Genomic DNA, 237,457 nt, shown 5'->3' on the forward strand with positions numbered 1-237,457 from the left:
GATAAAATGGATCATCTATTATTTAAATCTCCTATATTAAAGTTACATCTGGAGAAGATGGAAGCATGGGTTGCTAGTTCCTCTGCAAAATACCTAGACCTGCCTTGGGCCTTGTCCTGTTGGAGAGGGTCTGTGACTTGGGCAGTAGGATAGGAGGGAGGGGTCACTCTAAAAGGCTAAAGCAGTCTTGATTTCGTGTTAAAATATCTTTTCCTCCAATATTCCTAAAATGAAGAACTATAAAACAAATCCTTACACTTCAATGGGCAATAACTCATGGGTTCCATGGCACTATTTAACAAAATTAAGAACAAACATCTTCAAAAATCTAATAATAATTGTGTTTATTCTTGTAAAAGAGGAACGATAGACAAACTAAAAAAGATCACTCTTTGCATCCACAAAACAAAATAATTTCTTTTCTCCCATGAACATCTGTTTTATTTTACGATACAGCAAAAGGACATGTACTTCAAGTCTAAGCAAGGCAATTAATCTGGATTCTGCCATCATCACAGTCATGGGATTATTTTTATTTTTTTTTTTACAATGAGAGGACTCTGGAAGCACAGATCCTGCTGTGCAGAGCCATCACATTCCTTCATGAGAACAACCTGGTAGGAATCAAAAATCTAAGGAACAGCAAATAATTATTCCAATAAAGAAATTACAAAATGCTATAATGGTTACTGAACAACACTCATTTCATTTGTTCATTCTTGCGATCTGTTATTTAAAAAATAAATAGAAGACTTTTTATTTTTTAGAAGCCCCCACCCTTCCAGCTTCCTGATGCTTAGTCTTGCAAAACACTTGCCAGCAGCAAAAACTGTAAGTGTCTTTGAGTATCAGCGCGGGCATGAAAACGTACCACAATTCCTCAGCATCCCCTAATAACCTCCACGTCTGAGGTTAGGCCGATTTCACAGCCCCCCGCCTTCAGCCGTGCTGGCTGGTGTCTGTCCCTCAGCCCCTGCCTGGGGGTTCATTTCACCACGGCCTGGGCGTGGGCGTAGGAAGAGGAGTTGGTCTCGAAGTAGCACTCCAGCTGCTCGCAGAGGGCCTCGAAGGTGGGCCGCCCGCCCGCCTCCGCGCTCCAGCACTGCAGCATCAGCTGGTAGAGCGGCGCCGGGCAGGTCTCCGGCTGAGGAAGTCTGTACCCCTTGTCCAGCATCTGGATCACCTGGTGTCCGGGCATACCTGCAAGACGAAAGGAGTTCATCAGACTACGTGGGTCTACTAAGTGACGCCGCACGTCCCTCTCTCTTACTGAGACGAGGCAACGGGATGCCCCCCGTCAGATACACGTGCACGCTGAGGGCAGCGCTGGCCTCAGCAGGCCCCCTTCAACAGCAACAGGCCACAGGACTCACTGGAGGATCGCAAACCAGCAGTTAAAAACCACCTCCAGCGTTTCCCAGCCCCCTGACCCCGACTGTGCCACCCGAGAGGCATAGCAAATGGGTTCGTCCGGGTGTGAGGCTTTCCCTCCGCCACCCAGGTTTGCCGAAATTTTTCCGACATCTGTTTCGCTTAAATTGTTCCTAAATCCCTCTAGTCTCAGTGACTCCAAAATCTCCCAAGAAAATCTGTCCGGCTGCTGAATTTTCCTCACATTTAGAAAGTCTTCCCTAACGTCAGCCCTAAGTTTCCTCTGGTGCAGCTATGCGATGGCATCCTGCCTGCTCTGTCACCGTGAGTCATGGAGAAGAAACCGTTCCCCTACCTTTGTTATACCTTTATATATTGAGACTATGGTCCCATTCCCTTTCAATTTTCTACTCTTTAAATTAAATCTTAAATTGCGTAATCTTTACTTCTTTCCCCTAGATCTCTGAATGGTGTTTCCTCTGTACATTACCCACTGCCACCATGGATCAACATAACCTCTTCTCCTAACTGATTGCTGAAGACAAACTCCTGAAAGTAATACCAAGTAAGCAAATAGTCATGGCAAAAGGACATTTTCTACTGTAAAGTTACAGCTAAACTGTGCCTTTGCAAAGGGATAATGCTGAACATATTTTCAGACAATACCGAGAATCACAGTGTTACATATCATTTATACTTAAATAGTTTATGTGTGTGTGTGCATATGCACACACCTATAGTTTATGTAAGAAAGAGTTGAGGATTTTTGGCTTTGGTTTTCTTTTTTTTTTTCCAGAATGGTTTCAAAGGAGGTGAGGGTGGAAATCAAAAAGCAAAATCAATTTTTCCTTTTACAGGAAATACCAGTTTGGGACCCTGTGAAATGTAGTTTATGGAGAACGCACCACCCCTCAGGCCTGTACGGATGCAGCATAACTGGTTTTTGCTTTAGTCCTTCCCTTGTGTTCTCCTCACCAGCACAAAATGAGTCACAGTCAATCATCTCACTGATATCTTGTGTTATTGGAGCCACAGTTCCTTGAGCATTTCTCACAGTGCTAGGAATAATAGCTGCTCTCATACCATTAAATCTACTTTTGAGGTTGGTGGCATTTTATTCCTAAATCTTGTGATCCTTCTCTTTAAGAAGACTTTCCACTGCAATAGTCAAATATGAGGGAAGGGAGTAAAAACACCCTGATTCATTTTTCAGACATCTTCTTTCTGAAGTGCCTGTGCAGCGCTTCACACATAATAATCTGTTCTTCCATGAGATATCCTCAAAAAAAATAAATCAAAAAAAAAACAAAACAAAGGCAGGATGGGGGACAGAAAAACCTTCCCTTTTTCCACATTCCAAGAATTGGCATCTTTGATCTGATGCTGGAGGGAAATAGCCAGTTGGCTTAGGTGTCTGTGCAATGCAGGTTGACTCCAGTAAGAGGAAGCCTGAATGGCTGCTAATCACAGCCTTTGGAAAGCTTCCAGGGAGCCTGGGGCAGCCAGAAGGTCTGACCCACTAAATGGACCTCATCTGAACACTCTTCTTTCTGTATCTACAGTTTTAACCCTCTAATATGCCCATAGTACAGGCATTCAACTTTTTCTTTGTGTCGTTCTTAAAGCAAGAAAACATTAGACATCATTCTTTACATAAAAGCACTTACCAGCATAAGGCATCTTCCCGTAGGTGATTATTTCAAACAGAAGTATTCCAAATGACCAGACATCTGACTTAACGCTGAATTTGTTGTAGCGGATTGCCTCCGGGGCTGTCCACTTCACTGGGAGTTTTGTTTCAGGCTTAGCTTCATATACGTTTTCATTTTCTACCTGTCATGGGTAAAACAAAGCAAGCCTGATTTCAGATCTGCTTCAGCAAAGCACTTAAGCACTTGACTAAGCTAAGCATGTGCTTAATCTTACCCTGTTTTAGCCAAGCACTTGCCTTTCATGGTATTAAAGCACGCACTTTCTGAAGTCTATTGTTGAATGGGGCTTCACAGTTGAGAAATGCTGCCGTTCATCGGAGGCTTTTCTAAAGCATTTATCATTTCAAGCAAGCACACAGCGTTGGAGTGGCTCATGATTGATTATGACCTGCTACTGTGAATTCTGGACCTGGCATGCAAGATTTCAAAAGTCTGTCAGGAATGGCAGTGTAAGCATCCTGCTGACACTAGAGACCAAATGGTTCCACGTCTGGTCTTCAGTAAACAGAGAAGGCAAGAGCAAGAGCTAATGAATTTCGGAACCTTTCTTCTGTGATTTATTGCGGTGTTGAAGGGCCATTGACTTTGATAACAATCACTTAAGCAGGTTTTGGGGACCAAAGAACAAACTCCAAGTGACTCAAATTAACATATTAGCTTACAGTGGGTCCAATTAATTCATGTAAAGTGAAGATGAAAGACACATAGAAAAAGAAAAGTTATTTACTTGCAAATTTGTAGAATCATATCCTTAAAGTTTTATAGCACAGACATCTAAACTTTGTGAACATTTATTCTCTCTTTAATTCCTAAATAAATTTAGTGTACATCAGTCACATCCAAGCCTTGGTCAGGTTTTTCAATGCAAATCCAGACAAATGTGTACAAGATCTTGTTTGTTTGATTGTTTTCAATACAGAATGTACGTTTCCCAGCTGTAATGCCCTATAGTTTTGAAAAGACTGGTTGTTAGTGTTTTGTATCTACACACTGATACAGTTGGCATCTTGACCATAATACTCATCTTTAGAAACAAGAAATTATTTCATTATGCTAATTAACACATACAGAAATGCAGAATTCATTTCTCACACCTACTCCTTTGGGATCTTTGCATGCAACCATGTTAGTGTTTTGGCTTAGGAGACAGAATATTCCTAAGAAAGCCTGCCAAGATGACTCTATGACAGAGTATTTTAGTAAAGTTCAGTTTTAACAAGAAATGTCAACAGCTGTAAATTATTACGCTTTCTAGTGAGGACAGAGGAGAAATATCCATTGTAAGCATTGTTCATTTAAAAATATATATTTTTCATGTTAAAAAATATGCAATCTGAACTTATGCATAACTAGAAGAATCAAAATTAAGCAAAAAGCACTTCCAAAGTCCCTTGATGCCATTGTCAAGCCATTATTCTATATTTCAGTATGTAATAAATCCAACTCTGTTATGAACTTCAATTTCTGCTGCTTGAATGGAAAAAAACAAACGAGAAGCAGAGGGCTTTTTTCTCTGTTTTTCCTTCTCAGTGCAAGAACATAAATCAATAAAAACAATAATAAGACCTCAGAAATTATGGATTACATATTGAAATCCATAAAATATGGCAAATCAAATCTTTCTAACTCTGATCAAATCATTTTCAGAGGTAGGAAACCTCATTTCTAAACCACAGCTCTTTCCTAGGGTGATCTTGGCCAACATTACTTGGCATTCCACGTCCTCAAGGGCTAGAGAAAAAAAAGTGTAATGGCAAAGAACTTGAAACTGCATCAGATTTAAAGCTCTGAGAGCTCACTTTATGAAGTCTGCTGTTAGTCGTGGGGAGGAATAAGGTCCTTTTATGATTACTACCTGCACTCGCAAGCATCATGGAGGCAGTGGGGAAGTGAACAAGGAGAGAATAGCTGTCAATACATTTTTATATGCCTTCCCTTACAGGCTCAGGAATATAATTCTGCCATCATTCCTGTGATCTCTCTCCATGTGGCAGACACTAGTAGTGTGGATAAAGGTTGTGCAGCAAAGGGTATTGATTGCCAGGCTCCTTCCTTGGTGGCTGAGTGGGAAGCAGACACTGGGATGCCATCTTTAGGCTGACACAAAGGCACAGGCCAGCTTCTAACCTTGCACAGGATAATGCACGTAGAGGATACAAGTGAACATGTTAGGGGTCCTTTTCTCCCTGGGCATGCCTTTTGCCTGAACCCAGCAATTCAGAGACTACAGTTCATCCTTTAGTTGACCTCTTCCACCTTGTTCCCCAGAGTTAAAGTAGAGTCAATTCACCCTCTCACAACCCACCTTAAAAACTCTTGCAAGTCCAAAGTCTGCCACTTTATAAACACTGTGTTCACCAACAAGAACATTCCTGGCTGCCAGATCCCGATGGATATAGTTCTGAGATTCAAGGTAAGCCATCCCGGAAGCCACCTGAGCAGCCATGTCTACTTGATGTGGCAGAAAGATTTGGGAGCCTGCATCTTCTGTTTAAAAATAAAATGACAAGGATAACATAATATTTACAGTATTCAGATATAAATAACATAACAGCTGACTGGTTCAAATAGCCAACACAAATCAACAAAAGGATACAATACAATAAAGTAACAGCCTGACCAAATGACAGAGGTTAGTGAATGACACTGCTAAAAGTCATGCAGCTAGTGTCACGATAACTAACTGCCTGTCCCATCTTCTCTAAAAGAGTAGATACTAAATGCAGCAGTTGATCTAGGCCTGGAAGGAGCTTCTGACACAGTCCAAAGAAAAAAGCATTTATCTACCAATAGTAATGCAGATGTTTGCCTTTCTGACAAGTGCATAACCCATTCCAAACTGTGAGTAAGAGTTAATGTCAGTACTCACCAGGTGTAGCCAAAGCTGACTAAAGATGGAAAAGCACAAAATTATGCTGGTTCCCTGTTCTCCAATGATTCTTACTAGCAAATATACCATCTGCTGTCAAGTGTAACTCTCATTTTCACTTTCCAGTCCACTTGACTGCTTCACGCTGTTATCTCTGTTGCTGCTACTCAACAGTAGGACTCCTTGCCTGCTTTCAAGCTGTCTGCTTCTCTTGTAGAACTTTCTGAAGCAATGTGCATGCCATTCCCACCACTGTAAGATCACCAAGTCCCAGAAATAGATTTGGCCATCAAAGATTGGCTGTTTAAACAAAGTAGTAGAAGAACTTTGAGCAGAGCAAATTCCCTCCACAAATGAGGGAAAGAGCTTTAGGCCAGGAAAAACTGCAGCCAAAAATAGTAAGACAAGTACTCAAAAAAAAATTTGTTGGAGTATAACACATTAGAATTAAAATTCAAGGCCTTTGTGGCATTTTGGGGACCACTGACCTCATAGCAAAGAATTTATACCCCAAGGTAATCTAGATAAGCCAAATCAGTTTTATAGTCAAGCACCACTGTCACCCAAACCCAAACACTGCAGCACTGAAGCATGAGTGCCTACTCTGTAGCCTCTAATACTCAAAACAGTTTCAACTTTCTGTTTCAGAATCTTAACAAGATCAAAAAGCTGAGTGTTTGCTGCTATGTTTATTGGTAGTTCTCCTTTCTCATTGAGGATGGTCACTTTTCCTTACTTCCTCTGTGTTAAAGAAACAAAACATTTGTAGCTGGCAGTCTTCTGTTGCCTATTTTGAATTGATTCATACTAAAAGTGTGTCTTAGCATTGTTTTGCACAGCCTGCTCCAGTTCTGGCATTTTATCTGACCTAACCTTGCAATCACTCCTTATGAAGACTGTGAAATTCCACTGTTTACTAATCTATTCTGCAATCTCCAGGCCTTGAATTTCCTGCTCATCTGGATGTTCTGAGATGAATAGGTAAAAGAAATGAATTTTAAATGATTAAATTCGCCCTGTGTGTGTATTGTCCTACTTCATTTTTGAGGCTAAACTCATTGTCATGATAATCCAGCACTAAGATTATTTACTTTTATTGTTGACTCAGAAAGTCTTTTCCTCTCCCACACATATGTTTAATAGCTGCCTTGACCTTTAAGAGAGGGAGAAAAATTAGGCTATGTGAAGATCTATGGCTTAACCATCAAGAAAATCCATAATCAGGCCACAGAATAATATAACACTCTGAAGTTTTGCAGTTCTGATAACTGGCATACATCAACATTTATTATTCAGCTTGCTGAACAAAGATATAAATCCTCAAATGACGCTTAAGTTGTATTTAATCAGAAAATAACTAAATATGTACAAGTACCTTGCATGAGTACCTGGGTTTTGGAAACTAGCTTATGTGACTCAGTTTAAAATCCCTCTCTCCATGTTCCCTTTCACACTGCTCCTTCATCTGCACAGGCTGTGAACTACCTCCTGGTGAAAGCAGACAAGATGCAGACAGACTTGAGCACAGGTTTGTCATTGTTGATGCTCCAGGCTGGCCTGACACAAGCTTGCTCCAAGAGGCAGAACAGCGATGTCACAGCAAAAAAGGATGACTCACAAGCCTCATGTTTAATGAGCTGCTTCAGTGCAGAATCGGAGTTAGAGCTGCTAAACTCTCCCTGTCTCGTCCCATGCAGGACACACAGGTGCACTATGTTAAAGGACAAGGACAAGATCCACCTCTAATGGTGGAGTTGCAGCTCAAAGACTATTTGTTCCATTGGGGCCTGTTTGGGATCCCAGACCAGGCTGACCTACTGCCTTTAGCATGTGGGCTGAGGAGCGGGAAGAGGCTGCCATTGCCCCAGCTGCTGCAGTATTTCTTGGAAGGTTTCCCTCTGTGAGCTGGTTCTGCACTGCCGCTGTTCTGGAGCTAAAGAAAGGAAAGCTGTAGGGAGGAGCCTCAGCTGATCAGGAGCTGCAAACTGTGCACAAAGATGAAGCACGAGTCTCTTTGGGATCTGAAATGCAAATCACGTATGGTTGTCTCGTGAAGATTTGTGGCTAAACCTCCAAAATCCCAGGTTGGGCCAGTCAAAGAACACAAGTTCAAGCACAGCATTGCATTAGTACAACTACGGAGGCTTCCAGACCAGAGCCAGTTCCCATCTGGCTGGTTGAGAGCAGGTTGGAAGAGTTTCCGGCTGTATTCATATGGGTATACATGTGCTTTAGTTTGTTTTAAAGTGCTTTAAAGAAAGAAAAACTACTACAAGAAATCAAAGTTAATATAACTTCCACACTCAAAACCAGCACTACTGGTGAATTTATAAAACCTTCCCATGGCTTATTCTTTATCCTATAAAGAAAATGTAGTGCCTCTGTGTCCTTTTTTACTAATATTTTTTGACAAAACTATCACCCTTATATGAAAAATTTATTAGAGAAAATATTAAAGAAGGCTTAGGGTCTGCACCCTGTTCTAAGCAATCAGTCACAATATCTCATATAGGAAAGACAGCAAAATATTCTCATTGACAGATATCTGACAATAAATAAATAAATAAATAAGCAGCACTTTTCCCAGTTGAGAGCATTGCCTCCGTAATAATTCACTGAACTTCAAGACTGCGTCCCTGTCAGTACAAGCCCCAGGTCTATCAGAATTGATAAAAACACTCATACATTTATGACAATTTCATTCACATCCAATAACAAAGAAAAGTTTTCAGCTGCATTTTTCTCATACTGGTGGCAGCTCAATAACTGCATAGCAGTGTTCATCGAGAAGTATCCCAAAGTACATTCACAGGGTGCACAGGGAATTCACATGCCCATCATTATTAAGTAGCTGTCATTACGGTGGAATGCGATAGTCACTATGCATGAAATATTAGGGATTTTTAAAGCTGGAAAAACATACCATGCATCTGCAGGAGGGGAAATTTAACCAAAGAATGATCTCCGGACTTTCCCTCTGTTCCAGTTGGCCTTATTTACCCATAGTGCACACAGAGACAGCAGCCTTTTGCAAATGTTTTCCTGGTTCCTGCAGTGGCTGAGTCTCAAGAATGCTTATCAGGAGCTGTGCGCTGACCGCCAGCCGATACAGATCACTTCCAGTCACACAGCTCTATGCAAGCTTCAAATCTCTTTCCCTATTACACTGGCGGCAATGACTTTTCTCTGACCAATACCTATCAAAGCACCTGGGTCTCTGCTTCCACCTCTCAGTTCTGTTTATCCCCCTGTGCACAGGCCATCAGACAAGGAGAGATACCACTAGGCTGGGTTTCAACTGGCCATTTTTACAGTTATCTTGACAGCTGCCTGGAAACCAACTGACTTTCCACAGTCTCTCTGATGCAGGGCTACAGGAATGAGCACTTAGGCAAAGATCAGGCTGCATATATGCGCTGCCTACAGCAAGGGCAGCTGCTGTGCATATGCTGGCAACTGATCCACACACAGGCTGCAGCACTGATGTGTCCTGGACATGTTGTCCTCCATGCACAAACAGGCCAATTTTCACCTCTGCAATAGCTGTGACTCATCCTAGCTTTCCCAGAGCTATTTCTCCAGTGCAATAAATGTTTTCATGCACAGCAATCATTTCCTGATGTGCCAGGCTCTTTCAATCAGATAAGCAGCAATCTGCACGCAAAGGCACCAAAGATGATAATTTAAAGGAAATTTGTGCCTCACTACCTCTGGCCACTAAATGCCTACAAAACTTTAGATGATCTGGCCCAAGCTTCTTGCAGCCCCTCTCTGCACAGTTCCTGGGGGGGCTGTCCCTCTTCTACCAGAGATTTCTTTAGCTGTAATCGTCCCTGGACTGAGCCTCACTTAAAAAATGGTTCCACAGAGAAAATGGGGGAAGGCATGTGTCATGGTAAATACTGTCTGTGGTATTTCACAGGGCTTTGTCTTAAGTTCTGGAGACAGAGAAGAAATTTAGCAGGACAATCACAGCGAACATTTTGTCTTCAAGAGATCATTGCAGCTTTAGAGACATTTAGCATCTCAGAGACATCTGCTAACCTCAAAATGGGTAACAACACTAGAATCAAGCATTTCTCAATAGCAGAAGTGAACTTAAAGTGCAATCATTATGCTAGTCTGTTCCAGGCTGTACAACTTTATTTTTAATTATTATTTGCCTTCAAAAGAGCACTTTGAAGTGCTGCTGAGATAAAAGCCCTGATGCGATAGGCAAGGGACAAATTCACAGTGAAAGGCTATCCCTGCCTAGTAATAGATTTCAAAGCTGTTAAGTACCTTTTGTGGAATTGCCTCTATTTCATGTCAAATATGATGACCTATCCTTCTGTATGCTGATATTTTTATTCTGTTGGTGTATGTTCCCATCTACTCATAGAACTGGGTGGAAAAATATGGGTCATTATAAGGCAAGAATCAAACTGTGAATGTGATTCTCTCCTACTTCTCAAATACTTTGGCACGTCAAAAATTCATAAACCTCTTTCTTTCCTCTTTTCTCATCACCACACGTGACAAATAATGTAGCTTTTATATTAAACCAGAGTGTTGTACTTCTATCTTTTATGTTATTGTATTTACTAAACTGTCAGCTGTGGCACCCCTTGAAATGAGTTTATAGTCATTTGCTTACTTTGAAGGTATTCTAGAAGACTTCCATATCTCATCAGCTCAGTAATAATATAAATTGGGTCCTCCAGAGTACAGACAGCATAAAGCTGTATAAGCTTTGGGTGTCTCAAGTTCTTCATTATTTGTGCTTCCCTCAGAAAGTCCTTTGGATCCATTGAACCTGAAACAACAGCACATAACAAAACATAAGCTGAGGTTATTAAAGGCCTTCCTACCAGCCTGGCAGTCTTAAGGGAATAACTGAGATTGTTTTCTGTCTTTCAAAGTACATTAGCATCTCAAATCTTCACAGTTCCCACAGAAAACAGACAGTGCAGCTGAAATAAGCAGTTAATGAGTGAAACATACCAGTTGCGCAGGGACAGAGAACATATGTGTTCCAGCCACCCGAAATATACAGGCTAAAATTAACCTCCCCCAGGCCTCCCCCAGGCAGAAAAAAGTGAGGCTAGAATGTTAACTGATATAATTTAAGCAAACAATTATGTTGCAACTGGTTAACGAAATGGCCAGAAACTGAGGTAAGAGTGCCTAGGTAATGAACATAAAATTTCTGACAGAAAAATAGTGCTGCAATAAGAATTTGTTGCACTATTTTTTCTGCCTCAGCAATCAAAGCCTGAAAGCCCTGAAATCACTTTAGCATAAAAGGAATGGATGTGTGCATTTTATATACATAAATGCAAATAACTATTTATAATGTTCATATAAAATACAAATATAGATATACAAATATTCTCATAGTGATCTGGAACAACCTTATTAAAAATACAAATGTATGCACAGATGTAACAATAATTTTACACTCCTTTAAATGCAGAAGTATCTTAACAGCTAATGATTCCAACTTTCTAAGTGTTACATAAGGTCATAACATGTCTAGTTCTATTCATATACCCAGTGAGTCAATGCATAAACTATGTCAAAGAAACAATACAGAAATGGCACAGGGCACTAAAGTCAGTGGCACATTTAGGATTAGAGCTCATACATCCTGAACAGGGGACTGATTAGAAAAAGACATGCACAAATAAGGAAGAAAAGCTTTCTTTGTGGATGATCCAGTAGTGATCAGATATTCTCAGATGTTTGATGCAGATGGTAAATAACATCTACTTCGCAATACTTGTACAAACAAATGTGAAATTATCCAGCTATTCAGATGTTTCCTTCCTCCCAAATCAGAATAGTTTCATTAAGAAAAGCTTACAGTGAAGGGGTGGGGGGTGGGAGGCGGAAATCTACCGAAGTCCAGTCTGCTTAATGCCATGTTTAAAAGCAGGCTCTTTTCTTAGTGTAAGAGACTGAGTAATTTCAAAAGCCAAGGCTGCAAGAGTAAGAGTCTTTGTTTTATGTTTTTTAACATTAGGTAACCAACAACGTTCATTTGGGAGTTTGGCTTTGTTCCAAACATGGATGTTTAAATGAAGTGAAATGCTGGGAGGATGCTAAATGGATCAGCAATAAAACTCCACCAGAAAATCTGTTCTACAGAATGAGCTGGCAAATCAACCTGGGCCACCTTCACCCAACACCTGCCTTGAATGCTGCCTCCTGAAAAGTGCTCCAACCTATTTCCCAAAACACAGCAATGATGTACATCAATGGAAGAGGAATGACTCAGAAATGCTCCTGACATAGATTTATGAAAAAACAGCCACTTGACATTGCAACTTGTGAGAGCAAAGATTATTGCAAGGGACAGGTGCTCTTCTTCCCAGTGTCCTCATACTTCCCTTGGCAATCCCACAGGGTCCAATTTGACAGTATTTTATAGGATGCCATTAGGACCTGGTGAAAGGCAATGGATTTCCTTGCCATCAATAAATGGATAGCAGCCAATAATACATGTCCTCAACAGGTACAGGCTATACCCATTTCCTTTTGCCACTGTCAGAGGAAAATGGGGGCCTGCATGAAAAGTAAATGACTCATACGTGGTCTGGATAAAGCAGAGATTATGACAGTCAGGTGGAAAAAAACAAATATCTGTAATGCTAACGCTATGTCCTTTTCCTGTTTAGAACAGCACAATCTTTACAGCTTTATTTGAACTTTCCACCATTCCTAGATTTAAAAAAAAAAAGCCTAGGGTTATCTTTAAAAGGTTTGGACTCACTTTGATACTGATTTAATATTGTGGTCCATTTGCTTACTCTTTTCAAGATATATGCATTTGTTGTGGAAATCATTCTAAAGTCTATGGAGAAGCTGCATGGTGTGAGGTATTCTGCCCCCAAAGGTAAATGCATAAGCATGACTAGTGATTTACCATCGGTGCCAAAATTTGACATGTTGATCCTAAAAAGGATAAAGTATTTGCTAACTTGGGGTCTACCGAATCACCTGCCCTCTATGGATCATTATACAGGATTTCTTCACACTGTAGAAAATGACAGTCTGATTTGTTCCCATCATCAAAGTTCGCCTACAAGGAATCTCTCAGTTTAATCATGCTGTAAACTTCTTCCAACAAACTGAAACCAAGCGACATCTTTTTCACATATGACAACTTCCAATAAATTGATCAGGAGGGGAGTATTCTATTAGCTGAATAGCAGCAAATCCTTCTTTACACTGTAAGAGTAGTTAATAATAATAACTATAACAAACCAGTGACAAAGATCAATAAGTATTCCCTGGATATTTTAAAGAGCATATGTAATCTTCAGTTTTACTTATTTTATATCTTTAAATAGCACAAGAAGCAGATAGTGACCAACCCCCCCTCCAGAGCCCTGTAGCTCTTGTACGGTAGTTAATAAGTGGGTTGGATGCTAACTAAAAAAATTAAAGTGTCTTTATGTTTTGTCTAAGATTAGGTTTTAGCAACTAGATAAGCAAAGTAAAAACTGCCCCTAAAAACAAGCGAACATGCTTGTTGCAAATTAGCTAGATAAAGCCTGTCACAACAGTGGCAAAGAAGTTACAATACATTTCTTTGAGGAAGTTTATATAAATGAAATACATAAAATATATGCCACACGGAGTTTCAAATAACTGCGGTTTTTTACTTTGTTGTCGAATTACATGTGTTTTTAATGAAGTATACGTTTTCAACTGTAAGTGGTAAACACAGTATGAAGAGCAGATTACTGTAAGTAGAAACCACTTGATCAACAACCACCTAGTTAACAGAAGCCTTTACTGAAACAAGTATCCCTTGTGTAAGACACCAGTTTGGGAGTAGATTGATCAGTACCTGAAGAAAATATGGGTTTGATAATTTGTTTTTTGAATGAAAAATGTTTTTGTAAATGTCAAAGTCCTTCTTAAGAACAAAATGTTGGAATATGTTTCTTTGTGTTCTATGATTTGCTGCTTTGCCAGAAATCACCTCTAATTTAAGCCTACTTAAAGCAGGTGTATCAGTTCTGATTACTTTCTTTCTGAAAATATTTTCTTCTACAATTGAGGAAGCTTCACATTATAAGATAAACACTGATAACTGGGAAATGAGTTAAAGAGAAAGGTCAGTTATTCTTATGTAGTTTCCACTACATAAGTGGAAACTTATTCCACTGGCCTAAATGTAAGTGGTCCTTAAATATTTGATAAGCCCCTCCAGAGACCCTTTGTTTGCAACTTTCAATAAACCCTCCCAAATGACTTCAAAGTAACCTTGTACTTCAGAGAAACCTCGTCTTCTGAATAAGTTTATACAAAATGAACTTACGTACAAAGTACACTGACCATATACTTTGATCTTCTGAAAAAGTTTATGCATAATAAAGAAATAACATTAAAAAGTACAAATTATTGGTAACTCAAGAGACTGAATGTAAACTATTCACATTAACAGGAGAATGAGATAGGTATCTGACAATCCTCAAGCAGCTTTCTCGCCACACAGAAGTGAACTTACAACCTAGTGTAAGGTTATGTACTGAACTAAATGGAATAAAAGAATTTCTTTGTTCAGGGAAATTGGGAGACTTGCCTGAGTGCAAAGCTTTTTACACTGCATATGCACTAAAGAGATGACATATTGAAGAACTGAAAATATTATTAAAACCTCCTCTGACAGTACCAACCCAGACGCTATTTTGAGAAAGCCTCCTAAAAAAAAGTCTTGCTTGGGCAGCTTCCATGCAAAGAGAGAAGCTTGGGAGATGCTTTACAATATGATAATGACAAATGCATCTGTCAATTTGAACAGGCATAAGGAACTTTCTCAGATACAATTAATTGGTGATGATAGATGTCTGCTCTGTGTGCTGACAGTTGGAGAAGCAAGCTAGCCCAGACAATAGGTTCTAGAGAATCCATCACACTCAGCATAGGACAAAGTGCAAATCCCTGCTGCAATATTTCCACTTAAGTAGAAAAAACAATGCCTCAGTGAGGAAATAAAAACAGAAATGTGAAATTACATGTTCAGGGACCTACAGCAAGACAGTGCCGTGCAGAGCCAAGAACAGATATAGGAATTGCTGGCTTCTAGACCATTTTCCTACCTGCTGATCCCTACACCTCTTTAATGATTACGGGTCAACAACTCAAAATCCGAGATGTTCCTTAAGGCAAAGATGTTCTTGTGTTTTGTTTTTTCATTCACACATCCATCACTATGTTTTTGGCTGGTAAAATGTCACAGATGTCTCCAAAGCAGAGACAAATACCAGTGCACAAATAAGACAATTATCTGAATGAAGGCATCACATTACTACTGCTTTTTGTTTATAGTCACAGTGATCAACCGATTGTTTTAACAAAATCTATAGTTCTGCGCCTTCTAGCCTAGGAGCCATACATTTTAATCACTGTGGCCTAGAAATATTAACGTGCACCCAACTTTTAAACCCAGCTGGAGTGTCTTCAATGAACTGCTGAAACATTTAAGCAACTCACTGCCAGAAGCTTGAAGAACCCTGCCATTGGTTCATGCAATGCAGTTCTTCAACACAGGATGGATGGTTCATGTTTATGCACCTGTATATTCCCTGTGGAAAATTTGGTCTTCATAGTGCAGTGGACACAGTAACAAACGCACACTGCTCAAATTTTTCACCTGATGCCTAAAATAATTGTGTACTCAGTCATGCCCCTATAAAGTTAGGAACTTATGTTTCCTTTGATATTAGGTTACTGCGTAAGATAAAGGGTTATATAGACATCTGAAAATGCATTCATGGCATTCTGTTCTGAAGGAGTATTATTTTTAATGTAAACACTAATTTGGGACAGCATGTAGGAGAGTATTAAAACAAGACTGAATAATCAGAGGGCAAGTAGAGAAGGAAATCCATCATGGACATCCTGGGGAGCACCAAACAGACAAAGCAGGGAAGTAGGAACTCTCCAGCTTCTCTGCAGCACAAACAAAAAAAGAACCTCCTGCTCCACTGACAGTTTTCATCTGGACCAGGTCCTACTTTGGATGTGGCAGGGAGCACAGTATGAACAATTGGACAGAAGATCAAGGAAGAGAGAAACTCAGTTCTTTGGACATTTATGATTATTGCAGAGGGGATGTAGTCTGATAGGCTGTTTTACCAGTGCTGGGGTCTCCTCTTCCCGTGCCATTCTCCCCTGGATGTTTGTGGGAGGAACAATAAGAGGGTGAACTAAAATTGCTAGAAATAATGAGGAGAGAAGGGGAAGAGGGGAAGGGGAGAAAAGGGAAAAGGGAAACAAAGAAGAGTAGGAGATGGAAGAACATGACTACCACCTGTATCCTCCTCAATGGAGGGTACTGTCCCAGGGGGACAAAATGCTACAGTGCGACCTTTGAATATAACACCAGGATGTGGTGAGATGATACAGAAAGCTGGTACTAATTAAAGGATCAAGATTTATGATTTTAGCATAATGACAGCCTGTCTCACACTCACAAATGAGGTTTTAAATAACAAAAAGTTCTAAATACTGTTGTATTAATGAAAGATATTAAAGATAATACTTGGTATTACTTTAACCAAAAGACTCTAGTTTAATTATGAGCCTTGTGACTCTTCCTGCAAGGTTTATAGAAATCTTATAAAAATATAAAGATCACAGACTAATCATTCTGACATTTTGAAGGTCTCCATAATCCACCACTGGCTCTGAAATAAGTCTAAAGAGTTAGGGGGAAAAAATGGTTCTGGATCAATAGATTTCATCTTCTGATGTTTTTGATACTGAAGTGTTGAACATTCTGTTTAGAGATGGACAACAAACTGCTAGCAGAGACAGGAATTAACTGAAAAAGGATGGTTCATTAAATCTGAAAACAACTCTGGTTGAGTTTTTCCTGCAAAATCTCCCTTAGGGTCCATAAGGGCTGTGTGTGGAGCCTTGTTTTCCATAGCCAGTGGACTGCAAACCCCGAACTCTGAACTAGGTACTCCATAATCATAAAGGCAGGGGGTGAAATGACACCGCACCAGGTTCATCGGAAGACGGACATATCCATAGCGTCCTTAGGAACACCAATCCCTCTGCAGTTCTTGGTCAGAGGGCCCCCAGGCTGACCAGTTTAAAATCTGAGAGGCTCCACCAGCTTGACATTTTCCTCAGTTTTGTTACTGTCGTAAATTCTGTGGAATTACAGAACACTGCTGGTAGCTGGATTCACCTCCTCCAACTGTAGGCAATTATTCAGGCACCTTGTCCTGAGTTGGTTGTCCAGACTTTACAATCAAGGGAAAGAAACATGCTTTAATAGCATGTTATTCTCTCATTGTAATGTACATTTCTAATCTATAGTATGATTTATCTGACTTATTCTGCTTATTTCTTCCCACTAATTATTTAAAAAGCCTGATACATCTAAGATGTTAGATGCCTAAAAATAGGAGAAAAGTAGCTAGTATGCTACACATCAATGTTTCTGAAAGAAACACTTGTGAAATTTCCAGTTTGTGTGCAGTATCTGAAAAATTGGCTCTTGCTCCAAATTGGAATGGAAACAGATTTCTGAATACCCTAATTACTCACGAGTCAGGAATCACACATTTGCATCAAGTGAGAACTGGGTCTGGGAAAAGTCCATCATTGCCATCTCACTAGAATTCTGGGAGTTTAATTTTTTCTACAGGTTGGAAGGTCATCTACCTAAACACAATCATTTTAAGCCTTTTAGCAGCAATAGCTAGAAATTAGTGTAAGTCCAGAAAAACTATTTGACAAATGAGGAGAGTATCATGTAAAAAGAAACTATATTTAACTTTTCTAAAGACAATTGAAAATTGGTTTAACTCGCTCTGTATGTGCCTCCAGAATGGAAAGAAAAAATAATGCTACAAGGAGGCTTTTATTTTATTACAAGAAGACATAACAAGAGCTAAAGAGAAGACATAGGTAAATTCAGATGAGAAATTAGGCCTCCATTCTTACAGACATAGTGATAATACCATTGATACAAACTGTCAAAGATAGCAGAGGCAACTTCTCCCTGTGCTGCCAGCTCAGGACTAGAAGACTTCTCGTTATTATCTAGTCAGGAACAAGCTGTGTTTTGATTAAATATAAATACTCTATCTCAGCAGAGGGGTGAAATGTAATGGCATATAACAGCAAAGTATTCACACTATACATGATCTAGGACAGATGTACACTGCAAAATAATGCTCAACAGAAAACTCAAACTAGCAGAAAACCCTTCTGGCCTTCAGGCCTATAAATCTACAATATACTGATTGCATTATGCTGTTCTATATTGTTTGCTATGTGATTACCTTAACTTGATTAACCTGTTCCTGCTTGGAAATGAGAGCATGGTTCCATGCCACAATTTCTCTGGTGGTAAAGCCATTTTAACAGAACCCTCTCTATCTCAATTCCCTGTATTTGCCAGATCACTTACAGTTTATCACACCCCTCTGTTGTTCTGATGACTTTCTTTTCCAGTGGGTCTACACTGTAAAGTAGCTTAGCAAAAAGACTTTGCTTTAGAATATGCCCCGCCTCCCCCAGTGTAAAGACAACTGGTTTAGGTCTTTGAGCCAAGCAACAGGAGAGGATCATTTTGCAGTGTGTCACACTTGAAGCCTGAAATATTGCCTATGTGAATACTGGAAGCTTCAATCATCAATGTATATAACATGATGCATTTCTTGATTACTCATGAACTACCATGTTTTCCATTCACTCATCATCTTTATATTATGATGAATGAAATTACCAGACCTAGCTTCTGCTATAATTTTATTAGTACCAAGCTAAGCATTTATTACTCAGATCAGGGTTAGGGTATTGGGGTTTTTCTTTAATTATTGAAATGTTATTCCTCATGAGTAATGATGAGAACAAGCTATGGAAAACCAATGTGCTAACTGATTACAGTAAGTCACTCCAAGTGGTGAAAAACATTCTGTAGAAGAGGATAAATTCCCTAGAGAAGTATATTACAAGGTTAAATGCTTCCATTTGAGACTGTTTGAATTGTTTTTGTAGAACGACATAGTTCACAAAATACAGTGACAAGAGATTCGGTATTATCTATATAATTTATCAAGATGGCTTTGAGAATCAAAGTCTTCATTCTGAGCATCACTGAGTGCAATGCACAACTTCTTTATCACAGTATTAGATCACAAACTCTCCACTATCCAAGCATCGTATCCAGGTGGGGCTTGTGTCTGCCCTGACTCAATATAACCCACTGTGAAATCAATGAGACTACTACTGTTGACCTTAACAGGAGGCAGTCTAGAGTGAAAAAAGCAGAGATGGAAAAAGTATTGATTAATCAAGCCCTTTTTCCCAGCTGAACTATGATACTACAAAAAGTATCACAGTTGAAGGGGCTTCTTCCTCTGTACTGTGCTAGTCTGTATGTAATAACAAGTTTGCAGTGAATATTATGTTCATTCCAGTGTAAAATTTATTTTTTAGCTAACAAACCTATTGAAGACGTTTATGTGATCATTTTTTATTGTTTTATAGTCTTTTGTAAGTGCATTCTTAGGACACCCTATTATAGAAACCAAAAACAACGGAACTTCTTTTCCTGCTCATGTCACTCTAGAAGTATTGTGTTCTCTGTGTGCTTTATCAACAAGATATTAAAAGGATAATGAATTGAATGACAGTCAAAGAATGGATCTCCACAGATCAGTTTGGCCTTAAACACATTCAAATCTGTTTCAGATATAAAATTAACTAACTCTTCCTTTTCTTCACGTAGAGTATTAGTGGCAGTCATTGAGCTGATCAGCATCAAAAAGAAAAAAAAAGAAATTTTTTTAAAAAAAAAAGGTAAATTGCAGCTGGAACTTGCCACTAGTGCTTCACATATTTCTGCGTAGTCTTGTCAGTTCTAACTGAATCCATTACTAAAACAGAAGTTTGTTTCACGGAGAAATGATAATATGTACTGTCCCCCATGTACTGTCCCCATTATAAAGAAAGAAAAGCTGAATTAGAGTTTTGAAATGAGTTATTAAGAGAAGGAGATGAAATATGATTAAGATAGCTTCCCATTTTTGCATATGCAATACGAGATAAATGTCAGCTCCACTTTCCTGCTAAAGAAAATAAGTAGAAATGCATGCACTGCAATTTGTTGAAAATCTAATTATTTTGTTTGATGAGAAACAAATCTTTTCCTAGAGTGCTAATTGCCGCATACTTTCTTAAAGAGGAAATAAAAGACAATTTCTAAAAGAAAATTTAATGTCACAAAAATTTAAGATAGCTTAGTCTTGTTCCTCATTTCTGCTTCATTAGTTTCATTTTTAAAATATTGTTTAAGAAATTTCACACTTTAGGAAAAACCCTTCTGTATTCTGTAATAAAACAGACTTGTCCAGATGTTGCATTAAATCACTAAAGGAAAGTAAACACAGATGGAAATATTAGGTTCTTGTCATATGGAGAAGAAAAGCGGGCATCACACTGGACTGTTTAAACAGAGATCTAGCATGTCAGAAACGTGAAGCAAATCACTCTATTTACACTTCTAGGCTTGTTCTTCCTTTTAGCATCATACTTGGAAAAAAATATGGTTACCACCTCGAAACAGCCCAATAAAGATCTTCTGAAAACAACAGGACATTTAAAACATCTGGGCTACATGAAGAATCTGGTGGAACTGTTTAACCTAAAGAAGAGAAGACCAAAGAGGAACTTGATAATAGTTTTCTAGTATGTACAACACTGCTGTAAAGAGGAAGAAAATAATAGTCATGGCGTATAAGAGAAGAGGTAATGGGCTTGTACTGCAGAATGAAAGATTCAGGTCAGACACAAGGAGAAAAAGACTGTTTTCAGACTTGTGGTTTCAGAAGTCAATAAAAATAGGCATATGGATCCCTGTCACAAGAGGTATAGGCTTAGTGGATACTGTCTTAGGAAAGAGAAATGGACAAAGAGATTTCAAGATGTTTTCTGTGTTTACTGGGTCACTAGGGAGACGCATCAGTTCACTGAAAAAGTATGCTGTCTTTCACATGAATTATAGAAGGCCTTTAGTCTGAGCAGTTTTTCTAATTTCAGTTAAGCAGAGAAAAAATGGTGCTTATTTGCTTTCAATTTGCAAGTCCCAAAACACAAACAATATCCTGATACAAGACAGCCCTAAAACACCTGCTTAAATTCCTCCCTGTTCAGGAGACCATTCAAGCAGGGCTCAAGCATATTTAGTTGTTCTTCTGAATCAAAGATCTGAATCTGTTCTGCTTCCTGAAACATAATCATTAATGCCCAACACAAGCTTTTTCAATTAACGGCAACTCGTTATATTGTTATCTCTTTTTAAAAAATATGTATATCATCCAGACTACCTTTCTTATCTATGTGGTTCTTGCCATCTGCTTACAGATATTTTATGTTGTCAATTTAAAATGCACAAATTACTTGAAGTTAATGAAAAATAATTAAGAAAAATGTTAAAAGCTGTATTAGTAACAAGCCTATATTATATGCAAATGTTGGATATTAATGTTGTGTATCAAAAACTTTGAGAAATTTTATTCAATCAATACTAAGATTAAAGCACTTTTTAAATACAAACTTAACATAGTATGTATTCTATATTACCAAAGGAATCATTATAATATAGCATCTAATCACTAGAAGAAATTCTACAGATGACAAACCAGTAGTAAATCGATTATTTCACCTACAGATGAAATGTAGTCATTCAATTCCATACAAGCAATATTGTACAAAAGAGATGGCCTTGCTGGGGTTGCCTTTTTATGTAATACAGATGTTGAATAAGAATGAGTTCAGCTCATACAGAAACAGAAATCTGTATAAAATTGTAATTCAAAATACCAAAGAATATCTGGACCTTGAGCTTTACTAACCTTCATGTTTAAGTGCATGGATTTTAAGAATGGTTGCATAGATCAATAGGCTCTCTTTCAGTAGCATTTAAAAAATAAAGGGACACCCTTGCTAACATTTCACATTATTAGCATTTAAGAGTAAATTACATACCTGGTTTTAATGTTTTGACTGCCACAGGGGTGGTATTATTCCACAGTCCTTCCCATACCTCACCAAACTGACCAGATCCTAATTTTTTCAAAAATTTCAGAGATTGTCGGTCTATCTCCCACTGATCGACAGTTTTATATGACAAATCAAAAATAGTAGGAATTTGTACCTGGCAAAAGAAAATAAATAATACAGTACTTGAGACTTCTAATATTTTTTCAACAGCATATACAAGTCATTGTTAACTATGTCATGTAAAGTTGCAACTGATATAACTAATGCTTCCTTAGAGTACACACACGTGATAAAGTAAGCCGAGAACATAAAATGCAGCCCACATCCTGGGTACTTTTGTTAGAAATAAGAAATACTCTAAAGAAAATATCCTGCCATTAAAAGTAAAAATTAGAAATCATGCCTCTAGCAAGCTTTTTGAACAGTGATATATTGCTTGCCTGAACCTTGTGGTTTTGTCTTAGTAATTACTTATGGACAGCTAGAGTTATGAAGTTGGAGATTTCATCTCCATATACATTTATAAAAAGGTATTCATAAATCATGATTCGGCATATTTTCTCCTCCAGACACACAATGATTTGTTCAAAATGGCATGGTATTTTATTATTAACATGTCAGCTTCAAGAATGAAACTGTAGCACTACCCAGCACTTCCTGGAAGTAAGTAATCATCAACATTTTGAAATGGTAGAAGCAGATATGGGGTTAACACCTTCTGACTGATATCTGATGAGTTAGCTTACGAAAAATATGTTGGTCAGTGTAAGATCCACTCTTACCTTTAGGCATGGCTTTCTGAGAACCACGCAGAGGCCATCACTGTTCTTACTGTAATAGTCAACAAACTCATTCAGAGTTTTGAAAGTTTTCCTTTTGCTTAGGAAAAAGCCTCCTTCATCCAGCTTTCTGATCCTGTAGTGCTTCACAGATACACCATCAAAAACTAAGAAGATTTAAATATATTAAGTTTCCAGGAATTATAGCAATGGTACAATATAGCTTACAGCCAAACCATCATAATTTTCCTAAATGTATTTATGAGAACCTTAAAATAAATTATTTTAGTTTCAAAGATGACAACTATACAAAAATCTCTTTCAAACTAAAGCCCACTGTTTAGATAGCTTAACATATCTATCTAGTCTATTTGTCTTTAACCATTCAGGTTCGGAGATTCTTGCTTGCACCATAAGAACTGACGCAAAAATACATAAAGACTTCTTCTGTAAGGCAGCTCATATTTTCAATCTTTCAAGACACCAAAACCAGCCAGGAGCACCTAACTCACAGTAATCATTTAAACAGTTTTTAATATTTCATTTATCAGTGTTAACATTGCAAATAGCAGCTGCTGGGCTGGCAGGCTTTTTAAGAGCAAACAGACATACCCTCCACATGGCCATGATTCTCTGGAAAGCACTCACATCTTCCATGGGTTTTATTGAGTTTTGTGTGTGTTTGGAATACGTAAAAGGCCAATAATGCTCTGGTTTGAGTAGCTGATGACTCCCTTTCCATTGAAATGTGTTTTATTCTCATCTATTCTTTCCTAATCAACAAGACCTTCTCTCTTCACCTGCTGTAGGTTATTTACCTGCATGTCATGACACCCAAAGTGTCCTTCCTTGTGACCGTCAGAGCACTCTTTGGAAGTGTCAGAAAGAAGGCTGGGCCACTGCATGCTGGGGCTAGACCTGGACCAGCAGCAGGCCAGAGATGGACAAAAAAATGCACTGTCCTAGTATGTTATCTAAGGAATATTAGACTTGTAATTGGCATTTCTGATGGCTTTGTCATATCTGGCTTAGAGGGGTGGTCTCCAAAGCAGAGTGTGTACAACACAGGGAGTGCACAAGACAATCCATTGGGGTGTGGGAAAAAAGTATTTTTTGTGCAATTAATAAATAAAATAAAATAAATATTTTTAAAATACTGTTTATTTAATCTTTATCTCATCCTTTTTTAATTTCTCTTTTTGTGTATGTTCTATAATGTATGTAATCTATCAGTACAGTAGTATATGTATATAATTTACAAATAAATAAATAAATAAACTAACAAATAGATATCAGGGTTAATGCTCAAAAATCTTTTTACTGGTAGGGGTGCACAATCAAAAAAGTTTGGAGAAGACAGGCTTAGAGTTCTTTATAAAGGAATATCAGCAGCAGCAACGGCAGGCTGAGCGTCAGCAGACAGAGCACTTCTGAAGAGCTGGAAAGGAATTTAGTCTCTCATGTGGGGTGTCATTTAACATGACGCTTCATGACTGAGACATCACTGTCCATTTCCAGTGGGCAATGGAGAGCCTATGTTACACACTGAAGGTAACTGATTTAACTCCTGTCAGAGGGTTATCCCACCCTGTATTTAATGAAACAACACAGTGCTTTTCCATGATGAGTGAGAGAGCTCTCAAGGGGAGGGGGATGCTCCAGTTGCCATCCTGGTCCTCATCACCCAACATTACACCAGGTGGCTCCTTCCACACCCATTGATTTCAGAGATTACCATTACTGTCCCCTTCTCAGGGCCCTCATGCAAGATGAAAGTCTGAAAAGCAAAAGGGAGGCATAGGGGATAGGCCTTCTGCTGTTTACCTCCAATATACCTTTTAGTAGCCAAAATTCCAGCAAACATATTCAATTTAGTCATGTTGACTAGCGGCTACTCTTACTTAAATAATTTAATGGAAATATTTTTCAATCCTAGAAGCAGCCTCAGTCTGTTACATTGGAAAATCTAATTATCTAAAAAATTGTTATTTCTCTCCCCTGGAGATATTATAGCTGATAGATCCTTGATATTGTAACACTGCATGAATTTTGGCAATCACTTTGGTTATGCTAACAGAAGAATACACAGCTACCTACTGCGTGTAGAAAAACTTATAGAAAATTGTGGGTTGCATGCAATTAACAAAGCTGATATAAAGTATAATTTCTCTCACTGTTTAAGTGATTAAGTTAAAAAGAAAAATCTCTCCTTCCTTAAGTACTGTCACATATGATCAAATATTTTCCTACTGTACTGTGCGATTGTCATCCCAGGCCACCAGAGGGCATACAGGAGCTGTCGAAAATATTAGAAGATTTTCTATCTGCCACAGGTAATATTTTGAGAGCTGATTTACCAACTTACAGTTTTGCATGAGGACCAGAAATAAGAATATTTGTAAATATAACTCCACAGTATAAAGATAATTACACTGTAATTTTCAAATGCCATTTCTTTTTAATTTAACACCTCATAATTAGTATTTTTTAATTATAAAATGCATGTATATTTTTGTGATGTATCATTTGGAAATGGGGCTGAAGTAAAATGAAGGAAAGAGTAATTCAGTAACAACAGACTAGAAATGTAATGACTTTTCCAAAGCTCACAGTAAAGTGCAACTGGCCAAAGGAATTGCTATTTATGACGAATAAAAGGCCAACAGGATGATTGTGTTAATCCAGTCCCAGTTGTATATCACAAGTGATAGTAGTTTGACTACCTGCTTTATTTATTAGCAGCATTATAATTATTACTTGTGAAGCAGCTAATGTTAATGCAAGAGTTGTTTTGAAGAATGTGCTATAATTTCTTAAATGAGCCTTGTATGAAGCCTTATGATTGGCAGCATACAGGTCAGGCGGTGATGTGTGTGGAGAATCTGGAGAAAATTTCTGCTCTAATACCGTCTTTGCTTGTGGTAAGCAGTGGAGATTAGTGCAGTGTTTGACAGGGGGCTGTTTATTTGTATCCCAGGGCTGAGTCTGGCTGCATGAGTCCTGCACGGCACACTCGCAGAGCTGCAGCAGGGTGCAGCTCCTCTGCCCAACACAATACAGAGCACGCGTCACTCAGGGAAGAGCTAGCCATAACCCCCTCGGTGCTTCCAGTCATCCTTACATCCATGCCAGACTGTTTAACAGGACAGGATTGCAACTTCAGCTTCACACATTTTGACAGCAACTAGGTTTGAAGGCTGCAGCGGTTGTCTCCTCGACTTGCCCTTCCTAAAAGAATCACCACTCCCCATGAGATTTCTTCATGGGTTTGGCTTAACAGAAGCATTCTCCTCTCCCTGCTTCCCATCTTCATAAGACTGGGCCATGCAGAAGTAGATTTTACCACCCCAAGGATAAGAATGAAATAATTTATTACTCCTTTCCCAGAGCAGCAAAATTCATGGTGGCATCAGCAGAGTCAACATCTTCACCAAATGAACCATGGAGACACTAAGGCACCGTTACCGCCAGTGTCCCAACATCTCTCCTATCAGCAGTCCTCCCCCAGCACTGACAGCGCAGGGCTGCTGGCAAGAGCTGTGCTCGGTCTCCATGCCCAGGGTGGATGTGGGAGGAGGGTGGCTTATGAGATCACCCTCACCAGCACAGAACGGGTGCAGGGGCTACTCCGAAATTGTTCTCCTGCTACAGCCATCATTTTGCCACTCCTATCAGTCTGCTGCCTTAAACTATTACCTTTTTTTTCCTATGCTGAAAGCCAATCTGGCCTAGAGGAAACCACACAATCTTTTTTAGGAGCAGGGAAAAGGATGGAAGAAAACACAAACCATTTACATTGTCATTTAATGCAATCAGTCTTTCAGATACCGTTATTCAGTGAGGAGGGAAGTAGAGAGCCTCCTGCTATCATTGGCAATGACACTCAATTAAGCTGAGCACATCTAAATTATGGCTTTTAATTAAAAAGAGGCAATGTCTAAGATGGCACCAACATGTTTAAAATTTAATACATTTCACACCAGATGCTGGAGTCATCAACATAAAAATCTGTCGACAACATGTGCATTTTTAAAATGGGAAAACCTATTTTTAAAATGTCAAACACTTTAAAATGATAGCAACACATCTCAGTGGCCTATGTGGTTTCATGTGCTTTCCATTTAACTGTTCACAGTTGAGAAAAACCTTTCTGAATATGACTTTTTGTTTTTAATTTAAATAGTAATTTATCATCTAAATCTTCCAAATTGTGAGTTTTCTCATCAAGGCAAATTAGAAGGGAAAAGTGCCATTTTAATGAAAGGTAGGGTTTATTTCTTTTTCTTTTTTTCCCTAAGGAGATCCATTTGTCTCCCTCATTAACACGAAGTCTCTTATACATCGCCCATATGAGTATGAAATCAAGCATGAAAGTCATAAAATCAGTTTATGGATGCTTCGGTAAAAATCTTCCTTTTCTACTTCTTTTCCTTTTTAGGTTTATTGTACTTAAATGTTAGGCTGGACAGAGACTTACAATATTTTCTTAAAGACCTTAATTCTGAAAGCCAGGTTGTCACTCTTCTAGTCATTATCACCTATCCTGGAGTGAAACCAAAACAGCAACAGCAGGTAGAGCAAACCCAACCAGTTCTACAGAGGATGGGAGTTTGGGGGTCTATTCTTTCTGCACTGAAAAAATTTGAAACAGAAATTAGGGATATATTCCAAAATACAAGGTTGTGACTTCTCCCCTGTCAGTGTATCAGCTGCCATGGAGATAGAAGCCATCCAAGACCTCTTAAAAGAAATACTTCTGAATCACTATTCCTCAAGGAAACACTGCTTTTCTGCCTCAGCTTTGAGTGTCTCATAACTCCTTCTGATGCAACAAAGAGAAGAGAGTCAGAAAAACTGTTTTCTCCATAGTGTCTGGTGGACTAAACAACCTTCCTTCCAGTTAATTCTCCCCACAGTACAATCCACTTCATCATTTGCTTTAGAATGCACTAGCTCTCCCAAAAGTAGACATAAGTAATGAGATTATGGACATACAATGTCTGGACCATTATGTATACTAATAGGTTGGAAGCAAAAAAGCTTGCGCAACACAAACAGACACCATTCAGTCAAGCCTATTCAGTAAGCAGCAAATAATATTTAGCTCTTCAGGATGAAGTAGCACGTTGAGGCTAAATTACGTTCAAGTCTGGGAAGCTGCTAAAAGATTTAGCAGCAGTGGTAAATCATGTCATTAATACTCACTGTCTACAGACTGCTTCAGAGTCTATTCTCTTTCTTTGCCTAAAAGAGCACAAATGTTTAATAAATCTGAGATGACACACATATACATGCATATATGCTCAGAGGACAACCCATCTTTGTGCATGAAGGAGGGCTGGCTCCTGTAGCTGGAGCCTTGCCTTTGCTTATATTATGTTCTTCAACACCACTCTTCCCTTCCTTCAACAAACAAACCAGCATGGAAGAAATCCACACTGATGGTTTCATATGTTACTGTTATCAGCCATAATCAAATCTCCTGTTCCCAGATAAGCTTGTATAGAAACCTGGAAAATGTCTACTACAAGCTTTTATAATTGAATCAAATATACTAAAACAGATAGAATATAGTTTCTATCCACGATTTGTAAGGAAAAAATTAAACAGCAGCATCAAAGGATGTTCTCATCCTACCACAAATGCCGGCCTAATATTTATTTTCATTCTCTTGGATTTTCCTCTGTGGTACTTCATAGTTTAAATAAGGTAGTGCTGCCTTCATGTTAGAGAAGTAGTCAGGATGCAGGGTGAAGAATTAAGATTTTGAATCTTTCCCAGAAGGCTATAGTTGGGGAATAACAAAAAGAAATTGCATTTCCACCCCTAGGTGCACAAGCACAAGATTTTTCATTGATCTTTAGTAAGCTGTCATGTATTCAAGTGCCAGCATTAAGCAGATAATACAGGCCTATCTATCCTTGCCTGCATAACACCACACTGTTATCGGTCTAGCCCCGTCCTTGGACGAAATCAGTTCACTGATGAAGAACACGTGAAGGAAGCTGAAACCATGTAAGACAGGGATAAGTCAGCATATAGAGGGAAAGCATTTTGAGAAGTTTGTGGCTATAATACAGTCTTTGGATAAAACAGTGTACACACAGGGGCCAGTTCAGTCACAGTTTGGGAGCAGTCTGATTTGTTGCTGATGTTAGTTTTCTTATCAGAGCCTTTTGGCAAGAACAAAACTTCCTTGAGGGCAAACTGAAGACTATGGAAGGAACTTTCCCAGAATACTGTATTTATTTCATAAACTTCCCTGTATTTCACTCCACAGGCAACATATATTTCTTTGTCTTGGAAAGAAAAACAACCCTCCCATTACCACAAGACATTGCGGATATATACCCTTTCCTTATGATTCGGAAAGAGAAACCAAGAATGTGTCAAAAGTTCATTAAGCTGCTTAATGTGTTTCTGTGTCATGCTCAGAAGGTGACTGACACATAAACATCCAGGCAGAAGAGGAGTCAATATGAAAGAATCTGGTTATGCACGAGGTGCCTCTCATTTTACTGACGTAATTCTGCACATGACAACTTACGGTTTATTCACAAACATCAAGAGTCTTCACTAGCATATGGAACTATATAGGTAGAGCACAGTAGGAAGTTTGGGTGTATAGCCCTGTTGTCTCAGGGACAACATTATACTCTTGACTCACACTTGTATGGCAGCTTTGACAGAAAATGTTCACGAAAAACAACCAATAAACAATCGTGTTTACTATCTGACAAATATCTATGACATGAAAAAGATGACATGTACATGATATGCAAGTAAAATTATTATCAAATAAGTGTTCTTATTAGATAGTCTTTCAGATTCAAATAAAGGACTTCAAATACATTTCAAACCCATCACCATCATAAATCTAACTTTTTACTGATGTTTACAACAAACTTTTCAATGAAATATGACTGATTCTAAAGTAGAGCTTTGAAGATCTTCCTATCATTTTGCCCATGAAAACAAATAAATATAAACCTAAGGGTGTGCTCTAGCAGAAATCTCATTTTCTTAAACTGCAGATATCTGCCAACATGGTTTAATTTTTATTTTGTGTACTATTCAGAACAGTAGTGTACAACTGTAATGTATTTTTTGGAATTTTAATCATGAAAATAGTTTCTATTTTAAGGCAGCTGGCACACTAGAATTACTAAGCATAAGAAAGTTAATTTCTGTTCTGAGCATGTTAATAAACAAAGCCTACGAAATAAATGTTAGTAAAAACCCAAATTACTCTTGCCAAGTTTTCTTTATATATCTTCTGGGAAAGAAATATTATCATGAACTTAATTTCATTTTCATGCCCACAGTTTATCGTTCTCAAAAATGAGAAAGTCCAGATCACCTGAGAAATTTTTAAAACATTGCTTAAGATGAAAAAACTAGAATATACCTGAAAGTGAGTATTCGCCTTTTAGACTTTCGCTTTCTCGAATTAGGAAGGCTCCTGCCTGGTTTCCAGGGTATGACAGTTGTCTCTCGGCATCTGCTCGTTTGATTGGGCCAAAAAACCATCTGAACAAATAAAAAACATTAATTTTACCAGTCAGTGAAACATATCAGGAAGACAATTGAGTTTTTATAAACATGCTGCATATTTACTAAAAGATAATCTGTGCTATGCTAATTAAATTCCAATAGCATGGGGGAAAAAAGCCAACAAGAACTACACAACAAATTTATTGCTAGAAAATATTGCTTACATATTTGAGTGAAATCTGGATTTTACTGCTGATGGAAAGTCCTACTGATTTCAAGGGAATGAGAATTCAGAAGTGACAGACTAGCCTTGTTCCATGAAAAATTCACCAAGAAATTTTGCCAAGGCTGCTGCAGCAGAAATTGATGCCAAGTCCATTGATGCCACTTGAACTATGTAGAGGTGCAGGTGTGTGCTAACATCCTGACATCTTAAAAGTCAAAGATCCCTAAAACTGCAGAAGGGCTCTCAGATTCCAAGAGGTGAACCACCCTGCAGCCTTCCCCGTTCCACTGTGTCCTGGTTTCGGCTGGGATAGAGTTAATTTTCTTCCTAGTAGCTGGTATAGTGCTGTGTTTTGGACTTAGTATAAGAATAATGTTGATAACACACTGATGTCTTAGTTGTTCTAAGCAGTGCTTACACTGGTCAAGGACTTTTCAGCTTCCCATGCTCTGCCAGGTGCACAAGGAGCTGGGAGGGGGCACAGCCAGGATAGTTGACCAAACTGGCCAAAGGGCTATTCCATACCATATGGCGTCATGCTCAGTATAGAAACTGGGGGAGTTGGCCAGGGGGCAGCAATCACTGCTCGGGGACTGGGTGGGCATCGGTTGGCAGGTGGTGAGTGGTTGTATCACTTGTTTTTTCCTGGGTTTTGCTCCTCTCTTGCTCTCTTGTTGTTTTCCTTTTCATTATAATTTATTTTTTTTCTCCAATTATTAAATTGTTCTTATCTCAACCCACAAGTTTTCTTACTTTTGCTCTTGCAATTTTGTCCCCCATCCCACTGGGAAGGGAGGGTGAGCGAGCGGCTGTGTGGGGCTTAATTGCCAACTGGGGCTAAACCACAACACACTGCCACGTTGATATCTCAAATGAGTTACTGGCAATTTTTCAGCTCTGCTGCTGCTAGACAAACAAAACCAATATGTCCCTCAAGTCACAGCAAAGATCTCAACAACCCTGTTCTGTAACAATCTACTCCTATCTACGCCATTTAAAACATATTATTCCTCTCTCACTAAACCCTGTCATTTACAAGGACTTGTTCAAGCAATAGTTTTAGTTTGCTCCTCTGAGGGTACTATTTAGCTCTTTTGCTGCTTTGTGCTGAGCATAAATTAAATGGAAATAAGACTGAGATGAGTCAGCATTTTCAACTGGGGCGGCATTCAGCTTTCATCCAACAAACATACAAAGCTCTTTCCAAGATTAGCTCCACCCCTTGTTTGAAGCAAATGGTGATAAATAGTTATCAGAAATATGCCATATACTAATAGGAGAACTGCTTTTAAATTAATCATAGCTAAACCTATTATGCAAATTTTTAAGATAAATCAATGTATTGCACTACAAGGAAGTTGCCTATTCAGCTAACTACTTGATTTGTCAATTACTAGTGAAAAGTACAGAAGGAGTCATCAACAAACTACTTTAGTATCTGTAAGGCTTGTAATCACCAGGAGGAATGGAGGAAATAAAGGAGAACATTGGGCAACACCTTGGCTGAGCAAGCAGGAGGAATGAAAAATGGTTTTGTATGAATGAAGAGGAAATAAAAAGAGGCAAATACAGACAGCGCTAACCTACACTGAATATGCTTTGTTAACAAAAGAAAATGAAATCCAGATATTCTGGACTGCATTCCTGTCCTCTGACTTGAAGATGATTTGGATAAAATAGGCCTTGATACATCTTTGGCAAGGAAAGGAATCTCATTAGAAAGCTGGAATGTGTTAGTAATAATTATAATTAGTTAAACATGTAAATTAATTCAACTAATTAATTAAATTATTTCATTAATTAGACTGTAGAAAACTAAGTCATCAATAAATGTTCAAATCCTTGACTGAGGTTCTCATCAAAGGAATGAGAGGACAGAGTGCAAGCTCAACTCTATTCAAGTCCCAAAGTAAATTTGTCTAATTTCTTTCTGAAATTTCTAAATATAACTGCTCTGAGAATAACATCTGAAAACTAATAAACTATATGATCTGAAAAAAAAATTGAACTGATAGTTTTCTCCTTAAGTTATAAGATATCACTTACTAATGTCTAAAGTGACTGATTCTCATAAGAGCGTACAAGAAAAGGTGTTTAATTTTGTGTCTCCTTTCTTCATGGGTTAAGAGGATAGCATCGTCACAAAAGGATTTCATTTTGTACCAAAGCCAAAAGAGCTTCCCGTTAGCAAGGTTGAATTTTATGTTCCGGAGAGTCAAAAGTATAGTCTTTACATGACCCAGTATTTGTGCATACACTACTAGTAGCTCATATTGCTAAAGCTGAAAACATGAGCGGTAATACAATGTATGTGACAAGAGGAAATTGTTGGTTTATTTGGGAAATAAAATTTAAAGCAGTATTACACTTGTGTATGTAAGATCATGTCTACAATACAGAATATGATTTTGGAAAAAAACCCAACATAAGTGTATACTGTATTTAGGCACATGTATCTGTTCCTTTGACTTCAAAATATTTAAAATTATATGTTTATTTTTCTTGTTGGGAAAACTTCATTTAAATCAATATGAATCTACCATTAAAGATTATATGGAGGATATGTAATATGTAGGTTCTGGCTCCAGATAAACTTAGCAGTTAAAAACATCCTGACTTGCAAAATAAGATAATTAGAGCAACAGTATTTGAGAAGGTAAGTGTAACTGAAGCAATTATTATGGAGAGTGAAAATTGGACATATATTGTATATTACCTCATTTGCCTGACTTCATATGATCTGATTAAAATGTTTCAGAAAAATATAATGAAAATTACTTTTAATAGCATTTGAATATGGGATTCTTAGTTCAAAATCTTTGGGTTTGCAATATTAATCATACAGTACAAAAAGCAATACTGGTTGTGAAAAAATAACCCCTTAACCTCAAAGCAAACAATTAATTTGTTATTCACTTTTTTTAACAAAAGCACATCTGAATTTAAAGTACTATTTCCATTATAAATGGAAGTTTAAATTCCTTTTATAAAGCATGAAGGGCTTATTTCAATTTCTAGTGATTGAACTTATGCTTCAAAAGGCTTAATATTTTACTTCATCCAGAAGTGTGTATTTTAGAGGAAAAAGTACTCTAAAGAGTAATAATGAATCAAAGTAATTGCTCACCATGAGATTTTGTTCTGTGGGACAGGAAGGTCAGAACAAAACAACACCCAATCCTTAGTAAATCTATTTGGTTTTTATAGCTCAAAGTTAGATGGAGGTTTTGAAACAGAACACTTGGAAAAACAGGACTAAAACATCAAGCACCATCCATTGCACGAGTTACTTGACTAGCACTTTCTCTGGTTTCAGTGTGCTATATTGGCACTAGACAGTTCAGGAGAAGGTTGAATTAGCAGTTCATACACAGTTTCACTCTGAACTTCAGCTCGCAGCCAGATCAGTTTGGGTCACGATTATCAATGCAGGATCAGCAGATTACCAGGTATAACACAAATGAGTGCATTCAGACTTGGGCATAGCTTCCATTTCTAGCAGGAGCTGTCTGGTTAGCACAGCAGTAGTGCTCTTCTGACAGTGAGACCCCGGAACATGCTTTCTTGGCCAGCACTGCGTCCAACACCCCATCCTTTCTCCCTTTTCAGTGTAGGATGCCAGATCTGCTTTTGGGGGATTGTTTCTAGCAGCTTCCTCAAAATCCTTTCTTTCTACCATCATTCATAGCTCTCAGGAACCCCTTCATTAAAAATTCCAGGCTACTTCCAGGTTACTTCTGGCCACCTTATATAGGAGGACTTTGGGGACAGAAAAGAGGACTTTCATGTAGGTCCATAACAAACACAGTCCTTACTTGGTGCAGATGATGCCCAATACTAGAGTACCAGTGAGGTTTGTTGTGGTCATTCAGAGCATAGTGATCCCATCTCTATTGGTCATCGATTCCACTGGCAGATTTTTGACCACAGGATCGACAGCTGATAGACACATGTATCATAGCAGGCTTTGTCATGGGATGTTCCCTGACTGTGACAGTATCACTGCTGAGACCCATACTCCTGTCCTATGACCAAGGAAAGGATATATCTTCATCAAGGTGAATGCTGGTGGTTATTCTCGAAGGGCAAATTTTTTAATAAACAGATATCATGTCACCTGTGCTCACTCCTGCCTCCCTATTCAGTCCAGCTTCAATCAAAATGGAGTGATGAGTTCAACAGAAGTTGATGGTGTTACTTGGCTCCATCACCACCTTTGCTCAGGAGCCCTCTGTCCTCCAGGTTGCAATGCACTGCTGATCTCTGTATAAATGTCAAAGCTCCATTTACCTGGCTCTGCTTTGTGTCTCCCTGTGCTTTGCTACATAAAAATACACTAAAATAAAAATAGTTAGTTCTACTTCTGCACTTTTTTTCTTATAGCAGGAAGATATGGCAGGAACTTTTAATCTAGAAGGTGGAATAGAGGAAGAGTAACATGGGCCAAAGGTATTGCGTGCTGTGTAGCCACTGACAGAATAAGCAAAGAAAGATAGGGCGGCAAAGTTCTGCAATGCTATACCACTGGCAAAGTTTTCAGTGCCTGGCAACATGCCTAGAAGAAGATAAAACCCCAGTGGAAAAACAAAAAACCACAAATATCCCCATCCAAAAAAGAGTATGCAAAATGAATTTTCTTCCCTTCCATTCTGTTCCCTCCCGTTAATGTAACATCCCTTTCTGATCATTTCCCTGTCATCAGTGCAATGCACTCATTTGAGGTAGAGACTGAAGATTTAACAGAGGATCTCAACTAATCTGGGAACTACAGGATCTTTTTCTCTCCTAAAATTAACTCTATCCAACACCCAAAGTTAAATTATTTCAGTTTCTCATTCAAATTGCAGAACACTGGAGGTAAGATAAGGCTAAAGGCAGAGGTCTGTGACATACTCTGAATTTTGTGAATGCCCAACTAAAAGGGAAAATCCTGAGGGCTGAGTCAGCAGTAAGGTATAGCCACATGTAGAAACTGTGATCATTACAATAGGAATGAGGAGGGAGGCAAGGGGAGAAAAATTGCTGAGAAGGACTACATATCAAGGTCATTCAAAGAGTGTGGAGGCATAACAGAAGAAATAGCAGGAAATCAGTCACATGACATTTATTTTCAAAAACACTGAAGATGTTAAAATGGACATCATGATCCTATCCTGGATCAGCACTTTGTGGCATGAGGGCATCTCACTTCTCATTTTTCATAAGTGCTTGCAACTGGGATTTACCCTCTCATGTTAGGGTAAATCTCATGAGACTGCTAAATCTCAGCAGCTGGGAGGATTTGTTGTGATTCCTGTGGTTCCCGACCAGAACTCTCCATTACGGAAGAAATGACGATGACAAACAGGTTAGCTGGCCCTCCAGTAGATTAACTGGATTTTTTTAACTGTGTCTGTACTGCTAGGCTATGAGGAGAATAAAAGATTTTCTAGACTAAGAAGAGCAAAGAATTACTGCAATTAGAGCAAAAGTCTTGGGTGAGGACAAAGAAAAATAGATACTGTATATATTGAAACCAAATATATCCCAGTTTCTTCTGGAATGCAGAAAGCTTGTGCAATAGCTAAAACAAATAAAGAAAAGCTTCAACAATATATAAATGTTACATTTTAAATGCCTTAAAATCTGCAGTCATAAAAAGCTGTAGCTGCAAAGTCAAGAACCCCAAAGCTAGGAGATGGCAATATTAATATTGCTTTCATGGCATCCACTCAGACATTTTCAGGAAAATCCAGTATGATACCATCTTTAATTACATGGCCACATCTACTGCTTCCTACAGTGTTAATACAAATGCTGCCCACTGAATAGTTACCCTCTATTTTGTTTTGTCATTGAGTAGATAGAGTTTATTTACTGTACGTTGTTTAGTCCTCGCTCTCAATACAAGTTATAAAATTACATGAATGGTTAATTTCCTAGCAGCCTCTATTGTAGTGTTCATGACTATAATATCCAAATGCTTTATGAACATTCATTACTTTATTTTTGTAGCACTTTTGCTTGTAAAATATTTTTTACAGCAGAGAAACATCACAGGAAGGGAGTAAGGCAATAAGGCATTATTATAAGATCTTTCTACTAATTTTGGATGTCCAGTTGGAAATGCCTAGGGCCTACCTGTCAGGGAATTTAGCATCGTACAGTATGTAGTAGTTTATTCAGAGAGCAATAGCTGCTAACTTCTGTGTCACAGAAGACAAGGAGAGGTGCATGGAAAGCTGAAGAGACAGAGAAAGAGAGAGAGAGAGATCCTCCAGGGTCTTATTCAGTTACTTTCATCATATGACCATCCTGTGATCACTGCCCTTACTCAGCACATGGAAACCTGAACAGGCTTGCATGTGCCACTCTTCACTGCCGTCATCCATGCGGGACAAAGAGGGCTGCTGAGCCAGCTTTTAATCCATGCCAGGTTTGCAGTCTGCTGTGGGTAAACACGAGTGCAGAAGCAGGGACAGGAGTTTACCAAGGGCGCCACCAGCACATCCTCTCTGCGCTGAGAGGAAGGCTCCAAGCACTTGCTGGGTTTTCCCAAAATATCAAAAATACAGAACGCAGCTGTCAAATTCTAATGGATATGGTCAGTTACCCCATATAAAGTGCAATTTTATTTTCAAAGTCTTGGTTAGCTTGAAGCAAAGTTCTCTTAGATAGCAAAAAAGCACACACTTTTAATATAGCAATCTCCCCTACCAAATATCAAGCCCTTCCTCCAAAGTACATGCACAAAGGATTTCTCATATTGTTCTGAGCCATGTTTTTTGCTTTCAGGGAGAGAAAGAGGCAGCCTGTGCCTCGTGTCAACCCTGGAAAATTCACATCCAATCAGGTAAAGCCTGGAAAAATTATGAGCAACTAAACAAGCTCTTCTGATAGAAAATATTAGGCTGCCTTAATTATAAGACTAATGAAGTAATATCATTTCTCCAAGAGCTGACATTTCAAGAAATTAGGAAATATCACTGTAAAGATGAAAGCCTTCCAGATATAACATAGTTAAGAAACAGATGTGCTTTACAAATCATGAACTGCGTGCGTGAAGGAGAGCGTGGGAGATGAGCACTGGCTGCTTCAATTTTCCCTTTATAGTCTACAGTGAACTCGATGATGGCGTTGGAAAAAAAAATGAGAAAAATCTGTAGTCAGGCTAAACCATGAAGATGAAAACTTGCAAAAGATTCCTTTCATGAGCATTTTCAAAAACACAAGCCTTCCCAGATATGGCACAAGACTCTACATAGTGAAAGGTCCAGGATTACTCTAGGGCTTGCAGACTCTCACTGTGCAGAGGCTGGAAAACCTAAGACTGGGTTTCAGGTCTTTTGGAAACAGAGCCCTTCCTCCTTACTTCCTTCTACAGGCTTGCCTGGGATTGTTTTTAATGTTGTCTATCTCTCATTGTCATTTATTATCAGATACTGAAGGATGCATGGGACAAAGACAAAATTTAAGAGGAAGGAATTTAAAGCTAATGATAAAGGAGTGCACAGGACACTGCAGGAGGGAGGGAGAAAACAGGACAGTAAAAATTCAAAGCAGAGAGGACCATAGAATATTATCAAGCAGATGGAGGGAGAGAAGGGAGAAAGTCAGAGCTAACAGGCAATGATGAAGAGAAAATAAAGACAAGACAAAACTGAGGACTGCATTTATTGCCCAAGGGCTATAACCTGCTGCTGCCTGAGCTGCTGCACCTGCTCAGCAAATGCTGGTTTCCAGCTTATCCTGCTCCCGCAGGGCATGTCTTTGGCAGCAATTTCAGTCCTACTTGGGGAAACGATTTCACAGAATATCTCTTCAACCAATTTCACAGACTAACTCTCACTGTAAGGACTGCTCTCTACGGATCTTTTCCCTTTCCCTTTCTTAGTTCTTCACACCACTCGTGTTTGTACTTGCCAAGAGAATACTTTAACATTCATTTTCATCAGATATTTATTGACTAGAAGCCACTGCTAAATGTACTGGTTTAAACCTTACTCGCCAAAGTACCATCAGCAACAAGTGAGTCAGATGAAGTCTTTAAAAAAATGTTTAGGTAACAACAGCCTTCTGTATCTACAGTAAATCAGTTAAAATCTGAACACACTGCAGAAAGTACCTGACTTGGACAATACTTGAAATAAAAAATCATTTAAAATGTACATGTATAGTGACACAGCTCAGTTCTGATTACTTATTTACCATAATCAGAAACCAGTTTCCTCCAAGTTAAACTAGAAATTCAGGTTTTCAGAGATGGTTATGTAGGGCAGCACACTTAACCTTTCGCAACAACAATGAATTTGCTTCATACGTGAAGATCTGAGTCATGTACATTACTCGGATCCTTGTTGTTGAATAACTTATCACAAATTAAAAGGAAGACTATCCGCATGCGTTGTGTGTGGGACCTGGAGTTTCTGAGTCTTTTCACAATGACAGTGGGTGGAATAAGTCTGTTTTTCTTTCCACAGGGGAAAACACAGAACATGTGAATAGCTGTGAAAAACTAAAGGCTCATTTCTACACTATGTAAGCAGCAGAGATCTATCGAAACGACAGAGCAGCATTAGCTTATGTTATGTATGTATGTAGAAGTCTGCCTCTATGTTTGAAAGTGACAGTCTGTCTGTAGCAACACACTGTAAGTTCCGCTGTATTTTCCGTATTTCGAGATCAACAGTGTGATTTTTCTTTAAATAGACATTACAATGCAAAATACCTAGTTTTGGAAAATAACAGATCCCATTTTGCTCATGGCTTTTGGATAACATTTTGCTAATGTTCTTGTCAACGGATTATAGCTGACTGGTTGGTGTTTTTCCATAAATACTAAATTTATGTTAGACTTGAGAGAGTTTTGTTGGTGAGATGGCAGAATATAAAGGGTGATAACGGAAGAGACATAGAAGCAAAAAAAGGGAAAGAAAATTAAGTTATACTTCTCTATATATTTTCTAAACAAAATATTATAGCTTAACTTATGAAGGCACTCAATCTGAAAAATCTTCAAATTTAAAGGTTTTTTTATTTCTGTTTTCAAATGGAGTTTCCATCAAAATATAAGCATGTTTTCTTTTCATTTTGTTCAGAAAGGATTAAGTTATCTGAAAACAAGACAAAATGAAGAATACCCTTCATTTTGTTTCAGGCCATGTTAAATATTTTGATTTGATACAAAACTAAAACAAAGGACTCTTGAGAAACATTGCTGCTTCTTTCTTCCAGGAGAAGGGAGCCATTTTTCCTTTCTCTCTTCCCATACTTATTTGATGATGAACGTGAGCACTAGGACACAAGTGGTACATTCATCCACGAAACAGGGGCTCTTTAGTTAAAATGAGGCAATTTAAACCTATGTCTCTAACACACCATAGTCACTATTTTGTTGGAATATACGAAGTGCATAGGTGCTTACATACAGTGATTTGGAGAATGTGCCACTGCTACAACAGAGGTAATCCTTTTGGGATTGAACGTACATGAGCTACCACCAAAACTGGGCAGAACCTTTGCTACCATTTCTTTTTTTCAAGCACCTACCCTGGCAGACTGACCTTCTGTATACCTGAGACCCAAAAGGAGCCCCAGGTTGCACTAAAAAATCACTGGGGGAGCCCAGCTGAAGAAACTGCAGGAGATTATTAGCTCGTGAGAAGAGGGCAGCAGATGTGTCAAAAAGGACTCTGAGCCTCTAAAGTCTGTTTTGGCCCAAGAAATATCTTTGGTTTGTGTCACTCCATTGTTTTTGTTAGAAATAATAAGCTGTGCCCTAAAGAAAGGGCCTGCCAGGGCTTTAGCGGCTTTTACAGTAAGTAACTGCGTGGGACTGTTTGGGTAAGGTAATGTTCAACAGTGAGTAAGTGTGGTAAAACCCACCACAGAGGAAGGCATTTCCTCTTACAGTCTAGAACAAATTTACTGTCTTGTAAATGTAAACACAAAGATTACTTAGGCATTAGTCTAAAAAATACATGACACGTTGTGTATAAACCTTTTTAGTAAGTACTTCAGTAGGCCATAACTGTACTGTCCTGTGATTCTGTTGTAAGGGATTATGCATAATACTACATTAATTTTTCAATAGTTGATAATAGCAGTTGACTGTGCTGGAAACATGGAAATTAATTTGCTCTGAGTCTGCTTCAGGATGACAAACCTTTGCACCTTCGGATATTCTTGCGCTCTGTAATGACTGGGAAGTGACTATTTCTCCTGTAGGGATTATATTACAAGGCCAAGTGCATGAGCTCTGTAAATTAGCATAGCTCACCCAATACTAGTTTCACTGCACAATAGGAACAAAAGATAATAAACCAGCAACCAAAACACAATCTGATAGAGTTAATTTGAGGAAATCTCCACAAAATAAATCTCATCCTGTGAGCCCCCACTTCACTATTGCATAATGAATTGCAACATTTGCCTTAAGTCTCCACAATATTGGTCATCTGCATGCTGTATTATTTAATGTGCTCTGAAGTTCTATATGAGAAAATAAACGGTAGATGAAAGTGATATCATATTATTTTTTCTGTGGTGTTTTAGTTACATAAGCCCCTGGTATTCCTCCAATTTAAGAGACTAAAGTCAATCATCAAAGTTTGTTCCCAGTAGTGGTTTTGTACCTGGATAAGGACTTCATCGCATTTAGAACTTGTTCTAAAACAACTTGTCTTTGGGGTCAATGAAAGGCTACCATTGGCTTTAATGGGCATTGCTTTGAGACGTTGGGTGTGAAATACAGCCATATAGTCACCTCTATTCAAAAAAACTTAAAATGTGTTCCTCAGACCCTATTTCTGCTGCATAGAGTCTTCCAAATAGCATTGTAAAGTCTAGCATCAATGCTAGTAGTACCTGTACGCATTTGTTAACACATACATGAACAAAAGTACTGATATACTGCCATAATATACTCTAAAAGTAGCGATAACTCTGCTATTCATAACAACTGAGGAACAAAGTTGAAACCTTGAGGTAGCCTTAATGTTAACATGGTACAGAGAACACTAATAACATCAATTGATTTAACATTAAGGGAAACTCAAAAGGACAAGAAAATGTTCAATCATACATTCACTTAAACCATTACAGCTTCCAAAAGCACTCAATTGATTTTCTTGAGAAAATCATTCCTGAGAAATTATTTTCTTTTCTCACAGAGAAACTCACCTCAGTACAGAAGTAATACAGAAACTCTCGGAAATAAAAAGCCCCCCTTGCCTGCACAGGACACTGGTTGCAGAGCAGACCTCTCCATCCATTTTGTGCAGAGCTCTCTCTTGGACATTCACTTGGGTACATACCTCCTCAGCCTATTGCCAGCAGTCTGAGCAGACTCGTGCCCTCTCTCAGGTCAACTTTCAGTGGAAAACCACCAGGTCACTCTGTCCCCAGGGGGACTCGGAAAGGAACTGTGCAGTCTGGCACCCCCAGGTGACCCTGAGTCAAAGGACAGAACGGTTCTTTCACATGGGGACAAATTTCTTAACCAAATGGTGTCCCAGTTTTCAGGGTGACAGATGGGAAGGGTGACACACTAAAGACACCTTTGACTTCGAGAAGTAAAGCTGGAGCACATCAAACTCCATATCAGTGTGTATATTATCAGCCCAAGACCCACACACATGGTTTCTTTTGTAAGAGATCACAACACCGTGTCAGAAAGCTATGTCTGCATCAAAGGAAGCTTCTGGGTGATTTTTCAAAACTCTGTAATAAGAACAAGATCTCATTTTCTCTTTTCTTTCCTTGCAGGTATTCAGAAAACTAACAATTATCTTCCCAAGCTAATCAAGTTGTCATTCTGGAACAGCAAAAAACATCAGGTGACTTTCTATGGATAAAAATGATACTGATTCATCCATGTCAGTGGCTGAGAATACATACACACTTCTAAACATTCATAAATCTGTAGGAGTTTGGAAAAAGCATACAATAAAAGGAACAGAAAGCCAAGACTCTCTTTTTTGAAGCAGAGGTAAAGGAGACCACTAAGTGGACTTAGGAGCGGCCTCCTCCTCCAGCCGCTGCGGCCCTGGGACCTCCTGCTTGGCTGCTGGAGCCCAGCCCGGGAACACAGGGTGTCTGCCCATGCTGAGGGACGTGGCTGCCGCCTTCCCGTTCGCAGGTTCAACCAGCAGCGAAGCTGAGCATGTGTCTCAGAGACTCACAGACACACAGAGAGGACACTGACACGGCCGGTCACACAGACTGCCACAGACAAGGCACTGCCTCCAACAGCACCCGCGTACAGGACTGACATAAAACACAAGCACAGTCCCCCCCTCCTCCTCTTCGGCTGGCAGAGCCAGGTCACTACCGGTGGCACGCGTGCGTGCACACACACGCACACTCTAGATTCACAAGCACACGCACATTGGCGGATCCCCCCCTCAAATACCGGCACAGCCTGTCTCTCCATCCAACAACCCTGCCCTGATCCCAGCCCCACAAGAACCCAAGTACCACAAGTAAGAACCCACACTCGCCTCACGCACGCCGGTCCCCCCAGCAGCTGGTTTCGAGACATACCCCAGTGGCTGGTGGCCGAGACCCCCACCCACTCCAGCATCTGGCACTGAGACCCCACTCACTGCAGCAGCTGACACCACAGGCCAGGAGCACCTACATCCCAGCTCTGACTCCAGTTGCTGGCCCAGTACCCAGTCAGACCAGACCCCCCAGTAGCTGGCACTTAGTCCTTGCAGCACTCACACGTGGGACAGACAGATACTCAAGAAAGGATTTAATGAGAAGACAGAACAGAGTGTGGTGACCAGGCAAAGGGCTCAGCCAGACAAGTGTACTGACTGGCCCCGTTTTACACGTGACCAGCACCTTTTATACCCCTTTCTGTCTACCCCCTCTTTGTTCCTCCCTGATCTCTCTTCCCTAAACCTTGTTTCATCACTTGACGTAGCCCCACAGACCCCCCCTCCAACATCCTGGACCCCCAGGTTTGCATCCTTATCAGTTGCAAAGTCCAAGTCTGCCTGCTGTTTCTTGATAGCCCATCAATTAGTGCGACTGACCGGGTTTACTTCTGATTATTGTCTTTGTTAACATTAATCTGTCGGGTTTGGTGTCTCTGTGCGTTTGTCTCACTCCCTTTCCTTATTGGCAAGGTCCTCAGATAATCTTCCTGAGAAAGAAACATTCCCACACTCTGCATACCCTTATCCGTGAGTGCAACTGAGCAGGCTTGTCCTCATCAACCACCTCCCTTCTCATGTGTCCCTCAGGTGTGTCTCTGCATGCTCTTGTGTATGGCTCCTTTCACCACATACCCTTAGAGGAGCAGAGGCTCCTTCCATATACCCTCACAGAGACTTCCACTAACTGAAAAGATCAGTAGTTTCAAAAGGAAGATTGAGGTTTGTGAGTTCTCATATTTCTGAAATTCATGGTATATATTCATCCCCACATGTGAGTCTCAGACTTGTTTTTTTCTCTTCTTTTGCAGTGAGGTTTGAAAAGGTGTGCTGCAAAATCGTTTGTCCTATAAACACAGAAAAAATGTTATTAATTAAACTAGCAATATATCTGCTTTAGTGAGAGAAAGCTAAGGGAAAATGTTTACCAACGTTACTGCAGATAAATGTATAGTGTGAAATATTATAGATTATAGAGTAGTCTGCATAGAAGTAATGAAAATGTCAATTAGTGCGATCCTTTATGGAACCATCACTTATTATTTAATTCACCGCCTTGTTTTTCCAGTTTTCATTGATCAAGATTAGTGTACCAGCATGGAAAAACCGTATGTATTTCTATTTGGTTTAAGTGATAAAGAAAAGGAATGCATTCATGATCAATACTTTGTTTGATCTTCTGAAAAGCTATTTCCAGATGAAATCTAGGCATGTCTGGACAAATGAAAACTGCAAAGATGTAGATTTCCATTCTAATTTCTTGTAACTCTTATGGGTTTTTTAATGCAGTTATGAGGTGCAAACCTGAATGTCAACATTTAAGAAAACTCCAAAGAAGAATAAGCTTCAGACTTAAGAAGACTAACTAAAGAAGTTTAATCTCTTCTTTTTAAAGTTCTAACACAAGAAGGGTCTTCAAATATGTCCTATATAGTACTATTTAAAAATCACTGAAAATTGTTTTTTCCTCTTACATGTAGTAGTAAATATGTAATAATATTTTCTTTTTTTAAATATCACCTAAAAAATTATATTCTTTCTTTGCTATGTATACTTTGCTCGCATAACTTGAAAAGGAACAAAACATTTTATTACAGAAGAACATGTGAAATCTGATTAATCATATTTTCTCTACTAATCTGTTTTAAAATTAAAGTGAAGTAAATTTTTTGTTGTCTAAACTAGGCTACTGGAAGCCTGCATCATTCTTATAATGTTTGCACGAGGCGTCTCTGCTATAGCCTCATGTTAGAAGATTATGTCTGTAAGACAGTAACAGGACACATCCTGGGTTTAGTTCTGCATCTTTGGTAGGAAGCAGAATGAATTGATGGGTAAATCTGTGAGGCTACAGTCACTGAGGTCTGCAGCCCGGGCCAACTCAGGTGCATTACGGTAAATGGGGCAGATAGGTGTGGTCTGCAAAGGACCGGTCCCTGAATTTCACAGGGACCTGTACAGTGCTACCATTTCCTTTTGTATGTATTTATTTTGAGCATGGGTTTTTTGAGTCACTCACGACTAAGCAATCACCAATCCAGAAAAAAAAAGCCAAACACTTGTTTAGGAATATAAAACTTTCTGCAGAGATGAGAGGGGGTTTTGGTTTTTGGTTTTTTTTTTCCTAATAGCTTGGTCTTTGCCCACAGACAGAAATAAAGAATTGTGCAGTGTCAACACCTACGCTTTTGCTAAACAGACTTGACAATAGGTCTGTAATTAGACCTGGCAGTGATGTACCCTCTGACATTGCTTATACAACAGTTCCAGCCTCTGGTTAAGTACAAAGGGAACAGATCAAAGAAAGTGGATGAGGCCTGTGCACTTTTCATAAAATCCTTTCTGAAACAGAATAACGGGGCTAGAGGCACCATTGGTTTGACCTCGTAGGGTATCTCTTATGTTTTTGTGACTTAATCTCTTCAGTACAGATATGATCCTACACAAAGAAAGCCCCAAAGCTTTCTATAACCAACAGTGCTTTTTACATGTTACAAAATAATTCTTCACAGAGATACCTGACCCAGTTTGTTTAAAATCAGCCCAGCTTTAGGACTTCTTAGCCTGGCTGAACTGCTGGTTACTATTTTTCAGTTCTAAACCTGCTCTGAGATCACTCAGCTCTGCACAGTTCCGTATTGTGCTGCGCGGAGAGCCATCAAAGACAACTATTGAGGAAACAGTAACCATTGTACAATATCTGATGAATGTTTTTGCCAACAACATTGCTCAAAACCAACTAATCTAGGCTAGCATGCACAATGCTTATTCCTATGGAGCCTGAAGAAAAAACATCAAACAGGACTATTGAGTTATTCTGACCAGTATATGGTCTTTGGTTTTCTAAAAGACACTGTATAGGCCACCTGGGTTTCACAGTGCCGTAAAAAAAGCTAACTGGCTATGTTTGCAGGTTTTAAGGATATTGTTTCTGGTCTTCACATGATTCTTTGTCAAATCTTTCACAACAGGGTAATGGAAACTGGTATATAATGACTATTATGTATAACATACCTACTAATTTCAAATAAAGATGAGGTAGGAAGAAATTTCTTCATTTCTCAGAATTTAAATAGACAATGTTGTATATTTAGAAAACCACATTGCCAGAAAATAGGTGACCTAAATTAGACAAGTTTGCATGAACTGCTCATCTACAATGCCATAATTCCTTCCACCTTTCTGAGCAGAGACACACATTTTCTGGACATGAATATACACATGGATGTGCAAATACTGCTGGCACTTGACAAAATCTGACATTTCAGAGTTCTGTAAACCATCTCCTTTTGTGTTCAGTGTATCTTTGCATATTTAAGAAATGAGCAGCAATGAAGACAAAGTTTGAGATGTGCTTGAAGACAGCACTGGAATGCTCAACAACAACCAAACAAGTTAAGTGATTGAATTAATGGGTTTTTTGTAGTATTCAATCATCTAAATTCAAGAGAGGCACTCCAAAACATGCATGGCAGTTCAAAATTTGGGTACTTCAGATGCTATGAACACAAGGTCAAAAAACAGCAGAAGCATGATCTTCTGGCTTTGCAATACACACCTTGTCTCACAGGGCTGTTTTGCATGGTCTTAAAAGTATCAGTCTTATAAACTTATAAACTTTCATGTTGTGTGTGTGTACATGTGCATGCACACACAAAAGCACATACATGAAGTATATCAATTGAAAGAAAAGAGTTCACATACAGCCATTTCAATGATTTATAATAAATACATATTTTGGTGATAAACCGTTTCTACCAAAAACTATATGAGAATAGCTTTCATACTTAATGTAACAGGTTCCAAGAATGTGAGAACAACCTACTACTACTTTGTGTAGTCATGTTAGCAATGTACAAGTTCATTTTGGTACAAGGGTTACTGCTGATTCTGGTGGAGTCCTCGGGAGTTTGGACTGTAATAGAGAGGGGAATTACGAGAGTGAGAGAGAGGGAATGCACAGAAACCACAGTGGATTACATTCAGCTTTCTGAGGTGTTCAGCAGAATCTAAGGTTTCACTTTAAAAAGAGCCTCTAGACATTTTGGCTCTAAATATCACTTTGAAAAATGACCCACATGAACCAAAGAAACCCCATAAGCCTGACTTTGCAGAAAGTCTGAAACAGGTTAGCCCAGGGAACGCTTTATTGTTCACATATAGTAACTCAGATTCAGTCAATGTATGAAATAGTTAAAGCTGAGTCAGGTCACAGAAGGTTCAGGAATTATGGAGATTGACAAAAATAACCTACAAGTCCCTTCTGCTTTCAAAGAGTTGTTTAAAAATCTCATTGTGGAATTGACCCCACTCAAGTGAGGTTTCATTGATTAGGTCTGGGGCTTGGTTTCCACCAGCTGGGAAATACCTACATAAGAAATCTCTCTGAAATAAGGAATGTTTCTGGCAAAAGTTAAAAGTAACTGCTGTGATCTTCTTTGACCTAATCTACTAGGAATTTGTGTGGATTTACTTCCCTCAGCACAGCAGCCTTGTGTCAACAATGTTGGCATGAACATATGGAATGAAGTTGACTTTCAATAAACAGCCAACAGGTCCATCAGGATGGCAGGCGAGAGCCCCCTCTAACTACACCTTTCCTCTAGAAAAAAAGAATTCATGTCACTCCAACAGTGAGGGGTTTTTTTTATTTTTGCTTCATTAAAATTAACTGTGCAGCTGGGCTATATTTGTTGTCCATAACAATTTGCACTGTCTTTTTCTTGTTTAGTTAAAACAACCGGCAGTAATAAAATAAGGGCAGGTGAATGCGTTACTATGGTTCCTGTTTATAGTGCAGAATAACAGGCACAGAAAGAGCGGAGACAGGAAGGTCACACTCCTTGCCAAGGAAATTTATACCTTTTAATTCAGATTTTGGTGTTAGTCAAATCACTCTTTCTGATCATCCTTTGCTGGACATGCAAGTTAAATTATGTGACTGTATCTCCAATCACATTTTTTGCTTTCCTTTTTCTAAATGTTCTGGCTCTAAACCCAGAAAGAAGAGCATTCCGAAGTCATGGGATATGGCAGATATAACCTCACTCAAACTTCCTTAGAAATGAAAAATTTGTCTGGCTTGTGGTTTTGAGTGCTACCTGTGATGCAGAGAGAAGAAAAGTACCAAGTGTTCTTACAGTTGCTAATTTATCATTAGCATAGTTTGTGTCTGCTTTTGGTCAGATATTAAGTAAAATAACATTTTTGTAGTAACGGATTTATTTCCTCATGAAGAGAAAGTTCACTGTGCGACTACAGTTTGCTAGACGAATGCTTCCACTCCCCGGAAGCCTTGTCCCACTGACCTCAGGTAGGGCCAGGAGCACACACCTGCCTCCAGAGACACTAGGCACAATCCCTTCACAATCCCTCCACCTGACAGGTTGTTGTTAGTATAAGGAGTACTGCAGGTGCTAGAAAAGATCAGCAATAAGAAGATGCTTTACTGGTAAATATAAAAATGAAGGGCTTTGTTTCCTCAGTCTGTCCAAAGCAGCCTTCATGGTAGCAGGCGTGCATTTCTTGGGCATATTTAATCTTATGCAGCACACATTTGGACTGCAGTGCTGCAGCAGGCAGAACCCAAGCCATGGATTTACCTTTTTCCCCCTTTCCCTATTCACACAGATTATTACTGATTTCATCCAAGTCATTCACACTGGAAGGGATCACTCACGCCAAAGGAAGGAAGCAAGAGAAACTTTTTTTAACAAGATATCATGCACAAATAGGAAGTGTTTGACTTTTGGCATAAGTTAGTTATATAATAGAATATAAATATATTAGCAAAATATAATATAAACAAAGTCTCCCTTCAATTTTAGCATACAATTTCTACCAATAAACTTTGGTCTGAGGAAAGCAACACAGTAAAGAAATCTCATTCTGTCTCAGTTCTGCTTGAACATTCTGATACCCAAGGATACACAAAAATTCCTTGTTATAAATAGTATTTAATTTTTGTTTTCCTCAGACTGGAGATATTGCACATCCTTTCTGCCCTTTCATCCAGTTATTGATCCACCTTATCTGCACTACCTCAGTCATATTGGATGGAGTCAAAGAGACTTCCAGGAAGAAAAACTGTTATCTAAATGAGGACAAGGAACAAAAGTTTCTCACTTTCCTTCTTGCTTTACTTCATTCTCTTTCTTACCAAGGAAAAGTTCAAAAACGCCTTTCTCCCTGACAAAATTCGCAGACACTTCAGTGAGGAGACAAAATGGTCTGCTGTGGCACTTGCCGAGAACAAGCAATTACCTAGCATTATCTTCTGCCAGAATGGACAACACAGATCCAGATGGACTTTCTGATCTCTAACTGTCTCTGTAATAAAGACCATGTCAAAATGTTGATAAAAAAGGTCCAGATATATTTTGTTGCTAATAATCTTGAAGGCTACAGGCAAAACTAAAATGATCAGCAGAATAAATTTGACTGCTCTGCATGCAGCTTTCAAGCACATATTGGTTAAAATTACATAGTTGCCCTGTCATCTCTAAGTCATTTCATGACGTATAGAATATTTCATGCCCCTCTATCCCTTTATTTAAGTGAATTTATGGAGTATCCATGCATGCATATGAATGTCAATTTTTTAAAAAGTTTATACACAATGACGCTGAAATCAGCTGCTAAAGAATATGGCCAGTTTGGTTTTCTTCCCAAGCTTCCTAAGAGTCATACCACAAATCAAGTCTGTTTCCCAGAACAGTTTAGACAGTTTGTCTTGATCTAATAAGATGGAGATCAGTCCAGAAATAAGCTAAAATTCCCATTGTCTCTGTAGACACACAGAAGCTAGCTGGTGCTAGGGAATGTGCTTTCAACTAGCGTAAAGACTGTTAATCAGCTGTGCCTGGCAAAGCATAAACAACACACTGCAAAAAAAACCACTGACAAAATGCAAAGTATATATATGCATTTTGGCAGGTGAACATGAGATTGTAAGTCTTCCATTCTTCATCAGTTCTGTGCTGGGACCATAAAGGACTGGTATAACGGACGCAAGAATGCAATAAAAACTTTTCCTGTTTCCACAAATGTCCATATCATGGCCATGAGCAACTGGCCAACAGCAAAGGGGAGAGCTAATTAAAATCAAAATGGAAAGATGAAAGAAGTAAAGTTTAAAGTTTGGGCAGCGAATATGACTAAAGCATTGAATTTTAATTAAAGAGACATTAGAATAACTTTTTTCACCCTCATTCTTTTACTTTAGGGAAAACAAGGGTTAGTTCTTCAAGCCATCATTACTGTTGCTGTTATTGTTTCACTAGGACAAGAGAGGTGTGAAATGCAGAGGGTGGGTGAAAGGGAATTCTTGGAGGAAATTGTAGCAAGGAATATTCCAATTGGATACAAGGCAAAAAAATCCTCACCATGAGGGTGAAAAGCTCAACTGGAAATGCTCAGCTAAGCAAACAGGTCTAACTTTATTTTGGCCATGTTTGAGTTGGGACAACTGCTTCAAACATCCTTCAGAGGTCCTTTCCAACCTGAGTTAGTTTATGGTTATATGTGTGTGGCCTGACAGCAGACAGTCTTGTATATGTATGAAGATCACTAAAGCCAACTGACTTAGAAGGAAATCTGAGAAAAGACATGTTTAGCCAGATTAGTTTTGGTACGAAACTAAAAACTCATTTTGGAGGAATGACTTCATCTGAGAGCTGTAAAAGCTCTCCATTTCTTCCTCTCTGGTGTTCTAACAATCTATAAAGAAAAATCTTTTGCCAAAACTTAGTCTTTATTAGTAAAGGGAGAAAGTTATATAAAAAGTGTAAAATAAAATAAAATCAATTCTGTAACAAGAAAACAACAGAGGTTATGCAACAATGCACTTTGGCAAACTTAACTTCGTATTTGATGCTGTAGGTATAGAAAGATAAGAGGGGCCTTAAGAGCTGAGACTTTGTTGTACAACTGAGCAAAATTACTTTCAAAGTATTAACAGCAAGCAGAAATTTTAGATGACTTGTAATAAAACTAGTTCTTGAAAGAGAGCAAAGGCCAAGCTGAGTTGAATTAGAGCCTACCACCATTTCTCTAGTGGTTCAGAAAACGCCTTCCCTGCAGATTAATTTCTGCAATTGGAAGAATCCTTTTGAACATCACCATTGAAAGGGTTGTCTGCCTGAATACAGAAATAGAAACAGCTGGTCAGACTCTGGAAATTAAGGTCTTTAGGTTAGAGAGGAATCTTACGGTTGCCCTAAGATGCCTCTAGCACAAATCCTACAGCTGATAAAAGACTGGCATAATCATATCTGAGCCAATTTTCCTAGCCCTTGGCAGTACAGTGGGCAGATCAGATCAGAGATTATGTTTCAGGTCCAAATGAGATTTAACTGAAAAGCTGCAACATCATCCCTCTAAAGTCAACATTAATTCTGAGACTAATAATGAATGCCATTTCTGCTGTCTCTTTCCATACCGGTAAGTTTTGCCAAAACATACCTCTGGAACTGCAGTCAGACCTATTCCAGCAAACGCTGCCTCTGACTACAACACGCATAAGTAACTCTGCATCCCAGGCTGACTCAGACCTTACTCATCCTCACTAGGGAGCTAAGTAACCGATTTTGTGTGATTTCTGCTCTAGTTCAGAATATTGAATAAGATTGGACATGTTTTGAAGGCGCAGAAAAACATGGGCTGCATAATTAAACTCTGTGAAAGTTTAACAAATTCAATTTGTACTCCGTTGCTATATCCACTCTTTTGCCCTTTGCAGTACTTACTCCAGTTAAGTTTGTCCTGAATAGAGATTTGCCTCCAAAGAAGAAAAAAATAATGTAGAGGAAACCATAAACAACTTATCTGTTAGACACTCACCCATTATTTGTAAGAAGATGTAAAGGTGTAAAGGTAGCTTCCTGAAACTCTGATTAATAGATAACTTTGCAGCTGGTTAGGCTGAACGCTGTTTGGGGCAGGGGTCATATCTTTTCACTCTCTGGGAAGCATCTGACACACACTCACTGTTATACAAATAAAAATAACGAACCATCACAGTGGTAACCAAACTGATATTCCCAGATACTTCTTAAGCAGGTGATTAGGGTATATCAGAGAGGGAAATGATTTAAACCAAAACAAAACCCTCAACATTTTGCCTTCTGTAATTGATTTTCTTGTGGCCATGGTGTCTTTCCCTTGCACTTGCCAACTAGCACTATCACCGGTAGGACCGCTGGAGGTTGAGTGTGGCAGGGTACTAATCAGCAAGAGAAAAGGCCATAACCTCCTGTCCCAAGCCCATTTAACTTAACAGAAAAGAGACTGCGGTGTGTGTTACGTGGGTTACTCACGGCTCAGCTTCAATGCTCTGGTCAGCAGCTATGTAGTTGGCGGGGATGTAGCCCTGGAGCTTGCGGCCAGGACAGACTGACCCTGTTGGCAGGACGAGCCTAGCGTACCACCAGCCCTCGTGGGACGAATCCAGCACTTCAAGCTTGTCCCCAGCTCGGAAGCTCAAGTCCTCCTCAGTGCGAGCCTCATAGTTGAAGAGTGCCACAAATCTGCAAATATTCCCCAGATGCTGGCCAGGCAGTGGAGGTAAAGGTTTCTCTTTTATCTTACTGTCTCGGTCTTTCTGTCCTGCTTGGAAGTCATGCCTTACCACAGCAACGTTGGTGAAGACTTGCCCAACTTTCTCATCCTGCTCACTGTCTCTCCCCGAGAATAAGCACGGGATGTAGGGCTCCAAACAGGCACAATGCTTCTGACAAAAGTTTCCCATCCTGTTTCCTTGTGCCTTCCTCTGCTTCTGCTCTCCTTTCGCTTTTCCCAGTTGCGATACCCTTAGACCAATTTTTGCACCATCAACATCTTAGCTTTTTGCAAGATTTCTTCTCCCCCTCCTCCTTTGGCACAAAATGAAACAACTCTGGCACAGCTGGAAGCTCCTCTCTGAGCCCCACTGAGAGCTCATTACAGGCGGGTCCTGGATCAGGAGTGAAACCTGAGTATCCAAGTGCCGGAGCACATGTGGAGGGAATTTCTCACTTCCTCTTCGGAACAGGAAAGCAACACAACAGCTGGGCTGGGCTGAGCTCCGGGAACAACGGGGGAGCGTGCAGCCTCTTCTCCCACGGCAAAACAATAAAGTCAGAACATCTAAGCAGGGGAGGCTTCTCAACTCTTACTGCTTGGGATGGGTGTTTTCTTATTTCAGATGGGGTCCTGTCATATGATCAGCTGTGAACGTCTGTAAAGTCTGTCTTGATAATGATTAACCAAGCTGACCTGCCTGTTTCTTTAGCAGTCTCCCACGTGGACAGCTTGAATATTTCTTTTTGTTTCCTGGTTTGCGCTGGTCTCTGTTCTTGATGGGAAGCCTTTGCTCGCCCGAGGCCAGCAGATGCCCTCACCTGGAGCGCACCTGCAGCTTCAGCGCTCCCTCACACCCGGGCGCTTTCCCCTGCTGAGTGCCCGCCCTTCAAACCAGTCCTCTAGCTTTTTTTTTTTTTTTTTTTTTTGAGCTGGGTTTGTCACGTCTTACAAGGAAAAATAAATATATGCGGCTTACAGTAATACGGTAATAGATTTTAATTCATTCTTTACTCTGCATTTGAAGGAAACAAAGGCACTAGCCAAAAAATTGCTATAGGTACTCAGCTAATTATACCAATCACATATAAAAATAATGGCTGTCTTCTAGTCACCAAGTAAGGCGATGAAACTAAGTTGACCAGTATGTTCCCATTTCTAAAGCACCTACAACACGGCATACAGAGCGAGCACAGGTGTCTGGATACTGCTGTGGCAAAGCAGCCTGGAGAGGCATCGGCCCCACCCCAGCAGTGCAGCCCAAGCTTTGTAACAGCTGGAAATCGCCACAGCCTGGGGGACACGTAATGCTTGGAGCGGCAGCAGGAAGCACAGGAGATAGCCTGTCTGCACCGTGCGGTAGCACTTCAGTAAGAGGCAGACTCTCACAGATAAGAGGTCAAAACCTACACATGGACCTATTGCTTCCTGGTGATAAAGAAAACTGGCTCCCACGGTGGGGTTTTTTTGGTCAAGAATAACTGCTGTTTTCCTAAACCATTCACTCATGTCTCTCAGCTCCATTTAGAGTTGCTGACTTCTGTTCCTTTACTTTACTAGAAAAAAAATCCAACTAAATAAGTTAGAAACCAAAGCCACTTGTTTTCACCATGTCTCAGTCAGCTCTTTGAACGAGGAGATCAGTGGCACAGGCAGAAGCCTACTGATGGACTAGGGACTGCAGGATGACTGAAAGAAGTCTCCACTGAAAGTTTATCACTACCAGGTGCATCTCCACTGAAGAGGGATGGGGAACTGCTTTCTCACTCCTCTTCTGCAATGCTGCAGAAGAAACTGAATAAAGAAATACTGTACACATGAAGTGATCACTAAACCTCATAATCTGTAGTGAACCCTTTGGGTCTGATTAAAAAATGGCATGTTGATTTTGCAGATTATGAAAATTGTATTTAGTTTATGAAGCACCACTGGAGATGATTTTTCCCTACAGCAATTATTAATCCCTACCCAGATCAATAAGAACACAGATATCCGAGAGATATTTACTTTTCTTAGGCCTGATGGACAATATACAAAGTCAGGAAAGGCCTGTGTTGAAAAAGAAACTATCTTCATTAATCTGGCTTCAAGAATTATCTACATTTACTGAAACCAGAGAATATTAGAAAAGATGTATTAAATAATCTGGTTTTTTTCAGTTTGCATATTTGATAGTTTTCCTGTAACTTTTTATGGTTCTCGCAACTTGGGCATTAATCTGGCAAAGATTTGCACTCACATTTACTGCACAGAATAGTTTCATCACGACAATGCAGCCACTTACATTGTACAGAATCAATCTCATGCACAGCTCTTTTCAGGGTCAAGACCCACCTTTACACTCAAGTACCAATATACATACACATTAGAAAGCACACTGCATTCACTGAGACCACTCAGATAAATATTTATAACTGTAGCTAGAACAGGCTTAAGCTTACAAACATTTGTGAGTATGAATGTCTTCTATCAAATAAACCCAGGCATTAAATTCATCTTCTCTCCCAATTTATGCCCCTGCTTGGCTTTACAAGACCAGAAATACTTTTGCTGGAAGTGATCAATAACTATAAATCAGATTACTTTCCTCCCAACCAACTCCTCAGGATCAGTTCTATTTATGAAACAAGCAGACTTTAACAAAGAGCCATGGAATTCATTAGTCAGATTTAAAACTCTCCTCAAAAAGAGAGAGGAGTGGGGTTGCTGAGAACTGCTGAGCAGATTCCCGAGCCTGTGTGGGGCAGGACCATGGCTGAGCTGTGGTGGCCACACTGCAGCACTGCCTCTGCAAGGGTCTTTGCTCCCATCCTGGTGACTTTATTGAGGATTCTCTGCATTTCTGAAAATAAAGTAGTACTCTTTATGTTTTAGAGGCCATATAATTTTATCACAGGCAAGAAAAAAATGAACATGTAATAAAAATGTTCTTGCGGGTTTTACTGAAAAAAATAAAATCTGATAAATCCCATAATCCTAATTTTCATGCTTATAGTTTGGAACAAATGAGGATAATCATGTATATTCAGGGCCTTTTTAATATAAACTATTGTCCGAGTCCTCTGCACTGGTATTACATATAATTTCACAGGATAATCTTTGCAGCACCTATTTCTGGGCTTAATTTAGTTCTTTTGCCTTGCATCCCACTATATTTTCTTTTTGCAAAAGGAGGGCAAACAGATCTGTATTGCTTACTGGTCTTCTTTACTTAATTTGTTTTGGAGGCTGAGTGTCAAACCAGAAATTGTCCAAATAAATAAGCTACTGCATGTAAAGTGACTGTGAAAGACTTAATCAGATGTATTGATGAATTTTATTAGCAAAAATGCTTTGAGAAGGACACAAGAGTCTCACCTCATTCTTACAGCCAGCAATAGCTAGTGAGAAAGATGAATTTATTATGACCAGAATGGCACATTTACAGTATGGATACTGAAATTTAGTATTCAGGTCCCTATAATATTAAAAAAATCATTAATATTGCAAGTAGTTTCTTGAAATATGCAACACCTTAAAACAAAGATGGATCATTACAATCTGTGTCCGACAGGATCATATAAACTTACATTTTAGAAAAGGAAACAAATCTATTCAATAAAGTAGTACTTTTCCCCTTCAAACTAGGTAATTCCCCATTGCTTTTAAAGTATATTTCCTTGTTCCATAAAGAAAAAAGTCCACACTGATGCTATAGGTTTGAGGATGACAGATATCTGATGTTACATTTTATATTCTATATGTTGCTTACAAAGTCTTATATAAGTAAGACTCTTGCAAGGAGCCCTACCCCTGATTAAAGGATTAATTTGCAGTCCTCTAAATCCATTAAATCAAATTCTAATTAACTTAAAGTCAATATTCTTTAGGCTTTGTTTATTCTACAAAACAATCATGTTTAAACATGGTGGTGAAACATATATCTCCTAGTCGCCTGAATGGACAGAAAAATAATGTGTTAATATGATATGTTTTAGTAAGCCTAGTACAAACCTAACCTGCAATACTGATATTAATTGAAGTGCTCTTGGAATGAGGTACTGCTCTGCATGAATTAAGGTATCAGACTGAGTCATATTAAATAAGTACAGTTAAGATTTGAATCCGTAATATTTCAAGTCTTGTTTTGGTAGAATTTTTATGTGTATTCCATGCTTTCAAACCCCATTTTGTATGAGTTTTCATTACCAATATTTCCTATGTCTATTGATTTGTATGTGCTCTGTATGGAACTATCAGTATAATTACATAAAACCTTAGAGTTTTAGGAAAAAAAAGAACCCTCCTCCATCTCGTAAATTTGCTGCTCCGTATTTCAGAGACAGGGATTGAACATCACTGAGCATCAGGCTTTGGTACTGATGATACATGATGTTTGAAACAATTCCCCTATGCCATGCAGAGAATTACAGTCAGAACGGTACTCTGCTGGAGAAAAAAGAATATTCCAAGGCAATACCCACCAACAGTTTTGTTAAGAAATATATATCAGTTCAAACTGGAAATTGAAAATGAGAGTGGTTTTTCTTAATAATAAGATGAGAGCACAACAGAAACAAACATTTTCCTCTGCAATTGTTTCAAATTTTGTAAACAGGAAAAAACTCCATGTGGGGAAATGAGAAATTAAGATATAAAATACAAGAATTGTAATTAAATAATGTATGAAACTGCTGTCTGTAGCATCGCTTTATATATATTGTATAATCTTTTTCAAGTCAGTAGTTATACTGCTGCATTAATATATGCTAATTTAAATATCTGACATAATATACTTTGCTTAGAAAAACTTCTTAATGCATTATGATAAAGCAAGTCAAATGTTCCAGCAAAGTAAAATATTCAAATAATATGATCTTTAAAGAAATTAGAAGAAAAGCAAATGCATACTGCTCTGAATCTGTGTTTGGGAAATAATTTAAATTATTAAACATTTTAAAGTTGTGGGTTTTTTTTAAGGTAACAAATTGAAATGAAGCACAGTGATTTTTTTATTACAGCTGTCTTCTCAGCTATATTTCTTTCCCTTTGCACATTAGAATGGAACACATTACCACCACTTTGTAGCTTTTCTATAATCCTTTTAATCAGCACTTCCATTTTGTTTCTGTAATTTCCAAATTGCCATTCTTTTCAATGAAAATAATTATGTGTGTAATTTTACTCTTGACAAAATTGTTTACTCTTATTGATTAATCACATTCTTGGTTTTGTATATTATCTTAAACCATAAATCCACAAAGACATAGAGTTATATTTGATTTGGCATTTTCCAACCTTAAATCTTTAGCATTTGTAATGAGAAAACTCTGGCTATTTATTTTCATAAGGTTGATCCAGTAATCCATCTCTACTCTAGAAAGCATTAAAAGTACATTTTCAAGTGCTTCAGTGATGAGAGTTGCTTATTTATCAGCTGAATTTGGACCTAAAACAGGCTACATCTGACAATAAATGAACACAGAGGAATAAGGTTCTGTCAAGGAGTGACAGCATAGAGACTTTCTTTATTTGTTCAAACAATCAGATCTCACTCTGCTTAAATTTAATGAGAGTTTTGCCATTATCTGCAATGGGACCAGACCTCAGCCATTATTTTTCATTTTATCGTACATTATTCTAAATGATATACAGCACACACTGTTAAAAATTGTAAGTTAATTTGCTTTCTGTGAAGCAGCCTTTCTGAATAAAACCACGCTGTAGCTCTCTAAGGCATGAAAAATACTTCTAATCGAATCTATCTCTAGGTGGGAAAAAATACGGTAAGTGGATGACAAAGAATTATCAGCGAACATGACTTTGCCATTCTTTTAAGAAAATGTATTCCAAAACCGACCCTGTGATGGATAGTTTTTAAATTTAGCAAGTGTATATATTTATGAAGATTTTATGATGGGTCAAGATAATTTCTCACATAACTCTATCAAAGTCTGCATGCTATGCCATGGATGACTTATGAACATGATTTACCATTTTTATCTTCAGAAGCTGGAATTGCATCAAGAGAAGCAGAGAAGTCCAGAGAGGGGTGGATGGAAAGGAATAGGGTATCAATGTACTGTACTCATTGTTTCACCTGTGAAAGAAAGTGTTTTGGGGTTTTTTTCCCAAAAATAAAATCAGCACTCTTTCCTGACCTGTGCATGTGGGAAAGGCAGCAACTTACAAGGACCTAAAACTTACAATTAGAATACATTGATATACCATATAAAGGAACACATCTTTTTAATTACTTTGAATTACTGAAATATTACATGTAAAAACAGTAGAAAAACACTAGCTATTAATTTTAAAATAGAATAGGAATAGGAATAGGAATAGGAATAGGAATAGGAATAGGAATAGGAATAGGATAGAACAGAATAGCATAGCATAGCATAGCATAGAATAGAATAGAATAGAATAGAATAGAATAGAATAGAATAGAATAGAATAGAATAGAATAGAATAGAATAGAATATTTCAGTCGGAAGGGACCTACAGTGATCATGTAGTCCAACTGCCTGACCACTTTGGGGGTGACCACAAGTTAAAGCATGTTGTTAAGGGCATTGTCCCAATGCCTCTTAAACACTGATGGGCTTGGGGCAGCAACCACCTCTCTAGGAAGCCCGTTCCAGTGTTTGACCACCCTCGCAGTAAAGAAATGCTTCCTAATGTCCAGTCTAAACCTCCCCTGGCACAGCTTTGAACCATTCCCATGCGTCCTATAACTGGATACCAGGGAGAAGAGCTCAGCACCTCCCTCTCCACTCCATTTTACTTTTATTCTTCCTGCTAGATAAACTGTATTTATGGAAATCACTCCACATTACTGTAAATTGTGCACACACTAGGATTTTATACAGCTAAAATCTCTCTGTAGGAAAAGGGCTGGGTCTATAATCAGTTCCTGTGATTATATGAACCCTGTGCACTGTCCATCCACCTTCCAGACTAGGTCTCCCTCTCTCCTTGTATATTTTCTATATAGTTTCCTACCTCCTGTTTTCTCTCTGCTGTATCTTCTTCCCACAGGTATGCAGTGAGATGCTGTACAAAGAACATTACCCAACATGGAAGACATGGTCTTTACAAACCAGAGGAAAGGGGATCGGAAGTGTGCCACAGTAACCTCAGGATGTGCACTTATATCTTTTCCATATGAAAAGGAAAGGGTAGGCAGAAAAGGAAGCTATAATCCGGGGGTTTACTTCAAAATTATGTTGGGAAGCAGCAGCCAGGGCATGTGTTAAACTCTGGAAACAATCTTAAACACCATAGCATAGCCATGGCCAAGGGCACAACTGATTTAAAAACCATTATCTTAACTACCCATCTTCAGAAGCATAGGTATAATCTGAGGGTCAACAAATACCAAAACTTAGGTGACTGATTTCTATATTTGATCCAGTATAAAAGGTTTTAAAATCATGTTTTTTCTCACTCTGAAGTCAATGACAATATACTCATCGGTTTAAGTTCATTTTTACCCTTAGTTCATGTATCATTATTTTTGTATCAGTTTTTGACTTATGTTTAGAATAGTTTTTATGTAAAGATGCAGTATGTGAAGTTATTTCTTTACTATATTGCAGCATCAGTCTGACCTGTTTCCTGTGTGTTCAAAATACAAAGTTTCACAAATGAAACTGATGCAACTTGTCCTGCAAATGTGTATACTCTTACTCTTCTTCCTTTCCTTTTGTTTCTGTGTTCTTCTCTCCCTCTCTCCTAGTATCTTTTCTATATAGTTTCCTACCTCCTCTTTTCTTCCTGCTGTATCTGTCTTTCACAGGTATGCAGTGAGATGCTATACGAAGAACATTACCCAACATGCAAGACATGGTCTTTATAAACTAAGGAAAGGGGATAGGAAGTAAGCACCTTTAGCGATACTCTCTTTCAGTGAGCACTTGTGATACAGTTTTCTGTTGTTGTAGACCAAATAATTTACTCTCCTCCTCTGACAAATTTTTCCCAAAGTCCTCTGTCCCTTTTCCCATATTCCTCTGTCTTTGTTTCCACAGCTTTAAACCTTATTGAATTCCCCCTCTCCCTGAGAACAGCATGAGGCTCAACACAACATAGGTAAATACCAACATAGTGTTTTCCTAAAAATTGAAGAGGTGGCTCTGACCTTCTTCACAGACTTACATAGAAACAGAGTACAGATCTTTAAAAAGTTACATCAGCATCATGGAATCTTCTTGAGGCTTAGTATATACTTAGAGTTTTAGAATATATTTTTCTAGATCACATCCTTATCAAAATTCAGCATGCTTTTTTTTATCCTTTCATCAGATCATTACTAGACACCCTCTAGAGGCAGAACCAGAACAGTAAATATCAAATGCAATTTATATGCAAAATAAGCTCTTATATTCGAGATTTATGAGCATTACTGTTAGCATTTTATTATTGCAGCTCCAAGGAACATCACTCTCAGTGTCCAGTATACTCAGCAACGAACACATACAGAAGAAAATATTTCTTAAACAGAAGATCAAGCACTCCTTAAGAAAGATGACTTATTGTTAAAAGAAGAAAAAAAATCGATCTCTCTACTCATCATAGTGATAGGATAGAATTTGATCTTGAAAATCCTGACATGGTGATGATTGTAATGAATTAACTAACTTGTATGTTACTGTGAAAGCACAGATTGCTGTGTTACATTACTGTGGGTTCATTATTTCTGTATTCAGCCCTAGTAACGCCAAACCTGGAGCGACGTGTCCAGTTTTTGATCCTGTATTCCAGAAAAAAAAAAGATATGGACCAATTTGATAATGAATGAGTGATGAATGAATATCATCCAGACTGAGAACGAAAGATAAGCAGGCTCAAAACAGATCATCCTTTAAGGAAGGACCTTAAATAACTAAACAAAAAGAGTCTGTGGGAAAATATATAGTAGCAGCCTTCAAGTAGATAGAAGGCTGGTGTGCAATGGTGTGGTTCTCACATCTGCTAGGAATAGGACATGGCATAAGAAAAAAAGATGCATTAGAGCAACAGAGACTTTGTTTTGACATGGCGGGGGGGGGGGAACTCAGAGTGTTCTGTGCGCAAGGACTGTTAAACACTGGAAGAAATTGCCTCAGTGGCTCTTTGGTCCCTTTTAAGAAGAAGTTAGACAACTGACTATTAGGGATGTTTGTAGTCGGATTGATCCTGCCCCAGGGCAAGAAGATTACTGTCTTTAGGTCTTTCCTAGTTCTGTTATCTTCAAGTCCATAGTTTTATAGTTGTGGCATTTCCCACTGGCTGTTCGATAGCTCTGTTCTTTTGTGCGGACTGTGTATTGAAATACATCAGATTTGTCTTTTATGCAATCATTAGCAAGTGTCAGGCTTGAAATGCAAGCCTGTAACCTACTTGAACAACCCAGAAATCCTCAGAATGTCTGAATTAGACATATTCCAATTTTACTCATGAAGAAATCGAAGCCATAAGCGATTAAGTTATCTGCACATGAATACACCATGAATGAATGGGAAATGAGGACTGAGAATTTAGGAGTCCTACTCTGGATTTTATGCTTAAAATTGTAAAAATAAAATAATGGTATGTTAAAAAAAAAATAGAATAAATAAGGCAGTGCCCCAAAGATCATAGAAACTGCACAGTTCTCTCGCCATGAAATACATACAGGCCTACTTTGGAAGTATAGCTTCCAAAAATTCCGTATTACTAGTACAATTTCTTTTGACTAAATGTAGCATCCATCCAGCTCAAAAAGAAAAATCTTTCAAAGTACCTTTAGACTATTATTCCGAGTTTTAAAATATATACTTACTAAGGGTCCAGCAATCAGTCTTGGCTATTAATCACTCTGACAAAACCATTGATTTTCATTTCCTTCTTTCATGTTGCTTGGGAACAGCCTGAGTTAGATTACAAGATCTGAGAGAGGTGATAAGGACAATAAGCAGGCTTTTGAGAGATTCTGAGCACCTGGTGGATTACTGTCTGTTTAACCTTTTAATGAACTCTTGCATTTAGTTTTGGGAATCTTGCCTCTTTAGCAGCATGAGTCTCATTTCTATGCTGGTGAGACAGAGGATGTAATCAATATAGTACGGAGGTGCCAGATGTAAACAGATGTCCCACTCCCAGCAGGATGCTATAAATTGTATGTGCATGAAAAAGTTAATGTGTTCATATTTTGTGCCATATAAAAAGGCTACTAAACAACCCAATAAACAGTAAGACTTCTGAAATTGCTAGAATTTAATCAAATCTTAAATCCTGATCAATAGTCAAGTATGTTTACTGGGCTTCTCTACCTAGTAACAAGGCACCCTGTGTGTCACTGAGGGATGCCTTGAAGATTACATAGTATTTTGCTAAATTTTTAAAGGTCTGCTAAAGAAATAGTAAGTGCTAGTGGCTGTTTTTCAAAGCCAATATATTCTTGACAGCTTTCATTCTCTCACAGAGAACCAGGTTATCCTTGAAATGAATTAGTGTTGTTAGATCTATGTCTACCAAAGCATCACTCTGTAATGTCAGAGGCCTGCTTCTGTATATTCTTAACTTATTCCTCTGATGGTTCCTAAACAAAGGTGTTTCGTTATAAGTGTCCTAAACTTAAAAACAGAAACAAATCCTGCAATCCTGTTTAACTTTAAACATGCGAAGAATCCCATTGCAAGAACATTTTCATGCAAAATCACAGAAACAGGTGTTGTACCTGTGTGATTACCACCGACTACTACTTTTTCTTTCAAGATGTGGTTGTGGGGTCAGGGATGAAGCTAGCTTTATGCTCCTTAGGCCCTTTGAGTTCAAGAGGTACAGCATCCTTATGCCAAAACAAGCACGTTGTATTTGAATCTGATTATTGATCCATGCGTAGAAGATGAAGCAGAAGAGTACTGGTGCTGGTCAGGATACAGGTCAGGAACTGCCTGTAGGGTGGGAGCTGTGTGGTGGCTTTTCAGGAATTGTTAGGGATGGTTGTGTGCTGTGGCAGCACCAAAAGGGCTAATACGTGGGTCTGCCTGAGATGGGAGTGAAGATAGAGCAACAGCAGTGTTTGTCTGGGGGCTACCCCAGGCTGCGGGAGGATAAGGGGAGCTCTCAGGAGACGTGTATGCAGAGCTCCCTGAGATGGGCCGGTCAGGTGAGCCTGGGATGTGGGCTCTGTCCTCCTGTCAGTCTGGGATGGAAGTAACAGTTCTCAGATGGGGAGTTTGCACTGTGAAAAGAAGTGAGTTATCGCAGCAGAGAGAGCGGGCATCATGCTTCAGTGGGGATGGAGGTCCTCTGTCAGTGCAGGATGGGGATGCTGGGCTGTGAGGCACTCTTCTACCTGTGCATTGAACAACCTCATGGGTTAAAAGCTAAATCAAGTGCAAACCTGAGGTTCTAGCTCTTACCAGTGTGCTAAAATAAAATATTAAAAAAACCCCAACATTTTTGGTTTGACTTACTCTACTCCAGAAGTATTTTCATTTGTTTTTAAAAATGAACAGGGAAAAATCTAGAATGTTCTGAGCTTACCTTTGTGTAAGAAGGTGTTACTTGTCTAAAATGAAAATGATGCATGTTTGTTCAAATTCTTGTTTTATTGTCACATATGACTATTGCATACTCTTCCGCAGCAATATGAGGGGCCTTTTCCTTTTTTTAACTAAACTCTTATAACCTTTGCATAAATAGGAAAATGGCTGCATCTGTATAGTCGGGACAAAACAGAACTGACGAAGTCAACTTACACAGCCTTAGGAAAATGAAATCGAAGTTGAAGGAAAGTAAAACAGATTAAAGTGCCGATGATTCAAAGTTAACTTGCAGGGATGCCCCATTGTATCGTAATGCTGCCCTCTTAAGGACAAAGAAAGCGAGGAGCTGGAGTACCTGTCTTGCTCAGAGGCCTACAACTTCTGTGTGACAGCTAAGATTTATCTGAGGTATTTTGACATGGTTGTCCTGCCTTATGTATGTTACCGCACTCTGTTACGTTCCTTTTGCCCGCCGGGGCATGTTAGTACACTCCTGCGCTCTACAGCTACGCAGCAGTAGGAGCCTCTTCTGCATGGAAAGCAGGCATGAGGCACGACGAAAACCAAAACGCCCCTTTGCATGTCTATAAAAGGCTTTGACGCATCAGATCTCGCACTTCACACGCGTTTCCTGCAGGTCGCTAACTGCAAGGGTGCCAAGCACAGGCAGCACCCACCCTGTCCTGCCCGCTCCATGCGGGTCTGTGCGCCGGCGGGCAGCCCCGCGGCCGAGCCGTGCTGGCCGGCAGGGATGAGGGCCGGGGGCTGCGGCGAGGAGCTCCCTCTGGGTGGCCCTTCAGCCCTGGCCCCAGCCTGCGGGATGCTGCGGGTGCAGGAGGTGAGCCACACCATGAGCAATTATATGTCCTTCAGCGTGACCAGTTAGAACTTTCCCCTGCTAGGACAGGATTTACGATTTTTCCCAATGGGTTATTACCACGTATTTACAATATAAAAGTAGTTACTGTGACGCATAAATTAACCGTGGGGAAACCTAAAATATTGTCAGTTAGGACCTCATATCCCAAAAGCTCGACCTCGGTTATGTGGACAGGTCTGAGCAGCTCATGGTGCCATCAAACTTGAACGACAGAGCTGAAAAAGTAATCTGAAAGGATGCTGTTAACACATTAAGGTAGTTCCGTTGTTACAGAGGATTTCGATTAAAGGCAGCTCCTTTCGGAGAAAGGCCCTAGAGTGGGATGTCAGTATGTTTAAAGGATTCATCTGAAAGGAAGAAACTGAGAGACAAAGCAACGCTTTTAAGAGAAAAGAAAAAGAAATAAAATGTGAGGGTTGTGTGCTGAAAGTAAACGGCCGAGACTTTCCTGTTACCAGGTTTGTGCTGTGAATACTGAAGATGAAGGTGGTATACTCCAATTTATCTTCTCTTTTCCCAGAACTTAAAACCGATTCTCTTCATCAACATTTTCTATATTTCTTGTTGTCATACTTCTAATTTAATCTTCATCTTCATGTACCTGAAATTTAACTTGCTGAATCTCTCCATTGGTGAGTATTGTTCCTCACACAAAGTGGTTTAAGGTTAAATATGATTAGTACTTTTGTGTTGTAAATTCTAAGATAGCTTGTCATTACTGCCAATATAATTGTGCAGCACCCACTAAATCCGGATGTTCAAGATTACATTCAGTTGACAGTGAATACAGTGACCAGGGGGTTGGACTGGATGAACTTTAAAGGTCGCTGTCAACCCAAACCATCCTATGATTCTATCAATGAATACGTGATTTTTGATATCTGTCCAGATGTTTCAATACTACAGTGTGTTCAGTTGTTTTTGTGGTGAGTTTTTGTATCAAATGTTTTACAGGCATAGCAAGAAAAGTTATAAATTTAAAATGCCATAATCGAAACACAATTTTGGAAGCTGCATGAGTCCTTGTGGGAAAAAAAAGTCATTCTGGAATAAGAGAGCTGTATGGATATAATCTGCAAGTCAGACATACTTTAAGTTAATGTGAGGATAGTGTGAAACAGCAGCTGTGGGTGAACTCTTGGACCTACTGACGTCAATCGAAATTGTGGCCCTTGACTTCAGTGGGGCAGGAATTTGCTCTGTGTTTCCTAAAGTGAGCAGCTTTAGGAAGATAAAATGTCTTCTGCTCAGAGTTCCCAGGCTGCTGCCTCGTCTTTATAGTTGTGATCCCTGTTGTGTGCGAGACCCTGGGTGAATGTCTTTCTGTTTGCTCAGGTTTCACACTTGTTAATTTGGAAAATATATACTTACATGCATATGTATGTATGTATGTATTCAAGCATACCTGCATATATATATTTATTTAACATATATCTAAAACATATGTATGTATCATGATGTATATCTAATTTATGGTATATATATAATGTATGGTGTATACGATATATACGGTGTGCATATATATACATAAACAACAGCATTAGAAAGTATATTAATGTCTGTGGGAGATCCTGAGAGCCTTTGAAAGAAGCTGCTATACAATGGTCTGAGGTAAAATTATGCAATCCATTTCTTTCTTGCTCTGACACCTTAAGTGCTCATCCTGTCCTACTATTAGCATTAGTGAATTTTCTTCCTAATTTCCATGTATTTTCCTGTCTAGTCCATTTTGTAATCTGATACTGAACTTCTCTGTAGAATTTTTAAACATATGTGATAGGTCATGTTATTTAAATTTCTCTCATCTGTATCTACCTGAGTATAGCAAAGTGAATTTTAATATATAAGTACATTGTATCTCATTCAACTATTTGAGTGTATTTCCCAAAGCATTTCACTCTGGAATACCAAATCATCATTGAGCTATCCTGCAAAAATTGCATCAGAATTTGATATAATAAAAACATAATTATTTTCATATAATTAAAACTGCTGCTGAGCACTGCTGCTAGGGTTTATGCCCCAACTTTCCCACCTGCAAAGCACAACACTTACAGCTGCGCGCAGCAAGGCAACGCTGGAAAATATGGCGTGCGTTAAACATTTCATAACAATTGCTCTCAACTCAAATACTTTTTATATTATTCTATTTATAGCCATATAAGAATTTAAAAAATGAGATTTATTTGCAGAGTAATTGAACTAGACTTTTTCATCTTTTGTGAATGGTCTACAGAGAGAAAAGAATTGCAGAGAGGAATGGGAAGGACCTGCAGACAAGGCTGTCAAGCCCAGCTATTTAAGCCTCCTGAATCTGACCTTAACTAGACACTATATTCAAGTTCAACCACAGAGAACAGAATTAAGTCAATACAACTCTCATCTGTTTTCTTTTCTCCAAAGACGGTGCTTCCTTTCAGACAGGAAGCACTAACTGCACTACGGCGATACTTGTTGGGCTGGTACCTATCAAAATACCCATTTGATTATGTTATCTGGAGGCAGACTGTACTGCTCTTAACATTATTCTTTTTTTGATTACCAAAGCTGTCAAGAAATTAAGAGGTAGTTAGTCACCTCTGGGGTTTTGGTTTTTTAACAGCTATGCTGCTTACAGTACAGTGCTGCTTACTTCCTAGTGTTGCTTATACCCTGCAGGAACTTTGATAATGAAGTAGTGGTAGTGTTTGTCTACTTATATAGGAAGATTCTCTCTAGTAGGCCCTTAGGGCGAGGCGCTGACTGCCTGTCCTCGCACTAACCAAGGCCAACTCCTTTTTTCCCTCCCATCTGCGCCCTGCTCACCAGCTCTCGGCAAAGCACCCTCCAGATGACTTGGATTTGCGAGGAACACACTCGCACTTCTGACGAGGGCTGGGCCCGGCAGGAGCCCCTCCGTGTCCACGCCTGCTCCCAAGCACGCAAAGCCGCGGGGCGAAACGCGTGTTCTTAAACGCGAGCGCTTACACACGCCTCCGGCCGATGCCTTGCGCTCGCCTTTCCGAACGCCGTCGCGCTGCCGGGGGCTGTGCCGCCAAGCTTCCCTGGAAGCGGCGGCCCGCTCGGGGGGGCCGATGTGCTCGCCCCGAGCTCCGGGCCCGGCCCGCGGGGCGTCCCCGGGCCCGGCGCAGGTGAGGGCGGCCCCGCCGGGGCGGGGCGAGGGCGGAGGGGCTCCGGCCGCCCCGCCCCGCCCCGCCCCGCGCCGCAGGAAGCGCCGCCCGCGCCCCTTCCTCCTCCTCCTCCTCCTCCTCCTGCTGCTCTGCTCCTGTTCCTCCGCCCGCCTCCTCGCGGCGGCGGCGGCTCGGCCATGCAGCAGCACTTCTCCCTGGCCGACTGCGACGTGGTGGGCTTCGACCTGGACCACACGCTCTGCCGGTACCACCTCCCGCAGAGCGCACGGGTGAGTGCGGGCCGGCACGACACGGCACGGCCCGGCCCGGCCCGGCCTGGGAGCCGCGGGCCGGGGGCCCCCCGCTCCGCTCCGCCCCGCTTCTCTCGCCGCCGCCTGCCCAAGCGAAAAGGAAAGTGCCGGGGAGCGGGGCGGCGTGGGGCGGGCTGCGGGGGCGCGGGGCCGGGAGCCCCGCTGCGGGGGCAGCGAGCCCCGAGCCTGCTGGCTCAGGTACCCCGAGGGAAACCTTAACCGAGAAGAGAAACCCAAGTGCATGTCTCGCCGGCCGCTTCCTCAGCAGGCCTCTGCCCGAGCGAAGGGCACAGCCATGTCTTCCTCCTTGAAAATGGTGCTTCTTGAGCGCTTTCCTAACTGTAGCGGCGCTGAGAAAAAGGTAGAGCCTCCCCCCGCCAAATGTCGAGATGCTGCAGGCGGAGTGAGGAGTCCGCAGCGCTTTCCACAGGCGACCTCTGCAAACTTTCTGGTGCTTAAAATAAAACGCCGGGCTTAAGGACGCTCAGCATCTCTGATGGAGCCCTGTTGTCCCTTACGAGAGGCACTACTGTCATGTGCTGCGCCTTCCTGCCCTTGACGCTTTTTGCTTCCGACTGGCACAGTTTAAACTCCCTGACGGGCTTTCATTGACTCGTCCTTCTTTGTTGATGTCAGCACTTTGCCACGGAGCTATCTTGTGTCATGGATGCTCATGGTGTCCCCCTCTCCCCTTTTATTTGCCTCCGTTCACCTACAGTACACTTTGCACTGCACGGGACTCCTGCACTAATTGCAGGATACTTCAGAATTTTGTACAGAAACAAATGTTTATGAGGTGTCCCATTTATAAGTATGGATGGTTCAGTGCGTCCTGTGTTGAAAAATTGCATTGCTTCCTTTAGCTGTGAGTGACTTTCTGTAGAGAGGCATCTTTGTTATAAAAGAGGGTTCAATAGTAGCAAGTTATAAAATGTATGTGCTCTTGAGTTCCTGCTGCACAAGATACAAGTCTAGGCTTACCTTTCTGTTATGTTTCTTTCTGTTATGCCACGCTCGTTACATCTTGCACAGGCACGTTCATCCTGATAAGAATTTTGTCCAATGAAGGCAGATGTTAGATGATAACTAGAAGAGTTTAAAAAAAAATAACCAAAACAACAACCAATGAACAAAATAGAGAAAAAAAACCAAAAACATTTACTAAACTTAGTTCACTGTTTATCTTCTCACAGCACACAGAGACAGATTGACACATGCCCATTGCATGCATCCTTATCTATTGGAAATAAAAAATACTTAAAAACACTGACGGGCACAGCTAAAGATGGACTTCGTTTTCACTCTTTCAGTGTTGGCCTTCATATTAGTCTTTCTCAGACATTATTCCTATTCGTTCCAAGAGCAGCTTTTGTAATTAAGAAAAAAGGGCCAGGGAACAGCTTTAATGAAAGAATCATGAGAAAAAGGGAGCAATTACTATTTTTGTATGGTCTTTAAGGACCTGGTAGCATCTACATAGATCTTCTTGTACAACTTTACCAGCACATTACATTAATAAATCACTGACTGGTGTATCAGGCTTTAACAGTGGTTTTTCTGAACTTACAAATAGTAACAATTTACTTAATAGTTGTCCGTTTCCTTCAAAATAAGTTCCTGTGGATACTTTTGAAGTGTCCCCTGGGGGTAGTTGTTTATTGGTTCAGAAGCCTCTTGTTGAGTCCTGGTAACTGTGACACTTAAAATCAAAAGAAGATTGGGAAGGGGAGGGTAGTGACTAGTCCTAGGTACTTACCATCTTGGTTTCCCAACAGTCTTGAAGCACAGGGGCAGTAAGGTAGAATGCTGTAAACTTGGTTATGCTGGACGCACTGCAGCAGAACTGTTGTGTGAGCGTCTTGAGCTGTTTTCCAGCCGTGGCAAAAAGACCCTCGGGCACTATTTCCCAGTAGTGGAGGCAGTGGGGCAGGGCCCCTACGTCCCTGGTTTGATTTTGCTTAGGAGGCGCTAACACTCGCATCTTGCCGCTTTCCAGGGAAGCAGCATCTTTCGTCTCACTTAATCAATATAACTAATGCACTTATTTTTTCATTTGTAGTTAATATATGATAGTTTTGCCCAGTATCTGGTAGCGGAGAGGGGTTATGACAGAGACTTGCTGACCCTAGCTCCAGACAGCTTAGACTTCTGGTGAGTACGTTGAAAATAACAGAAACTTTCTTCATAACTTCCTTTATGCTGTAACTTTCACAGAGCTTGGAAAACAGCTTCTTTTATTAGGCGGTGGTTGTTACGATTGTCAAGCCCAATAGATAAATCCAAAATTACAGTTTTAAGTACTTGTTCGAACAACTATTTGTCATGAGATACTTCTAATGTGGAATTTTGAAGAGAGAACTGAGCATCCAAGCTTGCTTTGTCTGTGCTTCTAGCTGTCTAGACACAAGCCTTTTAGTCTGACTTACTCTCTTAGTTTATATATCTCCTTTGTCTTCTACCTTCAATTCAACTGGTAAATCCAGTAACCATCAGAATTTAGTAATTTTTATCTTGACAGATGTGCTTTTGTTTGTGTAAGGCAGAATAATCCCAACAGCCTTCTGAGGAACCAAGGAAAGTTGACGTGCCAGGAGGTAGCCCTTGGGTGGCACATCAGGCACAAAGCTGTGATGCAAAAGGCTGAAATGCTAGCTGCTGCTCTGAGCTCAGTGGTCTCTGAGCAGGAGCTTGAACATGAATCTCTGATCTTCCAACTTGAATAGGTTATTATCTAGGCCAAGGGGCTGGGGGCTTGAAGGCCAGATAATCACTAAATTTTTTAGGAGAAACACAGGGTTGGTTTTGTGGAGGGGTTTGTTTTGTTTTTAAGTAATGCATGCATTATTGTGGGAAAACTTTTCATCAGTTGTTTTTACAACTCGGTATTTGACTGGACAGTTTCTAACCAGATTGATTTCAACTTTCATGTGACAAGCAATGTATATATATATTTCTCATATTGTAAGGCCTCTAATGGATGAAATCCTTTGTTAAGATCTAAATATCTCAGCCTCGGTCCCTTATTGGAGCTGGGGATTCATTAACGTGGACCTGCAAGCCCCCAGTGCTGGTAGCCAGCGTGTCAGTGCTACTCACCCAGGTGTCATTCGTGAAAGGCTGGGGTCTGCTTGCTGCCTTCGTGGCATATCTTCTTTCCTTTGGGTACCTTATAGCAGAGGATGACGGTGGCATTACTTTTTCAGTCTCGTTTATTCATTATTATCCTAGCCACTGAACTCTGAATTAATTTTTCAAACAACCTAAGCGAACATGGACTCAATTATCTGTAAGGTACAGATTTACTAGGAGAGTTAGGAACTCTTGTTGTATGCCTGCCCTACGCTGTCAACTCTTCACCTTGTTAGCGCTGCCTAGCATGGCAGTGCTTCTGCTTCACGTGTTCCTTGGATATTCAGTTGCCTCACTTAGAATGATGTTCTGCCCCTCCCTCCCTTAACAACTGGTGTCATCAGTCTAGTAATAATAAGGAGGGGAGTTGTCACCAAGAAAAAATATATTTCTTTAATAGAAGTGGATTAAATATCATATTTCTTAGTTGTATATGTTTGGACCTTAATCCTCCAACCTCATCTATATGAATAGTCACTGAACTCACTGAACAATGGAACTGGATTTATTTAGTAGGAATTTGCTATGTAAGTGAAATCCAGTCCTCATTGTAGTAATATGTATTTGCATATATAGAGCATTGTTCAAACATGGAAGTATTTGAAGGGTTGTGATTTTGCTGCTTTTGTGTAGCATCATTGTATACCTTCTGTAACTGCATTTCTCTATTCTGATCTATAACAAGGCATTCCTCTGAAAGCATTAATTATTTGTTTCTTCCTTAAAATAAAATTTTTCTTAGTTGTAAAGGCTTGGTGTTGGACATTGAAGAAGGAAACTTCCTGAAACTTGCAGAAGATGGAACAGTTTTAAGGTAATATTGACAATAAGTTTTTATTGTTAAACAAACACAAAAATTTTATCCTCTTCCTGAAAGCCATCTCTCAGTGTTATTAAATATTTAAAATACTAATTTCAGCATACATTCATTTATTAGATGTAAAAGTTTAAATACTCCTTGGTCACGTGGTGCTCAGTTTCTTTTAATGTTATATATGCAGTTTTTTCGTAGTTTCCATGATAGCTGCTAGTAAAGATTATCTCAATTTTAATAAACATCTAAGACTCTGAGGGCATACTGATCTTGAAAGTAAATTCACTTTTTCAATGGCTACCAATGTACTCTTTGTCCAGTTCTGCTAAGATCCAGGGTAAGGTTTTTCTTTGAATTGTGATTAACCTGACTCAGAGTCAGTGCTACTGACTAATGCTAATGACAAGAGCACTGTTATCTTTGTACCGTACACATTCAAAATTCTGCAGGCTTACAACATATAATTTAAATAGCCTGAGGTAAATTAAGCACAGAAACTGACACATTCTCTTTCAAAACTCTGGTTTTTTTCCTCTTAAAAGCTGTATTTTGCTTTCAGTCATCATTTCAGTACATCCTTAGTTCCTCTTTCCCTCTTTTTTTTTTTTTTTTTTTTTTTAACATAGAAGACTTCTATTTTGAATCACAAATCTGAAATCTAAAGTATGTGAATCCTGGTCCCATTTCCCCCTTATTTTTTTCTGAAATTAAAATCTGTGTAATTTAGGACTCAAAATAGACTCTACTTTTTTTTCTGATAGCATGTGGGAGAAGGAGCTTGAAGATGCTAGGGAAAATCAGATCTCATTGAAGGAAAGGAAGAAATATCTGTGACTCTCTGTCTATCCCGAAATTCGTTTAATACCATGAATTTCAGAGTACTAAATGCAGAATTCAAGACTGGAGGATATACCACAGTAAAGGGAAGAGTGGTGCAGGACTACTTCTCCTAGCATTGCCTGCATTTGCTTCAAAACTGGAGCGAGTGCATTCTTTTTGGGGCCCGATTTGATGGTCAAGCTAGCTGATTTTTAATTCCTAAAAAGACTTGTACATACTTCTGTATTACGCAGCTGCTTGCTGGGCTCAAACTAGCACTTTTCCATAGTTATGCCCTGCACTCTGTGAATGCTACCAGGCTTCAGAATGATGTATAGGCTTTCTGCACTGTGATTTATTGTGCAGTGTATATTGATAGTTCAAGTATAGCGAGTGTCCTCACACAATTGAGAACATTCGAGCAATACAGAGTGATTGTGTTAGCAGGTGAGGCACAGTAGCTGTGCCCCCAGCCAACCAAACCTCTGTGTAGTACGGCTTTTATCGAGGACTGTAATGGATATGATAAAAGTTTAGGTCCTGGGAAGCTTCTAAGTTATAAAGAGAGTTACTTCAGGTCAACTTGCATGCACCTCGGTATTCAGTTGCAATGCATTACTGTGCACTAGGAGTAGTTTGGCTGTTTTCAACCTTTTTCTTTTTTCTTTTTTTTTTTTTTTAAATATAAATAACTTAATGCATCAAATAGGGCAAGCCATGGTACAAAGAGCATGACATCTGAAGAGATCCTGGAGACATATGGAAGGAGGGAGTGGAAGCATTTTAATACAGTCAGTGGAATGGTTTCCCGCTCAGGTAGCTATACCTTAGCATGTCCTCTTCTTTGAAATTGCTCTGGCCCCTTCAGTGCCTCATAGTGTTAGTTCTTACCACAAATATTTATAAACACTTGAGCTGAGAATTACTGGAATAGGTAAATGTTTTGCAGAACCGTTGGTTTTTTTGTATTTTCAACTTCTCATACTAGAGTTCAACTTAAATCTGGGTCATCAGTGATGAGACAAATGAGCTGACATTATAGGTGTGTTTTGGTTATAAAGATGGGCACATTGTTCCTTGATGAAGTAGACTGAGATTACCAGCCTATCTCATTTAGGACATATTTGGCAAATCTTAAATTTTTCTTAATTGTTGACTCATTACCATCAGTGCTGTTACTGGAGGCCTAGGTGCAGGTGCAAAGAACAGAGCGGATCTGGAAATAAAACTTCTCCTCCTGCAATTTAAGTTTCTTGGTTTTAAGATGGGAGTCACTTTGAAGGCACTGTGGCTGGCTTTGTGTTCTTGCTCTGTGCTTCCTCTCCATTTTACTTTGATCTTGACCATTGTGAGCAATACACGTAAAGTGCTCAGTTAAGTTGCATTGTCCTATGTAATGAAGAGATCTTCCTTGAGATTTTGCTGACATAAACGTGTTTGTGATGCTTACTCTAAACTGCAGGTAATCATTTCCAACAGGGTAGAAGAGAGAGGTTTCCTTTGGTCGTATAGCAAATGTGCCTTTCTTATTTATTGAAAAGTGCACTCGGTCTTTCTTGTGAACATTAATCCCTGTTTTGCTGACTTGTGTCTTGGGTATATTAAAGAACAGCACAGACAAGATCATGAATACTCCACTGATTAAGTCATTTCACTCCTAGGAAAGAGTTGTTGAACATGACCTTGGTCTGGGGGGACATTCGGACCCTCCTGATTTTGTTCTGTTTGGGGGGCTAGCATAATAACGTGGGCATGCTTCCCCTTGGGCTAAGGCTCTGTGTGCAATATGTGTGTGCAAAGGACAAGACTATGTGTAAGACCTGTCCAAATGTTTCTGAAACAAATTCTCAGACCCTTTCTTTTTGTTTCCACTGCTAGGGAAATAGATATTTTGGAAGAGTTGAGTAATACTGTCCTGACCCTTAATACTCTGGGTTCTTCCCCATCTCTTCCACCTTAACTTTTAGAACCTTAAAATGTATTTTTAAAATCTCACTGCCTTGATACAGGTGAACAACTTCCAGTTGCCAATTATGAGAATCAGAAGTGGGAATAAAGCTAGCAAAGATTGGGAAGCAGATAATGTTTATTACCAGTAAAATCCAAATAGGAGCTTATACGATTATTTAATGTATTTTTTATTTGTGATTAAAGCATACAATAAGGATTTTAAAAAAGTAGAAATTTTTGTATTATTTTTTTCCAGCTAAATACTATTTGTATGATAATTATTTTGACCTGCCAGGAGCTCTCTTGTGTGCAAGGGTTGTGGACAGCTTAGATCAGGTAAGAACTGGATTATTTGAAACTAAGTATTGCATTATCTTTCTCTTCCCCCACCATGCTTCTTGCATGCATTATTAAATGCATACAAATAGTGTACTGAACAACATCAAGGTCTTTAGATTTTTTTCTTGTTTGCAATTTTTCATGTCGGATTTAGTGTATTAGAGTTGTCTCCGAAGTTAACTGTGAGCTACAAGGCATGTTCAAAATAAATGTACTTCCACAAGAGGGCACAAATAATTAGGATATGAATAGAAATGCACTGTTTTCTCAAGTTTACTCTGTGATATGCAGAATATGGTTCTTAAAATCTCCTTTAACTATACTTGACGACAGTTCAATTAAATCTAATTAAATCTAAGTCTTCTGAATAACATGGTTTGCTAATTTGCAAGGTGTTAATGAGTTGGAAGCTTAATTCCATCCTTTTTTAAACTTGTTTTTATCTTAAACATATTGATGTCCGTACACAGATGTAAATACACCTCTAGAATAGTATCCTTTTTTTTTTTTCCTCTGCTAAACAATAAGTTAAATTCTCATGGTGGAAAATACAATTGCTTGAACCTTTTTCGGTGATTTAGATAAATAGAATGTCCTAAATCCTACCTTTGAAGTTTGATGCTAATTTATTTGGTTGTGTTAAAGAAGGCTTGAATCTTTAACTTGTGTGCAGCTGGGGGTAGGAGAGGGTTCTTCTCATACAGTAAGTATATTGGTCTCAAAAGAGTACTGATGTAATCTTCTGGCTAAAGGTGCTGAAGCACTGAAAATTACAAATACTAAACTTTGTCTGCAGAGTGAAATTCAGAGCTGTGAGATGGGTATCTTGGATCCTTTTGGGTATCAGCTGACTTGATGCTTTAGCCTCCACTCCAAAATAGCATGCTGAGTAGATTGCTGCCTAAGTCCAAGTGCTGCATGAAGAGTTTGCTTCTTGATAAGCTAGCTTTAGCTCTGAGGACAGGTAGCCATAAGACTCTTAATTTTGTGCCTGATTAATCTCCTTCCTCTACTGTTTGCAGCTTAGGAGATGTGTCTCAGATGTGACACCTGTATTGTATTACTTAATTTTATATTTCATTTAGACTCTGCACAAATCACCTACTTATTGAGAGAAAGAAAGCATATTATAGCATGTGTGTAATAAGCTTGCACATTCAGTTACTAGTTCACAAGCTGGACCACTGACCCTGGATCAGGGCTTTCTTCAGCCAGAGAGAATTAAACCTGTGCCATTTCTCCAGAGAGCTACCAGAAGTGGGTCATGCATCCTCTTTATCAGCTAGCAGCTCTTAAATATTTTAATGGATGGTGGCCGAGTTTCAACAGGAGGGCCACAGTAATTCCCCAGGATGTTACCATCAACCAGATGAGGAAGATGCAAAGCAGGAGGTAGCAGGCCTCTCCAGCACTCATGCCTGCAACATGCTGCATCCTAAGGGTTAGAAACCATCACATTTTCTTCTTCCGCATTTCTGAAAGGAAATAGAGGCTTCTGTTTCCTGTTCTGGGAGCCTGTTTAGTAAGGGCTATTTTCTTATCATTTTCAGAAAACGTTCTAGGATCAGGACCACTTCCTACTGGAAACAAATGGGAGAACTGCTAGGGTTGGATTCAAAATGGGTTTAGACATGAGTTGGATGCTGGGCTGCTCTACACTGTTAAGAATGAATCTGGTTTTGCTGTGTCCAGAGCCAGAACGCTTATGTATTTTCAGACAAAGCAGAGGAGCTTTTTAGTGTTTTGGATCTTTGCATTGAAGCTCTACACAAAATACTTCTTTGTCTGATACTTAAGCTATTGTAATCACATTTGACAATCACTGCCAAAATCTTGATGGACTGCATGGGCATGCACATGGTTTTCTCTCTGCTTTCTGGGAATCGGTCTGTTTTCTTGTACGTCTCATATGCAATGGCTGTAGATTTGCGAGGAATTAGTTTGACAGTTATTTTAGTCTTCTCTGAGGTCAAATGTTTTGAAGGAAGCATACCCACTTTTAAACTAGTAACCATCTGTCCTTAAAACAGCAGTCTGAGGAACTGTTAGCTCATTGCACTGATTTTTTTAAAAATAAACAAAAAAACCAAAACCCCAAACTAAGGAGCAAGTCAGCCATGCGGAGTATAAGGGGAGCGGACAGTTGAATCCATCTGTCCCAAGGTTGGTGCTAGCGCAGGCTGGTACCATTACCGCTAGACAGATAGGTGCTCCGCAGCATCTTCTGAACACAGCTTTGAATAATGGTTAGCAGCTAACAGAAGTCTGATGTATATGAAAGCTTTCCTCTCTGTTAGTCCTTTTATGCGTCAGTTTGCTATAGGAATGGATGAAAAAGAAAGTTAAAAGCCATAGCATTGTATCTTTCCTGCTCTTAACCTATAGAGCTGGTGGATGATAAGCAAGCTGCCATAGTGCTTGTGAGTCATGCACAAAAGGCCTTGTTTGTATGACTCGCTGGTTGTGAAATTAAGGGTGGATCGTTCTTCTGGAAGCCTCCATGGCAGATTAGGCCTGAAATAGCAGTTTACTTCAGTACATATAAACTACATGTTTTTGGTTGGTGATGTTAATCGGGTTCTTCTCAGTTTCTGAATGTTTCCCTCTCTAGAAAATGCTTTATGCTTACAAAATGGGTCATTATTCAGCTATCAGTGCAGTGGTCAGGACACAGAGGGCAATGCCATGAAATCTGTTAACAGTTGCATTGAAATTTATCCTAGTGTAGGTGTGGAAAGCCTGTAACGACTCTATATGATACTTTCCACGGTGTACAAACTTGAAGAGACTACATCACCTGCTTTGCTGCTGCCCAGTCCCTTGTAATTCTGGGCACCTCTTGCAGGCTCCGTAGCTAATCCTCTGCTCTGTAATATTGGCTGGCTGCGTAACTGCATCTGTGTTTAATTCAGCGCTCCTAAACTTCGTGGAGTTTGAGTGTGCTGTGGGGCTCAGCTGGTTGACAAGCTTTTCCTCTCCCTTGGTGAGATGCTGAAAGGGTGGTTGAGGTCAGCTGGAGCTCTTCTGTGCCTGGGCGACTTTCTAGGAATGGCAAGAGACTGTTCACAAGCGCAGATCACCTTCCCCTGTCCTTCTGCCAGAGCTGGGGTTTGGCAGTCTTCAGAGTACAATGTAACGCAGTGCTGCTCAGCCTGGGTTCTGGATGAGTATTTCATACAGTGTTTGGGGTGGAGTTGTTGGCAGAAGGGCATTACCTCTAAATTATAGTGAAGGGTTTTGCCAGTTCTGAGGGTGGAAGGTGATACGAGTACCAGGCTGTAGATAATGTCAACCTGCTAATTAAGTACAGTATTTGTAGTTCTAGGCACTTCTTTTTCCCGAATGTCAGTGGTATGGTTCATTCAGTAAGTTGCTGTTCTGTCTAATGCCCCCTTTTGCTGTAACATTTTAGAGTTCCTCACAAATATGAATCCTTTCTCCATTCCCCTTCTTCCCCCCACCCCACCATATCCTTCTGAAGCAGGGAGATAACTTGTCTGCAGTTACCCAAAGTTGACAGTCAAGCTGGGTACTGAGTCCTAATCTCCTGAATCCTACTGTCTAAGACTGTTTTACTCCACTTTCAAAATACTTTCGTTTATTAATGGCATTCCTGTCACTGTTTCAATATGAAAGCTCGAAATAGCTGATACGTGATGTAATGACGAGGTTCCTTTTGACACTTACAGCATGATGGTCAGAAAAAATATGACTTCTGGAAGGACATGGTGGCTGCTATCCAGCACAATTATAAAATATCAGCTTTTAAAGGTAAGTGGGTTCACTGAAAACGTACTATACCAGCTGAAAATATTACATGTGCTTGCCAGAACAAATACATTTGCAAGTATACTGTAGGTTACTCAACACAGCTTTTACTTTTCAAGCTTACAAATAGTTGTGTAGTAGACACATGTTTATCCTGAAATAGAACATCCTTATCATTACTATTTCTATTTAGTTTAGCTGGAACTGTTTTTCTATTTTTAACAACACTTGTGATGTGCTACTTCACTGAATTTAGAGGAAAAATGGTTTCTTCCCGTGACTGGTACGGTAATGTGGACATCCTTGAACTGTATTTTGATTCTATTCCTTGTGGTGTTGTACTCCTAAAAATCAGAAATGCATTGGGGAAAAAAAAAAATTAAAGCAGTAACTAATATTTGATCATTTTCTTTAGCGCTCTAGTTTTTTATTAGAATTCCTCATGTAGTATTGACACAATGGTGAGGAGATTGTTTTCCTATTTTTTAAACCTTTTTTAGTTTCTGGTATTTTGTTATAAATTTACTAGAAATTACAGAGGAATTTTTTTAAAATAATAGCCTTCCTCCACCCAAAGCCAACCTTATAATACTGTAATATAAATCAGAGTTGGAAAACATCTTGGATAGCCTTCCACTAGAAATGCTTTTCCTCCTTTACAGACTTAACTTCCGAGTTTCTATTAGGCATATGAAACAACAAATTGAGAATAAACGTTAATCATCTTGCGTGTGCGCACAATTAATTTAAAATATTTTTAACTGTGGGGGCTTTTTTGGTAGAAAGATTATATGCAGATCAGTTCAGAATTCTGTATAATTTTGCTGACGGTATTTTCTGATAGAATTACCTCTGTTAATGCAGCTTTCATTAGGCACAGGTGTAGCTTGAACCTTCTTAAAACGTACCTTTTGTTCACCGGAGCTGTACTACTTTCTGTATTCCTTTCAAAGAAAAATGTCTCAGAGAGATTCTAAACAAAAATAGAAGTTGATGTCAGGATGTGTATTGTAAAAGACAGCAAGATATTCCTAAGAAGTTTGTTGTTGCTGCTGTGTTTCAATTGGAGCTTAGAGCGTGATTGGTAGTTAAGAATTCCTCTAGGAACTCATTCATACATGAAAAAAATGTATCCTTTGTTTTCTGCTGATATTAAACCAATCCCAATCGACTGTAACTATTTTTTTAGCATTTTTGTTAATTCTTTTTTCAAATCATGAAAGCCCTCTGTTTTAAAAGGTGTGGATCATGCAGTGTTTGGCAAAAACAATAATTTTAAAAGATGTTATTTGGAAATTAATTAGGTCAAACAGAAGCTAAAGTCTGATCTTTGAAATCAGAAATAATAGCTTCGTTTTTTTTCTATTAGTGTCTGCCTGTGTGTACAAGTGTATGTTTATGCATATACCTACCTATCCGGTACCTATTTGTGTATATAAGCATGGAATCTCCATACAAACAGATGTGTGATATGACTTAATCCTTTCTAACTGCTATCAGAATTGGTACTTAATTTAATATACCTGAATCTCTGTTATAAAAGTCATGAGGCCACATGCACAACAGTGTTAAAAATATAAGAAAACATAGTAACTGATAGACATGAGTTGTTTTGGATAAAAGCTCTGTAAAATCAGAAGTAAAACAATGCAGATTGTATATACTACTTAAATATTTTAACATATGAAAGTACTATGCTCTGTCATGCATCACTATGAAAGGCTTCATAGTGGTCTTATCTTCCTTTTAATAATGTCGTCCAGTGGATAAAGCACTGAACAGAGATTCAGAAGAATCAGAGAATTTCTTCCTGTATCACTTACCTGTGATATTCACATGGAGAATCTCTTTTTGCTTCAGGTCCCTCTGTAAAATGAGAATAATGGTACTAATCTGTCACAAGTTTGAGTGCCAAAGACTTTTTTTTTTTCTCAGCTGCAAGCTTAACATAACTTCCTGAGGAAACTCCTAAACCTGGCTCCGGCCCAATGTCTACATACCAAGAAGCCCCACCGACTTTCTTAGCCCAGAGCCTGGCCTGAAAACCACAGCCTCTTGACTTAACTCCATGCCCTCGATGCCTTGTAAAGGGTTTAACCCTTTAGAGAAAAGCAGTGCTCATTAACAGTTAGTTAAGGTAAAATTTCTAAAGCAAACTTATTAAGTGGTCAGTTGAGGAGACGCAAAGTTCCCGAGTTGAAATGCCATCTTAGAAGTGCCATTGTCAGTGACGGAGCAGAACGACTGACCATTTTATTTTTTTAAATCCCTAAGTGTTTGCAAGTCACTTTGGTTTGTTGTCAGTATGCCCTTGTTTCTCTATGTCCCTTCTCTTTTTCACATGATTTCTTTGATCATAATCAAGTGTCTGGTGGATTTTGCTTTTCATTGTCTTAGCTGTGGTAATTGCCTTAGATAATTGCCCTACGATATTTTTTTTGGATGGCTCTTTCAGATAGGCATGACTGTCCTGACTCAGCATAACGAAGGGTATTAACCCACTCTGCTACTTGTAAAGAGGTGAAGAACTGAGGCTTGCAGAGGGAGAGTAAGAGGGTTCCAAAATAGTCTTGTGTTATTCAGATCTTTCTTTCTGAAGAATAACTCAAAAAAATTTTGGAGGAATCTATTAAACAATACTATCAGAAAAGCATGATGTCAGATAGCAATGAACACAGATATTCATATTTTCAAAATGGTCATTTCTTACCTAATAATACCTGCAAGAATGCCCTCTGCAATTGATATCCAAATTGAGCATTAAATTACTTGAGTAATCCTATTTGTAAATCTTTAACTTATTACTGGAATATTTTGCACCTTTAAGGTGATTAACATTAGTTTGTATGTGTTTCACTTGGTTTATATTCTATATAAATTAGTAAAGAGCAATCTTAAAAGAAATGGCATGTGGCACTGCATAAATATGTGGACAAAAGTCCACAACACATTATGGAAACAAAGTTTGATCTTTAGAGGAGTAACGAGGGCTTGAAGTACTGTATAATTATTTCCACATTAAAAATTTCAGATTTGGTGATTTTTTGACAGAAAAATCAATACATTTGTAGGAGGAAGTTGCCTGATGTAACTTTTTAAAGCAGAATTTTGTAAAATGTCTTCTCTTAAAGGCTGCTTTCTCTCTGTCTTCCATGGTGGTCTTTCCCTATTATTTCTCTGACACTTATGAAAACTGTAGTATCTGTGGTTATGTAGTGAAAATTATATATCTGTAATATTTTCAATCGGTTCATAAGATTATATTTCATTTTGGAAGTAAAAATATCATGGCTAATATGGCAGCAGAGACTTCATACATTGCCCATAAAAAGGCTTGGTGGGATCTGCTCTCAGGTTTCAAGGATGCATCTGAGAAATTTGTCACTGACCATCTTTTACAGAAAGGAAAATTATCACAGAAAGAAAGTGCTAAACTTAAAACCTGTTTTTTTTAGCAACTTGCATTTCGTCTTTTATATGATTGTTTAGTATTCTGAAGTGGCATGCTGATACGTGGGAAGTGTTACTTTGGGGAGGAAAACTTTGGATCTTTCTAAAGTACTCCATTGTCTCCCCAAAAATGCATGCATACACAAACACACAGGTTTTGATTGCAAGTTTGTTATTACCCTGTTGTCTTGGCAGAAGATAGTGGATCTAGATGTCTGTAATATGTGCATTATATCCTTTATATGCAACTTCAAATACAACAAAAAAAAGCAAAGATGCTTTTCTGCCCAAAAGGAAAGAATCCTCCAAAAATTCTGCAATACATTAGAAATTCCTAATGTTGATGTAGTCCAGTGATGAGAGATCATTATTTGTCTTAATTGTGAAAATGGCAACAAAGATAGAAGCAAACAAACTTGTTACACTTCTCTGCTGGGTTTTCCAGATAAATACAGAAGGGATTATTTGGGTGCTTCATGTGTTTGAACACTTAAGAACTGCTGAAATTTGTCTCAGAAATCTTTCTGAAGCCTTTGGAAGTGAGTTTTGTACTATTACAGGCTCTTATGTTTTCATTTCAACCTCATATTGGATTTTCTTTCCTCTAATGCCCATGATCCAGAAAAGATGTGGTTTCTGGAAGAGCTTTATCTTTAGGTAGATTGCTGATCTTCATGTGGAGAAAATATTAAAAAAACAAATGTAAATATCTTACAGACTTTCTCAAGGTTCCCTCTAAATTGAGAATCCAAAGCTAAAAGCAAGGTAGAAGTTGTGCTTGTGCCACAATTTGGTGTGTAATCTCTAGCTTTTCAGTGTTAAGAGATGCTTTCTTAATAGCTTGATGTCTCAACAATTATGAAAAGCCTTCACAAAGACGGGTCTGAGGTACTAAGCTGTAGACTTATTTGAAGTCCTATGTGTTTGAGGAACAAAGACGTTAAAGGACAAAACCTGATTTAAAGTGGATGGATGATAAGAACTGGTGAACTGTGCTTTTAAGAATACTGTCTAGGCCCAGTTTCTTGTGCAGAGACTAGTTAATTGGAATCGCAGGACAGGAATGTACTGCTGAGCAGCAGGCATCTCCAACAATTTTAAACATGTGCTTTGGCATACATTTCAGATGTAAAGCAATTAACCAGAAACTTTACAACTCCTGAGCAGTATTTTCCAGCTCCAGTACCCAGTCCCTCTATTTGTTTCTGAAACAAAAGTGCCAGATTGGTTGAATGTATTGGCAGCAGCGCATGCTATGTTTAAATACTGGAAAGTGCTGTTGAACTAGTGCGAGTGACTGCATAGGAAAACATTTTAGGTGCAAAAAAAGAGATAATTCTTCGGAGATCTGTAATTAATATTTGGCCTAAAACAGGAAGGTGGAAAAGTAGGGACAGACAATTCAGACTCAAGTGTCTTGAGTTTTATTTTGGCTTGAAAGAAAAGTATCACAGGATTGCTACTTATTAATTGTGTTACTGTCCACTGTATTATTTCCATACAAACATTTGTATGCAATGTTTATAATAGTAGTACCAATTTGCTTGCCTAGGTCTACTTGGCTGCTCAAATAAGCAGCTCTCACGTTACACTCTCTACTTAAGCACTTATTATTTTACCAAAGTATAACCTAAGCCACAGGCTTCCTTATCCAGCAGCACTTAACAAGGGGAGAAAAAACAATTCTGCGAAGTTACCTTCTTGATAGTTCTTTACAGATTCCAAAACACTATATGGTTTTGCTAATGATGGATCAACCTAAAGGTATCCTCACTTTTTTTTTTGTTAATCCCAGCGTATTATCAAGTACTTGGGAAATTGCTGATTTCAAATGTACACAATATAACAAGCCTCAGGTTCTGCTTTCATGAAGAAATGGTGATATCACAAAACTTTTAAACATCAGCCTATGTACTTTTAGTTCAAGTGATTAAAAACTTCTGTTTAAAAAAATTAAGCTAAAAATAATAGTTGAGTTGATAAGGTTTTGATGTATACGATACTTTTAAAGTATGTGAATGGTAACTGTCATTGGAAGAAATGTGTGATCAAACTTATGTTTTAGTAATTTATAAGCACTAATTTTACTAAGCTAGTTTACTTTATACCATTAACTTTTCGTAGTGCCATAACAGATTAATGTAATGTCTAATGTTTGTGAGACATGAGTGTATGTAGGTATGGTAAATATTATCATGTCTACTGATGGATTACTGTCATCATCTGATACATTTACCATTTAAGTAAAATATAGTCCCCAGAGTATTGTGTGTTAAAGGCATGAACTGTTAGGGGAAAAACAGTGCAAAGATTGTCTCCAATTTTGGGGTGGTACAGCTGTTGTGATTTTGTGAGTGTCTGCATGCTTGTGAAGATACGCTCTTCTGGATTTGGTGCTGGTTGTTTTACTGTACTCTGAACATTATAGTTTTACAGAATGTTAGGAGCTTAAAAATATTGAACTAGTCTGTTGCTGCAGATTACAAAATGTGCATCAAAGAAAGCTGAGTGGATTTCTAGGCTTCAAATCTGGTTGCTTTTTTATATTGTGAAAGTTTTAGATCTTCAGTAACAGGTAATAGTTCGTAAATTTACCTTTCTGCAAGATAGTTATTCATTAATAAAAGTGGAACTAAATTAAAACTGTGCCATGGTATGCACTATATTAGAGTTGTGTTTTCTTGACTCCTGTTTGATAGCTTAAAGATGAAGCTGACAGATAGCAGACTAATGTTACTGAAGTATATTATCTGTCTGTTGTGATGACCATGCGGTATCTGAGACTTTACTTTGAATAATACCTTCAGTTAATTCAAGTATAGTGAAGTATGATCAAGAGTCCTGGAATGGCTACTTTATGTGTTATGAGAAGTGATAGTTAGAAATTCTGGTTTTCCTTTTTTTTCTTTTTAAAAAAAGACTGGTGCATTATATTAATTCATAAAATTTTAATGTTGCATTCAGTTGGACAATTGATCATCATTTGAAACAAATTTCTTATGACAATTCTCTAAAAACATACAATATTATTCTACTAAGTTTGAACCAATCTCTTCCACCTGCTTACTCCCTCCTCCATTCCTGTTGCAAAATTGAAGTTGCATGACCTAGCGATGAATCGGATCAGTGCCCCGTTAAAATGGTCTGAAGGAGAGTGTCAGGACAGTGTAAGTGGGATGTTGTTAGATATGAGCAAATAGGAAACCTGAGAAAGAAGAGTGAACGTAGTCAGAAGAATAGAGACCATTAGATTCTGAATTGGGCAGTTGGAGCCATACTTGATCGTTTTCCATGAGATCGATGACAGCACTGCCGGAAGCCTGGTCAAGGTATCCTTTCTTGTACTCATCATAAGTGTACATGAGAGGGGAACCATTTTTGTAGAGTGCAACCCAAACATTCGTTCCTTTTGCATGTACATGGTAGGAGAAATAGTACAGTCCAGGGATCCTGCAGGTGAAGATTCCTGTTCTGGGGTCATAGTGTTGCTGCCTATTGTACAAGATTTTATCAAATTTGATGGGGACTGTTGCCCCAGGGTAGGCTTTTGAGAGGATGACACTGAAAGCAGACACTGGCATCCCTGTAAGAGCTTGATTTACTCCTCCTTTCATGAAAGACATTCCTGATAGCTCCCGAGACTCTCCTGCTTTAACATAGCCTTCGGGCATCTGTTGGATTACAGCTTGGCCGGGGGGACCAGGAGGACCTGGGGGGCCTGGCAAGCCAGGCTCTCCATTGTTGCCTTTAGGCCCGGGGGGTCCAGGTGGTCCCATGGGTCCACTTAAGCCTTTCGTAGAAATACCTGCTGGGCCTGGTAGTCCCGGTGCTCCTGGCTCACCTTTCGCACCAGGGGCTCCTGGCAGGCCAGGGGGGCCGATGGGGCCTCTGATCCCAGGTATCCCTGAAGGCCCTCTGGGGCCTGGCTCGCCATTGATCCCTGGCACTCCCTTAACTCCTTGTGGACCCATTGGACCAGGCAAGCCAGGTAGCCCAGCATGGCCAGTGTCGCCTTTTGGACCTGGGAAACCTGGGTGTCCCTTAGGACCAGCAAGACCCTGCTCGCCTGGGTATCCTGGTTTTCCCTGTAATCCCGGTAGACCTCGTTCACCCTTGGCTCCTGGGAATCCCGGGGGGCCTGCAGGGCCCATGTCGCCTTTGGGTCCAGGTAGGCCATTCTCACCGGGCAAGCCTTTGAGTCCTTGAGGGCCCATGTTCCCTGGTGGCCCAGCAGGCCCTGGTTCTCCTGGCATACCAGCCGGGCCTTGGTCTCCTTTAGGTCCTGGAAGGCCAGGAGGACCTTCAGGCCCCCTGTGTCCCTTCATCCCTGGCAATCCTGGCTTTCCAAATCCTGGAAGACCTGGGGATCCAGGCAAGCCTGCAGGTCCGGGGTGTCCCTTGGCTCCAGGGATGCCTGCTGCTCCTGGTGGTCCCATTGGCCCAGGCTTGCCGACACCGGCTTCCCCAGGTTCTCCTGGGGGACCCTGGGGACCTGGGATACCAGCCGCTCCGGGTGCGCCTGGTAGACCTCTGTCACCTTTCATACCTGGCTGACCTGGAAGACCATTTTCGCCAGGCTTCCCTACCCCAGCAGGACCGGGGAGGCCCCGGGGCCCCTGAGGGCCTGGAAGACCCCTGTTACCCGGGCGGCCTGGAATGCCGAATCCATTTTCTCCCTTTTGTCCGTTTATACCAGGGATACCTGGCTCTCCCTTCTCACCGGGGAGGCCCCTCGGCCCTTGAGCTCCTGGAGGGCCTTGTGGTCCTGGCTTGCCAGGAACAGACAGTCCTGCAGGGCCGGGAGTGCCAGGGGGTCCTTGTGGCCCTCTTGCGCCTGGGAGCCCAACAGGTCCAGCTTCTCCTTTCTCACCGTTTAGTCCTCTCTCTCCTGGCTTTCCTGGTAGACCTGGCATGCCTGGCTTTCCAACCGCAGAGAATCCAGGTGGTCCTGGTGGACCAGGGGGGCCTTGGGGACCAGGACTTCCAAACCCTGGCTTTCCTGCAGGACCTGGCTGTCCTCTTGGTCCAATAGGGCCTGGGGGACCAGGGGGTCCTTGTTCACCCCTTATCTGCGCACCTGTGAGAGACAGGAAACCTGGTCAACCAGGGCAGCTACAACAGATTTGCAGACTTGTGGCACGGTGGTGAAATGTGTGAAGGATTAACTTAATTTGAACCTCATAGAAGTCAAGTTTCCAATACTTGTGTTTGGTCACTGAGAACCTGACATTCAGGACAAAAGTGTCTTGGACCTCTTATATGAATAATTAACAAGTGCAAATATGTTGGAGTTGTGTTGTGAGCTACAAGGCCTCTAGAAATTTTTTTGGCTTCAATACGTTTAGGGTCATCAGAGCTTAAAAGATGCTGTGCAAGTAGATGCAAACTATTAAGGAAGAAAAAAAAAAACAGGTGACAGATTTAGCAAGTTATCAGACTTGCATCTTGATGATGAACAAAAGCAGAGAAAGCTTCCTGTGCAGGTGTAACTGCTTTTCTGAAACTACATGGTGCTACATTAAAGTAGTGAGATTTTTGTCCTTTCCCCTCCTCACACTTCCAAAAGTGGGCCATGGCTCTGGGTTTTTTGGTAAACATATGAATGTTATATTTTCAAATACTATCTTAAAGATTTTTGTTTGTCATAAGAATTTCACACAGTGACAAGGTCACAACTGATAATTCATCTTACTGCAGTCAGAATTCTGGCATTGTTTTAGTTTTTTAATAATACTTCATTTTCTTAGTTATCAAAACAGCAGGTGGAGCCACTCAACCAAATGTCAGAAATAGAGGAATAAACAAACAAGCTCACTGCTTAGTTTTCTGTGCACTTTGGGGGAGCTTGCAGCTTCCTGTTGGAATTAGGATGCTGATTTTAGGACATTATAGACAAGATTAACATGGATATTGTGAGACTACTTCAGTAGCTTGCAGCAACTGGCAGCATTATAGAACAAAATACCATACCTACGATGAATGTTAATTTAAGAGGTCATTTTACAAATAAAAACTGAGGGATAGAGGAAGAACCTAGATTCTGTTTTTTATAATGGCAACATATTCTATTTAATGCTTATTTAGAAAAGATTTATAAGATCAACAGTTAGATCAGCTAAGTTTGCATTTCAGTCTCTTATAAAGAGAGCAGTGTGTGTGTATATATATATATATGAAAGTTTATGCGATGACTGTTCTGCTGTCTCTTGGATAATAAATTGCTTTTTCTAATCTGTGGTTAGTCTTGATGAACCAAAAATGAGATGAAGAAAACTATTCTTGTACATATTGTATTTTTAAAAATATGAGAGATGTATATGTGAAATACATTTGATTTTGTTTTGATATTGGATCTGAAAGGTTGCCTTCCCCTGCCAGGGGAATTGTTCTTATCTACCAAGCGTAGAGAGTGCATTTTCTTTTTTGCTGGTGCATAAAATCAGCACAAATGCCTATCACCTTATTTTGCACACCTTCCTATCTCATCCTCCTTAAGACAATGAAAGGGAAGATAGTTGTTAAAATCCTACACATAGGAAGAAAGCAATGTCTGTGATTTATTGACGAACTGAAAATGCAAACACACGTCCTTCTCAGCTGCAAAGGAGATTGTGGAATCTGTGAGTACCAGTGACAAGTCTGGTGCAGTCTTTGGTATCTTACTGATATTGTTGGATTTCTTACTACTGAATTCCCAGATTCAGTAGGGTGCAATTGCAAGTTGCAATTAGTTATATAGGTGACATAAGATATGGCAAATTTTAAGAACTACATCATATGAAAAATAACTTGGAAAAGGCTTAAGCCTGTCAGAATTAACGTTTACCCTGCAGCAGAAGTGACATGTAAATGTTCTTTACACATTACACATTTTCTCTTCACCACAGAGAAGAAAGCTGCCATCAGAGAAAACAGCTTACTCAACTGGAGGACTGAGAATTTATTACATCGGTTCTATCTGTGGATAGAACTTCAAAAACTATATGTTCACATCAGAGAACACAGGCAGGTCAGATCAAAGCCTCAATACAAATACCTAAACAGGTTCCTGAGCTAATGCTGTTTCAGTTGTAAAGCACTAGGGGAAAAATATGAATAGGTTTTTACATCAACTGCATGGAATCCAAAACCAAGCATTTATGTGGGTACTTTGGCAGAAGACAACAGTGACCCCAGCCAGGTCTGCTCTTTCATAACGATAACTCAAGGAACTATGTCCAGGCCTACCAAATGTATTTTGTTCCTTAGCAGTCAGAGTGAGTTTAATTTCTTCAGGGGGGCAACATTCATTTTATTCAGCTTTAAGTAACATGCAGTTATTGCCCTTGATCCAATTTTTTTTTTTTGGTGGCAACTTGCATCAGACTTTAGCTTCAGAGTGCTTCTCTTTCTTGCTTTTTACCATGTTTTAGATGCAACTTTATATCAGTCCCAGGTTCACAAAGTGGTGGGTGCTGCCTTTTTGCTAAGATGCCAAAGGCTTTGTCAGTGCTCATGTTGTTATAGAGATTTTCTGTGAGGAGCTATATTGTTTCAAAGTTGTGCTGCTTTTAGAGTTAAAATATCTGGTAATTGTGCTGTCTAGAGACAATGGTAAGTCCTCTGAGGAAAGGACAGCTGAACACATAAATGAAGTAGGATTTTTACCAGGAAAATTGAAGTAGTGGTTGGCTACTCTTTTATATGTCTTGGCACATATCTTGATGCAAAATGGGTTTACATTCTCTGAGTGCAGTCAAACCCTATTTATGTGTTGAATTAAGTATGAAGACTTTAATATAACAAGCACTGATGAACAGTTAGATTTAATTCAATGATTATCCTCAACTAGGACTTTTCAAAGACTTAAGCCAAAGAGCTACTGGTTTAAAAATTACATCCTGGTGTATTTAAAGAATGGTAACACTAAATACATACAGAAAAGGAAAGTATATTCTAACTGGAGAGCTGTCAAGAATAGATTTTTAAAACTGTTAAAACAGTTTCACCAAACTAAATGAAGCTTTAATAGGTTATAATTGCCAACAGAAATCGTATGATCAATTACATGTTGTTGTGTGTCACCAGTTTGGGCCTAGACTGAAATTTTAGTTCCAGGCTGCTTTTAGACAAAGCTGTACAAAACAAAGAGAATTTACTGGTAACTAAATCTCTAGAAGCCAATGTTTGGTGACCAAATATGAAAAGTAAGCTATAATGAAAAGCATACCGTATGCTACTTGAGCTACTTGCATAGAGAAGAACTCCCTAGACAATAGTTAGACGAATTTGGTTCTGTAGTCTCCTGTTTTATTCTTCCATGATCGTCTCAGACTAGAAATTATGATCTCTAACAGTCTGCCCTCTTTAAACTCTTCTAAAAACTCTCCATAGGATGCTTGTTTTCCAGGCTGAAGAATAGCAGTGGTTTTCTAGTCCTCCATTTTGATGCTTGTTCCCCAAATGAAGATTTGTCAAACAATTTTGAATGACTGGACTCACACGTGTGTAAAAACTGTAGGCTGTTCCTGCTTTTGAGGTCTAGTGTATAGTCTTTGTTACCTTTCCTAAATAGACAGCATTTTATACTCCTCACATGTTGATATAATCATTCTCATTCTAAATATGAAGTTTCATGCACATTAGATTTTGTGTTAGTATATAAAGTGAAATCTTAGTTCAGGACAATTCATTTCCCCCTTTCACCCCACTTCCTGCCTACCCTGCTCTTTCCTCTTTCTTAATTTGCTGCTGGTTTCCTCCTTTCCAAATATTTTCTATAGAGGGGGAAAAAACCCCCAACAGTACAAGAAATAAGTGAAGTAAGTATGGCAGAGGATAACCAAGTAAATATTGTATTTCACTTAAAAATAATATAAATATGTAACTTATTCTGAATAAAGTCATGGAAAAACACTATGAAAAGTTAATGAGGGGAGAGGGAGGAAATGCAACTCTAACCCAGTGGGAATTCCAGTTAGTCAGTCCTCAGAGTAGCTGTTTATGTACATGTACCTAAATTCAATCTGAGAGTGCTGGTAGGATTCCAGAAGGTCCCTGTGCTGAAGGCAAGGGATGAAACTGTGACAGTATTTTGGTACAGCCCAGAAGAACAGTTTGGAGGATAAATTTCCCTGCCATGCTGCTTTCGCTTGGTTCTTACTGCAGAGTGTTCTTGAGCTGCAGCTGGTTAGGGTGAGACCAGGGCTGCACCTTTGGACTTGATGTGTGCTGCTCATGACCATCCAGAGCATAGGATCAGACTAGGGCTATTCTGAAATGAAACCTCCTAAGTGCTATGTCCTGAACAGCAACTATTCTGCTCTCCAGATCCGCTTCTGTTGTGCTACCCTATTTTCTAATGCAGATATAGCCTAAAGTGTCCTTTTTTTGGTGAAGAGAAGCTTATGTGCAAATCCTATTTTCTGAGTCCCTCATTGAGTTTCCTCATTTCTGTCCAAGTATGATTATTACAACTAAAAGTAGATGAGATGCAGCAAAAGTTAAAACAAGTATAAGCTTAAATCACTCATGAAAAAACTGCAGAGGTTTGTTGTATTTTTATGACTATATATCAATTTGGTTTGCTTTTCTAGACTTTAAACAGGTCTTCGTTTGGCCATATGTATCAGATACATATTTAAATTCACACCTAAGGTCTGTTTTGAGTAGAGATAACAGAATTTGTAAAAGATCTTTCTGAATATTGTAGACGACGGGTCTATTGTTAGAAACCCCAGTGTTGAATCAAGAAATTTGAGGATAATTAGCATGTTGTACATAATACAACATTATTGTTTGCATAGTTATTCCCACTACTGAAGATCAGATCTGTAGCTGTGATTTTGTTTCAGCTCTATATGCCTTTAGTGATTATTGTGTAAAAAATCTCTGTGACAAGTGTGCGTCTTTGTGAATAGGAGGCAAAAGCCGGAACCACTGCCAGTTCTTTCTGCAGTGATGACATTATTTTAATAAATCTAAGCTATTAGTGAAAGTTTAATACCAATAGTATAAACAAAGAGCTTTTGTTCATGTATTGACCCACTAGGAATAATTGTGTTAGTTTATTATTAAAAAAAAAAATAGTAAACTTACCTTGACTCTTTACATTGAATGGTAGAAAATGTGGCCCCTTGATGCTGGATTGTTTCTGGTATCTCTCAGAAAAATATCCATCGCTACCATGGACAATGTTCAGACAAAACAGCAGCAGTAAGGATATTTGTAAATGCATGTTTCCAAATCCGTTCTGTGTTAGAAAAGGGAGAAAAAGTTTATTATAAAGAAAAGCTGTTCAGTTCTGTTTCTTGTGCATGAATAAATTACTTTTTCTTAAAGTATTTGTATTAAAAGTAACATTATTTTGTGTTTACTTCCTCCTGCTTTCACTAGTTGTGAAAAATTCTCTAAGAAAGAGGGAATCGGTATTGCTATCACTTTGAATGATAGAGCTCTTGTATAGATAGCTTAGAGGCAATAGTCTCACTCTGAGGAAAAGAATAATTTTAAATGGATACCAGCCTACTTAAAACCACTGTCTTCAGAGACAGTGATTATTTTCCTAGTTACACTAGGGCTCCAAAAGTAAGTTCAGGAGTTGCATATATCAACACCCCTGCAATGAAGAAAAATTTTTTGTGGAAATACATAGACACTTTACCATGACCTGATAAAAGGTCTAATTGCATCTGTCTAATGTTGCAGCAAAGGAAGCATGAAGTCCTGGCTCCTTTAGCATCAGTGGCAAAAATCTCACATTGCCTTGCTTGAAACCAGGCTTTTATCTGTAGTCTTTCAAATAGCCCCAGTGGCAGTGAGGATGCTGTCAGTGGCCCTTGAATATCAACCCCCTTCCATCCCCAACCAGAAAACATGTATCCTGTAGAAGTTACCTTCAAAACCAAATAGAATGAAATGAAATCATAACATACCAAAATGTTGTGGAGCTCCAATGCAGAGTGGTAGAGCAGTGAATCCTCCTCTACTGAGGAGTTCTTCTGCCACTGGTGAGTGAGCAGAAGCTGATGATTTCAAGTGTCACCCTTGAGTATTTATACAATTTCCCCCCTAGCTGGGTGACTTCTGGGCATAAGCTCCTCCCCAGAAATCAGTAAGCAGTAATTATCTGTGTGTATATGTGTGTTTTTTGGGGGTGGGGGAAGCTATTTTGGGCAGTCATCCTAGATCCTGTTAAGTTGTTTTGGTTTTTTTCCTTCTTCCCTTGTATTTCTTATTGTTGATGAAATTGTATTGCTCATAGCTTGTATTTTCTAAAATTTTATGGCCCCTCTGTTTTTAGAACTGAGAAAGGTAACATTGGAAAAAATCATGAACTTGCAAGTAAGGCTGGTAATTTTAAGTGCTTCATTTGGATTTCTCTGTAAGTGGTTTATGGAAAGAACTATACACTTGGAACTTCAGTGAGCTATTACTTTCAGGAGTAAGCCCACTAAAGTCTATCAAGACTACTTTTGTGAGTAATTGTTCATTGGGATAAGAGTGGAGAACTTACAGTCACTTAAGATGTTAATAAGGGAGTTGTGTGAGAACCTGGAGATTACTTTTAAGCAGTTATTGTTTTAGGAGATTGTTGTCTTCACATTATATTTCTAAACTTCTGGTTTGATGCTGGAGGTACAGTACTACATATATGATGTATTCTGCAAGTAGGGTTTCTGTATTATGAATTCTTGAAATGCAAGCTTACCTTACACAATGAGAACTTCATTGTATCTAGTTGTAACAAATGTATTGAAATCCATACTGTTTAAATACGCAAGTGTTATACAGGCTGATGTTTGGGGCTGGTGGGGCTTTTTTGAGCTTTTCTGCATTCAGCAATTAACTTTTTTTAAGGTTTGTTCAGTGAAATGCAGCTATTGCTGTACTTTTACTAGATGCATGTTGTTCCTATTAAATCGTTTCAGTTTAGTAAATGTAAATTATTGCTGCTTTACTGTTGGTGGATCAAACTTGATTACAGTTTATCTCTTTTTTTTTTTTTCCTTCACACTATAGGTTGGTTTTAGCCATTAAGAAAGTTTGTTAAACTAATCTTGCTTAGTAGACTGTATCCACACATTGTGACTTCTTTTTTGAATAAATAATGAAATCTTACAGTGTTTCAGTATCACTTTGATTACTGTTCAGTACTAAATAGGCAGTAATTTTTTGGTCCTTAAGTTGTTGTAACTGAAACTTTCTTATTTTGCCCTTCAATCTTAAATAGAGAATAAACAAACCTTTCTCATTGAGGATGAAAGTGTAGAACTAAATAAATAGTGCGCTTTGCTTTTATCAAATATCCTCAGCAAAAATACCTATATATAAATTATCTGTGTATTAAAACTCCTTTGCCAATTGCAGACTTCTTTGACGTTGTTATGTGGTATTCAGTCTTGTAGGAGTTAGATTTTTGGATGTTTGAAATTCTTTGTTTCCCTTGTACCAAAGATTAGTGGAAAAATAAAGATAAATGATATCTGTGGTGTTATTAAAGGAAACTGAGCATGTGCTACAAGTTTCTGTCGTGATGAAGCAAGCATGTATTTATTTTTCAAGTTAATTTATGCCATTTGTGGAAGCTGTCTGGGGAGCCTTTTGGTGAGGTACAAACAATATCTATGCCGAAGAACATGTATGCATCCTAATACCAGTTGTAGAAATATCGTAATCAGGCAAGGGTCTTAGCATGTTATATTATAGGAATACTCATAACTAACCTGCGTTACTGTGAGTTCTCATGCATGGTAGGTACAGAAGGGACACCTGTTACCTTTCCAACCAAAAGACTGAGCTGGTAGCCCTGAACTGTGTGTCTGTCCTGTGGAATGACAGGTTAACGTGGGCTGAATTTTACCTGCTTTGTGTCTTTGTTTAATTGCACACTCTTCAAGTAACAACTTTTTTGGCTTTTATGTATTATGGCAAATATCCTAGAACACAAGTTACTGTACTGAAAGAGACCAATGGACCATCAAGTCTATTCTGCTTACAATTGTGCTAATACCTTTGCTTACTAGAGGGCTGTATTAATGGGGTGGTTTAAAGACTGCTGCAATCATTTATTTAATGTACTGTCGAACAGTTCTTTTCTTCTATTCTTCTTCCTAGCCATCCTCTAAACAACACGATGTTCCATTTTTGTAAATAAACCTTCCTGCTGCAGAGGTCTTCAGACTGAAGCCTGCTTTCCCCATTAAGCTTGCACGTCCCATCTGGTCAGTGGTTTTCAGAGAATGTTTGCATGTCTGAGATGGCATTTCTACTCCCCCTACGTGCATTCAGTTCTTTTTAATCTTTTGAAGAAGGAAGCTTTGTCCTCAAGTTGTTTGTGTAACTTCTCAAGGTGCTTCATTTAAAAATTATTCTCTATAAATTCAAATGAGAATCTAGTAATCCACTTTTGACAGAGGCAGCAAATGTATGGGCATAGAGTTTATTTCCTCCTTGAAGAAATACAACTTCAGCTCCTTTTTTTGGTTCACATAAATCCAAAAATAGCTTTTGATTTTAAAACATTTAAATATATAGCCCTTAGTGGGAAGTGCGGTTGTTGCTAATTTGACAATATTTGGTTAAGAAAGTTAAGAACAGCAGGCGACAGTTTTATGCACACACAGTTTCATGCTAGTTTCTAGCCTAATTCATAAATACCCCCAAAGCAGGCACACTTATGTTACAAAAGCACCAATAATGTACACTGATATTTGCCCAGCAGCCTCACTTCCTGCCTTGGCTCCTTCTGGCCAGGAAGGTGAATAATCTCTGTGTGTCTCTGTGTAAATAGGGATGATTGTGGGGTTAAAAGGTATATACAGGCAAACGCCTTGTCCTTGTGTTTAACCTGAGCTCCACCCTATTGTGCTATCTTATGCTACTTCTTGGGTTTGAGGTTTTGTTTTTTGTGGGTGTGGGAAATTGAGGTAGAATTGGAGTTCACTTCTTTTGTATGTTTTCCCTGTTGCTGTGGATATTTTTTATTGGTAGAGCATTAACATGCGTTTAGCTCTAAGCACGCATGTGAAAGGCAGGCTTCGGTATATATTTGCACGTACAAATATATATGTGCAGTAGACATACTTGTGTATCCCTATTTACAGTAACAGCATATTTTAAACAAGAAAGGTTATTTCCATACCTGTTTTCAAAGTATAAATGTTCAGACGCTTTCGTATTGTAGCTATGCAGTTAGAAAGTTGTCTTGACTTTCAAATGAAGGTATCTTCACTGCCCCCTGCTCCCCCTGTCCCACTACCCTAAGAGTCAGGAATAATGGTGTGAGACATGGATCCACTGCACCACTCCAGAACGTGCTTTTTAGTTATGTATTGGCTGCTTCTTCCCATGTAAAGGTACTCATGGTAGTATTCCTTCAAAACAGTGATGTAATAGATTAAGTCCTAAGTTTAACTGCAATAAAAAGACTCAAAATAGAGTTTCTCTGGACCATATGAAGTAGGTACTGGAATCAGAGTCTTTAATGCCATTCGCAGCAGTCTGCAGTGTTTCATCGTATTTGCTGACTGATGTTCAGTTTGCTGTTGAATGTTGTTAGAAAGCATGCACTTGCACATGCTTTCCAAAATCCCCTGTTTCTTCAGCATCTTACTCCCACAGAGTGGAAAAACACATGTAAGTGACATGGAAGTGGCACCATGCTTTGGGAAATGGGAACTGACTTTCACCGCTATCCTGCAAGTTACTCGCAAAGGGGCTTGAATGAGTCCCACAATAAGCAACTGCTTATGAGGAAGAAATGTGGAACAGCTTAATTAAGCATAAACTGTAATAAAACAAGCAACAACTCCCCTTCACACACCCTGCTGCCCCCCCCCCCCCAAAAAAAAAAAAAAAAAAAAAAAAAAGAAGCAAAACTCAGAGAAAGGCTGGGCTAGGCCATTGTGGTAGTTGGGAACTGGCAAAATATGTTCCTGATACTGAGGATTTTGTGTGAATATGTTAAGATTTATTGTTTTGACTTAGAGTATGTGATCTTGATTCTGCACCATCTCAGCACAAACCATGTGCTTAGATAGTTTCAAAGAACTGTGAGTTCTCTGAAACTAAAAATTCACAGCTTTAACTCAGAATTTGTCTTATTTTTAATAATTGACTTTTAGTTTTAATCCTGAAATGTTTGTAGTTTATAATTACTTTTTATGTTAAAATATGGTACCCAAAGAACTCGGGGTGGGGGGGTGGGGTACTCCTTTTGTTTGGCTAGGTAATCTCAGTTTTGAAGAAAGAGGCAAGAGTGTCTTGGTGGGAGGTTTTTCTTGTAGTTTAAAAACTAGTCTGAAAAATTTCGAGTAACCTTTTATTGATTATATAAAATCTCAACACTGTTAAGAGGACACAATGGTTTTGCTTCTTATAGCTCAGTATCTATGACAAGTGCTTTCTGATGTTGTCAGTTCCAATTTTGTTACCTGCCTGAAGTAAACTTTGAAGACACTACCCTAATCTGTGATAAGTTTTCCTCTATTAAAGTACTCATACCCAAAACTCATGGTAGCTACCATTTTGCAATGGACTCTCATAGCTGGTAGCACCATCTCTGGTGAAGAAATTCTGCAGTCTCCAATTTTAAGTTCTTGAAGAAAGGCGCTTAGGAATTTCTAAGAGAAGTTTGAAAGCTTGCCATGAAATTAAAGGAGTAACTGGGTTTCCTAGTTTGTGGTGCACTTTATGACACTCTGGAAACTCCTAAATCATCTCAACTCCATGGTTTAAAACCATCCTCTCCCTTTCTGTCACACGATGCTGAAGAGCGTTTGCATGCTCCTGTGATTGCAGCCAGGTAATCCCTCAATGGGAGTGCAGAGGAACAAAGTGTTCCGCTGTACCTTTCTTAATGGGGAAAACTAATACAGACATTTTTCAGCTTCTTACTGCTCACAGTCAAATGCACCCAAAGAAATAGGAAGCAGGAAAATCTGTGAATTCAGTAGCTGTGGGAAGTCTGAGGTTTGTTTGTTTTGTGTTTTGATGTTGTTTCTTTGTTTTGTTTTGTAATCGTTGTTACTTTGTGTTTACATGGAGGGTATTTTCTGTTCCAACACTAGCCACTTGGACTGCATGGGACTAGAAAACATCTTCGTGAAGAAAATGTCTACCTTGCTAATTGCAAAATAAGTAAGATTTCTTTTGAGTTTCAGAATGCATGTTGTCTTTTGTAATTAATAGATGCTTGTTGAGGTAATCTGTGGGTCTGTGCAGTCGTATCTATCTTCATCCTTTGAGATACAATAAACAATCCTTTCTTCAAACAAACAAAACAAAAGAAACTGTGTTACCCCTACAGTCCTGTGTTTGTCTTTTTATAGGTTTAAAGCCCTTGTACTTCTAACACTTGTAATTGTGGTTGAATAAATGTCCTGCTTTCAAGTAGTAATGGAAAGATGGTCTGTATTTATTCTGGCACTGCAAAACTGACTGACTGCTGGCCAGTTTGTTCTGTTCAGCTCAGGTAACTGTTGATCACAAGAACTCTATTTAATATAGCAGTATATTTAAATAGATGACACCCAGTTAAATATTTATAGTTGTATTCTGACTGAGTTAACTTGCAGAGGCACTGAATAACCATGCTGAAACCTCAGGAAAAGATGTGTTCCACATAGGTTGTAGAGAAAGGTTTGAGACTGACATGGATTTATGATTATACATTTCTCAGAGTCAGATAGTATTATTGATTAATGCTTTTTAACAACACTACATTGTTTGTGGCCCCGTTTCATTATGCTTGTGTGAAGATAAGGTAATCTTCACCCATCTTAGAGAATTTATGATACTAGAGTAAAACATACCAAACAGAAGTACTGGTGTTAGGAAAGATGTTTTCCAGTACCTTGGGTATGCTGCTGGCCTGACCTTATTCCTTCCTCATTTTTATTCCTTCTTCCCCTGCCTCTAAAAGTAAAAACAACAAATATTGGTAAAATGAATGCATTAATTTGAAACTCGTATCAGTTGTATGGCTTTAAATGAAAACCAAACAGTTTTCAAGATACTGAAAACACAAAGCTATTTTTATATATTGATACTCATCCTTTCTCCCACAAATGCATTTCTGATTAAGTAGTATAATCACTTATATATTTAAAGTTTGGTTTTTCACTAGATTTGTTTAAAAATGTAAACATGCAGGTGATGGCAGGACTTGCATCTTTCTAATGGAGAGGAAGAACAGAACTATCCAGATAAATTTGTGTACAATTTAGGGGAAAAAAAATTTCAAAGGGCCTGACCACTGAATAGCCTAAGCAAATATGAAAATTTGACTTTGGATTTTGAGGAGGGGGTTCCACAAAACTGTTTCTGGAACTGCTTAAACACAGCCAGGTAAAGAGGTTTCCAGTTCCTTTCACCTGGAGATGCTCATTTTCAGCCTTCTGCCTGATGTTGACTGCACTCTCAGTTGTGTCAATACAATGGTTTATGAAGCTATTCTGTAAGCTGAATTAGTAAGAATTTGATTTGGACTAAAATGCAATCAAACTTTCCTGGGAGCGATGGGAGGAAAGCTTGTTTTCCATAGATCCAGATCATTTCACAGGATGTGTTAAATGATTTTAAACACCTGAAATATATAATTGGTCTTTAAAAATTGCTGCAAGTGTTCTTTCTTTTTTAGTAAGTTCCTGATGATCTGGTTTAAAAACCTGGTATGTGAGAGCAGAAGGAGCATTCACATAAAAACATAAAAATGCTAAATAGTCATATTTTTGGGGGGTTGGTGTATTTTTATGTTTTAATTCATGCTCTAGTTTTCTCTGACTTTTATTGGAGTATTTAATATCTTGTTCTACCTCTGTGCCTGCTGGACTCAAGATTTCTTTCAGACTCCCCTAGACAACAGTGAATAAAGTACAAGCCATGGTAAAAGAAGGGTGGGAACCACCCCTACTTTCCCAAAGGTAAAAAAGTTCAAGCAGCTCCCTCAGGTATTCCATAATTAGGGGAATCTTCCAAATCGTTGGTGAAAAATAGGTGTAACTGAGCTGCTTTTTCAAGAGGACTCGCTGGAGCAGGTAGTCAGCCTGCTGAATAGTCTCATTCATTGACCTTAATACCTGCTGTGGTTTGGACAATTGGCACAGAGTTGTTTTTTAACTTTCATGTTTAAAAACAGGTGCCAAAGGTGGGGAGAAAAAAAAATCCAGACTTTTACAGCCAGAACAAATAAAAGTTGTCTGAGTTCACTTTAAAAATAAGGAATTTGTTTGTTTTTTTTAAGTCTGGTATTTTAAATATTGCTGTTTCCTTTTAATTTATTTAAATTGAAATTTAGGAAAGTTCTGTTGGTGGGTGCATATAAACTTTCTATACTCTCTCCCTTATGCAAAATAAGCTTGAGTCCATGGAGCCTAATTGTTCCTGATGATTATTAATAGGACTGTTTTTAGTTTCACTGAGCTGAGATTGGATTTTTACAAGCATTATATTGTCATAGAGGAGAGTCATCATTACCTGCTTGTAGTAAAGTGCTAATGAATTGGCTGCTTTTATTATTACAGAAAATGCATCAGGGCTGCAAAGTTTTATAGGTGACACCGTATTACCTTACTCAAATCCACAAGCTTCAATGTCTCCTGCATTTCATAAGAGAAAAATTGCATGAATATGAGGGATGATTTTTTTTAAGTACTTTAACTAGTAGGCTCTCACATCCAAAGATTTGAGGATTGAAAGATAGTTACATAAAAGTGGTTCATATGTGGAGCAGGTAATACTTCCCAAACCGCTGATACAAAAAATTACCCCGATACCAGGGAAGGATAGGTACTCCTAAACTTATGACAGACAACCTGACCAAACTGCCAGCTTGTTTCCAGTGGTGATACTTTCTGACCCTGCTGTTACTGTGGTAAATGGTGGAAAAATAAAACCAAAAATTGAACTCCCGCTGGAGGTGATGTTAGATGACTTGTGCACCCATTGATGGTGAGATGTAAGCAAGGATCTCCATGGAGTTAATGGATTAGAGCCTGATGTATTTCTGCTGCATACAGAAGTAAAAGTGAGTAACTTTGCAAGCAGAAATTAAGTGTTTTGGGATTTTGAGTGTGTTACTCTTGGATTTAGGTGTTCAAGTTCCACTGAAGCCATTAAACCTTTCCAGACATTCACAGTAAACTGACTATACCTTTGACTTTGTAATTGTCACAGCTTAAGAATATAGCTATGGAAAGGTAATGGCTGCATCTATTATATGTGGTTAAAGTGCTGTAATGTGAATGTGTTTAAACCTTAATGGATTTACTAAAGATCAGAGAAGTTGAGAGGCAGGGAACTGAATCCACAAATGCTAGGTCCCCATCTGATTCATTAACAAATGAACCATTTTCTTCTGTGTGATCTGTAACTAACAGCCAATTTTTGTTCTTGAAACATTTTCTCTGACAGTAGCTTAGCTAGGTATGTAGATAAAGGTAAAGTTTCTGGGACTCCTTTTGTTAAACAGCTCGTGGTCCATAAGCAAGGAGGAGGCTGCTCTGCTGTCAGGAGCTGCTGCCAATGACATATGCTACAGCAGAAGATGGATACCAGATTTCAAGGAAGATTTTCTGACATGCTGGTATTGCTACAGGTCTGGAGTGGAAGAAGTCTTCCACCAATCTGCAATAACCAGGATAAAGAGTTAGGACCTTGAAATGTGGGTGAGAAAGAGAGTCTTATGGGATAGGAAATGAGATATGGAGGGAAGGAGTCATTTATCTGTGTCACATAGTCCAGATTGTGATGTGGAGTCTGAATTTTGTGGTTATCTCATGCAACATCTTTCTTGAGGAATTCTTGCAGAACCTGTGGGTTTCTTTAGAAACAAAAGATAAAAGAAAAGGAGGGAGGACACTGCAGCTCCTGGTGCTCAGCTAATCTGTTTTCTGATCAAACTTTCATGAACTGGGGAAGACATCTGAGCAGTTCACCATAATAGGTGAATGTAAGCCTATGTAATACACAAGTTCAAGAGAAATAAATGGTGTTTGGGTACAGCCGAGTTGGAAACTAAACTGCCTTAAATGTAGGTGCCTTAACCTGGGCCTGAACCCAGCTTTTCTGGCTGTATGCAGGCTGTTGGACTTTAGTGCTGAAAAGCTGAAGCAGTTTTACTCTACTTAGCAGTCTGGCTGGCAACCTGTGTTGAGCTGCTACAAAACCAGAGGGAAAGGCAGGATAAATGCCTTGTGGTTAGCTTGCACTGTGCTCCAAGCTGTTGTGGAAATGAGCAATCTCCATCTACGACTAGTCTGAGATTGTATACTGTGCATTTGCATCTTAGGCATACTCATGGGTATACTCGTTTTGCTATATATTATACTGTTCTGACTGAGGTTTGAAACTCACTATAGTTTGAGTATGAAACTGCTATAGTTTCATTTCATTTTATTCTCACTACTGAATGGATTTAGTAGGTCTTTACAGTGCTTGAAAGTTAACTTTAGAAAACCTGTGGCAAAGGAATTCTGTTGTCCAAATTGCATCAGTTCCGTGTTTCTGATTAGAGCTTTAAAATGGTATTTTTTTTAAAATGTATTTTGCCTGGCTGGGGAACATATCTAATCATTGCAGCTATAGCACTGAAATATAAGGGCGTTAGAGTTGATCAAGATCTGCAGTGAACATTTACTCCAAATATCTTGGAGTTCTTTACAGATTCACCTCGGACAGAAATGAAGACAGGTGTAACTTAAACAAGTGGCTGTCTTCCCTAGCATATATTCCAGACTATCAAATGGTGCAAAGGTTTGGCCACCCACAAGCTGTAGATTCCAGTTTGAGAGCTAGTATAACTATTTGTCTGCAGAAGAAAAAAAGGTCACATGATCATTAGGAGGGCTTTTTAACATGTAGAAAATAAGAGAGGATGTATGTAAACCCTGAAGGTTCGGAGACAGCTTGCCATGTTACTCTAAATTCTTTTTCAACCAAAAAAAAAGTGGAATCTGTGAAACTAGGGCTAAAATGAATGCTGTTACTTGATATGGTATCTACATTTTGCTTGATACATTTTATTCATGCTAGTGTCATCGCATCGTTTATCATTAAATCTGGTAAAGTCAGTTCAACATTGCCTTATTGCCATTGCATGGCTTACCCAATTAGTATCTGGTTATTCAGTTCTGCACTAGAAACAAGGCAAAATTCTGTCTTTATATTTGCAATCTCATTCTGCATGCTAACTATTTTTTTTTAAAGGTAATTCCCATTTTTTGGATAAGTGAGAAATAGACTTCAGTATTAGAATTAGATGCAGTAGAATCAAAAATGATCCTTATATACAGAAGATCCATCTGCAAATACAGTGTATGTTACAGGAATGAGATTTGGAATTTGGTTTTTGGATTGGAACCCTTTCATTTACCAGCTTGAAATAATTTTATATAAAGCTGATCATCTTTAAACATTCTCCTTTTTTCAGGACCTAAACATAACACTGTTTGTCCATTGAAATATTAAGTCACCAAGAATGTATGTTAGGTCATTCAGAGAGAGCTTATTGTTTCAGAAAATAGACCTCCTGTGTCTATAGACCTATGGTGGGATGTATTTGCTTACCTACATATTAGTAAGTAAAAGTAAAATTAACATTACTAGCGTATTTTCCTCCTGGTTCCTTTTTATACCTGTCTAAATCCAGATCTTTTCTGGTATGTCCTGTGTACATAAATTGTATTGGGTTTCAGAGTTGGATTCCACCTTGGGCTGTGCTGATGACCGCAGGATGTTTATGTGAACTATGCTAAGTTTCTGGCAGACTTCTCCCTCTGAGGCCTTCATGCAGTACTCTGTCCCTGAGACATTCATGTCATTTACAACAGGTTTTTTTGTTTGTTTGTGCACCAATAGTTTGCATGTACTTTAAGGGAAAATATATTTAGGCTAGTCATGTAGGGAGTGTCAACACTGCTAGGAAACTGAGAGCTGGCAGAAGCATGAGCATAATTTCTCTGATATGTGAAATAATCTCTGGACAGCCTTAAAAAATGATTTAATAATAGTATAGGATAGTTTGAACACCTTTTCCAGTTTCTAGGGATCAAAAATGCCAAATAAAGAGAAGACAAACTTTTGCATTGACAAAGGAAGATCTATTTTACAAACTTAATGGAGGTAATGGACATGGTTTTGTCATGTTCCTTCTAAAACTGCTTTGGAATATTTAAACTTCTACTAGATCATCTTTTAGAAGCAGAGAAAGACCTTGCTGTAAAGATTCATATTCTCTAAGAAACCAATCTGTAGTTTCTAGAGAATTTCATTAGAAGCTGTCACAGTGATATTACCTATAAATGTCGCAGTTAGGGCTAAATAGTCTCATAGGAAAGCAGGACCTTGGTCTTTTGAGCATGAAAAGTCAAAAACAGTCATAGAGGTAAAGGATCAGAATATCTATTTTGGTTGAGAGGTGACTTCTGCAACTTTGAGAGTAGAGAGCAGGTTAACATTTCAATATTTTTAAACTGTCTTTTTCCTGAAAGATAGTGTGGGCCGCACTACCATCTGGCTGTTCTGATGGAAAACTGCCTTGGGCTGTTTGTTCAAAGCCCTGGGGGAAGCCTCTCTCCTGAGTTGTTAACATGCTGTCCTTGGAGTTCTTTATTCCTAGGTTACCTGAAGGACCGGGATGACACATCAGATGCATAGATGCACATGCTTTTTTATGTCTAATAGCTGTGGGCAGTTATTTTGAATACTTACATGCATACGACTGAAAAAAAAGTGATAGTTAACAAGACTGCATTTTGTGTTTGTGTTATTTTATGGCCTACATCTAAAGTGTTTAATGAAATGAAACATTTTCTGTCCTCAGTTATACTTATGTTCAGGAAAGGACTGTAGGGCTGTCCAGGTCTCAACAAACAACTTATCACCAAGGACTGATGGCATCTAGTTACATTTAAGATGACTGCACAGTGGCCTGTGAAGTAAAATATTCCTTTTTTTGGCAGTGGGGTCTACGCTGGTTTATGCAAACATGGATCAGGCCTCTGATGGTTTTTAAAGGATACGTATGGCCCAAATCTGTATTTAACAGAAAATGAATTTATAAACAGAGTCTAAGAACCTAGTTCTGAGTTTCTCCAGTCAAGCTTATGGCCCGTCAAAACTTTACCAGCTCCCTGTACGCCTACAGTGCAGCACTTTCCTCTACCTCTGCATTTGTGCCACGTGCCTGGAAGGTACATAAGAAGCATCTCAAGTTTCTGTTCTTGTGCTTGGAGGACAAAGCAGACACGGTTATATTCTGCTACTGCCTCTTCCAAAAGAAACCTAGTCTGTTTTTTTCGGAGAGTGGTCTGTTAAGTGGCTAAGTCGGTGTGAGGTCTCAGGGGCTGAACGTATAGATAGCCTCTAGAGCATTTAGCTGCCAGACTCTAATAACTCTTTATTGTGCAAATGCAATCAGAAATTTGTAATAATTGTATAGAATTTCATGGCAGTGGTGGAATGGATATTTTTCACATTATACCAATATATGACAAATTCCAAACCTATGGAAAGAATGAAGGACTTGAAGCTGCTTTGCAAGATGGTTGTACAGAACCAGGGTAGAGACATTTTTTTCCTAATATTTTTATTAATGAATGGACAAACAGTTTTAAATCTTTCTGAAAAAGCAAAGGCCTGAGGTATAAGAAATTTGAGTTGGAATGGCGAAAATTTGGCAATGTTTTAATTCTCTGAAAACCTAATCTTGGGGAAACCTCACACTTCCCGCTAGAGATGAAGCAAACCATGTTGTAACATCAGGTAGTTATTTTAATGGTTAAGCTCTTTTCTCTTATGCTTTTACAATTCAGGGCACCAGTTTTTTGTTTTGAGGAAACTTACTTTCAGAGTCTTTACTTTTTATTATGATTACTATTAAAGACATAATATTATTATTAAAAGCTGTTTAATCTACAAAAAACTGGTGTTGAAAGTGCTGTGTATTAAGATGAAATTACTATGAATTCAGATGAAATCTTCACAAGAAAAAAAGCCAAGAATACAAATGTTTCATATGTGTCCTTTATAATTCTGTAATTTAAAGCATGATCACTTGTTATCTCTGCATTCTCTCTCCTTACTAATATTTACCTTCCTCTGAGAACCTCTTGCCAAACAGTTCCTAAGAGTAAGAAACTAATGCTTTGGAAAAGTTTAAATTCATGAGTACACCAGCTTCAGGCTTGCCATCTCTTCTCAATGGGATTTCTTCTCCATCCCAATCATTTATGAAGTTTGCATCTGGAGAACTTTTTAAAGATGAGTATTGCAATGTTCCTGGCTCTTTTTGAAGAACAGTATAAAAAACAAGTATAAAAGTATAAAGTAGTATAAAAAACAATGGCAAAGTTGGTAAGAACTGTTTTTTTGAATTCTGTTTTCCCAAGGTCTGGCATTTGTTTTCTTTAGTCTAGTACAGAATGTTTGCTCTGACTTTTCATTATTGTCCTTCAGTATGAGGAATTAGAAATGCTTTCTATATTCTCTGTGTTTTGGAGCTGATTGGACTATTAATCTTGTATCCTCCTATATATATGTATATCAGAATAATCTGTAGAGGACCGTAAGTATGGTTAGGAATATCAATACATCTTTTGGGGTGCATCCCTTTGTGGGGGGTGGGATTGTAAGATGCTTTTGGAAACTGTTTAGTCATTACAGCATGTAAGTACAGAGAAAGGATTAGAGTTTTAAAGCTCTGCACATATGCGTAGGTGATCACTCTTTGGCTTCACCTCTCAAAGTAATCAGAATATAACTATTAGCCTTTTTTCTGTGGTTATTTTTTGGCTTTTTGTTTTGTTGGGTTTTTTCCCCTGCCCTTTATTTCCTCCTGGATATTGTGGTTATGCAGATATTAAGGATTTTCACGATTATACAGACCTCCAGCTTTTCTTAGTGCCCTCATGCCAGGAATCTTGGATGCCAATGGCGCATATATATATATTTATACACGCGCACACACACACACACACACACACACACACATATATATATGACCACTGCTGTTTCAGTGGCAGTAGCTAAAATGGTAAATAAAAGTACAGGTGATCGTATATCAGTGTGCTCGGTTCATACTGTCGTCTTTTAGCTTACTTGGACATAGCCCAAAAGTCCAATGCTGTCCAAAGAGGTTTGGCCTTGCTGCCTGTGTACCGCGAAGTCATGGTGCTCATGTGCAGTAAACACAACGCTTCCAGAAAGTTTTGTTTCATAGGTTAGCTAGGTGTAGATCCTCTCCCAGAGGCCTTGGGATTACTGTGTGTGCTCTGGTCGTCTGGGAAGCCTGAGTTGTCAGACGGGATCTGTAATTCGGAACATTAGGGATACGTTTTACCTCCCCTTCCAGTCAGGAAGGAGCCAGTGTCAGGGGACCAGAGAACAGCAGAGTGGGAGTCGCTCCAAGGGCAGGAGTTATGGCTACTCAGCAATAAATGGTAGAAGCGACTCTAGTTTGGTCAGGTTATGAGAAGGTAAGAAAAGAGGGCATGCTGACAGAATTTTTAGCCCCATACTCATAAAAATAAACTCACTGTTTAGGCCTTAATCAGTTTCTCTAAGCACTGAAGTTCTTAATTCTGAAAACAAAGTGTGGATTAGTTTCTACTGGAAAATATAACACTGAAAGGGATTTGCATAGGTGTGGCTATTGCAAAGGGTGCTATCTCAGATCAGTAAAACTGATCCCTTTAAAAACTGCTGCCTTGTTAGGCACCACACATTTTGACCTGTTTTGTAGGTGCTTGAAGTACTCACAAAATTACCTCCATTTAGGCAGTGAGACATCGAAGCCCATGCCCCAGATAGCCTCAGTCCTAACTGGTGGAGGCAGTTTCATGCTCTGAATACCACTTTTATAGAGGCAACTAATTGCTGTCCTCAGATGAAGCTGGAGATAAGATTTCAGATGCATGCCTTTCTCCAGGTGGCTGACTGAGGCATTCTGGCACTCAATATACAGAAAGTTATAAATCCATCCTTAAGTGTCTTGCTCTGTTTTGTCCATTGTTTAGTGGACTTCAGTACTGAATGCTCTGTAATGCCGGCATCTCTGTTTGCGTCTGTCCCTTAGTGCCCACTGATGATGAATGGCATCCGCTCCCTGTAGGCAGAACCACCCAAAAGGACTAAATCACAGCAGGTGCTGTCCACATTTTAGTCAAACCTTCCTAAAATGTAGTTGTAAGTACCTTCATTGATGGAGGAGGATGAGATCACAGCTGACCACATTTGTATTATAGTTTGTATTTACAACAGTTAGGCAGTGGAAGATGGGGGTTTAATTTTATTTCTTTGGACTTAAGTGTTATGTTCTTTCCCTGTCTGACCCTTCCCTCAGCATCTGCTTATGGCAACTGTTTGAGACAGGACAGTAGAATAGGCAGATGTTTTGATTTGACCCATTTTGGTCACTTCTAAATTCTTAAAGCATGTCTCCTTCCCCAGGATGTTTGCCTAATTTGCATGCTATGGATCGGACCAGATTGGAGGCAACTATTCTATTCTGTTTCTGCTGAAGCTGGATCACTGCTGAAAACCATGAAAGATTCAGAGAGCCAGAAAATGTTTGCTTAACATCGTTTGTACTGCAAACTTTAGTCTTGCTGCAAAGTGTAAGACCTTATTTCAGAAGTGTTCTGTTATGCAAAGTAATTTAAATGGCATTTAACAAGTATATAAACTTATGTGCTGTCATATCTATGATCCATGCTGATTCTTCACCTATTGGTTTTGGGAGCATAGAGGGACACATTGCAGCAGCAGAAGATTCTGATATGGCATCATAGAATGCAATAGAATCATACAACCATAGAACAGCACAGCTTAGAAGGGACCTCGAAAGATCATCTGGTCCAACCTTTTGTGGGAAGGGGAGACTAGATGAGATTAGCTATCACTCTGTCCAGTTGCATCTTGAAAACCTCCGGTGATGTCCCTGGGGAGGTTGTTCCAGTGACTGATTGTTCTCACTGTAAAAAATTAATTTCTTATGTTGATATGAATATACTTTACATCAGCAAAGGATTTTGTTGGTTTGTTTTGCTTTGTAGTTGTTGGTTTTTTTAGTAGAATACAATTAAGATTAAAATAATACATTTTAAGAATACCCCCCTTTTCCCTTTCCTCTACTCTACAGCTAATTTTTTTCTCAGCCTCTCAGTTCTTGGAAGTTGCTTTCCAAAGTTTGCAAAAGGCAAAATAGCAAACTGTAAGGAAAAAACAAAGGAAACCTGTTTTGGTTTCAGGCTATTCTCTTTCCAACAGCACATCAGAATGTGTTTTCATGCTGTTTAGAACTGCAGGATTTCTTCTCCTGAAGACTCTCTGGGCTGGTGGAAGTGGGTGTAAATGGAGAAGACAGCTTTTAACTAGAAATGTGAACACTGCACATTGCATACATAAAACATGCAAGCAATAAATTTTAGAAAGGAAGGCTTATCTCTGTCTTTCAGTGATTCTTTCTTACGCATTTCTTTCCATCGTCCATACCTTTAGCTCTGCTGTCTGCTTCTCCATGTATTTGATGCTTCCTTGTACTATTTACTGTGTTCTTTCTATGCCATTCAGCATGGCATGGGTGGAAGAATTTGTTGCTGCTCCTTATATCAGCTCTTGATACTCATGCATGATCAAGCAGGGGTTCTTTGGAGCCAAGCAGCATAAGTAGGGTGAGAGTCCTTCTTTGAAAAATGAGGCCCAGACAAAGAAATACATTTTTGAAGTTGGCTAGAATAGAGGCTTTAGATAGCAAGAAACTGCTGCATTGTACACTATATTCTTGCTGCAAATTTTCTGACCATATTGACATAGAATCACTGCTTTTAAATAGAATAATTTAACTAGCACATAGTTTAGGCCATATTTTACATCTCTTCAAAAACACTCTATCCAAAACTCAATAATCAGCATTAGACCACCAAAGATGCTGGTCTGTCCTTTGACTCACTTTAAAATGTGTTCCTATAAAAATGCAACCTGAGACAAAAGCCAGCAATCCTGAAACTTCAGAAGGAATCACCATCTAATAGAGGTGAAAACTTTGGATTTTCTAATTTTATTATATAATTTCTGTCATGCTGTCATTCTTCTGAGAGCAGAATTTTCAGTCTGTCTCATCTTAAATAGCATCTTTCCCATTCAGCAGAACTGAAGCATCTCAGTTTGAGTGCTAGCCTGGATGTACTGGATAAAAATTAAGTTTTAAATTTCTCAATCATTTTGCTTGTATGCACACAAAAAAGAAAAACCGGCTTCTTGGCTTTTAGCTCTGAGAAGCTGCAGAGTGGCTCAGGCTTGTGATGAAATGTTTCTGCTGTGGTGACAGCCCAAAAATGCCTTCTGCTCAATCAGGTCAGCTTTGGAATTCAGGGCACTTTTCTTGTGTTTATGTCAGTGAACTTGACAGGAGCTTCTTCCAGCAGGAAACAAATATGGATATTTTTATGATATGCCACTCGTTTCAGGTTTCTTCTTGCAGTTGCTCAGTCACTTGTTTTCTTCAATTTTATTTAAACTTGGTGAGACTGAAGAGCCTTCTTGCTATCTGATAAATCACTACCAGGTTTCCCAATAATTCTCTGGAGTCTTGACACGTGTCTCCAGCTCATTCTCCCTTGAGCAAAGCATAATTTTAAGTATTTTCAGTGGCTAAAGCCAGACTGGGTCATTACAATAATTCATTCCGACTGTCATAACACAAGCCAAAGAAGCTTGCCCAGTAGCTTCTGTTTCTGCTCAAAGCATATCTTTAAAGGCATAACATCCTAGCCTTTATTTAGCTGTGGGTTACTCCGGTTGCTTCACACACTGCTCCTGATTCTCAGGAGAATTCCTACTTCACACCACATAGGGGAGCTCCCTTTAGATGATTTGTTATCACATCTTTCAAATGTTTGGCAGGGGCTTTTTTTTGTTTTGGTTTCATTGTTGTTTTTGTTTTTTTACTTTTAAATGTGAACTTTGCATTAGTATTGTGCAATACCATTTTAGTATGCAAGGAGAATTGAACTTTTTAAAACTATATGGCCTTGTTTTGATTTGGGAGAATCCAAGCATCAGGAACTATCAGAGATGGCTACTTCAGACACACGATCTGTCCTATATCTCCAAAGGACCTTGATTCTTCTTAGTTTAGTATTTTGAGAACACTTTTTTCTCTCTCTCAAATACTGCTTTAAAAATTAGTTCAATGGTTCCATTTTTTCATATATTTTTCTTTTGATCAGATTTTTATCCTGTCTTCTTTCTGCTTGTTTGGATATGATACCTATTCAATCTTTTCGATACGGCACGTGTTGCTATTAATATGTACGTATATATCTATCTGCATATGCTGTATATAAGTATACAAATTGGATAATAGACTTGTACAAATAAACTTTACAAATATGTTTTTTTATTAAAAAGGCATGTTTTGTGTATATGGAGATGAAAAGTTATCTAGCATCACCTAATTTTCAGTATTTGTTTCCAACACCATTTTCAGGCCACATATAAAAATCATAAATTAAGTTTTTATTACAAAATATTCATTAGTTTTGGAAAGTGATGTAAAAAATGAATCCAGACAAAATTATGAAATTACATAGAAAGTCTATAACCATTTATTTCTAATCTGTGAATTCAACTAGTTCCTGACATAAAAATTCAGCTTTTATACTAATTGATATCCAAGAGATATCTATCAGTGCTAGGTAAGCTATAACAAAACTGTGTAAAAATTCTGTTTAATTTTTTTATCTGCAAATTCAAAAGAAAGAGGAGCATTTTTTTCCTTATCAAAGGAGGAATATTCCTTGAACTGTTCTTGAGACTTTACCCTTAGGTGCATCAAAATCTTTGCTTTTTCAGGTATCTTCTTTTTTTCTTTTCTCTTTTCCAAAACAGTTTTAAACAATGTAATCTTCTTTTGAGAATTATTAATTAATGTTTTTATGTATAGAGCTCAGTTAACTCATTTGGTACGCTTCAGAACAGGGTTGTTCCCAAAAGCGAAATGACGAGTAGTTTTGAAATTATTTCAGGCTCTATACACTAAAACTCATCTCCTTTGCAAATGATGGAGAGCAGAATGACAGACTGTACTGTTCACCAGAGCAAATGTCTAGACTGGCCCCCTGCGTCTGTAAGCAGTCTGTTGGATCCTGACTTTGTCCATATTGACAAAAGTCCTGCCCTTGTCAAAGGTTTTCTATTAGGATAGTCTGCTAAATTAGTCTGAAGTGTATCTTTCAAGCTGGAAAATGAGTTTAAACAGGAAGGGCCAAGGTAGAAATAAGACTGTGGCAGCAAATACGAGTCAACAAAGGAATGCTGTCAAGCCTGGCAGGCCCAAAGCCTACATGACCCACATGAAGCATTTCACAGTGTTTCTATTGACAGATGCATGACTGAACTTGCATCTGGCAAGTTCTGCTGAGAGACACCAAAACAGCTCCCTTTTTTTGGCCAGGAGAGTGGATATAAAACCCTTTCTGTGACTTGCCAAATGCAGACAAATAAATTTGGGACACCGATTTCTATTTGAGACCGTGGTAGCAGGTTGTACTTTTCCTCTGACTGTCATTATTAACTCTTCACAAGTGCTACATCACATCTTCCATTGCTAATGTCTAGTTGACCCAGTTAGGTTTGTTGTAGTTCCATTTGAGTTATTGGGAGGTTGCCTCTTCTCTAGCTTTACAGGAGGTTGCTCCTTAGCATATTTCATGCTTCTGGCCAGCTACACAAAGCAAATTCTGCTTTTTGATATTTGGACCTCTGAGCACATTGGACATGTCTATACAGCTGGCACCAGACTTGCATGTCTGCAGAAGCCAGCTGGATGTGAAGCAGGCCTCAGCTGGAAGCTACATGATCGTCCTAGAGTGGTGAAGCACCTGAGCACTGATACATGTATTAGTCAGGGCACATCCATGCTAATGCAGCTGCTTCCAGGCCACTACTGCTTTGTATGCAGCCAGCCCAGGGTGTAAGCAGAGTCTGGTTGCACTTGCCTGTGTAGATCTCTCTGCTGTGTCCAACAGATTGTGTAGAACTGCCAGTTCTGGTCACCTAAAAATAAATTATCAAATTACAGCAAAAAGAAATAGTTGTACCATTACAGAATACGAGAAGAGTGGAAAAATAATGCTGCTGGAAAGGGAAAAGAACTTCTTTGGTGAAGAAACACCAAACTATTTCCATCAAAATGCCAGAGCATACAAAACTGGGAATTGGCAGGAGCCTCCTCCATGCAGCAGTTCTCTGTTGGATGCTTAGGGGAAAGTGGCTTTGGAGCTGGATGAGTGGGGAGGCTGGAAATCGTATTGTGTGCGCTTGTGATTTTGAACAGAAGAACTTCTTCATTCTGAACTGCAAAATATGGTAGTTGGTATGTGGCAAATGGTAGGGTTTGTAACAAACATGCATAACCAATTATGGAATGTGCTATGAAGCAGTGGATCCAGAGACAACAGCTTTGGTGTCTGTTACACTGTGTTCCTAGAACTTCACTTGGTGATTGAGCGATTTTAAAGAAAGTGAAAGATAAATACTTCCACACCCATTGGAAAAGCAGATATTTTCCTTTTAGCAGAGAACATCTGTTGTAGTTAAACTTATATATGAAATACGTTTTTTCTGAGAAATCGGAGCTACTGCAGTTTTTACAAACAGTAAAGACTGAAAAGAGGACAAGAGTCCTTACGAATTAAAGGTCCCCTTCTATATAGAAAATAAATGCTTCCTTTGTATCAACACAGATTTTACCATAACCTCCATGACTCGCATAGATTAAAAAAAACAAAAACAAACCAAAAACCCAAAACAAAACACCAAAAAAACCCCACAGCCTCATCCCCAAGAAGAACTCTAGAGCTGTTGTCTTTCCTCATTTTAAATAGACGTAGTTTGTGTTAGTATTCTGGAAATGTAGATATATCAAAAGCCCTGCTTTACACATTAGACAATGTGAACAGCTAAATATTTGTGTAAGTGACAGTAGGTAGCATTAGGCTTTGTCTCCTAAAAAGGCTAGTCCAGATAATAGTATAAGAGCCACCTTCTTTAGCTCAAAAGTTGACTCATGCTTTTAGTTACTGATTCAGCTGAACAAGTTCTGCTTACAGCACATGAACAGCCCCATATAATCGCACAAACTGCTCACATGATTCAGAGAACAATTATCTTTTTGGTTAGTATCATGGTGCTTTTTTTCCCTCCATAAAGAAGGTCAAGAGTCACAGAAGACAGTTTATCTTTTGAAAATATGGTTGATGCTCAACTGATAGAAGCAATATTTTGGGGCTGATTTACAGCAGGAGGAGCCTCCAAACATGGGTTAGGAGAAGTAGTATCTACTATTACAACAGCCAGCATTATTATAAGAGACTAATTTGGGGACTCAAAAGTGAATTCGATGAGAATTTAAAAAAAAAAAAAAATCCAAGCTAATCAGTCCTGAAGGCTTTTTTACTTTTTCTGGTTAGATAAATAGGTATAGTTATACATCAAAAAATGTGGAGGAACAGAAAACACTATAAATATGTCTTGCTTGAGGACCAACCACAGCCTTGATACTTGCAACGTTGGCTACAGCTAGGTGTTTTATACTAGCCTGATTTAATTCAGTAGAGGATGGATTTGCCCAAAGTAGGTATTTGATTTAAAAAAAAAAAAAAGGAAGTGTCCAAATTGTTTAGTGCTGCTACAACTTGATATCTAGTTCAGTCTATGAATTTCCACTTCATCTATGCATAATTTTCACCCTGTCGTGGATTAGTTAAAGCTTCCAAAATAGCCTAAGGAAAATGTAGAACGTTGATTTAGAGTGCTACTACTGCAATGTTAGCAATGAGCTGTTATGCCTTGAAAGAGCAGCGGAAGCAGTTATATGCAAGATGTGATTGTTTTTATGTGAATGGAGGTAAAAGTGACATGGTTGATGAAGTGAGCTGTTGGAAAATGTCGTTATATTCCTCAGTAACTAAATTTCCTCTGTCCCCCACAAATGGAAAGAAATCTCAATAATGTTTTAAAATCTAGGTTTCTTTTTAAAAGCACTTTTCATTCAAAAAATCTTTTGTTCGGTAAACTTTGTAATGTGTTTTTCCCTGAAATCGTTTTTCTTCTAAATATTATTGTGAAAGGCTGGGAAGTTTGTGGCTGAGTTTCATTATTTCATATGGTCTTCATTTTCTCATACTAAAAGCAAATTACATTTTATATGTATGTATGTGTGTGTATGTGTATTTATAGTCAGAGAGAGAAAGGAGGGCAACCTTCAACCTGGAAAAGGTGACAGAAGACTAAGAAATATTTTCCCATCACTAATTTAGCCATTCCAACTTAGTTATATATGGTCAACTAGTAAATCTCTCTTTCCAAACTGGCCTTTGCTCATGAAACACAACATGTTTACTTTGGCTGCAGGAGCTTTAAGCAGACGTGGTACAAGAGGCGGACAGTGCCAAGTTAGTTGAAAGGTCTATTAAAACGTTTTAAAGTGAGTAAGGAGGAACAGTGCTACTTATTTATTTGAACTCAAAGTATTAAAATATGGAACTGCTTTCTGTGGTAGTAGAGAAAGTGTATTTTTTCCTAGTTGAGAATGTAGGATAACATTGGCAGATGGCTGTTGATTATTTGTAGACTTACAATAAATCATTATCTTCTATTTTAAGGAGAACTATTTGAACTTATCCTCTTCCATAGACCTATTTTGTTTACTTAGCAGTTCGTGAAAGAAAGAGAGTAAAATTCGTATTACACTGACGATGGAAAAAATATTTAAATTATTAACAGTGGTTTGAGTTTAGTCTGGTAGGATGCTGTTTCTTCTGAGGCTGGAATGCAGTTCTTTTTCTTTTGTTTGCCTGAGGACTGAAGTCCACAAATTATGGCAGGTTAACTAGTCTGTGAATAGCTTTTAATTTGTAATGCTTAATGCATAAATTGTTGGGTTTTTTTTTTCATTGTAATTTGAGTTTCAACTTACATTTTAAAAATTATATGATGAAATACAGAAATATATTATTTCCACAAACACCTTATAAAAAGGAACAAGGCATATGTCTGTGTCTAAAACTGAGTAACGCAGTTTGCCCCTTCTATTTCTCTTTCCTTTGCACATCTTTGTCACTGTTACATAACTGTCACTGACACTGTCACTGTCACCTTTTGTGAGTCTTTTTTTCTTTTGGTTTTCCTAATTTTGTTCAGATTGTAATTTTTTATTGTCAGCAACATATTTTATTATAGCCTTTTAAAAAAATCTCTATTTATTTTTCTCATTTCCTATATGTAATAATATTTCTATATATGGTATCACATAATTACATATGTAATTATTGCACTGTCTGTTTGTGTATGCTTAAGGATAAAATGGAAACAAGCCATATCTCTTGAAATCCATTTGGCTACATAGAACTAAATGAGAATGGCACCTTGTTGGAATTGTTTGTTGAGCACTTTTATGTCATTGTTAGAAATATGAGAAGTCTGCTACTATCTTCCATTGGGTTTAATTGTCAAAGATTTATGTGTAATGGACAAGAGACATTATATTTTGATGAAAGCAGAATAATTAACCTTTTCCATAACTGAACCCTTTTCCATAACTGAAGAGCAGTGTGGTTGTGAGTGATAATAACCGATATGAAATTTTGCTTTAAGCTGGTTCATCATAACAATAAAATGTCTCTGCATGACTTTTTGAACAACCTTATGTCCAATTCCTTATTTCAGTAGGACAGAGGAACTGCACAAATGTATGTAGTGGACTGAGAACTCCATGGTCGAAAATAATTTTTTACTTATCGCAGCACACCCCTGACATCCTATCAAAGCAGCTTCAGCACTCTCCAGTAGCATTCCTACATTCGTATTCAACATACAAATTATTCCTTATGTTCCTTTGGATTATGCTTTCTCATTACAGTAAAAGAAACGAACAGAGAAGACTGGTTCATACACAGGTCACCACAGGTGACAAACACATCAGGGTTTATCTTTCTGCCTTCAGGCTAGAAATCTCTCTTAAAGGAAAAAGTGTTTGTAAAGAACAAAAAGAATACACACCTGAGTGCTAAAAGTATTCTTACATTTCTATTTAAAACTAAAGGTGTCTCTGGGTAATTCCCAGAGATATAACACTAGGTTTACCTTTAATAACTCAGCCTACAATTTCAGATGTGTTTTACTAGTCTAGCACAGTCAGTCTAGCACAGAAAATGTCATCTGCATGGGACAGGAGAGACTGTATTTAGAAAATTTACCCCTTGACTATTTGACGACCAGATTCTTGCCCTTTTATTTCCCAGTAGTGCCTATTTTTATGAGTAGTACTAGTTGGATTTAGATGAAAGTATGGCAAAAGGGGGCTCTCAGCTTACATTGTAGTAGTGTAATTTGTTTCACACAAAAAAATTTCTTAAATAAGAAAAAAACAGAAGCCAAAGGAAGTAAAATCTTCAGCATTTGTGGCATTTGCAAGTTACTTTCCATAATTTAAGTGTCCCAGCTCTTTTTCTTTGTAATATAATGCTGCTTCCTAATTTAATAACTTTCAAGATAATCTTGGGCCTAACAAATGACTGGAATAAACGTAAGAAAACTGTACCACTAAGAGACATTTTTGCAAAAGTTAACCTTAACATCTAAAATGCCAAGAGAATAACTTTATTACAAATTTGACATCTGTCTCATATTTTTAAGCAATTACTTTAAATAGTTTCACCTTACACAACAGCTTTATCAAGTGCATGTTTTTATACCTCCTATATTGTATCACCTACATTTCTGCAAGATATGTGCTTCTTTCTTACTCAGTAACCCTTTTTTTCCCCCCAAAGTGTCGTAACCATTGGAATGGTTTATGTGTATTTCCAGGGGTAGGTGCTTGGAGGTTCACATTTTATGAGTAATATGTGCTACTGTGATCTGTTAATTCAAAGTAATTTGGAGGCAAAAGGATAAGTCACCAGCATGTGGACAGAGTCCAAAGCACAATGCTAACTGTTATCCCTCCATTTCTGTGCTTTAACTCTGGGACACGCCATGTAGTGAATTACCTTGCATCAAAACAGCAATGTGTGAATATATGTTTAGTAGCCTGTGGTAAATGTGACATTATGAGAGTAATTAATTATAGTCTTCATCTTTATGGGCTAAGGCAAAGTTTTACAGCTGAGCCCATCTAGTGGGCTGCTGCCACCAAAAGGTCAGTTTCTCTGCCCTAGCTCTGTTCTCTTCTACCCCTCCTGTGCTCTCCTCATTCCCATACGCCGTACGTGGTGATTGTCAGGTTCTTCTGGGACCTGCTATAGCTGAGAGAGCTAAAACTAATCAACCTTATTTGCTGGTGTTGTTTTCTCTCCTTTTAGAAAATTAAAGAGCATTACAGAGATGTTTCATCAGCATTGGATTCAAGAAGTGGGCAGAGGAACAGGTCCATAAATCACTTGACATGTTTCATAGTCCATAATTTTAATTCAGGTCTTTGGCTCTGGCCATGAGCACAATAGATAGTTATTACGATTTAGCTGAGGGGTGTGATTTTTTTTTAAAACCTGCATCTTGCATGTGAAACAGAGCCATTTGTTCGCTTATATGGTGAGAAGTAAACTGAAGTCCTGAAAACGAGCTATGTTACAATTTATCTTTTGTAACTTTAAAAGGTTGATCACATCAGTGCACTCTAGATATTCGAAATCCTTTTGGATTACTTAATAGTTTGGGGCATCTTGAGTTAAAACGTGATGTTCTGCAGGAAATCAAACCAGTCTGGGTTCAGATCTGTGATGGCCAGTAATTTCAAACTGCTTCATACTGGAAAACAAGACTGGAGAGAAGTGTATGTTGGAGGAAGGGGTCCAGTGCTTGAGCCAGTCCAGCTCCTCTTTTCCCCTGTACCTCCATGACTACATACAGCCACCGCAGCAGCACCTGAACAAATCGGGTAGCCAGTCCTCCAGTGCAGACGAGCAGGAGCCTGGGATGTGGCCACCCTCCTGCCCATGCCCACAGGTTGATCAGAGCTAGTTGCAGGTGGACCACGCTGGTGGGCTCTGCTGGATGTGGCAGTGCAGCAGCCGAGCGCTGAGGCTGGTCTCCTCTTGGGTGTGGCTTGTGCCACAGCAGGGGAGTAGGACAAGCTGTGACCTTATCCTGTGCTAGAGACTGCAGAAGTTGCAAACTTCATAAATATTAAGGAGAGCTGTTTCTTAGTTAAATCACTTTTCTAAACCTATAGCGAGAACCTGTTAATCTAAACACAGTGTGAATGAAACCAGGAAACTTTCATTAGTACAAAAGCAACTGTACAGGCTTTTATATAAAACTTGGATGCAAAAGAAAACATATGTACTATTTCACATCATTCTGTGAACTCTAGGTTACGTGTTGAAACAGTTCTGAAAGGTATAGGCAAAAGATTAGGATATAATAGGCATTTGGTTTGGTAAATAACAAATATAGTTGTACCTCTTGCTACTATTTGATATATTCTGCATGGTTTTTAAGATCTACGTCTTATATAATTCAAATAATAAAGCAGAATCCCTGAAGTTAAATTAATTATTCTGAATCCCTCAACTTTTCAGTAAGGATTTTAATTAATTTTTAGTTCCTGCCTTTAAACTCATGACATTGGCTTTACTGCAAAATTGTTACCATTTTCCATGCCTGTCCTCGACAAAGATGGACCGTGCTGTTCCAAGGGAAATTGAATTAGGTCACCTTATGGAAATGTTTGTCATATAATAAACATCATAGGAGGAGAGAGGAAAAATGGAGCATAAGAGTGACAGAAAGAAAATTGTAAGCTATTGGCAACAGCTGAAAGGAGTAGAAGGAAGCATGTGGCAGCAGGAAAGTGTGCAAGAGGAAAAGGAGAGAGCAATGCAAAAGGAGGTGGAGTGGAAAGCTGGAAAGGAGTTCCCATTGTTCAAAAAGGATAGCACGGCAGCTTTGCATACCCCAGCAACAGGGGAAGGTCAACATCTGTGTATTCACTGAAACACAGACAACTTTTTTTAAAGTCTGTACTTAAAACTGAATGTTGGCTGCAGATGATCCTACAAATAAACTGTCAGAATGCAATGACATACTTTGTCAAGCAAATGTCCCTGCAGCCCAGTGTGCTCACTTAAAATAGTCCTAAGCAGATGCTTGGGGAAGAGGAGGAACAGGGTAGGCATCCTAAAAGACAAAAAGGCCAAAAGGCTGTTCAATTTGGTTTTAATTTCTTGTTTCTTGGGATTTCAGTCACAGTTTTTGAATACTTGGAGATGACAATACTTCTGTGTCTTAAGCACACCTATCATGCTGTCTCTGTTTTATTTCCTGATAAAAATGTAGTTTCTTGGTATGTCTTGATTTTGTTAGAAAAAAATATTAAAGATAATGTTTAGATAATAAATATTGTCTCCTATGAACATTTTTCATGTCTTAGATTTTGAAAATTGGGACACTTTTACTTTTTCTACCAGAAAAAAAGAAGCTAACCAGCTTAACTTCAGCAAACTATTGTGTCTTTTCCTTCACAGCTTTTTGAAAGGAACCTGATACTTGGGTAACAGTAGTGCTAATATGCTAATAAGGATTTAATAGTCTTATTTCAGTTACGTAGATTATATTTAGGCAACCTTGACCTAATGGATAGTTGTTTTCCTCTGCTTCATAAAATAGGGTATGATTCCTATGTACTGCTCATTTTGAGAAGAGAGTGAGCTATTGATCGCTGTATTCATCCAGACCCCGATGTAAGAGCACCTGCCAATTGCTGTGTATTATATTTGCACATACACTGCCATCTGCAGAGTGGCCTAACGGAGGATTATGATGTTCCTTAACACCACCCATCTGGGTGGCTGTCCTAAAAATACCCAGATAATGCTACTCAAGGTAATGCCCCAAGCACATTGACTGCAACCACTGCCTACTGCGCTTCCTTATAAACACCAAGCTGTCATCTAAAATACAGATGAGTCACGTTATGCTAATTTTGGTTCTATCTGCTTAGAGTTGACCACAGCATGCAGTTTTCCTCTCCATGGCCTATTCTGTTGTTTAAAGAATCCAACATGTACAGTCTTTTTCCTTTCACCTATTTGCCACATTATTGGGGAAGACAACCTCTGTTATTCAAAGGATCCATGTATTGTTTGATGCTGGGGTAGGGAGCTGTGAGCAGTGGCACTTGTGAAACATTACCTCCCAGAATTACTACCTAATTGTATCCTGAGATTTAAACAGATTGTCTCCTAATGGATCACTTAGTACAGGCCCAAAGCTTGTCTTTGCAAAAGGCAGACTTTCTTAGTTAAAGATCTAGATTTTTCCCCCAACATTATCATTATTCTACTTTTTTTCTTCGTGTAAATTGCTGAGTAGAGTTCTTTGGGTTTGATTTTTTGGATACTATTTTCTTCTGAACCAATAATCAGTGGTGGTTTCTATGTTCCATATAAGTGTTAAGTGTTAGAGAAAGATAAATACTGAGCTAAAAGACAGCCTTAGTATGATTTAGCCAAATTCTTGTTCCTCTGTTTCATGTTCAGAAGTTATTTTCAATAGATTTATTTTTTATCTGAATTGTGTGCTATTTGTCTTTTCCAGTGTTTCACAAAAAATATCTGGTGAGCATATCTTGGTATAGTTGTTAGAGTTGAGTTTTCTCCCAGACACCACTACCACAATCTACATGGCTGATTTTTCCATGAAAGACCTTAAGTGTGATTTCATATTTATTCTTGACCAAATTCTGTTCACTGATTTATTTCTTTATTTAATGTAAAGTGAAAGTTGATGGATTCACCATTGCTGGGCCATTGTGTGTGTGCTACCCATGGTCATGCTGTCCAGAGACAGGACTCACCTGTGACAGTGCTTCCTCTCTCTGCTGGGAGAGTGGAGGACCCTATCATGGCTGATGTGGGCCAGCTGTGCCACCCAGACTGCAGGGGAGCAGAAAATACTGGAAGTTATATTTATAAGGTACTACTGCAGTATTTGCAAGTTGAATTATTTTTGCTTTCTGTAAAAATTTTCCAGGCTATGATCAGTTTTTCTGTAATGCCACTTCTCATACCCCTACAGTCGATGCACGCAAAAAGTACTCTGGTAAAAGGGATGTTTAAAATGACATTTTGTTGTTCAAGAGGAATAGTATTTGTAAAAGGTTGGTAAGGAACCTTTCCCTGAACTGTGTAGTGAATGAACATGACAGTGGACTTTTGCAAATGAAAATGAAATGTGTGAGAAGACTAGTGAAACTATTGCAAGCTCTATGAGGAGGGTAAGGGAGTGAGTGCTTTTGGAGTATTAAAAGTTGGAGAAAAATCACTGATAAGTCAGTGAGGAAAGCAAACATAGAATCATTTAGGTTATCTGAATTGGTTTAGTAAGCAACTAACCCTTTTCTCATCCCCCAAATAATTAACAACCAATTCCATCCTTAATCTAACTTAAATTTGTCAAAGAAAGACAAATTTATCAAACCTTTAATAATCTTGGGGTAGAATTATGAAATACATGTATGCTTTGAACTTGACCCAGAAAATGACTTAATGCAAAAATAAATAGCTCTAATGCTGTTTCTTGGAAAGTATTAAAAATAAAATTCAGCATTGGAACTACTGATGTGATTGGTAGTAAATAATACACGGTCCTGTCAGGAATTGCGCATGGGGCATAGATAAGTGATTTATGACTGGAAGATCAGGTGGAGTCCACTGGAAAATGGTGATAGTGAGGAAAAGGCTGGTGACCTGCAATCTCCCATATGCTTGCAGAAAGTTACTGAGCTTGAAGAGAACCTGAAAAGCTCATTCTGACACTGGAGGAGCCACAAATAAGATTTTTTGCTGTCAGAGTTACTCAGACTTCTTATGTTCTGTTTAAGTTCGGGTTGTCCGTGGTGCAAGATTTGCTTACCAGGTTAGACAATCCAGAGCAGAGTATTTACATGAGCTATAACGATAGTTTCATTGCTTTCAGTGAAGCAGCTATGTTAGTTTGATCTTGCTAATTCCTTTATGCTATAAGTGATCTGCAAATCTATTGGCAGCCTTTTGAAATGTCATTGATTTGGTAATCTTAGGCTATGGCTGTGTTAGTAAATTGAGCTGTGCCAGGGCCCAGGCCCAGGCCCAGGCCCGGGCCCGGGCCCAGGCCCAGGCCCCAGCAGGCAAATTCTTAAACTCTCCTTGTCCTCCCTGTGGCCCAAAGCAGCTGCCATGCTCCTGGACAATCCTCAGGCACGCTTCAGGAGTTAGGGACTTGGCCAGCCTAGCAAATGATCCCACTAGGCGTTTGGATGGAGCCTTTTTTATTCTTTTTTTTGTTTTGATATTTTACTTGTGTATGACCAGACTGCGCCAGTTGTGCTCAGGGCCAGGGAGCAGCAGGCAGTGGCCCTCTTCGGCTTCCTGGCCTGAGAAGTAGAGAGGGAACTACCAAAACACACCAAAATGTTCTGCAGCCTGTAAAAAATACACTGACACCAAATAGCAAGCACTTCAATGAAAAATGTTGTCATATAAAAAAGATGTCCAAAGCCAAACAATATTTGATAGAAAGATATTAATTTGTTGACTCCTAAATGCTGCTCCATATAAAGTAAATTTTATTATGTCAATCCATTCCATAAATTAGAAAACATTATTCATTATATCCTCAGATAATAGCTTGAAGTAAGTTGAGATAATAGCTCGAAGTTGTGTGGCACAGCAAATAAGTCAAGTCCTGGCTGAATAGAAAGATAAATTAAAATCTTAAGTTTTAACTGATGCATGCACTCATACACTTTGGAGATCCTTTAGGCTACCAATGGAAGATATGCTGAATCTTTAAAAATTGCATTCAGTAACTGACTATTATGGGAAAATACAGTTCAATCAGCAACAGCTGTGTTTAGGAGAAACAATATTGTCTCGTACATTTCTCTCTCACTCCATCTTATATTATTAAGGATATTCTCCTTTGATCTATACCACAAAGTAACTTAGGCCACAATTATTAAAATGCATACTTTTCTTTCTCCAAGCTGCTTTTAAATAGCAGAATTATCAATTTTCATGGCAAGCCATGCTAAACCCTTTTACCAACCACAAAGTCTTAAGTCTTTAATTTTAGGAAGGCTGCCTGCTGTAACATAGAGGAATTTCTGGCACATCCATTTTAAAATGAAGGAAGAGTGTTCAGCTGTTTGTAACAGGCTGCTTAGGTCTTCTGCACAAATAATTATGTTACATTTAAAAATATGTTTGGCTGCTTTATATGCAAAAATGTGTTAAAAAATAAGTGCTTTTAAATTCTTAATGCTATTGGAAGACAATACCAATTTAGGCATAAAGGAAGGACATGTTATTTGGGGTGCTCTCCGGCTTTCTCTGATTTTAATACTGCTCCTATTGGTAGGTGTGTGAGGATGAGCATGGGGGTAGGTCTCACGGTCAGTGCACAGATCTTTGCAGGTGATGACTACCTGCAGCAGACCTCCCAGATCCTCCACCTCACACTTGAGGAGTCCCTAAGAACATGCTGGGATGCAGGATAACCCGACTGAACAGACCTGCTTAAAGAGGTGGTGAGCCATTACAGAGCTTGTATTATCAATATAACTGCAAAAGCCTGGAATGAAAGACTATTAATTAGTTTTTCTGAAGCACAAATGTTAATATTCAGTCTTGAGCCCTGAATCAGCCCAACTAAGGTTAGGGATGTGCCTAAATTTAGAACTGCTGATCACTTTCTAAAAGTGTCTTCAGTGTTTTTATTTTATTATACAGAAGTGGAAACACAAAAAGTATTGAGCACGTTGAGCATTTTGAGCAATATTGAGTAATTCCAGTGTTAGGAGCTACAGGGCTAGACTGGGGGAAAGGTGGGTTTTGATATGAGCAGATTTCAGGTGCAGTGTGGAGTTGGGAGGAGTGGATCAGGAAAAGAATAATTTGGGGGGGTACTTGGATGACACAAGCTTCAGTGGGAGAGAATTGGACAGTAAAACTTCAGGGGACATGCAGACTTGACATTAGGAAACATTTCTTTACCAAGAAAGTAGTCAAACACTGGAACAGGCTTCCTAGAGAGGCGGTCGATGCCCCAAGCCTGTCAGTGTTTAAGAGGCATTTGGACAATGCCCTTAATAATATGCTTTAACTTTTGGTCAGCCCTGAAGTGATCAAGCAGTTGAACTAGATGATCGTTGTAAGCCCCTTCCAGCTGAACTATTCTTCTCTTCTCTTCTCTTCTCTTCTCTTCTCTTCTCTTCTCTTCTCTTCTCTTCTCTTCTCTTCTCTTCTCTTCTATGCCATTCTATGCCATTCTATGCCATTCATTCCATTCCATTCCATTCCAAAAGGATTGGAAAAGAATTGGAAGTAGAGGGGGAAAAGCAAGATGTTTTGGGGGAGCATTGTGGGAAAAGGAGATGGAGTTTGGTTGGAAGTGGCAGTGGGTGGCCTGGCCAGAGTTTAGGAGAGTGGAACTTTGGGAGGCAAAGCATTGGCACTCTGGGATAAGGAAGATTAGATTTGGGAGGAACTGGGACAAAAGAAGTAAAGCCAGGGGCTTTAGGAGAGAGGAGTTTGGGGGAGGAAGACTGAAGAAATGGGAGGTTCCACGGCAAAATGGACCCTGAGTCAGAACCAGCTTGAGCTGCCAGAGGCCATTTCCCTCTCCCAGGCATATGCATGGTTTTGAAATATCTTTGCCCTGACTTTTTGCCTTCGTAAAGCCCTATATTTCAAATTTCAGGGATGTATTTTCTTAAAACAAATGCCAAACAGCTTTAAGGTTCTGATTTTCCTTAAATTCCAAAGTTAACAAATAAACTCAGCGTTCGTATTCTGTCCTTGATTCTCTGCTTCCCCACTCCTCCTATATAGAAAGGCTGTGGAGCGTAATTGAGAGCTGTAGCTGTGACAGCTTTTATGCTTTCCTTTTACAGACTTGTTCTGGGGCACATTGATTTATGTGTGTCCTGGTATGTAAGTTCCCACACCAGGCTAAGATACATCTGAGAACATCTTATAACAAAAGTTCTAGTAGAACTGGGTCAAACGCGTTTAAGTAAATAACACTAGAAATATAACACAGTAAAAAAGATAATAATTTAAAATAATGTAATACTAAAAATCTAATAGTCTGCAAGACTATTAGGTGTGAAGTATTCTTGTTAATATTGAGCAAACTAATGAGTTCTTTTGAGTTACCACCATGCACTATTTAATTTCAGGTATGAAGGAAGTGTGTGGGCAAAGATAAGCCCATACTTGCACTTTACAATATGAGCTGTAAGATGAGGCATGGAAGAAGTCGTGTTGGTGGCTTCCTACGCCAAATTTGGGGCCTCCTGTATTAATGTATAACACAGTAACTCTCTGATAAGATGATTTTTTGCTTTATTGTGATGGGTACTTTGAAAATGTTGTAGCTTAGTCTAACTGTGTGTAGAGTGGAGCTGTAACTGTTGGCACAGTGAGGGTCATCTGGAATCTGCATTGAAAGTTAATCTTTGGCCCTTCAAAAGCCAGTTTTCAAATCATAAACTTTTAAGTAAAATAAGGCCAACACCACAATTGGTTGCCAAGGAGCCTAAAGTTCAAAGTAGGATTATGGGGTAAAATTTAAACATTACTGGGTAGACTATGAAAAATACCTGAAGTATTTCCTCCCCTTTGGCCTAAAAATAGCCAAATCAGTTTAGAGGAAATCTTGGGGGCGGGGGGGAACACCAAACTTGTATGCCAGGTATCCGTTCAAATCTTGTTTAAAGTAAAAGAAATTAGAGACAGTTTTCAATGCAGCCTATTTTATAGCTGTGATAAACTGCTTCCCAAAAAAAGATGGTCATTTTTGTAACCCTATTTTACACTTTCTCATGTAGATACATTTCCAATGTATTTAAACAATAAGAGCAGACATCAAAACAGATGAAAGAAAATGAAGTATTTGTTTTCAGTCTAATTTTTCAGCACTTTTATGCAAGTCACACTTTTTTGTTAAGCTCAAGCCGTTTTGCCTACTGCTATTGTAAGTGTTACAAGGCTTCTCTGGAATATTTTAAACAGAAGTCTTTTGAACACACAGGAAATATTAATTGTTAGTAATTTGTTAAATGATCAGTCTAGTAAAAATCTAACATATGATTAATCTGGGAGACAAGTAGTATTTCTTTCAGTTGGCTTAACGAGTAGGACAAAACCCCCGTTCAAAATGCATCCCCTTGGAAATGTGAGTGAATTACAGCAGAAATAGTTTTCTGATTGTGTACATTGCATGAAGGAATATTAAAAGCATTTGAAGGCACAGCTAAATCATTCTGCGATTCAAGCATTGAATTTAATATGAGTGGAATACTTAGTGCTATTTTAACATTTTGTATCGTTTCCCGAGACTTGAATGGAATGTCTTTTTCCAACTTGCAATAGTGTTTATTACTCAATTATTCAATGCTTGCTAGTGTAATCATAAAACATAAGCAAAAATCAGCATATTTTATGAAGCATCTTGTTTCATATAATAAACATTTTTCTTTTTAGAAAACACTGTATTGGATTTTTTTCTTTAAAAACACTATGGTTGGGGGAGAGTTGTTATTGCTATGTATTTTAATATCGATTTAGTTCCCTTTCAGTGTCCAGCTACAGGAATTCGTGTTTGTCCTACCTTTTAGTTGAATGAAAGCTGTCCCTCGATAGAGGGAGTGTCTGCTTGCCAGCTGTCACCGAAAGTCCCTGCTTTCTTAACTCAGAGGTGCTCCTCTTGCAGCAGGCATGATTCACAGGAGTGCTCAGCAGGCATTTCAGAAGAGTTAGAAGGAGGCAGCCCTCTCATTCAAAAACCCTTTTTTGGTGGCTTTTGGACTTTTTAACTTATTGAAAAGCTGAGTTGAATCATATGCTGGCTACTGACTGACGGGTCTGCCTTCTGATTCAGTTCCAGGAGAGAGTAATTTTTTGTTTCCCAGCAGAAAATGGCTCTGTATGAGAGGTGGAAGGGGATTGGGGATTCTCACTCATTTAACCCCTGTGTTCTTATTTATCTGTGTTAAAGAGGAGCATGAGATTTATTTGTCATGTCCTTCTAATGGGATGGGCTTTTTTGGAGAGTAGAAAACAAATTCCTTTATGTTCTCTAACCAATAAAAATTGGTTCTTAGGAGAAAAAGTTACAGCATTTTCCCATGTTTGTTACTCTATTCATATTCTTGTAGCAAAACTCAGATTTCAGAAAGGGGAGACAAGCTTCCTAGAAGATCTTACAAATGCCTTCATGTCTGTTATCCATTTTTCTACTTCTATGAATGTACGGGTCAGATACAATATCTGTGATTTTTTTCTATATTAAGGAATGATAGGTAAGTCCAAAGTATTAGTGTTTCCTGGAATCCAAGAGAATAATCTCAGATCAAGATCTTTTCTTCCTCTCCGTTACCACTTCTGAATCTATTAATTCAAGTGTTGGATTTGGATGATTTGAAAATTCCATCTTTTAAACACTGGTTTCATGCCTGTGATAGTCCCATACCAGACTTTCAAAGATGACTATGCTGTGCTTTACTGAATCCATATTTTATCTCTTGTTTTTATCTTGTTGATATATCTCTTATGCTGATACTTAAATTCAGGATAAACAGTTCTTTGTTATCAAAGGAAGAAAACCTTGCTTTTTCAGCCACTGCCATAGCCCCTGGGAAAAAGAAAAAAAAGATTAGAAAATTAAGTATAAATCTTGAAGGTGACAGTGCAGGGTGTGAATTATCATCATATCCCTTGGTTGAGGCAGATTCATCTTTTTTACAGTCACTTTCATTTTGACATTTCTCTGATGTGAGACTTGTAACTACATCTCAGGAGTGCTTCTTAAACACCATTAGAGTTACTACATTGTGCTATTTCAAAATGCAATATCAGAAAAGTTATATACTTCTATTAATTTATATAGACAAATCTAATTTTCATGTTCCCTGCACCTTACTTTGAGACATATTTCAAACCATTTTTCAAAATTCAGTGCAAAATACTTCTGAATTTAGATGTCAAAATTATATTGGCTCCATGGCCTTGAATTTTATCTGCAACAATATGAGAAATACTTTTTACTTCTGATTCTTTTCTGCATGTAGCCAAAATCTTGTGAGACTAGTTTGTCTACAGCTTTTGATCCTGCTACATGGAAAGTGTTCTTTGAGAGCTGCTTACCTGCCTGATTTATTTCAGTTTAATACGAGTCTGTCCACTCTAAGGATGAGCAAGTTTCTGAGATAATATTAATTTCATTCAAATTGCAAGTCAGTTATGGCTCTAAACCTGAAATGAAAATCATTTGGCCAAAAATTTTAGTTTAGTGACATAGCGAAGACTAAATGGGAATGCCAGTGTTAGGGCATTGCTGGTCTGGAGGCAGCAATCCCATTAATTTCTATGGCATTTTTGGCAAGGACTTCAGGAGAGACAAGCTTTTCACTGAACTGCAGAACTTCTCTGCATTTAGAGGCACAAGGCTGTCACAAGGCATATCTCTTTCCAGGTGATCATTCATTTTTTGCTGTACCTTTTATCATCCTTCAGGGTCTGAGGGCTTGACATGCAGAAGGGCAGAACAGAAGGGCATAGTACAAAAGAATGGGATTTCTGTTTATAAATAAGTTCAGAAGAAAGAAAAAATATGTCAAGGAAAGGGGCACCCAGAATTAGTGGATATACATGCCACAGAATCTCTCTGCTTCAGGGAACTGGAGATTCTTGTAGCATGGGGATAACAAAGTACCAGTATCTCATAGGAATCTGATGAATGTTCATAAATGTTTGTGAAACTCTCATATGCCTTGATGGGTGGTAATGCTGACAGTCATAAGAAAGCCAATATGAATAGATTTGTGTGGAAAATATATGCAAGACTGTAAAAAGCCTATAGAAATAGCGTAGTGAGCCTGACGTATTAAGACGAAAAAATTAAACTGTATGGTTATAAAGTACAAGTAATATAACATTATTTTTCTGGAACTTCAGTCTTAGCTGTTTGCCTTACATAATGGATGCATGACTTGATTTTTATTATAGATCTTATAATGAAAGTGACATTTCCTGTCCTGTATTTATTGGGCTGGCCCTTTAACATGTATCTGAACTTCCTTAATGCATCCCTTTAAATTCACAGTTTAGGACGGCAGTATCTATTGTCCAGAGTGGTAAGTGCTGCAGGAGTGTTGAGAAAGACAGGAATTGGTGGCAGGTCAGCTACTGATCTCCATAAAATAGCTTCTGTATATGTGGGCCTGAATTCAGTCTTTCTCAGTTCTGAATTTTTTTGAGTTGAATGCACTTGTACTTGGCCTTTCACCCATCACTGCTGGGTAGTTAACATGGCTGGGATGAGGACAGGATAAACCATCATTTCTTTGCAGTAGATCATTGCTTCTTCCCCTCTCCCTTCATATTTTCCTAGTCCGACTTTCCCATGTCTGTTTCTTAAAAATTTTCACCCTAGTTCTCTTCAAGATCTGTCATTTCTTGGGAGACTCTTTTGTTCATCTCCAGAATACCAAGGTAGCTGAGAACTGAGAAGCTCATTGCTCTCAGCTGTGGCTGCTTCTCCACTGGGGGAAGGAATTGCAGGCGAGGTCCTCTTCATGCTAAGGAGACTTGGAACAGGGTGTGTTGAGCTTCTAGGCAGGAATAATGAATTATGTAATCCTGCTGGCACAGCAGCACTACATGGGAATAGAAAATGCATAGGAAAGATGGAATCTTCGGAGAATTTTACTGCCTAAATCCATAATGCAAATTTCAGAAGTGTGTATTTTAGATTGTTGCTGAAAAGTAAAACCAGAGCACTTTAACACCGGGAGACAGTTTGTGCTGTTACATAAATTTCAAGGACCTATATTATAAAAAGTATCAGTTTATTATTAATGTGATTTTTAGGTGGTGGTGGTGGTTGTCATTGTTATTATTGTTGTTGTTATTCTGTGCAAGTAAAACAACTTTTTCTTGTTCTTTGCATTCATGGCAGTGGCCAAACCATTTTCCCGAAACTCTCTACAAATAAAATGTTTTCAAAAGGTAAAGAAATTGGTCATGATGCAGCCATCTGGTGTGGAAAATCCTGACTGACTGGTAGAAGTTTAGCAGTCACTCATTTTAGGAGTGGAAATGCCGACCCACTCTAGCTGTAGATATGGTGCTTTATCTATAGATTCATTCTTTTCATGCCTTTTTCATAGCAAAGGAAATCCTTGAAGGACAAACATTTTTAATCCTGTTTACAAATTCGTTCTGAATGTAAACCAGACCTGGGTTCTTGTCTTAAATTACTTGTCATTGCAATACCTGTAATACTAGGAAAGACTGCCAAAATCAAACCATTGATACAAGCTGACTTCATTGCAGTAAATCCTGCATACAGCAAAGTGTATTTTAGCAATCACAGCTATGTAACTTTTTAATGGGCTGTTGTTTATCTTAAATCAAATCATGTTGTCGCGAACACTGTAGTCACATATTTCTTTCCTCAATTCACACTCTACTTGACATTTAACCACACATTTTCCTTGCTGTTTTAATTTAAATATATCATTAGACCTTTTGATCAATGTGAAATCGGTGCCATAAAACACACAAACACACACACACACAGAGTCACTGTTCAATTCTAATTGAACATTGCTTCTTTACTCTGAATACCTAGTTACTAACCCTACTATAATGAATTTAATGGCTGTTAGTTTTGTTTCCATTAGAGCTGTAGAGAGCTCGGACTCTGCTGCTCATTGTAGAATTCTGGGTATTGTCTGAGTTGTGTTGTTCTGCTTTGGACAATGAACTTTGTATTCAAAGTGAAATTTTTATTTGATTTGTTGACACATTAATACATACTTTTGTACATCTTCAAACTTGATTTCTGTAATTCATCCTTTTAGACAGGAATCATAATACAAATTTCAAAACGTAAATTATATATCAGTATAAAATACTTCAATTGACTTTTGAGATGTGTTGTTACTAGACACATTGCTTATTATTCTTTGTTAATGGCATTAAATCACACGTGGTTCTATCCCAGTTTTCAATCACGTGAATCTATTTAGAGTTTGGGTTGTTTTTTTTTTTCCCCAACTAAACATAAGTACATAGGATCCAATTCTGCTGTAGTGGAGCAAATAAACAACTAATCATAATCCACTGGATTTTAGTTGCTAAGGAGGAAGAACCTGAGGCCAGGTGCTTAACTGAAATTGAGATGTTGTAGAGCTGTAGCTTCCTTTAGCCATTGAGTGTGTAATTCTGATGGAGACAGAGAGGTGATCACTAAAGACCTTACTCTGTTTAAACAGAATCTTTTTTGTTTCATGGTCCCCAGCTCTTACCTTGTTTTCTGTGAAGCTTTCTACACTGTTTCTGGAGGCAGAAAAAGAGCTGTTAAAACCAAATCATCATGGAAAACAAGCAGATAGTGGCCAAAAAACTGTAAGGCTGGGTAGCATTGATCTAAAAGACTTGTTTAAATAGGTAAACATGGTATTTGTAAGAAGAGTTTTTTCACTTTTTCTGAATTAGGGTTTATACATTTTCTTCTTCCTGTCTCTTGATTAAAGCCTTCTCAATTTTCTTTTTTTTTTTTTTAAACACAACTGTTAATTATGATGATAAATGTATTTAATCCAAAACATGTTATTTTGGGAAATTTGAATATGTACAAATTCTCTTTCATCATTTAGGTTTCATCTTTCATAAGAGATCACTCTGCTTGCCTTAAGATCTGCCTAAGACAGCTTTGAATATATTTCTACTTGGAAAGGAGTTCTACTTGGTAGTATTTCAGTTTTTACTTTTAATTTTTCCTGGCGCAGAGTGCCAATAAATATTATGAAAAGTAAGAATGAAAAAAACAGGAAATAAAACCAGGAGCTGGCAAAGTTCCTCACAGTTTTGGCATCTCATAGTGTTTGACCTCTCTCCTTTAGAAAGGCATTTGATCATTATAATTTGCTTTTAAAAAATATTTAAATACAGATTTCAAAAGATGTTGTATAAATGGGATTTGTGCTTTACTTTTTTAATACTGAAAATTAAAAGATAGCTAAAGCAAAGGATGAAAGTGATATATCATAATCTGTGACAAACGGAATGATTTAGGAGACTGGTCATGAACTAAGATCCGAGTGTTATAATTTCTAATTTGAATTCACCTGTCAGGTAGTCACTGAAAACAAGTATCATCTGATAACAATAACTTTTCATTAATCCATGAGTCTTATTTAAAGTTATTGGAAGTCTTGACCTTATAACAGGTACAGCCTGATAGAAGCATTTTCCTTTTGTTATTATCAGTGCGTCTTAATGGAAGAATTTCCATTTTTCAGTGGTTGTACTGCTGATGGCACAGAGCTAATGCCAGAAGACACCGCTGTTTCTGTTGCCGTGTCGCAAAAGTCATAAAGTCATGACCAATAGTCATATACGTGAAATTGCAGAACTGTGTAGGAAAACACGTGGGTTTATCATGATAGTGCCATCAGTCCTGATGACTTCATAAATTGCTGTAGACTAGGACAGACTACCTATAACTAAGCATTAATCCACATAATAACCTTGTTCACAATAGAAAGGGAAAATACCTTCCAGAAAATTTTGTTCATGCAACAGCTTAGCTTTAAAGTGTGAGGATATAATTTTAACACATACGTACAATGAAGTTCAGAATTAGTTTCAAAATAGTATCTGTTCTTGCTTTTCTTTCCAGAAATTACTGCAACTGATTGTTGCACATGTCATACACCTTGCTTCGTTTGGGGATTGATTTTCAACCTCAAATTTGGAATTCCCTACTTTTGGTTTATATTGGATCCTTTATGTTGCTTAGTCTTAGGTATTTTTCAAGTTGCAGGTTTTTTTAAAAACAAACTAGATAAAGATTTGTCAGTTTCTGATTTTTATGGTTTTTAAAAGCTCATTGAGATTTAATAGATGTTGATGTTACAAAACTTAAGAAATGTCTAATGTCTTATAAATCTAGAAAAATGCTGTTTCTTGCAAACATTAAATCTGAATATATGCCTAAAGCATCATTTTGAGGTTCAAATCATGTTATGTTACTATGCTTGAAACACACCTAAATAATATAGAGTGGCAAGATTTGGGTTCTAGATAAGTTTTGATCTAGTTTGGGGGGGAGGGTTTGTTTGTTTGGTTGGTTTTAATTTTTGTATGGTGCAAAATCTTGAACTTTCCTAAGGACAACACATATTTAGAGTTTATGATCTGAAAGTTAGCAGCATTGCCTTGACTCTTTAAAAGAGTACAATAAGGGCATATTTTTAATGTTAACTGCAGTTTAATGGTTTCATTTCATTAGAGCTACATTTGTGGAAATTTATGAATAAATTTCCATCCTATATACAATGTACCACCATAAGAATTCTTCCTCCAACCAAAGCGAGTGGAAAGCCTTTCTGTAATTTATAAATCCACTTTTTAAATATTTAATTGCTTTCTCAGTTGATTATTATTATAGTTTTGATGCTGATTAACCCTTTGCTTAAAGGTTCTCCCTCATATCTCATCTTACAGGTCTGTATTTAATTTAAATTATTCATGAGTTTTCTATAATGTCCGTCATTTAGACTGTATAACTTATTCCCAAGGAAACTAGAATGAAGCAAAACAAGACATTCATAGTCATGTCTTCTGCAGATACCAGAATTCTTTATTATTCTCCTTTCTCTGTTACATGGCTCTTGCTTAAGAACTCATTTTTTAATTTTTTTCTTTTGTTTCAAGTTTGCTTCACTAATTAGACTTTGCATCATGCCTATTTACACCGTCATAGGATAGATCAGCCCGACTACCTCTAGAAGTTTTTTTCACAAATGAGTGTTCTTGAGATATATGAATTTGTCTTTCATCCACGCCATCAGCTGTATTTATGTTAACTTGGTGTGGTACTCTTAGGTAGTATTCACTGATGGCCTATTCCTTCATCATAGTTTATTTTCTTTATACCATTCAGACAGGCAACAGAAGGCATGTTGAACCCATATGGGGAACAGATGCCACATAATGCCAGTTATGTCACGTGGGTTTCATGAGTATCTGTTGTATTCCACTGAGCACAAGTAGGGACACTGGTGTTGATCCTGTGGAATATCAGTCTTGATTAGTAACCTGAAATACTATTAACATATAAACTGTATATTCTTTTCTGTGTGCATCTATGTGACTTTCTCTGTGTTACCTCTGCTAGTACTTGCCCATGGATGATTCATATCCTATCAGTTACGAATGCCCTGTTCCAGGTCAGAACGCACCAAGACAAGCCTCGCACTATAGCAGAAGCTGAATAGATTGGGTTGTATCTTCAGCCTGGCTCATATCCTTTTTGTACAGGCCAGATCCTCTAAGCAACTTCCAAACACCTCAGATTATTTGCTGCGGATTCCCACTTCCTTGTTTTCCTTTCCTCAGCTTTCTCTTAACCTAAACAGAACATAAATTTAGTGCCATTATACCAAATCTTACTAGATTTTCACACATGGTCCATGTGGTAGTTCTTCTGTTGAACCAAGTAACTCACTATTATCATTTTATTCATTCAATTTTTATTACAATACTGGTATAAATAAAACATGAGCCAAAAGTCTGCTTTTAATCCAAAAAGACTGATAATTTTTCTGTTGCCAAACCTGTTACTGGAATAAAATCTGATGTCCACAATCTTGACTCAACTTTAGGTAATTATTTCAAGTTGATGATATTTCATTCAAATACTTAAATATTTTTCAGTAGACTAACTTCAATAGAGATTTGATCTTTCTTAGAAATTACATTATGTATAATTTCAAGAATATGTGTCTTCTGGATCTCCTTCTAGAAAACAAAGAGAAAAAAACTATATAAAATCATTAAAATAATTATGTCTTTGTCCTGTGTTTTATTCAGAAAGTCATTTCAGACTAACTTTAATAGCTAGTCTGAAAAAATAATTTTTACAACTGCTTACTTTTTTTTCCGAAGAACAAAAATTAGTTCTTGAGCTGTTTTGCAGTAACCTTATCCCAAAGTTAACATTTATTTCTAACATCTCCGAAAGCCATGAAACAAATGCCATATTGATTTGCTAAACTTTTGAATCATGATACATATATTCTTGGGTTTGTATACTCTTTGTTTCAGTGGAGAGAGAGTATTTTTACATGAAAGTTAAAATGACATCTTAAAAAAGAAGAGATTCTTTAATGTTCTGTTCTGTGGGAAAGAGAACCGAGTATTTCTTCAACAGTGGAAAAACTTGTGGTCTCTCAAAAGCTCTGGTTGCAATGTTGTCCTCAACTTCACTTTCCTGTACTTAACTGACACTTCTTTCATCCGTATGCTTGAAGACTACAATCCCATTCATCCATCAGATATGATCTTCCCTTATCTATGTTCTTATTTCCTTCACATACAGCCATCTCTCTTCAAACAAGCACCAAGCTATAAAAGCATAATAAATTCTATCTTGCAAAAATATTTTAGGTCCTTAGACACTTCTAGATCTTCTTAAAATTATTTAGCCTGATCCCAGGCTTTAGCCTGGCTTAAGCAGCTTTTTAAGTCTTTGTGCCATATAAAAATGCAAACTAATTCTGAAAAGATAAACAGAGCTGGGGAGGACCGTGTTGTGTTTAGGAATGAAAGAATATACAACACATCTGCAACACATAGCTGAAATGAGCAAAATCAAAGAAATGCCCTCTTAGCTTGGTGTGAGCATTACTTTTGAGCATTTTCAGTTGCAAAATGATAGAAATTACATGTAAGTAAGTTTGTTAAGAGGGAATGATACTGCAAAATGTTTCTGACTGTCTGCTTTGCTTAAAAAACCCTTCATTCTTGAAAAGTACAGTACTAACATGGGAAACCTTTTCACCCATTAAAAAATACCTGCCCAGAGCTTGTCCTGCTGTTAATGAGCCAGAGTTTGTGTCATTATCACAGCTGCTGCTGCTGCTCTTGAAAAGAGAAAAAAAGAAAAGAAAAAAGTAAAAACAATATATTTAAAGCTCATTACAAAAAGCTTTGTAATGAATACTACTCTGAATGCCAAGTGACATATTACCCGTGTGAAATGGGGATGTCATTAGAGCTCTGGAGCTGGAAGGCATGCCTGCCATCTGGCCTTCCTTCACGTTATGCAAATCAGTTATCTCTGGACCTTAGTCCCATGGGCATAAAATGGTTGCTACTGTACCATACATAGCATTTGGTTAATGAAAATATCGAGCTGGAACTTGTAAGTATGACAAGCTTTTAACAGAGGAACAGGCAAATGTACAAAAGCTGGAAGAGCAAGCTTGTCATCTCAGGAGAAGGATCTGTGCATCTATTGATCAGGCTGCTGAGCATCTTCTAACCACGGCAACAAGTACTTCCAGCCTGAGGGTTCCAGTGCCTGTTACCAGCCAGATTTCCGTAGAGCCCTTGGCATATTTGGAAAATAAATGCATTAACATTCATAAGAAACCTAGAAATTTCAGTGAGACTCTTCACAGAAATACACAGACAGATAGGCAGGAGGAAACAAAAGCACTTGGAGCTTGAAACTGAATTTGTCAATAGTAAAGAGATTTAAAGCTAAGACTTCTTTCTTGTTCCCTTAATTAAGTTACCACGTGATATTAAAGTATTGTAAAACTAATTAGAAAATATAGATAAATAGACAGATAGACAGAAAGAAGATAGTAATGGCTAGTTCAGTGATAGTAATATATAGTTCAGTCAGTTCCTTATTTTTCTATATATTTCTGTTAAAATATGGAAACTATATTTTGTTCTGAATGTATAAGAAATATGAAGACATCAACACTTGCAGTGATTTTCTGCTCTCCTAGAGAGTTTATAGCTTTGCTTCAAAAATTAACCATAAAACCTTGTTCACTTAGCATATTACAACTAGGCTTCAACATATACCATTAGTTCTGGCACAGTTTCACATGGGCTCTATTTTAAAATAATTTATCTACACATGATATACTTATTCAATAGCTAATATATCTAGTTACAAATAGACACCCAACAGTGAAGACTGACTGTCTGTATAGGTTTGTATGTCTGTTTTGGATAAGATTGCCCCTAACATAATATCCTTGTATCTTTAACATGAAAGAATAACACTGAAGCTTCATTTAAGGGAAACAGAGCAAGTTCACAAAATCAGTCATTACCTCTTCAATCATTACCATGTTCACATGATTTTTTTTTTTTTTAATATATATAGCTGGCAAGATAATGTGTAGCATGGAAAGATAGTCAAGCTACTAAACATTAAATTAATGTTTATTGATCTCTAAAAGTGCACTCTTCCTGCACACCAGTTTTTCGGGCAACCTCTGCCTGCTATTCTGCCCTGCTTTGCAGTGTTTACTCTTTTTTGTCATCTTATGCAGATGTCACATTTCTATACAGTTTTGGCTTTAGGTCACAATTTCACTATTATACTGATCCTTATCCTGTCACCTTTTGAGATGGGCAAAGCAATCCTGGATGACACTATTTGAGGTCTGTTTTCCTATCTTTAAATGTTTAGCTTGAGTTTCTAAGAAAACACAATATGGAGTCTACATCAACACAAAAGGGTAGCTTGTGTGGGTGTCACGGGGTAAATTGAAGACCTTTGGGAAATTTTAAAGGAGTTTTAAAGTGCAAATGTAATTAAATTCCTAAAAGACTTCATTAGAATTGGTAACCAGATGAAAGAAAGAGATCTGGTTTACTACCTTTTATGTAAGCTCATTTGCTAACAAGCTGTAGGAAATCCATGTGAGGGAGAGACCATATGAGCTTCAGCTAAAATTTAGACTCAGCCTATGCAACAGAAAGCCATAGGGTCATCAGGTGCCCTTGTTTTGATTATGCAAGCAAAATTCCACCATATGTATGGAGCAGGGTGGGGATAAGCATGTAAGGGATACACAGCCACAATTCTCTGAGTATGGAGAAAGCTTTCTTGCATGAAAGCAAAACTTCAGACTGTAGTTAGAGCTAATAGGCCATGTACCTACAGCTGCTGTATAGCTCTGACTACATAGTATTAGTGCATCTCAGCACAGTGCAAGCAAGATCCCTGATAAAGACAGAAATTAAGTTAACAGATTTAATTTTTTTATGACCAGATGGAAATAGTTTGTAGAACAGTACAGCTAAAATAATTAATTTTGAGATGTACATATCCCTGTGAATGATGTAATCGATATTCCTGACTTTGTTGGACTTTTTTTGTTTGTTAAGACACAGCATAGAAAAATCAAGAGATGTCTTGGTTTTACCTGTATTTTTGGTTTTGCAGAAAGCTTATTGTGTGATTTGGTTAAGCTACTTAAACTTTTCATTTTTCCATTTCCCTTATAAAATCAAGATAATGTATGTTTGCTTCAAAGGACTTTTCAAAGATGCATGAAAGAAAAGGTGATCTATCAAGTGTAACATACTCTTTCTAATTAACTATCTTCTTTTTCTTAGGTGAGGTAATGTAAGGTTGGGAATTGAAGACTAACAATTTTCTTTTTTGTCATACATTTATTTTACAATTCCAATATTTTTGTCATTAAGTGCATGTGCTACCCAAGATTTATACTACAAGAACATGCATTTATAAGAGAAATGTAGATTCAATCCATAGCTATTTGGTACTGCTACAATTGTGACTGACATATGGCAAAATGACAGAGTGAGATTTGAAGTCCTAGGGGAAGAAATAAAATCTGATTATTCACAGTTGTTGACTCTCTACTTACACTGAGATGATTTAAACTGGACATGCTACAAAGCCATCTGGTGGTTACATTGTAGGCTTTGTAAATTTAATTTTTTGATGAAACTTCAAGCTTTCTTTCAAATTTAGATAAGAACATCAGAAATTAAGTAGATTTATCTCATAATGAATTTAAAACCTTCTATTTCATATGAAATTGCAAAAAGATGAAACAAATTCAAGTTATAATATTTATTTTAATTATTATATATATTCTTTCACTAATGATTTAATTTGTTTAACAATGTGTATATACCAGAAAAGCTCAAGGAAAAAAAAAATGCAAAAAAGCTTTTTAATAAAAAGTTCATGTGCTTGATCTGTCCAAATGAAAAAAAAAAAAATTGTAAAGAAATAGTGCATTTGAACATATTTCAAGGGAAGGCTCATCTATATTGTTCAAATAACTTTTTCTTTTTTTCTTTCTAAAACAAAAAAAAGCCAAAAAGAAAAAAACAACAACCAAGTGTTTGGTATGATTAGATTAACATGCCCCCATAAAGAAAAACATTAGCTTTGGATTCAGATATTTGATTCTGTTACTGTCATCACAATTGACAAATCTGTTATTTCCCTCTGAAAACCTGTATAAATATACTAAGGTACACTGGAAAAATATTTCAAGAGTCTGAGAGATGGCTTTTTGGTTTTTTTAAAGTTTAAAATAAAAGATTTTCCAGGGCATTTCAGCCCATTTCCAAATTACAGTTAGGAATTTCGTTTCTTGAGTCTTCTTTCAAGCAAATATAAAACTAGCAAGATCCTCCTGGTGCACGAAGTACAGCTTCTTCTTTTCAGGCCCTGCATCATATAATCTATTTCATAAAAGTGTCCAGCTCACTTTTAAAACTCTCCAGTTTTCTCACCTTCAGTAGCTCTTCTGGAAGGCAGTCCCACAACCTCACTGTTCTGATGGTTAAGAAATTTTCCAGCCTAAATCTGTTTGTGGCACGTTTATAGCCTGTTGCTCTTGTGCTCTTTCAAGATTAAATTGTCCCTCTCCCTTGCAGGGGGGGTCTAATGATAAGACATATTTGACTATTTGCACCATTCTTGCTCTTGCAGTGGTTTTTTGCAAGACAGGCTGTCTGTGTTTTGAAAGACTCTTGCAGAATATGGACAGGCAGATATTTACTCAGATGAGATCTCACTAGTTTTTTTTACACTTGTATTAACTCTTTGCTGTTTCAACTGAATTTACCTTGTGTAGTATGTCTGAAGAAGTTATTTGTGTTTTACAGAGTCCTGGGTCATACAAAAAAATGCATGTTTTCCTCCTGTCTGATTCCTGGCTGATGAGCTACTATAATGAAAATTTGTAGTAGTCCTTGGGGAGATTTTTCTCATCAAATTTAGAAGTTTAAAAGTTAGGCACCTAAGTAAGTCTTCCAAACGTCCTTTATGAATGACTAGAAAGAGGGAAGAATCTCCAAAGAATCTCCATTCATCCCATTTAGACATGTGTCTAAACTAGATAATACAAAATTACCAGCAGACTTGTTCACATCTTTCTAGTGATTATACAGGGAGACTCAACAGCTGTGAAGATACGAAGTTTTTAGATGGACTGGATGAGATGAATCCCATCTTAACTGCAGATGCTGTACTTTGTACTATTACATTTCATCCCATGTTTACTGTTCCAGTCCATTTTTCCCTTCACATAGTGTTCTTCCCCCTTCACGCTGGCAGTGCTTCTCAATTTTTTTCGGACTTCCTATTTTAGGGGTGAAATCACAAAGTAAAATAGTAAACAAAATGAATGCCAAGACTAATCCAGGAGGAGCACTACTGGAGTAATCTGTTTTCAGCCCAGAGGTTCCCCTTTCAGCACAGTTCATTGACATTTCCTCTGCAAGTCACTTTAGTCAGCACCTTCACAGTCTTTTTCTAATCTTCCTTTTTTCCACTTTACCTAGTAATCTCCATTGTGACACCTTACCAAATGTTCTGCTGAAGTTCAGATAAAATCTAATCTCTCTGTGCAGTTCTTTTGTCTGGAAAATCAGGTATCCTATCAAAGGAAAAAATCAGGCTAGTCTGACATGACCTACCTTTCCTAAAGCCATGTTACATTTTATTCCATTGTCCATTTACTTTCAAGCCATTAATTATTCTTTCCTTCAAATTTTATCCTAAGATTAACATAGAGCCTGAGGTGTGAAAGGATAGTTTTGAGTCACTCTTTATTCTCTGGTGTTAGCACAAATCCTGTTATGATTTGAGCATATTTTGTAGCTCTACCTAAGTAACATCTTCATTAAAAATCCTTTCTATTGGATCTGGTATTGTATGGCCATTTTTCAGAGTTCTGAGATGAAAGCAGGCTTGTGAGTAAACTCAAGTGCATTAAGCTGTTTAAGCTTTGCTTGTGCCTTGACTGTGATTATGGGCATACACTTATCTCACCACATTGTCTTCCCTGAAGACTTCCATTTAATTTGGGGATCACATTTTGGTTTCTACTATGGTACTTCTACTTCTTCCCTAGAGCTACTTTTTTTTTTCCTCACTAGATAAAGGAGTTGTTGGCATTTCCTTAAGCATCTTTTTTTCAAGGAGTACTTAAGTTTGCCATTTTGACAATTCTTTCTTTTCCCAGTCATTTTAGGCTCTCTGCTTTTTCAAATATCATTATTTGTCCATTTGGATCTGGAGGCATTATATAAAAGAATTTCCCTTTCCTTGAGATACAAGTTCCAGGTAATACGTGAATATTTGATATAAAGAAATTCAGGTGTCCTTCATCTATGTGTTGGTCTTCTTAGCAAGTTTTTGTCTGAGGGGACTAATATTTTCAAATACATCTCAAGGAAGCTCTTGAAAAGGTGCTTTAAAGTATGTACTCTCTGGTGAGTAGTGTATTTTACAGGTAAAATAGCTATGCATGTTTAATAGTAAAATTAAGCCTATATTACTTGAACACTTTTAAGAGAGTTTCTGGTTAATCAAAGCTTGTTTTCAGTCACTGTATCATTGCTTAAGTAGAAAGAAAAAGGCTTTGATATTAGTGACCAAGCAACTTTTACAAAACACTTCGACTAAGATATAAACACACTATTTTAAGTCATTAAAAGGTAGTAGACTAAAAGACATTTTGCAAAGAAAATGTAATAAAATAATGCAGTGGCACTACATCGCTCAGTAACAGATTATTATATAACAAATTACAGAATTATTGTGCTATAAATTCGCCAGAAGGATGTGGAAAGGAAAAAAGACCAAATGCCTGTAGACACGTGCCCCACACAGTGGATGTGGCTCTCCCATGACAGTATGGAGCCTTTTGCTGCCTAGATTTAGAAGTGCTTTGAGAGGCCAACATGTTGAGCTGTTTGCTTTACAAGAAAGGAGAAATACAATTGATTAATGCCATTTTGGACCACAGCTGCTTTGTTTGCTCCTTCATTTGTTTCTCTGAACTAATTGGACTATGATCCTGGCAACCTAGTTCCATAAACAGGGGAGTACAGTTACAAAGAATATCACAACTGAATATTTTCTTATGAAATCAAACCACCTCACCATCATTGACACTTGGCTGCATATTTTTTTCTTCTCTATTAAGTGGAGAGAAAGAGGATTATTTAGCTCAGAGAAAGAGGATTATTTAGCTAGTTTGTTCAACGTCAGTGAGGTTTTGGAAAATTGCTAATGAAGTACAGAGGCCAATATTTTCTTTTGCAAATGTGAAAGGAGGCTGTTATGTGCCCCACTGGGAATACACTGCGCTATTTGCTGTATGCAAAATACTTTGCATGACAATCAGAGGTCACTGGGAGACCCTTTTTCAAAAATCGCCATATTACCAGTTTCTTAATCCAGGTTATGGAATGAAGCAGAAATAGCTGTTGTTACCTGCTGTAGTGTCCTGATGTTTAGGATTGGGATCAGCTAGTTACCCTGGGGTTTTTTCATTCAGCTTAGCCTAAGCTAAAATGAAATAAAGATAAGTAATTGCAGAATTTGCAATAAAGAGCTAGTTGCAAAATTTTATGAGAAAAGTGAATGCAAGTAAAAGGAGTAAACCCACATAAGTTTGCTTAGCATAAATACTAGTTTAAAGGTTTCTTTCATCTCCATGCCCTCTGACACTGGCTGTATTCGAGCTAAGACATCTCATTTTCCCCAAATTATGGGTATTTGCAGGAGACAGTCAAGATTTGGGGCATGTCCTTTTCATCGCCATAGTCAAGATTCATCTTTCATGAAAGAGAGGAGGAAAAGGATGGTAAAAGGGATAATTCATATTCAGACAGTCTTATGCCTCTAGTCATTTGGTATTCATTAATACAATTCATTCTTGCCTAACCATTGTCTGCTATCTCCTGTTTCAGAGATGTTCATGTTTAATTGGCCCAGCTGAACAGATCTCAACCTTCCAGCCAGACTGGTTTTCATGCAACTGAACATTGGACATCAACAATTAGGCATCTGTTGTCTAGATTCCTTTTTTAAGCAAAGGAAAGAAATGGGCATTTGTAGCGTGTGACTCACATGATCTATTTTAGACACCTGTGTACACTGGGATGGGAGGTGCAACATGCTAGAGACATCCGCTTGTCTCCAACGACTATAAAAGAAGCCTTGCCATCCTGCACAGATTTAGGGATTGTCAACCTTAGGTGGGGTGATTCCCATCCTTAAGGACTGGTCTTGTACTAGGCTAGGTTTTTACCAAAGCAGTGATTCATGAGGAAGTCCTCTCCTCTTCTTGCAGAGCTGGGAAATTTCCATGTCCCATAGAGAAACTTCTCCCTCTTTGCTCACCCCACAATTACAGTGTAGCTGTACATTACATAGCTGAGACTGTATGTGCATCTCAGGGGAGAGCTCTTGTTTAGGACTGGTCCAGAAGTGACCCATCAATACTGGCATTAACTGCTTTGGCAGCTTCTGACTCTTCTTCATGATACTGTGATGAAGGCAATGAAAATCTGCCTTGGAAGACCTGGGGGGAAGACAGGAGTTCCCAGTGCTGGTCATCTCCGTGATCTGATATAGTTTCAGGACTTTGCCAGCATTCTGCTTGCACCTGCAAATATTCCTGCAGCAAAGGGAAACAAATTAGGGTAATCGATATGGAAATGCAAACAAAGCAAAGCTTTCACAGAAACAGTGTTTGCAGTAAGTAGAAACCATTGTAGATGTTCTAAAACTGGTGTAATTGTGGACAACTGTAAAAGGGCGCATTTAGAAACATCCTTAGTGTCCAAGTATGAGCATCTTCAAACACTTTCTTTTGAGATGAACCTGAATGTGTGTGCATTGGTTCAATGAACTGAAACTGGCTTAAGGATCCTAATGCCTGATCCAGAATACCACATGACATAAAGCACTGGTGTAGGGTAAAATCACTTTGCTGATAAGATTTATCTCCAGAAATGTTATCAGGTTAACTTTGTCCCAGCAGGCTTTCTTTGAGGTGTCCACCGCTCAAACTTTACAAAGGATCATGTATTTGATCTGCATTTAGCATAAAACCAGCACAAAGTCATAATGTCAGCATAAAGAGCTTATTACAGTGTGCTTTGGGAAATGTGAAAGTAATGTGATTATGTCCACACCTGACCTGGTGCAAAATTGGGTGATCTGCTAGAGCACAGATCTGATATAAATGTCTGTGGAGCTTAGGTTTTATCCTGTTACACTTCTGTGAACTTACCTGCCTATTCTAAGGACAATAAAGAGAGAGTGATAAAAGAAAAGAGAAACCACCTGGTGAAGGTATTAAGATGACAAAAGTGCTTGTATCGCAACTACACTAGTATTCCCTTCCCTAAGGAAAAGTGTATATTGTTCTAGTTCCTGGGAGTAATGACAACAAGGGGACATTCTTATCACAATTTAAAAAAAAAAAAAAGAAAGAAAAAAGCACATTTTAATAAGGCAACACTCTTAATGCTCGATTTATTCATTTTTAGTTCTAGATTTCCTAGTAGAAAAAAAGACATAAAGAAGAAGGAGAGATACTGAGCCTTTAGTACCCCTTTGTAGTTCAAACAATATTCCAAATTTTTGCTGGTGTAGATTTCCTTAATTAAAAAAACAGTAATATTCTCAGTATTCTAGCTGTTCCTCTACATTACAAAGCACACTAGGGCTTTGGTTGCTAAAATATAGCAAGCTGTTAATGGAGTTTTATATTTGTACTCCCAAGAGATGTAAATGAAGTCTTGAGGGTAACCACAATCCCTGGCGAGAATCTTCTTTCCTATTAAAGCTGACCTGGACAGGACTTGCTTTCATGCCACATTTGAATTGTCCAGAGAAAAGAATCTCTGTGGGAGACAGCCCACATTCTTCTTGCCTCCCTACCTCTGACCAGCCTAGCAGAGCCACTGCATCTTAGTCATTAGCAGGGGAGAGAAGGAAACCAATACTTCCCAGTTCTGGAAAAGAAAACCATTCAAGAAAAAAATACTTACAAGATCCCACAAACTAATAATGAAAGGTCTGTTTGATCGCCAACAACTTACTACTGACCTCATGAACTGGAAAATATTTTCTGTTCTCCTTGGGTAAGTCTTGTCAGTGAATTGTTTCAGGATTTCTTGGGATGGATGAAGTAACTTAAAAGGTGACTTGTTTAGGTTTTAAAAATATTTTTTATTTATTTATTCAGCATACTTCAGTTTGCTAATTATTTAGCCTGAGCAGAAGCAATTAGCTGCCAGTAGAACATTAGCAGTCAGCTTTCTATGATGTTCCCTCTACAAAGTTAGCACCTGCATTAAACTCTTGTTTTAAATCACCACCTGGACCTGCCTCAGTCTCTGCATTAATAAATTAGGAAAACTGGTTTGGAAAAGTGAGACAATATAAACAACTCCCCTCCTAAAAAAAAATTAATATGCTATTCACATACATTTTTATATCAAATAGATACTTTAAGGTACATTTATAAGGTGCACTTTAAGGTGCATTTACATAGTTTGAAGTTATTGAAACTGCTTTATAAGTCCAAAGCAGAGATTTGCTAAATATAAAAGGAAAAGGAACCAGAAATTATGTGTGCAGTTTAAGTAGGCTGAAAAAAAAAAAAATTTAATCATTTTCCATTAAAAGCAGATAAGTGTCTACTGAATGTTGATACTGGTGGTAACTGATTTTCTGACAAAACTAAAAACAAAAAATGATACATGATCATGTGCTATTTGTTGAGAATTACAAGTGTCAAAGAAATCTGTCAGGAAGCCAGATAAGTACTTTAACACAGAATTATCACTCTGGTAACTTACATCAGTCTTAGAAGGTGACTTGAACTGTCTTGCTGGTAAATTTGAAAACAGTGTGAAATATGTCCAATCACTGGGAATATGGCATGCATCCACCTTCCAGCATGAAAGCCAACATGTGGCATTAATGTGTATTTCAGAGGTAAACTAACTTCCAAGTGGCTGGAGGATGCCAGCCAGCTGCCTGCACAGAGAGCAAGAGAAACCAAAGCCCAGGGTGAGAATGCCACTGCTGAAATCCTTTAAGTCTCCTTTGCCTTTGCACGAACTATTTGCCTTATAGAGCTCTGAGCAAAACCAAACAGGAAAGATCTTAGACCTGTTGCACTGCCAAATATTTCGTGGTCTCTGGGAGCTTGAGAGTTGAACTACGAGACCTGTGTGGTATGTGAGAGGTCTGGAAAGGATTGTTTCAAGTAGGGAGGCAGTGACGGCACTGCTGGATCTCAGTAGCCTGCGTAGGTGCCAGACAGCCTCTTCCTTGGAGTTTAAAAAGGGCAAGTGAAGTGATCGGACAGCTAGTAAGTTTATGCAGTGAGGTCAGGTGAAGTATAAACTCCCTAATTACTGTGACCTCTCTGCTTACTAGAAGGAGGGAGAAATGCTCTGTGGAGTTTATGAAATCAGAGCTATATTTCTTTCATTCAGATATACCCTCCAGTCTTTAAAAGCTCACTGTTCTTCCATAGACCTGGTATACCAATTCTGTGATGGAGTTGTACTAGTTGCAAACTACAGTCACAATATCATTTCTCTGAGAAAAGGATGCATTAGAAAAAGCTGTGTTGCAAGGCTGTCCCACCCAGAGGTGGCTGTCATGGTATGAATGGCCTTTCTTTGGATGAGGGTTGCTAGCAGCCCTGGCCTGGAGCCCTCCCACCACAAGCTGCCACTGTATCAGATCCATGAGCAAATGTAAGAGCTCCAGTTGGAGAAGGCAAATATCAATGATCCAAAGCAAAAGAGAACTCAAGTGGCTTCTCATAGAAACTTTAAACTCACATAACCGTACTGAATCCTTGGCAATGCGTGAGCTTGGTACTTTAAATGAAAAGGTACTCCAAAATAAAGGGCTGCCATGCCATTTGTGGGAGCTGAAACATTGTGGTCACTGGGCAGCAAGAGCCATATACTCTTTTTACATGCTGTGAAGTAAAACTCAGCACTTCAAACTAGTTATGAAGGCAACTCTGTAAGAAGTTGTTCAACACTGTGTTTCACAGCATAATATTACCTCAACAACAGGCCTTCAAGTCACAAAATAATAGGAAGGAGATAGAAGGATTTGGTTGGGAACAGAGTCCAAGAAGCCATGACTTGGGTTCACTTTGGGTTCCTTAAAATCTCCTTTCAGGACCTCCCTAATTTCTAAACAGCCATGTGGGCAGTGTAGTGGTGATGTAGCCTGAGCAGAGAAATGCTGCAGCCATGAGCCATGCATGCATGGTTTTGGAGAAGAGATTGTAAATCATGCCACACACACGCAGAGTGAGCTTCTGAAGATCTCTAACACAGAGGGCAGGCTTGACAGAGTGTGACCTTTCCCATGTATGTGTCTGTCTCCTGTACTGCCCCAGTCATGAAGCTGTGCTTGCACCCAGCAGCCCTCACTTTGCCAGATACTGTGACAGTTTTCCTTTTTTCAGCCTGTACTTTGGAAGCAGGAAAGTACTTCAGGTTTAGGCATTAGACATCCTCCTAATGCTGCCTAAAGGTGCCTAGGGGCAATAAGGCATTCTCTGATACTTTTTTTATTTGACAGACTTTTTTAACTGACTTAAATACAGCTACAGGGCATGTTGAATTACTTACTGTCTTTTAGTCATTCTTCTTGCTTGCTCCTTGCACCCAGATCTTTGTTTCTTGCTGTCGCGGATGGAGTGAGAGTGCACTTCACTCGTAAGAGAGAAGTAAAAATATAGTTTATTGATACAGAATAGGGAGTTAACAAAGTTCAATGCGACAGTGTTTTAACAAGACTCGATGGCGAGGCACACTTGATTATTTACTGCATAGAGGACAGGGTCAGACAAAACTGTCAGGGAGACCCTCCCATTGAGTCATGAGGTTCAGAAAGGATCCCCTTGCTTTCTAAACTCCTTCTCAGAGAGGAGTCTAGGTGCGGCTAGATCCAGTCCTAGTCCCAGACTTGGTCAACGGTTTATGTCTAAAGGATTATATGTGCGCAGTCAATCCTTTATATCACTTAGCTAAGATTTCAAAGTTTAGCATGCTGTTAGTCACTTACCGAGGATCTGTTGCGGCAAGGAATCTCTCAACCTCGAGGAGTAACCTTGAGAGGCATCCCTGCTCAAGGGGAGATCCTGGCGTGCAGCCCACTGCCGTGCAGGAGAGCTCAAAGGGCCCTGGGCTGTCCGCTATTTAAGGAGTAAGATGATTGACTTATGGTCATATTTGCATATCAGCAAGAGGTTTAGATCCTTGCGTCAAAGCAGCCAATGGCTACTTCGTTGCCATTTGTCCTCAAGGTCCAGGATAACTGGATGCAGCTATCAGGATGACTCCCACTGATGGTTACTGCTTGTGCAGGGAGCTTGGGGGGGGGGGGGGGGAGCACACCGCCACACTTGCCACAAATAGAGTGCTCAAATCCCTGGAATGATTAGTGCCTTTCTCCCATGTGATCATAAAGTGTTTGGAGTGAATGCAATATGAGCCGTTTTGCTACTACAATACCAATTAGATCAGCTCCAAAATGAAATGTCATGAATTCTGCTGCTGTTGCTGCTCCGTGACCAGAAACCCTACTCACTCAAGAGGTGGCTCTTTTCCCCTTCTCCCTCCCTTTCCCAGGCTTGGCCATATCACTTCCTCCAGTCCTCCTCCCTCTTTTCTGAAACTCATTGTTCGTAGATTGAAAGCAGACTCCAAAAACACCAGAAACTGCTTTCTTCTGTTTGAAACAGCCCTTCTTGTGTATACTGTATACATGGAGTGACTTGCTAACAGTTTGGATCAGGCACCATTCGCCAGAGAGAGCAGGAAGGAGTAAGATGATGTGCATGTCAATCCCTCGGTCCCACCAGAGTGTAAAAGCACCAGAGTAAATTTTCTTCAGATATTTTTGGTTCTCTTAAAAATGACAAATCAGATAAAAGTTTTACTTCTAATTTGACAAAACTCAGATGGATAGTCTTTCTTTTAAGAATTTGGATATAACCACAGTCAACAGTGGAACGATAAGTTTAACAAAACTACCTTGTTTTTTCCCTTAGAGTCACTGAGCTACTAACTCCGTAATGGTTGTTTTTGACACTTAGCCACTAAATACATTGCTCATATAAAGTTTTATCTGTTGAGCATCAAGCATTAGAATTATTTACAACTTTCTTTCTAATTCTTCTAATTATTGGGTCGGGCCAACAGCTAGACCTAAAGCTTCATAATACAGGTATGAGGATTTTAACAAATATATGATCATCAAAGATGTCCCAGTCTGCTGCACTTTGTGAAACATTTGGTTTCTTGTAATATATTATTTAGCTTCTGATTCATATAGTTTAAGTACCCCACATTATTAGATGCCATTTGTCTGAAATATATATATTACTTCAAGCCTGGTTTTAGGTGAGAATTTACTGTGTATTGGACTTGATATGTGTTGATGATAGAGCATCCTTAAAAATACTCACATTTGTTCTTCTAAAAAGGCAATTTTGGCCCTTATCCTTTAAATGTGTAAGCTTGGATAGATAGTTACAGTTGATTTGTTGATGCTGCTTTGAGGAAACTCTTAACAGGTGCAGGGCTATGTCTTTGGGGGTCTCTACTGTGGTTTTTTAGATTATAACATCTGCAAAGTAGAAGGTTTTGGGGAGCATTGCGGGAGTTCTACTGTTCTTATTTTCTCTAACAAAATGGAGTCCTCAAAGTAGAAATTAGAATGTATGACTTTTTAAATTAATTGACTGCAGACGAATTGATGGAAAGGAGAACACAATATTTCTTCAGTATAAAAACAGCAGCAACAAAAACCATAATGAACTCTTAAGTCTTCAGCCTCCCAGAGGCCTCTCTCTCTGAGGCCTCTCAGCCTTAATTAATCCAGATGAGATTTAGGTACGAAAAAAACTTTTGTGTGTTTTACGTGAGGAACCTGATTTGTTTAGGTAGAATGATTCTACTCTCAAACAGCAAATTAAACATGCTTAAGCTGTAAAGAAAATGCATGTCTTTGATAATAATAATGAGTACATTATACTCAAAACCCTTGTGAGAACAGTACTTGATGGAGGCAGCATTTCAGTATTATCCCAGAAGTGGGTTGTCTTCAAGGATGGAGGTTGTTTCCTAAAAAAGCAAGTTAGTTCCTGATGAACATCATTCATCTTCCACTGCAGCCGTAGTATCAGTACTGTGATAGATGTGCCCTGTTTCCTTGTGATCTGCTGCCAGGGGAGCATTTCTTTATGTGAACTATGGGGACACTTCTGAAAGATTTTCACTGTACATTAGGATTTCTAAGGGAAATGCCACTAGAAGACATGAGAGGCTATATAAAATATTATCAAGCTTTAATTTTCAGGCATGTATATGACACAATCAATTAAGCTGACGAGTAACCTTTTCTGTATAGCAACAATTACGTCTCCCCCCTGTGTGGATACTACAAACTCGAGCAAAGAACTCGTGGCCACCCAAGTCCCAGCAAACAAAGATTGTTTTCTGCATTACATATAAACCTGTTACTCAGTGCCTATAAACTAATTTTGATGGGAATGGAACATATCCTGACACACTGGTTTTTTTAAATGTGGATTGGGACTAAATTATTATGGTTTGGCAAAGAAAGCTTGCAGGTTAGAATCTGTTTTAAATTTCAGGAGGGAAAAGGAATTAAAATGGAAAAGCTGTCTTTTAAACTAAAACGGATGACCATCAATAGCCTGAACAGTTAAGAAAGTTGAAAAATTCTCCATGAGGAGAAATTGCACTAATGGTAATGGAAAGACTACTCCTGACTTTAGAGGTCAGTCTGCAGCAGGGCACCACCAGCAACGTGATGAGAATCCCTTGAGACCTCACCATGTAGTGGGTAGCAATGTCTTGTGGCCAAATCTGGGCCCAGTATAATGGCACAGAAGGATTTTTATCATTGCTAAATTTTAAACACTGTTAAAGATGCAGGCATAAATTTTCACTTGGTCAGTCCTTAAGAGCAGCTGAACAGTTTCTGTTCCTGGTTAGGACTCAGCAGCAAGGTCACTTCTGATTCAGGTCTAGGTTTTTTAGATGTGAATCATCAGTGAGACAACTGATTTGGGGGGCTTTTTCTTTTGAGCCTTGCCTAGGTTTAGTCCCTAATGGAGCACAAGAGAATGGGTTTTTTTTTCAAGTAATTCAGTTCATTGCATAGGTGGGTTTACCTTTGATCATTTCTATGGCTTTTTTGTCTTCTTTTAGAGGAGGTATGACTCACAACTGAATCTGTGACTTTGTGCTGTGAAGGGAGTGCGAGTTGCTTTTTAAAAACCTGTCTGTACTGAAATAATCTTTATTAAATGAAGATAGCAAGGCTGTTAGGTTTTGAACCCATAGTCAGTAACAGAAGATTTTTAAACTTCATGTGTAAAAACTTGCAGTCGTCCAGATGAAGCATGTCCTCACTTTTTCTGCTGTTTTGTGGCTCCGTGTTACATATTTCCTCACAAGTTGAAAGGCTTTGCTTCACTGGCATATTCTCAGCCATTCCAGGTAATCTGACTAAATTCTTTTGCATCCTACTAAATGATGAAACACTGTCAGTAGACAGGGAGAGTCTCAGTAAAAGCATTCACTCCCCTATGAAACTTGCTCCCTCTGGTGTTTCAGCAGAGCCTGTGCTTGGTGATGTTTGCATCCAGGCTTAAAATTTAATTACATCATAGTAATTAGGAAATTTTTTCTTTATAAGATCTGTAAAATTATTTTTTAAACTTATTGTATTAAAATCTTATTGTGAAATAAGATTTCAGTCAGTGTTTTCACAGAGGCACTCAGGTGTTATTGCAGTGAATATAAAGAGCAATACATGTACCTTCCTGTATGGCTCTGAATGTCATCTTCCTTATAAATAATCCTTCCATTTTATTATGTTATTTCATTGTATTCCCAAGTTTTATGCTTACAGAATTAAAAATAATTTGTCAGTCTCATTTTGGAACTTTCATGTAGAAACATAGCTTGTTGTTTGGTTTTTGGTTTTTGTTTATAATGTAAAACTATTTGTATCTGTCAAGCTAGAAAAAAAAGGCATGTAAGCATGCTTCTAATTTAAATTGTTCCCAGAATGTTTCTAGAAAACCTATTTGGGGAACATAAATTATCCTTGATACTGGAATTATATTTAAGATTATGGAATTATATGAACTGGAATTATATTTAAGAATACCAAATGGTGGAGAGAAGGCAGCTTTCTGTATCCATCTGACATGAGGTATTTCAAGGGTTTAATCCTACTCACATTGAAATTGATATTACAAATCCCTTTTACTCCTTGAAGGATCAGGACCAGGCCATCAGGAACAGGCCATGTAGATAGCAATGGAGGTGACAGAAAATACTTGAAAAAGCAGGAGGTTCAGTGATGCCTGGGAAAGGCAGATTAAAGATAGTGACAGAGATATTACGAGCTCCCTCGCAACTAGCCAAAATATTGCTCTTGTATCAATTTTAGTGGATTATTACATACTTTAATTGCTCTCTCACTGAGATCAGAAAGGTGTCCTTACTAAAAGCATTATTGGTGAACAACCAAGTTAAAATTTCTTTTGAACTTGAAAAAACAGTTTCTGTAAAATTGAACTCCTGTTTCAATTGATCAGCGTAAGACTTGTTATGGTCCTTCAGTTCTCACCTACTTCACAAGAACTTGATATTTCATATTATGGCATTATTTGGGGGAAAAAGTCTCTACCTTAACATGGTAGAAAACTTTGAATAAGCCAGTTTTCTGGTTTTTTTATTTGGAGTGATGTCATTCTACATTAGCATTTGGATACGTGCTTACAACTCACATAAGATCGACTGACTAACATATGAGACACGTTGTGTAGACGAACTTTGAATGTAACAACTGAAATGTTTTGTGTGTGCCTAAGATTGTAAGTCACTCAGACAAGCTTCTTACTGCACTGTGGGGAAATACTGTCCCCTCTTTGGTTTAGTTCTGTGTGCTTAATAAGCCAGAGTACTTTTCCCGGTCTTGGACTCCTGCAGTCATCTCTATATCCATTTTGTTTGGCTTACATAAAGGGCATTTTAAAGAAGCTAGAAAAGAAGAGTTTAAACTTCCCAGATGAGCGCTGTGAAAGGTGTTTTTAGATTGGCATTTTACATGGGGCATGTTCCTGGGCTTGCAAATGGCATAAAAAGTTACTGCCTGCTGGGTGAGATGGAGTGAGTGATTGTATATGTGCACATTAAACCTGTCCCCACGGTGAAATAAAACGTTAGCCTAAAGCAGGGAGAAAAGGAAGCAGGTGTGCAGGTACAAGTTCTCAGCTGCCAGATGGCAGCTGCTCTAGATTTGCTTGTTTGATCACTTGCAATCATCTGCAACACAGAAATTAAAACGAGAGCAGGAGTAAGAGCAAAATCAGCTTGTGTCTTTTGAGTGTATAAAATTTCAGTAACTGATGCTCAGTCTCTTATCATATTTAGAAGGATAAAATCCTTGAAGACCTTATCCCATTGAAGTCAGTGTGAATTTTGTCATGGGAATATGAACAAATCCTTAAGAGGCATGCTTCTATCAATCTATAAAATATCTCTTAATAGAACACATTCAGCTATGGTCAAGTACCAACAGCTACACACATATCAAAGTGTATAAAGCTAGAAAGAATCAGAAGTTGTTTAGACAGTGTATGGCACGATACCTTTTGTTTCTATATAGCACTCCCACTCTTTGGGCAAAAATATTTATGCAAGAATGCAACCATAGATCCAGGATAAACCAAGAAAGACTTTTATTACCACAATGATTGTGGTGAGCCAATAATGAAAGAGCATGAGGTTAAATAAAAATTCCAAGAAAATCTGTATTATAACCTTTCTATATTTTTCCATTCATAACAACATGTGATGCTGTCCTCATACTTTCTAATAATGCATTTCTGTAAATGAACGATTCTAGTCTATAAATGCAGCCACATTACTGATTTCATGAACAGCAACCAGCCATACTATAATCACACACTGGGCATTCATCTTTGGCATCTGAATAGCTACCACATCAAGGCACCTCAAAGCTGACTAATTTTTCCAGTCATATTGCAGCTTACCTAAATATTGACTGTTGTTCCAGTCCTGCCTGTACCAAATCTTTCTGCAGCAGACTATTCTTGGATAGATTTCATTTGTTCTCACTTACGAAGAGATATATCGTTCTTCTAGACTATTGTGTATTTTTCCACTTGACTATCTTGTAATTGCTGTCTTATAATTCCTCTGTTTTACTTTCTAGTATAGTTTTTATTGTATGCTTACTCATTCTAGCCAGCAGTAAAATTGTATTACCACAGTTTGAATTTCTGTGAAAGGCAGGTTTAAGTTGTAACAGCTGGACGCAGGTATTGTGTGTCCATCCTCACTTTGACACCTTAAATTCGATTATGTTAATACAGAAAACATACTATCGGCAAAACCACCTGCATCTTTGATTTATTAGACACCTTATTTCTTGTATGCAAAGAGTGAAGGGAATAAACACTAACAGCATTAAATTGGATTCCCTGGCTTATCCTGGGATACTGACGTAAACCGTAGGCCAAAAGTTCTGCATTTTCAGAGAAAACCAGCATCACCTTTTACTATCACAGAGACTTTGGCTGTCTAACCATGGGAAAAGTATGAAGGTAAAAAGAGAAATCCAAAGACAATTTTATATATTTTTTCTTACTTTTCCATTATAAGAGAATGTGCAAGCGTATACCCACATTTCATAAATACATTCCTATAAGCAATAATATCAAAGACTACATATTATCGAGTAAATACTATGATTGCAACTTATCCATGCAGCTTTGGCAATTGGGTAATTTATACTACTGAAGCACCACACAATTTCACTGACTCATAGAATGGTTTGGGTTGGAAGGGACCTTTAAAGGTAATCTAGTTACTCTTTTTGGTTTTCTAATGTAATTATGGCATTCCAAAATGATTATCTTATCTACTGGTCTGGCTCTGTCTGTACTAAGCCGTCCATCTCATGGCAGGATGTTCTTGAATGGATGTCATATGTTCTTACACAGGTGTGCTTCCATGCCTTCCATTACATTAGCTCTTTGTTGCCTACAGAGACTTGGCATTTCCTGCAGCTGAACTCCTATATGAAAATTATGTCTGTTTACAAAAAAATATATTTTTGTATCCAAGTTTGTCCTACATCATTTTTGATGTTACTGTATTCTGTATTCCTTTTTCCATTAGTGGTAACAATACAATTTTTAGAAATTTTACATGTGGAAAAGCCATAAGTAATCCAAATTTCTAACAATTATATGAGCACATAAGAAATTACAGTCCTTTCTCTAAAGATTCTTAAAGTCTTTATGTATACACAGACCTGAAAATTTAAAAGTTTTTAAGTACAGTTACTGATTTATTCTATGCACTAGCCCATAAATTTGTATTTATAAAGGTATAATGCCATTTTCCATAGAATCATATTTATCTCTCTGTACAAATACACCTTATACTCACATATATAATATGTGCACATACAGATTTTGTTTCATAGCAGCCTTTACCAATGAATACAGATATGGGCAAATTCCTGAAAGATCTGTATATAAGTATATATACTATAGATCTGTATATAATACTATATCTGGTATAGTATTATCAGACAGAGTTATGTCTTTGATACTCAAATGGTTTCTGATGCCTGACAATTGCCATTTAAAAAGGAAAAATAAAACCTTATTTCTACTTCTGTTTCTTCGTGCTTATCTTGAGTCCTTATACAGCAGGGAAATTCCTTTTAAAAAGCAATTGTGATGTAGCTATTATTGCTAATATAATTTAAGGTTGATCCTGATAGGGGCATTTTAATGACAAAAATAGAGAGCTCTACTTTGTGTCCTATATCACTATAAATAGTCTGAGACTAGCATTAATTATAGATACATTTTTCCATGCTCAGTTCATATCTTCTAGTAGAAAGGAGGTAATAAAAGAAAGCCCATATAACGCATGATATTAACACAAGAATCTGACATTAATGTTCAGATGTCAGTCCAAAAAATAAGTGAATGAGGATTAAAATGTTAAGTCTCATTATTGCAGAATGCATAGAGCTACATGCAAGCATGCTGTCATTGCCTTTGGCACGAATGGTAATTTAAAGCCTAAAGCTCAAGTGGGACTCCTTACATGTCTGTTTTCTTGGGACTTAATAACCAATCCTGCAGTCTGAAAAGCAAAAGAGCTGTTTGTGTGGCATCTGGTTTCTTCATAAATATTCAAGGAAGAGTTTTGTTGCTCTGTGGAAGCTGCCTCTACAAACATTTTAAATGTACCATACTTATAAATACAAATTGTTCATGCAGTCTTTTACTTTTTTATTTACTTTCATAAATACTCCATCCTGTTTGGCTAAGTCCCATGTAAGTGGGATTTGAATTAGTGAGCTTAGTGAGGGTTTGAGTGGTAACCAGGCGCTTGCCTTCTGTTTTTTCTCATTAAAGAAGTGTTTAATTGAGGGCGTAGGGGGAGGGGAAGAGAATTGGAGCAGGGCTGCTGGTGGTGGATTGGAGGTCCACAGAAACCCTCCTGCTCCACAGCCCACCCACCCAGGAGAACAGTGGGAGGATGCCCAGGAGTGCCCACGGCTGTAATGAGCGGTGTGGGTTCGCAGCCACCCCCTGCCAGGCTGCCAGCCACAGCGGGGCAGGGGCTCAGCCACATCCCCTGACCTCTGCTGTTATCCCTGGAGTTTGGGGGGCTGTAATACTGGCATTGTTCCTGGCTGCTGTCTGAGGATGTGTGTAAGGCAGAGGCTCCTTCTCATCAGCGTATGACAAGGCAGAAATGAGCCCTGAGCTTCATGGCACTGTCACCGTGTAGAGGAGAGAGTGCTGAGATCAACTAGCTATTGTTTGCTGATCAGAGGACACCATGCATTTCTTAGTAGTTTTACAGCTCTGCAATTAATATAGATATTTTCAAAATATGTACCTTAGTCCACATCCTATGTAATTGGGGTTTTTGATGTAAGCAGGTTTGGACTGTTGGCTAGCAAGAGAGAGAATCATTTCCAACAGTAAAATGGGTGCATTCTATACTGTTGTAGTTGATGAACCACAAGCAGATTAGTTACAGAGGAATAAATAAATGTTTTTTCAAATGTTATGCTCGATAAAAAGGTATTATATGACTTCAATAGACCTGAGAGATTGACCCCTGTAAAGTTTGCATCAACAGAAACAGCAACAGCATTTCAACAGTGCTGTAAGAGATACTCTGTAGTCACATAAATATTTCTATCAAATATATAAATTGCCTTAAATTTCCAGAAGTTCCTGCTAGTAGCTGCAGACGGCCATACAAAAATGGCCTCAGAAAGCCAAGAGTTCTCACTTGATAGAGCCTATAGATGACTTGAAATGGCAAAGTGGTCTGTCCAAATACATACAGTCTATCCAGAGCATGTTACCATCTGCTTGCTGCAAGAGGTCTCTTTTAAAGCCAGAGCACACCAAGATGTCTATCTTGTGGTTTAACCCCAGCCAGCAACTAAGCCCCACACAGCCACTTGCTCACTCCCCCCTGGTGGGATGGGGGAGAGAATCAGAAGGGTAAAAGTGAGAAAACTCATGGGTTGAGATAAAGACAGTTTAATAGGTAAAGCAAAAGCCACGTACACAAGCAAAGCAAACAAGGAATTCATTCACTCCTTCCCATGGGCAGGCAGGTGTTCAGCCATCTCCAGGAAAGCAGGGCTCCATCACGCGTAATGGTTACTTGGGAAGACAAACGCCATCACTCTGAACGTCCCCCCCCTTCCTTCCTTCTTCCCCCAGCTTTATACGCTGAGCATGACGCCATATGGTATGGAATAGCCCTTTGGTCAGTTGGGGTCAGCTGTCCCAGCTGTGTCCCCTCCCAGCTTCTTGTGCCCCCCCAGCCTACTCACTGGTGGGGTGGGGTGAGGAGCAGAAAAGGCCTTGACTCTGTGTGAGCACTGCTTAACAATAACAAAAACATCTCTGTGATATCAACAGTTTCCAGCACAAATCCAAAACATAGCCCCATACTAGCTACTGTGAAGAAAATTAACTCTATCCCAACCAAAACCAGCACATTCTCCACCCCTTATTCCATACCATTTACATCATGTTCAGGTCTCACACTATCCAATACATCCTCATTACCCATCACCCCTCTTCCCATCTGTGCTGGTTTTGGCTGAGATAGAGTTAATTTTCTTTATAGTAGCTAGTATGGGGCTATGTTTTGGATTTGTGCTGAAAACAGTGTTGATAACACAGGGATGTTTTAGTTGTTGCTAAGTAATGTTTGCACTAGTCAAGGACTTTTCAGCTTCCCATGCTCTGCCAGGTGCAGAAGAAGTTGGGAGGGGACACAGCCAAGATAGTTGATCCAAACTGACCAAAGGGCTATTCCATACCATATGACATCATGCTCAGTATATAAAGCTGGGGAAGAAGAAGGAAAGGGGGGACGTTCGCAATGATGGCGTTTGTCTTCCCAAGTAACCATTACGCGTGATGGAGCCCTGCTTTCCTGGGGATGGCTGAACACCTGCCTGCCCATGGGAAGGAGTGAATGAATTCCTTGTTTTGCTTTGCTTGCGCACGTGGCTTTTGCTTTACCTATTAAGCTGTCTTTATCTCAACGCATGAGTTTTCTCACTTTTACCCTTCTGATTCTTTCCCCCCATCCCACCAGGGGGGAGTGAACGAGAGGCTGTGTGGTGCTTAGTTGCCGACTGGGGCTAAACCACAACACCATCCTTTGACATAATGCATAGATATCATTCCCTTAGTCTATGGACCAGCCCTGTGAAATGTCTGTACAAATGTCCACAAAATGTCCAACTGAGTTCATTTAGTCCATGACTTTGGGCTCCATCTGTTATGGTGGTCACTCAGGACAGGAGAGGTGGTTGTTGTGTGGAGTTACTGGGCACCAAAGCCAGCTCAGGTCAGGTCACTGCTGCACTTGCACTGCTTCTTGTAAGGCTTCTTCTCCACTGATTCAGGTGGCTACGCCTATAGTAATTCCTATAACATGCAACTCAAATCATGGGTTACAACAATTTAAAGGTATTTCCATTACAATCTCCACCCTGAGTCCCTTTGGACCAGACCATTGGGTTTAACATTGCAATGAACTCCTTCCCTTGCCCCTGCTCTGGCTTGGATTTATCCACAGACCGCAGTCCCTTAGGGGAGTACCTGCTCCAAGTAGAGCCTTATCTATGCGCCACAGTCTCACCAGGGGTATATCTGCTGCGGCATAGCCTTATCCACAGCCACAGTCCCTTTGAGGTGCACCTGTTGCAGCGTGGCCTTCTCCATGGACCACAATGCCTTCAGAGATATATCTGCTCCAGCATGGCCTTACCCACAGCCACAGTCCCTTCAGACGTAAACCTGCTCCAACATGGCCTTACCCACAGCTGCAGTCCCTCCAGGGGTGTACCTGTTCTGTCATGGGCTTATCCATGGTCACATGCTTTGAGGTGCTCCAGCATGACCTCATGCACAGCCACTGATGCTTCAAGGTGTACCTGCTGCAGCATGGACTTATCCACAGCCAGAGGTGCTTCAAGGTGTACCTTCTCCAGCGTGGACTTATCCTTGGGCCACCATCCCCTCAGAGGTATACCTGCTGTGGCACAGACATAACAAAGGCCATAGGCACTTCAAGATGTACCTGCTCTGGCATGGGCTTATCCACGGCCCCAGACGCTTCGGGGTGTCCTGCTCCCGTGTGGACTCATCCACAGGTGACAGTCCCTTCGACTCGAGTTCACCCTGGAGTTCCAGCCTGTCCAGTACAGCAGCACAGAAACAGCAGCGATGCCCTGGCCATCTGCCAGCCCAGGCACATCGCCATTGCTGTTATCAAAATGTTCCCAGGCACAGCAGAGTAAGACGATAAGCAGTACAGCAGCACAGCAAGCAGCGAAAGCAAAAAGCAGCCACTAACGAGCACTGGACTCTAATATACAGTAAGGCAAGCAAGCCCCATGGCAAGAACAGGAGCCTGCCAATTAACGGCTAAACAGCAATAACAGCTATAAATTCCATCTAGCACATTCCAATCAAACCTGTCATTATCTCAAACCCTTCAAGCCCCACATTGGGTGCCAAAAAGGACGGTCATGGTTTAACCCCAGCTGGCAACAGCTTCAAGCTTGTGTGCTAGATTGCTATCAACATGAATTGCCCATGCTAGCATCTCTACAACTCCTTCAGAAACAAACTCTGACAAAAAGTTGAGATATTTCTTACAAGAAAATGGCAGTGAAACTGGCTGTGAGAGTACATGATCTCGCATTAACAGTTAATTAATTTCTGATCAGAATGAGAAAAAAGGAGAGATCAAGCATAGCAGGTATCCTTAGTCAGACATTTATGTGGCATGTAAAAGGGCCTGTGTTCACGTCATTCCTTTTCTGCCAGATTTAGGTTTTAATTTTGGACTAACTAACTGAGATTTCCAAAGAATAAGCTTGAAATACAGAGCCAGAGACTAATTCCAGGTTTGATGATTAGGACACCCACATGCAGAGAGGTATTGTAAAGTTTGAGTCCCTGTTTCCATATGAAGTGGAGAGGGTCAGATAAGTGAGATTAAAGCACAAAAACAAAATCACGTCAGCACCAGGATTCAGTCGACTGGAACCGTGTTCCAGCAAGGCAGAGACAGTACTTCTGCCTGGCTTGCAAAATGGACTTGTGCGCAGTAAGCGAGTGCCAGTCCATGTGCACATGTGTGTTTCTCCCTTATTTCTTTTTTCTTTTTTTAAGGGCTTCTGTTTAATCCTGATGCAGGATGGGGGAAAATCTGGAATCCCAGATAAATTCATGAGCTAAAAATAGTTGTTTCCTGCACAATTCTGCTTATAGAAACACTTTTTCCTCCTGAGGCTCACTCCTGGAATTAATCTGGGCTAGCTGCCATTCATTTGGGATCTGTTATATATTAAGTGATATTTACAAGTTTACTTTTCACCTGTTTGCCCTTGTTTGGATAATGTTAAAACAGATGAAGATTCAAACTAGGAGATCAAAGAATGCAGAATCACAAATAGAGCACTTGGAAGATTTTTTTGTCATAACTTTGAAATACGCATTTCCCTGGGCTCTAAACTCCTTGTAGATAGACTGACCAGCAAGTACCTTTCCAACAGCGCTTTAGGTATAATTTGAAATAATTTCTTCTTTTCCATTCTCCCTAAGAGAGTGCTGAACTAAACACACAGGCTTTGCACAAATTTAATTTAGTTTTGCAATTTTTAAAACGTTTTTAATGGAGACTTTACATCTTGTTAGATTTCTAGAAAGCAGCTTTGTTTTCTTTGTTGTCAAGCTGATAGCACTATAGTAAGAATAAACAGGTCTTTGTGCTCAAAAGAATGGCATTAGAAATTGAATGTTCCTCTCTCAGCCTTCCTATGGCAAGTTCACTGGTACAAATGGGAGAGGGATGGTCTGCAGTGAAAGTAGCCTCAAGTCAGCAGTCTGCGTCTCTCTCTTTTGTTTTGATGAAGTTGTCAGTGTGGATCTCTAGTTTGTATATTGTTCAGATTGGCAAAAACTGTGTTATTAATAGCAAGAAGTCAAAAGCTGTGCTGCTGTTCCTTGCTGAATTCATTCCTTTTACTGCCTGCAAGCAAATTTAGTTTCTGGCATGATCATAGGCATCATTATCCATCGGCAAGGTGGATAAATAAATGGGTGGAGATAGGGGTGCAATTCATCTGTAATATTTAATCATAGTACTTTAAGGAACTATAGAAGATACCTTGCACTTACCCCACCCCACCACTACCAAAGGGATGGGTTAGGTGTTCCCTTCCTAACAGATGTTCCCATCCTAACAGATGTCCAGCCTTTTTTTAAAGACGTGCACTTATGAAGATCGTACAACCTCCTAGGCAACTTTTCCAGTGTGTCAATACCCTTAAAATTAGAAACTTTCTTATCATTTCTAATCTAGACTTGCAGAAGCGTAAGCTCACTACTTCTTGACTCATTGACCTTGGTCTCAGGGGACAGATTATTCTTTTTTCTTTTTTTCCCCCAAGCAGGAGCTTTCTACATGTTTGAAGACTGTTATTATTTCTCTCTTAGATTTATCTTTAAGCTGTCAAATAACCCAGTCTTTTCAATTAAGCCTTCCGCCACACCCACACCCTGACCTCTGACGGTCGCTGTTTGCGGATCATTGCCATTTGGGGTCATTTCTGTGGAACCGCTGGTTTCGGTTCTGTTCTGTCTCTTAAAAGTTTTATCTAAAAATTGTAGAGGATTTCGCAAGGCCCTTCTGCCTTCACGGAGGCCAATAAATAGAGAAAAAGAAAAAAAATAACAGAAAAAATGAACAGCCCAGGAAACAGCAGGGATTTGTCCTCCCAACACCGATGTGTTGATGGTTCTTGGTAACAGAGAGGCTGCAGTGCTTCAGGGTGACGGTGCAGCTCCCCACCCCAGGGCATCCTCCTCTACGCCGCCCGCGGTACCCGCCGGGGCACTGGGGGTGATGGTGCTGGCGGGACTGCACTCCCGCGGGGTTCCCGGGGAGCGGGATTCCTGGGGAGTGGGGTTCCCGGGAAGTGGGGTTCTCGGGGAACGGGGTTCCCGGGGAACGAGGTTCCAGGGTAGCGGGGTTCTCAGGGAGCAGGGTCCCAGGGGAGCGGGTTCCCGGGGAGCGGGGTTCCTGGGGAGTGGGGTTCCTGGGAAGTGGGGTTCTCGGGGAACGGGGTTCCCGGGGAGCGGGGTTCTCAGGGAGTGGGGTTCTCGGGGAGCGGGGTTCCTGGGGAACGAGGTTCCAGGGTAGCGGGGTTCTCAGGGAGCGGGGTCCCAGGGGAGCGGGGTTCCCGGGGAGCGGGGTTCCTGGGGAGCAGGGTTCTCGGGGAGCGGGTTCCCGGGGAGCGGGTTCCCGGGGAGCGGGGTTCTCAGGGAGCAGGGTCCCTGCTCGCTAGATGGCACCACCCGCACGTTGTACCGGAGAAATGCCGCCTGAAAGGATGAGTTTCCAGTCGGGGAAGTTGCCCTCTCTCTTTCCAGTACCGTATGGCTGAACTATTTATATGGCAAACAAATATGCATACATGTAGGTTTTGTTTCCTCCAACTGTGCTGACTTCTTAGAGGTGAATGAATGCCTTTAGACTGCATCTCACTGCGGTGTCTAAATGTACCCTCACTCTCTTCTCGTCATTTAAGCTCTTTGGTCTTATCCTGATGGCCCATCTGCCTGTTAATATTTCTTTAGTACGTGGAGACTGGACATACACTTCTGCAGTCTCATCCAGGAGCTGGTTTATGAAGCTGTGTAGGCCAGAACCATGAAAAGTACTTGGTATACATGTGACTGGGGAGCTGTGTTAACAGGATAGCTAGTGTGAGGTCCCAGGCAAGAAGAGTAGGACTTTCATCATATGTAATAAAATATGATGATAAGCTTAACAGAAGGTGGTACAGCACCTACAGTAGAAGTAGTTATTATTGGACACTACTTATAAGTTAGAAAAATCATGAGATCACAGAAAGCACACACGACTCATAACTTGAATTTTCTGGATATATAGGTTAATCATAAAGATGAAAGGTGAATAGCCTGTTACAAATCTCCCTTATTGTCACACTCTTCTGTATTGTCTTTTATTTTCTGATATGTTTTTCTGAGACAATTTTAAATGCCTCATTTTACACATAGTTATTCCCCTACCCCATTCTTGTGGTGCTCGTTGCTTGCAGTTTCCCATTGCCCATCAAGTTGTTGAAGTGTGGATGTGGCACCTGTACAGGAATGTTAAGTAGCAAGCAAAACTGGAGTCTGCACGCAGCTCTTGGTCCATCTGGACCCATTTGGAAAGTTTGCAACTGTTGACCCAGCGGTTGGAATTAACACCGTTTGGTATTGTCAGTGCACACTTCCTTGGGAGAGATAAAAAGATTATTTCTTGTTTTAAGAAAAAATATGGTTTTTCTTTACAATGTGTATACGTCTATATCTCTCTCTCTTTGTATGTGTGTGTGTGTTAGTATGTATGTGTGCATATATGAGGTATATGATGCTACTGCTTCCAGTAAAAATATTTCTCAGAACTTTAACTTCATTCTTACTGCAACAAGTGCCTCAAAGTAGCTGGTGCATTCAAAACTTCAAAAAGAGTTTCAGTTCCTCCCCAGAGCTATTTTAATTTGAGATCTACAGAAAAGGGGATTACCTGTAATGTCTTCTTGGTGGAGCAGTACAGCTGAGTAGGACTTTCAGTTTGTTTATCAGCAGCCTGTAGTCTGGGTGTCATTATAAAATATCTACGGACTGTATTTTATTTCTTCATTATGCATTTCATTTCCACACCAAACATAACAGTGTGTTTCATGCAAGCCAATGGACTCAAGTAAGCCTCATCAGGTGTGTAAATAAAAATGTACTCTAATATTTTACTTCCTGTCAGATTAGGTGCCAGCATTTCTTTTAGACTACAGATCCCATTTCCCACCTTCTTAACTGTCTTCAGTTGAACAAAACAATTTCCTCCTTCTGTCCTAAATTGTTTCGGAGTTTTTTTATGATGTGTTTACCAGGGGATATATTTTAAAGGTGTGTGAGTTGATGCCAGGTAGAGTTTAACAGGCATTTAAGTATACAAAGTTTGTTGGGAAAAGAAGGTGTTCAGTGCAAATAGTTATAAAGTATATAGAAGAATAATCTCAAATGTACTTCTGTGGCAAAGAGCAAGCCTGTACGACAAATGTGTAAGGATCTGTACCTTCAGCAATCTGAGTATAGGTGAAGATGGAGATTTCCAGAATATTTATGATTGTCTCCCTATAAATATTAACACCATGGCAATACTTATATAACAAATGATCCATGTAAATCTTTAACAGGAGGAAAAAATTGGGGTTTTGTTGCTTTGAGTAATCACTATATCACCTTTCTGTCTTTTACTTCCGCATGTAGGTAAGCGTGTTGCATGAATCCTATAAGAAGACATTCTTGACCATGGAACAAAACAGATTTTTCCACCTGCAGAATATTCACTTTAGATAGTTCACACATTGCAGTAGGGATTATGAAGTTCTGGATAATCAGACTGATTTAACTGAATACGTTTGTCCAACAAATGGTAGTTAGCTCTGCATGGGTTTAGTGCTCAGCCCATGGGTTGCAAGAGTGTCATCACAAGTTAATTGATCCCATACAGTTTGATAAACCTGGTCTGTTACACTGCAAACTAGCACGGTAATGTAAAGCAAGGAAGTGAATTATTTTGAGAAAGAAATAATTTCCTCTAAAATGTAGCAACAGATCCTGTCCTACCTCCAAAGTACATCTTTCCTGCTTTGTAGTGTACTGTGGAAACGTTGCTATGTTGATGTAAATATTAACATAAAACCAGAAGGTAAAGGACAAATGAGGAAAGAAAGAAATGCTGTTTCCAAGTTTTGTGTATACAAAACTATGGAAGGTCATTCAAACTACCCGCATCTAGACACCTTTCTAACAAACGTCATGTGTTAGCAGTCCTCATGAAGTCAGGCTGCAAGCTTTGCCACGTACCATGTGCTTCTCATGACTCTTTTTAATTTGTGTTGTTACCCTTTACTGAAGGAAGGGAACTGCAAGCATGGGATGAGGCAGGGCAAGGATTGCAGAGTGGGGCTAACTCTGGCAGTGGAAGCAGTTGTACCAGCAAGGTAGAAGTGGTCTGGGCTTGTCTCAGCGATTTGGGAACGCTAATAGGAACAGATAACATATGAAAATAGCCTGGCTTTCTCTTCCAGTGTCCATGGACTTCAGCAAGAAGCAAGAATAACTCTACATGCAAAAAAACCATGCAAGGATCTGTCTGTGGCATTGCACTCCTGGGAGCCTTGACCATTCTGCAGCCAGGACACTGCTGATGCAATGGGACATGAGGCAGGACTAGGAAGCAAGAGGGTGAAGATTAGGGGCAGACTGAATGGGGTTGTTCTTTCAGATAGGAAGGGGGGGGCAGCCAGGAAATGGTGCTTTTAAAGCTTGCTTGAAAGGCTTTTGTGAAAAAGTAGTTAACAAGTTATGTTTTCAAAAAAAGATACAGCCTCACCTTGAAGCTGACTTTGGTTAGGGCCAGCCCTGAAACCTGCAGCCTTGAGGTTCTGGGCTGGCCATCATAGGTCTTCGGTCCACTGTGAAACGCAGATAGAGGAGTGGGGGGGTGATGTTCAACTAAGAGATGGCAGAGCAGCAATAGCCTGTAATTTTGACGTCATGAGTTCCATTTAAATATAGCTAAAGGTTCTGTGCTGTTCCTGACAGCCTTTGGCATGGGAATCTCACGTTGGAAACGTGACGGTGGGAGGGAGCGTGGTGGTTCCTGCCTTGTTGTATCAGACCAGAAGAAACAACAGCTGCTCTTGGCTTCCTTAGAAGAATTTCTAGTTGTTCAGCCTCCTTTTAGTTTGAGACCTACCTTTAGCTACCAAAGCATTTTAATTTTTGCAGTAAGCTTCTCGTAGGCCACAGGAGTAGAAAATGAGTAGAAGAGGAAGTGACCCATGAAATATTTGCAGAGGTGATGTTTTGTGTGTGTTCTGCTGAAGTGTTTCGTTCAGTATATTAAATATTTATATAGCCCTGCAGTCACTATTAATCCAAGTAGTCATGTTTTCCCTAGCCCACCACAGATCCTTACCTTATAGTCACCCCCTTGAAATTAATCAAGGTGAACACAGAGTTGTCACCACTGGAAAATGGTTTATTATTTTTGAAAATAAGATCTATTTCTGCCTGACCAGAGCTGGATGTTGCTAAAAATATTGTGAAGGTTAATGTTACATGAACTGTAAACATTTTCTTTAACAGATACACAGGTAAAAGAGGCACGTGGAGGATCAGATGATCCTGTATGTCCATTAGTAACATGCGATTTGCTCAAAACTGCAGTGCCACATGCAAAGCATTTACTTTGTGATCATAAAAATCCTTACTTTTCTGAGAACATAGGAGGAAAAATTTTCCCTTTAATTTGATTTGACATACTGATACATCTTTGTTATCTATGGGTATGAATTATTAATAGAATACAATTTATTCTTAATACTGGTCTATTTTTCATTTCTTTTTGTATTACCTAGCTCCTCTCTTCTGTCTGATTTCTGTCATTTTTTTCCCCTTTCTTTCACATTCTGTTCCACTTGCACATCCAAGAGTAATTTGAAAGATGCTCTGCTTTGTAGGCAGACACCCGTATATCCAGGCACACAACCTAATTATTAGCTTCAACAAGCAGAGGTTCATCATACTGCCAAGTTCAGCCTCGTGATGGGCAGCGACTCACCAAGGTCTCATTCTGAATTTCTGGTCTCCACCAGCCAACCCACTCATACTCCTTTTTTTCCCTTCTCTCCTCCCAGAAATGTTGCTTCTCTCTTTTTCTCAGGTGAGAATGAGAGATTTGGCACCATAATACTAATATCTCCATTGTCTCCAAACTCAGTATCCTCTTTTCATGTCTGCTTCTATTTAACTAAGAGGTGTAAATAGCTAGTACTCTTCCTGCCTGAGCTGGACCAGGATCCTTAACCCTTTGGTCTCTTAAGAGACTGCAGAGTCTTAGGTAAGGAATTGAGACAATCACAAAGAACATAAAAATACAGAATATTTTACATCTGTCACACTTCTTTTTTGCTCTTATGACATTTGCCTCTTCCTAACCTGCTATCTTCCTGGACTCTCATCCTTTTATTCTTTTTTTAAACATCTTTATCTCCTGGGGGAAGGAGAGGGATGATTTATCTCTTCCTGCTGCTCCCTGTTCCTGATATCTGCCTGAACCCAGGCCTCCAGAATGTAACCATATTTTCCCCTATCATCCCTGCTTCATGCTTCACTCTGCTTTCTTATCTTGCTTTATGTTAACATTTCCTTCCCTCTGTCTCTCATTTTGCTTCTGCTGCTCCTACTAGAATACACACTTGAGCTGAAATAAAAGGAAATGAAAGATGACTTGTCTAATGTAATTTTAACCATCACCCGCTTTCTCCTCTACTTGCTTTCAGTAGATGAAATGTAAATTCTTTTGCAAAATCTTCTGTAATGAAGGTATTTTTCTTGTGTTTCTGTTGAATGCTCATGTTAGTTGTTGGATATGTTTGTTTAGACGAGAGAAGAAGCCAATAACATTGGTCAAAGAAGTGTCTGTTCACTCTAAAAACCTGAAGTGCTGTAAGACCACAAAGGAAAGCAACGTACAATGAATATAGTTGTCTGCATCATCATTGATAGAAAGACTTCATTTCAGCTCTACTCTGTTTATCAAATTAATAACTGTTACCTACAAGCCTGCATTCAGACAAAAATTAGGGAAGAGGTATAAGTTCTTACTCATTTCAGTGCTGCAGAGAATGGCTCTGGGTATTGGTATTGATCGCTAAGCTATCAAATTGCCTTTGAATTTAAAAGAGAGAAAAGTCACATTCCCAAATACTATTTTCATTGTAAGAGATGGTTAGTTGTTAAAGCCACTACATACAAGCTACAAATTGGCAGCTGAAAGTTTATTTTTCTTGGCTGAATTCTAGAGATTTTTTTAGCTTCATACCTCTCGGCTTAGCTAAGTCGTATAAATAGCAGATAAATTCTTTTTAATTCAATCAAGTAGGTGCCCCTTAGAAACAGTGACAATACTGAAAAATACACTGTGTTCCTGTGTTTTAGTTCTGGACTGAAACCTTGCCAGAAACATGCCTCTTGAACATTTGCCTTTTTTATAATCCAAATAACAGTTAAGGGATGAAAACTGCAGTGTCCTGGCAGTGCAGATTTACAGACGTTGAGTCCAAAGGAGTCCAGAGCCAGTGGGATGTAAACTGACCCTGCCAAAGAGAAGTGGTGTGTAATAAAGAGCACAAGAGAAATCCACAATTATTTTTTCCCCAGACAGAGGTATTATATTAGAACATCAAACTGCATACTTCAATAAAGTAATTTTGCAACTGTAGTAGAGGAGGGCGGTTGGATTAAAGACTGGATTATTGTCTGTGCTGGAGGACTTCTGCCAGTCATGGCAAGCATTGTACAGGCTCTTTCTGAGTTTGGTCTGGGGGTTCTGCATTTCCAGCTACACATAATTCCCATCACACTTGCTATCACAGCTGTATTACAAGCAATTAAACTGTAAGGCAAGACGATGCAAAGAACATCTTGATCAAATTACAATGTCAGATGAGACAAGAAAAAACAAACCCCAAATTGGACACTAAGGGAACCTCTGATAATATACATAGAGGAAATTATAATGCTTTGAAAATCCAACAGGATGTAGATCTGATAAGAGGCTCTGGTAGGACTTTAATACGTGGCAGTTCTAGACAACTCATTTTAATTGCTTATATTTCTATCTTCTGCTTTAAAAGGAAATATATTTTTCTGAAAGGATACTTAATGGACTGCAAAGACAATTATTATTTTTGAAAGTGTATTTGGAAGATGATTATAAATCCCTACAGAGGCTAGTTGCTAATTTGCTATCCCAGGCTGTATTTCAGAGATTTCAGATAAACTCCAAGTTGTTTAGTAACAAGAATGGAAATTGAAAAACTGCATTTGCTCCATGGCATCATACATGTAATAAATTACAAAGTTGTGCATAAAATGCTTACACATTTGCTTTCCTGCTCCACATCATTGGATTAAGTTTTCTCATACAATCACAGGGGGTGAATATATTGATTGTTATGTTAATTGTCACGGTCTTCTTGTTTCCATTTTTTTTATGAAATGCTTTCTTGTATTTTGAGAAAGTGTTCACACTGCCAAAGAGCCAGAGGTTACTAGTGTAGGCTTTGGCATGCATGCAGATAAATTAAAACAATAGAGACATTCAAGGTGAAAGTTGGGACATTTGTTTTGTAATTGTTGTTTTGCTTTCACTGATTTGTGGGTACACATTAATATATGTCAATGTCTGTATAGCCATATGTGATGTTCCTAAAACAGAGAGATAAAAATGTAGGGATTTTATTTTAGGCAGTGTACAGATAGCAAACTGTCAGTTGTAGATCTGGTGGTGACCACAAGTTCCCCATTTTGATACAGTGAATTTGTGGACCAGCAAAGCTTCTCTAAAGTGTGCTTATAGTTCTATTAAGTGTATTTTGAAACTTGGATGGTCCATAAGCATTATCAGGAAGGTACTGCAGGCTAGAGACATTTCTCATTTCTCAAGAATGGTGTTTGTCTGAAGAATTACTTTTTTGTTTTTCAAGAACAGAGCTGTATGACAGTTGCATAAAATCACTCTTATTACCATTAATTCACTTTCTCCTTTCCTCTGTTGGCTCTGGTAAAATTAGTTATTTTCTGATTTCTCACTGACTCTTTGCTCAATAGAGTTTTCTTATTATTTTTATGGTTTTCCTGCTTTAGAAAAACAAAGTGCAGCATATGGCATAGTTGTAATATATACCCTTGGAAAAAATGCTTCATTTCTCACTGTCAGATCATTCCATTTGATTGTGGAGGCTTGACATGATGCTATTTCTCCATCACATGTTAAAACTTCCACAACTCTTTTTTGTGTCTGTGGCTCTGCTGTCCTCCTCAAAACTGGCTCTTGGCCTGGGATAACAAGCAAGGTTTTCAGCTTTTATTTTGTTTGGCTTTCAATAAAATCTTGCAAGCTTTGGTGGTTAAACTCCTTTACAGGTATGAGTATATATTGGACTAAACTGTCTTCAGCAGATGCCATAGTATGTTAGGAATTAAGTTAATCTCTACTTTCCCAGGCCATGTTGGCCTAATTACAGTAGAGTGTGCTTTAATGAGGGTTCTTCTAAGGTATCTCTGTCTGATATGGCAAACAGCCCAGAGGCAAACTTCAGATCCCAGTGTCAAGAACTGATTCATTGCTTGTCTGCAATTAACAGTTGGGCTTCAGGGTCTGGAATGAAAACTACAATAAGAGTCTCTTTCAGCTCCTATGTTGAATCCAGAGTTGTTGACCTTTTCCAATGCAGATGTAACTCAAAGGCCAAATATCACAGATTTATCACATAGCAGATACTGCACAGAGTATGGACAAAGAAGACAGTGTTGATTAAATTTACTCAGAGTCTTTAAATTAGTTGCACATCAAAGAATGGTCAATGGAGGGTGGAAGGCATTTGGTAAGGAAAGAAAAACAAAGAGTGTCCAACAGTAAAGTTCATATAAAACAGATCTTTTTACCTTAGGGTAGAAAGAGTGATAGATCACTGTATACGTAAATGAACTTTGCCATCTTTCTTTTAATTGTTTGAACCTGTGAGAGCTAATACAAAGCCTGCTTTGTTTGTGTCCCCCTTCATTCTCATGTAATGTTGTGCATTTTTCAAAAACAACAAAGAAGAAAAATTGTCATAGCATAGCATATAAAATATAATTACTAATGATAATACTGAAAAAAATAATGCAGCTTCTGCTCCTCAAAACTATATTACTCATCACAAACAATATTCACACCCCCAGGAAAGAGGGGGGGAAAACATTACAGGAAACCTTCTTTCGTAAATCTGCTTCATTTAATCAAAAAAATCATTAGTCTTGGCTAGCTCTCAAGGCTAGCTCTCAATGCAAATGTCATGGCAGCCCATAATGATGGCTGCAGGAACAGGCTCATATTCCCCTGGTACGGGCTGTTACACAGCCTGACCTAAATACTATGAAGAACTGGAACAGTGACCTGGTTATGAGTTGGGAGATTTTGTTTCTCTTCTCAGATATAGTAGTCCACTCTGTAGCTTTTGGGAAGAAATCTGTCAAGTCACAGTACAGAATAAGACATTTTTGCCTCCTGTCTAGTTGCAGTGATAACAGCCAATTCAAAACTTCTCTTGGGAGAATTTTTTCCTGCCGTTTGTAGATGTTTGAATGTGTAATTTATGAAATAGTGTTATGTTTAGCACCCAGCATCTTTCAGTCTTTCTTTGATACTACTGTTTCAAACATACATGTTCTCTTTCATTAAATAGCTAAAGTTCAAGTGGTTTAAATCTTATTTTTTCAAACTAGAGAATAGCATTACTCGCATACCAGAAGGCTAAGTAATGTCTGGAATTTATTAAATCATTTAGCAAAGTTGACCACAGACAGTTGCATATAGAACAAATGCTGGAAGAAAAATAATTTTCTATGATGATGTTCATTATACTATAACACACACAGACTGAGAGCCAAATAGTTGGTATCATTTCTGTCTCTACAATTATTGTATTTCTTTTTAGACCTTTAACTAGCTTGACATTTTTGGTTATAGAGGGTTTGAGCACAGAGGAAATATGTAGTCTTAGATCATAAGAATTACAAAAAAAGGTAAGTTTAATGTTAATTTGGCATCTTGGTAAAGCAGCTGTGGGTTATAACAAGGTAAATATTTATTGGTGACTTTAATGAATAGGTAACTTTTACTGCCAACTTAGTGTTATTGCACACTTTTTAAAATCTTACATTCCAAGTGTATTTGCAAATTTCTATTTCTGTTATGTTCGGCAAAAAGAGCATTATTGAAGTTGGAATGGGAACTGGGGTTTTTTTTGCATCTGTTCCTAGTATTCCATGTACCTGTGAGTCTTTGCCAGTTTGTTTTATCAACCTTTCATAGATAAAGTGCTAGGTGTGAAAAATTAAAAAATATTTAAATGGATGTTATTGATCAGACAATTCTAACCTAAAGTGTCAGAAGTAACTGAACAGATGTTCTTAGAAATTTCAGGTCCTTACCATTTTCTAAACATTAAACTCATTTTAAAATCACAAATTGAGTATCCAAAAATTGAGCAAAGGGAACAGGCAGTAATTATTTGCTGTGTAAGACTATAATCTGTAATTTATGTATTATTTACTCTTATGAGCAAAAGAACATCAAACAAAATAACTACGAAAATTCCATAATAAAAGAGAAAAGTCATACCAATTTATCTCTGCTACAGCGTATCCTCTTGGTTTGATTGGTTTTTTGGTTTATATTGAGTTACAACCCAGGGAAAATTTTAAACTTTGCTTTGCCTTTTTAAAATTGTATTGTTTGCACATAAAAGGATATTTGTTGTGTGGATTAAGTGGTTTGTGAGCAGGATTGGATAATACATAATTATGTTTTAATTTTTTAGAAGACTGTGGGACGTATTTCCCAGAAGTGAAAAATCATCCAGACAAATATTTACAAAGATGTCCCGAGTCTGTAAAAAAGTGGCTGAAACAACTGAAGAGCGCTGGGAAGATTCTGCTATTAATTACTAGTTCTCACAGTGACTATTGCAGGCTCCTGTGTGAACATATTCTTGGGTAAGTAAGTGCAACGTCCATTTCAAATTATATCTGCCAGACAACAACTGGAGATAAGCCTGAGCTATAGGGAAGTTAATTTGAGTTTCTTTATATGTTGTGAATTATTTGGACCTGAGGTTTCTGGTGGGCCTCTCTCTAGTAGAGTGTTACAGGGTACTCAAGGCAAAGTAGTCCATCTATGAGCCTGTTAGCTGTACCTGACCCACAGCACACTTATATCCTGCATCTTTTCTGGGCATCATGATGGGATTGAAGATGACAGGGAATATCTTTCAGGCCAACACCCAATACATCATCTGTATCCCAATTTTATCATAACTTTTTGCTAGACTGTCTTATTCAAGCCACTTCCTTTCTGTGCTTCTCCAGTGGTGAGTGCAAGTAGTAATATTTCATTTCCTTGCAGTAAATCTGCATGGAAAAGCTTACAAATACTTCTTCCTAATGGTGGTTTCCAAGAGATGGTTGTGCATGAGAAATGTGCATTTACAGATCACAGCAGAAAAAGTAAAGCAGGTAGTTCATTGCACTTGGCAATTGGTTGAGATTGTAGTTGCTGATCACAACAGCTATTTTTAGCTGTAATGCTAAGAACATGACTGGTCAAGTCAAATTCAGTGAAATTCAGCAGAACCATCACTTACACCCCTAGAAACGAATTAATCAGTGATGCAAATAGCTGGGTGGGTGACATGGTGAGACTATTCAATAAATGAATCAAAGAAACAAAGTAGTGCAATGTGAGCCAACCTTGGCTATCTGGATATGCAAGGGAACAGCAGAGTAAATACAGCAACACTGTAAGAAAACCACAGGTAAGGTGAAAAACAGAGCTACCTTCCAAAACCAGTCCTGCCAGTATCACTTCTCTTTTGTACTCTCTGGGCTAAATCCTAAACTGAGCATCAGCTGTGCCAGTTCTCACTGCCTTGTATGAACATTATACTTGCTCATTTGAGGGGAAAATATACCTCCTCACAAAAAGCAATTCTCCTTACGAGTAAGATGCCTGTGAATTAACTCTCTTGTGTAGATCTGTCTAGTTGTTTTCCGAATGAAAATTTGGTATAAAACTAAATTCTTGGCTACATATAATGTTTTTGGCTTTCTTTTCCTTGGTGAATAATGTTTCAGCTGCTTAAAGCAGCTGTAGAGATCCTGCTGGTAAGACAGTAAGCAAGGTAGCAGAGAAGGTCGGTTGCCTTTCAAAAGACAGAATAGAGATGTTCTGCTAGAAGGATACTGGATCACTCTTTCCACATAATGTCTTTCCACATAATTGTAGGATGTTCTACAGTGTTTATTACAATCATATTTTCCAGTGACTCATGCAATGTGGCTTCCAAGACATCTTCTGGAGAACTGAGTACTCCACTGTCCATTAGACCTTACTGAAGTATTTTTTCCCGAAAATAATTCTGAACTGTTTATTCTTTTGTTTGTTCCATGCCTGTTATATCAGACAATAAGATTCTACACACCCCTGCTGCTTTTTGGGATACTGGAATATAGCCTAGGTTCACACCTATTATCTCTGCCCGTAACTTTAATTTGACCAGGCTAACTGCATTTTATTCTTGACATCAAGCCTTATGAATTACATCTATGTAGTCATTTATTAATTTCTTTCCCTACTTTCAATTAATCAATGTCATACTGAGAAGTTCAGAACTATATCGTATTACATCAAAAAAACCCGAAGGATAAAGATTAAAAGTGGAGATGTGTGTGAACTTTTAGCTTCTTACTCCTAATATCCTTAACTTGTAACTGTTAACTTTTTTGCACTTTATTTAAGAAGTTCCTTTTTGGCTAAGAAATTATTGTCCACATAAAATCAGCACTTGGAAATTCATGCTTAAGTGTATCATTTACCATTTCAAGAGCAAACTATCCCAGTTGTGTTCATCTGACCAAGTTGTCCTTAACTGAAAGTCATTTTGATAAGGAGAGAGGAAATCTAAGAGAAAATCTCATTTTGAAATAACACGAGAACCGTTTCCTAGCCAGAGCACACACATATTGCTGGGATCAGTGTATAGGGCATGTAAACCTACAGAAGCAAGTGTGAGTTCATTCACACAACTAGCTCATCATGGTGTGAGTTTTCAGGCTTACCTACCATGAGAATGTGTATCAAGTTAACTGAATGTTTAAGCGTTGGCAGGAGGACACCTAAAGATGAGTCAATCATTACATAGTCACTGAAGCTGAGTGTCATTTCACCTTTTCATGAATGTTAGCCATCTAAAAGCTAGGAATTTTTTGAAGCTCGTCATTTTGATTCCCTCTGTGGTTAGTGGAGAGAAAACACTGGGCATCATCTGTACCATAGAATTATGTCTGAAATAAGTGGGATGAATTGCCTTCTAAGAATGTGGATGTTTCTCCATTGGCTCTGCCTGTGGTGTAGACGACTAGCCGTGAATTCAGCATGCAATTTTTAGATGGCTAAAGTTATGTGAGATACATCCTACCCTTTGTCTTAGCCATCTACTGTAACCACAGGCCACAATACCAAGCACAAGCAGTAACTGGAATAGATTTTATAACGTATAATGTTAGGTAGTAATGTAACACAAGATACAGGCTCTCATAAAATCAGTAGCTTTGTACATGAGATTTAGTATGATTCAAAAAAGACCATAGATAACACCTTTCCACACAAAACATAGTTTTTTCTTCAACAAATTAATAAAAAGTTAACCGAATCTTGTGAAAACTCTGTTCATTCTGTTTCAAATTTTTTACACAAAGCACTCCCACAAGACTTCATTGTGCTCCTGAAGTGTTGGCTTCATTTTGAAAGTTCAAGCTTAACTTACCCGTGGAAGCATTATTTGCACTGTATGCTAATTTGAAAAGTTTAACTCTATCGATACTTTTCAGCTAAGGACAGAAGAGCCATGCCTGTTTGCTCAGCTTCTGGAATCTTCTACACAGAACCTAATTTTAGAAACACACCATTGTCATATTTGATACTTGCTCTTTTAAACAGTAAAGGTTTACATATGGTCACAAGTGGAGAAAAATAGACAAAGCTAAAATTTCATTAGAGGAAGGAAATTTAAAAACATTCTATTTTAAGGCTGGAACATAATTTAGAGCACAAAATAAAAGCTGGAAGATAAGCTTATGGGGAGACCATTCAATTTTTTAGTTGAAATATCTCAGTCTCATGGGAAATTGTAGATTTTTTGAAAATGACATGGTTAGCTAGTTTTCTTCCAGTAAAGTTCTTCTACTGTTGATAACATTTTAGTGCCTGTACCCATCCTGGACTTGCCATCTGGGACTTCTTTGTTCCATGCAAGAATATGCATCATTTTTGCGGTGTTATAGGCAATACAGTCACCTAAGCAATGAAACATTTCTACTAAAATAAAATACATGTCACAGATGGGAAATGTTTGCATTTTCCAATAATAAAAAAATAACCACTCTTTAAGCAACATTTGTCTAATTTTATATTTTAGTAACTTCAAAACTTGTAGGTAGGCATTGTTGTTATTTCTTGCTATAGTTCCCAGCTTGATGATGTATTAAGTGAGGTCTAATAGATTCCTTAAAATAAAGATGACCCTTGCTACAATAGGAATAACTGGCACCTCCAGAAATAGCCCATCTCATGGTAGGACAGGTGGCATGAATGTTTCCCAAGGTTGCCTGTTTTTCCTATTGGCTTTGTAATGTTACTGACTTGCATACAGGTCTTTAAAAAATACCTAAATATAAATAAGTCCCACTTATATACCATGTTCAAACATAAAATCCCATTTAAATTGAAGGGATTTCCACAGTTCAGATATTGATCTGTATTTTCTTGGACCTAATGATCTTTGAAAAACCTGAATTTAGTAGTGTGATTCATCTGGCAAATTAAAACTCTTACTTGGTAGGTGTTTATTTGTGAGCCACATGTCTAACCATCCTGTAACCAGCGGGGATTTAGTCAGAGCAGCCAGTGGAGTCTGAAGAAAGAGTTCAGCTAACAAAATGGCATTTCAACTTCAGGGTATGTGAAATCACCCTTCAAGACTTAATTGGCTGTATTAATTAGATCTCTGTTGACTACAGTGGCATCTTAGACAGCCATTAGGCCTGTGCATACATACAGTATGGATACCAACAATATAAGCACCTGCATTTAAGTGTCTTTAGTCTTCAGTTACTTCCTACCCCATCACTTGACTTCATGTATTCTGCTTTATAAAGAAAATCCCTCATTTACACCTTTCTATACTTGTCTATGCATATGTTGTCGCCTGAGATTAAAATACATCATCTGTCACATGTTCTCCTGAGATTTAAAAACTCCCTGGGCCAAGGAACATCTTTTTCCAAAGAATGAGTGGTCCTGAAGTTACAGCTCTGGGGGTTCTCAGCCAGCTGTCTTCTCACTTTTGACAGCCTCAGGAAAAGAAGGGCAGTAGTGACACTGAACAAGCATCGGAAAAAAGAAGTGTTTTGCTACTTTCTTAAGTCTTCAAGAGTATTTAGTGGCATCTTAGCTAATTTATTAGTTTAGCTAACTCAATTTCCTTTACTTTCTAGGAATGATTTTGAAGAGTATTTTGACATTGAGATTACAAATGCTTTGAAACCTGGTTTCTTCTCCCATACCCCAAACCAAAGACCTTTTCGAACTCTTGGTAAGTTGCAGTTGTGACTCCCTTCTCACCTGCTTACCTCTATCAAAAAAAAAAAAAAAAAAAAAAAAAAAGTGAGAGGACTGAACAACATATTTTGAAAATCTGGCACTGGGGGGAAAATGGACTCTACACAAGGCTCTTCCAGAGATATAGAGATATTAGTAAAAAAATCTCTTAAGACTGAGGAGCACTGAGAAATTAAGAATTACAGTGCTGAGAACAATGAAAAGGCAGAGCTGCAACAGTAATTAAAAATGGTATTGAGGCTCAGATATTGCATCATTAATGAAAAAGTAGGAACCCTTTATTGTGCTGACAAGGTCATACACAGAAAATGAAATTTAGTTCTGGGAAAAAACAGCAGAAATATTTCAAGAATTTAAAGGAAATTCAAAGAACAGTACAAATAAAATTGCAAGGCTGAAGGAAATTATTTATAATGGAAATCTGACAGTATTAAATGTGTGTACTTTGGCTAAATAATGACAAAGCAGACAAAAAGGAAGTGCCCCTGTACTCCCTTAATTTAATTAAAACAACCTGAAATGTTTGGCAGTGTTGTCCATTAGGTAATTAAGGTTGTAACAAAAGAGGTTTATAAGAGCAGTGTTCATAGAACTACAAATAACAATAGTAACATGGATGAAGACAGTTAATTTTTCCATATTTTGGTAAATACCCTTATGATTAACTGCTACCTGAAAATTAATCTTATATCCAAAATAGTGTAAGTCAGCATATATTGAACTGTATTTTAGCATTTTATGACAGGAAAGTCAGCTGTTCCAGACCAAAAGAAATTTTGCCTGTGGAACTTTTACAGTAAAACTAAAATGAGCAGCGGAAATATATATTGAAACTGCATTTTAATGTTTCACCAATTTATATAGGAAAATAAGTAAGAAATATCTTAAATGTGATTTTTAAAGGATTAGTTCACATAGGAAACTGCCAAGTTGACAATCTGAGAAAAAATAAGCTCAGAAGGGAAACTGAAACTATTTATATGGGGGGGGAGGGGGGGGGAGAGAAAAAACATAAAGGATTAAAAAGGCTCAGTTCTGCAAGCATTTTATTTAGTTTCATATAATGCAAACTGAAAATAAAATGTAATTCACTTTGGATATTTTTTAAACAATCAGATTAGCCTGACTTCCTAAGGAAATCCTGCTGTGTCCCTCTGTCAGTAGTCCAGCCAGCAACTTTTGAACCTGTTGGCCAGTTTCAGTAAATTTAAGAGACAGACAGAAAGCTCCAAGATATTTCAATAAGTTTTTTTGTGCAAACCAAAGCAGACCAGAGGAAAAAGACTTGAAATTACTGTCTCCATTGAGAAATATTTTGTAGCATTATCTTAATCACATTATTAGATTGTAAGTACCAATTTTCGTGAAGCTGTTTCTTTATCATGCGTTCAAACAGGAACAGCATTCCCTGGAGTCCTCTTACTGACTTACTGGTTTTCATTCACTTTATATTTTGGCATTGCAAAGAGGTTCAGGTGAGGGTTGATCACTCATTACACGAATACCTTATTAATACAGAAAAAAATGTAGTTTATGTTCTGGAGACCTGACTATCTAAATGGATAAGGGACACAAACATAACTAAAGCAATCATCAGATAAATATTTGGCTGAAACTACTAACTTGTGAGTGGACTTTTTAAAATATATTTATATTTGATTGACAGTAACTGGTTTCTTCTGAAAGACCATCCAGAACATTCAAAGCAAAGAGTTATATGTATAGGACAGGTTTTGAGAGACATATTTTGAAGTAGTGAAGAGCTCATTTAAGAGTATGTGAAGTTTAAACCCTCAAAACAGGAGCAATTATATGAGAAAATGTCCAAAATAATATATTTTTGTAATGTATCTTTTGCTGCTCTCCCTCCGTCTTCCTCACAACAAACATATAGCTTCAGGGTAGGCACTGATAGTTTCACAGAATCACAGAATCACAGAATCGTATAGGTTGGAAAAGACCTTTAAGATCATCAAGTCCAACTGTAAACCTAACACTACCAAGACCACCACTATACCATGTCCCTAAGCACCCCATCCAAACGTCTTTTAAATACTTCCAGGGATGGCAACTCAGCCACTTCCGTGGGCAGCCTGTTCCAATGCTTGATAACCCTTTCAGTGAAGTAAAATTTCCTAATATCCAGTCTAAACCTCCCCCAATCACCACAGCTACTCAATCACCGCAGCTACCAAGGAACACAGTTCATTTCTGAAACAGCATACGGTGGACCTGCTAATACATTGGGGGGTAGGGGCAGTTTTCCAGTTTCTAGAATCTTTTTAAGGCTTTCTTTCATATCAGAACCACTGAAAATTCAAAATTTCAGTTTCTAGTTTCTATCTTCCTTTTGCCACTATAGATTTCAGGAAGAAGAGTTGAGCCACTGTGCTTCAGATCCTCTCTTCTCTGAGAGCACTGGACATAATATATCAGGGAGACAAAATCTCCTTATTTTTGCTTTGAAATAGGAAAAAAACTAGAGGTGGACATCATAGTAAATATTTTCTTAAAGCACAAGGAGTAAACTGTTGTTAGTGTAATTTAGGGAAAAAAGCTCCAGTAAGTGAAACAAAGCTTGTTCCGTGAAGAAATTTGTTGCAGAAAATAAACTGAAGTAACTGCTTATCAATCCTATCCATTTCTCCAGGACTGAGTTTCAGCCATGTTCTTCCATCCATCAGTGGGTCTGAATTACAATATATTCCTAATAATACCGTATTCCCTTCTATTACAAGGGAATTGTCTTATAAATGGACTTAAGGCACAAAATATGGAATGTGTTCTTAATTTCAAACACCCCAAGTGTTGCATTGTGTACTGGAGCTAAATTTTATTTATATAAAACAGGATTTTTGCTGCAGATTTACTAAGGGAAAGGTTTTTAAGTTTACTAAAGAGAAGGATAAATTCTTTTCAGTGAATAATTTCAAAAAGGCGACTGTGTTCAGTAAACATTTGAAGGAGGACGAGAAACAGGACAAGATGACAAAGAAGGCATTGTCTAGAAATGTGATATCAGATAACTGCTCTACAGAAATATTTTTTCAGTAGACAAGTAATTTTAGAACTAATCCATTTAGAAACCATGAAAAATTATTTTAATTGCATAATTAAAAATGTATCACTGCTTCTTTTGAGTTTCAAGACATGCGTCATTTAAAGCAATGAAAACACTGTTTGAAATCTTAAAAGATTTGTATGACTGCTTTTTATTGAACTAGGGCACTGAAAAGCACAATAATTAATTATTTAATTTGTATAGTTTTCTTTTGAAGTGCCATTCTGTTAAATGGAGGAACAGTTTATACTTATCTTTCAGGTTTTAGAACAGCTACATTTATTTTTATCTGGCAAAACAGTTTTTATAGTTAGGGGTAGCAATAGTTTATGAGAACAGTGCTATACAAAAAAAACTTTACTCCCATAATACAAATACCCCATAATGTACTTGTTATTGACGAGGTTACATTTTCTTTTACACAGGGAAATTCTTTAAATGGTTCTTGAAAGTACTAATAGTATCTTGAGCAATTGGATCTAAGGATCAGGTCAAAAATGTTTGTGTAAATCCTATGTTAAGAATGTAGGATTTTCTTTGCTTTCAACAGCTACATCCAGCTTAAAATATCATTCCATGAAGGACTTGAAGGAATACGAATAGCAAATACAGTTGTGACTCATCTGATAATCTGCAGTACACCAAGATTTCTGTAACATTTGACAAGAGCTTTCCTTTTATCACATGACTTGTTAACGTATGTCATATTACTAGCCTGGCTGCCAGTTCTGGTCATTGTCAAATATATTTTTAGAATGCAGAATTAAAATAGGAATGCTAAAGATAACCCTAAGTTCCCTGAAAGCCTTCTGTAAGTCTGTGTGCATAGGCAATTCTCACTTGGTCCTAAGTAAGACTTTTATATCTTTTATTTCCAGCTCAGGAACAACTACGGTCTTTTTTGATCTGTGTTTTTGGTAAACTGAAAATGTGTTGCTGATTGTTCAGTGTCTGAATGTACAATGCATATTTAAGAGTGTATGTATACCTTCATATATATGTGTACATATATGTACAGGCCAAAAACAATCCTATATATGGTGTGCCAGTGGGTGCCATATTTCTGTGAGATTGTGTGCCCAGAGAAACAAACCCGCTCTCCTTCTCCTGCAGAGAGTCTCAGGTTTTCAAAGCTCACTTTCAATTGCACTTCCAGGCTGTCTGCCTTATTCCTGCACTTGAATGTCTGTCCAGCTTATGGTGCCTCCGCTACGTGATGTAGCCCTCAATTTAGGAAACTCTTTCAGTCCTCCAATTTTTTACAATTCTCTGGTAATTGCCATTTTAACGACTCACTGCAGAAGCTTTTTTCCTCCTTCAAGTCATTCTTCTCTAGGCTTCTCAATATACAGGAAAATGCTATAAACTGAAAGGACCAATTAGAAAAGAAAATAAGGGGACAGGATATAGAATTACATACTTCTAGGCTGAAGATTATTAGGGGCTGCAAGACTTCAGAAGAAGGAGATGATTCCATATCTGCTATTTAAGTTTTCTTCTGCCATCTTGTGCGACATCTGGGCTTGACTATTGCCAGAGATGGGATGCAGAACCGGGTGGAGAATCAGGGCTGATCCTATATAACTATTTTTATGCATTTATATTCTAAAGCCTGTTAGGCCTGAGGAGTGGGATCAGGAAGGGAGTGCCTTCATTTTCCTGGAAGTTAAATTTGTAAGCCATATAATCTCTTTTTAGGTCATTCTTTTTATTTGAGACTTCTGTCTTTACCTCCAGAAGAATACCAAAATAATACCCTGTAAATATTTTAAAGACCTTTAGTAAAACTGTGGAATACCAATTAAAAATGTGGAAATTTTGAAACGGATGATATTGCAGCATTACAAGGGAATATATAATTTAAATAGTTTTGCATTGTTCACTTATTTGAAGAATATAAATGCCATCTCTAGAAAATTCTGATTAAATTTTCAACCAAAACTCATTGAATTGAGTCTACAATATATCTCAGTTGCTATAATTGCTATGTAATAGGTATCTCAGTTGCTACCTCTACAGTGAAGGCTACCTTGATAAGAAAAAACTTTTTTTTTCTTTTACATCAGTCTATGAAACTCAAGAAAGCTTGTCTACTCTTTTTGGCTATGTTGGTTGTTCCAATCATCTCTTCTTACCAATCATCTTGTCTTGCTTTAGAACATCAGATCTTCATATTTAAATGTAGATTCAAATTTGAATTTAAAAATAGTTTTAGATTTAGCCTTTAGCTCATCACGGATACGACAGCACAACTGTTGGTGTTTTTATGCACAGACTTGACATTTGGCAGAGAGCTCACTCTTCCAGCAGGAACCTGGTCTTTTGCTGCACCTGTGAATCCTTACCCAAATGTATGGGTTGTGGTTCTCAGTCTGCAGAGACTGTCATTATTTTCCACAGATTTGGCCTGTACTGAACTCCTCCAGCCACAAGTCATTGCTGGGATTAAATAGGACTTTTTCTTCCATCATTTGATGTGGATCTCTGGTACATCTTTATCACTGAACACTGAATCTCAGATGCCCACTGCTCCCCGCATGAGGAGATGGGGGAAGGAAAATCTGGCATAAACGCAGAGGTGCACAAGGGCATGTGTGTGAGACAAAGATTAATATCAGAGTTGTTGGGGGAGCCGGGTGATGGGAAGAGAGACCACGGGAGGAGGCAGAGTAAGAGCAGAGCAGCACATGTAAACACACAGAGGAGAGAGATTTTACTCTGTGATGGGGTTTTCTGAATTTCAAGTCTTTGCTTTTTGAATTCTACCATTGCCTCAAGGAGGACTTTTGAAATAAGTCTAATGTGTCAAACAGGTAGCTTAAACTGATTTACCCATGTACTGCAGGGACTGGCGTTCCCAGCTTGCCCTCCAGCCACAGCAGGGGATGCCCTCCCAGAGGCTCTCTGGGCTCGGGAAGCATTTTGCGGGAAGCCCACAAAGGGCCTCTTTTCCCACTTCTCAGACGACATGAGCAGAATAACAACACAGAGGAGACCTGTGTAATCTATTCTTCCAATGATTTGGGGTGTTCCATTATTTAATGCAGCTGTGCTTGCTGCCATTCTTCTAGAGGTGGTGCCTCTTCATATCAGCCTGTCTGGAAATATTCTATAACACGAGGCTGCATAATAATGCATATTTGCTGACAGCTTGTGAAAGAGTGGCATATAAAGGTTGTACTGGCTGCAAACTGCATTATTCAGGAGGAATAAAGTCTGTAACTGTTTCCCATATGTCTTTAAAATTACTAAAATAAAATATCCCACATAAACATCCCACAGTGCCATATAGTCTGTGAAAGCAATGCAATTCTTTTCAAGGAAATCTTGTTTAGCAATTCTTTATAGTGTATTGGCATTGTTTTTCATGTATTTTCTGGCTATTTAGAAAAGAAAAAGAAGTGTTATAACTAACAAAGAATCGTATTTAGTACTCTAGTTTTCAAAACTAGATCTTTTTGTACCTCATGAGATCATGATGTTAAGATCAAGAGTCTCCTAACTCTTTAATATCAGAAACAGGTTCTGTATGTAGCTGGCAGTAGGAGGTCCACTGTTTTAAGGGATAAAGTATCTGGTTCTACACCCAAGCCACCAATGAGAAATAACTCCCTACTCTTATCTCAGCTAGAGGTATTCATTTTATCCATCATTTCTGGAGAAAGAGGAGTGTCTTTTTAAGCAACTAATTGGTATGGATAACGATACAGAAAGATCTTCATATTCAGTAATAGAACCTCACAATTTTTATTTTTTATTATGAAAACCCATGAGAATTATGGAAGTGCCTTATAAAGATGATTCCTTCAGCTGGCAGCCTCTTCGTCAGTATGGTCAATGCCTGATTCCACTTTCTGAAAAGCAGCTTGGGGTAGGCCAATAGGGCTGACAGTGGGACACACATACAAACAAATTTCATCTCATGTAACAGGGTTTGTTTTCATACAGATACTCATCATCCACGAAAGAAGCTCAGAGGGTGTTTCCAAAAATCTGCAGTGTCAGGTTCCTTGGCCGACTGTTTCACCTCCCAACCTTTATTTAAATGATCTTAGTCTAAAACTATTCCATTTGCACAGATATCAGCCACTCAACAGATTTTTTTCTGACAGTGTAAACAGCTGTCTTGGGGAATTCTCGTTTCCCAATATTGTTTATGTGCTGTAGACAAACATTTAAAAAATCAGCATATGTTACCTTGTAACCAAAGGGATTTACCAATTAATCTTTTTAAAGTTTGCTAGATAATACCTGTATGTAGTATGGAATCAACAGTTTGGGAATCATTTGAGAATAGAGGTGACCATTTCTTATCATGTCTTCAACATTTGTAATTAAGCCCTGGAATAGGTAAGATGGAAGACTGAAGTTAAAGGCCTCTTTTCTAACAGTTAACCTTTATTTCATGTTTGATAAACATAGTCTTAGCTGACAATAATAGCCTGGATTTTGTTTTTTACATGTTCAGTATGGTGGTCTAGGTGAAAGCATTTAAAACAGATGCAAAAACCAAAAAAAAGTTGGGCCAGCGCATACCCGCCTGCTTTTGCAGCGTAGGCTGTTGAAGTCACAGTACGTTTTTAACAGATGATAGCAAGATGTTGGCATAAAGCTTCATTTTTTGTGATAGTTTTCAAAGTCCTTGGCTACCATATTTGATCGTCATTGCCTCATAAAAACAAGTCTTTTGAAATTGAGGAAGTACTTTTTTATTACTAATTGGAAGTGTATCATTTATAACCCTGTTGTGAAATGATGCCAGGGGCCACTCTGCAGTTTGCACTGATGGTACATGTATCCACTCGTGCAATGACATAGTTAAGCTGCTGTAATTTCTGTAATTTGCCACTCTGTAGTAGTTAGGCTGTGTGGCAGCCAAAGAACAGGCAAGCCAAACGCTCCCTTACAGTACATCCTTTTAGGCAATCTCAGCAGAGAGGCCATTCCTTTCTCCTAGGGAGAGGAATGGAGCTTTTTTGTTTTGTTCTGTTTTTCTTGGAATGGGCCTTACTGATATTTGCTTCAGAAGTGTTGGGAGGCCAGATTTCCATTGCATCATTTAGACATACTCTCAACGATAACTGGTCTCACTCGGGCATTTTACAGCACATCAGAAGCTAGACGTTGAGTGGCCAAGTTCAGTTTCTGTTTCTACCAGGAGGGCACAGTGCTGGCATAATCACGGCAATTCACCGTAAACCTGGAGCTTTTCAGCTGATGGCCCCTCCTAACTGTCATGGGAGGTACCTGGTTATCAGCCAAGGCAGATGTTGGAAATTGGGTTGGGTTGCTGCTTCTTGAGCTCCTTTGGCCAATGCCTCAACCATATTAGCCAGAGGAGCTACCAGGACACAGGCTAATTCTTTAACATTTAGTCTGTTTTCCTAAACATTGAGGCTTATGCAATCACATGGCTTGTGTGAGTAGGAATTTCTGCACATCCCCTACTGCAAACCTCTATCAGTAATGCAATTTCAGCCACATTTCAGTGTGGCCTAGTATTCTCAGAGATATTACAGCCTCTACAGGCTGGAGAGGAAAAAATGAGTCTGTCCCTGCCAGCTCAGAGAAAGGCTGCAGTGTAAGATTACCCTTATTAGATACTGGAGTATCCACCCAGGACAGCCTGGCCACAAATGACCCAGCTACCAGAAGATCCATGAGAGTTTGTACCCTATTAGACATTCAGTGAATCCAAGTGCAAGACACAACTTCATAGGAAGATAGGCCCCATTATTTCTACTGTTGTTCATAAACAAATCCTTGTTTATTAAAAAAAAAAAAAAAAAAAAGAAAAAATTATATAGTCTTTGAAGTATGGCATCTGTTTGTTTCTGAGTATCAAGATGAATGCTGAACTGTGGATGCATTCTCCAATGCCTATCCTTCTTTAAAAGCAAAAACTAAAGTAAATGTGTCAAGCAAAGTTCTTTATATGTTTGCATAGTGTTCAAAGTACCTCAGAGGATAAAAGGAATAAGAAGTTATTCATCCAAAAATCAAAACAGTGAAAAACTGCAAAGTGCTTCTGCATAAAGACAGCAGGGGTTGCTTCAGCTGATTACCTTTGATATTAAATAGCGTGTTTGGCACAAAGCTGATAAGAATATTACAGAAAGCTAGTTCAAAGAAGCTAAAGCTGCTGCTTTCAAAAGCTGGATATCAACAATATTCCTTTTGTTAAAACTGGAAAACATGTTTAGCATAATTGCCAAGTACTCCAAAACCAGAATTCTTTGTGTATGGAAAGTGTATTTTCATTTTCAAAAGGAGTTGCAGTAACTAACACTACTGCAAAATCCTAGTTATTGATTATATTACGTTATATTCAAGGCCTGGATAAAACTCAAAACCCAATTCTGTAAGGTATTGTGCAAGCACATGATAAGAGTCAGTCTCTGTGTACAAGAAGCCCATAGGCAGACCAGATAAACAGATGGTAAAATAACAAAAGCACTGGCTTTTCTGTTAGAGCCAAGGAACTGAAACACCGAGAGGTTGAGTGACTAACCCATAATCATATCTCTGGCAGATCTGCGTATTTAACTAAGATTTCTAATGTCCTAATCTGGAAGCAGTGAAGAACTGTAAACTATGTTTGCATAAGGACTCCATGAGAGTCTTGACTGTGAAAATCCTTTTAGCCCTTTCCAAAGATTTATCATAACGTGGAAATTAAGATAATGTAATTGCAATTAATTCTGCTGGATTTACTTTTTATGGTTCAGTGATATATCCTTTATAAGTTTAAGGAATTGGACCTTGAAACTTGATGTGTTCTACACTGAAATTATTCAAATTATTCAATAATTATTTCAAATGATTGAAAGCAGTAAGCTAGAGTAGTTGTTTGTTTTGGAAGACAGTTCCATACCAATGATTTCTTAAAATTGGTTGTCAGTTATCAGGTCATGTTTATGTTTAATTCCAATGGAAGAAACTTTCTTCATAGAGAAGCACATCAAATGCCTTCTTAATATGGTGAATTATTTTAAGTTTTCCAAGCCTGTTTACTTAGAAGTAGTCTATCTAAAAACCTATTTCTGTGAAATAGGTTGCAAAATCTGTAAGTCATGATGATGCTTTAAATGTAGTTGCCAAAGAGGTGACATCAGGATTTAAAAGTAACATTTGTTTTAACAACAATATTTAGTAACTACATAAACTGCAGATAAAGAGAGTTAACTATAGTAGCTATATATAATTCCATTTAAACTTATAGACCATGTGATTGGGAGGTCATTAAAAGTCAGGATGTATAGAAAATCCTCAATCATATTTTTGTGACCACCTTCTGGTGTTGCTATTTTCTTTTCTTTTATTTCAGGATATTAGCAGAGAATGCAACTGTGATACAGTCTGATCTGGATTGTACCTGCAGTACCAGAGACATAGGGCACAAAAGCTCCCACAGTTAGGAAGCCTTATTCATCCAAAAAATGCAGCTTGTTTTTACAGCAGAATGAGCTGCTAAGGGCCTGTAAACCCCATCCTCTCTCTGTAGTAAGTCCCCACAGAACTTGAATTGCCATATCCTAGTCTGTGTTTTCAAAACCAAAGCCAAAATACCTAAATGACCAGTTTGTATTCCAGACAAAACTGTTCAGCAAACAGACTCCTCTGGCTTAAGGGAATTCTCCTCCAACACATGAAAAGATTATTAAGAGGAGATGATTTTTTCCTCCACAGTCCCTGAGAAAACACAGCCAAACAGTATGCAAGATTTAGAAGCAAAGCGGTCAGCACTCAACATAGATCACATTTATAGTGTGATAATACTGTAACAATATGTGATGCTGAAAAAGACTTGGGATTTAGGGAAGATTTCTCACTGACGTGAAGACCCAATTCTGTGTGGAAGACAAAAGCAAATGCACATCTTCCATACACGAGCAAGACTTGCAACACTAACTCTCGTTGCAGCATTAGTAAGACCCTTTCTGAAATAATACCTTCAGTTCTCATGTTCCTTCAGTTCTCTTCCATAGAAATGCTGAAAGTTTGAAAGGGTTGGCTAAGCAATTGTGTCTGAGGGACATGTAAGCTCACTTAATTTAATTTATTGAAGAGAACATTAAGATGTAGTCTTAATGATGAAGTAGTTTGTGGCTCCTTTACATTGGATGCATGGGAGCTCAGACTAGTATAACATAATACCTGAAGAATGTCTAGGATTTATTTATACAGATAATTCAATATCCAGAATTCTAGACTAGAAGGTTTTTTTAATATTGCTTCTGGTTATATGAAATATTTCTTTTCACCTTCATTCTATTCCCCAGAACACATAAGAGTGTCTACTCATGACTGGGGGGAAAGAGCTAAATTGGAAATAGCAAAAGACTGAAAGGAACACTAGGGGAACAAACCATGCACAAGTCAGCAGCTGTTTTGGCATTTAGAGAATGCATATTTCCTTTTGATCTGTTTTGTGCATTTTTAATATAAGATGGTGAAACAGATACATTTTATTTTGTCCATGGAATAATAAAGGTCCCACTGGAAAGCTTATTAACTCATGCAGATCATTACCAGACTCTTCTGCTGTTTATAAGTACGATGTTACACCCTTGGTAGCTTAGTTCAAAACCTGGCTTCTCTTCTTGCCAAGCCTGTATCAGAGAAATGGATAGTGTTCAGAAACTGATTTTTTACATTGAGTTGCAAGCCCCTCCCTTAAACAAAAATTGACTCACAACTACATTGTAAGGGTGATGCCATATGTCAAAAATTACAGAGTTCTATTTTGAAATAAATAAGCACCAGGAATGGATAAAGAAACCACAGTGTGTAGAAGCTACTCTGGCTATCTATCATTTGGTATTACTCAGATGACTCCCATTATGGGCAATGAGAAGCTAGCCAACGCGGTCAGTGGAGGGCTCTACAGCTGCCCAAACGGCAGTGCCTACGCTGTACTCTACAGAATACGTTGGCCCCATTGACTCAGTGCTGCAATCTGCAGTGGCTGTGCTTCCTATTGTAGAGCCTTTACATTATGTTTCTGCATCTGGGGCTGAATCCCAGCCATTATAGGCCTCCAGTGCTAATCGCGAGCCCCAGGGAACCCAAAGACAGGTCTTGCAGAATTGGCACAGGGCTTAGGGAAGACCCATTCCTTCCCAGCTTACAATTGGACTAAGGTGCCGGAGGAACTTAGGGCATCTCAAATGTCTCTAGGCACCAGTATATTAGCAACTGTATAGAACCAGGCTACCTGCTGAGTAGAAAGCTGCAATCTGTGCAGGTCTACTCCTATGCCTACAGCAGCCAAGGTCTGGCTGCCTGCAGGATGGATCAATACAAGTTTGTAAACTTTATCACTCCACTAAGATTCAGTGCAAACCTGTGTGAATTAGGTTGGCAGACATTTAGTTTAAACTTCACATTATAGTTCTTAAACAGCTGTCAAAATCCACAAGGAATTTCCAGAAGAAAGAAAGATTGCCTACGTCATGGGGGGACTTATCAGTATGACTTTGCAGGGAAAAATCATTCCTTGCATAGATCACGTGCAATACGTGATAGAAATTGGGGGGGTTATTCATCTTTCTTCTCTGTTTAATTGGTTTCTTCTGTAGGATTCAAATATAAGTAGATTATTAGACAGAGAACTTCATAGTTACCCTGTGATTTGATTTTTAATTAATTTGGAAATTGGGATTGAGGCAGTTTGTAGTAAAGCAAAAATAGAGAGTTGTGTATGGTACATTCCTGGCAGAATGAGGGCTGGCAACCACGGCAGAAAGCTTCCCTTCAGCATAGTTTCCATGAATCTTTATGTGCTGGTTTTCATTAGGGAGCTTTAGAGTTCTCTTGTGTGTTCTTCCAAAATGTCACGCTTTTATTAAGGTTAGTCTGTAGAATGGTTTTTCACAGAAAGCACATGTTGATTTTTGTACTGCAGGCATCAGATCTGCTGTTGGAAGTAAGTAATGAAGGGCACTGGTTAGGAAGCCCTAGAAATGAGCTGAGAACATGAGGAGGAATCATGACCAAAGCCTCGGCTGAGATCTGGTTCACTTTGATATGACAGTGAATCTCTGCCTCAGTTTGCCAGTTTCTAAATACCAAGGCTTACCTAATGTTTATGAAGCACCCGGCAGAACTGCAAAGCAGTAAGTGGCAGAGGAGAGCTGCAACAAATAACACGTGTGGATTTATTGCACATGGGGGAAATCTCAGGTGGGTAGAGAGTTACCTAGTTCAGGAGCAGCTCTGCATCTCCCACCCAATACAGGGAAATAAAAGGTCAGAGAACACAAAACCGGACATTTCTTGGCTGGCAAGCGATGGCGGGACACTGCATTGCTTAGATGAGTAGCAAGTCTTCTGCAGCTGATGTTCAGAAGAGGATTACTTCTTGCAAGCTGAAAGCTCAGGAAAAAGTAAAAGTGATGTACCATCTTCTTCCTCGCTCTCTTTGTTCTTCAATCTTTCTTTATTATTCACGCAGGACTCCAGATGTCGTAAACTTCAATATGTATGTTGCATGTTTTTCTAGGTAGAGTTAGCGACCCCAGGACTTTTTCTCTTCATTAGTAAACACGTTCATTCTAACCTGATTCTTATCTTCTGTGAAACCACTTTATATATTATTACTGTCCACAGATCCCAGGTGTCTCTGTGATACTGCCAGACTAAGGCTGAGCCTTCCAAGATGATTATTTATTCTGGAATAATAGTAGCAAGAGATTTTATCTGTGAAATTCCTGCATACGGAGATCTGGCACAATGATCTTGGTTCTGAGAAACAAGGTAAAGCGCATTTTCATATAGACACTACGTGGTTTTGCAAACCACACGAAATGCACAGATAAGGAACTGGAAATGTGTTATAGGAAGTGTCACAGGGATAATTTCTCCTTTACTTCTTCAAAAAACTCATTACTACAAATCTTTCGTGTTGGTCTTCCCATCAAAGAGTAACTAAACGTACTTTGCCAGAAAGGAATAGTTTCCATTTTTCCTTGCCATCTCCAGCCCGGTTACATTGTTCTGAGATTTACAGTGACTGTTTCACACATAAAAACTTTTCCTCTTTGTGAGAACATAAATTTCCTATTGTTTTTCACTTTGTTTATTAAATATGAAGTTCTACTATATCTCAACAGATCTATCAGGAACAGGGTTTCTCGTTCTTTTTCATTCTGGTATTCCCTGGCACGCCTGGCCCCATAGCAGACCTTAAAAAGCATCCGAAGCCTCTGCCAGTTGTTCTAACCCTGTCACGTTCTTTGTCCCTCCTTTGAATTCATCCATGACTGTGGTCCACAGGGCTATGAAATTGTCCCCAGACCTCAAGACTGAACTTGCCATCACCTCTCTGTCTTCTGTCACACACACACGCCTTGTCTTTCCCTTCTACTCCCCGTCTGCCACAGGCTGTAAGTCTCAACAGGGAGCTTGGTGGGCACACCCTACATAGACAGGAGCTGCAAAGGGGCAGGAGAGGCACAAAGCAATGGAAAGAAGATGAAAATATTTCTTAGTTTCTCTGGCCCCCAGGAGAAGTTTTCCTGCTGTCTCTCATCTCTGCATTCATGGCCTCAGCAACATCACAGCGCAGTTATTTGTTCTTTTATCCAGTCTACATAAATCCAGTTCTACCTCTCTCGTCTTCACCTCACTTTGCCCTCCAAAGCCACTTAAACGGATGTTGTTGCCACTATACCGAAATACTTCATGAACCCTAATGTATTTACACATATAGGAGTTGTGATATATGGGAGCTTTAACACTTCTATTTACACACAAAGCACCCGAGGTCAGGTAGGAAATCTGCGGCAAAACTGGTGACTCCCTATCCCAAAAGCCAGAGTAATCCAGACCAAACTATGGGTGCAGCATCCTCCCCCTCGTGCAGCCAACCACGGTCCCCCAAGCGTTAGCTGCATTAGGATGCTTTTTCCCTGCTGCACCCCCAAGGACAAGCACCCTTCCCAAGGACATCCTCGGGCACGGCTCCCCCACACCTCTCAGCAAGGCACGTGCCCAAGGAGCTGGCTGTGGCTTGGCCATCCTGCTCCCCTGCTGGCCCATGCTCCAGCACACCCATGGTCTGGGGAGGTTCCCTAGTTTATGTTCTCCTCTTACTCCTGTTTAGCTGTAACTTGTAGTGCCACCTAATTACTCACCAGCACAACTCCAAACAATTTTCTTTCTTTATCACTTTCTGTTAAAGACTTTCTGTGATGGACCCTAATGTGCACGTTCCTCATGGCAAGGGTGCACTGCCCAACTCCAAATTTTTTAAGGGTTGTTGGTTTTTTTCTAGAAGGGATAGTAATAATATAAATGCAGTAGCGAATATAGTAAAAGCATGTGAGGGTCCTCCTTATTGCAATAAAATTGCAAAATCTGCATTGGGATTCATTTATGATACATGAACAGACATAAGTCTCCAAGGGGAGATTCTCTGAAGCTAAAATCAGTGTTAGGTCCTGAACTGTCTTTTGGTGCTTCTTGAACATTTTCTTGAGCAAAGGGAAACAAAATATAAGGCAGAAAATGTACCAGGCAAAAAAAGTCTATTTGCTACTGAACAAGACCACCCACTGTGACTGTTTTGATATTTTTTTCTTTTCTGGTATGTTTCATATTCTGTCATATCTATGATTTTAAACTATTAGTGGCAGTTTCTATAATTTCTAATACAAAATGGTCCTTAACTATTTAATGCCATCATATTCTGATTATAATTAAATACTTTTTCTTTTATTGTATTATTTTATTGTAAGTATTATTAATAACCTATAAAAATACTCACAATTTAGTACATATATGAAGCAATGCCAAGGTAGTCTCTTCCTTGACAGCCATATTCAAATAGTTTTAATATCGGTATGATTTTTAAGTGTGTAATGTAATGCTTCTCTTCTACCATGTGATAAAAAGAAGTCTTGGGTCAACAGGAGCCAGAAGCCCTCTCTCAGTAGTCTCAGATGTGAGCTTTTATTTCCAGAAAAAAAATTATTATTCTAGGGCATCCAGTTTTCTTTCGAAATACTGGGAATGAGCATACTTCACAACTTCTAAATAGCAGGATACCTGTGAAGCACTGAGAGAATAAACTATTTTCAAGTTCTCTCTATCGTTTTCTTGAGAAATTTCCCCCTTTCAGACAGGAAAAAAACATGTTTGAGTTTTTTAACCTCCACACAGCAGGGGGAAGATGTCCGGGCTCCAGTGGCCGGGCCCCTGCGCACTCCAGGAATGCTCTCGCCGCCGCTTGCTGAGCTTGCCGGGCTCGGCAGCAGCACTGTACTAAGGAAACTGGTGTGGGTTGGGGTGGGGTTCTTCTTTTTTAATTACTGAGTCAGAGGGGCAGTCTGAGCAAGGTTTTAATAACCACTATCTGCAGCTACGGAATGCTTGTACAGTTATTAACAGGCAGAAGGCTGGTGGATTTATTTAACTTTTTTTAATTCCCAAATTTCATTTTTTACCTGTGGAATCTTGATTCTTAAGTTAGTCTTTAAAGGTTGATGTAAAACTGCCCCCTTCAGAGACAGCCAATATTTGGAGAGCTGGAACTTCAGACAGAATTAATCAGTAAAATTAAAGTAGGGATTTGAGGTAGTGTAATAAGTTAGGGAAAAAGAATGGAGCTTTCTTATAAATCATAACTCAACTTGGCTGTATAAATAGTTTTCATATAAAAGTTAATGAAAATGTCTATTGTGTATTCCAGGCAAATGAGTATGTGCAATAACTATGCATGCTCATGTCTACTTCGCAAATATTATGCCCTTTGAAATAACATATTTTAGGGAACTGAAGAAATAAAAAACAAAGGCCCCTTGCAGCAGTGTCCATATATTGCTTTATGGAGTTACATTTGTTCAGAATCAAACTGTCTATTCTAGTTTACATATATATTTTATACCTGAAGTATTAAGATGTAGGGAAGAAAAATTCTTAGTCTTTCTGTAACTGAGGATTAAAGAACTTCTATTCTTTTATTTGTTCTTTTTTTAATGGCTGAGGCCAAAGTAAATGATGGCAAGCTTTTCCCCACGACACTGCTGTATCAATTGCCAGTGGGGAAGAGCATGGTCCAAGAGCAAATTGCAATTGAAGGCATGCCTTATTTCAGTAGGTATTACTAGAGAGACTTAGAGGGTAGGATACACTGAAAGATTACCGTCTGCACAGTGCAAAGAAGATGCTTTGTGTGGCTCGATTTTATTTTAATTATGAAAATTGAGACATTTTTCTGAAGTGACAGGTTAGGTCAGAACTGACTGGTGGCCCTCATCTCATCTTCTGTGCTTCCCTCCATCTTCTGCTTTCATCCACTCTTCAAATTTTTGCACAGTTAGTGAAGCACACCCTAGTAAGAAAGGTTACAGACAGTTGCTTGAACTGAACTGCATATTCCTGAAATGATTATGCCAGTTTTTTCCCCAATTACCATACCTCTCCTAACTTACTTGAATTCAAAATGCTTTCTGGAAAAGCCTGTCTCTCTCCATAATTATATAGGGATCTCTAGGATGATGATGATATTAATATTGATAGGGTTATTTGGGGACATTTGTCTGGGTATTGGGAGTTCCTCATTTATAATGCTCTGGAGCTTCTTACAAAACTAATGAGGTCCAGAATAAAACTGTTCTGGGGAGGGAATTTATTTCTTTTCTTGCCATTTTGTACCTCTCCAAGATCCCAATTTAAAAAAAAAAAAAAACAAGCTTACAAAATATGTGAAAAGAAATTAAATTCTGTATTTATGTCCCTCTTACCCTTCCAAAATAGAAGTTCTCTGAGTTATAAATACAATTAAATAAAATTACGGGAAAAGCTTCACCAAATGTGTGAATGAACTACATTTAAAAAAGAACTTGCAGATTAATCATTTTCCAAAAAGTTATTTTCCTTTTCCAAGGAAAAAAAGGCCTTGCTTGTATTTCATCATATCAATGTTTTGAATAGAAATACTTTGTTCATTAGCCAGACTGTTCCTGGGAAGGTATGGAGTTAATGCTTTGACAGATTTCAAAACAAATTACTAAATCTGTAGTGAGCTGTTCTTTTCAGTTCCTGTAACACAGTAATCAAAACTTGCTGACTTCTCTAAAGGAAATAGCCTATTGCTTGGCACAATTAAGCAGTAAGGCAGATTTTAATAAAGACTAAAAAGGTTTTAGTAAAACTAAAAATGTAAAACTTTTTTTTTTTTTTTAATTTATTTCTCTTCTCTAAGGAGTCTGTCTTTCTTATATGCCCAGGGCAATTTGAAAATAAACTATCTTATACTTTGGTCTTATCAGGCCTTATAAATGAGCGAAAGAACAGAAGTCCATCATGAGAAAAAGAATTGTTAGTAATTGCATAAGTAGGACTTATGAATTATTATGAAATAGTTTATTTTTTTCAGAGGATGGTATCTGTATTTTTTCTCAGCTTTATCTATGGTGTTCTTTCAGAGTATTGCCAGCTTTTAGTAGTACTGTTATTTAGTCCTCCACATGAATGGGCACATATATGTTGGGATTGCGAAGCATAAGAAAGATGTATGTAAAATTAAACTTACATTTACATTAAATTTACATTTAAATTAAATTTACAACTATGTAAAATTTAAAATCATGTTCCAGTTTTCAAAACTGAATTTTTACTTTGTTTAGTTCAGCCATTGTCTCACCAACCATAAGCCACCCCAAAGAAGGCAGAATGATGCAAGAGCAGGAAGGGGAGCTGATCTTCAGGCTTTTTCTGAAAAAAATCGAATTGGACAGCCAAAAATGGAGACGGCCAAAATCACTAGTCACTTTGGGAAGCCTTAACCTTCTCTTTCAGCACATCACGCTAAGGGAATAATTTGTTCCTTATCACTTCCCTGCAGTCGTCCAGTCAGACAGGAGACTGGCAAAGCGATGGTGCACGTGTCGGGCAGATGGATTTCACAGCTGCTTCCAGGGCACAGAAGTAATTCAGGGATGGCAAAACACACAGTAATATCTGCATGAACCCTGGAAACCACCCAGCAAAGGTGGTTGATCTATACATAGGAATTTGCGGTGCTACCCTGCAGAAGAGTGCCCATAGGGTATGAAGTTTTACCCCCAGCAAGCTTGTAAGTACTTGCTTTTTTCATGGAGAGCATGCTCACAGGGGAACTCTACAGCTTATGTCATCCTGTCTCATTACCTTTAGAAGAAGAAGATACCAGAAGGATTTTACTTATGCAGGTCCCTTTGTCTCAACTGTAAAATGACGTGCTTTCCTGCCCCGAGTCCCCTTCTGGAAAAGAGAGTTTATGTTACCTAAGTGAGCTCAAAATGCCATCTAGAATCAGATTGTGCTTGCAAGCTGGGCTGGAACATAACCCGGCTTTTATATTAATGTCCTCAGGCCCTGAAATGACATTATTTTAAATTGCAGAGAGGCATATCAGTATGATAGTTGCGGATCATAAAATATACTTGTTTTACAATAGCCCCCTGAGGCGGTAACCAGGGCTTCAGTGTGCTAATCCCACAGACCCCTCTGCGCTAAGCGCCTGCACACGGCGAGAGCCCGCGGGAGCTGCCCATGGGTAGGAAGAGGCAGGAGCAGGTACAGGCACGAGCAGCGACAGAGTCACCGCATGTTTGTATTCTATTGCACGGTTCAAAGGAACAAAAAATATCAGTAACCCTAATAGCCGGTCTAACTAGATTTGTATGGAAATGAGTAAAAGGCTGTCAGGAGAAAGACAGGAAGGCAGAAGGGGCTGCTGGGGAGCTGTACACACGCTGCAGTTAAACCTAGTGCATCTTCAGCTGGCATGGCCTCCAGGCACTTGGAGTTGCTTTCTTACGCCCATCTCTGCCCAGTCAAGTAGGTGCAAGGTGTCCTCGGGCTCTCAGGTGAGTCACTCGCGGGTCCTCGCCCCGGCGCGTAACCGGCACTCGCCGTAGGGCACCCAACTGGAGGAGCAGCGCAGGGTGGTGGCCTCAGGGGTGGTGAGCTGATGAAAATTAACCTCGGTGCAGGTGTGGCTGAGTATAGGTGAATAACTGTCGAACTGTAAATTCCCCCTCTCCTCTTAGCTTCTCTCTTAAGCTCGGGCTTCCTAAATGAAAGCCTTTTCCCACGGGCTGGGGTTTAACAGTGTAAACGCCAGCCAGGTTAGGGATAGAGCTCCAGGTTCAGACCCTGGGCTGAACATGCAGTGTGGACACAACCTCAGCGCTGCATGTGTTTAGTTTCCATCTCAGCAGGTATAACCCATAAAAGGATAGCAAAGCAGACGGCAGTAAGCAAGCACGTGCAGAGTCTTTCCCAAGGAGCAACTCTGTGCCAAAGTAAATTACCATCAGTTGTCTTTTAAACGGGTATAAGCTTCACTGATTACTTTTTGCATATTCATTCAGAATGAAACCAGATGTTCCTCAGCCCATGTTACAAACCTGCAACGCACATTTAAAGCAGGCAAGAAAATTCTCACAAGAAAAAGGATATTGAGTCTTGTTAGTGAATTAGTTTATCAGAAAAAACCTATCTGCTAATGGTGATGGGAGTACACTTCTGAATCAGAAAACTTTCCCCAAGCTGTTAGACACAGCAATATGCAAATTGCCATTCCAGCAATATTAATATTGCCCCAGCATAAGTCAAGCTTTTGCTCTTGTTTTTAAAAAGGAACAGTAACTTCCCCTCAGGAAAACTGCTCTGAATCACTGTTCAGGTTTGGTTGAGTGTTTTAATAGGATGATTTTCTGGGTTTAATTATTTTAATTTTACTTGCTTGCTACCTTTGTTTCTTGTCGTGGCACGTTTTCAGTCTACGGCCAGGAATCCGGGTTGCAGTGATGTATTAGACTTCAGAAGGAAGCAAGTCACTCTATCTCAATCATCTGAGAAATTCTTTTTGGTTATCCAGTCTGTTTGAAATTGTCAGGACGTCTCCTTTTGCTCCCAGCTTGTAAGACCTGAAGCATTAGCATCCCCGCCTATATATCTGTTGCTTCCTGCTGAAGAAATATTTATAGCATTTCTGACCTTTGAATGAACTTTTACGAATCAATAACAGCAAAGTGGAAGGAAGGTCAGCAGCAGTTTTCCTCTTGTGTGAGTGTAGCCAGTTAGGCTGGCAATATCTAAAATAAATTAGGACCTACCTTTTATGCAGCATTTTTGCAGGAAATTTGCGGATTTCTTCAGCGCTGTCATGTAGCTGCTATCTGAAGGATACAATACAAGGCCACAGCCAATGGTGTCATGAATGGGTTTTCAAGTTGTTGCATGTTAATTTTTACATGGCAGAACTACTACAGGCCTTAAGAGCCAGTGCTGAAGAATGATTTCCTTGACTATATTTTGCCACAGGGAAAGTGTAAGTGGATTAGAAACCATTCTCATTAATGGCTTACTGCAACTGAAACACCATTCATTTCCTCCCACTTCAGATTACAGAAATAAAATTGACACAGTCACCCCTGGATGTGTGAGCACAAGCAGCCATATGACATAGTTCGAGGCCAGGTTTGCCGCTTCAGAGTCATTATCCCTATAACCCTACAACTCAAATATTATAAAGGACCTTTCCTAATTCCTCAGGTTTCTGAAGCTCCTTTCAAAATCAAGGTGTTCCCATAATGAATTAGACATCTCAATACTGTTTGCTGCCTCCAAGCACGGAGGAGGAAACCAGGCTTCAAAATTTCTCCTCATTTCACTGCCTAAAAGCGAAGTACCCAACTTAATTAAATCCTTTCCTTCTCCAGAGCTGGCACCTCTAGAAAGTGCTTCTTGCACTCTCTTTTGCCTACCAAGGGATCCTGGCCAACTAGTTGAGATTGTAACCATAAATTAGAAGCCTAAACTCCGGATGCATCGAGTTAAGTGAGATGAATCCCATTGCTAGGGGTGACAGTAATAGATCTCACAGAGTAACAGATCTTCTACCTTGTAATTAGAGTGAATTTTTTCAGTCAGGACTGCCCCTCATGCCTTTCCATAGAGGTAGCAAAGCAGGGTCTTGCCCTTTGCTGGAGCCTTCTGGTGCTGCTGTAATACATAGGGCTCCTATTCGCAAATGCAATGCTGTTATTCTGAAAATCCCTCTCATAATAGCTCCATTTTTCTCTAGTGTTTTCCTGATTGACTGAGTGGAGAGACAATGCTAGCTACACAAACCTTCACAAATTTCAAGAAACTTTCGACAGCAGCTCCAAAGAGTTGTTTTCATAAGTTTCTTTTTCTGTGTCCATATCATTTGAAGATTGTGTCTACTTGTTCAGCCAGCCTTACAAAGATGTCTAAAAATACAGGGAAAATAAAACAAATTTGCTGAAGTTTGACAACTTCTGTTTGATCAAAAGTTGTTTGGTCAAAAGTATTTTAAAAGTCAGGAAATGAGGATTTTTTTATGGATGCTATCATACTTATTATTATCGTTAGGTTTCTGAAGAACAAAGGAAAAGACATCTCCACACAAGTTCTACATGAATTGTTAGTGTCAACTTTGAATTTCCTTGTTTTTTCCTAGTTTATAAAACACCCTTAATATAGAAACGTTTTGTCTGAGAATAAATCCTGTGTTTATTCAAATTCTTAGATTCTTAATATTAAAGAATGATTTACTGCCTCTCTCCACATACCTATTTCCCTCTTTTTGCTTCTTTTTTATTTCTTTCAAGGACCAACGTACTGTGCCACGTACATCTTCAGTGCTCTTAAACATAAAGCTGTCTTGTCATTTCACTGTTCTCCAAAATTTGCATTCCAGCTTTCAGCAGTCTCTAACCAAATGAAGTTTGCTCTGTCTTAGCCTTCTTCCTAACACATTTTAAGTACTTTGAAAAATTCTATAAAGCAGGAGAAAAACTGAAGTCCTGATGTTACACCTAAGTCAGATCAAAGTACTGTATTGGCTTCTAACCCCTCTGTCTCTAGCATAAAAAATAAGACATGTTTGACTGAGACTGAATAACAAAATTACCCTTTTGTTTAACCACTTCAATAGAGAGAAGACGTTAATATTTCTGATTAAATTCTAGTTTATTGGTTCACTAAGGCTAGTATTTTAGCTCCAGCAAGAAGCTAAAAGGAGTTCATCTGGCAATAGCACATGGATCTGAATGAGCAATACGGTTACCTGGACACCAGGACAGATCCAGGTGCTTTGGGACCAGCTAGAAACAAAGCCTATGGCACAGCTGGGTGATGACCAGGGAGTTTCAGCTTGTACTGATTTTTCCAGTTCACTGACAGCTGCCAGTGTGGATATATGCCAATGTGGATTACACCACCAGCAGCAATATTGTCCACTCGTTATTTCTTCAAAACTGGATGATAACTGGAATTGCTTACTGTTTGTGCTGATCTAAGGCTGGCAAATGCCCATAAGAGCTACCTCAGTCTGTTTTGTTGTATTTATGTCAGTGTTTAAAACCAGTAGGTAATTTGTCTGTGGGGAAAGGTACATGCTGTCTCTTACAGTCTGTCTTATATCATGGTTTCACCTTAGATCTGTAGGAGCTCCTCCATCAGTCTGGTCCGTGTGGTTTCCTGCCTTCACTGCTGCAGTGTTTGGAAGGCAAAGCCTGTGACTTTGATTCCTCAGCTCTTCTGTAGCCCTTGCAGACGAGGCTCAGCTGCTTCTTTTCTCACAAATGTCTGCCTACCCCCAGCTACCAAACACCTTGACTGAACCCACAGTCAGTACCAGGACTTGAGCCAGACACTGGAGCTGGTTTAAGGTCAAAATAGACCATGATCTCCAAGCTGTGCACAGGCAGCTTCTCACACGTCTCACGAATACAGGAGCATGGGCTGCTCTCACTAACAGTGAGCGATTTTGCTTGGTCATTTCAGAGAATGACGAGGAGCAGGAGGCTCTGCTATCACTGGACAAGCCCGGCTGGTATTCCCAAGGTAATGCTATCCAGCTTTATGAACTACTGAAGAAGATGACTGGCAAGTTGGATCCCAAGGTATGTTGTAAGTGAGAGTAAATCTTTCTGAAAATACCCTGTTTCAGTCTAAAATTCACCAGACAAGCTTTCATTGAAGTTATTGATGTGATCGGTCACAGATTTTTGTTCTGGTTATGCTTGCTGTTGTCAAACAGACTGTAGTCCAGCAGTGGAAGCAGCACATTAGTCTTCTCATCGGTAGAATATGTAAACTTTCTATATGTTTTATTCTGTGTGCGTGGTCATGCATTTCGGCAACTTTGGGGAGAATCAGATTGTAATCAGGAATAAACAATCTCTCTGAGGAAACAGACCAAATACATTAAAAGGTGGCATCAGTGAAAACTAGGATCGTGTTATTTTAATTACAGGTCTGGATGGGTGAAAATGCCACTGAAGACGGTGGGACCACATTTACCCTAGTGGATAAACTACCCCCTGGGCACAGAAGAGTTCTGAGTCACCAAGAGATGCTCCGTGTTCTCCCTTGTTTCCAAAGTTGTCCAAAATTCATTCCTGTTGTGTAGTGTATTTTCTTGGTAGTCTTTTCCACTGCTTCCTGGCAGGCTCTTTCTGTCAGTCAAAAATCTCAGCATGGCTCCTGTGCCGGTCCCAGCCGGGCATCCCCGCCCAATGCCCCTGGAGGGGGAGAGCGAGGAGGGTGTGCAGGGTCAGCCTTTTCCTTACAGAGCTGGTTGAAGATAAAACCCCAAACTGTGGCATTAATAAGATCTGTGTGTGTCATGGCCAACTGTAAACACGGAGGAATTTTTATTAGGTAGTTTTAAAGCTCTTTTCCTCTCTCTGTGAAATACAGTTTGCTTGTGTTTTCCTCATATACAATGAACTTTTAATTTGCTCCTTCCTTTGTAGGTTGTTTATTTTGGTGACAGCATGCACTCAGATATTTTCCCTGCTCATCACTATAGCAACTGGGAAACCGTCTTCATCTTAGAGGAGCTTCTAGGGGACAAAGGTACGGTGCCTGCGGAGACTGAATCTGAGCCCTTGGAGAAGAAAGGAAAATATGAGGTAAGGGTTCCTTGCAGATGTTTCCTGGAACAGAAGAAAATAAGTTACAGAAAAGCCTCATGCCACCTGTGCCGAGAACGAGTCTGCTTATCTTACCAGGCTGCTAGCAGCATCAGCATCCCTCGCAGACATACGCTCCTTGCCGGAGCAGGAGGTGCCATCCTGTCCCAGCTTGGCATTGCTTGGGTGAACAGAGCCTCTACCCAGAGCTAAGTCACGGACCTCAGAAAAAGAGCTGTGTGTGCAGTCCCTTAACCAAAAAACATAGTCGTCTTTTCAGTAACAACAACCTGCCCTGTGTCCTACAAGGAGAAATTTCATGGCCACTTATCACAAGTCCAGCACCTGAACTCTGCCGAGTTCATGATGTTTCCCTGCGTGTTGTGGCCAACAGTAAATAAGGAGAATTTTTATTAGGTTGTTTTAAAGCTCTCTTTCTCTCTCTGTGAAATACAGTTTGCTTGTGCTTTCCTTACATGCAAAGAACTTTTAATTTGCTGCTTCCCTCGTAGGTTGTTTATGTTGGTGACAGCTGCACTCAGATAAGAGGAACTGTTTCGAAGTCTGGTCCAATACGGACTACTGATAGTTACCTCAGATAAATAATGTGATTTTCAGGTTGATCGCAGCTGGGAATCAGGGCCTTAGCACAACTGCCACACTTTAATTTCCCCACAGAAGGTGGAAGGTTACTATGGTTTATCCTTCTCTCCGCTGCCAAAGAATAAAGGAGAGAGATAGGGAATGGCACTCGGATGGCCGAGGCGGCAGTGTTGTACCTCCAGCGTGTCCTGGGTAGGAACTACAGTGCAGCTTCGCTCTCCGTTTGGAGTGCTTCTTCTTTTCTTATGTTCCTAAATAAAGAGGTAATTTTCTTCTAATTGCAGAGAGATATATATGCTTTTTGCACTTTGCTTTGAAAAGCATTTAACCTTTTTTTTTCTTTTTAAATAATTACTCTTTGTGATTAAAAAGTTAACTTACTGATAGGAAGATTTTTGTGGGCTGCGTTTATACTAGAGATGTTTTTAATCTGACTAAGAAACATTTTAAAAGCCCCTGTTTTTTATGGAGAAAAAGGTATCTTGAATGGGACGAAAACAATATAGATGTGACATCTATTTCTCTACTTTTTTTAATAGACATATCTAATATTTTCCCCACTATCCTGATTTCTAAACTAAGGTCAGACAAGGACATTTCAGTCACTGAAATAAGGAAATTTAATCATTAATGTTTAGGCTTTTTCCTGGGTTGTAAAAAAACAAAAATGACAAACAAACTCAAGTCTCCTATCAAGAAAAATGTGTTTCTCATTAAGAAAGGGGGGGGGGGGGGGGGAGGAAGAGCAAGCAGTAGTGCTATGTAGGTTAATATAATTTGACTTAATTAATGCTATAAAAATAACTCATTCTCCTCCATAAATTTATTCATTCTCTGACTGGAGACTCTGCTGCATTGCTGCATAGAAGTTACATCTCTGTAAGATCTGGGGGTTTTTATTCAACCATGGTTTCTTAAGCATGTTCAATATATGCTTTTGAAGCACACATTTTTAAACAGACAGCCAGAAAATGTTTCTTTTCCTGGAAGTAGAAAGAAAGAGTTATTGAGTGATGGGTGTCTAAGCCCTTGATGATTATTTGGTTTTATCTTGTTGCAATACCTCTAGCTGACTGCTCTCAAAATCCGTCTTCTCTATTGCTGCAGTTATCAAGCAGGAAATTGAGACTTTTAGACAGGTGCTTGACATTTCACTAACACTGTAGCATTCCTGATAAGAGATTGCAGTATCTCGGGGAGACGCCACCCCTGCCACACACAGCCCCTGTTCAGTTTACATCCGCTACCAGTGACAGCAAGCAAGCAAGGGAGAAATGAATTGCGTTGATTAAAGGAACCTGAACCAGGGGGGCCGTGGCAGGTCAGTGGTGTTATTTCATTACCACGCTGCTCACTGGAGTCTGAACAACAGGTCACATCCATATCTCTGCAGTTGACTGGACACCACTAACTTAACAGGACTAGTTCAAAGGGACTCCCTTTACAAGCCTATGGAAGTTTTATTTTCATTCCCCTAATCAACTTCTCCCATTAACCCTTTGGTTAAGAGGGGAGAAAAGCCAATTCAAAGGATTGTACAAAATCAGGTGTTTTTGGAAAATTAGGCGCTAACAGATTAGATTTAGTCTTGTTCATCAGCCTTATCATTCATTGGCAATAAAAAAAATACACTACTATTGCAGATTTTCCATGCCATGCTGTATGTTCAGAGAGGGACTGAATAATACAAGATGCAATACTCCCTTCTATCAATCTTTACAAAAAATTAGTAAAGAAATAAGTATTACTTCTAATTTGCGATTGCATCTTCAGAAAGAAATGCCAAAAACCTGTTTTCAGTTGTTTGACTGGTATTTCATCGCTAACAGAGAGAGGGGAAGAAAACAACCTCCTCACAAACTGGGAGGCTAGTAATTTCCATTTTCATTAGCAGTTTTTGTCTTTTCCCTTCAATTAAATACATGATATACATGTATTTATGTAGGCCAGATACACATAACTGTGAAATTATGGTAACAACTGCAGTTCTTTGAAGTATATGAGTCATAACCAAATGAGCAAGAGAATAGCAAACTAAAAAATATTCATGCAATTACTCAGCTCCTAAGTGTATTGCAGCATGCAGGGGGAAAAAAAATACCAAACATTGTGTTGAAACAAGATTCCCCCCAGATTTGGGCATTTGTTTGCCTGGCTAGAGGCTTTGTTTTTGCCTTCTGTTCTTTAAATGTGTGATCAATTCCATCAATGAAAACTCGAAGAAAAGCTGGAATTTGTCCCAGGATTTTGAAGGAAATTATTACAGAGGAGCTAGTCAGTGAGTAAAAATCTTGGGCTATAGGAATGAATGGAGCAGAAATCGAAGAATTTATTGGCGGATATAGATGATATTTTTGCAGTTAGAAGGAAAAACTAATTTTTACAATATTGCCTAGTGGCTGGTTGGTTGGGAGGGGTCAGGGCCCTCAACCCCCCGAATTTCCGGGACTCCCTTGCCGTGACCATAGACAAAGCTAATTACTCCATGCCTTTTGGCTCTGTTTGTCTCTTTATTCCCGTTTATCTTTAACACAAATCTAACAGTACTTTCAGGAACAACCTGATGGGCTGTTGTGAAGCCTGGCAAGTTAAAGCAATATCCTTAAAGCAATATCCTGAAGTGAAATGCATTTTATTTTAAAGCCTGCTTATCGTGATCCATGTTGTAGTTTAGGTACAATGATCATGGGTGAAATGTTTTATATTTGCACATGACTTGTGGGAGGCAGGTTCTGTGCAAAAGTTAGACCAGTGGCAGGCTTGCTCATTTGCACACCCAGCATGGGCGTGTTATTCAGGGACATCTGGTTGTTGTGACCAGCACAGCTGTGCTGGAGGAAACACCTCAAATACTTGCCATTATACTGGCAAAACCATAATTTGAGCATTGATTTTTTTCTGGCACTAAGAGTCGGTGGCGGTGTTACTACCTGGGTACAAAGCATACAGCCATCAGTACCATCTGTCATATTGGATGCAGTAAGGTAATCCTAGCGCTCTGCGCCTGGTACAAAGACAATGGCATAGATGGCAAATCTCCGTCTAAATAATGCCTTTAAAAAATACTAACAGGTTGATTTTTTCACTCCTGTCTCCTTTACATCCTTCTTTCTTTCATCTCTTTACCAAATGTAGAAAAGCTTCAGAGCTCAGCTCCCTGCCTATTTGTATTTTAGAAAGGTCATTTGTAAGCTGACAAATCAGTGTTACCCAAGGGTCCTATTAACAGATTCTGTCTGCTCTGTTAACAGGCCCTATTTGTCTGCAGTTAATAAAGCAAAGATGATAGTAAGTATTCCAGGTGGTTTAACTTAGTGGAAAACCCTGGGACTTGGGGAACGCTGGTACCATCGTTATTTCTCTGAAGTCTAGTCATTGAGGCTTTGTACCCTCAACGGACACAATCAATGTCTGACCTGCTACTGTCTGTCCAATATGCCTGAGAGCAAAACCACATGCTTGGGGGTTTTGCATAAGAAAGAGGGATTGCTCAGCACTTCTCAGGATCTACTATCCTGCTGCGAGAGCAAACCCCATGTCTTGGGACTACAGGAGTGGCTGGTACACCTTCCAGAGCTCCTCCGCCCCTCTGCTGAATGCATGCCTCCAGCCGTGTGAGGAGTAGCGATGTTAACAGGGGACTTTTGCCTCATTTCACAGATGTATAGATTCATGGTATGTGGCCTGTCCTTCATCGCAGGCTACGTATGCTGCAGACGAGATATGGACATCTTCTAGGCATCAGTTAGGGATGGCAGGGGAAGCGATGTCTGATGTTTCCTAAGGATGTGGGCAAAGTTTTGACAGCTCTTTTCAGATTTGAGATCAAGATTTAGCCTACCAAACCGCCCCTGTGATGTGGAGGTAAGCCAGTGGTGGAGACTTGGTGACTTGATGACAAGTCTCATATCTCACTGGGTTTAGTTTTACTAAGGGCTTGCGCTGTAAATCCAAAATGTAATTCCCTCCTCCTTAATAAGGAAGAAATTCCCACTCTGAGAGTCAGACCTCTGAAAAAATCAATTCATTTCCTCAGACTGCAATTTTAATTGCCTATTGAACCAATCATACATTTCAAAAAGCAGAAGCCTCAGATTTTTTCTCTTGTCAATAAACAAGGCCCTGTCTTTTGTGCAAATGCTTATGTGAGCCAGTACTGGGGTTGTTGTTTTGATTAATCACCTGAACAGCTGTAATGGCCTTAAGAGTTTTCTGCATGTGTCATCCAGCTGGCAAACAGATTTTAATTCAGCATAGCATCTACATTTAATTATGACTGATGTAAAGTCCTGGGATTTGCATGGAAAGATAAGATTTGGCCAAAAAAATGTAAGATGCTGTCCCTGTGTGTGGGGCAAAAAAAACCCACAAAAGAGCCCAGCTCTTAAGTTAACTGCTTGTTTTGAAACAAAAGATATGGGGGGGTTTTCCAACCTATTTACATCAGAAGACAGTAGCCAATATCTAAATTTGTCCAAATCAATACTTCCTCCCCACTCCCTGCTATGCTCAGAGAAAAAACTGTTACACGGAATCACAAAAAGAATGGCTCTGTGTTTACATGGTCTGTTCAGCTGGATCAACAGCTTTCTTGTGATCAAAAGCCACAGACCTCTGTCATAAACACAAATTATTCCCACAGATTCTCAAAACTGTTAAGAAAGGGGTTAAATGGAAAATAAAGTACAAAAGTTCATGAATCTGGAGGCACACGCTAGGATATCTGTTCTTCTATGCTTTGCTGGTCTGAAAAGATAATTTGCACACAAATGACTTTAACAGATTTTCTATAGTATAGTTCATGGTTTTGTTTTCCATTTTTTCATCTTTCTGTAGAGGCCTCCTGGAGCTTTTTCTGGCTGCTCATGGCAACATATAGCAGGTTTCAAGATAAACTGCTAAAAAAATCCATTTTCCCAATGCTGCTTTAATGCTTTCTTTAAAACATAACGAGTCTACATTTTGTTGTCTGAAAATGTACATAACAAAAAAAATCAATTTTTCACAATTTGCTAGGCAACCGAATGGCTCTCCATGGATCCTGCGGCTCTGTTCTCACTCGTTCCTCAGCTCAGAAACAGATAACACGACACAGGTGGCATGATGAATCCTTTGCAGTTACTCCATCCAGCACAGGGAGACTCCTTTCTCCCGGGAGGAGTTCCAGGCTGGGTTATGGTCTGTGCTGCAACTACTCGGCTTCTCCAGCAGAGAAAGGCAGCAGGCTATTCACGCTATCGAAACAGAAAAACAGGGAAAATAGAAGATTTTTTTAAGGGAAAAATATTTAAAGCCAACTTTTTATGTCTTAGGGAATCCATAAATTGCATAAACAGGAGCTTGGGGACTTATGGGAGGAAGATTGTTATTGTTTTTCTTTATAATTTTTTAAAGTCCCAGCAACACCATTGCTCCTGAGATACAATACAGTTTTCCCAGAAAATGAGAGAAACACTAGAGTTCCTTAAACTAATGCTTGTGGTTGGATAGAGAAAGAAGATTTCTTTTTTTTTTTTAAGATTACATATTTATTTATTTTTATTTCAGGGAGATCAGCCCAAAGCTCCTTACTTTGTATCTAAACAGTGGGGCTCTTTCTTCGTGGACAGATTGCCAGGCCTGGAAAATGCAGAGGAAACCTTAGTTCGCACATGGTCCTGTAAATGTATTAGCACTTATAGCACTATTGCAATCCCTAGTCTTGAAGCAATAGCAGGTAAGGAAAATTGCTTTTTTTTTTCCCTAATGAACATGTAGTATTCATAGTAACTTTGCCATACTGTAGATCTATTTTTGAGATTACATGTATCTGACATACATTCAAAAATATTCTGTTCATATCATGCAGCAGTTAATGCTAGTGGCTATGAATTACTTTGAAGATTATGCTGTTAGCAGTTGTCTGCTACACCAGTTCAGTTTTTTGTTTGTGCCTGCAAATATGAGATGCTTAGTTTATCCTATGTTAGAAATAGGATGCAGCATTTAACAGATTGTAGATTAGTTCCTGAATTTTGATTCAGGACTTCCCCACAGTATTTTGCTGTGTCTACGTCAGTGGTGAATTACCTTAGGAAACAAACACATGCCAAGTTACTTGGGTTTTTTAGACTTCCAAATACGTTTCTCTGATCTGGCTTGTTATCCTTCCTCAATCAGCTCACTTACCCTTTTACAGTTGAAATGGAGATGAACGAACGCAGGAATGTAAGAAAGCCAAGAATGCCTAGGACTGGGCTTCTCTCTCTTTTTTTTTTAACGTGTGTATTGCTTTTGAAACTGCATCATCATGGGCAGAGCTGGAGCCTAAAATATTCTCCTTATCTGGAAAACAAGGCAATCACAAGCAATGTCTTGTTCTCCAAAAATTCACCTAATTGAGAAACCAGCTCAGACTTTCTACCTTCTTACATCAAGGCTGCGTCAAAGGTACAGTTATGGCTGATCTTCTGATTTCCACTAATGTTTATCCCCAGAGGGACCATACATTATTTTGTATGGTTTGTAGCAATAGTTGTAGCAGTAATACTGCAATAACTTTGCAACAGCAGTACATATTGGTTGATTACGAAGTGGTGGTGAAGACCCTCTATCTATCCTCAATCTGTCATTTTGCCTTACTGAACTTTCAATATACCATATCTAAAGGAATAAACAAATTATTAAATGAATGAGGTGCTTTGCTGTATGAAGAACACAGCAAGCATTTAGTTTACTAACCCCTCTGTTCAGCATCTGTTGCCTACTTCATGCATAAGACCAAGGAATAAAATGTTGTTCTGAGAGAGCACTTCAGATATGCCCAGCAGTTATTTCTACACCAGAACACGATAGACCTGTTCTTTGCAACCATATTCTACACATGTATGTACACTGTAAGGATATCTCAAAACAGGAAACTCATACGGTGCCACAATTTATTTATGCTTCTGATATTTGCCGTGTTGTAGTCTGTATTTCAGCCTAAAGGTACAAAGCCCAAATATACCAAGGGAAATTGCCAGGAGAGAGGTAACTTCTGTAAAACTCCTAATACCTTTTCCGGAGTCCTTCCGTGGCTTGCTTTGGAAGTGTTGGCCTGGAGGAAACACGCCAGTCAGCCACATTCTGTGAAACTCTTCCTCCCAGGCAGCTCCCCCCAACCACAGCTCAGTTTGCAGGGCTAGCAAAGCCTTTAGACTGCAAACAAACCAAGTTTCCAGCTACAGATGAAGGGGTGAGAACCAGAAAGGCATATCTGTGTAAATTAGTGAGTAGTATAGCTGCCTGTCATCGGCGGTGGAGCCCCTGCAAAGCCTGTTCCTCCATTAGGAGGGACACTGTGTGCCGTCCCTCGCTGCGTCAGACCGGTGCTGGGGCAGGGGATGGTGCCTGTGAAACTTATGCCCCAGAGCTAAAGGACAGGGGAGAAATAACGTTTTTAACTTGGAGCGGTGCACCTGAAAGCAGACTCAAAGCTGAAGGTACGAGAACATCTCTGGTTTCTTAGAGAGAGAGGTATTTCTTGTTTGTTTGTGTGGAAGTGCAGATGTTCATTATTATGGATGTTGAGGAATTCCTGACTCCTCTCGAATACCTTGTCTGACTCCTGTCACAGCAAGCTGTGAAAGCCCCTGCTTTGCCAAGCCCTGAAGTTTTTGGCTGCAGTTGTAAGTCATAGCTTAGCTGCAGCTATTTGGGAATAACTAGCTAGAAGAGATTCAAAGGGGTTATGCGAGTTTGATGCGCTCCAGCTTTTCCTTTTCTATTCATTGACTTTAATTACCAGCAGAGGACTTTCCACTGCCAAGCTGCAAAAACGCAGGCCTTTCCTCAAGATCCCCCAAGCCCCAACGCGCAGCCAGGCTGCTGGCGTGCTGACCGTACAAGCCCAGCTCCTGGCCACCAGCTGGCACGGCCCTGGCAGCACCGGGCTCACCCTGACCCAGCCGAAGGAGCTGCCACCTCCCTGGAGGTGTGCTGCAGCCTCCCGTGAGTTGTGGGCTCACCAGGGCTTCGCTATTAGCAATGTCCAACCTGGCCTTCGTACGTCTATGTGAGCAATAGTAAGTGCCACGTATAGGTAAATATCCCAGCAGCTTGCGATCTGCAAAAATATTAGGTGAAAGACAGACAATTGCTGCTATGCTAATTTTAAAATTGATTCTTGTTGTTTGGATGCAACATATATCAGTGCACAAGGAACAGCTTGGTTTATTTCTCAAGACACATTTGTCATTGAAAAAGATTATTCCAAAAATTATTCAACGTTATTCAATACTAGTGGTGTTTTACAAAAATAACTCAGTTTTCATCAAAATTCATATGAGAATTCTTTTGAGAGAGTGATCAGAAATTCATTTTGGGTAATAAAACCCTTCAAGCCTGTTTCCATTTTTTTTAAATAGAGGAAATATGTAAAAAAATATTAAAAATAAGCTATAGATCTGGATTGAGAAGCTGGAATAGAAACAACTTTAACAGCTCTCTCCTTTCACCAACATGTTTTAAGTTTGGTGCAGATGCCTTCTAATAGTTTCACCTGAAGAATTTATACAGGTAACTAAAGGGAACGATCTGATACTTGCCAAAGAGCATTGCAGGAAAAGGGTTTCACAGGGAATGCAGCTGTTGTAGTTTTTGGACATTCAAAGTATAAAATAACAGAGCATATACACAAATTGTATGTGTAATTAGTAAAATGACAGCTAGGTGAAAAATTAATCCAATCCATTCTTCATTAGCTTTCTGTGCTAATACACTTCTGTCCTCATCTTTTGTTGAAAATTCAGTATCTGACTCAAAAGGGGTTTGCATTCAAAGATGCATCAGAGATTCTGAACTCTAATCTCGCCTCTGGCAAGGAAGGTATTAGTGGGATTGCAGATTACTGCGTCACAGCTTGTCATCTAAACAGTCCCTGAAGAGAAACCAGCATTTTCCTTGTGCATGAAAAAGGACATTTTGTTTATCGTTAAAACTGCCCAAAGGACAGAAGGGATCTTCTATAATACCTTCTGTGTACTTTCCTCAGTTTGGAGAGGAAATCAGATAAAGGTCAATTAACACTCTTCATTTAAGACATTAGCACCTTGACATTAAAATGACATTAAAAAAAATGTTAACTGAAGAGCAGTGTTATGGTTGTATCTTTGCAATATTAAGAAAAGATGAGCTAAGTTGAAAGTTTTCTAAACATTTCGTAGGTCTTTTATGAGCTAATTCTCCTTACCCACTTTCAGTAAGCAGGGGAGTTTTTCTCAAGTATTAAAAAGCTGATGAGCTCATGATTATATTGACAGTACACGGTTAATAAAATAGTAGAAGCCAATGCCCCTACTCCCATTCGAAATGCCTCATTCACAAATCCATCTGTTTCTCCACTTTTCTGCTATTGAATCCCTCATTTACAGCTCTCTTACGGTTTTTGACCATTTTCAAGCACAGTGATACCAGAAGCCAGATTTTCCAAACCAGGATCCATTACCGTGGGAATGTTACATTCGAGCTCACACATGGAAATTTAAAGGTGTAGGGGTCTGTCTGAAAAATGGAGTTTTGCATCTAAGGTTGATATTTGATTAACGATTCTTTGATGCCAAAAATTCTATGCATATGTCAAGCTAATGCTTTTCCTTTGATTCTGATGATGGTTGGTATTTTTATAAAAGTCCCACTACAAAAAAATTCTGTGATGAGTAACTGTGGAGTTTGAGAGTTCATGGGGGAATTTTGATAAGTTTGTTTTGTTTCTTGTTGCAAAGAAAAGATTAAAAAAGAGGGCCCTAAATCCTAAAGAGGAGAACCCAAGAAAAACTTTTTTTAAATTTCGTGATTGTTAACCTAATCTCCTGAACATGTCTCATAACCTCTTGTGGTGGGTTGACTGTGGCTGGATGCCAGGTCAACCCATCAAAGCCACTCTGTCACTCCCCTCCTCAGCTGGACAGGGGAGAGAAAATACAAGGAAAGGCTCGTGGGTCAAGATAAGGACAGGGAGAGATCACTCAGCAATTGCTGTCACAGGCAAAACAGCCTCAACTTGGGGGAAAATTAATTTAATTTATAACCAATAAAATCAGAGTAGGATAATAAGAAATAAAACTAAATCTTAAAACACCTTCCCCCCACCCCTCCCTTCTTCCCAAGCTTAACTTTACTCCCAATTTTCTCTACCTCCTGCCCCGCAGCAGCACAGGGAGACAGGGAATGGGGGTTGCGGTCAGTTCATCACACGTTGTCTCTGCCGCTCCTTCCTCCTCAGGGGGAGGACTCCTCACACTCCTCCCCTGCTCCACCGTGGGGTCCCTCCCACGGGAGACAGTGCTCCATGAACTTCTCCAACGTGGGTCCTTCCCACAGGCTGCAGTTCTTCACGAACTGCTCCAGCGTGGGTCCTTTCCACGGGCTGCAATCCTTCAGGAACAGACTGCTCCAGCATGGGTCCCCCATGGGGTCACAAGCCCTGCCAGCAAACCTGCTCCAGCATGGGCTCCTCTCTGTCCACAGGTCCTGCCAGGAGCCTGCTCCAGCACAGGCTTCCCATGGGGTCACAGCCTCCTTCAGGCATCCACCTGCTCTGGCATGGGGTCCTCCATGGGCTGCAGGTGGATATCTGCTCCACCATTAACCTCCATGGGCTGCAGGGGGACATCCTGCCTCACCATGGCCTTCACCGTGCGGGGAAGCAGGGGAAATCTCTGCTCCGGCACCTGGAGCACCTCCTCCCCCTCCTTCTTCACTGACCTTGGTGTCTGCAGAGTTGTTTCTCTCACATATTCTCACGCCTCTCTCTGGCTGCAATTGCTGTTGTGCAGTTTTTTCCCCCTTCTTAAATATTTTATCACAGAGGCATTACCACCATTGCTGACTGGCTCGGCCTTGGCCAGCGGCGGGTCCGTCTTGGAGCCAGCTGGCATTGGCTCTATTGGACATGGGGGAAGCTTCTAGCAGCTTCTTACAGAAGCCACTCCTGTAGCCCTGCCCGCTACCAAAACCTTGCCACACAAACCCAGTACACCTCTGAATGGTGAGGTTTGTCATAGGATTAAAAGTTACTGCAAGCAAGAATAGGAGATTGAGCAATGTTGCAGCTCAAGAGGGTTGCATTTCAGAGAAGAATTAGTACAAATGTAAATGTTTTATGGAGACAGAGTTCATTTCACACTTTGGAGATTTGATAACCAAGCTTGTGTCATGCATGAGGATAATGCGGTTTTTTTAAATCTTGCGTGCTATATGAAATCTTATCATGCTTTCCCCACATGGGTGCATAAGTTTTTCTTCATGCCTTATTGTTATTTCAGTTAGCTAGTACAAGAGAAAAATCTCTGCTATAATTTGCCAAAGCTGCCTCTTTAAACACCCTACAGATCTGTACCCTGCCACTTTCTGCGGGAATTTGAGTCATCAGCCTGCTTGCTGTATAAATATAATGATAAAATTGCCAGTGAACCATGGCAAAGAAGTTCACGTTTCCACTTAGAGTTGCAAATTATCTGCACAATGGAAAGCCCAAGGCAGCTGTGATTGGGGCACCAGAACTGGCAACGCACGGGTCGCAGATACACGGGTCTCCCCATCATAGACCAACTACAAATTGCAAACCTCACACTCTTTCTTCACCATGTATTTTAAAGGTGAATGCCCTTGAAGAATCAACTATTACCATGGAAGTAATGAATTTCACTAAGCATGTAGCCATGTACTCACTTATATATCCTGAAGAATATCAATTGTAATTATTGCTGAAGTGAAACAAAAGTTCTCCCATATTTCAATACATTAGTTCTATGGTTTTTCATTGACATTACATCATTAAAAGTCAAATCCAGCTCCTATTAAAATTAAATTAGGCTTTCCTGTAAGTAGAGTGATAATTATGTACTCTTACTTACTCAAATAATACTATAATAGCATATAATTTCCTTAAACATATAGAACTATTTATATTATATATTACTTGTTAATTAGCAGTAACCTTTTATATCTAATGCCTTACCTTACAACCATGCTTTTACTTACCAGCTTCAGTGTAAAAATGTATCTATACAATATCAGCTAAAGGCTCCTTTGAGGATTTAAAGTGCTTTGGGGCTTAGCTGCTATAAATACTAGTTGATACTAAAAGGCCAAAGAGGTCATTTTTATAATGAAACCTTTTATACAAGAAATGTATTTTTAGAAATTTGGTGTACATATACAGCGGCAACATTTCTGAGGTTTTCTGGTTCTGAGGTTTTGACGCAAGTAAAAAAACAGGTAGCAAAGATAATTAACTGGAGAGATGATACGTGTTCTGAATGTATTAAGAGCATCTTGCTCTGTGTGTAAATTGAAAAGCATCAGATAATGTAAATCTGCTTCATCTGTTCCAGGAAACTAGTTTCAGCGTTCTTAATTTAAGAGAAAGAACAACATACTCAACAGGACAGACAGATAATTAATTTATTTTTTCAGCTGCAAAATAAAACTGAAACTGACAAAAACTGCATTTCAACCATAACAAATTATTATTCAATAAATCAGAACTAGCTTGTAGAAAGTCTTCAGGACCCAGTTATTTCCCAAAGGGCCTGAGACCCCAACTTTCCTGAAGGATTTGACTACTTGGTAGTAATTTTCAACATAGAAAGGACAACTTTCAGTGTGTTACAATTTGTTCAGCCTTTCCTTCCTCCTCCAGAAAGGTGTATTGACTTGTGCCCCTGAAGGCCGTGTCAAATCATGCAGAACCCAAAAGATTACTTCCTAGCCAATAACTGACAGAAATGTTCCTGCCGTTCTTATTCTGCTCTGTGAGATGTCAAAGTACAGCCACCTCTAAAAGATTAAAGGGAGAACTCATGAGCAGCTCATTAAGAAAGGGGGAACCACTCAGTCACTTCTGCTTTAAAGTTATCCTTCAACTCAGGCAGCATAATTTCATTTGCAGGCTGTAATTAAAGCTATAATTGGGTTTTTACTAGATCGCAGACTTATGGGGTGGGTTTAGATTGCTTCTTTAAAAACACTGGTGGTAATACAAAGTGTTGATAATTTTTGAGTGTGAAAAACAGTGAAAATAGGTAAGTCACCAAGTATTGGAAACATTTCTTTGACCAGGTTGGAATTTTACGTAACCTGCAACCTCACATGTACAAGAAAAAGTTGCTAGAAGCATTTATGTACTCTGGATTGGTGCCTAACATATTCCCTCTGGATTAAGATGGTCACACACACAAAAAAACCAATGTAGGCTTTGTCTTCACTGCTTAAAAAGCTTAATGTGTGTCTGTGTGTGGCTTTTTACCTTAAGGTAAGCAATGTTTCTCACCCATCCAGAGGAAAAAATAGGGAAAGGGAAAGAAAACATTTCTTTTACAAGAGAGAGGAGCATGACAACGTTAACCCAAGTTTGGAGAGTAAGTCTCATCTTGGTGAGTTTACCTCAAAATGAAAGTAAAGGGGCGTATCATCACTGCATTTATCTTAATATAGCTCCTTTACAGTCTCAAAATGCAACTTATTTCTGTTTCTTAATCCATCAGAAATGCCTGTCATCTCAAACAGTTTCTTGTTTTCAGGCTAACTTCTTCAACTTACCTCAGAAGCCCTTCCCACCGCCCTTAGATCCAGGATGAGTCATTCAGACAGAAATTAATTAACAGATCCCTGAAAGACTAACACCTGCTAGTAGGATCTTGGCATTCTCTTAGGATTTTTTTTAGATTAAGTCTTCATCTAACTATTTTAAAATATTATAGTCTGATATTTTCTTTTGATCAGTTCCAGATCAAGCAAAGAACCACACAGAGCTATTTTCTCAAAGGGTCTCCAAAAATCACCATTTAAACTAAAACAAAAATGAGAGAAATTTCCCTCACATACAAATAATGAGTTTTCCCATATAAACACAAAACAGCAAAGGAGTTTCCAAGGCTTTCCTTCGCTGCAGACTCTACCAGGCTCGGTTGCAAGTTTAGCGCATGCCTTGTGCACAGCTGTTTTGTTCAAGCCGGGGTCAGCAGTCCCTGGGCCGTAGGGTAGACCCAAAGTAATGTGAATTGTTCCTCCCAAGATAATAGCGGTGAAACTGCACGCCACAGGCAATCGCAACAGCCGCGAAGGGATGGGCTTCCCATCCCCCGGGCACTCATCCCTCTGCAAAACTCTGACAGCGAGGCTGCTGCTCCAGTTTGCCACGGGTTTTCTCCAATGTCACCCTCTTCCATGTTAGATACAGCAGAAGAGTAACCAGTAAAAAACCCCAGTGGCAGGGAAGCTCTTCCTCAGGCCAGGCTCATGCTTCAGATGTCTACTGGCAGAGCCACAGGCGTGATCTCCAACCAGTACACCTGTGTTGGCAAAAGCTCTTAGGTCGGTGCAATTAAAGCAGCAAACCTGCACTTTCACTGAGGCTAGTTTTAGTCTTTATTCCTGGGTGCTCAGGAATAAACTTCACTGGCTTATATAGCACATTGCCAGTGCCAGCTACATCCAAACTCAGAAGTTTTAGCAGCTTCCTTCTACAGAGCATACCGGTACTGAAGAGTCCCCCCTTTCCCATACGACACTGCAGAGAGACCCTCCCTCCTCCTCCTCCTCCTCTCTAACTTTTGAGTCGCAGCATATGCAGACAGCAGCAATGACTTTCATGTAACTGATAGAAGGAACGCTTTCCTTGTGCTGATTTCACTATTTCAGGAGCTTTGTTTTAGTACAGCAAACATCTGACCTCCTGTTTAGGAAAATCAGTCTTAGAAGTTTTGCTAAAAATAACTGCTATCAGATAAATCTACTTGTGACCTTGGGGTTTTTTTCTTTTTGCCACTAGTACCCTCCTTCACATTCTGAGCTCTTGCTGCAAGCACTGCTTTGACTGTTATAAAATAGAAATGGGTCAGGAGATAAAAACATTTAGTATTTTAAAAAAACCCAACACCTGTTACAGTTTACCTGCAGAGTGGCAAGTCAGGCCACTCGACAGTGCAGCCAAACTGGTGAGCTCCCCTGCAGCAGTTGTGCTTACTCCGCTGTTAAGAAATTATTATTAGAAATTGCTGCCATTAAGAAATTAAAATTTTCCTTTTTCTTCAACAGCAACTTTGAAATACAAGGAAAGATTTATGGCAAAGCTTCTAAGCCAGTGTAAATTACTGGAATTCCTGTAAAAGCAAAAGAATACTGGCTGACAATCTGCCCCTATAGTTATACCACCTGCATGCTGAGCCGTAAGATAGAGCTCTGTCTGTGTTTTCTGAGATTTGCCACAACTGAGCAGTTTAAAGGTTTTTCAAGTTAAAACTTGGGTATCGCTAACGAAGTTTTAATTTTCCTCCCTGCGCCTTTTCCTTGGTGATAATCAGGAGGATATATCTGGATTCACTTAAGAACACAACCCTGCTGTTTACTAGGAGGTTTCTGCAGCGCCTGGCTCCAGCCCTGCTGACTGGCAGGGAGCAGACCTCAGAGAGGGGAGGGGAGTTCTGCTTTCTGTAGGGCTTCTCACTCGTCACCGGGATGCTGCTGTGGTGTCATGATTAAAAAATGTTGGCTTTGCTTTTGTTGGTCAATACTGCAAAACGATTCCTGACATTTCTGCTGTGTATTTTGGGAGAAATCTGTTTCAGTCTTGGCCTGTGCTTTGAATTGAAAAAAATGCCTTCCATCTAAAGAGCTTAGTTAAGATTATATTTGTTTAATGTATTGGTTTGTTCAAGGAAATCTCAAAAAAGGATTAGACGTGAGTATTGAGTTTATCAAGCAGGCCTGTGTCTGGATTAGATTATGATTGTCTTCCATTCAGTTACTCAAATATTTTCCTGATCACTCATCAAGAATATTACGTTTTCCCTTCTTCTTGTGGTTTCCTTTTCCTTCCTTGTGGCTGGAACTCTAATTTTTCTTCTGATAAAAGCTTGTGACTGTCATTTCGTTTGCTTACACTAACTGAACAGCACACAGACACCGAGATGTTGTCAGCTTAATAACTATGAAATAAATCCATCCGCAACACCTAAATACATGCACAGGTATGGGTATACATAAGCATCAGAGCACAATGTTGTAATTAATGTCACTTAATACCTGGATCTGGATAACTGGAACACAGCAACTGACAGTGGTTACTGTTGAAACATCATCATTGCCATTTTATTTTCACCAGGGCTGCTGGAGTCCTGCAAGCGAGGTAGGGGCAGGGCAGGAGTCCTGCTTCAGAGCTCAGGCTAAGGCGTATAACCCGTGAGGGCTGCCCAAGCCACTGGGAAATGCTAGTAATGCTGAATGGTCACTGCAAAGGAAACTGGTTTTCATCACTCGCGCTCAGTCTCTGGTGTGGGAACAAAGAAAGGAGTGGGACAGAAATTCAGGGGGATGCTTCTAACAACTGACATTTCTGTAGATCTAGGAAGGGAGGTAGACCTTGAGACCCTCCATGTCTGACTTCTAGGAGTCTTTGGCTCTAAAAGTTAATATCCTATTTGTCTTGGGAACAAAATGAGTCTGGGTGGAATTACCTAAGTATGATAGAAAAATTCTGGGATTGTGGTCCTCAAGGAATTGGGTAGAGCCAGCTAGTTCATTCTTCCAGGCTCAAGCTGTTTAGTTTGTTCAGGGGTTGTTTTTTTTTTAGGAGAGTGGCAATATTGGATGAGTTTTGTGCTGAATTCATTATCAGTGTAGGTTAGGACTGATTAGAGCCTCGCTGTCAAATTATATCTCAGAGAGGACTGGGTATCTGCCCCGTGCCTAATTTATGACTCTCCATCAGGGTTAGGTGAGAAGTGATGGCAAGATGCAAAGGTCTGCCACGACAGCAGCGGTTGTGAGCATGCACAGCAGCAGAACCTGAGCAAATTTACTGGCAAAAACACTAGGAAAACAATCAACTTGGAAATAAGCAACTATTTTTTTCCTGAGATTTGCTTTATTCTCAAATACTGTATCTTATTTTTTGCATGCTTTTGCATCAAGCTGTGGCCTGCACAAGCATTTCAGTTTAGTGGAACATAGCTGCTTATAGCTTCTCTGTGTCATCAGTGCTAATATGGAATAGGACCAGATATGAAATGAATTGCTGCTGTGTCCAGGAGGCAGACTCCAGACCTGTATCATTGGTCTTTGTTGATGAGCCAGTATTGCTGGACCTAGTGATACCATTGCCACTTATATCAAAAGAAGTTGGATCGAGCTTTGGTGTACAATTCACGTGATACCTTTGCAATCCAAGGCAACTGCAATTTATTTTAAGTTAAGTTGCACAGTTTTCGCAGAACTTAGTTTAAAAGAACTTACACAATCTTCATCTATGATATTTTCTGGATCTCCAGTTTTTCAAAAATTTTGCATTCCCCAATAAAAAAAATCTTCGTTTCTCTTTCCCTGTATACTTGCCCTTCTTCCTCACTGTGTGTTTATTCATAGCCACTAAGATTCCAAGTATGCCTTTCTGGATCAGTCCAGAGCTTTCTCATAAATATATCACACAAATAAAGCAATAATATGAAACGTTGCATATTCCAGGCAAAGCAGATGCAGGAAATGAAATCATTGATGAAAAAAAAACCTGGAAATAGAGGAAGATTTTTACTATGTTTGTGATACATAAAATCTGCTTAATGGGCAAAGAATAGTATCTGCTTCACGCAACTTTCGGTGATGCCTTGGGCAACGTTTTCACATATGGATACCTTCTGATCATCTTCCAAAGTCAGCTTGCTCAGACAAAAACAATATTTAAATGGATAGATTGGGGGTTGAATAGTAAAAAAGTCATTATTTTCTTTTGGAGTCTTGTGCACTGTATATAGAATGGGTTTGTGTTTAAGCTGATTGTGTAAAGCTAGTTTACCAGGACATACCGACAAAATCACCATTTTGATCCAACTGGTTCTTTTCTTCAGCATAAGCAACTCGGCAGCAAGTCCGCCCCATCCGTGCTGCTCTTTGCTTAAACTACTCTTGGGACGCTCCAGACTGCTAGACTAAAAAGCTAGTGAAAGCTTTTCTATAAAAGTAACTGTATGGCATTTAATTTTTATAGCTTATAAAGATATTCAGAAATATTTGCTTTCTTTTTTATTATTATTTGTTATTTTGGAAACCTTCGTTTTAAACAGAGCTGTCGTAAACAGACTCAGCAGCCAGTAAATCCATTGGGCCCTCTGCAGACTAGAAAAACATCTGCCTGTTCTGCTGTGCTCAGAACGGGCTCCAGAGATTCCCCTAACTCAGACAAAATGAGAAAATGTACTCCTTTGACAAGCTGAAGTAACCCACTTCATAAAGCGTAATTCACTTCCAAGCAAGTCTCCTCCCATTCCTCCTTTCTTCCAGCCCCTATCTGATTTTTCAGCTGGATCTAAATACTAATTTGCTTGCTTGAGTTACGTTTAATATGGTTTTAAAGCTGCAGATCTGGATGCTGTCCTGGTGCCTGCCTGTGAATCGCTTGTGAGACAGACCTGAACTTCCTGTTGTTTGTGCCGAAACTGCTCAGATTGTGTTTTTCTGGTTCACAAAAGCTGCTGAGTGCAAAAAAAAATATTTTAGCATATAGGGACAGATATCATCACCCCAAATTTACTCCAGATTAAAAAAAAAAGTTGTCATTAATAACTTACTGTTCAGGGAAGCTGAGTAATAGTTTTTATGTTTTGCTTTGGTTCTAAACAGACAACTTGGGAAGGAGCTAACCCTTTTTTGTTGCTTCGGGGCTTTTTTTTCATTTATTGGAAGGTTAACTTTTTCTTGAATGAAGTTTTATTTGTGTGTTTTTTTAACTTGTTTTCTTGAACTTTTAATACAAGGTGAGCATGGGAAGTATCCGTTTTCTGGCTGTGAGGGTGGGTGGGTCACTGCTGGCAGTAAAGACTTCTTTTAAAAAGCTACAGAAAAGAAAGCTTTGACTGTTCAGAACTATTTTAATGCATTCAGTGTTCTTTACAGACTGGAAGTGATGAGTACGCCAAGTTACAAGTGCAGATTTCTAAGAATGCTTGGTACAAAATTATATTATTAACACTGGACTGCAAGAAAGTCTAAGAGCCTTTGGGGAATCTTGCTGTAATAGCCACGAAAAAAAAAGAAACGGACTTTTCTGTTTTAAACGTAGCCCTTTAATGAGTAGATTACTGAGATAAAAGAGGAAGGTGACAAATTGAAGCATGAACTTGAAAGTGTTCTAGTGGGAAAACTCCATCTAAACTCAATGAAGATCTTTGTTTAATTTTTAAGCATTAGTTTAATAATTTTCTATGACTAGCATTATTTTAGCAATCAAGGAACTGAATATCCTTTACTGCAGTTGAGTAAACTCTGAAAGTCAATCCCTTGGACAGCTGAAGATGTCAAATAAATATGTAATCACGCAATCTGATTGAGTTCTAATGCTGGTGAGCAAACAGCTCAAGGGCTCAAGAAGTACTGCTATTCACCACAGGCTTATTTTTTATGTGATACAGGCTGTGTTGCTAATCAGATATGGCATGTTTCTGTCTTTCAGATTTACCACTGGATTACAGATTTACACGATTTTCCTCAAATAACTCAGCAACTGCTGGGTACTACCCAAGCCCTCCAAGAGCACTGCTGCCAAATGAGGAGTCAGTGACTATGAAATAGGTTGTCGGCTTTTTCCTTAAATAACCCTGTGGTCCTTACTTAATCTGCTATCAAATGCTAATTGGTGAAAATGTTGTGTGATGCTTCATAAAATAGAATGATGGATTAAAGCAGACTCCTGTGTAGACTTGTGTTTCACTTGTTGCTCTAGTCCAGCCGCAACAGGTGAGCAATGCATCCTTCTCTCTAAATCTTCTGACCACCACTACCTTTCGCAAAGTGCTATTGGCTTTTTCCATGCACTGCCCAAAGCCTTCAAGGGAAATGTACTAGTAATAGCTCACGCCAAGTTACATTCTACATTTTCAAGGGCATTTGCAGTACTATCCCTATTTAAAGTGATGCTGTTGCTACTGTAAGCCCCAGGAAAGACATGAACCAGACCCTTGGCCATATTCCATTTAAGAATTACCTTGGACAGCCCACGTTATCACCGTAGATCAGTGTTTTGCAGGCTCTAAGGAATTTATTCTCTCACTGTAACTGTTCTTGGAGATACAGAAAGACTGAGGCCCGAAGAGAAAGATGCACCATACCCAAAAAGAGACTTGAATGGGATGTAGGCAGCTAAAAGCAGCCTGACAGTCCTGAAAGCCTTTGTCACATGCTTCGTATTCCTGAAAGTGCCTAACCACTATTCAACAGCAAGGTTCCCTGCATGCTTTTTGCTCCTTTAGTCTTCAGTACCTCAAGAGTCAGAGCTTTCTTGCAGAAGGAGGGAAACCTGTGTACCGTTCCCTTCTCAGCTTGCGTGGATTCAAACCCGCATTCTCCACCTCCCTGGGAAATCCTTCCAAGAGTAGGAAGGATATAGGACCCAGCTATATAGAGCCATCTTTGCTAAGTACAGCCTCAGCCCAGAAGAAAAGCAAGCCTGAAGACATAAACTGAATATGTGGTTTCTTATCAGCTAATTTAAGCAAACGGGCATGCTGTTCTCTGTGGATTCAGTTCCAAAGACCCGATTCTCCAGCGCTTTGGACAGGGAGCCTTCAGTAACTAACGCAGGGTAGCAGATGCAAAACCATGTCAATGATATTTCTTTAGTCAGCAGTTTTGTCTAGGCACACTAACGTGGCAGAATTTTGGATAAATTTCCTTCAAAATTTAAAGAAATTTTATTTTCTTGCTTTCAAGAAAAGCCCACAATAAGAATTTATCTTCTGAGGCCTAGACAATTATCAGAATGGATTTAACTTGTGTTAACATTTAACTTGTGCCACCACAGCACACTCGATTTTTGCAGCTTCACCAGTTAAAATATTTTGTGTCAGAATTAGACACAAACACCATTCCACCTCATCTCAGAGATACCAGTCTTTGTTTCCATACTTTTTTCCTACCTTTGTTTAATTTACATGGGGATGTTATTTTTACATTCTTGTGGTCCAGTATACTTACAAGTAATATGCAACATTTCCAATTTAACATTAAGCATTGTTTTTCTGAAAGGGAAACATAAAACAAATGAGGAAAAAATTGAGAAAAACTTTCCTTAAGACAAGGTGGGTGAGGAAGGAAAATGAAAGTGCCATTCTCCTCCTCATAAACAACAGGCTGAAAATATTTGATTTAAGAAGGTAACAATAAGTAATACTTTAGTTCATTTTGAAATTTTTAAATTAGCATCAATGTCTTGGGCAGCAAATCTGGCTCATGATAAGCATATGATTTGTATTAAGCAGAGAGATACCCAGATTAAAATCTCAGATCCCTGATTACAGCATCATTTGAAATTCTAACCTGAATCAAGTAATCCTCTGCAAATAATTTCTAACTAGATTGTGATCCAAACCAATATCGCGTAACCTCACGCTTTTGTTGTTCTGAATTTGGAACTTATTTTTGTAGGTTGGGCATTTTTTTTCTTGTTTTTTAAAGAAAATTAATTAAAATTGAATTGTTAATGAAAATTAAGTGAAAATCATCTAAGCAAGTCCTTGGTTCCTGGCATCTCAGTGGAGAAGGAGTATTTTTTTTAATTGAAAGGTGACAGATTCTAAGGAAAGCCTGAACACAAAGCTCACCAGAACAAATACATATACAGCCTTGCTCAACTGGGAGGTGACGGTACCCGTCTCTGACGAAGGCTGTAACCAGCCATTTGCAATTGCTGCCGGAAGGACCGCACAGTAGCAGAGAAAGAAGTGGATAGCAGAAGGCTACTGTAAGCATGACTCCATGTGCCACCATATGCTGCAGGAAGACTTAGGAAAAACAATTGAAGCGTTTGCCCAAAAACCAGAGTTCCTGTGAAATCAGGACTTAACGACACTTACTAAAGACTTTTCTTATTCAGGAATCTCTGAAAATTATACAGGTCTTATTACAAAGCAGAGCTTGGCTATGGAGGAACTTTAGGAGGGCAATTGGTGCTGTGGGGACGGGAGAGCTCTTGGAAACGGAGGTGGCGTGGAGACCAGGGAGAAGAAATGCACATGGCAGAAAACTGGTAGACAGCTAGCCATATTTAACATGACACGGTAAAGACACCGTCTTTGCTTCTTCCTTCTTTCTTTTTTTTTTTTAACCCCTGGAAATCTCTGAAATTTCTTGGATTCTATTGTGAGAGGCCATTGACAGAAAGATTGCTGAAGTGCCTGCAAAACTATCTTGAGTATCAACAGGGAGACATAAAGTTGTAAAGATTCATTAAAATCACTCTGTCTGGTTATATAGCCCTGAAAGCCACAGTTTTGCTTAAAACCAGAGATGAATACCAAGTCTCTTTTGGCATCTGTTTTGGTATAAAGCACATGTGTCTGAATTTTAAAATAAAGAGAATTTATTTCTGAAAAAAAAAAAAAGTTCTCTGACTTTACTTTATAGCTGAGCAGCAAAAAGAGAAAAGGGAGACAAGGTCATCATGAAGCAGTGCAAGGAGAGTTTCATGCTACAGCCTCGAACAAAGCAAAACTTGACCCACTCAGAATAAAAGATGTATAAAACAACCAAAAACTAGTATAAATTAATACTTTTAATAAAATAATACCTTTAATACCTATAGGAAAGTCAGCTTTGACGCAAAGCAGAGCTCACTGCAAGTGTTTCCTGAATAGGGCTTGTTCCTGGAAACTAAAGATTTCTTAATCCCCAGTGAGTAGAAGTTAAATAAACAGATGCAGATAGCTTATCCGTGGTAGACAAGGGGCACCACAGGCCTTTCTGAGGCCACTGCTTCCCCGGGCTGCTGGGGCTCTCCAGGTCGTCTGAGTCCCAGGTGTGTGATAGTGCAGCAGCGCTGGAGCGATTCCTAAGGGAATTCCCAGGAAAATTTGTCCAGTGATAGGCACCAGGAACCAGCACTCCCAAAATTGGCTTAAATCTGCGTAAGTAGCAACCAGCCATTGTCCAGCCTGGCATGACAGCCTACCTAGGGAAAAAATATCTCTAAAACGGGGACACGGTAACATGAAAAGGGGAGTTCATCCACAGATGTGTGATGGGCAGATCTTTTGGGATGCAGAAAGGCTCCAGGGCTCCAGGCAGGGTGGCTGGACTGGCCCTCCAGTGTGCTAGGGCTTGAGACACAACGTAACCACTGATCTCACCCATCTCCTGCAATGACCGATAGTACTCCAAACATTATCTGCGTTCAAATACATAACCCTTAGCCCTGCCCGCGTTGCCTAGTGTGAAGTTTTATAGCAGCAGTTGGCTATAACAACTGAAAACAATATGACCATTTCACTATGACAAGTGAAAACCTGGCCTGCCATGTCCTCCTAGGTCATGTATTTGCCAGCAGCTGTACAGGCTTTAGGGTTTTTAACAATCTTTTTGACAGATACTTTAGAAATTGAAGAAAAGTAACATACCTCACTGGCAAGTTAGAGATTACTTATTGGTTTCTGTATTGTAAAATAGGATGCAGGAAATCATCTACCACACACAATACACAACACTGGTCTTTGCTTGAAGGAAAATAAATATAAACTCTGTCCCAGCTCCAAGTCATTGGCCCTGGCACACTCTGGATCAGACCTGGCTACAACCAGGTTGCAAACCACGTAACTCTCAGTAAAGGATGGCTTATTGTGAGATTGCTCTAATTCAAAACTGTTCACTTGTGTTTTCCTGACAAACAGTCATTCTCCTATAGAAACCTCAATTTTTTTTCTTTCCAGGAGTCCTAATCCAACCTGAGAGAGCAGTGGGGTATGGCCAACACCTATTGCCCTAGCAAAATGAATGGTTTCCAACCTGGCCTTGGAGTGCTTCTCCTTCCTGTAGATGCAGAGTCATATTTTCTAACTATGTAGAACAATATACAATTTGTAATCGTCTTTCTTACCATCAGTAGAGATGTGCTTTTACATTCCTCACAGTGGTCTTGTTTGAAAAGTGTTTGGCCATGACTTGTCCAATCACATACTAAATAAATATTGTAGCTTCACCTTTAAGTCTTTCCTCCTGGGGCCAAGTATGCATTAACTCATACCAAGGCAAATGACAGCAGAGTGTAAAAATATATAAATTAGCAGAGACATGCCAACAGTGAGAAGGCAGTGTCTGAGCCTCCATGTCAACCTTCTTTTGCCACCACAGAAAACAAAAACGCATTGAGCGTAAAACACAGTTTTGTACACAACCTTGATGTCTTACAGCAGAGAGAGTTTCTCAGAAATTCAAGTTTAGAAATAAAGTCTCTTCTGTGCAAAACATTAAAAGTCTCACACGCTACACCATACAGCAAGGGATCTGATAGGAAGGTGTTGCTTCTGACTTCCCTGGCCAGGGGGCATGGCATGGGGCAGCCTGCTGCTCCTCAGCATCATGCAAGGAGCACGACAAGTTTTCTGGTACATTTAAGCGGCTGACTTCTTTTAAAACAAAATATGCCTCTTTCTGTACACATGCTTGGAGGCAGATAGTATTTCAGCTGAAGCATAGCATCAGATGGAGGAGGGAAAGCACGGAGCTAAGCTACAGGAACCTTATCTCTGCAGAGAGTGCCAGCTGTAATGGTCTAATGGCTGTAACGCTGTAGCCACAGGCATCTATTGGTAACAACTGCCCAAGAACCAGCCCTTCCAGCAGGCACATAGCCGACCCAGAACCCCCCAGGGGAAAGGCTCAATCCCATTACAAATCCAGTGGCCTGTAATTTTAATTTTCTGCAATTCTGAATAAGTGGAACATCAAACCTCCTCGGTGAGTCGCAGGAGAGAAAAAAAAGTATAAAAAAGTAGAGGTTTTCTTCTGAATGCTTTTGATGCAAGAAACAAATCCTGCTTTTCCGTAAGCGTTATAGAAATGCTTAACTTGAAAACAGAGCTTGGATTAGGGCCAAAATAAGATGGAATCCAGGAAGTTAAACAGACTCGGAGATTTCCAGCTCAAAAAGCTTGCCAGCATCTTTACAGGGCAAACTGGGGATTCCTATCTACAGATCAATGGACTACTACTGTGGCCAGCATGAGCGCTCATTTTCTTGAATATAGGACAAAGGGGTAAGGGAAATCTTTTCAGTATGAGGTGGGTACCCACGGCAGTTCTCTGGTAAGCACGGCAAGACTGCAGGGGTTTTGCAGCTGACCGGATGTCACAGTTCACAGAAGGGCAAACATCTGAAGCACCACATCTAACTTCTGCCCCCACTGCAGCTAAACTGATTTAATGAGAACTGTGCTAAAAATCCCTCATGCTTCCCACTCACGCTGCCAGAGCGCCTACGTAGTTCTCTCACACATGGTCATAACAACTTTTAAATACTTGCACGGGGGTGAGAAACCATTGCAGCCACTTCAAAACAATGCTATGGCTTCCAGCCCCTTTTGCAAATTCGAGGGTGCAAGACACAAAATGGCAGCAGCACGAATGGAATAGCAGTCTGCACAGCACCCACCACAACTCCGATGGCCCAGGCAAAGCAGATTCTGCCAGCCAGAAAGGTATTTCTAGTTTCCGTTGACTACTAAATGTTGAGTACAAACACTTAAATGCTCGGTTTGATTTCCTCTTACACGGCTGAAGAACTTACGTTCCTTTTAAGAGTGAAGAAAATCATGAACTATCTTACACTGTATACAGGAGAAAAAAAATAGATGTTCTTGTCCAAAATTCATGAGAGTATTTTCAGGGTATATTTTAGGAAAACAAGTCCATTAACTTTCAATAGACCTTGTTCTGTCACAACACTAAAGCAACTCTGAAAATTGTGGCTCCATGTGCCTAATAAATTTACATTTAAAAGATTAACTTTTAAAGCCTCCACCATCTCTGAGGAATAAAAGTCGAGGTGAATATAGCAACTCTTTTCTTGCCTTATCTCAAAATAATACCTAAGAATTGCAGTTTTCTTGCTACACCATCCTCCAGGACCTCAGCCCACACTGAGAATTTAAATGGGTACTCCCAGGTGCTGAACAGCCTGCAAATTATATTAATTCAGAGAAAGAAGATGCCATTGTAAATTTTGCAAAAAGAAACATGATGTTATGAAACTGAGAGATAAAAAATCTTTATCTTATACTGACAGAAGGCATCAAAAGTATCTTGTGGAGGGCTGCTGCTGAAGCAGCTGCAGCGGTGTTGGAGACAGATAGCAGCAGTGAACTTCTATCCCTGTTTTCTCCCTCAAAGCTGCCCAGAAAAAAGGGCATGAGTGCCCCTATACATATACACATGAACAGGCAGCAATTAATAGCTGGGATCCCATGACATGGGAACTCAGAAACTAAAGGAACGAGGGAATTATCTGCATTTCATAGGAGGTGGGGGGGCTTAGGTCAGTTAAATAAACTAAGCACTCTTAGGCAGTAAACAGGGAAATCTCTATATCAGTAGTAGACAGGTGATGGAAAATGGAGTATAGATGAAGCTCAAGGAGGATAAGGTTGAGGGTCAGCATGAGCTGACATTAATAGCTCAACAGGGCAATAGATGGCTAGAGGGTATCAGAGAACGGAGTTTACATATATTACAGTAGATAATAATTATCAAAATATATCTATTGTGTGGGGGGTTTCTCTTTCCTCTAACCTTTCTCCTGTTATTGCGCAGGACTTGGAGATACCTGGCACATTACTGATATTAATCTATACGCAAAGTTAGAAAAAGAAATATTATAACCTGAAAATAATTACATGAATTTAAGAAAATAGATTTAATAACCATTAATATGACCATTGTTAGATAGATATTATTAAAAGTAACTGTAAAAGTATTTGTATGTATGTATACATATATGTGTACACCTTTAGAAACCATTGCTGTGTAGAGTGCAGTGCCAGTGACTCATGAATATGGACGTTTGTATGAGTGAACGATCACCAGGCGGTTACAGGGGCCCCTGAAATACACAACAGCAGTGCCAAAAGCCCCAGAACAATACACACAATAACCAATTATTGATGCAGACTGGTGCCTCATAAAGAGACAGACTAACCTCATGAAGCCCCTAAAACTAAGAGCAGAGGCGGAGTGGTCTTTAGGGAGTACGTATGACTACAACAAGAGCAACCAGTTGGTGAGCACCATTGCTTCAGAATCAAGTGTGCAGAATTGATCGCTATGGTATCCTCTAGTGCTGCAGAGGTAAGTATTTTCTTTAAGCGGAAATTAATTTTTAATGCCTGTGTTTGTGTTTGATCTAATATCCCACCTTTGAGTCTTGGCTGCTACTAGGATGCAGCAAATCAGAGTGAGACGGTTACAAAGAGAAATGGAGACTCAGCAATCAGTTCAAATACAGTCTCTAAGACGTACCTTTTTCATTTACACATCTCTAGTGTGAGGAGGAAGAGAGAGACACGGGAGTATGAAACACAAGAATTGGGGGTGGGGATAAGTAAACAACTTGTAAATATTTTCATGAATTCCAGCAGTTGCTTAGTTGTCTGCTTGGCTTTCCACATGTCAAGTGACTCCATAATACAGGTGGATTCTAGTCTTAAAAATGCCATTCACTGAAAACAGTGTGTTACAAATGAAAAACATTATTGCAACATATCTGGTGTCCAGAGAGGGGAGATTGTGGCAATGAGCAATAAGGGAGCACTGGTGAAGTCCATCTTTAGAAGGTTTCTCTCAGCATGAGCATTAATGGTTTGTGCTCCCCAGGGGATACTGCTCGGTTTATAACATTGCAGAAATCTGGAAGGAAAGAAGTTGCCACGTTGAGAAAGGTCACACCTTTGAGAACATAAAGTAACAACCAATTCAGCTGAATGAAAAGCCACATGCTGCTGGGTGCCCCCCACTCCAACCTGTTCAGGTCATCATCAGAGAAAACAAAGAGTAAGTGCTAAAGAAGCAGCAGCCCAGTTAGGCAACGTGACAGCTGCTAGAAGGAGATAAACCTAAACCCAGTTGATGTCTACAGTAACGTAAAAGCAATAAAAATGATACTGTCCTACTGCTGTCATAATGGATTCTGCTGTTGAAAGGCAGAGACCAGAGGATACATGTAATTTCATATTGGATACATGTAATTTCGTATTGGATCCACGTCTTTTCTGGTGTTTCACAGTAAGTACCTATGTACCTGCTTTATGGCTGCTGTCTTCCTGACATGTCTATGGACCATGAATCTCTCTCCACTCACCACTGTTTTACCTCTCCTTGCTGAGGTTACTGATGCTGCAGCTTCCCATTCACTAAGAAATCTGCCGGAATTTTTTCTCATCTGACTTTCTGTCTGCTGGCCTCGGGCTAAACCAGGCTGAACACATGGTGGGAGCAAGAAAGAGGGAAAGAAAGGAAATGTAAAGCAGAGAAAGATGTTTCATTTACATACAAAGAAGAGCTGTTTAGGAAACATGTCTAGTGCTTTTGCCTTCCAGCTACCCTACTGATACTTTGGCTACCACAATGTAGAAGAGTAAAACACTGCACTTGTGGGGAAGAGAGAAGCATTTCCAGTCTGTAGACACAGAAGCAGACAAAGGCAGGCAGAAGCACTTGTTGCACTAACGCATCCTTCCAGTCCCATAAATGTACCTGGCACCTGACAGGCCCGTAGGAAACAACTGGCTAGATCTTCCTTTGAGACACATTGCTTTGCACCACACTAAATGTGCCCCAGCCAGAAAGGTATCCTAAAGAGCTTAGACAAGATTTCCAGATTTCCAGCTGTTTCTGATTCTCAGGACTGATTTCAGGCCACTCCTTTTCATTACCTACTTTTGGAGCTGTGACTGTTTCTGCCCTTTGCCTGCACAGTGAGCCAGAGCCCCAAATCCCCGAGTAGTAAATGGTATGAATCATGCAACACTCTCATAAACTTGAAGGACATAGTAGGAACAACAACAAAGTTAGGACACTGTCTGGTCCACACCCTGGCTGGAAAAGAGGAGGTAGCCAACATTCCCCCATATGAGGCTAGAATTGGGATAAGTTTTGAAAATTAGAAAATTGCCTTCATGTGGCACTAATAAAGTCCAGGGGGAAGAGTTGGGCAGAGCAGCCCAGATCAAGGAGGGCAGGGTAAGCATTATGCAAGTATCCAGATTTGCAGTTCTGCAGTTCAGCTACAAGAAGAGGCTGGCCTAATGCTCTTGTCATAAAGATTTCAGCTCTCAGTGCTAAGATCAGAAATCGTCACAGCTGGACACAAAAGACAAAGGGAACACAAGGGTTATGGTCATAAGAAAATCAATTGTTTGGGAGAATTAGTGAAAGAATCCAGAGAATTTTCTCTCTTTTCATTTGAAGAGTTTTGTCACTTAATGACAAAAGTACAAGTGCCTCTTACATGGAAATTAGAGACCAAACAGATCACACAGAGAATAGGACTTCAGTGATACCGAGGTACTTAAAAATTAAAAGACCCGCACAGAGGAAAAATAAAAGGAGAAAAAAATACTGTTGCATAGGCTGGGCAGGAAGAAAGAAAAGAATGGCCAAGGCTGTGTATGTGGAACAGACTGAATGACATACAGATTCCCTCTTCAGGCTAACATCTTCAGTCACAAAGAAAGAAAAAGGAAACATCACTCCATTTTCATGACTAAGTGAGAACCGAAGGCTTTAAAATGTATGAAGCATCATCAGACACTTGGTGTCTCCTCCAAAAAGGATGAGCTCTACATCACTGGTTTCATGCAGCCCTGTTGCCTTCCTTTCTCACTGCCCCAGCACAGCAATGGGGGCTTGCTCCCTCTTCACGTCCTCATGACCCAGCTCCTCAACGCAGCAGGAAAATAAAGTGCATTTCCCTTCCCTGCAAGCCAGATAACCACAAGGCCTTCTTGGAAGTTTTCACTTCCCAAATATTTACTATAAGGGGGGAAAAAGGATAGATGTTATCAAGACCTCATAACCAAGAGCTGGCTGCTCACAGTGTCTCTGATGAGGCAGATATTTTCAAGACGTGCATTGTATATTTTGGTGTCTAAGACAGTGACTTCTATGTGTGTGACCTAAAAAAATTGCCATTGTTGGAAAAGGGCAACGTTTCCCACATACATTTGGCTCAGTCACACAGGCACCAGACATTTTATGTTCCTGGTAATATTGCTTGCCACAAAGGCCAAGGAAAAATAAAGAGCATGTGACGTATGAGTAGAACAGTGTCTGACCTGAACAGTTTTCAAACAATTTCCATGGAACATGCTCTGCACAACTGGCCAAGTCAATGGTCTTTAGCTCCAAAAGGTAAATTTAGCTCCTCTCCTAAATCCATTCTGGAGCAATGCCACCTGAAAGGTCAGTTTGCTGTATGTTTCAGTGTCGCATGATGTAATTTAAGGAAATGACAGCTACAAAAATTATTAATCTCAGTGGGACCTTTCCAATAGAAAAGAAGAAAGGAACAAATAAACTAGGGTTCTGATACTTGGGAGCAGAAAGGGAGTGATTGATTTCAGGGACAGAAGCACCAAGGGAGTGGAAATTGTATGATGGTACATTACTGAGTCAGTCATTTAAACCAAGTTTATGGTTGGTGGCAAGAATAGGTATCTTGGGGACATGATTCGTCACATCCTAAAGAAGACATCTAAAACAGGTCAGATTCATTCTGTCCTAAAAGTATTTATTTTGCTCTGCAGTTATAGAGTCTAACATGACTAGATCAGAGGTAGTTACTGGTGAAGTATAGAACAAAAGTGCATGACACGTTCAGAGGTTAGATGGATCCCACCCAAAATTTCTGCTCCAGATTGACATTGTTTTATTGTTTAATTGTTTTCTTCTTGCTGTCATCAGCAACAAAATCACTGGCATGCAGCAAGGCTAGCAAACCACTGAGAGAAGCTCAACCTTAACAAGGGAGGTTATACCCATTGCTAAAGAGGTGAAGGGCATAGGAAGATCAAAGAGGAGCCATAATCTTGCCTGTGCAAGTAGCATTTTGAACATAATCATACAAAACAGGGCTGGAAAGGACCTTGACAGGTCATTTGGTCCACCCCTTGCTAAGATCCATCAGACTTTCTAGACCTGAACTGTTCTTGTCACATGTATGACCAACTTGTACTTAAAAAGCATCCAGGGACAGAGGTGCCGTTCACTCCTGCTTTATTTACCCTTACAGATACTTTTTTTTTTTCCTATGTAGCCTAAATTTCTCTTACTGCAACTTACATGCTGTTCTCAGAGGATGTGACTAAGAGGTTATTATCTTATTTTCAGCAGCTTTTATGTAGCTGAAGGCTGTTACCACATCTTCCTCTGATCTTCTCATCCTTTGGCTAATATTTTCAGTCTTTCTGTATACATGACGCTTGCTAAACCTGGGGTCATTCTCATTTCAAAATTATTAGTGGCAATGCTAAAATTAATCTAGAATGGACAGATCTTGCCTCTCTTAGATATCTCTGAATCATCCTATAAATTTTAATTTATTTATTTAGCCTGACAAGCACCCTGCGAGTTATCAAGAAGTAAAACGAGCCCCATTTTACACAAGAGGACATAAGGCAGAGAGGATTTGTGGCTCTCCACTCTGTGTACGTATCTCCACCACAGTCTAACTGCACACCAGAGCAAGATCCAAGCACATCCAAGCTCATCCTCTGAGGCAGAAACCCAAGTGCACAGGCTGTAGGGAAGCCACAGTGTGCTTTGCCCAGGTATTCAGTCATAACAAGGCAGCACAGTGCAGTTTCGCTGCAATATAGGTAGATACAACCACCGACTACGGTCAGCATTTCAAAAGCCGTTCGGGCATTATGCTGTTCAGAATTGTAAGGGCTAATTCCACGGAACTTAGAGTCAGGTACTTAATATATTTAAACACCTAACACAGACATGTGACTAGTACTTAAGACACCTCCCTCCTCATCACTTTAGGCATCCTGATGATTTTAGAAATTCCAGTAGAATTGTCCTGTTAGCCACATCTGGTCTGACTGGGGGGAGTCTGTAGCTCTTCTTGTGCTCTTTC

General features: G+C 39.1%; 3 protein-coding genes and 1 long non-coding RNA gene across 5 annotated transcripts; 1 reads left to right on the top strand and 3 right to left on the bottom strand.

The window, feature by feature from the left end:
* Positions 1–358: 358 nt before the first annotated feature.
* FRK (fyn related Src family tyrosine kinase) lies at positions 359–53,199 on the bottom strand. Its single transcript, XM_072855721.1, has 8 exons — positions 52,430–53,199; positions 30,160–30,281; positions 22,755–22,918; positions 21,958–22,126; positions 10,589–10,747; positions 5,389–5,570; positions 3,039–3,204; positions 359–1,200 (listed from the first exon to the last, which is right to left on the bottom strand). The coding sequence occupies exons 1-8, from the start codon at positions 52,858–52,860 to the stop codon at positions 986–988; spliced, it is 1,608 nt and encodes a 535-aa protein (XP_072711822.1). The 5' UTR covers positions 52,861–53,199; the 3' UTR covers positions 359–985.
* A 15,078-nt stretch (positions 53,200–68,277) lies between these two features.
* Positions 68,278–227,909, top strand: NT5DC1 (5'-nucleotidase domain containing 1). 2 transcript variants are annotated; one of them, XM_072855722.1, is made up of 12 exons: positions 68,286–68,445; positions 70,526–70,617; positions 72,338–72,409; positions 73,938–74,044; positions 75,435–75,514; positions 79,207–79,288; positions 175,082–175,256; positions 179,814–179,911; positions 203,807–203,925; positions 204,781–204,939; positions 211,090–211,258; positions 225,008–227,909. In XM_072855722.1, exons 1-12 carry the CDS (start codon positions 68,353–68,355, stop codon positions 225,124–225,126), a joined length of 1,365 nt encoding a protein of 454 aa, XP_072711823.1. In that variant the 5' UTR covers positions 68,286–68,352; the 3' UTR covers positions 225,127–227,909. The 2 variants fall into 2 exon arrangements, with proteins under 2 accessions (XP_072711824.1, XP_072711823.1); XM_072855723.1 differs by lacking the exon at positions 211,090–211,258 and having other exon boundaries at positions 68,278–68,445.
* Positions 79,410–81,262, bottom strand: LOC140649063 (uncharacterized). The gene is made up of 3 exons (XR_012041454.1): positions 81,109–81,262; positions 80,194–80,258; positions 79,410–79,629 (listed from the first exon to the last, which is right to left on the bottom strand). It is a non-coding gene; the product is annotated as an uncharacterized lncRNA (long non-coding RNA).
* Positions 85,698–93,714, bottom strand: COL10A1 (collagen type X alpha 1 chain). Its single transcript, XM_072855720.1, has 3 exons — positions 93,649–93,714; positions 92,813–92,966; positions 85,698–87,812 (listed from the first exon to the last, which is right to left on the bottom strand). Exons 2-3 carry the CDS (start codon positions 92,949–92,951, stop codon positions 85,918–85,920), a joined length of 2,034 nt encoding a protein of 677 aa, XP_072711821.1. The 5' UTR covers positions 92,952–92,966; positions 93,649–93,714; the 3' UTR covers positions 85,698–85,917.
* Positions 227,910–237,457: the final 9,548 nt, after the last annotated feature.

The sequence above is a fragment of the Ciconia boyciana genome, chromosome 3, assembly GCF_034638445.1.
Source record: "Ciconia boyciana chromosome 3, ASM3463844v1, whole genome shotgun sequence".
In the NCBI taxonomy this organism is placed as follows: domain Eukaryota; kingdom Metazoa; phylum Chordata; class Aves; order Ciconiiformes; family Ciconiidae; genus Ciconia; species Ciconia boyciana.

Coding starts and splice junctions, on each gene's coding strand:
- NT5DC1 (XM_072855722.1), top strand. CDS start 68,353: ATGCAGCAGCACTTCTCCCTGGCCGACTGCGACGTGGTGGGCTTCGAC. Junction 72,410..73,937: donor GAAGATGGAACAGTTTTAAG/GTAATATTGACA, acceptor TGCATCAAATAG/GGCAAGCCATGGTACAAAGA. Junction 74,045..75,434: donor TGGAATGGTTTCCCGCTCAG/GTAGCTATACCT, acceptor ATTTTTTTCCAG/CTAAATACTATTTGTATGAT.
- COL10A1 (XM_072855720.1), bottom strand. CDS start 92,951: ATGCATTTACAAATATCCTTACTGCTGCTGTTTTGTCTGAACATTGTC. Junction 87,813..92,812: donor ATTCAATGTAAAGAGTCAAG/GTAAGTTTACTA, acceptor TGTCTCTCACAG/GTGCGCAGATAAGGGGTGAA.
- FRK (XM_072855721.1), bottom strand. CDS start 52,860: ATGGGAAACTTTTGTCAGAAGCATTGTGCCTGTTTGGAGCCCTACATC. Junction 5,571..10,588: donor TCTTCTAGAATACCTTCAAA/GTAAGCAAATGA, acceptor ATTTTTAAACAG/AAGATGCAGGCTCCCAAATC. Junction 1,201..3,038: donor CGGGAAGATGCCTTATGCTG/GTAAGTGCTTTT, acceptor TTCGTCTTGCAG/GTATGCCCGGACACCAGGTG.